This window comes from Rousettus aegyptiacus, unplaced genomic scaffold (genome assembly GCF_014176215.1).
Source record: "Rousettus aegyptiacus isolate mRouAeg1 unplaced genomic scaffold, mRouAeg1.p scaffold_m13_p_10, whole genome shotgun sequence".
NCBI lineage: Eukaryota > Metazoa > Chordata > Mammalia > Chiroptera > Pteropodidae > Rousettus > Rousettus aegyptiacus.
Genome location: NW_023416285.1, coordinates 29,551,263 through 29,839,620, shown reverse-complemented (window position 1 = coordinate 29,839,620; position 288,358 = coordinate 29,551,263). Strand labels below are relative to the sequence as shown.

The 288,358-nt window shown below is 36.7% G+C and overlaps 3 protein-coding genes across 10 annotated transcripts in view; 1 reads left to right on the top strand and 2 right to left on the bottom strand.

Annotated features, from left to right (window-relative positions):
• The first annotated feature begins 47,239 nt into the window (after positions 1-47,239).
• Positions 47,240-156,405, top strand: NFKB1 (nuclear factor kappa B subunit 1). 3 transcript variants are annotated; one of them, XM_016159063.2, is made up of 24 exons: positions 47,240-47,362; positions 67,976-68,021; positions 71,980-72,055; positions 75,649-75,686; positions 79,827-79,925; positions 109,840-109,988; positions 119,754-119,917; positions 121,704-121,862; positions 123,197-123,301; positions 125,513-125,604; positions 127,399-127,537; positions 133,532-133,678; positions 134,828-134,917; positions 136,225-136,410; positions 137,589-137,730; positions 141,181-141,295; positions 145,805-146,006; positions 146,511-146,680; positions 147,034-147,136; positions 149,633-149,757; positions 151,101-151,167; positions 151,749-151,921; positions 152,768-152,945; positions 155,573-156,405. In XM_016159063.2, exons 2-24 carry the CDS (start codon positions 67,983-67,985, stop codon positions 155,728-155,730), a joined length of 2,916 nt encoding a protein of 971 aa, XP_016014549.2. In that variant the 5' UTR covers positions 47,240-47,362; positions 67,976-67,982; the 3' UTR covers positions 155,731-156,405. The 3 variants fall into 3 exon arrangements, with proteins under 3 accessions (XP_016014549.2, XP_016014547.2, XP_016014548.2); XM_016159061.2 differs by having other exon boundaries at positions 75,646-75,686; XM_016159062.2 differs by lacking the exon at positions 47,240-47,362 and adding an exon at positions 47,481-47,714 and having other exon boundaries at positions 75,646-75,686.
• An 11,249-nt stretch (positions 156,406-167,654) lies between these two features.
• MANBA (mannosidase beta) lies at positions 167,655-249,916 on the bottom strand. Of its 2 annotated transcripts, XM_016159082.2 has the most exons (18): positions 249,663-249,786; positions 244,976-245,038; positions 242,013-242,107; positions 238,924-239,029; positions 237,915-238,085; positions 232,457-232,580; positions 221,693-221,868; positions 220,715-220,825; positions 208,452-208,603; positions 206,817-206,934; positions 205,438-205,524; positions 202,363-202,530; positions 192,918-193,136; positions 187,258-187,422; positions 175,543-175,687; positions 172,701-172,843; positions 171,570-171,824; positions 167,655-169,221 (listed from the first exon to the last, which is right to left on the bottom strand). In XM_016159082.2, exons 4-18 carry the CDS (start codon positions 238,936-238,938, stop codon positions 168,997-168,999), a joined length of 2,274 nt encoding a protein of 757 aa, XP_016014568.1. In that variant the 5' UTR covers positions 238,939-239,029; positions 242,013-242,107; positions 244,976-245,038; positions 249,663-249,786; the 3' UTR covers positions 167,655-168,996. The 2 variants fall into 2 exon arrangements, with proteins under 2 accessions (XP_016014568.1, XP_016014567.1); XM_016159081.2 differs by lacking the exon at positions 244,976-245,038 and having other exon boundaries at positions 249,663-249,916.
• Positions 249,917-275,877: 25,961 nt separating this feature from the next.
• UBE2D3 (ubiquitin conjugating enzyme E2 D3) overlaps positions 275,878-288,358 on the bottom strand; it is a 28,845-nt gene continuing 16,364 nt past the window's right edge. For 4 of the 5 annotated variants that reach the window (XM_036227658.1, XM_036227655.1, XM_036227659.1 and 1 more), the window contains exons 5-8: positions 282,876-282,953; positions 281,725-281,830; positions 279,369-279,462; positions 275,893-277,374 (exon numbers count right to left, since the gene is read on the bottom strand). In XM_036227658.1, the coding sequence (XP_036083551.1) occupies positions 277,329-277,374; positions 279,369-279,462; positions 281,725-281,830; positions 282,876-282,953 (324 nt within the window). In that variant the 3' untranslated portion in view covers positions 275,893-277,328. Of the gene's footprint in view, positions 277,375-279,368; positions 279,463-281,724; positions 281,831-282,875; positions 282,954-288,358 lie in introns of all 5 variants that reach the window. The other variant, XM_036227656.1, reaches the window with a different exon arrangement.

The following is a 288,358-nucleotide window of genomic DNA, read 5'->3' as shown; positions in this document are numbered from 1 at the left end:
GTAAGAACTGTGTATCTCTGAGGAAGTTGGAAACTTTCAATGCACCACAAAGCGCCTGCCACTAATTACTGACTTCCTCAAAACTGCCTGGAGCTGGACGCTCTGATCTGTAAACTCAGCAGTACCTCCTGTGTGTTCTCCAATCTCATGTTTACTGTCAGGAGAGGGGGATTGTATCTCACTTGAACTTGAATGAGATAAGAAATTTCCAGATTGGGTGTCTAAGCAGAAATAGATTCTCCATTAAAGAGAAACACAATACCACGATATTGCCTAAGCGACCTTTCCAAATGTTCTCCCTAGATCAGGAGTTTATTCTGTGACAGTTTCATATTCACTTTATGGGAGTTGCAATTATAATTTTAAATCTATGAAGTACATTAAAATAGATAATTTATGTGTATCATAATTAATTTGTAAAACTCCCTGACTAAACTAGGAGAAGCTAATAAGAAAAAATATATATCTGGATTTTCAAAATCAAAAAAAGTTTTCTCATAAAAAAAAAGTGAATTAGATTTCAAGAAATGAAAGTAAGGATCCAAAATATAGAAACAACTAAATTCATTATTCCTCAAAAAGACCCCCAACTCTCTTTAATTTGGGACATAAATTTAATTAATAAATAAAAGAATTGTCGTAATTTAATTATAATACAGAATATAACCTAACAATATTGAAGTAGGTGACTGAACCCAATAGTAATACATTCATTAATTAAAGAAGTATTTAATTTAGTATATTAAAGACCCTGTGCTATGTGGTAGGTGCTACGAAGAGCAAAGAAAACAAGTATATGACTGTTTTTATTCTTCTGTGTGCCAAGAAAATTCTGTTTTTTCTTTATTATAAAACTTAACATAATGTAGGCCTGTGTGCCTAGCTCAGTGGTTCTCAATTTGTTTGCGCTCTGGAATCTCCTTGAAAGCTCTAAAACTATATATACCCATACCCAAGTCACACTCTAGTACAATGAGAATAGACTTCCAGAAAGTGGAGCTAGTAACCCAAGTGATTCTCATATGCAGCCGTGGTTGGGAACCACTGCCCTAACTGCATCACCGTGCCTGACACATAGATACTCAAAAGTTCAATAAATGGGTAGATGGACAGACAGACAGATGGACAGAGGGATGAAAAGCTATTGTTTCCTGACCCTGAGTACTTATTACAAGGTTAGAAAAATACAGCGGAGTAGATATAAGCTGGTATAAGTTACATGATTGCCACTGTATTTCACAACAGAGATTCTAATCTGAAAGAAAGCCTCATTAAATGCATACGCTAGAGCACTTTCATTTATAAACCAAACAGGAAGACTTCAGTAACACTGCTGATTAACACCTAATTTTAAAAAGAAGGAGTTGTCACACAGATTGTATCACTTAAAAGAAATAAACATGAAAATACTATTAACAATGAGAGTGTGAAGACTAAATCTCAGAAGTGAATTTCAGGGCTTCCTTAAGCCCTGTCCGAATATCGCCTTTTCTAGGGCGGATTAAGTGTTTGGTTTAACTTGGTGTGGTTTGGTTTAATGGTGGCTTTCTTCCCTGTTACGATTAGTTCTAGGTCACCTGGCGACCATACTCTCTTCTATCCAACAAGCAGTGCTTTCATCCAGCTCGATAATCCAGTACTTGGATATTAAGCCAGGCCACTTGGCCAGTGTCATTCTGACCTAACTCTACCACACCCCAGTAAGTGTCACTTGGCATCTAAGCAGAGCTCACATCCTTTGATACCAAACACTACTCACAAGAGACTGTGCAAATTAAATGACTCATCTTAAACAATGGGAGCATTTATAATTAATATACTTCCCAATGTAAGTTAAATGAATAAATAAACAATGGAAATAAATGACATTTGGACAAAAGTCTTCTCTTCAGGTCAGCTCGTATATTTATGTTTCATGAGGAAAGGAAATTCTGATCATTTTGGGGAGAGGAAGTTATCAGAACAATTTAAAATATTTTCTACTATTAAATTGTAGAAAACACCCACTCAAAAACACCCTTAATACAATGGAAAACAAAAAATAATATTCAATCAAATGCGTCAGACAAATGAAATTCAGGCACAGTAATGGAAAAACCGGTTTAAAGTTAAAACAAAAGTGCTATTATCTCCCAAGATGCAAAGACAATGTCTGTTATGTTTTTCAACTCTAGGAAAGAGGTGTTTCAAGTTTCTAGGGTCCTCTCTTTCTTGGAAGTGAGACCAATCTGGGAAGTGTTTTAACTCCATTTTGACTCCTGTCTGGCAAGAACCAAGAGGGAGGGTCAGAAACCGCATGGACCTGGTACGTCACCTTGTTGCAACCATCAGTGGCAACAGGGCTGAAAACTGGCCTTCATTATATCTTTGTCATCATATGTGTTAACACTTGCCGCAGGCACTCACAGAACTTTGGTCAGAAACAAAGTAACACTCCTCATCTATTTGACCTTTCCTCCTTTCCAGGAGGCTGATCTTTGCTGGTCCTCCTCCTTGTTCACGAATTCCTTGTCTTTGTTGACGTTTTTCTCCTCATTTCTCAAATATTTGTTTAATTTTCTGTTCATTCACCTCTTTCGTGGCCTCCGAAAATAGATCTCCAGCCCATCTTTTCTTCCTTTTTAGATTCAGATCAAAGTCTCTAACTGTCTCCTATTCATCTTCACTTGAATATCCAAGTATCCAGAACAAAACGGTACCCTCTTACAAAATCTACTCATTTTCCCTCTTGTTCCATTTTGAATTCATGATTTGCCATTCATCCAGTGTTCCATACTAATGAGGTGCCAAGCAATCTTGATTCCACCTTAAATTCTACTGTAGAGCTGAACTCCCCTCTCTGCCCCTCTTTCCATCTCTTCACTCATTAGTTCTAATCCAGGCTAATGCAATAGTCTCCTACCTGATCTTCCTGCTATTTGTCTTTTCCCCACTCCTGTGACCATCCTCCTGGGTTTTTGTCTTAGAGAACAACAAATCTGATGTTGTCCCAATCATGCTTAATAATTTTTGATGACTTTCCCCTACGTACAGGATTGAGTTGAAACTTAATCAGAAGGGCCATACAAGGCCCTTGCCAATATGACTCCAACCTGCTTCTCTAGGTTCACTAGCTGGCATGCTCATTACACACTCAAATGAATTTCTCTTTATCTCTCAAACTGACCATGCCTTTCCTGATCTTTGCATGTGTTGTTCCCTCTGTATGAGATGTCTGATGTTCTCCACTCTAACTCCACTCCAACCTGGAAAACTTCTTCTTTTTTTTTTGATCTGGGTCAAGGACATAATTTCAAGAGCCTAGTAGGAGATACCCTACTAGAATAAGCTCCTTGCAACAGATCGAAAATGTACTTAACTGGCTCACCATTGTATACCCAATCATTAAAGCAAAAAGCGTAGGCAGAGGGGAAAACTGGATGGGAAGTCTATCAAAGAGACATCCTAGAAGGCCAAATAAGAGAGAATTTTTAAAAGCTCAGGTGCAGACAGAGAGTAGTTACAAGTGCTAATCAAGTGTAAGCACCCTGCACAGGTAGGTGTTTCCCCTCTGACATCACACGGTTCATTTACAAGTAGTACCTCGTGTTCCAGTTTACCTGTTCAGATGCTTGAAACACCCACCAGACTGTGTGTCCTTCAAAAGCAGACACTCTGCCTCATTCGTCTTTATATCTGAGCACCATGCTTACCACTTACCCATGGTTTTACTATAAACTTCTTGCTGGATCATAAAACCTTAGTATAATAAATAATTATGTTCAGGGCCTGAGTTTCACTCTTGGAACCATTAATGAAGGCAGACCTGGGGACAGAGTATCATTGTGATGGTGAGGTCATGGAAGTCCCAGTCATATGTGACATCTGAGAAACTTGCTTTTCTCAGCTTTATTTTTAGGGCAATCACCCTAAATTTTGTGACCAGATCTATTTCTACCTCAGTACCGGCAAGTTTTTTACCTTTAAAAGAGCTGATTAACAACTCAAGCTAAATAAGGTATACAATGAAGATTTCTTACCATGATTTAGTCAATGTTTTCTCTGACAGGCTGACTTTGACAGATATAGATCTCCAGCCCCAGTCACTGAAGTTATCCCCAGTCATTTTAGTCATTCTGAGATTCCAGAGCCATCTCCACTATACTCCTTCCAAATTTCTTACCACACCGCATTTCAGAGCCCAGAATATAACAACGACTGCCTGGGGTCCATGAGAAAAAAGCAAGTCTAAGTCCAGGTCCATTGAGAGAGCAGAGAAGTAGAATCCAAGACCCATGGAACTTTGTATGTCCGTGTAGGTTTGTGAATAAACAAGAATGTAGAAATGTGTGAAAGGGTGTGCATCAGGTTGTCAACATTTGTCACCCGTAAGGAAATAAGGAGTAAGAGGCGAGAGGTAGAGAAAATTATTAATTGCTCGCTTTTTTCTTTATACTACTTCATTCATTATTCTAAACTCACATGACCTTTGTAATTTTTGGAGAGAAATTAAAGGGGAAAAGTTGTTATTTGTTTAAGCCTCAGACCATACCAACTTTCTTTTTTCCTTTCTCCTTCCCCTGAGTCTCCCATTGCGATATCTACTGATCTACTCTTAGAATTCTGCATCCACAGCACATGAGTTAGAATTCAAAATGTTAAAAAATAAAAATAAAAAAAAAGAAGGTGTAAGGTCATTGGTAGAGGAGAAGAATCATTTTAACTGATTGAGGTATGATTCATTACACACAGGTTGAGTCATTGAGAGCTCCTCTAACACATAGAGTTTTGATCCATTGTTAGTAAGTAGAAATTTAGAAGGCTTCTGAGTACTTATTTTAATTATCCCCCTTTCTTGGACAATTGTTTATAAAATTCTAACATTTAACAGATTGTTAATAACTTGTAGATAGACAAATACCCAGTTAACAGTGATCTCATTAAGACTATCAGAAACTGAAAGAAACCACTTTATAACCCAAGTCTAATTCCCCTCACAGGAAAATAAAAAAGACAACTATTCTGCTGTAGTGCTGGGTTCAATATCATGTAACAGTCAGAAAGAGTTCATTTAAGGTCAATTATCTACAATGCCAAGTTCATATTTAGGGCAGATGTTTTCCAAGGTTTAATTGATTTATATCTAACAACTCTAAACAGCATGCCAATCATTTTTATCAATATGAAGTATATTTCACAAGTAATTTCCCCAGAAACTTCACTAGGAAGCTGTCAAAATCAGACAGTTCACAAATGGATTTCTAAAATTTTTTATGGGTAATTCTGCTTTGAAAATTCTCTAGCCTAAAATTACCAAAGCCATGGTCTGCAGTGTGGAACTTTGGAACCTTGTTTATTGATTTGCCCTATCCTGGAGCAGACTCAGAATTGTTTTCTGAGAAAAATCTTTATATCGTCTATGTCTATAGTGCTCCCCAGGCCTCCTCTGTACAAAAGTAGGCCAATGTCTACTCAAGACAAAGCCTAAGTTAGCCACCTTAATTTTCATAAAGGGACATTCACTATTTTTCTTTTTGCTCAGTGTATTTTTTAAATACATTCTTTTCTAAGCATTGAGTTCTAAAAATACATGCAACACCAATTACTCCAAGGCATTAGTCAGATAATAAAATACCTGTCACTGGCCAGTTTTTATCAAAAGGCAAAGTGCAAGAAACAATATTCTTGAAGGACTAATTAAAAGGTATAGAGTCCACTCAACCTAATAAATAGTTTAGATTTTTATCCCTAAATCAATGTCATTGTTTTTTTTTTTTTTTTTTTTTTTGTAGTACTTACAGAGAATTGTATTTATTACATTGTGGTTTAATCTTATGCCCTCAGCTTACACTGAAGGATATTGTAAGAAATAGCTACACAAGACTAGCTATTTTGATTTTTAAGATGTTGATAATATTGTCCATTTCATAAGTCTGTATCCTACTCTTAAGCATCCAAAATATTAAATTTGAGAAAAAATTTTCCTTAAATTTTATAAGCAGGAAAATATTAGCTCCCATAGTTTTATCTAAATTTATTATTTGTAATTATTTATTAAGAAATTATTATTTATTTATTTATTAGTTTTATCTGCATTACTGTTATTATATAGACAGCATCACTCTTTATTGATAATGTTATCCTTCGGCTTTGGCTAATCAGAAGTATGAAACTAAATATAAATATGTAGTTCTCTCTTAACAGTTGTGGGTACACCTGGTGGCATATATATCTGTGAATTATTAACTTTTACTTCAGTTATATGTCACCATCCTAAATTGTAAATAAATTTCTTTAATTTTCATGATATACTGTGCATGGTTTAATGAAATATCTCAAATATTTTTAAAGGAAACAGGTGATAATTTGATAAATGTTCATAATCCTGTGATAACAAAGCTTTTTAGGCATATGTACAATAGACAGAATTTGGTAAAAAGCAGAATAGAGAATGCTGGTAAAAACTACTGCTGGGTCAATCATAATAGAAATCTCTCAAGGTATCACGTATTTCTAAATAAATGGAAAAGTACTAAAAGTTATGATCTGATTTATATAAAAGTGATAATATATAATATCTTAATCTTAAAAGGGAGGCAAACTACAGTTTTAGAAAAATATGTCTACCGAAACCTTTCTTCTGGACAGTAATTGTTTAGAAAAAAAAACACCTGGGATTGTCTTCTCAGAATTGTTGAGTTTCATTAGCAAAACTGTGACAAAGAAACATGAATCCTAGATTAAGCTCTAGGCTGTAAAAAGTAGAAATGGAGATAGATGATTGAATTGCAAATTTTATTCATACTGAAATTCAGATATTCAGAGAAAATGTATTTCAATTATTTTGCGTCAGTTTAAAATGGTCTTTATGTCTAGTGCCAGCCCTTAATTAAGAGGGGGTGGGGGACAAACTGTTATCTTTATTCAGTTTCAAACGTAAGGTTTTAGTTATTGTCCAGTCAGAAAAACAAAAAAACCTCACCAGGTATTTCAAATATGGAGATTTAATATAAGGAATTGTTATACTGTTGTTGGAAAACTAAAAGTGTAAACAGGCAATGCTAACATGGTCAGGACATTAGAAATGGAAAATAATAGCTGTGGGTGGTTTCAGTCAATTAAGGATATATGTATGTCATTTTTGAGAGAAAAGCACACTAATATTTTCCAAGCTGTTAACACTGTTGCCCTAGATTTTTTAAAGTCTCTTTGTACAGTCTTCTTTTATCATTCTATCAACATCTCCTTGTTAGCAAATTAATTTGTTTAATTTAAAAAGGTAAAACTTTTACTGGTGTATATAAATTTATATCACAGGATACTAAAAATATTAAAAGAAGAATAAAGTTTGCTGACCTCTGATATTACTATAGAAGACAAAAAAACTCACTTTATTTATTCGTAAAGAGAATTGATGAACATTTGGTGGTTTATGTTTAAAAACCTGATATACTTTTCTGAATTGTGAAAAGAGAAAAAAAGGCCATTTCTCTAATTTTTGTTAAAATCTCACAAAATTTCCACATATACATTAAAAAGATTATTCTTCACGAGCATGTCAAAGTATTTCCTAGTTTGGGCTAAAAGTGAAAAAAAGTCCTAGTTCCCTATAAATACATACCTTCCATTTGAGCAAGGGGCAGAATCATCTCTTTGAGAGTAAGAAATGGGAGGACTCTTGAGTCATTGGGTCAGGATCATTGTGTACCCTTAAAATAGTCCCAACCCTGGGTAGAGTAAAGAGGTGCCACTTAAGATTTGTTCTGCCTTGGACCTTATTATAAAAATAAAACCTGCAAAAAAATCAAACCAAAAAGCCACCAAACTTTCCATATCTGTACATAATTTCGATTGTGTAAAACTGATACCTAAGCAATCTTTTCTGAAATTATAGAAGAAAACAATGGAAAGGAAAATGAGAGACAACAAGAAAAATACAAGAAAAATACAACACTATCAACTTTTAAGAATACTAAATAATACTGAGATAGAGAACGTTGTGGGTTTTATTTTTTCACTACATTGATTTTAAAAGCCATTTGACTTTTTTATTAATAGCAAAATGCCACATAATGATACACTGTATAAACTGGAACTTCAGAAAAACCTATGATCATGTAGGAGTGAAAATATTTTATTATACATATCAGGTTGCTGATATATAATTTTAAGGATGAAGTCAGCCTCAGATAATAAATAATGCTTAGAATAACTAGTAAAGATTTAAGGCATGCATTTTGTGTCACATCTCCTTAAACTAGACGTCATAAATTTTTAATGCTAAGAGCACCAATTGATTCCACCATTTTAATTACTTTATGAGTAATTACAATGGCCATTAGATCTATACATTCAAACCAAAAACCAATTTGTGATCGAGTGCTGATTAATTAAATGTGGTTCATTAGTCAAATCATTATAGAGATGTGCAGATTTTATTTGAGTATAAAACCTGTTTATCCTTGCTAATATTTTCCCACTATTACTTTCACAACATAAATTCATAACCAAGACAAAATAATTCTACTATTAGATGAAAAGATGATCAAAGAATCCATACCAAGTATTTTTCCACAAGGTTGAAGGTATGATGGGAAAATAAGAAGCCATTAAAATTATACTTTTGAAGGATATTTAATAACACAATACTTAAAAATAAGTACTTCTATTTTTTTATATATATGTACATGTATATTCATACATACACACATACACATGTGTGTGTATCTGGAATAAAACATACCCAAATATATATGGTGTATGGTGTATGTATTCCAGTAACATATCTGGTTACTGGAATTAATAGTAATTTTTATTTTCTTCTTTTTAGTTTCTGCATTTTTTGAATATTCTACGAGGAACATATAACACTTTTTAAATGTGGGGTAAGAATGTGTTTAAAAATAACTCAGCAAAACTACACAACAATATCAATAAATAATATAGAGCAGACTTCTTTACAGGGAGAAGCCACCTTAGACTCTAGCCAATGATTGTTTCTTAATGAGTTGCCAAAAAAAAAAAAAAAAACTATTGTAAAATTTCACTTTCATGCTGTGTACCTTAATAGCTTTTAGTTGAATTAATTCTCAAGCTGTATAGTACCCCTTATCTCAGTTTTTTCCTCTCAAATTAACACGGTTGTGTTGCATAATTTCTAAAGTACTTAAGTGATGTCATATCTTATGCACTGAAAGAAACATTTAATTTTTTTTCATTAAGAGGGTGCTCCATATTACAATATTCTGTATATTTCTTGATTCCAAAGTTTAGCAAGAATTTAAAATTGGAAGAAAAAACAATTAAGTATCTGGGAAAAGAGCCCATTATATGATATCGAACTGGCTAAGATCATTAATCTTAGCTAGCTGTTTATGCCTAATTCTGGATTAATCACTCTGGAGCGATGTGATAGCAAGACATCAAAGCTACATTCTATCTAAGCCTTTCAAGTCACTTAAACATAGGTTATTTCATTTGATTTTCATAATAACCCTTTTGGATAATTAAGGCAAAGACTATTATCACCATTTTTCAGATGAAAAAAACTGATAGATATAGTAATTAAATCTCTGGAATCCAAATTAAAGAAGTGACTTAAGTAATCAAGTTAAAGCAGAAGAATATATATAACACTATTTACTGAGCAGCTTTCATGGTTACAGTTCTCCTGCATTTCTGTTGAAGGTAAAACCCAGTCTAAATCATAGCCAAATGATTGCTGTCTGTAAAGATTAGCTTCCTATCTAATAATAGATTATAGAGAGGCTCACTTTTCTTCATCTATAGAATGATGTTGAACTACTTGATCAGAGGTCATGACCTAGCAGATAATAAACAGATTCGGGGCAAATTTCATTTGACCTATAGAATCTCTTCACAGAAAATTTTACATTAAAAATCAGCGATTTCTAATTTCTCTGAAAATCAGAAAAATTGGCTATCTTTGACCCACACATTGTACATGGTAGCAATCATATGGGATTAAGTAGCGGCTTCCCCTTTATACCAGGGAATGTACTTCTCAATTTCCCATGGTCATTAGTACCGCTTCCTAAACTGCTTCATCTACTGGCAGTGTTGCTTGAGTTCTGTAGATACTTCACTTGGTGAATTCGGTTTAGTACCACCCATTTCGGCTAATCCATCCATTCACTCATTCACTTTATTCAACATGCATTTATTAACCAAAGCATATGCATGCATTATATAAAGTACTTGAAAGAAAAGGGTGACTAAAACATAGCCAAAGAGCTCAACAACTTCATATTTAGGTAGGGACACAGATACATAAACAAATTATTACTATATAGGTGCCTCAAGACATAGTCTTTGGACATAATTCTCCTTTTTTTATCATTCATTTTGTTGGTACATTCACTCAGTCTCATGTCTTTAAATACTATGTATATTCTGATATGTATCTCTGGTCTGGGCCACTTCTGTGAACTCTGGCTTCACCTGGTCAATGCCTAAGTGATAATTTCACTTGAAAATCTAACAATCATTCGAACTCTTTATGTCCCAAACTAGATCATCATCTTAGCCCATGAAGCCTCAGTCTTTCTAATCTCAAAGAATAACAATCCCATTCTTCTAGTTGCTGAGGCCAAAACCTTGAACGTCATCTTTATTTCTCTTTCTTATCCATTCCATCAGCACATCATGCTAGCACAGGGAAGGAGGCCTACAAGTACTCATGAAGTGACAACTGAAAATAACAGGACATAGCTGGACAAAAAAAGGAAGTGAAGTGCATCCAGACAGGAGACCACAGGAGCTCAGGCATGAAACTGAGAAACAACAAAGTATCTAGGAGGAACACCAAGTAATTCAGTGAAATCCAAGGGTAACTTAATGGGAAGGCAGAGGCTGGAGATGATTGTAGAAAGGTAAGTAACATTTGGATCATGGAAAGCCTATCTCACCATACAGTGCTGGTGTCATCAAAGGATTTTAGGCAGATAGGACATTGTCGCATAAAGCCAAGTGACAGTTGATTAGGACCTACACTGAAGCAGCAATAATTAGCATTTAAATTCAATAGAATTGAAGATTGGTCACAAACAGGCGAGGAAAGGAACCAATAAAGATGAATCCTATGACATGGTTCCTGCGTGGAGAATACAGGAGAAACACTTTGGGGAAAGAAGATAATTAGTGTCCAAAATGTTGAGCTTGAGAGCCCATGGGACACCCATGGAGACAGCTTATGAGTTATCTATGAATTTGAAGCTTGAGAGATATAGGCTGAAGATGTGAGTTTGAGAATCATCAGTAAATAAATGGGAGCTAAAACTATGACAACTACCTACTCATTGTGACTCTTTAGCCAAGTCATTTCATCTCTCTATGCCTCAGTTCCCTAATTTATAAAGTGGGAATTATCATGTGTACTTCACCCAGTTGTTTTGAAGGTTAATTAATACAATAATTATACTTTCACTTAGCACATGATATGTGCGAGTTCTTTAAAAACTAATTTAACTAAGGTCACCTTGGAAGGCCATATAGAACAGTGATTATTAACTTTCTGAGAGACATGAATGCCTTTGAGAATCTGGTGTAAACTGTGGACTTTCTCACTAGAAAATTACACATAACTAAACACTCGAATTCTGCACACAATTTCAGGAGATCTATAGATCCCTAAAATACCTGTGTTTCAAAATTTCTGATGCAGAATAAGAAGGAATCTTAGAGAATCAAACAAGGAGGAGTCAACATTTAAGGAATGATCAGAGTAAGAGAAAACGAAGATGAGATTACCAGAAAACTATAAAGAAGGAGATTGTAATATGTTTCTCAATTTGGCAAACAGGTCCAATAAAATAGTTAAAGTGGCAATTGGCAACTTTTGCAAACTGCATCAGCCTAGAATTGGGAGAGGAAACTAGAGTTTAGTAAAATGAAGAATGAGGAGCAGGTGAAAAGGTGGAGACAACTCATGGACAAGAAAGGAAGGAAAAAGAAGGAATTAAAATCAATTGTGAATTCCAGGTTAAAAAAAAGCTATTTTTTTTTTAATTCGTTGTGTCTGTTTGGCTCTTTGGTCATGAGAATTGATTCTTTATCGTTTGGGGAGTATTTTGTTTGTCTTTTAAGGTGAGAAAAACTGTGGGTTTCTGGACTTAGGATCAGAGCCAATAAAAAGATTAAGGTGGAAAATCCAGAACAGAATGGGAATGATTAATAAAGCTACATTTCAGCAATGGAGATGGAGAGGGAGAAATGGAACCCTGAACTCCAGGAGAGGGTTTGGCTTTGAGCAGGAAGAGGAATCCATCATCCTCTGAGTATGAGAAATGGAGGTAGGGAAAAGCTAACATAAGTTTAAGTGTGGGGAAGGGCTGACAATTTGACAGATGACCACATTCTCAGTTAAGTACGAGACAAGTCTTTCTACTGAGAACACTGAGAGTTAAATACTAAGAAGAATGATAGCAATTTGGAACAGAAGCCAAAGGGAATGATAACAAAATCTAATCAAACAAATAAAATTCTATTGCTCAGTGATAGCTATGAAACTCACTCTCATAAGTCTTTAAGATCTCAATAATCATTACCAGAACATATCAAAGAAGTATTTTGGCAATTAGTCAATAGATAACAGATAGGTAGATAGATAAACAAATAAATAGATGATATGCGATACTAAGAACTAAAATTTTATTTGATGTTTTGATGTGCTTAGGCTACAATGTTTATTTTAACCAGTTGTTATACTTTTAAAAATTAATTTGTTTTATCCTTCTCTTGCATAATTGTAAAGAAAGTCAGCTTATTAGAGCAACTTCTTCAAGAAGCTGCCTATTAGAGGAAATGGCATGAATTTCATTTCCCATTGTTACTACTACCCAATTTAATGGTATCAGAAACTAAGTTAAACCTAAAATATGCTCACATAATAAATCACAAAAATTTCCGTAGTAGCATTCTTGATTTCTCTGGACCCAAGCTGTGAATCACTTTATAATGAATCATTATCTCAGACAGAGGTAAATTTTTCCCGCTAGATTTAATATGTAAAACAGAAATTACCCTTCCACTATCGTGCCTTCTAAATATAAGGAACACCTGTTATACTTTCATTTGAGTTTTTTTCTTTCATATTTTGAATTACGTGGGAAATGTGTTGCATATTTTCACTTAGTGATTACAGTTATATGTACACAGAGGGGGAAGGAATGAAAAGACAATCGAGTGTGAACTATTTAAAGCCTTAAAACTTCAAAAATCAGGAATTAAATCTGAAGGTGTTCAGGTTTCTCATGACTTATGATGGGTTAAACTGCAGTTTCAAAAATACCTCAGATTGTCTTAGAAAATATTACACTGAAAAGGAAAACAATGTATTTGTTACATTTAACAAAATCTTATGAACAGAGATAAAACAAATAGTACGGAAATTGGAAGTTGTGCCTTTAATGTACTTATTCATAGTGCCACCAAGCGGTACTACCGACAGGTTTTACAAATATTTCTGAACAGAGTAATTCAGCTATTCTAAGATTTTGACGCTAGGTGGCAGTAGATTTCCTTTTAAAGGGGCCGCGAGAACGCTGATGAAGAGTTGGAAACTACTCGCATTCAAAGGCAATTATTCATCTTTTTTAAAAAATTGGAATAGCTATAACCTAGTTCAAGAGTAAAGAAAATAAACTACAGGTTTTTTATTACACTATTCTTTGCAACGTAAGTTGGTCACTTTTTTATATGACCTATTTATCAAATTTTTAATTATCATTTAGTTCTCAAATAGAAGTAAAATATTAAAATAACTACTTTTTCCCTTTATGAGTATGCCCAGCGTAGGCAACAGAATCTCACCAACTTTCTCGCTGCTTTTCAGTACATGATTAGCGCGCGGGCGCACGCGCGCGCGCGCGCGCACACACACACACACACACACACACACACACACACACACACAACCATCTAGCTGTATTGACTCTTTATATAGTTACTAATTAACAGAATTTTGCTAAGAGGGAGGCAGAAAACCCAATTAAAAATTATACAACTAGTTAGCTTAGGTTAATTCATAAATTGTCTTGAAAAGAAAAAGAAATGTGGGGGAAGGAGGATCCTGTGACTATCATTCTATTTCCCTTTAATCCTGCTTATGAGACTAAGGATTCTTCATAATTTCTCCTGCCACATTGAAACACAAATCCAAGATGTATGGTTTAGGAGGTCTCCCTGGGTGCAAACAGGAAGTGCCACAGAATGCATAGGAATCCAACAGAGCTGTGGTTTTTCTGTAAAAATTTGTTACCTCCTTCATTTAATAAAACCCACACCTTCCCCAATTGTCAAAGAATTGCTCTGCAAAAGACGGTAGCAGGGTCATGAAGCCCTAGCCTTAGTTAATAGATTCCCCCTTGAGGGGGAGTGTCTCACTTCTGACACCTGCCACTACTAGGTTAGGTTAAGATGAGGAGAAAGGAAATGCCCTTTCACCTTTAACATCTTGGCCCATTTTTGGACACTTTCTTTGATGCCAACAAATAAAAATTTGAACAGAGCTAGCATGTTTAAGCAAGATTTGACTAAATAAACAGGAATAAACTATAGGAAGCTTGATGAAAACAGAGAATTATATTAGTTCCATCTGGGCGGATATGTAAAAAGGTCGAACAAATCCTTTGGTTTTTGAATAGTCACCAGGAGAGAATTAAACTGTGTCCCTTCTCCCCCCTTATTCTAACACTCTATTAGAAAAGATTAGATCTTGGTAATCTCAGGTCCTGATGGAGTCCTAATAGATTCTTCTGGAGATAGTATTGTGGAGTGGAGGATGGCAAGAAACTGACCTTTTTGTGTTTTGAAACTAAAAGATATAGACGTGATCTTCACTAATAACCCATCTCCCCCACCTTCCCCCCCCCTCAAATCAGGCCTTTTGGGGAAGGTGTATGAGATGATCAAATAGTTACCAATCCTATAATAAAAGTTTTCCCTAAAAGGGTGCTGCCACACTGGATGGGGAGGGGGTGGTAAATGGCTGAGCCCAGGTAAATGAGTCTGCCGAAAGTGAGAGGGAGGATCGGGCTGCATGTTCCCACAGGCCCTCACACAGATGGGGAGACCAAGACCCCACCCAAACCCCGTCTCCCAGATGTGGCAGAGCCTCGTATACAGAACATACCATGCGAGCCTGGGTCCTGCCCTAGGCCATAGAAGCCCTAAGCAGAGGTATCTGCCACTGAGTTTAGCACAAGAGAGTAAATCGCAGTCTCCCCACTTTGAATGCACAGCAGAGCCAACCTGGAAAATGAAAAAGGGTAGTAACATCACAGACCGAAACTGCGACCTTCCCCAGATTTCCTAGGCTGAAAAAGACACAGGTTTTTTACGCAATGCAGAGTACGTCCTGAGCACACTAGGGAATGGAGGGATGAACCAGATAGAAAGCAGTGAAAAACATTTTAAAATATGACGTGTAAGCAGAGCAAAGTCATTTTCCACATCGATGGTATGGCTCGCAAACTGTGGCATGCCCTCTCTGGAGCCCGGCTGGGTCAGGTTCCAGCATCCAAGTGATGGGCACCGTCTCAGAACCCACCACCTCTACACGTAGGCCAGTGTCTCCCGAAGTATTTAGACTAAAATCGTAGGAAGGGCATCCCTTCCTCCAACCAGTGTCAGTCAAGTTCCAGTCTGAAATCCTCTTCCCAGAGTGACTGGCATGGGGATTCCCACCATGTGACAGATCACCTCCACCCACTGGGGTATGGCCTTCCAGTCTCCACAAAGCCTCCAGTAGACTGACTAACCACCTTTATTCACACAGAAGACATAAGAAAACAGTGTATAAACGTGTGTTTTGTTATATTGCGAAATCACATTGCTACTGTGTGATACAGCATAATGACTATAAAATGTTTTCCTTTTCAGATGAATACTTCTTGTTCTAATCTTTAGTTCATCTGACGGTGATGTTGGGGAACAGCTGTGGAAGGAGGAAACAAAGCTTCCGTTCTCCATGCCAGCATTAGTAAAAAACACTTCATTTTCAGGTTTGTAAATTTCTGGATGTGTGTTCTCAATACGATTTCACAAAGTGGCTCTTTTTCAGATCTTGGTATCAGTACTTCTTAAATTTAACATACAGACATATGCAAGTATCCTGGAAATAAAACAGATGCCAGATGACTGACTAAACCTTGAAAGTTTTATGACAAAGGACTTTGAGCTCCTCAGACATGCCAGGGCCTTCCCAGAGAGTGGCCTACCCACACTCGTAGAGTTTGGTTAATGTTTTCTTGGGGTATTTTGAACACTGCGCTCTAATGATTGTCCTGCTCTCCTCGCCATGTACACTCAGGGAATGGTTTACTACTTCTGTGAATTCCAGTTTATTAATTAGAACATTTATTTTGCTCACCTATACAATATGCCAAATGTCATCTATCTGCTTAATCAGCATTTCAGGAAATAAAAAGTCATTGCCTGTGTATGAAAGACTGGCTTAATGAACTATCTTGTAGGCACTTCTCAGTACTAATTAAAATAATAGACACTGTCACATGGTGCAATTATTTTCCAGAAAACAGCTGACGTGTACACACTATGCTTGGCAAAAGTCCTGGCCAGTTTCGCAAGAATGTTTATTCCAGACTGAGATCATCTTTTAAAAAGAGAGTAAAAAAAAAAAGACAGAGAGATTGGGTAAGGAGAGGTAGAGGGGAGAGAGGGTAAGAAGGATGAAAAAGGAAGGGAGAGAGGAGGAAAGATTTCTTAATATGTCAAGAGAGCATTTTGGATTTTAAAATTGCCTTTCTGCATTATAATCAAATACCAATCCTATAATAGAATTTTGTTGATTATTAGAAAGGACATTCTACTACAAATAAATGTTTTTTATCAGTTTATAAAATATAGAAAGTAGTTCAAACAGTTATCAAAATATTACTTATTATAAATTCAAAATATAATGTTTTACTGTTTACATTTAAACAAAAAATTTTTAAAGCTTTAACAATTTCAAGAAAAATAATATGAAATCATAAAAATCATTACACATATAACAAATGGTCGGAGAGGTGAAATATTACATTTATCTGAAAGATTCATTAATTTTAAATGTTCCAACCTCAAATTCACATTGAAGAATCATAATATTAAATTTTCTTTCAGATTTTAATATTTCTCCACTTAACATAAATGACTTTCGGGAGTGTTAATTAAGATGAAACTATATTCAAAAGGATCGTGGAAGGGAAAATATAGAATGAACACGACAAGTAAAGACAAGCATTACAGAAATGCAGTCATGATCTGCTCATCTAATTTTGTAGATGTCTAGAAAACATCTGTGAATCATCTGCTCTACCTTCAGAATAGACCGTACACATACACGAACACGGCTGCTCACATACCCAGGGAGAGCTGGGCTTTGTCAAGCTTGAAGGAAGCCAGTGCTGACATGTCGGCCTCTTATCTGGGAAGAAAGAATTCTTAAGTGCTCTTTATATCAGATTTAATTTGCTCCTGATTTCTGAATCTTATTAAAAGGCAAAGAGGATGAATTTTTTTTCTTCTCTTTTGATTCAATCTGGAATTTTAACTAAAAAAATAAATAAAATAAAATAATTCTTGCCATTAGTCTAAAGGAGGAGATTCATTGAGGGATTGAAATTTATTAGCTGCTAATGTTTAATGAAAATATTGGGATTGGGGGTTCTGAGGGAAATAGAGTTTGTAGTTTGCTTCAAACTCATTGTGTTCCCTAAAACATTTAGATATATTCTCCTCTTTGTTTATTTGCATTCAGTTTTTCTAAATATTGAGTTCTAGAAAATATATTTGAATGGCACTTGCTACTTCCATGAGTTTTTTGCCAACAGTAAAATTATATGCTGAGCATACCAGATAATGGCTTCACAATTCAATTTGAAAGATCGTATATAGTTTTAAATTTTCATATAAAGATTGCTTTAAATGCTCTTTTAACAAGTCATGTGCAAGAAATGCAGAAAGAATAATAAAAAGTTGGATAAAAATTGTAAGCTTTCTAAATTTCCCACTTCATAAATTCTCTTTCAGAAAGCTTTTCAATTAACAAGGAAGAGGCAGCACAGTCTTAATATAAAGGGATGATGTAGATTATAGAATAAGTTTTTTCTATGTTTTTAAAGTGTAGTATAATTAATAGTCAACATTATATCAGTTTCAGGTGTAAAGCATAATTATTTGATATTTGTATATACTGTGAAATAATCACTTCAATAAGTCTAGTTAATGTCCATTGCCATACATAGTTAACAAATTTTTCTTGTGATAACTTTTGAAACTACTCTATTAGCAACTTTCAAATATACAATAAACTTTTCTTTTGTGAGTTTTTAATTAGCTGAATTATAATTGTTCATAGTAATGCTCTTTTAGGACTAAGCGAGATAAAAAATTATCAACATGATGGCATTTTCTCTTTGCCACATTTTCATTGCACATATTTTGCTCATACAAACATAGAAGGAGAAAATCTTTCCTTCACAGTACAGTTCTGAGTTACTTAACATTGGAGATACATTCTGAGAAATGTGTCATTAGGTGAACATCATAGAATGCACTTCTACATACCTACATGATATGGCCTACTACGCACCTAGGCTGTATGCTGTAGACTATTGCTCCCGGGTTACAAACCAGTACAGCATGTTACTGTGTTGAATACCATAAGCAGTTGTAATACAATGGTATTTGTATATCTAAATATATATACACATAGAAAAAGTACAATAAACATATGGTAGAAAAGATAAAGTGCGTGAGTGTATATACAGGGGGAGGGCTGTGGAGGGAGGCACTCTAGGAAGGAGAATGGGGTGGGGCATGAAGGGAGAGAGGGAAGGAAGAGAAGGGCAGGGAAAAGGAGAGTATATATTGGGTTTGGTACTATCTGTGCTTTCAGGCATCCACCGAGGGTCTTGGGCATCCACAGGGATAAGGAGAGACTACTGTATGTTAGTTCCAGTTTAAATCAGTCAATTTTAACTATACTTTTATAAGCTTTTTAGCTCAAAAAGAAAAAATAAATGATCTAAGGAGAAGTACTCTTGATGGGATAGCTTTAAATAGCAACTTTTATCTAACCATTTTTTTTCCTGAGTGAATGCATTTTATCAAAATTTCCTGTAAATTTTCATCTGTTTTTTTCCTCTGCACGAAAAAAAGGTTGACCCACTTATATTCTTTAAGAAAGCATTGATTAGACTAGAAAGGATTGATATTACAGATGCCAAATTAATATTACAGATGTATTCTTTCAACCTAATATGTACTAAACTTCTACTATATGTCAAGTGCTCTGTTAGGTGCTGGGGATATGAGTTGAATAAAATGCATAGGCCCTGACCTCAAGGAGATGACAGCTTACTGGAAGAGGCATTAACAAACAGCTAGAATACAATGTCATCTTTATTACTGCCAAAGAGAATAATAAGGCAAAGAATGCAAGATGGAGAGCACTTCTGCTCTAGGTTCTTGGTGACATGGGTTCCCTTCAGAGGCCCGGCAGATAAAGCACTTAGTACAAGGTCAATAATGGTGCTCTGTGAATGTTGGCCACTATTTATTTATTAATGCCAGTATGCTATTTCAAAAATTTCGTTTTTAATTTATTAAATATTTAATCTGTTTCTAGTTCTTTACGCTAGCAAAAATAGTGGTAGGTAGGTAAGTAGGTAGGTAGGTAGGTAGATGATGATAGATATAGATAGATGATAGATTAGATAGATAGATAGATAGATAGATAGATAGATAGATAGATAGACAGACAGATTCGCTAGAGTTAAAGAAAAATTATTCTGACACTTGTTAAAACAGTAAGGAATAATATATTCAAGACTATTACAATAGAAGTATTGCAAAAGGAGAGAGAGATCAATTTCAAATGCAACATAGACAACTGGGGATTTATAGCCAAAGAGGAGGGTGAGGAGGTCAACAGATAGAAAATTACTAAGAGGAGACATCAAGGGTAGGGGGATTCTTGCTAAACTGAACTAACAGGAATCTTGCTAAATGCAAGCCAAAGACTTAGACATCAAAAGCAGGAGATGAGAAACTTGATCAGATATCAAGGGTGAAAGGATTCTTGCTAAAGTACGTTATGAAGGTCCAGTGAGGACAGGACAGACATAAGGCCAAGGTCAAGACCTAGTGAAGAGGCTCAAAGGAGCCCAACAAAAGTTCGATCGAAAAGAGAGTCTTTGTCAAAAGAGAGAAAGAATTATTTCATTAAGACAAATTCCCAATAATAAACTTTAGTTAAAATGCATGAAATCTTTGATGGTTATACACAGTATCAATGACTCTTTGAGAGCTGAAACTACTTATGATACAAATGCATGAGTGTAGAAGTTTTTCTGATCCCTAAACAACATTTTCTTTTGACTAATTCATTACATGTGTAATATCTAGAATTCTTCAGTCATCCTGAAAAAGAAAAATATCTGAGCACAATCATCTAATTTTGTTTTATTAACAAAGTTAAATATTTTCCTCATTAAACTGGCAGTGCTTTTAAAGTTTTTTTTGGAGTTGTAACCAGCATTGGCATCTCAATAACAGAGGTTGGACATTCATGTTTTTAAAGTACACACTGGAATTTATTTCAAAGGCGATCATTTCTACTTTCTAACCACTTGTGCCATTAAAATCTAGACCAACGACGCAGAAGAATTAACTTCTTAGTATTAATATTTTGCATGACCTTTTTTCTGACTCAGTCAGAAACCAGGTAACTTCTCAGCCACATTGTTCCTGGGAATTTTCTGCCTAGTCACTGAACCATTCTCTAGGTATTGACCCAGTTATATTTTTTATTCAGCTCCCTTCCCATGTGCTTTGTTTATAATCAAGCCGAAACGGCACAGAGGATGCTGGTTTGATAAGAGAATTCTTAGTATCTTTGTCAGACACAATGTCTTCAAATCTTCTCTGTTAGAAAACGCAAACAGTTGGGAACAGTTACGACAATGCACTTTACCCTACAAATCTAGCTTATCACTGGAGGGTTCCACAGTGAAGTTCTGAGATATGGGGGAACAACGTACCCTGTTCTTTTACTGAAATACCTCTGCATTATCTTCCTAAAACCGAGAACTACCAATGAGACACAAGGCCATCCTGCGTATTCATACTAGCTAATGACATTAAGCTAACATTTATTGAGATCTGTCCATGTGCTTAAATTCGATTATTTTAATTCCATTCAAAATTAGTTCAGTATGTCTAAAGTTATGAAATGAAGATCATTAGCATCTCAATGTACAGATGATGAAACTGAGGAACCCAGAGGTCAAGAATTTTATCTAAGTCATATAACAAATAAGAGGCAAAACTGAGATTCAAACTCATACTTGTCCAATTCCAGACACTAGGCTGTTGAGTGTCTATCACAAGGATAAGAGAACAACAATAAAGCCAAATTTTCCTTTAGGATATGTGTTCATGACTTATTTAAACTTTCAAAAACACGTTTATATATTTATCACAATTAGTCTAGCTACTTCCATTACTTTAGAATACAGGGTCTAAAATGTTTTAGTCATACATTTTATAATTTTGAGACATCAGGCAAATTCACTGTCAATTTTGTCTTTCTAGATTGAAGTGCCTCATTTGCTATGTGTCTTTACACAACAGCTCCACCATTTCTTTTCCATGTAATTCTTGGACTTTCCCCAACATCTTTACATATTTTTCTTAAGACGTGTTGACTAAAACCATAAAAGATATTACAAGTTTACATCTTAAGGGGCTTTGTTGAAGTGCAGGGAGGGGAACTTTATGTATTTTGTTTTTACTCTGCCCCTGATTATAAATCTTCTTGACCTTTTTGGCAATGGAGACAAATATTGGCTCTTCTAGGAAATCTCTGTCTCCAGGGTCATAATAAAATGTCTAGAATTGTAATGGAAAGAACCTTAACCTATAGGTGGGCAACTCATGTCTAATTCTCTGCTTTGGCAATTTACAGAAGTTTGATTATGGGGAAACGAATTAAATCTCAACTTTCTTACTCACTAAATGGGAAAATTGATAAGCAACTTTATAACAGTGGTTAAGAGCACAAATAATGATTCAAAACCTAGCTTGATTCTCTGAGTGTTACTAGGGCAACTTAGTTCATCCTATTGTGTCTTAGTTTCCTCATGTGTAAATAAAAATTGTAACAGCAATACTGACATTCAAACACCAAGTGGTTGTTATAAGCATTAAATGAATTAGTAAAAATAAAGGACTTAGACTCAAGAATATTTTCAGAGACAATCTGTTAATTATTGCTATATCACAAGGGTACTGTGAAATTTAGTGAGAAAACATAAATTTGTAGTGCCCGAACTGTCAGCCAGCACCTGGACACTATAGCTTCATGCGCTCACCTACAGTGGGCACTTACTACAGGCACAGCAACATGCCAAGCCCGAGCATGCAGACCAGTGCAAAGAAAAGAAGTCGCCTGTCCTTACTAATCACATTCTCAAGATAAAACAAAATAAGAAACCGATAAATAAAAATACTACGATATAATAGCAAGATTTATTGGACACCTGCTGCATGCTGGTCATCTTCCAGGCTGGGGAAATGAAACCTTAAAGACAAGTCACTGCCCCCAAGGAGCTCTCAGTCTAGGAGAGCAAGGACCGGGCTCTTCTCCTTAAACTACATCTCAAACCTGTCACAGTTAATGTATAAAAAGCCCACTGGAGTTCTGAGGAGACCTATGACGTCCCAGGACTTGGGTCTGTCTGACCCCAAAGTCCAGGCTCTTTCCAGGACCCTTTACAACCTGCTAGCAAAAATAGACTATTTCTACAGAGTGCTAAGTACGAGGATGAGACCTGCATGCACACGGGCAGTTTACCTTTTCAGAATGCGTTTTACTTCTCTTGCCATGGGCCTCCAGGCTTGCACAGAGACCTCTCCTCAGGCCAGGGATGGCCTGGTCCCAGGCATGTCCACCACTGGTATTAGCACAAGCTGCTCTTCGTACTGAAGCTGACTTTACTATGATAATATATGCTTAAGATAAGTACCTCATTAAATTGAAAAGTAAAATAACTAACAACCATTGAAAGAGGTTGTCTATACCAAAACCTTTAATAACTTAGGCAAGTTAAAAACAACCAAAGTTGTCTTTCTAATAAAAGAAAAGAAAAAAAAGAAAAACTACCTGTTGAGTTAATTAAGTGAAAACATAAAAATTAATTCGACAAGTCTCTCATCCAACTCTCTTCGTAAGTTTACACATGGGCAATCTCAAGGGGAAAAGAAACCTGAAAAAAAAAGATTTAACTGACTTATGAGAATTAATTTCTCTTTCAAGAGGAATTACAAATATTGTAAATATTTTCTGGCAGGAAGTCTTCCTTTAAATACAGTACTACACCATGTCAAACATTCTTTTAAAGAAAAAAACTATAAAAAGCAATGTCTTAGCCAACTATTGGTTCTATCATTTAAAATTTTCAATCAGATGGCCCCAGAAGGGATTTTCCTTTATAGAAACCCCCCTGATTCATAGCTCAGGAGTAGAAATTCAGTTTCTAAGCTTGAACAACCCTTAGAAAAGAAAGAGGGAAACAAAAATGTGAAAACTTGTTTTGCATAGGCTGCTAGAAAGCCATGCCAAGTCTAGTCATAGAATCATTTTATTTAGGAAAAAGAAATCTATGAGAGAATGGATTCTATAGCTGGAAATAATAATGGCAGCTAAGGCTAAGATGCTTTAAAATAATGCTTCTCAGATGTTAATGTGTGTAGAAATCATCTGGGGATCTTGTTAAAATGCAGACTATGATGCCATAGGTCTGGGATGGAGTCGGAGACACAACATTTCTCTCAAGCTATTGCTTCCAGAAGCACACCACAACCAGGAACATGTAAAGAATATACAGCTGCTTATCGTAATGGCCATAATTTTGTGAATTAGTCTGAAGAATTCAGGCATTTTTACAAATAAAAGAGCTAGAAATTAATCTTTCATTTGATTAATATTATTGAACTTATCCTGTGCTAAACTTTATTGTAGGTACTAGGCTTTTATCCATTATTAAGTCTAAAAGGGTCTTTGATAAATTTACTTTTGACTGTTCTTCCCAGAGAGCAAAAGGCAAGACTTCTAATAAAAAAATAGCCTTTCGTAATTCACAAATTGAGATTAATCAATCAACTTCTTCATGTTAATTTTTTCTTGACACCCTATTTTTAGGAATCCCACCACTTGGATTGTTTACATATTGAAAATAATTGGCAGTTTAATCCAATGACCTAGCATTGCTCTATTTTGTATAAACTAAAAATAAAATTTTAAAGGTTTTTGTACATATCATATAGTTTACTAACAACTATATTACTACAGGTATTGGTGGAACATAATAATTAAAATTAAAGCAAATATGTATAGTAAGTGTAGTGTGGCAAGAAAATTTTTACTTACTTTTGGCCAAGTATAGCCAAGTGCTCTAGATTAAAGTCATGGCTTCTGCCTCAAGTTTCTACGTATAGTATAAACAGTAGGACAGAAACATCAACTACGGTTCCTGCTGCATATTAAATGGCAAAATAGAATCAGCAAGTAGGTTTTCAAATTCCATCAAGTTACACAAATTGGGAAACAGATGACCTGCCCAAGCTTTTCTTTTGTTTTCCCACAAGCCCATACTGGATAACGCTAAGCAAGAAAAGAAATACAGGAATGGTCATGTCTGAGGAGCGTGGTGGCGAAGAGCATGTGAACCAAGGGTGGACCTTACTACCAACCTTTATCTCTTCTAAGGACGCCAGCAGGTGGCAGCACTTACTACAGTCAAGGCAGCTTGTGCGACTGTAAGAATTGGCGCATGGGTTCTCAGAGGGAAGGAAGGGTCTGGATCCGCAGATTTGGAGCGGGGGAGTGGTGATAAGGATAAGGTGGTGGCAGTCCGTTTAGATTGAGAAGGCATAGGGAGAATATTATAACATCATTTTGTACTTGGAAGTAGACCAAACCTGCTGTCATGGGGTATCCTTTTAACAAAAATCTTGGCTAATGGTAAGAAAAAGAAGTTGCTGCAGTTTTCAAATGACAGGAAAAGGGACACAGGGAGTACAGATTTTCAAAGAGAGACATGTGACTAAAGTGTAGTTTTGGAACTGTCTACATGAACAATTTGTCTCATACATCATATTTATTTGTGGAGGATTGGCCAGGTGCCAAGCACAGTGTAAGAAAACTCAGTAAATATTCATTTCTTTTTCATGATCCATTCCCATTACTGTGGGAGTTACCCCAGGGCTACTGTTACTTCACCACTTCCTAGGAGTTCTATTTTTGCTCTTCATACTTTTCCCATAAGAAAATCATTAAAAATATAATAGCCATGAATGTCTGGTAAACAGAACACAAACGAGGCAGGCAGATAATCAGGAATAAAGTGTGGTTTTCTGAGCAAGGTTTCAGACTAACAAATCTACAGAATAATCACAATGAGTTTGATTTTTCTAGTTACCACAGCCCTAGATCAATGGTCAGTTTTAAAGCTTTCCCTTCTTATTATGCATTGGTTTTTATCCATGCTCTTATACAGAGAGACATTCACATGTGTTATTGTTTTAAACTATAAATAAACTTAGAAAAAAGGCATTTTCTTAACTTAAAAAAGAGTGACCTGTATTTATCCTGTTGAGATACTCTTAACACTTGAGAATGTATAGATTAAAAGCCCTACTGTTCTTTCCCTATACAATTCTACCTAATCATCATGTGTAATATTTTTATCATTAAAAACAGACATCAAAACTTTAAAAACTAAAATTTATTCTGGGGTAATGTCTTCCCCTTTTCGCACCTTCTGAATTCTCCATCTAGAGTGAACTAAAAATGAACAGTGAATCATGCGTGGTTTGAAATGACTCAAAATTCTAAAGAATAGAAGTGTTAATTGTTATATATTATTTCCCAGAAAAAAAAAGTGGCCCAAACTCCTTTTTAAAAATCTACCAAATTCTACTTATACTAAGGTTCAAAGGGGAAATTTAAAGCTAGAAAGGGTACAAAAGATATAATTCAACATTTTTATATGACAGATGAGAAAATTTAAAGAATTCAATCAATAATATTTCTATTTTAACATTTTAAGAGTATTATTTTGAAATATTCATGGCTATATTCACATATTTGAATATGTATACATATATATATACGAAATTTAAGGTATTTGATTTTAAAGTCTTCTTTCTGTTAAGGAAAAAACAGGGCCATATTGCTAATTATGTAAACTATGAATTGCATGCAGCAATATGTTTCATTCCTTAAAATGGCTGTTTCATGAGATTCTATCTGACTCAGCCTGTCATATGCTTCATTACATCAAGCTTAAAAAGAGACAATACCAACATCTACGTAACTGTGTAGTTTGAAAAGGAGAAAATACTTAGAGTGGCACAAGTATTTAGAAAAGCAAGAGGAAAAGAAATGAAAATAGAATATTATACTTTTGTGGCAACATGAAGTACAAGCAAAACCCTTCTATATCATTTACTAGAAATTAGAGGCAAAAAAATACTACATTTTGTGAGTAAACACAAGAAAATTAAAGAGAATTTTTCATGACTTAAGGAAGCAAGTTTGATTTTCCTGATATGCTTTTTCCCAACTTTCCATTAACATACTGATGAATATAGTTGGTTTTATTTTTAAACTTGAACTAGTTCTGTAAACTCAGAAGACCTTATGCCAAATTTGGGGTGGAATATTCACTAAAGATAGTGTCTAGGATGGTGAATGGATTATATAGCAGATTCTCCCATCCTCTGAATCCAAACCAGAAAAACTATCCCTAAGGAGGTGGGGACGTACTTGGACTCACCTTCTATTTCATGCTTTAACTAACTTCATTTACCTATCTACACAATGTAGGAGCCAGACACATGCACATTCCCCAAATCCATGGAAGCAATGTTGTCTAATGCCCTCCGCCACAGTTTAGAGCACAAGTGAGGGAGTGGATCCAAAAGCGGGATACGAAAAGATACACATTCAAGATAAAATATATTTGTACATTTCATTGTATAACATCCATAAGAGTGTAAATTAGCTTTTTAGATTATCAACGTACTTTTCTCTTTCTCTTGAGGTACATGACTTTCTCTTTAGTTTTCCCTAAGCAACTGTTTTCCTGGGCTACAAAAGAAATGAAAAAAAAAAAAAAATTAGAGTGCTATTAACAGTTTCATCTACAGAATTTTGAGGCAAGATATTAAACAGCCTTTAAGTCAGTTTAGATCATAAGGTTTTACATCAGAAAAAGGGAAGTCTTTCTGGGCTATGAGAAAAAGGAGAAAGGCAAGATTATATTATACATATTGCAGTATGGCTACTAAATTGAATGCAAATGCCAACAATATTGAAATTGGCATATTTCTAAAAGTAAAAATAAATATTAAACTAGCTTAATGAGGCCCGGTTACATGAACTAAGACTGCATTGGGACTGGGGGATCAGAATCGAAAAAGTGAAGTGCTGCTTTCCCAAGCTCCTTTGATCACATTCCACAAGTGTTCAGAGAAAATGTGGTGAGTTTAAATTTAGTCACACACTCAAATGCACCAGAAATACAGTCTAGTTTATTTTTCCAAAAGTGTATTAATATAATGTCTATTTCAAGTCCCCATTCCACCAGAAGACAGTCAATTTAGGGCTTTATGTAGCCCCAATGTGACAGGCAAGGCATTGCTTTCCGGTGTTCACCATCCACACATGCGCCAGCTAAGACATCCTTCATGCAGTTTGATCTTCAGGGCTCGAATGTCATCCACTCAAAAAACGTGATGTGGAGAGACCACACCATCACAAGGCGCTCTGCATACTTTCTGTCATCCACCCGGACTCACAATTTGGTCTTTCCCTTTCTGAACAGATGCCACTTCCCAGAGTTCTGTTTCTAAGGCAGGATCCATTGGCTCTATTCAGAACTCCAGTGATGATGCCCCGTCCGTTTGTCTGTATTCTTTCCAACTTGAGAAATATTTTTCTATTCTCTGAGTGGAGCAGGAGAAAATATCTTACCACCAATGCTGAAACATTTTCTCTATCCCTCAGTATTTTCCTAAAGACCCTAAGCCTTTCAAAGATAGATTCCATAACTTTAAAAAACTGTTATTTATTTCTACCCTGCTACATTCCTTTCCTGAGTCAATGAACACAGATTGGCTTAGATATTTGAATGATGAAATAGTTAAAGTGAATGAAAGGAAATATGAGTCAGATGGAAGAACAGCCTCTAAAATGATATCCCCCTACGACTAACATTTTTATTTTTGTTAACCATATATTCTATTTTTACCCTATAGTTATTGGGAAAAGATTTTTAATTTCCATATTGATCTTCTCTTTCTTTACCTTTTAAAATTAATTTATAAGATGGTTACATTTTAGAGAATGTGTTTTTTAAAAGTTATGTTTTGAGGAATAAAATTTGTTTTAGTAGCTAGTATACTATCTATTTTTAAAAGAACTACAGTCCATCTCATATCAAAAGATTATGCACTATTAATCTACTATTAATTATATTATTAAAAATCTCTGAAATCTTATTATTCTTTTTCTGCTTGAACTACTATTTTAGTAGGAATCTTTTTATTGCAAAAAATATAAACCCAATTCATTAAAAGAACTAGTAAGCTGACAGAACTAGGATTTCCAAAATATAAACTTCTTTAGCAGAGGTTGGATCTAGGGATTCAAATGATGGAATTGACGCTGTCCTCCATCATCTCTTAGCTTTGCTCGCTTGTCTGCATTTCTCAAGCAGGTTCTGTCTCTGTGCCAAAAAGGTAGCTTCTGAGAAATCCCGGCTAATTGTATAATATCTATAAAAATGTAATTAGCTTTTCAAATTATCTACGTGCTTGCACATTTAACCACTCTTTGACCCAGGAAAGGATGTGGGCAGAAAAACTAAGTGACCACTGTATCTTTGAGAGCCTGAGATAAGGATATTAAATTTGCTTGTAACTATAGTATTTCTATACATTTCTCCTAATAATTTTTTATTATATATGTTGATGCTACTTTAGTCAGTGCATAAAAGTTCATGGTTGTTATAACTTGATCATGCGATGTAGTGCGCATGATGAACATGACCTTTTTAACCTTTTAATATTTTGAAACTTGATATTCATGTTATCTGAAATCATTAATTCCATCTTTTTTCAGTTTGCTTTATAACTCTTTGTCCATCCTCTTATATTTAAAATTTGTGTTTTGTTTTAGAAGTGCCCCTTGAAAGCAGAATAGAGATAGGATTTTTAACCTTCTTATTGGACAAAAGCTGATTTTAATTGGAGACTACAACCAATATAAATTTATTATCAAACTGATATATTTCATCTTATTTTACTATCTCGGGTTATGCTTTTTAAAAAGCTTTTATGCCACTTCCTCTGTTTTCTGTCAATTGCTGTTTGGGTTGATTTTATCTTTTGTAGATTAGGAATATTTTTATCTTGTTATAAATTCTATTGATACTTTGATTAAAAAATCTTTTTCATTCTTTACTAAATTTCACATAAGATTTTTTAAATTAGCTAACTTTTTACATTTATATATTGCATCCCAGTTCATGTTCTTCTCCCTGATTTGTTGTCTTTATGCATATTACCTGGACATTTAAAACCACATTATTGTAATTTAGCTTTATATGTAATTTTTACATTATTCTCTTTTAAGATCAGTTTCTGAGATTTGCATTCATTTTATATGACCAAGCACATAATTATTTAAACTTAGTATAATGATTAACTTTATGTGTCAATTTCGCTAGATCATAGGGTGCCCTCGTATTAGGTTAAACATTATTTGGGGTGGGTCTGTGAGAGCGTTTCTGAATGAAATCAACATTTGACCAGATAAAGTGGATTGCCCTCGCCAATGTGAGTGAGCTTCATCCAATCTATTGAAGGCCTAAATAGAAGGAAAATATTGAGTAGGAAAGAATTTGGTCTCTTTGTCTGTCTTCAAGCTGGGACATCAATCTGCTGTCTCAGGACTCGAACTTGTACTGGAACTTATACAGAGCAGCTCTCCTGTTTCTCAGGTCTTCAGATTCAGACTGAAACTATGCCATTGGCAATCCTGGGTCTCCAGCTTGTGAACTGAAGATCATGGGACCTGTCAGCTTTTTTAATCGCATGAGCTAGTTATATGTGTGTGTGTGTGTGTATATATATATATATAGAAACAGATATATAAATTTGATATGTGTGTGTATGCGTGTGTGTGTGTGTGTATCTGTTTCTCTAGAGAACGCTAATATACCCTATTACCCTAGTTTGGTGTTTTAATCACTTTGATGCACGTTATAAGTCTTTTTATAGCATAACTTACACATTTAAAAATTTTAATTAACTTCACAGTCATCGGAATGTCTTTAAGTACTTTATTTTTAACAAAAAGCATTTGGATGGTTTGTTTTCTGAGCCATTATATATGTATTTTTAAAACCTTCATGTTGTCCTTACAGATAAACACAAACTTGAGTAGATATAGACTTCTCTGGGTACTGTTTTAGCCTTTTAAAATTCTATAGAAAACATTGCATCATGAACTGGTATTTATTACTGTGAAAGAAAATTCTCAAGTAAGTTGACTTGTTTTATAGGCAAGATGTTTTATTTCAAAACTATTATTTTAAATTTTTTAAATTTTTTTCTTTATCCTTAAAATGGCAATTTTTTACCAAAATATGCTTTGCTCTGTGTTAATTTTCTTTACAACATGATAAGTCTTTTAAACCACTAAATGTTTTAGGCTTCATTTTCCTAGTCAGAAAAGCATTTGTTGGTTATTTGGTTTTTTGTTCGTTTGTTTTTAATCATTAATTTTTACTCCTGATTTCTTATTCTAAAAACTTATAACTTTTAATACGGATCATTGTTCCTTATATATTTATCATCTTTCTCTTTCATATTTTTTATCCTGTCCTTATATTGTGGAAAAATGTTTTTAAGTAATTCTACACTGTTGATTAAATTTTCTGTTAAATCAAGTCTGCCTTTACTGACTGCAATGTTGATTTTAATTTTATTGGATTCTTCATTTTCCTGACAATTTCCTCATCTGGAACAACAGATTTTGCCTCAGGCACTTTTTTTCTAGCACATTTCACATTGCTATCTCTTTAGGCTAATTTGTAATCTCTTTTTTGGTTCTATGTTGCAGTTTCATAAAGACTACCTTTCTTGGCATTTTAATGACTATACCAAGAAATTTTCCAAATCATTCCTCTGGTTCTAGAAGTAAATTATTTTCAAAATATGCAATTTCTCTGAATCTTTGGAAAAAAAAATATATATATATTAGCTTCTCGTTTTCATTTTCTTTTTAAAAGCACATATTAGAATTTTTTTCCTTCTGTAATTCCATTGAATAGGAGGATTTTTTTTCAGTGCTTATAAATTCTAACAGTCATGATTCTACTTCAGTCTCTTTTGGGAGCGGGGGAGGGGGGTAATAAAATGTCCATCTGTGTTATTTCTGGGAGACAGATATGCAAACGTACTGGTTTATTCTTCTTATCTACTTGAGTTGGGGTCTTCTCAGACCCAGACTGCCAATTTCTTTCCCCCTCTTCTTCCACAGAGTATACAAAATTCACAGCCCAAATCTCTCTCAGTATCTACCCGAACTCATTTTCTTTCGGGACTATATTTCTCTGTATACAATGGGCCATATTGTTTTTACTCCCTCTTTGCCTAACACATCAACAAAATTCCATATATTTTGTATCATTGTTTCTAAGTGGTTTTTTAAAGGTTGTGGTTTCAAAAGGGATATACAAAGACTGAACGGAACAGGAAGGAGGCTGGAATCAGAATAAGAACAATCCTCTGAATGTCTAATTAATAGAAGGACTGTCCTCCCCACTTTTTATCCATTGGCACAGAACTTAAATTTTTTTGAGAGGAGAGCAAAGAGTAGATTTCTCAACCTACTTTCAAGGTAGTAAGTTCATTCCATTGCAAAAAGAAAAAGAATAAAAATCAAAACAAACCACCCACATTGACCATGAATTGTGATCATGGCTGTCAGTTGTGGTTATTCTTTGAATAACTTTAAAAAAAGTTGTCCGGCCTAGTTTTCATTGCTATTAGTTTTCGTCCTTTTCTGTGTTCTCATAAATATTTTTGTGAGGAATTCAGAGCATTACTGAAACAGTATCTGCTAGCCAGATGCTATTTAAATTTAAGACTCTAGTTCAATACTTAAAGTAATACTGTAACTGAAAAATTAATGTATTTTATTTCTTTTTTGCTCTTTTTATTCTTGCTATTGTTGTTGTTAAACAGTAATAATAACGGCCACTTGTTGAATGTTTATTATTCTTGCAGACACTGAGGTGGGCACTTTACATAAAATTTTTCTAATTCTCATGACAGTTACTACTAAAAGATAATTACTGCTAATCTCGCTTTTAATAATAAAATTTATGTTCAATGAGTTTAAGTAACTTGCCCAGATTGTACTGCTAATAAGTCGTAATGCAAAGGTTCATAATCAGGTGGCTTTGATTCCAAGCTCCACCTCTCCTACATGATTATACATCACCTAGCAGAGGATCCTGTGGTTATATAAACACAATCACCACACTACAACTGAACTTTTTCTTTCATATAAATTTTAGTACAACAGCATTTTTAAGGTAGGCTGGCACAAATTGCGAACAAATCTCACCAGTAATATATAGAAGGGAAAACAAGAAAGCAATTGACAGTAAAACTATTTCAGGTAAATCAACACAAAATTTTTGACCCAGCGTTGATGGCTGCATAAAGATATGTTTGATCTAAGTCTGTGATGTCGGTCCTGATGGAAGAGATAGTATTTTTTTTTGAGTGCATCACGTCATTAAATGAGTTATTTCCTGCATTCAACTTCCTTCCTTCAGCAGGATTTAAGCTTGTTGATAAAAAGATACTGTTTGAGGGAGTATGGTTTACTATTCACATTCTTTCAGTTACAGATCAGATTTAGAATTATTGAAATCGAATAATTGAGTCATCTTTATAAAATTATAAAAGAAATTATTTAGTAAATAATAGATTTTAAAAGAACAGTTCTTTAACTCTTTACTGTTTCATTGTTATTAGTTTTTAAAATATAAATTCTGAATAATCTCTACAATATTGTTGTAAGAACTCGAATTATAACCTCAAATATATCATTAGTGCTTTACAAGAGGGAGAATGGAAATAAATATTCCACTTAAAATGACTACAAGCATATGTTGTTTTGAATTAGAGTTGCTTGCAGTGTAGTAGGTATTTAGAAATAGAAGGGATCTTAATTGGTTAAAGCCTTGAATTTCATCCACGTCAAAACTATAATTCAAAGGAGTCAAATAGATATATCAGGAATAATATAGGGATATTACTACAGACCATGAAGACATCAAAAGGTAATAAGGGAACAACTCTATACACATAAATTTGAAAACTTGGGTGAACTAAATTAATTCCTTGAAAAACGCAAATTTCCACAACTCATTCAATACAAAATAGTTTAAATAGCCTTACAGCTATTAATGAAATTAAATTCATAATTTTAAAACTTTCAAAAAAGAAATTTCCAAGGTCAAAGTATTTTAGAGAATTTTACAAGAAATTGAAAAAATTAATACCAATTTCACACATTTTTTTTATAAAATAGAAGAGAAAGGAGTACTTACTCCTCAATCTATTTTATGAAGCTAGTAATTTCCTGATACCAAAACCAGGCAAATATCTTACAAAAAAAGAAACTATAGATGCATTCTTTAATGAATATAGACATGAAATTTTAGTAAATAGATTCAGTAGTATTTAAAAAGAGTTACACACCATCACCAAGCAGAATTTATTCCTGAGCATAACATACTGTATATAGTCAATATTATTGTAATGCTATGTGTAGTGCCAGATGGGTGCCAGACTAATTGGCGGAGGGGGGCGGGGAGAGGGAATCACTTCATTGATTGCATAAATGTCTAATTTTTTGAAATTTAATTAAATAAAAAAGTTCATATTTTCATATTATAGAAAAAAGAATTTATTCCTCAGTGCCAAGTCTGCTTCGATGTTTAAAAATCAATCAATGTAATACACCATATAAAAGACTAAAGAAAGATCACATGATCATATCAATTGATCCGCCAAAATCTATTTGAAAATATTCAATACTCATTTGTGAATAAAAAAAAAAACAATCAAACCTCTCAGTAACATAGGCATAGAGGAAAACTTCCTCAACTTGATAAAGAGTATCTATTAAAAACCTACAGCTACCATTACTCTTAGTGATGAAAGAGTAAATCCTTTCCTCCTAAAATCCCAGCAAGGCAAGGATCTCAAACTTTCACCACTTTTATTCAACATAGTGCTACAAATTCTAGCTGGCATAATGAAGCTAGAAAACAAATTAAAACATATAGGCCTAAAAGCAAGAACTAAAACTGTCCCTATTTGCAGATAACAAGATTGTTTACATAGCAAATCCTGAGAAATCTACAAAAAAACTTCTGCAACTAATAAATATCTCAGTTCATTAAGGTCACAGAATAAATGATATACTTTTAAAAAATCAATTGTAGTTCTGTATACTAGCAATGAATACGTGGACACTCAAATTAAAAATATAAAACCATTTATAATCATTTAAATTATAAAATGCATGTATGTGTTTTATTAGATTTACACGTATTTTATTTTTTGTGTATGCTTTTAAAAAAAATTTTGTGTAAATATGTGTATGCTTAAAACTACAAAATTCTGATGAAAGAAGTCAAAGAAGAGATTATAAATAGACATACAATGCTCATGATTTGAAGACTCAACATAGTTAATATGTCAGTTCTCTTCAAATTAATACACGTTTAGTGCAATTTCTATCAAAATCTCAAAAAAAAACTTTTAGTAAATATAGACAAAATTATCCTAAAATGGAATTGAAAAACAAAAGAACTCAAATAGCAAATGAAATGACAATTATTCCAAAAATATGTAGAGAAGGGTAAAGGAACTAGAATAGTTAAAACAATTTTGAAAAAGAATAAAGTGGAAGGAACTAGCCTACTCAATTTCAAGACACTTTATACCTATACTAATCAAGACTGTGAGTTATTGGCAGTGGGACAGACACATAGATCAATGGAACAAAATAGAGAATCCAGAAATAAACTAGCAGAAGTATCCCCAGCTGATTCTTGACAAAGATGAACAAGCAAACTCCATAGAAAAAAGATAGCTTTTCCAATAAATGGTGCTGGAACAATTAGACATCCATAGGCAGAAAAAAATGAACCCTTTCCTAAGGTAATAATTAATTCAAAATAGATCATGAACTTAAATGCAAAATGTAAATCGAACTTTTTTTAAAAACATAGGAGAAAACCTTTGGGATCTAAGACAAGGCAAAGAAGTCTTAGACTTGATCTTAAAGCGTGGTTTATGAAAAGACAAAATTGTTAAACTTTTGCTCTGCAAAAGACTTGATTAAGATGATAAAAAAAAATCAAGCCATTGCTTAGGAGAATATATTTGCAAAACTACAAAGGCAACAAAGGAGGAATATCTAGAATACATTAAGAATTCTCAAAACTAAACATAAACAAACAGTTCGATTAGAAAATGGACAAAACACATGAACAGAAACAACTGAAGAGGATAAACGGCAAGTAAGCTCATAAAAATATGTTGAACTTTACTTGAAAATGTATAAACTAAAACCACAATGAAATATTACAATATAGTTATGAGAATGGCTAAAATAAAAGAGAGTGACAACACCAAATGCTGGTGAAGGTGTGAAAAAGCTGGATCACTCAGATAACACTACTTGGAATGCAAAATGGTACGGTCACTCTGGAAAGCAGTTTGGCAACTTCTTAAAAAATTAAACATGCAACTGCCATATGACCTAGTAATTACACTTCTGGTCATTTATCTCAAAGAAATGAAAATTTATGTTCAACCAAACACCTATACAAGAATTTTTATAGAAGCTTTATTTGCAACAACCAAAAAGCAGGAAAAAAACCCAGATATCTTTTAATGGGTAAACAAACTGGAGCATCCATGCAATGGATGCAATGTAAAGGAATGAACTATTGATACACACGACTTCCTTTATGAATTCCCAAGAAACAAGTTCAATGCAAAAAAAAAAAAATACAAAAGGTTACATATTGTAGGTTTCTGTTTATGACACATTCTTAATGTGAGAAAATTATAGAAATGGAGAACAGATTAGTGGTTGCCAGGGGCTAAGAAGAGATAGAGGAAGGAGAAAAGTGTGTAGTTATTAAAGATCAATATGAAGGATCCTTTTGATGATAGAAATATTCTGCACCTTGACCATATTGATGTCAATGTGCTGGAAGTAATATTGTACAATAGTCTACAAAATTGGGTTAAATGTACACAGGATCTCTGCATGTTCTTTTTCACAGCTGCATATGAATCTATAATTATCTCAAAATAAAAATTATAATTATTAGGATTGAAATATGGAAATATTATGAACAACTTTATTATTACGAATTGAACAACTTAGATGAAACGATCATTTTTTTGCAAGGCACCAACTGCCAAAGAGAAATAGATAACCTGAAGAGTCCTATGTCTATTTAAAAAATTGAAGTGTAGTTCAAAACCTTCTTAGAAAAAAAACTCTAGGTCCAGAAGTCTTCACTGGTAAAGTTTATTCAGCATTTATAAAAATAATATCAATTCCACACAAACACACAAAAATAATCAAAGAGGAAGGAAAACTTTTCAACTCATTCTAAAATGTTAACATTACCCAGAAGCCAAAAGCGGAGATAGACATAACAAGAAAATAAAATTACAGAAAACTACTATTAATATCGCTCATGAACATAAATGCAAACATTCTATACAAAACATTCTTTACAAGTCAAATTCAACAATATATGAGAAGTGTGATATATAAAATCAAGTAGGACTTATCCCGAGAATGTGAGGTTCATTTAACAGTTAAAAATGTCAATTATTTCAATAAGTTAATAAACTAAAAAAGAAAAATCATATGACCATCTCAATCAATGTAGAGAAAGTATTTGATAAAATCCAACACCCAATTCGTAATATAAAAAAAAACAAAAACAAAAACACCCCAGCAAATTGGGAATAGAAGGGAACATCCTTAACCTGATGTAAGCAAACATCATACTTAATAGTGAAAGATTAAATGCTTTTTTCTTAAAATTGGGAAGAAGACAATGAATGATGTGTGCTCTCACTACTTCTATTCAACATTTTACTGGTAATTCTAGCCAATACAATCAGGTAAGAAAAGTAAATAAAGACACCCAGAATTTTAAAAAGAAGTAAAATTATCTTTATTCACAGAAGACACTGTCATCTATGTAGAAAATCCAAAGAAATCTTTCAGAATTAAAAAATGAGTTTATCGAAGTGGCAAATACAAGGTCAATAAACAAAAATCAATTGTAGTTCTATATACTAATAACCAAAAATTGAAATTAAACATTAAATATTATTGAATACCATTAAAATATCAGTAAAAATATAAATGGGATGAATCTAACCAAAACAATGTGAAAGTCCCAAACACTGACAACTATAAAACATTGCAGAAAGAAATTAAAAATTGTCTAAATAAATGAGACATATACTTTATTTATAGAACAGAAGACTCATTAAAATTAAGATGCCAATACTCCTCAAATTGACCTACAGCTTTAATGTAATTCAAAACCATAGTATACTAACTGCAAAAGACCTAGATTAGCCAAAACAACTTTGAAAAAGTAGAAGAAATTTAGAGAGTTAATGCTACCTGATTTCAAGATGTATCATAAAACTATAGTAACCTCAAAAAATGTAGCATATCATAGAGATAAAAAAAAAAAAGGATCAATGGAGCATAATAGAGTCCAGAAATAGACCCATACCCATACAGACAGCTGATTTTGACAAGTCGTAAAAGCAATTCAGTGGAGGGAGGAAAAAAAAAAGGTCTTTACAACAATTGATGCTGGAACAATTGGATATCCATGTTTTTTTTAAGAAAAGAACTTCAATCCATATCTTGCACTACTATATACAACACTTAATTCAAATGTATCTTAGATCAAAATTTAAGGCTTTAAACTACAAAAATTTTGGAAGGAATTATGGGAGAAAATCTTTGTGGATTTAAATTAGGCAACACTGAAAATACGATGCAGTAAAAAAAATTCATACAGTAGCCTTCATCAAAATTAGAACCTTCTGCTCTTCAAGAGATGATGAAAGACAAGCTTTACAAACTGGAAAATATTTGTGAATCATATATCTGACAAAATATTTTTATCCAGAATGTAAAAAAAAACTCCAAAAGAAATTTTAAAAAAATTATCCAGAATGGAATCTAAAGAGATAAAGAGATGTTGAGACATAAAAGTTACAGTAATAACTTTTAGAATAATAATTACAGTATTATTATTATTATTATTATTATTATTATTATTAACTAGTACATACCTAATTAAGATTTCAGAATTAAAGACTACAGAAAATGAAGGAGAAGCAATACTGGAAAAGACAATGAACTAGAATTTTTCTGGAACTGTTGAAAAATATTAAATCCTGAGATCCAAGAAGCCCTATTTAAAATAAATAAATAAATTCCAAGCAAGGTATAGAAAAATAGATCAAATCTACATTGATCACCAAAAAATATATAGAATAAAAAAAGAAATCAGAAAAGTAGCAATTAGACTGATCCAGGCTGACTTGTAAAAAGCAACAACGAAAATTAAAGAGAGTAGATGAAATCTTCAATGTGTAAAGAGAAACTCCTAACCTAGAATTACATAATCAATGAAACAATTTCTCAAGAACAGCAATAAAATGTGGATTCATATAACCAAACGACACTAAAAAAATTCTAAAGTGTAAGATTTGTTACTTGAATATATAACCAGAGTGCACTATGAAAAAAAAAAAAGTGACTCATATTGACCGTGTTACTAGCTTAGATATAACTGTACCCTTATTTTAAAAGTTGAAGGACTGGTGGTATTATTTTATAAAGTGACAGTAGAGCAGAGACTTGAAGGAAGTGAGGAAACCCACCATGTCAATATTCCCAGGGTGTTCCAAACATGGAAAACAGCATTACATAAGCTTCCAGGGGCAAGTGAGGCAGTGTGCTTGGTGTGTTCAAGGAGCAGCAAGGAGACCTTCCTTGAAACAAAGAGAAAAATCGGCAGAATGGGAGGAGACAAATCAGAGTCGACCGGAGAGCCAGAGTATGAGAGGACTTTTTAGATCATTTACTTGAGCTAAGTGATCAAGGAAGCCACTGGAAGAGTTTGAACTGAGAAGTGACTTGATTTGAACAGATGGATGAAATGCCTTAGAAATAATTTAGATTTAAATTGCCAAAAATTATTTTTCCATGAACTAATGTAATCTGGTACTTGGGAGGTTTTCTGCTTATCTTGTTTGATATAAGAAGAGAATTTAAGAGGGAATAGATATCACACATGTCCTTTGGGGTAGACTCTCTTTCCTGTTTGTAATTTCCATCTGACAACCTTTTAAAAGGAACTGGCTTGCTGAGTATTTAAAGTCACACTCTGGGATAAGGACTGCATGCATGTGTTCTCTGGAGCACTTCTGTCATTTAATGATGTGTCCAGGCATCATACCTTTCCATTCCCCACAGGCTCTCTTTGTCCCTGTGAGGACGAATTAGCTACAGTATGAGCCTACGTGTATTACATAACTGACCAGTTAAATTCTTTTTTAAAAAAATAATTGTTCTATTAGATTTGCCTTCTGTTCAGGCAACTCTGAGGAAAGACACCACTAAGAAGGTAAGTAGGCCATGGCCACCTACAGCCTAGGTCAGCTCCTTTCTACTCAAGAATTGTGAGTCTTGCTGCTCTACAGCCTCAGGACCACCAGAGTTAGCTAGTTGCTTACACGGACTTATTACAAACTCTCTTCAGGGCTCCCGCACTTCAGCAGATCTAATGACATCTGCCTGCAACTGTGCAGATTCACACACACACACACAGACACACACACACACACACACACTCAGAAAAGGTATTCTATTATTCTAGTAAGACAAACTATTTCTTTACATGAAATTAGTGTAATTTTAAAGCATATCGAATCTGAAGTTTTAAAAAATTATCGAAACGGTGAAATAGCCAACAAATAAGCAGCATTGTTTGTACTTCAACAAGTCCTGAAAATGTTTTTCTTAAGTCTTGCTGCCAATTTGATGAATGGAAATCTGTTTAATGGTTATTGTTATTACAATGAGTTCTTTCAGATATCTGTAAAAGCTTACCAGGATATATATATATATATATATATATATATATATATATATATATATATATACATACACAAAGACATATTTATCCTACTAATGAGATATGTATACACGTCAGATCATTACTTTTAAACAGCTTTGACAGCCAGATATAGAACTTTTCAGAGACAGAAGTCCCTTCCATAAAAATGAATAATTGGCAGCTGTTTAAATGGTATGCTCCTTAGCCAGTCCGATTTCACTTAAGCCAATTATGTTGGCTTCATCTAGTCCGACCAATCATCCCAGTTTATTGGGGACTGAGGGGTTTTTGGACAAAGTATTTCTGTGCTAAAATCGGGATAGCCCTGGGCTGGGAGGGTTGGTTCTCTAGTTTTGTGTCTTCATGCAAATCAGAAGAAACCTCTGTTATGGGCTGAATTATGTCCCCCAAAATTTTGTATGTTGAAGTCCTACCTTCAGCATCTCAGAATATGACTATATTTGGAGATAGGCTCTTTAAAGAGGTAATCAAATTAAAATAAGGTCATTAGAATGTGCTCTAAACCAATATGTCTGATGTCCTTACCAGAAAAGGAGATTAGAACAGACACACTGAGGGACCCATGTGAAGACGCACAGAGAAGACGGTTATCGACAAGCCAAGGAGAAAGGCCTTGGAAGGAATCAACCCTTCTGCTGACACTTCGTGCACAAATTTATAATCTCCAGAATCGTGAGAAAAATTATTTCTGATTATTTAAGCTACCCAGCCTGTGGAATGGCAGTCTCAACAAACTAAAACACTCTCTAGTAGTTATTCTTGGTTTTGGATTACTATATTTCAGCTGATGATTAGAACCTAACCTCCTCCTTCTCAGGGATTCACTTCTCTTCACTCTTCCTCCTCACTGCTCACACAGGAAGGCATGTCCCCACCCCCTTCATCTAGATTGTGACCTCCACATATCCCACTTTTCTTCTGGCACGTCACTTCTTTATTAATCCTCTTTCTCTTATTAACTCGATCAAATCGTTAAACCATCTCTCCACCCTTCGCAACTTCCTTCAAATCTGGTGCTCCATGAACGTTAGTCAAACAAATGAAGAATGACATCAACTTCTCTTTCCTTCCTTCTCACCCCAAACAATTCATAAGATTCTTTTGCATTTACTGCCTTCCTTTTTCCATTTCACATTCACTTGTCAGCTCCCTGTAATCTAGGTCTTGGCTTTCACCATTATATTGGAACTACCCCAAAAAGTAACCTAGGACCACAGTCACTGCTATTAGTGTCGTTTTGAGAATGAATACAGTTTCCTTTTCTTCCAAACAGAGTGAGCAGGGTAAGCAAAGTGCAGAGTAGCTTCTTCCCTTAGCTGCACAACTATTATCTGTGGCCATGCTTAGAATTTAATAATTCCCAAAGTCAACTGTCTTTTTTCATCTGCACCTTTAAGCAATTGCAATATTTGACACCGTTGAGCACTCTCTGACCCTTGAAACTCTCTCCTCTCTGACTTTCCAAGCCTTCCTCCTGCTTTTGATGGCACCTCAGGAGCATTTAAGTATCTCTTCCTGTAATCCTAACACACACACACACACACACACACACACACACACACACACACGCCAATCCCAGAAATAAAGTTATTAGTCAAATTTCTGTCCTTGGTCCTCTTCTCTTCCAACTCTCTTTGGTCACTAATGTTTTAGAAACCCCCTTAAGACAACTGTCACATCTTTGCAGTTATCTCTCAACTCAGACTTCCAACTTTATGTTTCTCTGAGCATCAGGCTGGAATTTCCAATTGAACATTAGTCATTTCACATAAATATCTCATTGAGCCTATCATACTTAACATGTCGAAAAATAAATGCATCATATTTCAACAGATTTTTTTAAACAGTTATGTTACCATTCTAAGCACCTAAACTAAAAAATTCAGAACTATCTCCTACTCTTCCTCTCACTCAAACTACATATATAAACTGTAAACATGTCCTATTGACTCTGTCTTTTTGCCTGAGCAGTTCATTTATTTAGGAGATATTTCACTATAAAAGCCTTGGTTTTGTCCAGCTATATTGTTGGTAAATTCCAGGATGATTATTGTCTAGAGACAGCAAAATAATATTATTTCGTGATTCTTATAAAGAAAATAATAGATATTCCATTCCTTCTTTACTGCTTCAAAGAAGAAGACAAATACCAGGACTTCTACACCTTCCACAAACAGCAACTTCTCTCCTACCATCTGCATCTTAGCCTCCTGAATGTGGATACCAAGTTGACTAAGGTTCAAATCCTGGCTTTCCCAAACCCCCTCCTTCCTGAGTCTCTCCATATACAGGATATACTTTTTTGGCCAATTCTTTGGTGAGAGGAGATGAGATTCTCCTATTTCTAGCAGGCCCTTAGTTTACATTTTTTTAAAAAAGAAGAATTAGTCTTTTTGAACATTTCTTTATTATTTATGGATCATATTTTAAGTATTATGCATTTGCTTTAGAGATATTAGACAAAATAATTTGACTGGTCGGGTATCTGGAAAAATATATATAGATTTTTTCACATTAACACAACACAATTCCACTTGTCGTTACAAAGTCTTTTTATTACAAAGTGTGTTTTAAACTCAGACCTCATGTCGTTAAGTCACACTCTACCTCATCTGTTTTCTATCTTCTGATCATTTTGTCATCATATCATATCCACCATTCCAACATCCACTCTGCACTATCCTCTTCATCAAGTTCTTCCTCAAAGAGACAATAGTATTATTAATAATAACCAACATAAATGATAGTTTCCTGAGTATCTGGCACCTTGGTCGGTCCTTGATGCACATGATCTCATTTGACCCTTAAAATACGAGTGGGCATAATTATCATCCTCTCACAGATGAGAAAAAGGAAGCTGAAACAGTTAGATATACACCTTGTCAAGGGTTACACAAGTACTCAGGGTAGAACAGGAGTGAATTATTTTCTGCGAAGGGCAGTCAGGCACTGGCTTCAAATCCGAAGGTAGCATCTGATTCCACAGTCCAAGAGCTTAACCACCAGGCAAAATACAAGCACTGTGGTCTCTCTCCCTACCTATACCCGAACATTTGATTAAACCTCCATGAAGGCATTTATTGAACTCTGCCTGCTTCTATAATTATACGTACTCCTTTGTGGTTTGTAAACTCTTTGAAGGTAGTGATAGTAGTGCATAAATACTCATTAGAACTGATAGAAAAGATGTTAGTATCTACAAGACCACTGACATTCTTCTTTTAAATGTATTGATGTCTTTTTGCAGTATGACTTCATTGCCAAAGGAATAAAATTCTGAATTCTCTATATAACCTTAAGAAAAAGATGATTTCTTTGCCCTCTCCTGTTGGTTTTACCCTTTGTGATATAATCCATTGTACAAATCACTATTGTCCTGGCTATTATATAAGAGGTCATTCTTCCTGGTTTTATCTTATGAGTAGAGTTCGCATTTTCTTTCTCTTTTGTAACTACTTATATAGGCCAACTGAGTGCTCACTCAGTAAACCTGTTAACTGCAAGCATGACGGAAAATGGCAAGTGTTTTAATGGAGGTGTAATGAACTACTCCACTATCATCAAGGAGAGATGCCACAAGGATGAGTGTGTGCCCCAGGGTCAACAGTGCAAACATTTATGTCCTTTAAGCCCATGAGGAAATTAATTTCAGATCTTTTTTCTTAGAGTAACTGTTATTTGTATAAACCTTCTACAATCTTTATCTCCCATTTGTCTCTAGACCTTTGTAAGGTAGCATTGTTATAATGTAACATATATACAATACATCATACATGCTGTTACATATGTATGTATATATACCAGTCTTAATCTGCTAATTTGGGCTGCTATGACAAAATAGCAGACCCAGTGGTTTATAAACAACATAAATTTGTTTCTAATAGTTCTGGAGTCTCAAAGTCTAAGATCAGGGTGCCATCATGGTCGGATGAGGGCCCTCTTCCAGGTCACGTTGTACTGTATCCTCATCTGGCTCGTTCGTGTCTCTTTTACAAAAGTACTAATTCAAATAATGAGGGCTCAGGCCTCATGAACTAATCACCTCCCAAATGCCCCATCTCTTAATACCATCATCTTAGAGGTTAGGAATTCAACATACGAATTTTGGGGGAGATGCAAGCATTCAGACCTTACCAATACAACATATATAATGTAAAACATTATATAAATCTATTATACAGCTTATAACATGGATTCTAGTGTTATGATTATTGTGCAGGCGAAGAAACTAAAACTCATACAAAGGATTACCTGGCAAAAGTTACACAGATAATTCAAGGCAAAGCCACCTTCTGACATCTTAGGGTGGATAAATTTTGAAGAAATGTTCCTGGAAGCAGGTGTAGAGCTAATATAGGGAAACAAAAAGAGAAGACTAGGGGCTTTTATAGTTTTGTCTGCTATAGCACATTGAATTGTGTTCCTGAGAAAGATATGTTCAAAGCCTTGCTCCAGGTAAATGTGAACATGAATTTATTTGGAAATAGGGTCTTTGCAGATATAATCAAATTAAGATGAGGGCATATAGGATTGGTGTGGACTCTAAGTCCAATGACTGATATCTTAATAAGAGAAAGGAGAGAGAGATTTGGATACAGAGATATAGAAAAGACTCAGGGAGGAAGGCCACGTGAAGACAGAGGCAGGAATTGGAGTTATACATCTAAAAGATAAGAAATATCAAGGATTGCTCGGAGCCACTGGAAACTAGGAAAAGTCAAGGAATGACTCTTCCCTAGAGCCTTCATGGATCTGCTGACACACTAATTTCCAATTTCTGGCCTCCAGAACCGTGAGAGAATAAGCATCTCAAGGAAACAAAATATACCTGCCTAACACCCAGTCCTCAATTTCAGTCTATTCTACAGAATAATTGTGAGTTTGAAATTTAATTTAATCCTTTTCACTAATATACATCGGTTCAACTCTTCCAATAATACAACCCTATCTATCCATTCTTTTGGCAATGGGCTACTCACCACCTCCCTCAAGTACCCAAATCCCACCTTCACCCCAAAATGAAGAGTGTGACTGCTCACACCTACTCCATAAAGAAAAAAATAACAATTAGCCTAATACTTTGTTGTTTCTGGGCGTTTGCACTGTTTATACTCGTGCCAGTGACATACACACACACAAAACATTTTATATATAAACTATATATTAATCTACTAAAATATAGTATTGGCACAATTTCTAATAATGTCCCATATACAATAACATAGGGTCCCTAAAAAATCATTGTCTTCATTCTTTATAAATCTCCTGAAACCCAGCTGTTCAAACGGCCTCTGGGAGCTAAATGAAATCCCTTGAAAGTAGATTGTTGGTTTGTCCCAAAGTCACTGCAAAGACTCACCACAGACTCAATCAAATAGATCTCTACTCCTCTGCCAAACACTCCACCAAGAACTTTCTTATAACCTTGGGGAGGGATAAGAGAGGAGACAGAGGGGGCATAAAGGCAGGATGGCGGATCTGCTAGGGCCAATCATATGCCATAGTAACACTGGTGATTGATTACTGATGTTTTAAAGTATGCAGTTGTCTTTGAACTTAAGCGTGAGATAATGAGCTCTAAAATATCCGCTTAAGGTTTCTCTTTTGGGGAGCTAATCTACCCCCAAGGTATCTCCGGCCTGTGCCTAGCACAATGCCTGGCACGCAAAGAAGCTCAAAGCTAGTGAATGGTGGTCGTCGGGAGGCCTGTCCGCTGGTTCTAATAGCGGTCTCTCTGGGGGCGGGGGGAGAGGGGGAAGGAGAAAAAACTCCTTCTGCTGAATCGATGTTTCTTTATGAGCTGTGGACCAAAGCCATCGCTACCACCATCACTATAACTCTAGCCACAGTAATTATAAAGACCTGACAATGCCCTGTAGATAAGAGTTCAGAATAAGTCATGACCAGGAGATTTAAGACCTCACCCAAACCCAGCAGACCTCGCTGGACATAAATCAATTATGATACAGAAATTTCAGTTTAATCTGTAAAGAGATCTGGGTGTAAGTGAGACAATTTAGAAGGGACATACAGATGAGATTTATTTTTACACAAGGCATGTTGGGTCCACGCCGACCCATCATCCCCTCCGGATGCCTGGGCCTGTCCTCCGGGGCTCCAGACCGCCGATTCCCACCGCCACCGCCGCCGCCGCCACCGCCACCGCCGCCACCGCCACCGCCACCGCGCCGCCTGCTCCCCGGGACGATCCGGCCCGCAGGCGCCTCGGGGGCCGCCCCCGTCCGCCGCGGCCCCGGGACTGCGGGCGCTGCGCGGGGGGACCTGGCGTCGCGGCCGCCGGCCGCGCGCTCCGCATCCTCCGCCCCGAGGCGGCCCCGAGGGGCCGGAGCAGAGCGGGGCGGCGGGGCCCGACGCGGGGCGCAGTGCGCCCCCAGAAGCACGGGCTTCCCCCACCCCCGGCGGCGACCCCACCTCCCGCCCCCGCGGTGTGAGCGCGTGTGTCCGTCTGTCTGTCTTCTCTCTCGACGTCAGTGGGAATTTCCAGCCAGGAAGTGAGAGAGTGAGCAAGAGAGAAAGAGAGAGAAGTGCACCAGCAGCCGGAGCAGGAAGAGGAGGTTTCGCCACCGGAGCGGCCCGGCGACGCGCTGACAGCTTCCCCTGCGCTTCCCGTGCCCGGGCCTCGCGCCGCCGCCGCCGCCCTCGGACTGCGTCCCCCGCGGCCCGGCTCCGAGGGCCCCGCTCCGAGGGCCCCGCGCAGCCCAGGCCAGCGCCGCCGCGGCCGGGAAGGCGGCGCCGCCGCGGCCCGGCCCTCGCGCGCCCCGCGCTTCGCCCCGCCGGCCCTGCGACATGGCGCGGCGCTGACTGGCCCGGCCCGCCGAGACCGCGCGCCCGCTCGCCCGGCCCCGACCCGCCCCGCGCCCGGACCTGCCCCGACCGCGCCAGCCGCCGCCGCCTGCTTCCCCGGCCCCAGGCCCGCGCCGCCCCGCAGAGGGAGCCGCGGCGCTCGGACACCGAACGCGCTCGCCGCCAGGGTAAGCCAGGCTCGGGCGAGCGGGCGCCGCGCCGGGGACGCGCGGCCGGACTCCCGCCGCCCCCCGCCCCGCACCCCTCCGGCCCCGCTCGCACTTCCTCGTTCCTGCGCTGACCGCTGGGCCAGACCCTAGCAGGAGGTTGACAGGCATGGACAGCCTCTTGGGATTGGCGAGAGGGGTAGAGGCACATCCGGACCCGGAGGGGTCCGGTCGGCCCGAGGGCCGCGGCTGCCCGGGCTGTCCTTTCTCTTCGTGCCCCCTCGCCAGGCGGGAACGGAACCAGAGAACAACTCTAGCGAACTTCTTAAAATCCCACCACCATCCCCTGCTGTGGGGTGGCTTGAGGGTTGAGGTGAGCTGGGGCGCGGAGGAGAGAGGGAAAGGTGGTTGGTGCAGTGCTGAACCAGATTTCACCTAAAGGCGTTCCACGAAATGAAAGCAGAAGTGCATGGCAGTCCTCTCGGCTGGGAAAGCCTTCCCCAGCTCCCGCAAGCTGAATAGCACAGCCTCATTCCTTGTCTCCTACTTCACAAGGTAGTCCCCACTCGCCACCCCCCCCCCCCCGCCCTACACACACACCGGGACATATTATATTCACCTACTGTAGGATCTGTACATTAGTTTTCAAAAAAAAAATAAGAAGGGACTGATACTTGACCCCACAGGGCCTGGCATTTGAGTGGGAAAAGAAATTACCTATTTAGAGCAGTTTTTAGGCACTGAGTATGTAAAACACCTGGACAGTGGTATCGTATATTGCGCATGACCTCTAAAACAAAATTGTGATACAAACAAAGTCTAGCCTAAGTACATGTTTTCTTATGGTCTTCAAAAATAAATACCGATGGAGATGTTTGCCCTGATTTATTGGTCCATCCTGAAACTTAAATGGGACTTAATGATACAGTATCTGGTTATCCAGATTTAAGACGTTTCCATGGACTTGTTAAGTAGGGTTTTTCAGAATTACAACTTATTAAATAACTATATTTATCTCAAAGATTTTTGTCTTAAAGCCCATAATCTGAGAAAATGACTATGGTATTAAAATACTTAATAGCTCTGGCATACAAATGTTCTACAAACTGGTGATCTTTGGTAAACACTAAAGCTTGGGATCAAGACGTTCAGTGCTTATTTTTCTAGCAAAACCTCAATTGAATATTCTTGAGTAGTTTAAATTACATTAATGTTTGTTAAAACTTTAAAAGGGAATCTTGATTAAAATAAAGCCCTTGGTTGACATATGTTGTTTTCCTAATTTTAATATTGTGCTTTCTAGAGATGAATTCTTTTAGTGTTTGATGCACTAAAAAAATTATGTAAATGATTTAAAGCAAAGTATTTTTTTTTTGAGCTTATGAACTTCGGAAGTCAGGAAATAAAAAAAGATTTGTTTCTGTAGCCTTTTACATTGATCATGTAATTAAATTGCTAAGGTGAGAAGAACATATGTGTTAAATGCAAACATGAAATCTGAAATTATTCATCCATACTGATAGCCCTGCGTCTCCTCAATGCTCTCTAGAGCTTGTTTAGATAAAATGTCTTCCTGAGCCACAGCCTGCTGGACAAACATGAATACAGAGGAAGACTCATTATATGTAGATGTAATGCTGGCACTGAAATACTTTCGATGTGAGGAGTAAATCACTTCTAACCTGTTTGAAAGACACTTTAAAGGAAATACTATAATTCAACTGGGGTTGGTGGTGAAAAGCTATTATTTTTGTTTTGAAATTTCAATTTCACCTTACATTCTGCAGTTGACATTCACATGGGCTGAACAAATGCCCTTATTTTTCAAACCCAGTTAGTAAATACTGGAGTACACATACAAAAATAGTCGTTCCCCTTCATAAGCTCTGCTTTGATCTTTGCACTTCCTTCTTCTGCCTCTTAAGATCATCTGAGTTGCAGTTGTTAAAAGTTCAATTAGTCTGAAATAGGCAGATTTTTAGATTTAGAGATCATATTCCTCATAATTCTCTTGTCATATTCCTTAGAATAAATTGAAGCTAGTTTGAGAAACATATATATATATATATATATATGCAGGCTGTTTTTACTACTGCTTTCATACTTCCAGATAACTGATGAAGTAAGAGTACTACCTTGACTTTCAGGTACTGCTCATTGTGGTAGATAGAAGGTCTAGATAAGGAATCGGAGGCTACAGGAATCTGGAATTCTCATTCAATCAGCAAGACCTTATTATTTATTATTATTGTTATTATTATTTTTTACCTAATTCAGGAGAGGTATTCCCCTATTCAGAAGAGGTGAAAGTTCTGGCTTCTGGGGGGAAGTGGTTACTTCGTAACCTTCAATTAGTTTGAACTTTGGAGAAGAAAGAACAGTTGGTGACATTTTAAAACAATAAATTTTTAAAAATGATATCTGAACTTCTATATGAATTTTTGATAGTCAAAATATCGTCTTTTTCTTCTTCAGAACTTGTTAGATGTTCTGTTCTGAGCATAGAGATGACTGCAATAGAATGTCTGCAAATGCAGAGTTGCAGAGTAGTTTAACCAATAGAGTAAATATTCAGGGTTATGCTCTTGTAGTCTACAGATTGAACATGAATCACATTAGCAGGAATGGATATATAAGAATCAATGACTATGCAAAATTTCTCATTAATTTACATTAGTAGGAAATTGTTTTGTTTGCTCGGTGGGTTTTCTGGCATGATAGCTATATGTTAGAAGAAGAGCAGAAGGAAGGATAGAATTTTAGTGCTGGAGGACATTTTTAAATGTTTTGTTTCTACATCATGAGTTCATTGACAGCTGCTTTCTTGGTGACCAGTAAACCACACTGAAGCAGTTTATACTGCTTTCTGGGAATTAATTCTCAATTGCACACTTGCACCTCCTGTAAATATTGAACTCACTATATTGTTCTTAGAGCCAAACAGATAAATCATCAGAAACATATATACCCCTTCGAGTTGACCTTGTCACTCCTTAAGAGTCCTTGAGAGTGTGAAGAACGAGAGTCATCCAGCCTCAGAAAGGAATGTTTTGGCTTGTGATATAGTCCTGCATGTTAGTTTGGCTCCTTAACTGTGTGTGTGTGTCAGTGTGTTTTTTTAATCAAAAGATTAATAATTGAAACCAGGTACTTTGGTAGAGTTAATAGTTAGGGTAGCATAACCAAGACATTTATATTTGTGATAGTTCATTAATGAGTATCCAGTACCTCACTATTAGATTAAAAAAAAAAAGTGTCATTCTTTTTGTGATGATGAAATTGTTCTATACTCTTGATCTCTGCTGGATTCGAGAAGATGTTCCTAAGTAATAAATTACTAAGCTATCTTTTATATTTTCAGATGAGGTTGTTAGACCTACCCTTGAAGATCAGCTAATAGTTTAGAAAATAAAGTGTGAAATAAAATCTTATTGCTTTACTACAAATAATTTAATGCTAACATTTTTACACAAAGTATGTAATATAAGTTTTGCCTTGTTAAAGATTATAGAATCCTCAAGAGTATAGATTATGGATGGCAATACTTGTTTAACTTAGAGTATTAATTATAAAAATATCATTTTTAAAAAATTTTAAAAGAAATCAATTATTACCCTTATATTTTCCATAGTAACTAATAGATTTCATTATCAGTAATAGAAGTTTTATCTGCTTTAATTAGTTGCCTGTTTTTGAAATTAGAATAATGAAATAGGTGGTTTAATTCTCATTACAAATTGGTTTATTACTTTTTATTTACGTTTCATCGTGAAGCCAAAAATCTTATAACCAGCTTTTATTATGATCTGTATTTTCAACAGATATTAATAAATTTAAACTACCTATAGACTCCACTTCTGTGAAAAAACTCTGATGGAGCTTTAGAGAAGAATGTAAAGATTCTATATGACTTATTCTTTAAGAGCCTAAGCATAAAAGAAGTAATGAAAAGGGGAGGAAAAGCACTATCTGAGAGAATCAAAATTATGTAGTTCTAATTTAAAAGAAATAGTATCTAATCTGTATTGACAGACATGTGACACTTAACGTTGTGCTTGTTGGTACATACTGAGCAATCAGTAACAGTAATTTGTTGAGTGAAGAAATGACATAACTTTTGTTTTGTTTTGTTTTTAAAAAAGCAGCTGTTTGCTGCAAGGAACAAAAATTACACTATTTTGCCTTGCCTTTTGGGAAAAAAAGAAGCCTAAACTAGTTCTTACTTCTTAGATATTATGTTTTAATCTAGAGAGTACGTGAGGTTTACTAGAACAAGTAATTTATTAAAAACTACCCAGTGTCTTCCAAAAGGGAAGCATTTCATTTTGAAAGTAGAATTTATTAACTGGAAAAAAAGGCTTTTAGTTTCAAAGTTTTAAAGGCATTCTCAAACAAGGTAATAAACTAATTGAAATGATAAAAGGTGCTCGTACAAATAAAAATGAACTTTTTGGCTATGCTAGAATTTCTCTGAGCTCCATTGAAACTGTAATTGCAATGCTAGTATCTTTGAAAATGGAAACAATGCTATACACACTGTTTTGTAATCCACAAATTGTTAAAGCATCTAAATTTATCAAAAAGTCAAAACAAATATGTTATGACATCCAGAATTAAATACTTATCACCTATTAAAAAATGGGAGCGGGGAATTACTAGCTGGAAAACCTCAGGAACAAGCAGGCAATTAGCAAGGTTTACTGTACTTTCCACTTTCACGCTTTAATGATTTTGCAGCACTATAAAACCTAGGCCTCATCATGGCAGGGTTTTATTGATAATTTCTCAGTTGTTGCATTTTTCAGAAAATTTTCCTTGAACCTCTGACTCTAATCACTCATTTTGTGTAGACACAGTATATGACATGAAATATACCATCCAAATTAGGAAAGAGCACAGTACCAACACTCTGGGTCCTGGTGTCATTGGGCTCCCAGGGAGAATCAGAACCACTTTATTGAAAACTGCCGACTTCAGTCCACTCCGCTTTGCTGCCCACCTAATTTTGGTTCTGATTCTGACCTCTCTTCAAACCCCTTACAAAGATAACATTCACGTTTAAAAGGTTAATTTTAAAAATTGTTTACAAATACATAGATGTGGAATCATTTGTGTTTTTGCCAACAAACCGGAGAAGAAACTAAATGTTTACTTACATAACAACTACATTGTAAAGATGTCATTGTTGGAAAGTACTCTGAAAGTAGATGGCAGCAGTGCTTGTTAGTTAAAAGAATAAAATAGTCCATACTCTCTGCCTATAGCTTCCCTATGAGAAGACACCCAGGGAACAACAGATTTCGCTGTTCCATTACATAGTCAGCTCAGTCTTCAGCTTCGGGGCATGGAGAGACGCATAAACAAAATCGCAAAGTTTTAACATCCTTTCAATCTTTACCATACTAGTCAAAAATATTTGGACAAGTTATATATTTAGTCACGGAAAATAAAACAGTTGGATTTTTCTTAGATTTTAGCCTTTTGATTTATGTGGCTCACTAGCATTTATTGGCTAGATTTACATTTTGTTAAACTAAAAATAATACAAAACCTACATAAAGTTAAGTACACCCCTGTAGAAAGATTTTATTTAACATTTTAAAAATAATTTGATTGCTATAATGAACTCTATTTGTCAAAGTAGCAGTTATTTTTAAAAAATTTTTTTATTATTATGTCATTTGGACTAGGCATATACTGTGTTTCAGTGTCAGGGCATATCTATCCCTCATCTCTAAAAATGAATTCTAATATATATCAAGCATGAATGTAGAAAAATTAAAGCGGTGGTAGACTCCGTAACCAACCTATCTATTGGTTCTGTACCCAAGCCTGCAATTTGTTTAAATAGTGAAAATAAATTACTTAATTGTCTTAGAAAATTTGGCTTCCAAGATAAGAATTTTTGGAATGGAGAGAATGACTATTTTTTGAATGTCCTAACATGAAATCCTGACTCATGTTTTATTCATATTTGAGGAACTTCTTTGTCTGCCAGTTCTTAGGTATATAGGTTTATTCTCTAGGATTTAACTATTTATTGGTGTTTGATCATTAAGTTTGATTTATAGACTTTAGTGTCTTCTTTTAAATGGGGGCTAGGTGTGGATTATCCTATTCTTCATAAACTGAAAACAATAGTCATTTCCCCCACATTCTGAAAACACTTCAGAAGTCAGTTGTGATTAAGCAAATCTCAGTATACCTGTGAAATTAAAACAAAACCATGGTTTGTGACAATTAAGTGTACTTCTTTGCTCTTGTGCCATATCATAGCATTCATTTGTTACAATGTCTTTATAGTTTCTCTCCATGTGTTTACCCAATTTCCTACTTTGTACATTTAACTGAATTTAACAAGCACACCTTAGAACATTTTAATATTTCCTATCTTAAAACATTTCATTATCAGTCATTTACTCTGAATTTTTTTTTTTTTTTATGACGGACAGGGAAAGTATCCTAGTTCTCTTAGAAAGTCTACCACAATTGCCAAATAGGTATTATCCAAGTTGCTTAAAGAGGTAGTTCAATCCTGTGTTGAAATAGATGCATGATTTTGAGGGCAGTTGTGCTATATTCACTATCTGTTAAACTGAAGGAGTCCAGTCATTCAAGGCAAGCCACAGAAAACAATAGTTTTATTGCTGAGGCACTTAAGTATCTTCATATGGATGTCCCCATCAGTATGCCAATATCAAATTTGTTATCATTCCCACCCATCACATTGCTACCCAGCACACTAGGAAATGCGATTGGTAGCCCACTGTGGTACATTTGGTAGGTTTCCCGTGCTAGAAATCGAGAAACCCATTCTTCATGCATACTCACTTATCTCCTCCTGTCAGTCACCACGTTCTATTAGCTCAGCTGCCTCCTCACCTCCAGAATCCGTTCCTTCCTCACTGAATGTCTAGTTTCATTTTTGCATTGTCTCCTAATACATTATCTCCTGCTTCTATTCCATCCTTCTTTCCAGCACAAAGTGCGAGTCTGATCATGTCACAATCTTTATATTTCTGAAATGAATCTCCATTGTCTTCACAGACTGATTCACGCACACCTCACCTCCACCCTCGCTCCTGGCCCATCCCCTATTTCTCATGTCATCCGCATCAATGTCCAGTTTCTTATCCATGTTTTCTCACTTTGAATGCCTCTGTATGTGTGTGCCTTGCATCAGGAGGAGTGCCCTTTCCTTCCTAGCCATTGAGCTCCCTAGTCAACCTTCAGGCATGGTTCAGACACCATTTCTCTCTCCCTCTTCTATCCATTCTCCCTGACCTACCTGTAAAGAGTTATGTGCCCCCAAGCCATGTTCTCTTGACCTCTTATGCTTTCTAGACAGAAAATATCTTTGGGAGTGGGGGAGATTTTATCTTACTTTTTTATTTGCACAGCGCCTGGTAAGTTTGCTGAATGAATAAGTAAATGTCTGGATAGAATATTAGGCTCCTGTGCTATTGATTAAGCTGTATGGCTCTGGGAAAAATAATTAACTTCTCTGGGTCTCATTTCCTCTCTGTAAAATGAGCATCTACCTCTAAAATTATTTGTTTTTTTTTTTTTTTGATATAGTAGTAGTATTTAGAAGACTTCAGATTTTTGCCATATTGAGATGTGTCAATTTAAGGAAAATACATGTGAGAAGGTACAAAAACAGTTCATAATTATCAATGTGATAAATATAAGCAACTATCCATTTTTGGATTGAGTTATCATTTCGGTCTCAGTCTAGCTTCTTCCTGACATCTAAGTGTTTCTGGAGTTGCATCTTTTCATTATTAATTAGTCACTACTGCGAACTCTCATTATTTCTCCAAAGGAATTAAAGGCAAACTTAATACAGAAATTGAATATAAAACTCAATATTTTAATTCTAATTGGTTCGGAGTATCACTCTAACTATATTTGAAAGAAGAAGAAAGCAAAGTGGTAGTAGTTTGAGATGAATCCTCGTCTGTCATAGCAAGAACAGTTTCTAAAACTGATAAGTCAAGGAAACAGGTATAAATATAGTATTTGGAGATATGAAAAGAATTCCCAGGAAAACCAAAAAGAGAAAGTTATGAATGTTAAAAAGTCAGTCGCTCTGAAAAGCAAGATTGGAGGTGAAGAGGTGAAGTAGGGGACCTTTATTTTTTCATATAAGCTCTCTGCTTTTACATAGTAGGAATTCTTTTTTAACCATTAACTTACCTGAAAATATATCGAGTCCTTTCTATGTGCCAGGTTTTAGGTACTGGAAATACAGTCCTGAACACGATAGAAATCCATAATTTCATGGAGTTTATGTCATGTAATGATTTCAGTTTACATTTTTTCTTTTTTACATTAGCCTTTTTAAAATTGAAGAATCACCCCCAAAAAGTGCACAAATCATGAGTACCACTTTAATGATTTATCTCAAAGTGAATACATTTAACCTAGGTGGTGTTCTAGAAGCAGAATACCCCAAAACACTCTTTCTCCCCTTCTCAGTCAGGACTCCTACCCTTCACTCCCCTTTAAAAGATTTCACTAATGACTTTTGGATTATATGCATGTTGTTTCCATGACTCATATTCATCCACATACAATCGAAAGTTGACTGAGTGAGTTTGTTACTTCAAGGCGCTCATAATGAGCTTCATCTCAGTAAGAATTCTGCTGTAGTTAAAAGCCCTAAGGTGAATTCACTTCACATTTTCCTCAGTAAACAAGATATGTTAATAAAAATATCAAACAAATCACATTTTCACATTAATTTGTCATTTATGAGTACTTTGTTTTTGTTCATTGCCAAGCATTCAAGGTCACCAACATAGAATCATAGGACAAAGAAGAGTTTGCATCAGACCTTATCAGACATAGAAGAGAATGTAGTTCACCTCTTTCTTTCCTGCTTACTTTATAACTTGATATCTGCATATATTGAAGGGTTTTTCTATATGAGTGGTCAGTGTGGAAAGGCCTCAATAACTAGATTGAGGGACTGAAAGATCCCTGTATACGGCCTGATTTTGATTTTGATGCTTGCAAATTATTATTTTTGTGTGTGTGATTGGAAAGTCATCTTTGTGATTATTTCTTCTTCCAGAACAATTGTCACCATATCATAGAACCAAGTATTGCTGCTTCATGTGATGAATCTTTTCTTTTAAAACATGAAGGACATATTTTTATTGATCTTTGAGGATTAATAAAAATGAAAATCCAAATTAAAGTCATATTCAGATTTAAGAAAACTTGATTAGTTTCACTATATTTGATCAAAAGAACATTAATTTCTAAATCATAATCCTCAAGGTTTACTTCCTCTTCAATCTGAAAATACAAATACTCCAAAATGGTACTCGAGACAAAGGCCAGACATGAAATTAAAATTTGGTTATAGTTTGCTTTTTTAAAAGATTTTATTTTTTTAGAGCAGTTTAAAGTTTACAGAAAAAGCGAAGGGAAGGCACAGAGACTCCCCATGTATCTCTTGCCCCCACACGTACATAGCCTCCACCAATATTAACACCCCAATCATACTGGTACATTTATTATAACTGATGAACCTACTTTTACAAATAGAACTGACCCAAAGTCCATAGTTTACATTATTGTTCATTCTTGTTGTGTATTCTATAGGGTTGGACAAGTGTTTAATGACATGTATCGTCATTATGATTTTATACAAGAGCATTTTCACTGCCGTAAAAATCCTCCATGCTCCGGGTATTCATCCACCCCTGCCCACCCTCATCATACTTTATTTTTAGGGAAGAAGAAATCTGTAGAATTGGAAATGTGGAAGCAAAATGTTCAGAACAAGGGTCAGTAAATCAAACCCCTTTCTATGCCACCTGAATGAAAGACCTCACACTTTGAGTAGATGTTTTTAATTGGGTTTTATGTGGAAATGGAAGGCAATACCCATGAGTGACTTCAGTTTAACATGTAAAGTTTTATCTAATTTACCACAGTATTTAGAGAATTTCCCTAGCTCTACAAAATTTTACTCACTACATTTTATTCTACTATGATGTTGACAAAAAAAAAAAATTACTTAGGAAGGAATATTTCATTTGATATACATGACAATTATGATTAGAAAATGTCCAAAAATGTCCAAAAATATTTGATCCTAAAAATTTCAGTCATCTATGATAAAGAAAAGAACCATAGGCAAATATTTATTCCTATGGAACGTGTTGGAATTCATTCTGATCACTTCTCTAGGAAAATCCCTTTCCCCAATGGTTACAGTAGACGTGATACGGCAAGAATTGAGATGCTTTCATACTGGAGAATGAGGTTATGTTTACTATGTATTTTTGATTCAAAGAGGCACTTTTTCCCTTCTCCCACTCCCACAATTTTACATTTGGCTTAGTTACATATGAGGAATTATAGATAGCTTTCCGTTATTGGTTTTTAATTTAATTCCATTGTGTTTATATAACATATCTATATGCTTTCACTTCTTTCGAGTTTACTGAAACTCTTGGAGAATGTTCCATGTGCATTTGAGAAGAATGTATATTCTCCAATTATTGGTGGAGTGCTGTATACATACACTTAGGTTATTTTGATTGATAGTGTTGTTCTTATATTTTCTATATTCTTCCTGATGTTCTGTTGATTTATTTTTAACAATTACTGAAAGTGTTAAAAATCTTAACTATAATTGTGGATATTTCTGCTTCTTCCTTTAGTTCTGCTACTTTTTGCTTCATGTACTTTGAAGCTCTTACATTCACATTTAGATTATTATTTCTCCCTGATGAACTGACCCTTTCATTCTAATGAAATGTTCCCCTTTGTCTCAGGAGATATTTTTTCTCTTGAAGTCTACTTTATGTTGTATATTAATATAAGCCTATTTTTAATATTTAGTATTTCCATAGTATGAGTGGCATACCTTTCCATCCTTATAGTTTTAAACTTTCTGAATCTTTAATATTACAGTATAAATCTTATGAAAAGCACAACTTGAGCCTTGCTTTTTTTGTCCAGCATAACCATCTCTATTTTTCAATAGGTGAGTTTAGTCCGTTTTCATTTAATGTAATTATTGATATGGTTGGGTTGAAGCCTACTATCTTGGTCATTGTTATCTATTTGTACCATGTGTTTTTTATCCATTTTTTCTTTCTTTCCTGCCATCTTTTGAACAAATTAAGTTTATTTTTTAATTCCATTGGATCTCCTTCATTTGGCTATTTTTTGAAGTGGTTACTTTAGGAGTTACAATATGCATCCTTGAGTCTACCATGAATTAATAGTATAATATTTTATATATAATGTAAGAATTTGATTGACAGTACTATACTTTCATTTGTCCTTTTCCTATGTGCTGTTTATATTATACATTTTACTTATGCATATGTTATATATCCCCAAATATGTTGTACTTTTTGAACAGCAAATGAAGAATATTTATATACACCTACATGTTTATCATCTTTGGCATTTTCATTCTTTCATGCAGGTCCAAGTTTCTATCTGGTGTATTTCCCTTCAGCATGAAGAGCTTTCTTTAACATGTGTTTTAGCTCTTGTTTATTTGAAATGTCAATTTCACCCTTATTTTTAAAGGATTGTTTTGATGAATATAGACTTATACACCGATTTTTTTTTTTCTCTCAGCACTTCTATTACTTCCTCTGATGAGAAATGAGCCATTATACTTATCTTTGTTCCCCCTTGTCCCTGGATGCTTTTAGGACTTTTTTCTTTAGCATTAGTATTTAATTATTTGGCTGTAATATAACTAAGCATCATTTTATATGTCTTTATCAAAACATGGAGATCTTTGAGATTCTTGGGTGTATGGGTTGATCTTTTTTTTTTAATCAAATTTGGAAAATTCTTGATTATTTCTTCAAATATATTTTCTCTTGCTCCTTTCTCTTTCTAGGACTCTAAATTACACATATGTGAGATTACTTGATATTGTCTCATAGGGCCCTTAATTCTTTCTGCCTCTTTTCTCTGCATGTCAGTTTGGATAGTTCTTATTTACCATTCTTCAAATTTATTGGTCCTTTTCTCTATGTTGTTTAGTATGCTAGTAAGTCTACCTAGGGAAATGGATTTAGAGTAGCCTTAATTGTAGGGTATGTCCATTTATTCCTATTGCATGGTCCTTCTGGAGTCACAGCTAAATGCTCAGATTGTTCAGTGAAGTCTCTTCACTCTGCATGATTGAGACTTCAGTGTCTCTCAGCAGTTTTAGGAACTTCTAGAATCTTTATTCAGCTCTTAGATCCTGCACTAATACAGCTTAATATTTGGCCAATGACCAGAAGTGAATTTTATACAGATTTATGAGCCTCCTTTCCTGTGTAAATCCCTCCTTTCTGATACCCTGCAGTGTGGTTGCTGCTCTCTTGTGTCATGGTTCCACTTCCTTGTGTCATGGCTTGGAGCATGTCGTCAGTCAGAAAGTGAATTTGGCACTCACTTCAAGTGTTTCCATTCTTCTATGGTATACAGCCTTATGCTATCTCTTGTCCAGTGTCTTAAATTATTGTTTCAATTATTTTGCATAGTTTTACAGTTAACTATGGCAAGGAGCAAGTTCAAGATTTGTTACTCCGTCATGACCAAAACCAGAAGTCCACATTTTGGCAAATCTGCAGTTGCAGCGTTTCCTGCCATTAATGCAATATTAATGAAAATGTACTTAGTGTTTACTGGAAGTATAGAAAAGCAAAACACATGTCTACTTCTTAGGCATTTATATCCACTTATGAAGATGGTAAATATATAGAGAGGTAAAATTAAATTTCAGTGAACCAGTATATGTCAAGTGTAAAGTCATCATTTCACATAAGTGTTAGAGCCCTTACATGGACTACAGAGCTATAGGTTACAGGGGAATTGCAGATTTCTTGGCAGAGGTTGTATTTGAGTAGAGACTTGAGGAGCGGGTAGTATTTAAGTAGGATAGATGACATTTCAGAGGGCAGGGCATACTGTGAACAAATATATAAGACAGAAATGAGCAAGGCATTTTTAAATAATTGGTCTGCCTATAATAGAGGGTTTTAGTTAGGATTTAATATTAGGTGATAGTTATAATTTAGAGGGACAATATACTGTGCTTAGTGGTTGAGGGCTTTTGACTTTATCTTGTAAGTTGTATGGCAATAATGTGAAAGATGCTTAAGGAAGAAGAAACGTCACACTAAGGGAAAAGAGTAGGGAGATTATTACTGTCGTTAAGAGCTGAGGCAATGAAGGGCTAACTAGGGCGAAACGGTGGAGATGGAACAGAGGGGCAGATATAAGAAATAATACACCACCGCCACTCAAATCAGCAGAAATTGGTAACTGACTGGATATGTGTGAGATAAAGAGAGAGGAAAAGTGAAAAAGGTAATTGAACTTTTGACTCTGAATACCTGACAATGATATATTAGCAGAAATTGGGAAGTCAAGAACGGGGCCCCTTGCTGCAGGGAGTGATGAATTTGGTTTTAGGTACTGGAGAATTGGAGGGCTTGAAAACATTACTGACTTGTTTTATAATGGTATCACTGCTTAAAGCTAGCAGCAATTTATTGCTATTTATGTTTCGAAGGTTTTAACAGTACTAATTTTATTTCTGTTTATAACACAATGTGTTGGCTAGTGTACTTGTTTCTTTTGTTCTTTTGGGAATTAGCCAACAGAGTAAAAATAACAGTAAAACTTTTACTGTCTCAATTTCTCTTCCCACATTATCATGAATATATTGTTTATTATGCCATCCAAATAGGACCCTAACAAAGAACGTGTAATTATTAAATTACCAAAATAACTAACCCACACCCCACATACCCTCCAATTCCCATGACACTTATGTTGCATTGTTTTTGTCTATTTGTCTTCCTGCTTACTAAACTGTTGCATTAGTCAGTTTCTGCTGCGTGTAAAAATTACCGTAAAGCTAATGAAAAATGCAAACAGTTGTTATTTTTCTCCATTTGGTGGGCCATCTAGGTCATCTGGTCTCGGCTGGCTCTCCTAATGTCTAAATGTTTTGGCTGCCCAGCTGGTGCTGTTCGGTCTAAGGAAGCCACAGCTAGGGTTTTCCCTCTCCGCTCATCCTCCAGTGGGCTAGCCCAGGCTTGGTTCCATGGCAGCAGTGTTCCAAGAGAGCAAGAATATTGTTGCAAGTCCTCCTGAAACGTGCATTTAAAACTCACACTTCTATCTCATTCTTTTGGTCAGAGAAAGTTGCAGGCCTACCAAGAGTCAAGGGTTGTAGAAATAAATTTTTCTTTCTGTTGGGTGGAGTTGCAAAGAATTTCGGTCACTGCTCTCAATCTACCACAGCTGTAAGCTCTGTGCATACAGGGACTGCATCAGTCTGTGTACTTCAGTGTCTTTACTATACGTACTCGGCCTAAGTATTTTTTAATGAATGATTAAGTTAATGAAGGGCGAGAGGTATTCAAAGAGTGTTTCAGTATACTTTAGTTTTAAATATGTACATACTTTTATTATACCATTAGCGAATATGGTGTTTTCTGTGGGCACGCTTCAGAGAGAATTCCCTTTTTCTTCTTCTATTCTTTAAAACAAAACAAAATGGAAAGCAGCTACCACTGAGTTATCATTGTTTGGTATTTTTATCTTCACATTTGATTGTCTCAAGAAGAACTCAGTTCAGTTCCGTGCATTGTTACCATGCTGTTCTGCTTTTTAGGCTATGGGATGGGTAGACTAGCTCCAACAAGAACATTCAGGAGATCTAGAGCAAAGATGCTGTATTATAATAAATAAATTTAAAAGCCAAAGAGGAAAATCATGTCTGCCTCTTAGACAAGTGAACAAAACCATAGTCTGTGGAATCAGGTTAGCCAGGATCACTCTATCAACCCAAGCAAATGACTTATTTTAAACCTTGGTTTTCTCATCTGGGACATTTCTGAGGATTATTGTAAGAATTAAGTGACATATGTGAAGCACTTGCTATAAGTCCTGATTCATGGGAAGTGGTCAATCAAGTTTAGTTCTTTCTCTATATAAACCTAAGGACTGACGTGAAGCTATGGCATTCATCAGGGTTTCTCATCCTCTGGCATTTGGGTCAGATATTTCTTAATTGTGAGGGACTGGTCTGTGCATTATAGAATGTTTAGCAGTATTTCTAACCTCTACACACTAGGTGTCAGTGGGACCACCCACCCAGTTTTAATAGTTAAAAATGTCTCTGGACATTGCCAAATGTCCCTGGAGGCAAAATGCAAACATTTTATTCATCAGTGATATGGATAAGGATAGGAGAGAATGAGACAGCGTACCTATAAATGTAAGATGGAAAAGAAATAAAAATATCGATTCTTCTCAGAATGTCTAAAACTTTTACTGTCTCAATTGTTCTTCCCAATCTATCATAAACATATTATTTATTATGCTATCTAATAAAATGACTAATATTTGCTATGTATCATTAACTGTGCTAATAAGCTTTGCATAAATAGTTGAATGTTTTATATGTCTCTGCCATCCTTATCAGATTGACATTCCATTGTGAGCAAGAGAACTTACCTTATACCAGCTCTAAGTACAATGTATTTGTACTTATTAGGAAGCTATTCTACAAGTTAGTTGGTCATATTGCACCCAGCTAAAACAATTAGGAGGTGAAAATGGACTGGAGAGTGGAAAAAAACATAGAAAATGAGTTTATACAAATGTAAATGTTTTGTGATACAAATATTGATTCTTTTTTCAAAAACTTTCAAAAATCAGCTATTCTGAGAAAAGTAACTAAATCCACAATAATTTTTCTTTCATCACTAAGCCAATATATCATCAGAAAGATGTAAATAAACAGTTCCTTTAAAGTTAAATTTTTCTATATGTATTATGAAGAGGATTTCAGTAGTGCTTAGAAATGTTTGGCTTATTCCATACTTCATGTTTTATTCATGACGCTTCATGTGTCATTAATTGTTAAAGATGTCAAAGTTAAACTTTAAATTCAGGATAGGGTTTGATTTTCTTTTTTTTCCTATTAAGATGTATATTTCCAATTACATATTGAGTTAGAAAATTAAAACATAAGTGTATAACTTATGGAGTAAGTCATATTACTGTATTTTTATTTTTTAATAGTTGCATAATACAAAACTGTATTATTGCAGTATAATTAGAAACAATCTATCAAAAGACATATTGTTACCTGTTGTTGCTGCAGTGAATATCCTTGTACTTTTTTTTGTACACTTGGGCATATAATTTAGTACAAATTCTTAGAAGTGGAATTAGTCAAAAGATACTCTCATTTGAGTATTTCACATTATACATGGTATATAAGTCATATACCTTAGAATAGGTTTCCTCAAATAAAATTCCTCTATGGAAAGAGAATCCCACAAAACTTTTCTCTTTTATCAATTTATTACCCAACAGAGAAATGATGAAAAGTCATTCTTTTTCTTGTAATGTCATCCTCCTTGCCATCAGAGATGAGATATTAAAATGACACCTAAGTGGTATCCGTTGTGGCTGAATATAATCTTGAAAATAGAGACACTTTATCTCTCTGGATAGCATCTAAAATTCTGTTTTCAAACTGTAGATTGTGACCTATTAGTAAGCCATGAAATCATTTTAATGGGTTTAAAAAGTTATATATATGTAAGTGTGTGTGTATATATATGTATGTATGCGTATGTGTGTATATATATATATCTTGGTAGAATAAAAATAATTTTTTTTCTCCTTAATGGTTCAACCCTGTGGCCTTGGTTCTGTTGCTTTCACTAAGAACACCTTTTTCTGGTCTTTGATGTCAGATTGCCACATATATCCAGAAAATAATCCATTAGGCATTTCACATAGAACTCATCACATATTCAGAACTTAGCCAGTTACAACATTACGCCTCTCATGTGAGAAATACAAACAATTCACTGGAGAAGATATTTTATTTATTGCTAGCTAGCTACATTTTCTATTTTTCTTTCCATAGCATGAAAAATTTTCTGAAAACCTCAACATTGGGGGAGAGAGATGCAGAGTTTAGACACATCTTCTCACCAGTCAACCCAAGATCTTTTCTGTTTCAAAGCCCTCCCTCAACGGCACAGAATAGTGCAAAGAGAAAGTGAGAGGGAGGGCTGCTGGGGGAGGGGGAGGGAAAGGGGCTTTCCCTGGTCTTTCCTAATCTTTCAGTTCCAAAGCCTTAGTTGGTATTTCAAAATTTTGAAATAAAACCTGATTTTACAATTAATGCAAATATTACTCAGTGATTCATCCTTTCCAAATAATTCTTGGTTTCTTTTGACATTTTATCTTTAAAGTATGAATTAACATTGACATCACTCCAAGGTTTTTGTTACCTCAGCTCTTCACAGTGAACTTAAACTGTCTTACAACAGGTAAAAAAAAGTTTAGATTTAACCATCACTCAAGTATCTTTTGGGCTTCTCTTAGGTTTTTAAAACTATGACCTTTGGGCACACATTTCTGCATGGGGAGCTTATTGGAGAGAGGATTGTGTTTAATTGGATAGTTTGTTCATTACCAGCCATTAGGTTCATTAAGGTTTTAACTTCAATGGTGATTGTGACAGTAAGCCTGCATCCATTATAATAAAGTAGATTTAGCTGAGTTTTTAAATTAGGGTGATGAGGGCTGCTTCATAGTATATCCATGAACTCAAAGGTCAGAAAACCATCCTGACCCTTTATATATAGTGTATGTATGTGTGTGTGTGTGTGTGTGTGTGTGTGTGTGTGTGTGTATAAACTATATGTAATGTGTGTATATATGTATAGTTTTATATATCTATAGTGTGTGTATTCTGTCAGTTTAAGAGACTAACTTCTACTTTTGAAGACTGGGCTAAGATTGAGAGGAATCTAGAGATCAGCTCAGATTAATAAAAAGCCTAAAGTCAAAAAAAAAAAAGAAAAAAACAATGGTTTTAATATTTTTCTTGGAAGCTGGACTTCTGTGGTGTTTTAAGAATAAGGATTTTTCACATGGTCTGTTATAACAGCTGTTAGTACTGTATTTCAGTGTAACATTATTTTACTAGTATTCTTCATGTAACTGCAAATTATGCTAATGATTCTTCAATGGAAATATTTACCTGAGTACATATAAAAATCCCAGTTTACAAAGAGTCATGATTAAGGTGATTTATTTTTTGAATAAGCGTTTATTTATTAGCTAACATTCTGAGCTCAACAAAATTCTACTCTTCAAAGGCCTATCCCATCAAAATCTCTCATTTTGCAGTTGAAGGACCAGACCACAGTGAATTTAGTTGTATATCCAAAGTCACACACTCAGCAGTGGCCAAGCACTTGAATTTCAAATAACATAATTCCTCTTTATTGTACCAGGTCAATTTTCCCTTTTATAACTGCTCATCTTAATTGATTACAGCTGTTTGTAAACCTGCAATTAATAATTCCTTGTTTTAGACAAATATCTCCTTACAAATCTGCATAGACTTTTTGTTCTATAAGGACTCAGAGCTGCCCTTGTCCCTTGCGTTGAAGTTGTTCACCACCTTGTATCCATCTCACTAGGAATCCTCACTCCTCAACATTCACACAGAGCTGTAGCAGGAGAGCATTTAATTGGAATCAGGTCCTCTGCACAATTTTGTCCTATTGAAGTGTTAGGTGAAGTATTCGTTGGGATGAGGGCTAAACTGTTTTAACAGAGGTCCAACAACACACTGGGTTGAAGAAGACGAAGTTTCTCTCTCACATCGCCACCAGTATTAGCTGCCTGTCATTTAGCATCATCCGTATGGTAGAAGTTTTGTCTTCTCCATGTCTAGGTTTTATCCAGTGGGAAAGAGAAAAAACAAAAACACAGAAGAAAAATGTCAAGGTCTTAAGCTCAGACCTGGAGGTGGCACACAGTAGTTCGGACTTTCCACCGATGAGTATTTCAGCCTATGGCCGTCCCTAACTCCAAGGAAGTGTGGGATATACTTCACTGAGCAAGTCAGCCATGTCTCCAGCTATAACTCCATGACCGTGGGAAAGGAAAGAACAGATTTTGATGGACAGCTAACATTTCAGCCCCAGTCCCAAGTAACTTGGAGAGCTTTATAGACTTCATGAAAATAAAAAAAAAGGAAAACTTTGTCTCAGGAATTTATATTTGTTTTCAGTCTTGTTTTTTTTTTTAATCTTCTAATTTTCATATAATGTATCTAAAATTTGATCTAAGTAAATTTAAATAAAATTGACACATTTAAAATGATGACAAGGATATTTCTTAAGTAAATAAATCCACAATGATATGTGATTTTAGATACTATTTTTATCTGACGATGTGGTTCTTCACTTTTTTCAGGCCTGTCGATAATAGATTACTAGGGCAGGCAATATGGTAATGGCTGGCCGGGGTTGATTAAATCTGAGGCTGTAGCCCTGGTAATAGGGCTCTTATTTTGGTGTCTGTTGATTGCACTTTCAATATTACAGTGTTTCTATACAGTAGTCACCCCTCATCCATGGGAGATACATTCCAAGTCCCCTGAAACCAAGGACAGTACCAAACCCTATGTATATTATGTTTTTTTCCTGTACATACATATCTGTGATGAAGTTTAGTTTATAAATTAGGCACAGTAAGAGATTAACAACAGTAACTAATAATATAATAAGACAATTATAACAATATACTGTACTAAAATTATGTGATGGTGCATATCTTATTGTACTGTACTCACCTTTTCACTTAAAGAGAGCGCTTATGGCTTCTCTTTGGCGCATCCAAATTGACAGCATCACTGCTCTTTCACTTTGGACCATTATTAAGTACAATAAGACTTACTTGAATATAAGCACTATGATACTGTGACAGTCAATCTGATAACCAAAATGTCTACTAAGTGACTAATAAGTTGGTGTGGAATGCAGCGTTAGGACACTGGACAAAGAGAAGATTCGCATCCCCGGTGGGATGGAGTAGGATGGCAGGAGATTTCATCATGCTACTCGGAAAGGCACACAATTTAAAATTTATAAATCGCTTCTGGAATTTTCCATTTAATAATTTCTGACTGTGGGTAACTGAAACCATGGAAAGTGAAACTACGGATAAGGGGGAACTACTGTACCATTTTGACAATGCGTCGCTGCAGTGGAACATACCGGAGGCCAGAGCACGGCGTCCTGTAGCCATCGTCCCCCCTCGAGCCCTGACGCACTGACCAGGCCCGTCTGACCGCAGAACGCCCTCCCCTTAGCTTCTCAACTCGAGCAGCATATAGAAAGCTTGGAGACCATTTTAGAACCATCGCAGAATTCATGAAGGGTTAGAAAATCTACACGAAGAGCTAAGACTGTACATTCTTGAAGGCCACGTCATGGCAAAAAGAAATGACCTCTTGGAATCCAAATATGCATGAATTTTATATAGAAGATGAAGACTAGTTATACCAAACTCCAGAACACTGTTGTGAGCTTGACATAAGGGTTTTGGATTACATGTAAATGGTAATTCCTTGATTATGCAACCTTTCTGCTGTTAGATTTAGATTGCAAAGAAGAACTAGACCATGTCCTCCTCATAAGGTCTTTAAAAAAGAGTTATATTTGGTCTTACTGGAATAATGCGGTTTACTCATGCATGAGTGCATTTTTAAGGTTTATTTCAGTCTTACAGTTTGCTTTTGTTTTGTTTCATATACAGCTCCAGAATGGCAGAAGACGATCCATATTTGGGAGGACATGAACAAGTGAGTATTATAATCATCTCACTGATAATGTTTTTGTAAATGTATTTATGTTTTTAAATAACAAAGGTAACAATAGTAGTAAGTATTAGGTAAACTCTAAAATTGGTTAAAAAATTTTTTAATTGTTTATGCAGTTTCCCCATTTCTCCATGTAAGGTCAGAGAGAAGATGTCTTATAAAATGAGTACCTTAAACCCTGCTATAACACATTGTCACATAAAAGTTATATATGCTACAGGTTAAATGATTATTACTGTATTAGTGTCCTAGGGCTACTGTAACAAATCACCACAAACCGGAAGGCTTACAACAACAAAAATATATTCTCTCACAGCTCTGGAGGCTAGAAGTTCAAAGTAAAGATGATGACAGGGTTGAAGTAACCAGAAATTCTGAGGAAGAACCAGTTCTGTGCCTCTCCCCTAGCTTCTGGTGGTTGCTGGCAATCCTTGGAATTCCTGGACTTATAGTTGCATCACTCCAATACAAGGCCTTCCTCCCTGTGTATCTCTCCTGTTTCTCTATATCCAAATTTCCCTCTCTTTTTTATTATAAAGGTACCAGTCATTAGATTTAGGGCCTTTGCTATGACTTCATCTTAACTTGGTCACATCTGCAAGACCCTTTTTCTAAGTAAAGCCACATTCACAGGTACTGCGGGTTAGGACTTGAACGTATCTTTAAAACTCATCTAATGAGGAGCCAGATTGGTGTAGTTAAAAGACCTTTTGGACTTAGAATTTGAAGTTTTTTTGTAAGTGCTGACTGCTATTGATAAGCTCTTAAAACTTGAGGAATCACTTAGCCCACCCTGGTCCTCCCTTTTCTTCTTTATAAAATAGGAATGCTAACCCCACACTAACAGGGCTATTGAAAAGACTTAATGGGCAACAAATGTGCTTTGGGAGTATAAAACTGTTCATTATAATTTTATTAGCAGTTGTGAAGAGATACTAGTGTCCTTTTTTTCTTTTTCACCTAGTATTTTAGTTGGAAAATTTTCAAGCTTATGGAAATGTTGACTAGTCCAACAAATCTTTGTTGATGATTAATATTTTTCTTTTCTTTATATGTGTTTTTATATTTATATATATTATGTATGTTAAAGGAACCATTTGAAAGCAATTTTCAGACTCTAGGGTAACTACAATGGCAATATTAAAATTTTAATATAATGACTTTTAAGAAGTATCTAAACTGAGGTTTATTCATTCACCAGCTATTTATTGAGGCATTACTATATAGCAGAATATTGACTAAGGAGGGGTACGAAAATAAGTGATACATAGACCTTAATTTCAGAAGCTCCCATTCTAATATGGGGGATAGCAACATAAATAGTTTCATACGGTGATAAATATTGTAGTCGTAGTCTGCACAGAATGGGACAGAAATGCTGACAGGGTCACTCTGCGATGCCCTATGGGGAGAACAGGGTAAGGGAGGACTTTCCAAAGGAAGTCTGTGTAAGCTGAGATTTGGAACAGTAGCTTGCTAGGCTGGACAAGAGAGGGAACATGAGGTACCAGGACACCCTGGGCCAAGATTTGCAGTCGTTTCACACTTAATCTTTAGTGGCAGCCACCTCAAAAAATGAATTTCCCAAATTTACACATGCAAAGAATCAGTCAGAAAAAATAAAACCAAAAGTGAAATACTTGTTAAGGGGTCTATTATTGCTTCTTTAAATAAAAAAGACTTACCTAGCATTAATTACTCTTGATAATGTTCTGACCGATTTAGAGTTGAGTGTGCATAACTTTTTACATTCAGATGCTCCTTTTGAACTTTATTTTTTAAATGGCGACATAGGATAAGTCCAGGAACATCTTCTTTGGTTATAGCACGAAAGACATTTGGCTACTCATATTATCAAAAACCCATATCTTACCTTTCGCTTTTAATGTGCTGTCTCTAACAATTAAAGGCAAAATTTAACCGGCATTTGAGTTGTTTCTTCTTAGTTTCAGACCATGCTTTCCTGTTTATATGCAGGAAATCTTATCGACAAGAGATAGTCCTTTATGCCACACAAGAGAAAAATCTACTAAAAACATTCATTTCGAAAGTTTTTCTCATGTGGGCATTTTTTTGATCATCAGCAACAGATGGGGCATGTTCTGATATTTCCATTTTTGAGAGGAAAGGTCATTGAACTTTTTTTTTTCCCTTTTCTAAAGCTGAGTGGTATGCATTTTCTGAAGTTTACATGTCCTCGGTGAGATAGCTTCAGCGTGTAGCATACTCTGGAATTTGCTCTCCACCCTTGACCTTATTATATACGATGCAAGCACAACTCAGCTCCTCCCTTCTTTGTCTGAAGTGAGGTGTCCCTTTCCTAAGATCAGTGCTTTTGCCCTCTAACCAGTCGTTGAGGCCACTTACGGAAATTAGGAAAGATTTTTTTTTCCTACTAGGTCATCTTTTCTTCTCTGAGACTCTCGGCTCTGTGAATATGCTGTAAGGTGGGGCCTGTTTTTACAATAACATGTCTTTTCATTGCTATATTTCCTTTTCAGCAAGCAATGAAAAGCGTAGTTGAGCTTTAAGCAGTGGAGTGAAGCACATTTACTATTCCTCAATTGAAAATTTGCATATCTCACAACCGAATGCGAAAGGTTCTTTATTTAAACAATGTGTTTCTTACTCTTGATGTAACGAAGCAATAGGTACCCAAGAACTTCCAATAATATACTAATAAAGAAAAGGAGTAAATCGTAGTACTGGTGTTTTTTTTTTACAAATACCAGGGGCAGCACACTTAACAACTAGCAAATCATAAAAAGCAAAAAATGCGGTCCACAGACGTTTAAAATTGGTGACCGACTAGGTTGAAACGATTACCCAGCTCAGAAATATGAATTTAAAATCACGAATGAAACTAAATGGAAAGAAATTTTTTTTCTTGGAATAAGCAATTATTAGTAACTTATCAAGATAGAATAACTTATCAAAATATATTGCATGTCTGTTGGTGCCAAAACAAATTACCTCGATTTAGTGGCTTAAAGCAGCACAAATTTCTTTTCTTATAATCTGGAGATGAGAAGTCTAAAATCCAGGTGTTGGCAGGGCCGCTTTCCTTCAGGAAGCTTTCATTGTCTTGCCTTCCGGGGCTCCTACAGGCTGCCTGTGTTTCTTGCCTTATGGTCTCCTCAGTTGCTCCAGCCTCTCACTTCCATTGTCACATCTCCCATTATTCACATTGATATCCCGCATCCTTCTTATTGGGCCTATCTGGATAATCCAGAATTACCTCCCCATCTCTGTATTCTTACTTTAATAATGTCTGCAAAGTCCCTTCTGCTATATGAGACAGTGTTCACAGGTTCTGGGGATTAGGATATGGATGCCTTTTCTGGAACTGTTATTCAACCCACCACACCCACTGAATTCCAGGCATTTTTTGCATTGTGCTAAGTAAATAAAGGTAAAAAGAAAAAAAAAATGTGAGGGAGTTCTATGTTCACGTCTCTGCAACATGGACTGTAAGTCATGTTTTCAGTTTTTCTGTGAATTTTTCCAGGGCTGCTGGCTAATTCAGGCCTTAAAATTGGGGTTTATTTACCATCATAAAAAAAAAAAATACAGATTTCTAGGATTATTTTCTTGTGCTTATATTTCTAAGAGAGTACAACCTTCAAATCATTCATTCAACAAATATTTAAGTGTCCACTGTGTGATAAAAATATACTGGTCCCTGAAAATATACTGGTTAAGTAAGCTACCTTTGTAGCTAGGTCATTCTTCTCAAATCTACTTGTCACTTAAACACAACTCAACCCTATGTAAAGTTCCATACACATGAAGGTATTTTTAAAATCCTGATTTGAAATATTTTCAAATTTTTGTTTTTAGTTTAGTTTTCTTGCAATTAAGTTTCAGGTATAGCAACTTTACATATTTAATACAATATTGGAAAAACAGTGATTGAAAATTTAAATTTTCTTTGTTACAGATGTTTCATTTGGATCCTTTGAATCATACAATATTTAATCCAGAATTATTTCAACCACAGATGCCACTGCAGACAGGTAAGAAAAATCCAAACTCCTGTTGCCTATTGTTTTGCTTTCATTTTTTTAAATTCAAGATTTGCTAATAGTCTCTTTTAGAAAGTCAGTGATACACCTAGGAAGGAAATGGCAATTTATGTTCTAAAACCAATTTTTTAATGTACTCTCTTGAAAGATATTTGCACAAAAATGTTTTACCCCAATTACTTATTATATGATTTGCAGTCGTTGCTGATATCTGCTGAGACAGCTCAGAAGGAATTTCTTCACTCAATATGAGGATTTTCCTTGTCACCCAATCTCATCATCTCTGGGTTCTTTTTACCTTCTCTTTGCTTTGCCTCAGATGCAGGCATCTCTACTACCTCTCAGATCTATTCCAAAAACACTTGAGTGCCTATTGTGTATGCTAGGCACTGGGGAGACAAAGTGTACAAAAATCATAAAAATCATCCCAGTAAAAAAATCCTCTTTTAAAAAAAACTCTTAGTGTTACATTCTGACCAGTTGGCTAAAACTCATGATAGTCATCCTTCCTTCCAATATGACTATATTGTCCCCACCCACAGATTGTTTAATCTCAAATGAGTGATGTAAAAAATCAACACATTTAGTCTCTTCTTTTATTTTTTGATTTCTGTATAAGATCAATGTGATGGTTCTTTTATGTGCTCCTCACATCACCAGTGAGACTTGAGATGTTCAAAAGCAGTGTGAGTAAATGATGGAAGTTGTATATAAAATGAGAGTTTTGTAATCACTGAAGTGGGCATCAGCTCTTCAATTTACCATGGACTTGCTTATCCTCATTGGGAGACTTTATCCAATTTGTATCAGTCTCATTTAAAACTATTATTGTTATTCTGTCACTTTTCATTTTTTAGATCAGAATGCTTTTCTGCATTTTTATCTCTATTATTTCTAGGAGTTCAGGGGAGGGGAAAAATAAACCTCCCATGCCTTCACCTTCACTAGCAAAAGTTGTGTTTCTGAGGCCTTTTTCTCTACACCACAAAACATATTTTGTAGACTCCCGTATCTGAGATCTCATGAACTGCTGTCCAATTTGAGCTTTAGGTCAGCTTCCTGTGAAGAACAAGTAAATATCTTAGTAGCTTCTGTGTTTCCTGTGAACTTTTAATTCTGAGGATCAAAGTATTTTTCTTAGTATTAATGCTTTATTGAAAATAGAACTTGGTTCTGCCCTCAGGAAACAAATACTTTTTCATTTAATGCCTTGTAGATGCCAAACGCTATCCTGAGGCAGACACTTTTATAATGTATTTATTTCATCAAGTTTATGAAGCTAGAAATAAGATTATCAAAAGAACCATCTCAGTAAACATTCTGTGGTCAGAGCTTCACATTTTAGAAATCATTTTTGCCGTAATATTAGAAAAACTTCTAAAATTATACCTTAAAATTTTATTTTCCAGTTATTACCTAATCATTCCTATTGTTACATTCCTCCCCCCCCTTACAGTGGCATAGTTGCAGTTTTTATAATCCAAGATGTATACTTTTTTATTCACATTTTAAAGGGAAAGGAAGAGTATGTAAACCAATATTACCTTGTAATTTTGACATGAAACATTTTATCTTCTATATTTCTTAAAATCTAAAACCATAAGTAGTTTCACTACTTATTGAAAATTCTATGGGATATAGTACAACTGTTAAGTCTATAACATTATGCCATAATTTTTAAATTTCTCTATATGATGGAATGTCACTTCATGGAATAGAAATGTGACCAAAAGAAAATTGGCACTGAAGCAATTATATGCATATCAAATCTAGTTTTCTAGTTGATTTAACTTTTGAGTATGTTCCCCAAAAGAGAAAAATGGCCCCATCTCACTAATAAAATTTCCAAACCTTGGAATTTCACATATTTAAAGGAAATTTAATCATATAGCAAAAATAATAGCAAGATTTCAAGTACTTTTAGAAGAGTCAGTAATAAGTGAGAGACTTGAAGTTTAATGTCAATGTGTTCCAGCTCCCCTGTATTTTCCACGACATTCAAATGCTGCTTTCCTAAATCCCTCTCTTCTCAATATGGTCAATTGAGAATTCTAGAGGGAATGTTTGTACAACTATATTTGTTACATTGTCCTACAGGCTATATGTTAGTAGTAGGAAAATACTTCTATTTCTAATTGGTTTTATTTCCTTATCAAAAATTAAATTCTAGCCATGTTTTAGAATTTTCAAATTGTAATTTATTTTCTGAAACTAACCAAAAATGTCCAGGGATGAATTTCATACAGACAAGAGAAATAATTTACCTAAATTCTACTATATTGGCCATTCACTCCCCATATTTCCTTTCGTGTGTATGTTTCACTACAAATTCAGTCATTTTTCAACTGACTTTCTTATAAATTTCTTCAATAATAACAGGAAATAATTATACTTTTGTTTCCTGCTGTTCTCTAGCTTTATCCTGATTCATCATAATACTGAGAAGATAAAAATAATTCCTCTCTTAAGTTAGTAGCTTATTTTTAATTTCAATCTGAAGGTGTTTAGTTCTTCCTTTTAAATATATTTATCTAAGATAATAGGTCCTAAACTTCAGGCTAAGAGACAGTAAAGATTGAAATGGACACAGAAGCATTCTCCCAGAATTTTTCTGGTACCAAACTTTTACATTTACATTCACACCAGTAAGAAACACCATATGCCTTTATTTATTGCTATGGGTTATTATGCTATTGACATAAAACCAGCTGGGGAGCTTAGGGACTTTCTCATCTTGAACAAATTTGTATTTATACTGTCAGAAGATCTAATTTTCCTTTGAATTTCCAAAGTCAGATATAATCAAGGTATGGATTAAGTTTCTAGTTTCCTTATGCTTTTATAATAATTAATTGGTGTGTACCTATCTTCAATTAAATTATTTTCAGGATTTTATAAAATGCTTGTGCTTTTTTAGAATAGAGTTTACATGAGAGCATAGTATTCAAAAACTGTATACAAACATCAAAAGCTTCGTATTAATAAGAAAAGTCCATCATGTCAGATAGACCAAATTAAATTTAGAAGGAAGGGGGAACAAGCTAGCCAATTAAGGAATGAAGGCAGTACTTACAGATTCAAGTAAGAGAAAGTAACCAAAAATTAGTGTAAGAAAAAACAGACTCTTCTCTGTGTATTTCACCCATGTAGGTGCCAGCTCAGTCTCTTGTAATTTCACATTAAGCACATTCTCTCTGAGGAATAGAAGTCAGTATGTAAAGGCAAAAGAAAATGCTTTGTTGGTACACAAGATTGTGAAGATTATTAATATCTTAATCTTTACCAAATATCAGGACTTTTATTGAGTTGTACAATGTACCATCACCATTCAAGAATGTTTACTTATTGTGGTTCCTAAAGGGGTAAGATTGTTAAAAAAAAAAAAAAAAAAAAAAAAAAAAGGATAAATTCAATATTCAAATGAAGAAAATAAATTATATACTTGTGGGATTTTAGCTAAAGATTTCATTGAAACCTCTACTTAAAAAACATAATTTCAGTATTTTACTTGCTTTATATTTTATACCAAATTTGAGAAGCCTCACATTCTTTTGGTTTCTGTTTGTTGTTTTTGTTTTTAGCAGATGGCCCATACCTTCAAATATTAGAGCAACCTAAACAGGTAAGAAGATTATAAAGGGGTGGAATTTTAAATGTTAGATCCATAAGTCTCATATTAATATTGCAAGCACCGAATAATAATACATAAGTTTTATGAAGGAAGTATCTTATCTAGAAGATCAACAACCTGCCAAATTATGTAACAACTTCATTTATCCATTTTACCTTTCTCTTAGTCATTCTTCAAACTGTCTTGAACCTCAGTATGTAGTTCTGTAAAACTTCCATTAATTATGAATCCTTGGTATCTTACTATCTCAACCAACTTTATTTACCACCTTCTCCTAGAAAAGGCACAGGTTGTCTCCACTCATCGTCATTCATATGGAAATGCGCATACATAAGCTCACATACTCGGAGTTACATCCATCAATTGTGTCATGCACGTGCAGTACTTCTTAGCCTTCCTCCTTCCTTTAGTAGCTCTAGCCTTTTCTGTTCTGTCTTTGGAACATGTACCCAAAGATACTAAAAGTACCAGTGGGAGGTAGATAATATTAGAATGAACAGTTGAGTTCTCTTCCTTCTGGTGTTAGTTTTATTGTTTTTATTTTTATTTATTTATTTATTTATTTTTCAATTAGAATTGACATTATGGTGTGTTACCTTTAGACTTAGCCTCTTTGGAGTCAGGGGAAGAGCATTTTATTTTCTCAGGCTCTTTCTTGTACTACTGGGTCCCATAGAGGATCCCATGGAATTGAAGTGGCCTCCTCATCATGCCTTAACTCTGGATAATATTTATTGCAAGTTGATTGGGACCAGTGCTATGAAAGAGAAGGAAAGAGAATCTTTAGTATTTGCCTATAGATTTCAATTATTCGAGGGTAGAGGTAATGACATAGTCCTCTCTACAGAATTAGGACAAAGTCAGTAAATCTCTAAATGAATGTGCTTGTCAAATTTGTGTGAGACCAATGGTGTGTATACCTGCTCTCTTGGAGTTATATTACCCAGTACCTTTCCTAAGTGTTTTAGTAGCTCAGGCTTGTGAGTGTAGCACTTTCACATTGTGTAACATTTAACAAATGCTAACTGAGAACTTAAATATAACATTTATTGTGCTTACTATAATCATGGCATTATATATGTATTTGGATTTGGTCAGCATTTAAAGGATACAAACATCTTGTCTATGACCAAATAGACTATTCTTATAGGATTGAACTTAGATAAAAGTTTTTGATGTAGGGACGTGAGACTTCGGGGTATTGTTCTAGTTCCTCGTAGGTTGCAGAACCTGGCTTCACAGGCTGCCAACATGTTTTCCTTGGCTTATGTCCAATTCCACAGTAGTGACTTCTCACAGGTGGTCATCAATTCCCTCAAAGAAACTCCCACTGGAACTTTATCCCTGAAATCTATGCAGTGGTCTGGCCTGCTGGAAATTTTTCTAGCTTGTAAGATCTGGGTAATCCATAAAACTAAAAAGTCAACTAACAATTATTTTTCTGCATACCAGACAGTACGTTTTTCAAATATCCATTTTCATAAGCATAGCACTACAATGACAAGTTTAAATGCAATTTCTTATTATGGATCAAACAATTACAAGAAAATTGACATTTATAATTTACCTGAAGGGTTACACAGTTCCACAATTCAAAATTTAATTTCCTTTATGTGGAGGTATAAAAGCTCATCTTAGTAAAATAATGTGTCCATTTACCAAACTGATGTTATTTTGATGTCTGACTCCAGTGAAAGTAAGAAAGTTGTATTTAAGTAAGACTTTCTGACCAGGTGGATGTAGCCTTGCCTTTGAGGTTGATGACTCATTTTAAGCAAATGGAGTTACTGAGATGAATGGCTGTGGATTGGCAAACCTTTACTCTCAAAAATTTATTATCAGAAATGCATCCCAACAACATGTTTGAAGACATCCTATCTTCCTAAAAATAAAGAGTAATACATTTCAATCCTCAGCTTAAAATTCCTTTAGAACTTTAGATACTCTTATGAAACCATGAAAAATATTGTTTTTCAAACTTAAGCAAGCTATTAAGACTTGTCTCTTTTCTCATATTTTATTTGATGCTACTCCCAGTAATATATAAAAGTATACATGTACATATTTTTCCAACTTTGCTAAAGGAATTTTGTGATTAAAGATAATGAATTGCTTTATTACATTTTAACAAATAAGTTAGAAAAATGTTTTTTTTTTCAGTGGGGGGAGGGTGTTTCTCTGCCACAGTTCTCCCCAGCTCTGACAGAGATGAGTCATAGCACAGACTACTAAACTCTAAAATAGCCAGTTCTGTTGCATATTATTCAGTACTAATTATCTAATACCGTTTAAAAACTGAAATTGTTTTTACATTGAACAGCAGTCAAGTAAATTTCTACCTTTTTTGTTAGCCATTTTTGGAGGCTAACTGTTGCACATGCTGATGCTTTTTCATGCTTTTGGAAATTGCATTTAATTATTAAAAATAAGCCAACAGTCTTTATCTACAAAAGGTATAGTGCTAAATTTGTAACTTATTTTTTTGGTTGAATTTTGTTGAGAGACGAAACAAAAGAATTGCCTCTAAATGGCTAACCTCACCTCAAAAGACTTCCTCAGGATTTAGGTTTGAATCCCCTGAGGAACTGTATGCAAGAGTTGTTCTAGGTCCTACTTTAACAAGTTGATCATGTACACTAGAGCTGTGTGTAACTTGAGGAACTTTCCTATGCTAGGGACTTTACTTCAGGCCTTACTCATTCCTATGAATCATGCTTTAGTACCAATGCTCTTTGCAAATCAGAAAGATCACAGAGGGTGTATAGGGACAGTTCCAGATGCCAGACATATGAATTCATTCAGGGCTCCTGGACCATTCAGAGACTGTTTCCCAAGACTGTACATGAGGAATAATGAAATAGAATACAGTCTAAGGAGGAAAAAATTTTACATTCGTTGATGAGCTCAGAGCTGTTAAAACCTTTGTGTTTGCCAGGTTCACAGTTGCTATGAGTGTGCAGGGCAGAAACCCCACCAGCAATTAGTGGGTGTGTAGAGCTCCTGGTGGCTTAGTAACCTAGCACTGTTTATATGAAGTCAGTCTCACAGTAAAAATAAGTGAAAGGTCAGGATGCTACCTAAAGCATATTAGTATATTCTTTTCACCGAGAGGTGAATTTGAAAAAAGAAAAACCATCTTGTTTGTGACTGTATAATTATAAACCACTAACACTGCCACAAATTGACTGACATCATTATGAAGTCGAGTCCTTTAGGAAAAACACTGAAAGTTCACTTAGTATAATGATGAAATCCATTCTCATTTTATTCTTTGTATACAAATATGTATACAAGTTATAGTTGTTAGCTTTGTAAATCTTAAAATGTTAAAACTGGGATAGACCTTAAAGATAGTCTAGTCTACTCTCATTTATATAGATAAAAAACATGTGTTCATCAGCCCACAGTAGTTCTCATAGTAAAAACTTTAACTATTCATTGATTGACTACATCTGTAAAACTCTTGAATTAATAATATTTAAAGGGACTGTCTGGTTTGGGATTCATTCAAGTCAGTTAATACAGAGAGCTTGAGCTTGATAATATCAATAATCATAAAATCGAGGATCCCTTATCTTTTGGACCTATTGAGAGATGCTGGCCAAATGCAGAGTCTAGCTTAGGATGTGTTCTGCAAACACGGATATGCTATATTTAACAAGACATTGCTGTATTACCTTCTGAACCAGCTGTAATCAGAGTAGATAAAGGAATTCTTTTAAGTAAGAGTCAAAGAAGCATAACTTTAAGGAATATGGCCAGGTTCAGAGCTTGGCAGCAGCAATTCGAGATGAGGAAGCTCTGATTCCAACAAGCTGTAGCATGTCAAGTCCAAGACTTAAACCAACTCTTCAGCAATTCATTCCCTATGTAGGCACAACTGGAGAGTTTCTGCAGGATTAGCAACCTGGCTTTTAAGCCACAGCTTGGTGCACAAGTATCAGTTAAGCTCAATGCTCGTAGTAAGATTATGGGGAAAGTGGTTCTCATTTACAAAGTCCTCTTTCACATATTTCTTGTTTTTCCTCTCTCATCTCATACACACAAGAATTAAAAATTTGTGTATAACTTTGTCCCACTACTTTTTAATAAGTTTTCTCAAACTTGTTGGCTCTATGTTCATCTTCACAGAGAGGATTTCGTTTCCGCTACGTCTGTGAAGGCCCATCCCATGGTGGACTCCCTGGTGCATCTAGTGAGAAGAACAAGAAGTCCTACCCTCAAGTCAAAGTAAGTTAGTGACATCTTTCTCTGTGAATTTTGGAAGATTTGATTTCCTAGGCATGAAGGCGAGAAACTGCTTTAAATGAATACCATCTGCCTTTCCCCCTAAGCTGAAATATTCACAAGATTACTATAATTCTTAAATCGAACATTGTCTCAGCAATAGAAGTGACACATTTTAAAACTCTTTTAGTATTTTCACTTATTAGAAATTACTTCAACATTAGCTGACAAACTTTTACAATTTCTTGAACACCTTCCAGGGTTTTTTAATTATATACTTCTTCAAACTTTTATGTCTTGGAAAGACGTGCCTAATTTCAACTCTTTAGAGATTTAGTGAAAATGAAACACACGACTGAGTGTATAGGTTAAACAGCATAGAATTTAAGATCATGAATTCAGACCCAGACTATCTGTGTGGCTTTGACTAGGTTATCCAACACTTGTAAACTTGTACCCTAATGCATAAAATGCAGAAACTTTGATGGTATGTACTTCATAGGGTCTCTTAGAGATTAAATGAGCACAAGTTCCACAGAGAACCTGGAAGTACCACGGGGCTTCTGCCTGAGCATATGTCATCTGCATGTGGTGGTCTTTAGAAATTGCTGCATGGCAACAGGCCTGTGATGAGCTTGGTTGAATGGTCACGCATCTTCAGGTTGTTTTACTGTTTCTTAATTTGGGGAGAATATCTTTCTCTAAGTTAATTTCAGTTAATTTTTGTGAATGGTGTCATGTTTCACTGAATGATTTGATAATAGTTTTGTAGATAAGCCAGTCCGTAAATGCAGTTTTGTCACGTATTAAAATTTGTATTTGTTCAGTAATTCAAGGCTTCGACAAAACGTTATCAACTTAGTTTCCACTAAGGTGTAGTATGCCCCTTAGGATATGACATATATTTGGTCTCAGTCATTTGTGTGTGTGTATGTGACTAGGTGAAGGACAACAGAAAAGGCCTTTAATAGAACTATGACGTCAAAGAAACCTATGTTTTTGCCAGGCTTGCATTTCATTTCCTCCCTCTCGTCATTCCCCACTCATGGCCCAGGCCTTTCTAATTTCTTACACCTGTTCCAAAACAAAAGACAAAGTATCATGATGATATTTCTTACCTTTTGAATGAAACCCACCCATATTATATAGTATTGGTCCTACCAACCATATTTGCATTTTAAGTCTCCTCGCTCTCATATGGAATGAAAGATGTTTTTCTTATTCAGGGTCATTAGGTGAGGTATATATGATGTGTTTAGCCCACAGAAGGAGTTGACAGATGGTCTTATGGTCTCAGTCCCTCAGAATCTGCGTGAGGAAAGGGGAGCAGCAATTAAACAAGGGAATTAGCATTTATTAAGCACCAGAGATTTGCCAAGCACTTTATGTACATTACCTCTTCTAATCCTCATAACGACCTTGGTACCAGGTAAAAAGTGTGCTACCTGTGAGGAAACTGAGGCTCAGAGGAAAGAACTTGCCTTTCTCACCCGACTGGTGGCTCTTTATGCTACAGCAGACTATTGCTCATTGAACTCTCACATGGAATGCATACATTTGGGATGCTGAGGGCAAAGGACCTAGGGAACAGGACATGGGAGGACAATGATGAAATAAAGGACAGAGAATTATGACTGGAAACAGGGAGAGAAAGGCTCGAGGGGCGAAAGACTCAGATGTTAGGAAGTCAGATCCAGCACGTACCTTTCTAACACATGTGTCTGTGTGTCAATAGATAAATATTGTATGTGTTCATGTGTGTGGACTTGTGATAAGGATAACTGAAAGAGACATGTTATCAGTATTGATACTAATTATACTCACTGAAGAATTAACATTAAGAGAAAAATTAGGAGTTTTTTCGGGATTGGTTCTACACAAAAAAATATAAATTATGGTATTTTCCTGAACTGTTTACTTGTATTGCTCCAATCTGTTGTGGCTAAATAACAATTATCGATACTAGCAAATACGTGGCATAACTTCATTATAGATTTATTACCTAATAAAAAACTTTATATATCCAATTATGCTCAGTCTTCATACATCCTTCTCATGTAGTAGTTGCTGCCTCACATTTATAAAATACTTGAAAAATGGAACGACCTAATGGACATGAGACGTTCTTATCAAACGATAGCTTCTTTATCGAGGAGTTTAATACTTAGTGGGAAATACAGATATATAAACAAATAATAGTAAAGGAAGTAAAAATATAAATGTATAAATTGATCATTATTAAACTTAGCTAAGCTTCATTATTGCACCCAATCATTATTTTTATTCACTAATTCAACATATATTTATTAGGCATTAATCGTGTGGTAAGGAAAGGAAGAACAGTTCAGAGAATTTAATACAAACTGTCATTGTTCTTCTAGCCTATCAACATTCACTGAGAGTTTAAATGGCTCTGCTGCTTACAACACTTAACGGAAGTAAGATTATTTATCTTAGAAGCTCTTAATCAGAGGGATGAGCACAGGAGGAAGAGAAAGAGACAACCATGAGATATTTTTTTCAGAGCTCTTCTCCCAATATCACTGTTAATAGTCTTTTCATAATGAATAGCTGAAGGTGACCTTTCAGTTTACAGTGGGTTTTTAAATCCCCTTTTCCTGTAAATTTTTGCTCTTAGTGTATATCTTTTATCAGGAGGATCTTTACAATTGTACACATGTTCTGCAGTAGTTAACTAAACACCAGTTCTTTGTGAGGCCGAAAGAGAAGCAGTGGAACAGATACAACCAGATCATGGTTCCTCAAACAGCACTGGTGATATTTTCAACCAGAAAACTCTTTGTTGTGGGAGACATTCCAGTGGGTTGTAGTATATTCGGCAGCATCCCTGGCTTCTACTCACCACATGCCGATAACATTCCAACAGTTATGACAACTAAAAATGTCTGCAGACATTGTCACATGTTCCCTGGTTGGGGGGGGGGGAATCACCCTGCTTAAGAACCACTGATCTAGAGGCAGTGTCAAATCAACTTTAACCTTTCTCCTTTGCATACTTTTCTAGTATAAAGCTGTAGCACATAGGTTGTGTGAAATTGCCTAAGTATATTATTTTGCAAACGTGTACTGTTCTTGATTATTAGTAGATACTTATTTTCAAGATGATGATCATGATGACTGTTGAATTTCTTCTAGAATCTCTGAGCTAATATAGTTGGAGAAAGAAAAGAGAAGGGAAAAAATAGATCTTAAATGTTCCATATTCTATGATAACTGCATACCTAAAAGTTAACGTAGGCTTTCTGTTGGCCCTCGGCATAAACTGTTATAGAAGAGAAAGTGAAAGTTGAGACACGTTCAGTCAGGCTGTGAACCTGCAGAGCAGCTGTGTGAGCAGTGGGAGCACCAGCGGAATGGTCCTCACCCTTCCTCCCTTGGGGGGAGGTGCAATGGAGAATGCCTTCCACTTACCCCAGAGTCTGCTCCGCAGGGACTTCAGATGAAGGGCATTTACATTTATGGAGAAAAAAAATATTTCTGACATTTACATATGCTACGTATTTAATGAAGTACATGTACTCAGGCTTAACAGTAAAATGTTATGAGTTCTGCCTTTTCCTCACCTACAGCCTCTTACTTTTCTCTCTCCCACCCCCAACCTCCCTCCCTCTTTTCCCATCATGCCTCTGTGAGAGTACACCACTCCCTTGAGAGGCTCTGAGGGGCTGGTGGTTCAGCATGCACTCACTCAGTCACTGTATGCAGGCAGGAGCAAAAGGTTGGGGCCAACCTGAAAACTGTTGAGGCTCGCTGTGGTTTGGAGGTACAGACACCTAACTTTCTTTGCAGACCATGTAAACATATAACCTACTTGGGTTACTCTCTTATCGATCCTCCAAATATGATACCTCAAGTTAAATCATTTTAAAACCAACTCTAGGAGGCAATCCCAATCTTCTTTTCTCTACTGAAATTTTGTCCCATGTTTAAAACCCAATTTCAGATAGGTTGGGTGTAGACCAGGCTTGGACACTCTCTTACCATGTCGAAATTATTTCTAGAATTCAGGTTACTGGACCATATGGTGCTCTGCATGTTTCTTACATGTCAGAGACCCGCCCCCGCTCTCCCCCCCCACCCCCACCCCAGTTAGCTTTCTGGAATCTTGCTGTGTAAGTCTTCACATTCTTTTTAAAAAAAAATATTTTGATTGTAAAATACTTCAAGCATACCGATCATTTAAAAACTGATATAACAGATACCATATACGACTATCTCAATTTAATACATATTACCATTTTACCATATTCATTCTGATTTCTTTCTTTTTCTAAAATAAAATGTAGTTACAGCTAAAGCCCTACCCAGCCATCATTTTTTCCTTCATAATAGGTAAAACCACTATTTGGAGCTGTCATTCTCTGATATGTTTTCACTGGCTTCAACCCAAATTTTCTGTTACACATGATGGCTCCTTTTCAGGCCAAATAGGAGTTAAAACTGGGTTCCATTGAAGATTAGTATTCACTTTGATCCTGTTGATTCCTATTTATCATCTAGATAAAATTTATTCATTCACAATGTGGAGTTTATTCTGACTCTTACAGCAAATAATAATAACAACAACAACCAGAGAAAAATCTGAGGAAAGTAAATATGCAGTCTAATGTCTTGCTTTTTTAAAACAAAAGCTTTCTTGTTGTTAAACATTTTATAATCTATCATACTGTCCCTCAGAGTTTCCCTGTAAAGTTTCCTCAGTTCTAATTCCATCATGGAGCTCCTCATGGCAGAGGCTGGCAGAAAAGCACCAGTACCTTCCTCGAGGCCAAACTTGTCCCTGCCTGTTTTTGACTTAGCAAGGAGTGCCAGGGAAGGCTCATTTCCCCCTTTTTCCCGAAAGTTATGCGTGAGATTTTTTATTAATCAAACTGCCTTCCTTCTCACCGAGGTGGAAAGGTGCCAAAAGGAGCAGCCCCATGGGGCTGCAGAAAGCCTGCCTGATTCTCTCCCAGTCCACAACACACCTATTCCTCAGCTGATGTGACATCCTGCAGTGTGGCCCGCCCCATGCCAAACAGAAATCAGCATCAGTGACCCTGATCTTGAAGTACAGATCAAGATCAGTGGTATTATTTTTTCTCTTTAGTTATAAACATCAAATGCAGTGGACTACAACTTGAAATATAGTTGATGTAAGTGTAACTATTTTTCATCGAATGTTTCCTGAAAGCTAGTTCTCACATATATTTTCTTTTCTGAGTGTTTTATGTTGAACAGAAGGCGTGTGGTGAAATGTTTAGTAGCTCAACAGTAGTTTTTTGTTTGCCTCTCTCCTTCCCCCCACCCCATTTGATTTTTTCTTTTTTTTAAATTCTCCATTCTTGGTGCCTCTCACTTAAAAATATTAAATGTTACATTTCTGTCAAGATCGAATAAAGACTGGCTTGTCTGCTGTGATATTTAAGGATATCACATACCCTTGTATAACTTCCCTTTTCCTTTGTGTAGACTTGTCTGATTTGGAAGGTTTGCCATTTTAAGGATCTAATTATAATACCAATTTTGAATAATTTAATCTGATTCAATTACTAAAAACAACAGGGAAGATCACCGATAATTAGTGAAGCATGCGTATAGAACCCCATTCACAGCATTTATTAAAATTTCCATGAACACTCTTGAGCTGCTCATTATTTGCATGTGTCAATAAGGGAGAATAACCCTCTCCTCTATATCCAGAGACTTGTGCTATATAATTGAAGAGAAGGCCTTCGTAACCCTTTTGGTAGTTTCGGAGAGATTTTGGACTTCTGAATTCATATGCAGATTTTTATGTAATGTATATACATTTTTCTGGGGAAATTAATATAACTTTTTATCAGATTTTCAAAGGGAAGGATTCAAACACGGTTAAGAAACAGAGCTGTAGAGTACACATCTACACTTTTTGACAGCTTTTTGACAGCAGCCAATTAAAAAATGTGTGTGTGTGTTTTAATTTTTTTATTTTTAATTTTATATATTTATATTTTTACATTTTTTATTCATTTTAAGTAAATTGAAGTAGACTGCTCAACACAAAGCCCAGGAAAGACTCCTCTCACTTTGGGTATAGGCTGAAAAAGAGGAGAAACTTGATATCAACATCCAAAAAAGGTGAATAGGTTTCACTGCTTTTTCAGTGAAGTTAACCAATAATGGTTGAAGCCAAAAGACAAAAATTTAACAAATATTCACTGAGCACTATGTGTCAGGTCTACTCTAGGCAAGCAAACAAAACTCTAGGGTGTAAATATACCCTAGACTTCTAGATAATTTTTCTTTCAAGTAGTTCAAAAGTTTTGCGTTTGGCCCCTAGAACAAAATATTACCTTGTATAATGTTTTTTAAAATAGTCCTCTAAATTCACTGTATATATTCATAGACTCCATTATAAATTAAAGGAGACCTCTAGCATAGATCGTAGCTGTGAAAACTCAACTCTTAGAAATTATTAGGAGAACCATAGGCTTCTTGAATTTACAAATTGTCTGAATTTTAGTTTTGCTTTTGTTGGAAGGCTTGGTGACCTTCCTCTATTGGCCATCCCCATTTTTCTCTCCTCCCTTCTTCCTTAAATGCATGATTGTTCCTGGGACCATGGTTCATTCGGAAGCAAATCTTTGATGGCTTCTTCTAATCCCAGTGGTCTCAGCCTGAAGATGATATAGCATCTCCCTGTTCCATTCAGGAATTCAGTTCTCATTAAGTCACATACTGATTATTCTTTTTGATAAGGTAAGAATATACCAATATACTACGGCCCCAAATGTCTAACACCTCCCTTCCACAAACAAACTTTTTCATCCTGTCGGCAGGTCTATAGATGAGGCTATAAACTGTCCTGCATTCTCAATCTCCTCTCCCTACACTCCAGGTAGATTACAGATCAGAATCCTCTAATCTACATTTACTTCTCTGAGATATCATGAAGGTGGACTGGAAGGTACATGCAGACTTTCACAGATAGTGCCTCTCACCTTTAGATCCCCATCTGCCCAACAGAATAATTACAAGAATGATTTGCTGTGTGTGCTCACATCCTCTCATTTCATCATAACAACAATCCAGAGCTAGGTTCTATGATCTTCATTTGTTAAATGAGGAAATTGAAGCCTAGAGAAGTTAAGACACTTACCCTCGGTCCTACAGCTTTTCGGGGGTGAAGCCCAGGATTTCAGTTCAGACAATATGATATAAGAATCTATACTCTAAACTGGTATGTGACATACTGTTAATTATAATATTAGGGATCTATCTCTACTCATGGGAGTCCTTTAAATCTGTGTTTCTTGATCATGGATGTGTATCAGAATCACCAAGAACACTCTAACCACGGAGACACCTGGGACCTACTTCAGACATGCTAAGTCTTAGTGGGTCATTTAGCCTATCTGGGGTTTTATGATAATTCTACGATAATTTCTAAGGACTTATGTCATATAATGACAAACTATAACAACGGATGAATGACTAGGTAAATAGTGGTGTAACCGTGGAATAGAATATTATGCCACTGTTTTAAAAATAATATGAAGACTCTATAACATGGAAAATTTCTTATGACCAAATGTTAAGAAAAAGCAAGATTCCAAATAAAAATCATAATCACTGAAATGATTTAACTCAGTGAGCGAGTTAAAATCAAGATTAGAGACAGTAGAAGAAAGAATTATCAAAATGAAAAACAGATCTGAAGTAATTGCCTGGAATGTAGGAGAGGGAGATGGAAAACTTGAAAGAAAGGGCGAGATAGAGGCACAGGAGAAAGAGAAGCGTGGGTAATTGAAGTCCTGGAAGGAGGCAATAAAGCTGCACATTTCTGGTTCTACACTCAGAAGTTCTAGGTCTAGGGTGAGGTTCAGGTGGCTTGTGAACCATAATTGTAGGTATTAAAGCATTAGCTCTGAAATCAGTTAGTTCAGGGCTGGGCATGATGTTGATTCTTAGTTTTGCCACTTACTAGCAGTGTTACTTAACCTGGCCAGGCCTCAGTTTCTGCATGTGTAAAGTTGAAATAAATACTACCTGCTTTGTAGGACACATGAATAAATTGAGTTGTTCAATGCATGGCACATAATAAGCACTTATGAACGATAGTGGCTTCTAGTTTTATATATCGACATACACTAATTTGAATATCGAGTAGCAACTTTGTTGATTGGTTTACAGAATCATGGAGCTACACAAAAGCTTCATCAGTCCATGCATTTATTTTCAGTACAACCTCACTAATTAGTATTGCTTCCACTCTATTTACATGATGTCCTTCCTTCTGTCTGGGGTTATTTAGGTAGAAGATTGAATACAGATGCTACACCAAAAGCCTACGTTTTAGATAATTTCTTACAAAAATCTTTTAGGTAGCAGAAGACCAGAAAGGAATTTATTAAATTATTGTTTGGCTCCTTAACCATGTTCTCTTAGACACTATGCATATGCAAATTCGCATCAGTATTAGTTTCCTAGGGCTGTCATAGCCGATTACCACAAACTTGAGTAGTTTAAAGCAACAGAAATTTACTCTCTCACAGTCGTGGAAGCTAGAAGTCTAAAATCAAGTTGTCAGCAGGGCCATACTCCCTCTGAAGTCTCTCAAGAAGAATCCTTCCTAATTCTCTCTAGCCTCTCATGGTTGCTGGCAATCCCTTGACAGTGCCGGGCTTATAGCTATATCAATCCTGTTTCTACCTGTCTTCCCATGGCTGTCTTCCGTCTCTTTCTCTGTGTCTGAATCTCTCTAACCTTTATTTTATAAAGACCCCAGTTCTTGTGTTTATATCCCACCATAATCCAGTTGACCTCATTTTAATTATATCTGCAAAGACCCCATTTCCAAATAAGATCATATTCTGAGGTGCACATGAATTTTAGGAGGATACTACTCCATGCATTACAAGTATATTATGGCATTACATTTACAAGCCAGTGGTCCTGAAAGTATGAAATAATGACCATTTTAGCCCCATGAAGCACTAAGAAATTCACATGTATCCATGGTGCTCTCTTATATGTCATTATTATATATTTAAGGGGCAGTAGAAAATCTTTCAAGTTGGATAAGTTTGCCAGTATTTTGAATAATTTAAGAAAATAATTCCTATGAGAGTTCTTCATGAGTATATGATGGGCCTTAAATCCAGTGGTGTGCTAGTAAATGTTTAATAACCGGCTCTCTAGGAAAGCAACAACAACAAAAAAGCCCTGATTTATAGTATTTGTCAATCTCCTCAATGTAAATACTCCCACTATGGTCAATTTCAAGCCATCAGCAAGAAGTCAACTGACTTGCAAAATTTCCGAAAATTGGAATCAACTCTTGTGAGCAGGCCAAGCCAACTCGAACATGCCACTACAAAACTTCATAAAGAAAACAGATATGAGATCACATCCTAGATATTAACCCAGTGAGCAATAATAGATCATAAATTGCTTCATATAAGCAATTTATTCATGTGTTACATAATTCGAGGGACTTTGTAGGATCTGACTAAACCCATTAAGTTGCTAAAGTGGAGATATGTGTCATATAGTACTTAAAGAGAGCTGTGGTTTAGTGAGCAAAATACCATACTTGAAAGCAAAAGCTAGATCTTACTCGTGATTGTGCCACTTACAGATGGTATAATCTTTGACAAGTTGCTTAATCTCTTCCAACTTTATTTTACTCATTTATAAGATGAAACTAAAAATACCTGCCACACAGAAATAATGTTAGGATTATGTGAAGTAATTGATATAAAAGCACCTAGAACAATCCTTGGCACGTCTATAATAGGAATTGTTCGTTCTGGACATGTTTACTGCTGTATCTCTAGTACCTGGAACAATATCTAGATAATGTATATATAATAATGTCTATAGTAGATGGTCAATAACTATTTGTAAAATTGAATGAATGGTCAACATGCAGAAAATGCTAGAATCATCTTCCCAAAAGAAGCACTAGTACTATCGTGATGTAGCTGAAGAAGAGACAGATAATATGACACAATAATGATAGTTGTTATTGGAAATAGCAAGTCTTCAACCAGCCTTTGAGGCTCCCCTCCAACTCCTGTTCCCTCTTGTTCTTCCCATCTCATCAGCTTTCCTTCCTCCTCCTCCCTTACCTCCCCTGACTAGGAATCAGGTGACCCGTGTCCCAGTCTCAGTGAGCTGGAATACTATAACTTAAACCTTAGAAATATTACAGAACTTTCCCACATTGAAATGGGCTTTTTCTGCCTCAGTTTTTTTATCCATTGGAATCTTGCCATGGCAAATAAGAGAAAATCAACTAAAACTAAGCAAACATGGAAGTTTGTTCTAAAAGCTGAAAAGTCTGAAAGCTAGTCAGCTTCAAACTCCACTGGATTCAGGGCTGACACTGTACCTTTTGGCTTCTGTCTCTCAGCTCTGACTTCTCTTGTGTAGGCTTCTGTCTTCCACTCTAGAAGGTGACCCCAGCAGTTCCAGACTCTCTGCCCTGCTGCAGAGTCAGCTTTCCTAAAAGCTGAAACAGGTTTGAGAGATCCCAGACTGGAGGATCTAGGCCCTCATTGGTCTGCGTTGTTCCGTGGCCAACCCCTGGAGGTAACGCTGAGGACAGGGAGTGTGGGAGAGAGTGCTTGTGCTAGCAGCCATCCCTTGCCTCCGCCCTGGGCTCCGGCAGTGGGACCAGCTGTACCACCAAGATGTGTACTGAATGGGGGTGGATGTATCCCCAACCAAAAAAATATGAGTCCTGGCAAATTCAAGAATTTAAAATAATGAAATTATGTGACCCTGTATACTCCCTCTTTAGACCAAACTGAAGCATGTCTAGTCTGTGTGACATTCTCATTGTCTTATTTCTTTTTAAAGTAAACTATTTTTTTTAATTTAAAGTATCATAAACATTTTATGAACATTCATGTAATACAAAGACATATGTAGTGTAAAGTAAGCTTCCCTTCTATTCAAGATTCCTGTCCTCTCCAGAGAAGCACTGCTATGAATTTCTTGTGTAGCCATCCAAAAAATTTCATGCACAGACAAGCTTATGTGTGTATGTTTATTTGGATAAGCATATGTATATTTATACACCTAAATATATATAAAACATAAACCATAAAGCATATATATTTATATACACACATATTCTGTTAATCTATAAAATACTTTCCCTTGCTTTTTTCACTTAATGAATTTTGTAGGACATTCCTCAGCAGCTTGTAGACCTCTAGATTAAGTAATACAGCAAAATGAATAATTGCAAACTCGAGGGTACACTACCCTGGGTTCAAATCCATTTCTTCCTTATTAGCTGTGTAACCTTGGACAAGTTGGTTAACCTCTCTTTGTGTCTTTTAAAGGGAAATGAAAACAGTACCTACATTATTGAGATTTGGGAAGATTAAAATGAATTAGTATTTGCAAAGAGTAGTGGCTGGTACATGCTAAGTGCTCTGTGAGTGTCCAGGTTGGGTGTCCACCTTATTCTTTGTAAGGAGTGCATGGCATTTTATTGCTCGTCTGCAGCCTCTCATTGCTTCTTTTGAATATACCACCTTTTGTAGGCTCAGAATCTCTCTCTATTCCTTTCTTCTGTCAAAGACAAGCTCCAAATGTCTACGTGATTTCTGAGGTCTTACACTGAGGTCTTTGTATTTTTAAAATTTATTTTGTCAAGTCGCCATTTAATAGCCATGAGGTTTTCCTCTTATAAATGTCTTTCATTCCTTATGAATTATGGGAAGTTTTTATCATGACTTTATTTTCAGCTCTTTGGAATATCGTTTTAGCTCCTTGTCATATAATTTATTTCCCATGTAGTTTTCTACCATATTTTTCAGTATAAGGACTTCTTCAGAAAGTCTGCCCTGATTCACCCTCATTTCCCCAACTTAAGTTAGGTGGCCTCTTATTGTTCTTCCCTGCTAGGTCCATGACACCCTTGTACATCTCTATTAGTATTTCTCATATTGTTTCATAGTTACTTATATGACCTGTAACTTTTTTTAACTAGTTAAAAAGTGTTTAACTAGCTAAAACTTGACCAAGAACAGTTTCTCTCCCCCCATTTCCTCCTCCTTACAGCTTTAAGCAGCATATTTGTGCCAATGACTCCAAATTCTTTTCTCCAGCCTAGACTTTTACTCTGGAATCTAAGCTTCAGCCTTAGCTGCTTGACTGAGATTATCATTTGGATGTCTGGTACAGTTAGTATGGCCAAAACTAAATTCCAAATCTGCCCCACTGATCCGCTCCTCCTAATATCTTTCCTTCTCAGAAAACGGCAGCTCCGTGCTTCCAATTAGTTGCTCAGGCCAGAACTCTTGGAGTTAACCTGAACTCCTCTTTCTTCTCGCTCCCCACATCTAGTCTATCAGCTGATCCTCTGGGGGTGACTTCGAAACTTATCCAGAACCTAATCACTCGTCGCCACCTTCACTGCTGCCACCTGGTACAAGCCACCATCCTCAGCATCTTTCGCACAATGGTTTTAGCATACGTGGATGATTCTTTCCTGAATCGATTATTGTTAGTAATTGATGATTATAAATGTGTAATTTTCTATTTATATCATTCCTATTACTTTTTGTTAGTTGGATTTCTTACTTTCAAAAGGAACTTTCTCATCTTCACATTCCTTTCAAAACTTTTTCTAGTAACAGTATGTACTCATGGATTATTTTATTATTCAGTGTATTATAAGCCATTCCTGTCATTATTTATTTTGATGTTTAAGGTGTCCCAGTCTGTCGTGCTAGCTCCAGTTTCTTTTGAACATGTCACCATTTGATTTCAAACACTTCCTTGTTTCTGAAATAATACTCTAGGCTCACCCCATACTTTCCCCGCCTCAATCTTGAATCATCCATTTCTCCAAGAAGCTCTGCTTTTTTTCTTTTTTAATTAATTAACTTATTTATTTATGAAGAAATGATTTAAATTTTTTTCCCCCTGTCTACCTCCCGCTTCCCCCGTATCCTCTGGTAACCACTAGTCCATTGTCCACGTCCATGAGTCTCTGTTTGTTTGTCCTGTTCATTTGTTGCTTTCAGGTTTATATTCTACATATAAGTGATATCACGTGATTTTCTACTTTTTCCATCTGGCTTATTTCATTTCGTATGATTATTTCAAGATCTATCCATGTTGTTGTCAATGGCAGTATTTCACCTCTAGCCCTACTTTTTTTTCTCAGAAAAGAATTTCTTCTTGAATTCATACTAGAACCTCTAACTCCAGGCCAACACTACAGGCTTTTTCCTTTGCTTACCCCATTCCATATTTGTATCACCTTTCCCCCATAATGAAAACTCTAGTTGCCAATGATGTCGGTATACTTATTCATTTTGCTCAGTCCTATGGTACATAAGAATAGTTTCAGAATTACTATATCAATATCAGTAATAGCTACGAACTTACTAAATACAGTTCAAAATTTCTTTGCAGTTCTTTTGATCTTCAAATATAGTCGAGAGAGGATATTCAGAGTAATGTGTTCAAAATTTCTTAGATTAAATATTTTTCCTTCTTTGTCACTACGGTACCATTGGGATATATAATCAGTTATTTCATTTCCATTCAGCTTTAAGGATTTCCCATTCTTATAAATTTTATTTTATTTTTTGAATATCAATATTTGTCAATCTCATAATCTTTCATTTAAATGAAATTAACTAGGCCCTTTAGAAGTCATTATAAAGTCGAGTTGATCTATTACTTTTTAAAATAGAAATATAGACACAAAAGGGATAAGTCAGAGCCTTAATTTAAATTGTGTTCTAGAGTGTTAGTTTAGAAACCTGAATCCATCTAAACCTAGAACCTCCACATGTACGTTTCAGAGCCTTCTTGGCTTTTCTTCCTTCCTCACATTCACACCACATGCCAGGCACAATGCTGAGTTCTGTGGTGATACACCTGAATGTTATCAACTCTGCCCCCAGGGTCACATGGAACTGCCAGGAAACAGAGACATATGGATGATATATGGGTGTTACCCCAAGATTTGCTAGAGAATGTCAAAAGATGCTCTGCCATGTGTTGATGGTGGGGGGAAGGGAAGGCTGGGGAAAATACCCCCTTACTTGAGATCACCTCCTGGCTAGATAGCCCCAACCTCCTCTATTTGTGGCAAAATGTTCATGGCATTTGATAAGTGTCTTTCCAAACAAAGACAGCAGAGCTGGGTGTCCATCTCAGGCACCTTACGTAGTAAGAACAAATCACACCAAACATACCCATCTACTTTGACAGGATTACGAGAATGGTGAAATTGAGCGGTGTTGGAGACCTCTGGTTTGGCACTTCAGGAGTTAACAATATTCCTCAGCTGGCCATGTCAGCCTGGACTGTTTCCAGCCCCAGGGAGCTTTCCCCTGCACTTCCGTTTATTGTATCAGTGCTTTCAGTGGGGGCCTTATCAAATTTGCAATGATATGAAGTGATAGATAACAAATAATTTGAGTTCAAATTAATTTTGAAAAGCTGGGGCAAAGGGCTTAATTCTTAAGCAGTTATATTTAAAAGAGATAAATGCATCTGGAAAACAAATTACCTCAAGTACCCGGTGGGAGAGAGATGCGTGCCAACGTTTTCGTTAATAATAAACTTAACATGAGTCAGCACTGTGATGTGACTGCCAAATAGGTAATTCGACATTAGGCTGCATTAATAAAAGTATGGTGTATAAGACTAAGGAGGCAGTGGTCTCACTCCTGCAGTCAAAGGTCACACCAACATACACTGCTGGGCACCACATTTGTAAAGAAATAGAAGCCAACATGAGTGCGTTCAGAGCAGAATGGTGACAGAAAGTAAACCTTCCTCAAAAGAGAAGTAGTCATTGACCCTGAGAATATTTATAGCCTAGAGAATTTGATTGTCTTCAAATATTTGAATGGCTATCATGGGAAAGAAGGATGAGATGTGTCCGGTCTGTCACAAAAGGCTGAGCTGAAATAAGAGCATTGAGTGGAAGCCCCAGGAGAGAGAGGTGTCAGTAATCACCAAAAGTTACAGCTGCCCAAGGGTGGACTGTATAGTCTCAAGATGAAGTTCATTGATTGGACTAGTTCAGAAATAAACTGGAAGTCGACAGGGTGGGGAAGCTAACTTGTGTTAAGATCCTTTACAATCTGTAAATTCCTTTTGTCGACATCTTTCGAAGGATTTTCTACTTAATAAATTATAACTTTATAATAAGGGAAAATCAAGATTTGGGTATAGGGCAATTGTAATTTTCTGATAAGTCTCTAAAAATAATAGAAATGAATAGCTTGTGGAACATTTCATCCAAACATCAAAGTGTATGATTTATTTTCTATACTTTGTGTTTTATGCTACTTACGCAGGCCAAACAATGTGACGTTATCACACTGAAGGTTTTTCTGACAGGTTTAAAGCGCTGTCATTTTTCCAAATTACTGGCTGATGTTATCCCAGACCTTATTAGAAGTTTTGGTGCTTCCCCCTTCCTCCTTTTGCGTGCATCATAGTGTACAGATGGCACAATGTGCTGGTTAACCTCAGTCTGACACTTAGATTGCATTTTTTCTTTTGTCCTATCAGTGTCTGGGATGTAAATTAACCAGCAAATGGCAACAAGAAATCAGACAAAGAAAATTTCCCAGTTCTACTCACTTGTAATTCTCCTAATTTAGTAGGGGTTTTCCACAGGAAATCACAGAATAGTTGAAATGCTTTATCTTATGTACTTTTCTTCTGAAGAAAGGAATAGTTAATTGTCTTCTTCCCAAAATGGTCCCAATTCTTGTACAGGCAGCTGTATTTACTATAGTACAAATTAAATTCTACATAAAATGATGTCTCTAAATACTTTCAGTCATTAAGAGACAAATTAATTATGTCTCCAACCAGTGGATTTTAATGCAGGGATAGAATAGGTTTTCTAAGAGAGAGAAAAATATATCATGAGGACGATTGTATGACTTTAAGAAGAAAGAAATTCAGCTATTTTTTTTAATTTTTAAAATTTTTTATTGAATTTATTGAGGTAATTTTGATTAATAACATTATGTAGAGGTATACAGCTCCGTAACACAACCAGAGTCTGGCCTCCTCCCACCACCACATCTGTGACCCCATTTACCTTCTGTGTCCTCCCCTCCCCCCTCTGGTAACCACCATTCTGTTTTCTGTATCTATAAGTTTGTGTTAATGCTTGTCTGTATGCTTGTTTTGTTTGTTCATTTGTTGCTTTTTGCTTTATATTTCACATATGAGTGAAATGATACGGTTCTTACCCTTTTCCATCTGACTTATTTTACTTAATGTAATACTCTCGAGATCCATCATGTTTTTGCAGATGGAAATATTTCAATTTTTTGCAGATGTCTCAGTAGTATTCCATTATATATGTACCTCCTCTTATTTATCCAATCATCTGTTGAAGGATACTTAGGTTGTTTCCACATCTTGGCTATTGTGAATTATGCTGTAATGAACATAGGGGTATATATATCTTTATGAATAAGTGTGTTCAAATTTTTTAGGTAGATACCCAAAAGAGGGTGATATGGTAGCTCTGTTCTTAATTTTTTAGGAAGAGCCATACAATTTTCCATAGTGACTGTACCTAACTACACTCCCACCAGCAGCGTTCCCTTTCCTCCACATCCTCTCCGACATTTGTTATTTCTTTTCTAATTGATAATAGCCATTCCAACAGGTGTGAGGTGGTATTCGCTGTGGTTTTTGTTTTGCATTTCCCTTATAACTAGTGATATTGAACATCTTTTCATATATCTGTTGGCCATCTCTGTGTCTTCCTTTGAAAGGTATCTATTCATATCTTCTGACCATTTTTTTAAATCAGGTTGGGTTTTGTTGTTGTTGTTGTTGTTGTTGTTGTTGTTGTTGTTGTTGTTGAGTCGTATGAGTTCTTTATATATTTTGGACATTAGCCCCTGATCAGAGGAATCATTTGCAAATATCTTCTACCATTTGGGTGTTTACCCTTTTGTTCTGTTGATGGTTTCTTTTGCTGTGCAGAAGCTTTTTAGTTTGATGTAATCCCATTTATTTATTTTTGCTTTTACTTTCCTCACCTTTGAGGTCAAGTTCACAAAAATCCCTCTGAGACCAAGATCAATAAGTTTAGTGCCTATGCTTTCTTCTATGTATTTTATTGTTTCCGATCTTCCATTCAGGTCTTTATTCCATTTTGAGTTAATTTTTTGTGTATGATGTTCAATAGCAGTCCAGTTTCATTCTTTCATCTGTTGAATGGCTTCCCAGTTTTCCCAATACCACTAAGGAAAAGGCTTTCCTTTCTCTTTTGTATGTTTTTGGCTCGTTTGTCGAAAATTAGTTGTCCATATACGTGTGGGTTTGTTTCTGGGCTCTCAGTTCTGTTCCATTGGTCTGTGTGTCTGATTTTCTGCCAAAACCATACTGTTTTGATTATTATAGCTTTATAGTTTATAGTGTATTGCTACTGTATCATAGCAATATAGTTTGAAATCAGGGAGTGTGCTACTTCTGGCTTTGTTCTTTTTTCTCAGGACTGCTTTGGCTATTCAGGGTCTTTTGTGGTTCCATACAGATTTGAGAATTTTTTTTGTTCTATTTCTGTGAAAAATGCCATTGACATTTTGATAGGCATTGCATTGAATTTGTGGATATCATTAGGTAATATGGCCATTTGAACGGTGTTCATCTCCCAACCCATAAACATGGAATATCTCTTCAAGAAATTAGTATATGTAATACCAAGTAAATTTGAGTATCAGAGAGGCAGAAGATATCCTTAATTATCTCGAATTGTTTCCGCCAAAAACAATGTGTTGATAGATTTTTAAAATATTTTGAAAGAATGTTAAAAACTTACATTAATAATTTCTATTTTCAAAGAATAAATAGATCAGAAACCCATCCTTTTTATTTTGGATATACTTCAATCATACCTTACGTGTGGTCGGATCCTTCTGATTATTTTTATGTAGTTTGTAGGGATTTAAAAAAAAAAAGAAAACTTTATAAATTAAATTTTCTCATTCTGTCTTTGCTTTACTTGTGTGTTTTTCCCCCCACACTTATGTAATGAAAGGATTTCTGACATATCCTCAGAAAGGACAATTCTTTGTTATCAGGACTTAACTACCTAGGGCAGGGCCCGCCTTGAATTTACTGAAAATAAACACTTTGGGTACTCAATATCAGTTTTAATGACAAAAATTGAAATCTTTGCCTAACATAAAGGTTTTTCTTTGTCTCTAAATTTTGATTTTCCATGCTATCAGAGGCCTCATTGCAACAGGTAATTTGAGTGTTGATTGTATGTTTTCTCAGTTTGTAATTGTGGTGAAATGTAAAATGTTCACAATTTAAAAATTACCTATTAGGTTTCTTCCAACTCAGAAATTCTTTGATTTTAAATTTTTTTATTTTTACTTTGCAAATGTGATCTTTAGGTGTTGTCCTGTGTGTCTTATACTTATGACTAGGAATCATAGAATTTTAGAGCTGGAAGACACATTAGATGCTATCTAGTGATTCTGCAAATGAAGGATTGAGAGGCCCGAAGAGATTAGATGACTAATGCAAGATCATGGCAGTAACTGGTGACTAGAACTCTGGGTGCTTACTGGAGCACCAAAAATCAGCACTAAAAATTAACCCAATTGTTCGCATATGAAAATTTGCAGATTTCAAAAGAACATCCTTTCACAAACTTAAGAATTTTGAGGCGTTTATATGAAACACAACTTATTCAAACTCTATAAACTGTGCTGTCATCCCTTGTTATTTCCTCCAAACCTGGAATAATTCCACGAAAGTAAATTACAGCTTTGGATAGGTTGAAGCTTCCTGATGATTTCCCACTCCTGGGGTATTTTTCAGTGAGTTGGATTTATAAACTGACACTGTGAAGTTAGGACTGTTTACCAGTGAGAGGGTGAGGTATGTCTCTGGGGTGCTGCTGAGGAAGGCCTACCTTTGCAGCTGCCCTGGCAGAGTCTGACTGGGATGGTGAATGTTAGATCGACCGCCCAGATTACACAGCGCCTGAGGCCAAGGCAGTGTGTCGCTTCCTCCCAGTCTCGCTGCTGTTTTACTTGGAATCGACCCTTCATAGTCCTTTTCCACTCACCCCACCACCTTGGCCAAGCCCTAGGACAATGGAAAATGGTATGTCGGGGTTAAATTCTCTGAGAATTGAATTTATAAAAATTAAAGATGTTTTTGCATTTCTACAGCCACTTTGTCTATAAATGAAAGCTATTTTTTCTCATTGGAAAAGCCTAAGGGAATAAAAGTGCTTCAAAAAATAATCCTTTTATAAATAAACATAGTGCCAGGGTTAAGTGTTCCCAACTGTGATTTCAAGCCAAGGAGTTAGTAGAATTCTCAAATTAGTTGCCTTCACATCCTCACCTTTTGCTAAGACTTTTCAGAAACTCCTCAAGTAATCCCTTACAGTTATATTAATGAGGCAAACTCTGTCACATGACAGTAAGTCCTTGACAGACGTTAAGGCAAGGCAGCCTGGTGGGCCCTGCTGTCAGCGTCCTTTCTGAATGCTACCTGGGAGCTTTTCACCACTCTGCGGCTCTCTCCTTCCTCCGTGTGCTACAGAGCCAATGGTTTACTCAGTCTCCAGTTCTTTTAATAAATATTGTTTAAATAGGTGCCGGTTCTGTGCTGGGTGTTGCAGAAATGGAAAGAAGAATTAGATAGTGCCTTTGTCCACCAGGATCAATGAGTTTAATAGAGAAACTAAGATATGTCCTTAAATATCTGGAATATGATAATATTGTTTTTTGTTGTTGTTGTTTTTTTGCACCACTGTATAACCAGCACCTGTAGCTGCCATGTAGGAATTGCTGAATACAGTATTTTTTGGAATGAAAGAATGAGTGGCCTGATGGCTTTAAGGTAAAGATAAATTTATATGAGCCAGATAGTTGGGGTGCTCATAACAGACTCCGAGGCAGAAATTGCATTTTGGGATGAATCTTGAGAGAAACGTAGAAATTTGAAAGCATAAATCTAACTAAAGAAAACAGCACGAGCAGAAAAATCAGCAAAGGCACAATAGAAATGCCTGAGGTTAATGGGCATAATGAATAATTCTGCTGGAATGAAGAGTATGAGAAAGGGAAAGGTGGAAATAAGGTTAGACAGGTGCAATGGGGCCAAATCATATAAGGCTCAAGAATGTAGATGGGATTTTATAGAAAAGGGCTCTATAATCAAAGTTTTAATGTAGAAACGATATGCTGTAATCAGTATTGTGCTTTAGGGCTATAAATCTGGTAGTAATCTGCTAGGAGATATTGGAAGGGAAAAGCTCAGTCAGGGACACCAGTTTAAAGACTTATGGTGATTCTTCATGAGTTAAACTCAGAGTTTGGGCTGAGACAAATAAACTAAGGCAATGAAAATAGAGGAAAGGAACAAATGGCAGAGATTTGGGGGACGCCACCTATATGAAATTTGGCAACCGATTTAATGTAGAAGACAACTGAGGAATCCAAGATGATAGGAAGATTTTGGTGCAATTGTTTAGAAGGTGATGCTCTATTTAACCGGGTAGAACAGGTTTCAGAAGGAAGGCGTTTAGTTCGGTCATGGGCAACCTGAATTGTAAAGATGTTGTTATGGACAGCAAGATGTCCCGCAAGTAGCAAGATATGTTGCAGATGCTTAAAAGAAAGGTAAGCACATGAGATTTCAACTGAGTCATCTGAATAGAATAGATAATTAAATCTGAGAAACTAGATAAGAGTGATGAGGGTAAAGATTAGAAATGAATCAAGGACGTGATATTTTCTTTGGGGGGAAGAAAAGTGCCTTCACAGAAGTGTCCAGTGAAGTGGGAGGGGAGAGAATTGAGGAGGGAATGATAGCACAGCCCAGGCTTCAGAGAAGTTAAGTGTGATGAAGAGTAAGAAATGGCTAGTGGGTTTGGAAACATGGAGTCAGTCATGACCTTTAAGCACTTTTTCATTTGAGGGACAGAGGAATTAGTTAACTTGCAAAGGACTACAGATTTAATAGGAGTTTCTGCATTGGTGGTTTCTTGCATACTTGGTAAGGAAAAAAAGAATGACACTCAAGCAAGCATAAGGACTTTTAAGAACCTATCTCATTGGATTTCAGAGAAAACTGAATTAAATAATGGTTCTGTTTTCTTTATTTCTTGGTATAGTGCATGGCCACTGGTTTCAATAAATGGTAATCATTACAGATGTCATCATTATTATCAGGAAAGGGATTTTTTTAGACTGAGGGAGAAGACTGTATGTGTTTTGTGGACTAAGGGGAAGGTCCTTTGGAGAAGAGAGAGGAAGGTAACTCAAGGAGGTCAGGAATAAGTACGGCATTAAAGACAAAACCAGAATGGTTAGCCCTGGAAAAGGGAACAAATCTACATTTCTCTGAACTAGGAGAGGATATGCGAAGTAATAGTATGACGTTTTGAGCTTGGTAACAGTAAGGAGAAGAGAGGTTGAAGAGACTCACATGCAATGGTTTCCACCTTCTCTAAAGTCGAGGGGAACCTCAACTGCAGATGTCTGCTTAAGGCATGAAGAAACAAACATCACAGTTATTTATTTTGTGGCCACTATGTATCAAGAACTGTACTAGACTCTTTAAATGATCTCCTTTAATCCTTGTGGAAAATTTAGAGCTTATGTATTTGTATTTATTTCTTATAGATGGGAGAACCTGTGGAACTGGGTGGTGCAGAAATGTGAATTCTTAGACTCTGAGGGTGATAATAAGGCAAGGAATAGAGAAAGTATTTGAGTCAGGTACTGAGACTTCTGTACAGCAGTTAGGGTGGGAACAGGAAAGGACAAGGGCAGGTGTCTTGGACTTTAAGAGGAGAGCCGCTTCCTTGGTTTTCCAAGGGAGATAATTCCAGAGTCATTTTCCCTTCACTTACCCACAGCCTCCAGAATTCCTACCCCTCAGCAGTTAGATTCCGCTCACCACAATGCAGATCCAGAGCCCGCATCCAGACACTCTCTGCCAACTTACGCTACGTCTGCTCTGGAGTATAAAAAGCACATCCTAGTTTAAATAGCCTGTTGAAAGGGTACACCAGGTTCTAGCCATGTTTTTTTTTAAAAAAGACAAAATAACAAAAAAGAACATAGTTTCTTTATTTCTACCTCCAACCTACCACAACTCTTTATATATTGATAAATGGCCTTCCATGGATAACATTTTAATCATGTCTTAATTATTTAATCGTGCATTCACTAAAGAATTGATTATGGAATGTCCATAATATGACAAACATGATTGTGAGCAGGGAAGAAATCAGTGTCCCACTCTTACATCTCATGGTGAAGATAAGAAACAATCAAATAAGTAAAATGTGTAGCATATTAAATAGTAATTGATACAAGAGAAAAAAAATAAAGCGGGGGAAAGGAGCAAGGAATGCAGGGAAAGGAGTGTGGAAGTGGTAAAAGTTTAGATAGGCATTGAGTAATCAGAGAAAGCCTCCCTGCCAAGCCAGAAGGAAGGTAAGAGAACAAGCAGATACCAAGGGCAAGGAAATTCAGAGCAGAGAACATAGCAAATACAGAAACTCTCAGGTGGGCACGGAACTGGCAAAGCCAAGAACAGCAAGGAGACTGATGTGGGTGCGTGGGATGAGCAAGAAACAAAATCGAAGAGCAAACAGATGATCAGATGGCCCAGCCGCTGTAAAGACTTCGGCTTTTAAGATGGAAAGGCATTGCAGGGTTTGGGGTTGTTTTGTTTTGTTTTGTTTTGTTAACTTATCATGGAAAATGTTAATCATGTATACACAGGAGAATGTAATGAGTCCCCTTGTGGCATTAGTCATTCAGCTTCAACAGCTTTTGCTTTTGGAGGACTTTGAACAGAGGAGTAGGAAGACTGGCGGTGACCTGCCTTGGACAGGATCACTGAGGCCCTGGGGAAGCGGGGCAGGCACAAGAAATGTTAGGAGCAAAAACTCAGCAGACAGGTCGTAGGGGCTTGAAACCAGTGAGAAGTGGTCAGATTTGGGATATCTTTTGAAGGTCTGACTAGCTAGGTATTAAACATTTTACTCTTTGTTTAGAAAAAGAACTTGAGAATGCACATAGTGTAGTAAGGAGAGGAAAAGAACTAAAAAAGAAATGATACCAGAATATCACTATACTAAACTTTATTTTCTGTTATGAATAAACCCTATTTCCAGAAAAAAAAAATGGCTTATGAATGAACATTCGTAGCACAAGTCATCCGTAAATTACAGATTGTCTACTCCTCCCATTTTCTTTTGCAACCACAGGTCACTGAGCTATGCAAAGTGTAAGTTTATTTGTAATTTACTAATGAGGTAATGACACCTGTTGAGGTATAAGTCTCCAATAATTCTTGGAGTTATCAACAGTGTGTAACTTGATTTTCTGAAAGAAGCACAATTTACAAGAACCAATATTTGATGTAATGAACCTGAAAATTAAGATAGAACAATAATAACAACAAAAAGATTAAAATATGACAGAAAACTCAGACTTTCAAAGCAGAGTTACATGTAGACAGAAATTTCGTCTTCTCTGCATAGTGGCTGCTACCCTTGGAGCCTGTTTTGTTGTATGTAATGGCACAGTTTGCCCTTCTATTCTCAGTCTAATGTCTGTGCCGTACATGCTGTTGGTCAAACAAGCAGGACATTAAACCAGGTGAAAGAATGTGTATGAATCGGTGTAGATCCAGGAGCACTACTGGAAAAACAACCGTGTTCTCAGCAGCGAGTGGTCACAGAGGATATCTTCATGTCATTTCACCTTACTAAGAGCACCACACTTAAATTCAGAAGACTCAGGATGAATTCCAAGGTCCTTTTGTCTTGGCCGCCTGGCCTTGTGTTACGTCACTTGTTAATGTCTCCGCTTCTGTTGTCTTATCTGAAAAATGGAGATGTTAGTGCCAATTCTGTCCACCTCACAAGGCCATTGACAGGCCCGGGGGTGATACAAGCTCTTTATAAATAAAAGAGAAGTAAAGAAACTTGTGCTTCCATAGTACCTGTCATGTGCCAGGCACTGTGTAGTCCTCACAGTTGCCCTCTGAGGTCATATTTTTGGCCCATGTCGTGGATGTGGGACATGAGGCTCAAAAAGGCTTTCTAACTTGTGTAAGGCTACTGAGCTGGAAGAAAAAAGAGCTAGGATTTGATCTCAGATTGGGTCAACCTGAAATCCCCTGCCTTAAAAAGAAAGAACTTTACCAAGCATCGTTCTGCTCTTTGCCAGAAACTATGTAGTATCTTGCTTAATAAAAATTATTTTGTACTTACTAGGTGCTCAATAAATAATAAAGAACAATAAAATCTGTTTTCCATCAGTGAGAGAAGATATATTATGAAAACAATGTTCTTTTCTTCTAACTGAAGAAATGATTTAAATTTTTTCCTCCTGCCTACCTCCCTCCTCCCCCCTGTACTCTGGTAACCACTAGTCCATGGTCTTTTTTCCTTTTCCTTTCTTCTGCCTCCTTCTCCTCCTCACTCTTTCTTCCCCCCGCCCCTCTTTCCCCCTCTTTATTCATTTTATAATCTGACCTCCAGCCTAACAGAAGAATCAGTGCATGGTTTATATCTGTGGCATGATGTTTAAGAAGGAGCCTTGCAAGAGTGTACTTCTGCCACCAACACACACCAACAAAACCAAGCAAACTGGTTTTTCAGGAATAACTGTCACGCACTAACACTGTGCTAGACAAAGGAGAGCTACGAAATGCTGGGCAGACTGGATATATACAAAAAAAGAAAGATGATTGAGCCAAGGCAGTAGCTAGTGTAATGGAAAATGTGAACAGGCTTTGGAGGTCGACAGACCCAAGTTCAAAGGGCTGCCCACTGGTTTTAGCAGTTTGCTTCATCTTCATGCATCCTCAGCCGTAGAATGGGGCGCCACAGCTGACCCCACAGGGGCAATGTGGAGATTGGCCAAGTTAATGTATTCCCTTCCCTTCCATAATAACAATAAGTTAGGATGTGTAGATGTATGTGCTCTGGGAATTTAACAAGCAGGAGAGGTAAGGCAATAACCCTATAGTTGCCAATTGATTTTACCATCTTCTCGTTGCAGTAAATTGCATGGAGTTTTCCTGCACACTCCAATCATATTTCCAAAAAAACGGAGCAGCAGGAGTTTTACGGGCTAAAGAGGTGAATAGTGTCATGAAAAATTCAAAATTAGTTGTCACCCTTAAAGAAGGGTGGTTCCAAGTAGAGAAGAGAAGAAAAGAACCTCCTACCCACCCCTCCTCTCCCCCACCCCCAGTGGTAGGAACCACTTAAAGGAAACCCTGAGACGTGGTCACGAGTATGACTGGGGAGATAATAAGCAGGACTCTCACTGCAGAGCCTTTGCAGAGCCTTTTCCTTGCCAGGAATATTCTTCTCAACCTCCTCATCTCCTACCCACCCCTTCTCTTGTCACACACCTATTCTCTTCTCAGAGCTCAGGCTCTTCACTCCCTCAGGAACCTTTCTCCGACTTCCTGACCAGTTCAGATCCCTGCTATGTATGTCCTTTGTAAATGCTTCACAGTAATGCATTTACACTTATTCGTGAATGCTTTGATTAGTATTGGTGCCATTCTTTAATTCCAGTAAGAACAGGTGTTGTTGTGTCTGGTTTGCACTCACTGTGGACTCCTTCACTCCCTGACGTAGCGCAGGGCGTGGAGCATAGAAGGGGCTTAATAAATACTCACTGGTTAGCAGTGAGGTAATAGCCTCGATAGGAAAGAGGGTTGATATTTGATATTGTTAATCCAATTAGATGCCAAGCACTGTATCAACTCCTTTAATCCTGAAAAACAATCCTGTGGAGAAACTGATATCCAGAGATGTTAACCATCTTTCCTTGTTGACCCAGCTAATCAGTGGCAACAGAGGGATTTAAGCCTAGCAGCCTGGCTTCAGAGCGCCCGGATCTAACCATATTGCTCTGCTTGGTAGAGGACCAAGTCAGGATAGATTTCTGTCTGAAAATTATGGATGTTTTCCTCCTCCTCCTCCTCCTCCTCTTCTTCAGTTATCATAATCATTATCATCATTTTATGGGAATAACTAAGCAAATAAGAACTATGTCGCATGTCACATCTTACATTCATGTTGACTCTACCTTCTGCCAAAGTGACTTGGCCACATTTACTCAGCACGTAAACTGGATGTTTCAAATTCTGATTCCCAGAAAATTCTAGACTACTTCTCTTACTCACCTTTGAGGAAGCAGTATGTGCTTTACCAGAGCATGACAGAATCATTTTCAATAGAAGGAGATGATTTGACTAAGTTTGGTATTATCTGAGACCTTGGTTTCTATTTCTTACTCAAAAAGGAGATCTAGCCTGAGGTCATCAATAGGTATTGAGTCATAAAGCTCCCGGAAAAAAAAGATTGAATTTCATCAAGGAAGCCACAAAATCCTCAGCACCCCTAAGAATGATAATTGTTACTATAATAACATAATTATTAGAAAATTAACAAATCCTCTTAAAATGTGGCACTCTGGGAAAAAGAGACTTACCGTAGGAATAAAAGTTGCCTTAATTAGTCATTCATTCTAACCACCTGACTTTAGACAAGATTTTTAAAAAATCATCCCAGACCAGTTGTATTATTTGAAGATCTCTAAGTAGAGGAGTACCTTATAGTAATAAATAAGGTAACAGTTAACAGTTGTGTACTACTGTTACTTACTGGACAGTGTTTAACTATGTGCTTTAACATACTTAATCTTCATAACAAACCTGTGAGATCCTGTTATTCTTCCCATTTTACAAATGATGAACTGAACACCACCCAAGGACACACACCTAGTAAATGATGGAACTGTCTTCAGACATAGCTAGTCTGCCCCTCAAGTACATGCTCCTACACCATCTGTTGGTAGTTGATTACTCAGGTTGTCACCTTTGCCTCCTTTGCTCTAACCGAAAGCTTAAGTTGTGTTTAAGCCATTAGTATTTAATTAAGAGTCTACTTTGTTCATACTCTTTCAAAAATAACCCAACCTTTCTGGCAGATACAGCTGGTTTGTATAAACTTAATTTTCAAGGCAACCACTATTCAAAGAAGTAAAAGGGAAACTGAATAAAAATCATCAAATTCTCCATAGAACAAATGAACTTCTAAATCATCTGTAAATAGCATTCAGTCATTGTGACATTTTATGAAGTATGTCCTTCACTAAGTTAGAATTTCATTGTCCTCACTTGTCATATAACCTGAAAATAGTACCATTTTTTTTCTGTCCCCACACTTCAGCTCTCTTCTTTCAGTCCATATTTTGGAAAGTCCACAAAACCCAGGGGCCTCCCTGTCCTTGCCCTGTGGTCTGTGTAAAAACCAGATGATGGCATGCTGACTTGAGCTCTTTCAGATGGCTCAAGCAGTACATTAGTCATTGGCAAATTTTTCAGGTCTTTTACCTCAGAGACTACTCAGTTCCTCATTCGTGCCACCCTTCAATCATGAAGTAATAGCAAGAAAAAGATGTGAGTACTTTTTGGGAACACCTCCCACCTTTTTTCTTCAGTGCCAGTGACTGATTCCTTCATAGTGGTGACATTAAAGGGCCAAAGTGATTGGGCTTTAATCACTGGCTTAATCACTGGTGTCCTGCTTAAGTGGAAAGCATCTCACCCAAGTGAAGCAATTCGTCATGCCTTACACTGGTGCATTTCTGTGCTTAGTGCACTTAAAGGTGAAATTCATGATCTATTTAGTTCTTTTTCACTGTTCATTTACTGCTGAAGAAGTCCCTGTGGAGTATGTCATGATAACAGAGACTGATTTCAGACGTCAACTCCAAAGGCACAAAACTGGCATCAGCAATCCAGGGAGTATATAGACAACAGCAAGTTAGAAGCAAACCCAGAACTTTTCATTCCCTGCCCTGCCCTGAAGGGCAAAAGCTATCTGCCTATTATAAAAGGGAAAGCAGTAACATCATAATTAGTTTTATGCCCACAGGGTTTTTTTTTTTTTTTTTTTTTTTTAGTGCTCTACCTATTTAAGGAATTATTTACTTGTGCTTTGAGGTGGTCAAAACCTAATTTAATCCTAACCTTCTTCATGATTAGCTTGTTCTGCAAGGACTGGAGGCCACTCCTACAGGTGGCCCTGCTCCTTGGGAAGGGCCGTTAGAGCATTCAGAAGCTTTGTGGCAGCTCTGAGCCAAGGTTCAGACAGGGAAGACCTAACATTTCCAGCAGAGCCATCTCATTGATTATAGAGAGAAATCTGTCCTTTGCTCAGGGTGGGAACTTCTCTCTCTCAAAACTCTCTGCTGAATAACCCCAACTCTCATTAACTGCTCAACTCTTGCAATGGGAGATTGGATTAGGAAAAGATCCATGCTGAAAAAATCCTAACAAAACCCCACGTCAATGGAATATGAATCCACTTAATAAAATTTATGGTAGAAGAAGATTGGTTGAAAGGGATTCTGTCTGTTTCCAAGAAATTTTATTGACAAGTAGATTCTTCTTCAAGTTTAGATCAAAAAGGCTTCCATTATCTAGCAAATCCATTGCTAGATAGGATTCCTATATACTTTCTTTCCCTTCTGAGCTAAGTGCTGCTTATGTAGATCAAAGTATTTCTAATCTGGGAGATTCTGGATTTAGGCAAAGAAAGAAAGAAAGAAAGAAAGAGAGAGAGAGAGAGAGAGAGAGAGAAGGGAGGGAGGAAGGAAGGAAGGAAGGAAGGAAGGAAGGAAGGAAGGAAGGAAGGAAGGAAGGAAGGAAGGGAAACAAACAAAGAAACAAACAAAGAAACAAACAAAGAAAGAGAAAACGCAATATGAGCTTAAGAGATAGCATAACCAACTCTTAGCCCTAAAAGTCCTATGAACCAGGAAATTTTCCCAGTTCTGGGCAAACTAGGATGGCTTGTCACTCTTTGAGGAGATATAGTGTTTTTCCAATAGTTTAGCTGAATTTGCAACAGGATTCCAACTTATAGGATTCAAAGACAAAAATAAAGGCATTAGTCTTTTCTGTTAATCGAATTTTAGTGTTGGGGCTTCCTGAAAGAAGGAATCTATGGCCTACTATAGGGGTCCGAGGACCAACTAGAGGAGAAAGTGTATTCAACCTCTTTTTGCTTAAAAGGTCATTATCCCCATGCTATTTCCTTTTAATTGCTTTTGTTATCATTTTAAAGGTATAAGAATAAAAAAGGTAAATTGCCTTAAATGGAAAAAAAATCTGATTTTATAAAAGAAAAGCTAAACAGGTGTCAAATCTAAGGATTTACACTTAGGAAGTACACTTATTTTAATTGAAGAAACTTACTATGTCCTGGGCCTATGCAACTGAATTATCAGAGCTCTTAGCAGAGAGTGGTGCCAAAGGCCGAAGTATTTTACCAGATCTCTTCAGGCCCATTCTGTGGGCTTGGGTGTCTGTTGCCAACTTTGAGAGCCAAGTCTCTGGCAAGACTCTCTCCTGCCTGATCTCATGGCCAAGATGTAAGATGCACTGTTTCTGCTCACCTCTCTCCTTCCCTTGATTTTCATCATCCATTAATCCCATTTCTCTTCTGAAAGATCTTCTGTCCAATTTCTTGACCAAAATTGTGATGAGGGTGCAGATGAAAATGTGTCCTTGGTTAGTAGGGAGGGGAAGCTTCATCATAACATCCTCTAAATTGAGCTGTTTCAGCTTTAACAATACAGACTGTTATAAATGATCTGCTTCCTGGAATAGATCCCCCACACACAAAACAACCACCATTAGCATTTTAATTTATTTCTATCCCATTATTTGTTCATCACATATTTTTAAGAACAGAGCTATGGTCACATATGTACAGGTCTGCCTAATTTTGTGTCATACTTTTTATACTTACTTTCTTGTCCTAAACATTTCTCCATATTGCAATATAGTCGGATGTACTAACTTTTAAAATGTGCTTCTTACATAGATCTGCAACTATGTGGGACCTGCAAAGGTTATTGTTCAGTTGGTCACAAATGGAAAAAACATCCACCTGCATGCACACAGCCTGGTGGGGAAACATTGTGAGGATGGGATCTGCGCTGTGAACGCTGGACCCAAGGACATGGTGGTCGGGTAAGTGAGGGTATATGATGCTGTGGAAGGTAGGAGCAGGTAGAACATGGCACCCAAGGACTTTGACTGAAAAGGCCCTGTTCATTAGGGGCCTTTCCAAGACCCTCAGAGGGGACCTAAAAATGAAATGTGCACCCTCACGTAGACTCTGAGGAGTAAGGTACCCACATGTCCGGGATTCCCTGAGACAGCCCAGTTTGCACCTATGGTCCTGACCTAATTACTTATAGCACCCCCTTTTACTGTCAAAAGTGGCCCAGTTTGGATGATAAATTATATGGTCATTTGACCAATGATGCATTTGTGCCATTTTTAGCAATATTTTTCTTCTGGAAATAAAGACAAGGACAAATTAGAAGAAACCTAACTATAGCAAAAAATCAACACTTTATGAATGGTTTTATATTCTTGAGGATTCTTTCAATGAAGTGTTAACTCTGGATTTATAGTTTGAATTATTTGAACATGAAGTGGATAAATATTGTTTCAGTTCTGAGCTGCTTAGAAAGTGTTCACAAATAAAAAGCCAAGAAATGCAAATTTGTTTTGGCATTCATTAGACTTGAAATGTAACATATTTATTTAAGTGTTGTTCAGACAGATCAAAAATTAATTTTAAATGAATGAAGTATTATAAAAATAAATTCAGTCCAAAAGAAGTAAGAAATTTTTAATTAATTTTGTTTAATTTTTAAGAATATCTTTCAGGGTTTCCTAATACTGGTTTAGATGGTTTCTGATAAAATCCCAGTTAATCTGGACTATTCACAGAAATGAAAGGAATTTTTCGAATCAACTGTAATTAAGCTGATGGCAGCATCTCAGACTTTGAATTCCGACCAAGTTTCAAGTTGGTTGTTATTGGAGAGGTTGAGCTTTCATGTTCCTAGGCATTTCTTTGTTTGACTGTGAAAATATTCAAGTGTGAAAAACCTAGAGAGAGAGAGCTTTCTTTTAAGTCACAAAAACCTGATTCTTTTGATGTTAGAAAAAAAAATCTAGATTGGAGGAAGAAGCTTAAATTGATTTGAAATTTTCAACTGTGCTTTATATGAACTTGTTTCAACATCCTCTTGAAAGACTGATCTGTTTCCTGTTGTATGACACAGTTGGTTCATCGTCTGTTTTGGAATACCCTTACGGTTTCTGCAGACCTATGAGAGCTTTGAAATGCAGGGTAATTGTCAGAGTTTCAGACTAATCGATCACTTAGTTTTTCTGCAAATTTTCTCCAGTGCTGTCAGTTTGAAGTGTTTATTCTGCTAGGTGGTGCTTAATCTGTGTGATAATCATATCCTTTAGAGGAAATTATAGATCAAGTTTCCTGCTAATAATATTTGTTATTATAAAACTTCAAAAAAGAAAAAAACCTTCCAGTATGTTGTCTGTAATTTGATGTTTCTGTGGTTTGGCTTGGTGATCTTTCAGAATTTGAGAAGGAACTAATGGTAATTTAATTTGGGACCTACAGCAGGAGTCGAAGTAAATTCCCTGTTTCCAAGGAAAAGGAGGAAATCCTTTACTCCCTTTGAATGCTGGGATGTAGGGTTCAGTAGTTGAGAGAACTCATTCATTCATTTATTCAACAAACATTTTGAGCATCTAAACTAAATTTAAATATCAAGATGTCTGGTCATGGTGCTGTGGGATTTCCTAACCATATACAATTTCACTCAGAAATTTAATAAAGAGGGTTACAATAGACTTGAGTGTCACAATAGACTCAGTAGACTTTCTTGTTCAGAACGTTCTATGAAACAGTGGTATTCCCTCTATAATTTGATTTTTAACTGAGAAACTTTTGCTTACAGTGTTTTCTAAAATGCAGTATATCATTTATGATTCATTTGTCCCTTTCGCACAAATGCTCTCTCTCTTTCTCTCTCTCTCAAGTTTCCAATGTCAGACAGTAGAAAAATATCACACTAGTAGTCTGGAAACCAGAATGCTATTTCCAGTTCTGTTACTTTCAACAGTGGTACTGGGGACAATTTGCATGACATCTTGGGGGCTTTAATTTCTTCCCTTATAAAATGTGTTGAACTACAAAATTTATCTCCAGGCTCTTTACATCTCCATAATTCTAGACTGAACTAACATTAGCTACTATTATGACATAACATGAACAGACTTGCTACATATGTATTTATGGTATGCCATCGATTATTATTACTTAGTTCTAACTTGTAGGTAAGAATAGCACGTAAAGAAATTTAGAAAGATAGTCAGCATTATTCCTTAGACTTGTCAATACTAGAAATGGAACCAAGATAACCTGTTTTCAATACTACAGCTTAAGCTAAGAGTATAGTGTAGATTTACAAGCAGAGCACCAATCCAACACATCAAAAAAGTTACATTAAAAAAAAATGACACTAAGAAGATAAATAACTGTTAAATTATTAAAACTAAAAGGATTACTTTTCTTTGGGGGTTCTCAATAAAATTTAGTTTCTATTTTCAAAGATGTTTTGTTATCTATATTAAAATATTCATGTTTTAGATAACTAAGTCATGATTGTAGGTCTGATTGCTTTAACTTGGAGAATTTGCCTTTTTAATTATTTTTTGGTTAGCTTTAATTTTGTCTTTTTATTTCTTATTCATTTATTTGGTTAGCCTTTAGTGCTAGTCCTCATAAAAATAATCTTAGTTTGGTATTGTATCATTGACCCTGAATATCAGCAATTTGTTTCAACAACATTTTAGTTCTCTGAAATTGTCATGCAATGGAAACTGTTACTTGACTTTGTTTAAGCCACCTTCCTCACCAATAATCACCACACCCTCTGTTTGCTTCCTGACAACCCTGATTTAGAGAGATGTGAAGTCTTTTTTCTTTTTTTTTTTTAACTAAAATTTACAGCATATACCAATTGGTAAGCACTGGAAGTAGATGTTTAATTACAAAAATACAAAAGAAAAACATGGCCTCCTTCAAAGAACTAGTGCAGACCATATTAAATTGCTGTTTTGAGGGTCCAAAAACAATTAATTATTGGCAATTTCACATGATTCAACCTTAATACACACAAAAGGAGCTATTTGGAGAAAACAGATAAAGTATGCCCTGAAAATGGAAGTATCCAACTTCCAAATAAGGGTGTGAGTCACGGGCTCCCTTTAAATTTCGGGCTGGCTGTGAAGTCGCGGTGTTTGAGTCCTGAGAAGAAAGGCCTGAGGGAGGGGCCACTTTAGAATCTCAACGCAGTGACACGGATATTCCAACCTACATAGAGGGCAGCTGCAGTTCCCAGATGGTGATGATGACGGTGATGGAAACATCTGGCCCAGTGCAGAGGATTTCAAACCTGGTTACTAATTAAAGTCACATTTGGTCAACTAATAAAAATACTGATGCCAGACCCCACTCCCAGAGATGCTGACCTCATCGGTCTCACATAGTGTAGAGCAGTGGTTCTCCACCTTTAGGGTGCATGGGGGTCCCTAGGGGAGTCGTTAAAATACAGATTGCTGAGCCCCACCCTCAGAGTTTCTGATTTAGTAGGTTTGGGACAGAGCCCAAGAATTTACATTTTAGTAAGTTCCGAGGTACTACTGATGCTGTTGATCTAGACACTACACTTTGACAACCACCAGTGTGGAAGACTGTGACATTTTGAATAAGAAACAGGATTGTAGTCCCAGTCCGATCATTAGATGTTATAACCTTTCTTATTTTATTTTTTTACCAGGTTTTATTGAAGTACAATTTAAATATTATATATTCATCCTATAAAGTGTAGTTTTCCAGACAGAAAAAGTTAAAAATCACATGATATCACCTATATGTGGGATATAAACTTAAAAGCAACAAAGGAACAGGACAAACAGAGACTCATGGACGTGGACTATAGACTAGTGGTTACCAGAGGGTAAGGGATGGGGGGATGGGGGAGGTAGACAGGGTAAAATGGGTCAAATATGTGGTTACACAGTGTAAATATATATATATATATATGCCTTACCATTACAGTATACAGATGAAACTTACTGGATTTTTTAAACTAATGTCACCATTAAAAATAAAATTAATTAATTAATTAATTTGAAAAATAATAAAATAAAGTGTATAGTTCTATGAATTTTGACAAACACTCATATGAGCACCATGAATCAAGGCATAGAATAGTTCTGTCACCACCACTCCCAAAGCCCGTGTGCCTCGTTGGAGTCAATCTTCTTCCCAGCCCAGGCCCTGGCGACTCCTGATCTAATTTCTATCCCTATAGTTTTGCTTTTTCCAGAATGACGTACAAAAGGAATCATACAATATGTAGCCTTGTTGACTCTGGTTTCTTTCACTTAGCATAATGCGTTTGAGATTCCTCCATGTTGTTGTGCGTATCAGTAGTTTATTCCTACTAATTACTAAGTAGTATTGCATTGTATCAATGTATCATAGCTTGTTTATCCATCCACCTGTTGAAGAACATTTGGTTTGTTTCCAGTTTTTGATGACAAAACCACTTTTTATGAGAATATACGTTTTCATTTCTCTTGTGCTTGGGTAAATATTAAGGAGTGGATTTGTAGGGATGCATGCTGAGTTTAATGTTTATCTTGGAAGAAACTGCCAAATTGTTTTCCAACAAAGTGGCTATACCATTTTGCATTCCCGTGTGTTAACATTTATAATCCTCATTTTTTTCTGTGGCATGTACTAATAATAATGTCTGCTTTACTTTTCTTACATTTTCTTTTAGAAATTTCAAACATATTCAGAAGTAGAAAGAATACCACCAAACTGTTCTTTGTATCCCAGGCTACCCATCACTCAGCTTCAACAATTATTACATGGCCAATCTTGATTTAAATACAATCCTATGTAGAGATCTTTCACTTACTGATATCTGATTTAGTGCCCTTGTGGTAAGAGAATATTTGGTATGATATGAATCCTTTTAAATTTATTGAGACTGGTTTTATGGATCAGAATATGATCTGACTCGGAAAATGTTCTATAAATGTCAGTTGAGCTGTTTTGATAGTGTTGTTCAAGTCTTCTGTATCCTTACTAATTTTCTCTCTACTTGTTCTATCAATTATTGAGAGAGAGGTGTTGAAATCTCTGACTATATTTATAGATATACCTAGTTCTCCTTTTGGTTCTGTATGAATTTACTGCTTATATTGTGAAGCTCTTTTATTAGATACATAAACATTTAGGATTCGTATGTCCTCTTAATGAATTAATCCTGTTTTCATTATGCAACGACTCTCTTTTATCCCTGGTAATATTCTTTGCTCTAAAATATTCCTTGACTGATACTAATATAGCTACTTCAGCTTTCTTTTGATTAATGTTAACTTGGAACAGTTTTTCCATCATCTTAGTTTTAACCTATTTGTGTCCTTATGTTCAAAGCAAATATGCACTACATAGTTAGGTCTTACTTTTTTATTTCATCTGACACTGTATGCCTTTTAATTGGCATGTTTAAATAATATATATTTAATCTGATTACTGATATGGCTATGTTTAAATCTACCATCATGCTCTTAATTTTCTACTAGCCACATCTGTTCTTTGTTCCCCTTTTTCTCTTTTTTTGCTTTCTTTTAGATTGATTATTTGTTATAACTTCATTTTATCTCTTTTTTGGTTTATACCTCTTTGTATTTTTTAGCACTTGTTTTACAGTTTTTACTACACATCTTAAACTTATCATAGTCTACCTTTAAATAACATTATGCCTCTTCGTGTATAGTAATGAACAGTATACTTTCTTTTTTTTATCAAAATCAATTTTCATCCTTCTTTAAATTTATTTTTTATTAATAGTATTTTTATATTTTTTATTTTTCTATTACAGTTGATATATATCATATTAATTTCAGCTGTACAACATAGTTATTAGACATTAATATAACTTACAAAGTGATCATCCCAATAAGTTTAGTACCCATCTTACACTATACATAGTTATTAAAATATTATTGACTATATTCCCTAGGCTGTACTTTTGAACAGTATAGTTTTATTTCTTCTGTCAACCTTTGTGCTATTGTGTGATAGCTATTGTGTAAAATATATGTATTTTACATTGACATGGAAATATACATTTAAATAAATATATGTATGAATATATATGAAGATATATATTTTAATACATGTCAATGTAAAATATGACACAATATTGTTTTTTATTTTTCATTTAACAATTATATTTTGAGGAAATTTTAAATTAAAAAATGTATTTATGTTTACCCACATATTTACTTTATTCTGTTTCATAGTCAAGATAATTTTGTCTGCTTTCATTTTCTTTGCCTGAAGCCCTTCCTTTAATTTTTCTTGTACTACTGATCTGCTGCTGATAAATTCTTTCAGTTGTTTGTACTATTTAAACTTTATTTGGTCTTTGTTTTTCAAAGATATTTTTGAAGAGTTAGAATTTTAGGTTGACATTGTTTTTCTTTCACATCCTTAAAATATGCTGCTCTAGGGTCTTCTGGGTTGCCTTGTTTTCGTCAAGAAATCTCTCGTCATTCTTACATTTGTTCTTCTTCACATAGTGTGTCTTTTTTCCTCCATCATATTTTCAGATTTCCTCTTCCCTATTTTAAAGAAATTTGATTATAATGGACTTTAGTGTAGTTTTCTTCATGTTTCTTGTGCTTTGGGGTTTATAAAATTCTTGCATCTCTGATTAAATTTTTAAACTTTTCAACCATTATTTTTTTAAATATTTTTTCCATCCATTTCTCTTTTTCTTCTTTTCTGGAACACCAATCACATGCATATTTGGCCTTTGAAATTGTCCCATAGCTCATTGGTGATCTGTTCTTTTTAAATTTTTTTTTCAAATTTTTTTCTGTTTCATTTTGGATAGTTATATTACTTTGTCCTCAGGTTCACTAATCTTTTGTCTGTGATGTCTAATATGTTCTTAATCCTACTTGTCTTCTCTGACACTGTAGCTTTCATCTCCACAGGGTTGTTTGGAGTCTTTTTTATATCTTCCACATCTATCCTTAACATACTAATGCCTTCTACCTTCTTGACTATATGGACCATCTATATAATAGCTGTTTCAATGTACTTGCCTATAAATTGTGTTCCGTCTTATTTCTGTGTTTTTTTCAATTAACTGATTTTTATCCTCATTATGAGTTGGATTTTTCTATGTCTTTGAATGCCTGGTAATTTTTTATTGGATGGCAGACATTTTGGATTTTGCTCATGCTAAGTTTTTTGTTTGTTTGTTTTTGTATGCCTTTAAATGTTTTTGAGCATTGGGATAAATTTAAATTTGGGAACAGTTTGATCCTTTCTAGATTTACTTTTTAGGTTTTGCTAAAGAGACCAAAGCAGCCTTAATATAGGGTTAATTTGATACCATTAGTAAGGCATTTCTGAATATTCACCCTGATGATCCATGTATTACAAAATTTCCTGAACTATTCCACCCTGTGTGTCCTCCAAGAATTGTTTTGCTTGCTCCTTTATGGAGGTTCTTTTCCCACCTTGGGTCATTTCTTCATACGTATGCTCTTATGGCACTCAGCTGAAGACCCTGTACATCTCTGAGTGTCTCTCTGTACGTAGTTCTTTCCTCTCTGGTACTCTGCCTGTGAATTCTAGCCTCCTCAGCCCCCTCAAATTTTTAGCTCTATCTCCTCAACTTAGGAAGATCTCCAGGTCCTGTTTGGGGTCCCCCTTCCTGTGCTGCAACCTGGAAACTCTAGGTATTAAGCCAGCCTAATTGTCGGATTCGCCTTATTTGTTTCCTTTTCTTAAGGATCACTGTCCTGTGCTGTCTGTTGTCCAGTGTCTGAAAAGAATTTTTTTCATGTGTTTTTTTGCTGTTTAAGGTGAGGAGATGTTCAATCGGTCTCTGTTACTCCATCATTACCTGAAGCAGAATGTTAACTTCTATATTTATTACCAGAGTAACAAATTTTTGTGGTAACATTATTTCATTTATTACCAGAGTAGATTCACAATTCACATAATGAATAATAAAAATATGCAGTATATCATTGCATAGTTTTCTGCGCTGTATTAATTCATGCATTCATCGATTCAACAGACATCATTAGACACCTGTGTGTAAAGCACTGTCCTAGGCAATAGAGATCGCTGCCCTCAGAGAGCTTAAATTCCCTTAGTGTGTTTTCTTCTGTGTGTTTGTCTCAGCTGTCCCACTTTTTCAGTCATTGTCTGGACACATGTCTGTCCTATCTGTGGGCCTCTCTATGAGGGCTCATCACATTCTCCCTTCAGCTCGTGTTTCCTTTCCCTAGTTGATATGGTCTTCCCACATTATCGTATTCTTTGTTTCATTTAATCCAGTTGTCATAATATTTTTACATTTTCTCTACTAATCTTTTTTTTTTTCTTTCTGGGTAAAAGCCAGAAAAAAGGAAAAGTACATACAAAAGCTTACAAAGCTTTAAAGATCTATGCCCCCCACTTACCTCTTTGAATTCCTCACTTTCTACTGATCTCTTTTTCGTTTTCCTCCAGCCACCTTGGCCTTCTTGCCATTGTTGTCTTTAGAAAACACTAGGCGTGACCCTACCTCAGAGTCTTTCCACTTGCTATTCCTTTTGCTTTGAATGTTTTTCTTCCACATGTCCATGTCTTTCCCCTCATTTTCATCAAGATTTTGCTCAACTGTCATCTTTTCAGTGATGTCGTTTCTGGCCTCTACCTATTTTAAAATGCCGTGCCCTCTACTACCTCTCTTATTACCCATTCCTACCTTATTTCTGTGGTAACATTATTATCTTCTAAATTATAATGCAAAATTTGGTTCTTTGTCTTTTCTCTGTTGTTCACTAGAATATAAATTCTACAAAACTAGGGATTCCTTTACTGCTGACAGGAACACCAGGACATTGCCGGACATTAAACAGGAGTTAAATAAATATTGGTAGAATGAATGAGTCTTCTTGGTAGAGTACTTTTTTGTTTGTTAAGTTACGTTTATTGACCATATTTCTTTGTTTTGTGTACTTTATTTTAAAAAGTAAATACCTGGAGTATTTTATATGTATATTTTTAAATCCTTTAAATTGCTTTATTTAGCTTATTAACGTGTTTTATTCTATAGGTATGTAGCCTTCACGAGATAAAAGATTCTCCATTCCTAATTACAGGTGTACTTTCAGGCCTGAGTCCACATAGAAGTAGATGACGTTCTCTTAGTACTAAATCTTTCTAACCTTCTAGATAACACAAGAGGAGATAGAATTCCAGGAAAGGGACTTCGAACAGGACCTAGACTTTAAATCCTATCCAGAAACCTAAGGATGATCCAAAAGAAAAATAATAATAAAAAAAATTAAAAATCTCCAAAATATAATATTCCTCTCATTCTGAAAACAAAACAAAAAAAAAAGAATTAGAAAAGTTAGTACTATATTTGGGATTTAAAAAATTGTATACGACTCTCCTAGAAAACACTTTAAAATTAGTCCAGGTAAAATTGACTGTTAAGTTATATATACATATCAACTCCACTCCCTTAATTATAATTTGAATGTGAAAACCAAAAGATTTTGCTAAGTTTACCACAGACTCATTTGGTGGCAAAACCCAATCTGCCCTGATGTGCAGCTGGTTATAGTCTTTATTTTCCCATTTGGTGAGTCTACTTTATGTTTCACTGCAGAAATAGTAATACATGTGATTATAGTGTGGGCCCCAGCAATTGAGGGTTTTTTTAAAATCCACTTTACTCAAGTGAAACCATACTCTCTAGTCATTGACTGCCTAACTTATGGTGGTGATTGTTGCTGTTATTTTTTCTCCAGCTTTGCAAACCTGGGTATACTTCATGTGACAAAGAAAAAAGTATTTGAAACACTGGAAGCACGAATGACAGAGGCATGTATAAGGGGCTACAATCCTGGACTTCTGGTACATCCTGATCTTGCCTACTTGCAAGCAGAAGGTGGAGGAGACCGGCAGCTCACTGGTGAGTGTCACTTGCTCCTTTGAGACGTCAGGCCCTCATTTTCTCTTGTGGAGACTATGTGCTCGTCTACCTGTCTGAGGTTTCTCTTTCTCACACTCTATACCCCAAGCTGCTCCCTCTCTTTTCTTACTCAGAAACCTTTGTTGATATCCTGCTACCTCTAGAATAAAATGTCTACCTCTGCACCTGGCACACAAAGCCCTCAAAGTCTGTCCCCTGACACTTTTCTAGCATCATCTCCAATCCCACCCTGTACCCACTTCTCCCTGTCACTGTCTCCTGAACACCCGATGCATCTTTTATACCTTCGTATGTGTATTTCTCTACCTGAAACAGCCTACGCTTCTCTTTTTAACCTGTCAAAAACAATTCGTATTCAAGACTTAGTTCAAAAACACCCCCTCTGTTATACCTCCCCAGCTTGCCTTCTTATAAGGAATTTTTCCTTAGGCTTTTCAGACACATTATAAACTATTCGTTTTATCATAAAAATGATTTTATAATTTCCTGCTTTTACTCATGTTTTTTTTCTTTCAACCCCAATTCTTGTCTTACCACATACACCATTTCTGCTTTTGTATGTCGTCCTGTAGTATGGCCACCCTGTCATCAGCTCATATTCAGATGATCCTAAACCTGTCATCATTTTTCCATTAAACATGTTTAATCTTCTGACACCCAGACGCTAAACCGTCTCATCATCGTTGCCTCCTCCTCCCTAGGCTGCATCTCCAGTTAGTGGTCCAGCTATGCTGCACTCTCTCTGGTACTCTACACCTTACTCCATTTTCATTGCTCTGTCTCTGTCCCTCCCGACTTCTAATGCAGTTTTCACCCTATGGCCAGATCAATCTTACTAAGGACTACATGTCACCCTTTTACCTATAAAATCCAGATTCTGGAAGCTGGCCCTTTAGAGCTCCCAGGAGTTGACCCTATTCTGCATTTCCAACTCTGTTTCCCACTGTACCCTTCATGCCAAACCAAACTACTCCATAGAAGCACCGTGATTTCTCACCTCCTTGCATTGGCACATTCTTTCTATTCTTGCTGTTCCCTGTTCCTGAAATGTTCTTATTCACCTGCTCCATAAGTTCAAGTTCTTCCATCTTTTCAACTGTTAGAGCAAATGTCTACAAAGCCTACAGATTCTCCCTTCCTTTAAAATTTCATATCATTTCATCTGTAGCTCTTTTATAGTACTTATCACTCGAATGACCACTTTTTATGTTATAAGGTAATTAATTACAAGTATATTCATCGGTATAAAAGCTCCTTTGGGAGGGAAGGAAGGAGACAAATGCAATTGAGTCATTCGATTCCTTCGGAAGTACTTCTTGAGTATGCTCTGTGTGCCAGGTCTGGTGCTAGGCATTGTGGAAAGAACATAGTCTCTGTGCTCGAAGGGGTCTTTGAATACTTAATTTTCACATTTCTCAATACCAGTGATGCATAGTTGGCTTATTGCATTCCATCGGATCACATCCTTTGTGCCTTCTTCTCGTATTGTAGGGAGGAAAGGGAGAGTTCAGGGGACAGTAGGAAAGAGTGGACAATTGGAGAACAAGTTTTACTGTAATCCAAAGGAAATGCAGATCTTCTTTTGAAGCCTTTAATTTTGGGACAAACTTTAAAATTTTATTAGCAACATGAAGAATTTCAAAGGAAAAAAAAAAAGATTTTTATTTTAAGTTTATGTTATTTGGGCTTTATCAAAGCATCAGATCTAAAAGGTTCATGCTTTCCTCTTTCCTGGGCATGCATGCCCTGTGCTGTATGGTCCTAGATCGGGAAAAGGAGATTATCCGCCAGGCAGCTCTTCAGCAGACAAAGGAGATGGACCTCAGCGTGGTGCGGCTCATGTTTACAGCTTTTCTTCCAGACAGCACCGGCAGCTTCACAAGGCGCCTGGAACCCGTAGTGTCAGATGCCATCTACGACAGCAGTGAGTACTCGTCTTCCAGTGGGAGAGGCAGCTCCGTATACTGTCAAGAACAGACTTGCAACCTGCCCCGGCAGTTTACTTACTAGCTCTGATTCCCGGAGAAAGTAACTTTATCACCTGAAACTTCATGTTTATCATTTACGAAATGGGGAGTACTAAAATCTAATATAAAAAGTTGTTGCCTAGATTAAAAGTGAAATGTTATGAGGTGCTGCATAAATGTAGTTCTCCTTCCTCTGATGTGCATTTTAGTCTTTTGCGTCTCTTATTGCTATGAGGACATATTGATGGTGCTCTTAGACAGAAAAAGTATCTCTTTTTTTCTGTTGGGACTCTGAAGAGAAGTTAATAATAAAAGACAACTATTATTTTTATCTAACTTCATTCTCACATGTCATAACTTTATCAAGGAACTTCAAGTTAACTGAATGAGCACTACATATAATATATGGCTTCAAAATTCTATTTCAGTCTATAGTTCCTAGAATTTTTTAAGAGTTTTACAGTGATCTTCAGCATTATGCAAATTTCTTGTTTGGTGTATATCAGATTTATTCAATGGATATTTCCAAAAAGCCTGCAAGTACAAGACTTAGGCTTATTAAAAGAAGAGGTTTGTCTAAATAGAAAACACTATGCTCCAAATACAACAACTAACTGATTTCTCTAATTTAAACAAGTTTGAAAGGAAGTGAAAGAGTTATAAAATGATGAAAACTCCCATACTAAAGATCACCATAAAATGCAGCTGTTGGGGGGAAAAAAAGGAAGCTTTCTACTATTACCACACAAAACTTTTGCCCCCTAACCACACAGAATTCTAATTTAGTTTGGGGAAAAGAAATATAACATCGCCATTTCTCTCTTCTGTAGAATAAAAATTTTTAAAAAGTTTAAGAAAATTGTGCTTCTCCTAAATTTCTAGGATTCTTGTAATGGTATCTCAGTATTATGGAAATGAGTTTGGAATGACAGTCTTGACCTAATTGAAATTCCACAAATCCACTGGCTTTATGCTTCCTGGAACATCAGAAGAGATCTTTCTCTTTCTATATTAATCTCTCTGTCTGTGTTAGTGGAAGATAAAGATTGCTCCTTTCTGCCTCATCTGTTTTGGTCGTAATGAATGACCCATGCCCAAAATGTGCTTCGAGGACTTCAGGAAGCATTTCGGTCTTATTTGTGACCTTTTTAAAACAATATGAGTGAAGGTATCTATTTAAACTTTCTTTGGTTAGTGTGTGCTAAGGGCAGGGTCCCTCATAAGACATTGACTTGTGAAGCTCAGGGTAAACCATGACGTCTGTTTTTTTTTTTTTTTCTTCTATGGACAGAAGCCCCCAATGCGTCCAACTTGAAAATTGTAAGAATGGACAGGACAGCTGGATGTGTAACTGGAGGGGAAGAGATTTATCTTCTCTGTGACAAGGTTCAGAAAGGTAAATATATATGATCTGATTTCAAGATGTGAAATGTTCTGAGTATATCTATGAGTCACTTCTTGGCAATGGACCTAGTAATATCTCTTGTGCCAAAGAACTTGTAAAATTTATACATCTCACCTCTTCCAAATTTAAGTCATCTGTATTATTTTTTTTAAACCCAATTAATTCATTTAAAATTTTTCAACAGAATGAAAGAGAATTTTTAAATGGTGGTAATCAGTGATATTTCAGTGTTTTTATACTTCAAGCTTTGGTATCTATACTTAAATTAAAATGAATGAGTAATAGCCCCTGCTTCATACACACACACACTCACGCTAAATGATGTTTTGTTTGTACTATGTGCCATTGAGTCAGCTCGGACTCCTGGGGATCCTATGAATGAGCAAGATACACAATGTCCTGTCCTCAACAGCACTACTCAGCTTCTGTAGACTTACTCCTATGGCTTCTTTTATGGAGTCAGTCCATCTCATATTTGGTGTTCCCCTTTTCCCACTGCCTTCCATTTTTCCCAGAATTATTGTCTTTTCCAAAGAATCCTGCCTTCTCATGATGCGCTCAAAGTAGGACAGCTTCAGTTGTGTCATTTTTGCCTCCAGCGACGTTTCAGGCTTAATTGGCTCTATGACCCACTTGTTCCAGAATCCAATGTTTTACATAGTATAAAATTGTTTATTTTGTTTATCTTACAATGCTTTGTCGCAATGCTGAGAGAGCATCTCCGAATACTTTCATGTGATGAGAGCTAAGATTATAAGGAAATTCTCAGAGCATATCTCTCTCATAATTTTCACTTTCAGAAAATGTTCTTGGCATTTATCGCTCATTAGATATAGTAAAAGATTGGTCAATTAGCAAAAGCCAAAGGAGATTGTGTTATTTTTTCAAACTTCACTCATTTTTAAAATAAAATGATCGGAAGTACAGTATAATAAAGATCTACTCAATATAAAACAATGAGCATTTTCAAAGTAAGTGGATACATCACTGGAAATATAGTCCCTAAAAAAATAATTATGGCTTTAAAAAAAGAGAAAATTCTCATCTGAGGCTAAATGCTCTGAGGTAAAAAGTCAGAAAAAATGAGATCATATATCAGATTTTAAGGTAAAGGTATATATCTTTATCCAAAAAAAAAGTTTACATTTTTTTTTCTGCTTATCCCGGTATCAACCTTCCTTTAACCCATTCTGTCCAAGTAATATACAATTCCAGATTCCTTGTATGCATACTATGAGTAAGCACAATCTGATTAACTTCAGTTGCAAATGTGATTCTTAATCATTGTCATTACATTGGAATGGCTTATTAAGAGAAGTCTCTATCTAGTTTAAAGAATCTAAATAACCAAGTTCATGGTAGTACACCTAAAGGCAAAGAAATAGTGCATTTTTCCTTCGAAATGGGAATTGAAGCCAAAAAGATACCAACCTGATTTACATCATCATATTTCTGCACAAGTAGAATCCACAATAGAAGTGTGAAATTTAGGCATCCTACATTAATTCGAAGGGACTTGACCAACATATTTTTAACAGTTTCTCAATAAAGATAAATAAAGTACTAGAGGTAGGCAGCATAGTAGAATATTTAAGTCAGAAACTATATTGTCTATGTTCAAATCCTGGCTTCTCCATTTACTACTGTTCAACCTTGGATAAGTTACTTAACCTCTCTGAACTCCCGTTTCTCTTCTGCAAAATGAGGATATTACTATTACACCTGCATCACAAAGTTATTGCGAGGATTTAATCATTTAATATATACATATAAAGCACATAAAACTCTCTGCCATATAGTAAACTCTATGTAAGTTAAATATTATATAAATCCAGATCGAGTTGAACCACCTTTTGGAATTCTGATATTTCTCCTTACCCTTCATATTTCTCAGGAGTGAATTGGTTTAAGGATGGAGAAGTGGGGACAGTCAAAGGTGGATTAAGAGAAAACTGTGATTGAATAGGTAAATCTAGTATTCTGTCACTGTAGATGAAACTTGGACCCTATTACTGCCGTAACTAATAAAATTTAGTGATTTGCAAAAATTTTAAATTATTCAAAAGTTTATTTCAGATTAATTACCATCGAAAGAATTTAAGTATATAGTAGGTAGAATCTAGAACAGACTTTATTTTTCAGCACGTTTATAAATATTATTACACTGTGTGAAATTACATGCCTGAATGTGACTCTTTGCAGATGACATCCAGATTCGATTTTATGAAGAGGAGGAAAATGGTGGAATCTGGGAAGGATTTGGAGATTTTTCCCCCACAGACGTTCATAGACAGGTAAGTGGATGATGATTTTATGTTTTCTGCCTTGTTGAAATTCAGTACTTAGCTTCCATATATGAAAACAGAAAAATCATAAATGTTTATTTAACTTTCATAAAAGAATATTATTTTAAAAACTCTCCAAGATCTTTACATACCATAGAATTATGGGCAAGCTTCTATAAAAACCATTGGCTCTGAGACCTTGGCAAGACTTTTCATTGAGGTATCTGATTGCCTTAGCCAAAAGGCAGAGAGTGGCCCTCAGGTCCCTTAATGGAAATGTTTAAGTGTTTGTATTTAGTATGTTCAGGCTGCCGTAACAAAACACCACACACCGAGTGGATTAAACAATAGAAATTTATTTTCTCACAGTTCCAGAAACTAGGCATCCCAGATCAGGCAGAGTGTTTCAGGGTAGATTTCTAGTGGGAGCTCTCTTCCTGGCTTCCAGAGGACTGCCTTCTCACTGTGTCCTCTCGCGGTAGAGACAGAATAGGCTCTCTGGAGTCTCTTCTTATAAAAACACTAATCTCATCTAATCAGGGGCCTATCCTATGACCTTCTTTAACCTTAATTATATATATGTAAAGGCCTTATCTCCAGATACAGCTACACCTGGAGTTAAGGCTTCAACATACAAATTTTGAAGAGATACCATCAGTCCATAGCAGTGTCCACGGGGTAATTGTGGTGAAACCTGTTACAACGGCATTCTAATGAAAAGTGTTGAAAGGAGGAATTTTCTAGTTGAGGCTGATGTTATCATGATAAATCAAGATTTCCCAGTGACAATTGAGTAAATGACTAAGAGATGAAAATACTAAATCCTCATCTTAATGATTACTCTAAGTGACTGAGGAATACTATTTTCATAGAAAATTGGAAACAATCCAAATATCCATCAATAAGTAGCCAATTAAATAATGTTGTGTCTATGTGATGGAATATTATATAGTTATTAAAAAGAATGAGTGCTCTATGAACCAATAGGGAAAGATCTCAAAGATTTAACATTAAAATAAGTATAAAACAAAGTGTATAGTTAAAAGATTCTGTGTTCATGTTTGCCTAAGCATAAAGAAATTCTGAAAGAATGGGAAAGAAATTAATAACTTCTCTGTGTTTACCTCTGAGGGAGGGTCAGGCACACAGTAAGAATTGCTTGGTGGGAGACATGCATGGCAAGAAATTTCAACGTATGCCATTATATGCCTTTTTATATATTACAAATTCTTGATCATTCTGAATATATCACATCATCAAAAAATCAAACTGGAAAATGTAAAAGTGCCTAACTATTCTAGTACTACCAGATATTAATGAGGAGGCTGTCTTACAGAATGCTATGTAATATGCCTTGAGCCCTGGTCATTCTCACCTCAAAATACACTGACCCTGTGATGATGTCATCTTTGCAGGATTTAGTTTCCTCTCCTCATTGGCTGGCCTACAGGCTAATAGTAATATCACCTTCCTCATCTTTTTCTTCCTAATTTGAAAGAGGAAAAGGTGTATGCAATATATTTTAGTCACTTTATTATTTACAACTGGAAGACATTTTAAATATTAGACAAATGAAATAATAAATATTTGTGATATATTGACATAGTCTTGCTTCATTTTCACAGTGGCAATTTAATAAAAATGTATGGGTATAGAATTCTGAGTTTGTAACTTTCTCTAGGGTGCTGTACTTTTTGTACACTGTGTCTAAACATTGGGCATAAAGATTATGTTTAATGAGTAACATTGTTGGGGAAAAAAAATGTAGTCCTGCCCCAACATTTGGATCTTTTTATCCTGCAGTTTGCTATCGTCTTCAAAACTCCAAAGTATAAAGATATCAACATTACAAAACCAGCCTCTGTGTTTGTCCAACTTCGGAGGAAATCTGATTTGGAAACCAGTGAACCAAAACCTTTTCTCTACTACCCTGAAATCAAAGGTAACTCAGTTGTTTATACTCTTGCTTATTTCAATAATTGGACAAGCCGATTGTAAAGATCAGTTAGTCACCTCCTCTGAACAACTTTCTAGTAACTGGCCTCTGGGTCCCACGAACTTATTTTTAGGCAAGAGAGAAGTAATACACTACTTGGGGGTCATGGAATTAAGCCCAGCCTTTTAAAATAATGTTATTTCCACCAAGCATATATGAAATCTAGACATTTGAGAATTTGTCTTTAAATTTGAAATACTATTATTTATGGAGTAAATAAAAAGACAAATCTCACTGTGTAGGAGAGTCAGCCACTTCATTAACGGGCCTCAGGCAGGTGAACAGGAGACCAGGTAGTGCAAAATTATAAAAACGAATAAAGCACCATCCGGTAGCGCAAAACTATAAAGACGAATAAAGTACCATTCTTGTTCTCACAAAAGACACACCAAGAAATGGAGATAATCATCTCCTTAAACAGTCGTAATGTTAGTTAATGATTCTGGTACGTTGCAAAAGTGAAGTGTCCACAAATACATATAGGAATGCTGAGGAGAGAGCCCTTGCTTCTAACGCCTCTGAGAAGAAGGCGTCTTTGAGGTCTTTAAAATTGGGGAATATATTTCAGTAGTTGGGTGCAAAAGGAAAAAGGACAGGGTTACCTAGCCCTCAAGAGACTTGAGCTAACCCAATTTGTGTTTGTTCAGAAAAGTGAGCATTATGAGCTGTGAGATGGACTACTGAGGCCAAGGCAGGAAAGGAAATCCAGCACTAGTCTCTGAAGTGCCATGATTGGCAGCTAAAGATTTTTTCATTGATTCCGGAGAGAGGAATGACCAGGCCTGTTTAAATTTGGGATGATGGCCCCGAGACACTGAAGAGACTGGGCAGCAGATAGTGTGTCAGAAGTGTAATGCAAAAGTCCAACTGAGAAACAATGAGGTTATTAAAGGTATCAGTGTAAGGAATGAAAGGAGAAGGTGGATTCAAAAGGTGATTCAGTGATGGTATCAAGAGGACCCAGATGCTGGTAAAGGAGAAATTTCGGTGTCATAGATGGTTCTAGGAATCTCAGCCAAGGAAGGTTGTGATTGGTTGAGCTGATGAAAGAATCAGGGGAACAAAATAAGTCTGGGTGAGCAAAGAAGGAGCTCAGTTTAAAACATGTTACGCTTTAGGTTCCTGTGGCAAGTTCCTGATAGGCCAATCAAAAGGCAAAAGTAGACCTCAAGAGAGGACAGGGTGGGAAATTCAGCATCGAGAATCTTCTCAGAATGGTTGTAACAGGCCCTCAAACTGGATAATTTTTCAAAAGTATTTTTTTAACCTAGTGTCCACTGACCCCCCCCAAGGGGTCCATGGACAAGAATGTACTTTAATATAATTAGCTTTTCTGTAATCTTATTTCGTATTTTACGTACTGAAAACTATGATTCCAAGAAGTGATCCAAAGACTTCACCAGACTGCAAAATGGACCATGGCACAAACAAAATTAGAAACCCTTGGACTGACTAGAAGGAAGTGAGACTTGGAAAAGGAGGTCAGGAAATGATCGTCACAGGCACCCAGGTCCTGGCTGAGGTTGAAAACCACTAAGGTGCCACAGCAACGACCCACACATGTGTTGGATCCTGTGATAGCAACATGTGATGGGTGATTTTGAAGAGGACTTTCTTTTCCTAGAATTCATGTTGTAGCAGGAGCATTTAGAAGATGCTTCTGTGGGGACTTGTTTCTTTCCTGAAGTTGTGACCTCTCTACTAATGAGTCAGATTTATAGTGCATTCCCTGACTGGTGGTTTGAAAACATTGTCAGGACAGGAGCCTGTCTTTTCCCTCCACGTGAAATTTCATGCAAAATCTCAGTATAAAAACATGATAGGCTCTGGCTAAAATAGAGGTGGAGCGCGCTGCCCACTTAGCCTTCCCCAGAAGCTCTCTCACCTCTCTTCATTTTCCCACCGAGGAGCTGCCTGAGGTCTTCTGAATGCTTCGGTCTGCATAAAATTTGAAAATTTGAAAATCGCTGCTTTAGATTAAATATACTTCTGCAAAAGTCGACACAGAAGGGAAACGTGGCACATTTTTTTTAACTCTATGAAGAAAAAAAGATTTTTTTAATGACCTGTTTTTTGAAAAAAGATTTTAAAAGATTTCCTGTCCTAAAATATGTTTTCAAAATAATGTTGATTTTTCCGACAGAGAATTGTGTTTTTTAAAAAAAAAAACCCAGATCTGTATGAGCTGAGAAACTGAGCTCGGTTTCTAGGCTGCATGCCTGCCTTTGCCAGTGGTGTTTGTGTTTTAAGAGAGTATGATAAGGAGGGGCATGTTCAGACTATTACTTTCATTGCTACCCTATCACAGTAGGAGTTGTCTCATGCTAGAATTAGAGAATAGGGTCTCCTGAAAGTTCAAAATCCCACCTCAATGCTTCAAGCACTTACCTTCCAGGCTATCATTGATTAAAAGCTTGATGCAATACAAACAATAAAAGAAGAACCCTCTGGAAAAATAAGGATTAGCTGTTGAGCTCCACAGAAACAGTAGCCAACATGTATTGTGACTGAGTCATTGTGAGATTAGAACTGTTTTATTGAAAGTAACAAATTACCTTCATCTATAAAACCTTCTGGATTATAAAATCCAAAACTGAAATAATCACAAGGAGAAACAATTACACCAGGCATGTGACTAGTCAAAAAGTAGCAGTCCATTTAACATAAGAGTAAGTAAAGGAAAATGATTCAAACTAGACAACCCAAATGAATCATTATATATATTTCTCAGAAGTCATTGAACACATCCTTCACTGCCCCAAGCCCTGCAGTCATTCCCTATCTTATTGCCTAATTTTATATTCTTCGTTATTTTTATCAGTATGTAAAATTATCTTATCTACTAATTTATATGTCTGTTGTCGTCTTCCTACCTCCAGTAGGAATATTCTTTAGGTGGAAAGTTTGGTCTTTTATGTTCATTGCTACATCTTCAGCATTTAGAACAGTATATGTCACATAGCAAATGCTCCTTAAATATCTGAGAACTGACTCATTGATTGTCCAGCCAGGTCACCATCCTCATCCAAAGGGCTAGGAATTTGTTAAGTGCCATCACATAGGTCATTAGATAAAGAAATATAACATATTATTCTTGTATAGAATTATCCTGCCCTGAACTTGCATCCTTCGTGATCATTGGCATCGAACCTCATAAAAACTTCATGGAGATGGTTGGGTCCAGGGCAGACAGTTAAAATAACCAACAGAGAGATGATTGCCAAGAGAAGAAGGTAGTTGAGGAACGGCTTAAGCAATGAAAGACCATATGACTTTGCAGTCTGAAAAGATGGAGATTAGGAAGGAACAACCATAACCTGTAAATTATGAAAAAAAAAAAAAAACGGTCAGGATAAATGTAGACATCTTTGCTGGCAAACTAGAACCTGAAAAGTGAGAATGCGGTACTTTTAAAGCACAAGCACAGCAAAAGGTGGTAGAGACTAAAAGTTTGTGAACTAACCTATTATTTTTAAATCATTGGTTATTAAAGGAAGCACAGATATTTTGGAGGGTTTCCCAAAGAATGGTGGCCTAGTATAATGGAAAGCTCACTAGAATTTGGATCTGATCTTCACTCTACCTTGACCTCACACAAGTCCCTTAATCATCATAACTTTGGTTCCTCCTCTATAAAAAGAAAGCTTATAGTGAGCGACCACTTAGCTCCCTTCTAGAATAGGTGGTTGTTGTATAGTACGTCTCATGGGGCTGCTATCAAAAGCAGACCACAAGGATAAATGAACCCAGTATGAAAATCTCTACATAATCTTCAATTTTATGGAAATGTAGACTGCTGGAGTCTTTGTTAAAAAGCTTCTCGTGTGGAATTTTTTATATCAGTTTATTGTCATTGATATTTTAATGGCTGTAGGATATTTAATATTTTTTAATTGACTGTTAAAAATTCCAATTTTTCAGTGAAACGACCAGTGATTGTCTCTGTTTTGTAAGTCGAAAGAAGTACATAGCAAACATGAAATGATCTCTTTGCTAGAAAGCATGTCAATAGATAACATTTCTTTCTGAAGATAAATAAGTTGTCTACTTCCCTCTTGTGTTTCATATTCCTAATGAACTAATATTCTATGTGAGATCAACAGTTTATAGGGTGAGTAATAAATATGACTATTAGTTATCATATGACTGATGGAAAAATTGTATAAATCTGTCCAAAACCTTTAATAAGGAAATCGTTTAAGTTTCTACACTTTGAGATCATCTCTTTCTAATAGAAGCACAATTTCTTCAGAGGTGACCCATGCTGACTTTTTTCTTCCTAAGAAGTCTCAACATGATCAGTTTTTAAAATATTGTTTTCTAAGTGCACTTTGCTACCCTACTTTCCCCTACTTCATCTTTCAACTGCACTCAGATGATCGCAAGATAATCAGTAAACAATAGCATTCTCTCTAGCCCTGAGATGATAGAAACAACCACAGAATTAGAAATAAGGAAAGATATTTCTGAACACAGGCAGCAGCCAAAACTGACATTGAAGAATCAGAAATAGGAGAGTCATTCAATATTAGGCTGCTGATTGAAAAAAAGGATACCACATTGACTGTTTATTCAATTTAAACAAAAAAAAAAGAAAAAAAAAAAACTTTTCTCACTGCTTTAGCCCAAAAGGGAGAAAGGAGAAAAAATATATAGTAGGAAAATCAGAGAAAAGAAAGGGCCACAGAAAGAAGAAACAAGAATGCAGCGATAGACCACAAAGGCAGTGCCAGAACTCAGAAAGGCAACGGAGCTAGTAAGAGGCATGAATAGTGAGAAGCTAAAGAAAAACAGAGCAACCACATGAGGAATGAGAGAGGAAAGTCTAAAGAGCATCTTGACCTAGACAATCAAATCTGTCAGCACCACTGAGAGTAGTGGTCTTAGACCTTTAGCTTTCCACATCCCATCAGTCACCCCAACAGATACAGATCCCTCTTTTTATGTATTTCTGGGGTCCACACATTTCCATTATCATGGAACCACGAAGGAACAACCTCTCTACCTCTTGCTTTGACTCTATTTTGTCCTATGTACCAGTGACAGAGGAATCTTCCTAAAATGTCACCACCACACATCATTCTCCAGTTCAAAAATATTCATTGGCTTTCCTGCCTCTAAGTTAAATTCCTTCAGTTTATAATTCAGGTGCTCTGCAGTGTGGTCCCAGTCAGCTCTGTTTCTTAAGAATTCCTCATACTAAACTGTCACTTCAGCTAAACTGTTCTACTGTTGTTCTCATAAGCACACAGTGCACACTCTTTCCTTCATTACTTTTCCTATATAGCCCCTTCCCAGAACATCCTTCATTTGCCCTCTCCTGATAATGAAGATGATTTGGGGAAGCTTTCCCTGAATTTTCCAGCCCACAGGGACTTCCTAGAAGTCCTTCCGTGAACTCCTGGAACACTGGTTTGCATCATGCACTTAACATATACAGTGTTATAGTGCTATCTCTCTAATTAAGTGTTTCCCCAAAATCCTTAAAATAGGGTTCTTAAGAGCAAAACGTTATGTCATACTTCTCTATTCCCCAGCATTTAGTTCATGGGACATATATAATAAATGTTAGCTGGTTAGCAATAGCTGTTTTGTACGGCCAAGTGAAAATGCTCAGTAATGTTTTAATTATTCAGTATTTTAATTTTAATGGGACATCTAATCTCTCCCTAATTTGACTAGCATTGGGGACTTAAGAAACTATTGCAGAGAAGATTTGGGCGTGCACTGTTCTGTGGTCTCTCTGAGGCTGGTTCTCAGTCTTCATATCACTGGAATAAATATAATGCTTCTCTTCCTCCTAGGGTGCTCTTCCTCCTTGGGTGCTTTCTGTTTCCCTTTAAGATGTTAAAAAATACCATTAGAATCAATATTCTTTCTGCGGCTAGTAGTGGAACTGAATCAATCTTTCTCCCCTGGTTTCTCTTCCTTTAACGACAGATAAAGAGGAAGTGCAGAGGAAGCGGCAGAAGCTCATGCCCAATTTCTCAGATAGTTTTGGCGGCGGCGGCGGTGGTGCTGGGGCTGGAGGCGGAGGCATGTATGGCAGTGGAGGTGGAGGAGGGGGTGCTGGAAGCACGGGTCCAGGTATGAAACCGGTCTATTCTTTCAAAAGCCTTCTCGCGTAGGGGAGTGGTGAATTTTCTTTTCCTGGCTTTTCCAGCTTGTCTGTGGATAGAGTTAACATTTTGATATATTCCCTCTTTTTTTCTTTTCTTTTTCTTTCTTTTTCTTTTTTTTTTTTTTTTGCCATACTTATGTTGGTATTCTTTAGAAATATTGAAAATTACAGAAAATTTGAAAAGACATAAAATCCTGCCATAGAAGGTTAACTACTTCAATTTTTTTTCTGTGCATGCATTGTAGTATATATTTATGCATTTTTCCCAAGTACAGTTGTTCATATCCTCATCATGTGCAGTATTTTAATCCATTTACTTGTATTAGCTATTTATTATCATCACATTATGATTGTGTATAGAGAGGTTTTATGCTGCGTTTCCCTAACGGGTTACCATAAGCATTTCCCCATGGTAATTTAAGCTTTACATAAGCTTAATTTTTAAGCATCATTTTAATGACTCATAATATTTCAAGTGAACAAACCATAATATAACTTATTCAATTTTTTCTGTTGTTTTTTTTTAAATATAAAATACTATATGAACTCTTCTAGCCACATGGCTTTTCTTTTTCTCCAGATTGTTTTTTAATTAGATGATTTGAAGTAAAATTACTAGGCTAGTATAACATCTGATACAAGCTGCTTTCCTGAAGAGTTTTACCAGTTGATGCTTCTACCAAAAATATGTGAGAAAGAATGAAGGTAGCCATGTTTCCTTTGAGGAGTCAGTATATTTTTCTGTATTTCATTTGGTTCAGTTTTTTCCTCCAGAGATTGTTTTCCTGTCTTCTGTGTAGGCAAGTCTGAGTTTGAGTGGTGACCGCTCACCATTAACCCCTCCCCACTACGGATGTGGGAGATTTATTTTCTCCAGAATGGTCTCCCTTGGGCTCCCTTAGGCTGCCCCAAGCCTGGGAGCTGTCTGAGATGCCCAGGTGTAAACTTTGCCTGAGTGGAGTTCTGATCATCCATGACGCATCTTCCTAACTGTTAACAGAAGCACCACATTGGGCACACTGCCCTCCACACCACAGCCTGTGCTCACCTAAGATTGCCAAGCCTTTGTAAAAGACACTGTAGTGAGGGCTCCTTTGTTTTACTTGCCGTTTCAGGATATGGCTTCCCTCACTATGGCTTTCCTCCATATGGAGGAATTACCTTCCATCCTGGAACCACTAAATCTAATGCTGGAATGAAGCATGGTAAGTAATAATTTTTTGTTTTAATACTGAGGAACAAAAAGTTTTTCATTCATTATCACAACAACATTATCATCTTGAAAAAAAATTGACAAGTGCAAATAAACTAAGATAATTTTTGAAAAAATTATTATTTCCTGGGGAAAGTATAAATTCTACTCTTAATGCTACCTTTATGCTTATATATTTACTTCGTAAATGGCATGAACAGGAAAAAGAAAAGAACATTAAAAAGGGACTTACAGAGACTTGACTATTCAAACAAACAAAAAAAGTCACCAAATTTACCTATTCTCTTTCTTATTTTCTCAAATATTATACTTTTGAAGACATTTTGAATTTTATAGGAATGGCCTTTTCCCATCAAATATGTCCCCTAATTAGCAGTTGTCACACCAGGTGTTCTTAGTTTATATTACATGTCCATTCTAGTGTACCAATTGAAGAAATAATACAATGAAATCTTCCCTTGTATTGAATGCTTGTTTTCGCGTCAGCTGCTTTAACATATTTTAACTGTAATCTTCATGATGCTCTGTAAGGAAAATACTCGTATCTCCATTTGACAGTTAGAGAACGCCGAGGTTCAGAAATGCTCATTCACTTGCTGAAGGTACATATCTATTAATGGCAGGACCAGGATTAGAACCAGGCCCGGCCATGAAATCTAAGTGTTCTCATTGTACCTGTCAGAAAACAGTCACACCTGAAAGAGAATGATCAAAAATGGTATACTGGATCGCTCCCACACTAAAAAATATGAATCGAAATCATGTCTAACTTGATTAATTAGCATTAGATGAAAAAAATAACTGCTCTGCTTTCAAGCACTTTAAAAATACTACCTCCCTGTAATTTACAGAAGAGCTTTATTTCATTTTGTCCTTTACAAATAAACGGAATGAGATGTAAGTTTTTTAAAGTGTAAAAAAAGTAACATCTTAAAAGTTCTCATTACAAGAAAAAATGTTTTGTAACTGTGTATGCTAGATGTTAACTAGACTTACTATAGTGATCATTTCACAATACAAACAAATATTGAATCATTATATTGTACATTTGAAATTAATGTCATATGTCAGTTATACCTCAATTTAAAAAAAAATGTTTTTTAGAAGTGACCATTTAAAATCACTGTAAAACATATTACTTATGACCATTTTAAAAGCAATTTTAAATTATCGTTTTCTTTTCCCTTTGTGGTAAATTTGCCTCCTACCTTTATTTGGCCTACACTGAAACAGTAAATTATGACTTAATTAATAGATTTTACTGAAAAAAAAAAGCTGATGTTTTTGCTTTTCTCTTAGGAACCATAGACGCCTCATCTAAAAATGACCCTGTATACTGTGACAAGAGTGATGACAGAGAGGCTGTAAATCTCTCTGGGAAAGTAACCGAAACCACAGAGCAAGATAAGGAGTCCGGCAATGGGGGCGATGAGGCTGCTCTGACGTATACAGTGGGAGTGAAGGAAGAGAACGCTAGGTTTCAGGGTAAGTGAGCACACGGATGATCGCGTTGTATCTGTTGGTGATCTGAGGGGATGGATTGGCTCTAGGTATACAAGTTATTTCTAGAAGACTGGTTTATTTTTTGTTAAACTAAAGACAATATATCAATATCTGTTTGGTGTGCTCTTCAGACTCCTGTATGCCCTGAAAAGCAGGCGTCAGGTCACTTTATTCACACTGGGATTTCCAGCTTCCTAGCGTCATCTTTTAATGTAAAGTACAGAAATTTACATATGCGTTCTCCAAATGTAATAGTGCAGGATATTGTGAAAGATAACCTAATTCATTTCTACCACAGATAATAGAAAATAATTTCTATAACTTTAATAGTCTTCCTTTTCTAGACTTTAGCTTGACTGTCATACTAAAGTGGAACTTGGCCTCAAAATAAAAACCTTTCCTTTTATCTCAATGCCTTTTTAAAGGATTAGGATCAGGATTAGGAAGGACAGTGTGCCTTTTTGGGTATTTTGAACCAGTACCCATTAGAGTGTATGGCAGGAGCCTAGGTCATCCTAGATTGTACTCAAAAGACTTTCTGTAAAGGGAAATATAGTAAATATTTAGACTTGGCGGCCACATATGGTCTCTATCACATATATTTTATACCCCTTAAAAAATGTACAAACCATGCTTAGCTACAGGGCCATGTAAAAACAGGCCATGCACAGGAGCCCAAAGGCTCCAATTTGCCTTCCCCTGACCTTCGGGAAGCAAACTTTACAAACACACCAATGGTTCATGGAAAGTCTGCCTGTCTATGGCAGAAACTGATTTTTGACACTTGGCCTAACAAGAGAGTTGTTCAAGACACCAATGAAGGATTATTTTACCAAGAGATTGATGATTTATAATTATGGCAAAATCCAATCACCATTATTTGGAGATTGATTGTTCCCCTTAAATTAAAATAACAGACATTCCTGATTTTATTTTCCCCTAACAAACCTTAGACAGATTTTTCAGATCAGCCTCTATACTTGTCAGTGAGCTAGTGTCCAATTGTACTTTTTCCAGAAGCATTGAAAGGAGCATTTTCAACTAAAACGATGTGCATCAAGTTATGCGAATACCGATGCCGATGGTTGTGGCCTCAAGTATGCCATACCTGTAGAGCAAATATAGGAAACTCAACTGTGATTATGGTCATTGCCTTGCAGATAACCTCTTTCTAGAGAAGGCTATGCAGCTTGCCAAGCGGCATGCCAATGCCCTATTTGACTACGCAGTGACAGGAGATGTGAAGATGCTGCTGGCTGTCCAGCGCCATCTCACTACAGTGCAGGATGAGAATGGAGACAGGTAAGTCAGGGCTCCTGCAAACAAGGGTTGTTTTAGGGTAAGGAAGAGAGATAATCATTGTATGCATACTGGCTAGAGGAAAGAAGAATTGATTAAATTATTGGGTCCTGTAACTGGAACACTCTCTCAAAGAAAATAAAGTATCGGTAAGGTTGAGTAGCGTAATTTTCTCCTCCTGTCCTGTGGCTCTTACCTGTTGGGCTCTACAAAAGTTGAAATACTCATCTAAGAGTACATTTTGGGCAAGAAAACTGAGATATGTGTGGGAAATCATATTTTTTGAAAAGCCTTGCTTTATTTATGGGAATAAAATTTGGAATAATATTTAATAAACAAGTATTTATTTGAATAATAATATTTGCTTTATTTACTGGAATAATATAATAATAAAGTTTGGTCCTACCAAATCTTGAAAACAGTTGTTATCCCAACTGTACATTTGTAACAATATTGTACTCAAGAAAAAGCCCACTAAAGACAACAGAGTCTATGGCCAAACCACCCTGAACTTGTCTGTAGACTTAAAAAAAAGAAATACACAACAACAAAATGATTAAATGGCAGTCGTCATTCTTTCCCAGTTACTGGTTTCTTCTCTCCTGCCTCTGTGAATGGTCACTAGTCTGTGAGAGGATCAGACTCATGACCACCCGAACCCACATTGTGTGAGAGTCTAACATTCCCGACACCATGCCTCCCATTCCTGCTGGGGCTGAGCTTATATTTGCAAAGCCACCTGACTTCTTTCTATAACAGTTATCTTAGTCCTTTCATTGAGCCCTCTAAAATGATCTCAAAAGCCTATAAAAATAAGAAACAGAAATCCTCAAATTCAAGTAAAGTGTCTCATCTAAAACCTTCCTAAAATAGTATTGACAATGAGAAATCTTTTTCGTGAAAGAGCTTGAGCACTATGCTTTAAACCGCAGTTTAAAAACTGAACCAAATGCTTTAGGAAAGTGCCAACCTCAGAGTTTCAAACAGAGACCTTTGTTCTCATTCCTTGCACCGTAACCAAGGATGTGGTATAACCACTGGCCTTGTTATACAGTATGAGAGGAACCGGTACAGCCGGCTTTGTCTAATGTCATGAACAGCAGAATGTTTTTTAACAGGGTTAAATTATCCAATTAGTGTTCAATAGCCTATAACCACAAGAGAAAACAGTGAACCAAGACGGGACAGGAGCATTTCAAGTGACATTTGTAGGGACCTGCTGAATTGACAAGTCTAAGAAAGAGGAGGGCATACAAGTTAGCAAAGGACCGCTGGTGTTTGAAGGGAGGATTGTGGAAAGGGACACAAGGTGCGTGCATTCAAGTGGATGCATTGAGGAGGAGGCATGAACATGTGTAAGGACCCTGGGCATACCTGGAGGGCCCGAGGAGGTGGCCTTCCCTGCTAGAGCAGGATGTCAAATACTTAGAGTTCCCTCCTGGCCCCCAGGCGTGCTAATGCAAGCAGGCTCTGGGGGCTTGCCTCAGCTAGAGGCTGGGACACTGACCCCTGGGGAGACAAAGAGGGATCCTCGTAAGAATGTAAACAAGAGGTACTTTTGGTCTTCACAGCTCAGGCCTCTTGTTTTCATTGAGCTTGTCATATTTGGCTAATAATCTGAATCCTTTGGCTATTAGTCACCACAGAAAATACAATAAAGAAAAAAATAATAAAAACTTCTGGTATTGGGGAAATTCCCATGAAGGTGTGAAGGTTTATGGGGGAGGAGGGATGTACTTCTGCTGTGAAACGCTGAGCTGCACATGGAAATTTTTAGGCAGTGTTTACTGTGCAACCTTTTTCTTGGTATATGTGCCTCATGTCTGCGTCACATTTCAGGCCTTTTTCAGAAGCCTTCTTCCAGCCTCACATTTCAAGAGACGGTAGTGAAACTTTGAAATCATTCATTTAAAAAAATATCCCTTAAGTAATGGAGTCACGATTTAGTATGTTGGGCCCTCCTGTGCCAGTGTTGATCCCAAGGAAGATATACTTGCTATTTCTAAGAAAGAGGCCTGGATAAAATGATACCTAATATCTTTAAATTAGAGAAAATCGAGCCTATGCCTCAAATCCCAGATCTATTGCCGCCATGTGCTACTTCAAGTGTGCCCCGCATCACAGTCTGCCCATGCTTGAGGGTGCTTGTCCTCTTAGATGTTCATCTACAACTCCGCAGAACAGACCCCATGTACTTCTGAAGCAGTTCAGCCCCAGGGGTTAAGAAATGGCTTTGGCACAAGACAGAGCTGGGCTCAAATGCCAGCTTCACCACTCACTAGCTCTGTGACTTGTGCTTAGTTCTGTCATACCTATAAGTCTCAATTTCATCACCTGAAAAATGAAGAAATCATCATCTACCTCATAGGATTGGTGTTACGATAACTGAGATGATGCACATCAAGTGTTTAGCATCATCTGGTAAACAGAAGCTCTAAACAAATGGTAACCACTTTTATTGTTATTGTTCAGTCATTTCAAATTAATTTTAATAGTAATATTTTTCAACAGTTAAAAAATAATATGTTGCTCCTTGGAGTGATACTTGGCACTTGCCAATATTTTCAGCTTCATTAGTATAAGCCCTTAGTTTTTTCTGTCATCCTTATTTTAATGCCTAAACTGTGTGCCAGGGCTGTAAGGCTGATCCAGAGAGAACTAGCCTCCAAGTAGATCACAAGCCAGAGAGGGAGAAAGATGTTTAGAAAACTGCAGTTGCACAACCAGCACTAAACTTGAGGGGAGAGAACTTGCTATGCCTAGGAAGTTGGGCACGTCTTCTTCAAAGATATAAGGTTTGAACAGAAATATGAAGGCTGGAAAGGCACTGTCTAGGCAGAGGAAAGGAGCAAAACCATTCTAGTCAGAGGGAATATTTGCGGAAGAAAAACACAATCACATTGTTCTTTCGAAAGTTTGATTCAAGAATCTTCTCTCGATAGTTAAAAGCCTGATTCCATTCTCCCCTCTTGGGATCTCAGATCTTAAAAAGCTACCACACTGTATTTTGCTGGAGGATAGCAGGGCTAGGTGAGGTAACTACATTTTTCTGAAAAGGTTCTAGTTCAGGCATTTTACATATGTCAGCCACATGTCAGAGAAAGTCAGGGAAAAGTTAGAGGAGAAAATGCCCTGAAATCACAGCACAGAGGCAGAGTTGGGATTTAGACTCAGCTCTCTCTGCCTTGAAGCTCAGGTGCCTTTCTTTCTGCCTCAAAGTGTCAAACATGAATGCCCCCAGTGACTAGGCAGGTACCACAAATGCATGTAGCAGCCTTGGGTAGACATAGGAGCATCCCCACCTCAAACTCAGAGATTTTATAGATTCAAAACATTTGGGGACCAAAGGAAACTAAGTATGAGAGAATGCAGCCTACAAGTCTAATCATATCTTGGGAACTTTTTTTTTCATTATCACTTTAGCTGATTATTGCCATTATATTTTTGCTCCAGTGTCTTACACTTAGCAATCATCCACCTTCATGCTCAACTTGTGAGGGATCTGCTGGAAGTCACGTCTGGTTTGATTTCTGATGACATTATCAACATGAGAAATGATCTCTACCAGGTAAGCAGAAATATCAAGAAGACAACTCAAGAAAAATCTATCATTTGTACACGCATTTGTGTGTTTGTGTGTGTGTGTGTGTGTGTTACTTCTAATAATGTTAACGGTAGCAAAAAAAAAAAAATACAACAAAACATCTTTGCAGGTAATATCTTAAAAGCCCATTATTTGGGAATGTCCTTTTGTGAATTGGGATGCTTCGATCTGTAGGTATAATAGCAGTCACCCCACAGTGAAATTCATCATCCTGTTGGGGAAAGGTAAGCTTTAAATTTGAGAAATCCTCCAGAGAGTCCATCCATTTAGAGGGAGAACTGAGCATAAATGCATCACATCTGTGAAGAAAAATAAAATAGAAAAAGATTAGGTTTGAAAAGCCAGTAATTTATAAGGGTTTTGAAGTCTGCCAAAACACATGTTGACAGCACATAGATTAAATATATATCAAAAAAGGGAGTGCTGAAATCAGAATACAAAAAGAAATAAAGGCAGTTGAGGAAAAAGTACCCTTCGAAACAGAAAGACAGCTCAGAGTGAAGAAAACAGGAAACACCAAAGAGTTTTGCCCAGATCAGTTTTAAACAGAAATTAGATGAAATTAGATGAGCTCAGAAGCAACTTGAGGAACTCCATCACAGATACTTCAGATTTGCAGAGAGAAAAGTTAGATGGACATTCATGAAGCTGCTTGATGGGCACATGCAGATGGCAGGTGAAGAAAGGAGATTGAAACTGCTTGGGCAGAACCAAAGCCCAGATGCTGGGTTTGGGATGCTGGGTTTGGGATCCTGGGAGACCTGGGCCAGCGCCTCTGGCTGAGAGGCCGATGGGGCAGCACTAGCATCATGTAAGGAGGGTTCTCCTCGCCAGGGCTGCTCCTACCTCCCTCCCCTGGGCGTTATCCCCCTCCTGCTGCCTTTCCCGGCCCCACCCGTCTTCTGTAGCAGTCCCCTGGTCTTGCCCCCTTCTCAGCTTTCTCATTTTCTCCTTCCCTTCACTCAACCCAAAGTGGCTTCCCAGTCCTCCTTGGCCTAGATGGTATGCTTGGATGCCTGCTTAAAGCATCCATCTCTAAAAATATGGACAACAATCACGTACGATTATTTATTTACACAGTAGAGGTGCCTATTCCAGTTCTCAATATTTAAAGCAAGTGCTGTGAATCATTTTTATTTCTGCAAAGCAAAAGTACTAAATCTATTACATGTAGCTGTCAATAGGTTTTTATCCGTGAATAGATGTTCCCTGATAAGGGGAAGTAATTTCTCATTGGATGTAAGGTTTCTCTGGCTGTTGTGCTTAATATCAAAAGAAAAATGAAGGTAGGGATTCCTCATTGACTCATAGTATAAAACAAATAGGATGAGGTCTAATGTCGGTACCTGGAAAGTCATTTGGCCTATAAAGCTTGACACTCTCTGGTTTTGAACTGACCATTCCTTTTTCCCATCACAAGTGTACAAATCAGACTAGGAATGGAACGTTGTCACTTTTCTGTTCTCCTTTCAAAGACTGCTTAATTTCACGGCCTGTAGATCAGATTCAAGGAATTACTTGTATTTCTGTTTATAAATAGGACTTGCAAAGGACACAGCACAACAGGATCAGTAGTTGTGATTTATTATGTGCTCACCTCCTTACTGTATCATTTGGTTACATATATTGAAACTCTCTAGTTTGCTAAAGAGAAAAACCCAGAAACCACCACCTTTGACACTTCTGCATCTTCTGATTTGGGGAATGCAGCACTTTTTCCCTCCCTTACCACTATGCTCATTAGGGTGCAAGGATTCTACATCCTCTACTATGCTTTCTAGGTCTCAAACATACATCTAATGGCAGCTTTGATTTGAGAGCTAGAAGTTGCGAAGACTTGGACTCTTGTTTATCTGCAGTAAATATTCTCTGTTAACTATTCTTGATGGGAAATTATACAGTTCTCTAAGTAATTTGGACTATTTGGCAATTGTCTGAAATATTCTCCCCAAAATACCTTTCTCTAATCTTAGTACATTTTTATGACCATCTGTCGCAATCAGATCTCTCCCCACCCATCCTCTAGAGACACATTCAAAATAATTCAAGTCAATAGAGTTAGGATTTTTCTGAAAATATTTCTGAAATTTATTCCCTTTAAACCAAACCCCATTTTCCTCTCTCGTTTCTTTCCCCCCAAGGTAGACAACCACTCCAGTGTGTTTGATATGTTTTATTTGCATATGTTCCTATAAAACATTAGTGGGAGATTTTTGTGCATGCATTTGTATCATACTTTTAATTACTATAAATATATCTTCATAGTTTTAAAAATAGTACATAAGAATGTACATTCCTTGAAGAATCCAAGTTGCCACCCCAGCAGCATGCAAGTCTCCCAGCCCCATTCCCAAATATAACTATCGTATTCGAAAGTAATTTCCCATGTATTGGCTACAAAAACATAAAAACTTTAAATAAATAGGTATTTTATTATATCTTCACACAAAATCTAACTTGTATTATACATACTGGTTCTGCATTAACCTTTTTCTTTAATTTTTAATTTAATGTAATTATAGATTCATAAGTGGCTGCAAAAAATACACCGGGAGGCCCCAAGTACTCTTCACCCAATTTCTCCCAGTGGTAACATCTTTCATAACTATAATTCAGTATCAAAACCAGGAAATCGACAATGATACAATCCACAGATCTTGCTGGGGTTTCACCAGTTTTATATGCACTCGTCTGTGTGTGTCTGTATAGTTCTTCGTGCATGTACTTTTAAAATGCGTAAATGGCTTTGTGCTACATGTCACTATATATCTGCCCTCTTTATTTATGGGACTTACCTGTGTACCTGTGTGTACAGCTAGTTTGTTGTTTCTATTCATGAAGAGAATCCCTCACTGTACATCTTCCACCCGCAATGTACCTGTTTGCCAGCAATGGACACTTAGCTAGCTTCTTGCTTCCCATATTTGTAGACAATATTGGGATGAATATCCTCACCCACACCCCCTTATGGATTTGCGTCACTCCAACATATATGCAGGAGGCAGGCTGCTGGAACATTTGTCTACTTGGCTCTGCAGAATGTCTGCATACATCCACATCCCAACAGGCGTCACATCAGGGTCCCTGAATCTCCACATTGTATAACTATGTAAAATATAATCCTGAGGTTTAATATCTAAAGCCTAAAATATCATAGAAAACCTTGAATGGGAGAAACTTTAAAAAGGCAAAAACAAAACAAAAACACTCTATTACTCATGGTAGAGAATTTGTATGATATGAATGGTATAAGATCTTATAATTTCAGATCTTTTCTCATTCTCCTTTCCCATCTCCATGAGTAGCATTTCAGATTAATAAACACAACTTTTATTTACTTAATAGTTTATTTTTTCAAGAGGAAGTTTCTTGGCTACAATATCTAAAGTTCTGTGGACCATTCTATTTCAAACTGGGTTATAGTTCTAAAAGATAATAATAATAATACTATAAGGGGGAGAGTGGAAATTTGGCAAAAAAAAAAAAATCCTGTCTTGTTTCTGCTACATTCAATAATCTGTGTAATTGAGACTTAGATGACTGAACATCTTTCATCCAGTTCTCATGTGCTCCAATCGCCTTACACCAGCCAGGATGTTGAGGCTGTCGCTGCTGCAGTCACTGCTTACCAAAAGGGAAAGTTTAGGTGAATTGTCACTAGACAGGCTAGATTTCACAGGCTTCTGTGAAATAGACTGATTTGTAAAATATATATATATATATATATCGCTATTCTGTCAGTGACCTCAATTCTTTGAAAGATATTTTCATGTTTGTGTTTGTCTTACTCATTTTGAAAACACGCAGTTTTCAAAACATCTCGCTTTCATTCACCGAGGTGCTACTTCATGGGCAGGGGAATCAAATGGACTGTTTACTTACCTGTTAGGTGTCAGCAAGTCAGTTTGTTTGTTCATCTGGACTCTCTTAGTGAAACGGTTCTGTTGTCCTAGTTGTAACATTTAGAAACCTTTGACAGCTTTTGTAAAATGGGCGAGAGAAAGTTCTGTTGATCGGTCCCATGGAGTCAGTCCATGGAACAATATTTTTTAAGTTAACAAATTTATTTCCCCTGCCAAAATAGAATTACAGCACCTTTGCTAATTAATTGATTTCTGTTGAGTGGTTCATTTAAAACTTCTCCAGTGAAACCATAGCCTTGATTTGATTTAACATCAGGAATTATCAGCTGAAGATAGAGTCCTACTAGAATGTTGAGAAAGAAGAAAGTTATAAAGAATATAGAAAAATCTTAATAATCGAATGGTTAAAATGTTAGTCTAGTATATATACTTCATTAGCATATGATATGGAACAATGAATAATTCATTTGCAAAGGTGAGACGTTAACCCAGGAAGGGAAAATGGCCCACAGTACTACTCTACCTACCATAGTGGCAGCTGCCACACCCCCGTGGGTTACAAGTGTTTGCCACTGACCAGTGTATCTCCTGACCCTTTTCCACTTCCCAGACGCCCTTGCACTTAGCAGTGATCACCAAACAGGAAGCTGTGGTGGAAGACTTACTGAGGGCCGGGGCTGACCTGAGCCTTCTGGACCGCTTGGGTAACTCTGTTTTGCATCTAGCTGCCAAAGAAGGACATGATAAAATTCTCGGTATTTTACTCAAGCATAAAAGGACAGCACTACTTATTGACCATCCCAATGGGGAAGGTAAGCGACAGTCACACGTTGTGGTATAACCTTCTCTATCTGCTTTCTAACAATTAGTAGGTATTTGATAAATGTATGTTTTTTGATTTGCGCCCTAAGTGCTTTCATTAGTCACCTGGAGTTTATCACCTCTTGTGTGAATTTCTTTTGCTCACCATTGCTGATTCCTTTAAAGATGACTTGGAGTAGTTAATCAATAGGAAGAAAAAACAGGTCTGAGCAAACACTGGGCTTGAAAGTGTAGAAAGCATCATTTATTCAGAGGGTGTTTATTTGCTCTCATGTCTCCTGAGAACATAAAAGGAGACAGCGGTTTGACATGTAGAACAACTGACTTAAAGCACCTGCAAAGACTGGTGTAGAAACGCTGTCAGCACTAGACATACCCAAACCCGCTGGCGTTCCCTTTCTGCGGTCCAGATTTGTCGTCTCCTTCAGCTTCACCGAGGGCCATCTTGTGAGCAGCCCTCCCACACTGTGACTGTCCCTGTGCTTGGGCCGCAGGTCTGAACGCCATTCACATAGCCGTGATGAGCAACAGCATGCAGTGTCTGCTGCTGCTGGTGGCTGCAGGGGCAGACGTCAACGCCCAGGAGCGGAAGGCAGGGCGCACGGCGCTGCACCTGGCTGTGGAGCGCGACAACATCTCCTTGGCCGGCTGCCTGCTTCTGGAGGTGAAGGAAGCACTTGTCTACATTCGCATTGCATTCCAAGGGGAATTTAGGGAAATCTTTTCTAAGAACGGTGCTGGTAACAGCCTTTCTCCTTACATTCAGCTCTATTTATTTAATATCTGTACAAGGTTTCAGAGCAGCCGCTTCCGGCATTCCCATCACCCCTTGTCCGGCATCTCTTAACTAGGGATTGCTTCAATGGCAGAGCCTGCCTGAAATAGCAACTGGGTTAGTCACATGACCCATGGAGTCATGAAGACAGTCATGACCCATGGAGTCATGAAGACAGGGAGACGTGAGGACAAAAAGAGAGAACCTTCAACTAACTCTTTTCTGTGTGGGCCGGAGTGTAGGGTGATGCCCATGTAGACAGCACCACCTATGATGGAACTACACCCCTTCACGTAGCGGCCGGAAGAGGGTCCACCAGGCTGGCAGCTCTTCTCAAAGCAGCAGGTAAGGCAGCCAGGCGGTCAGCAGTGGAAAATGTTACCAGGTGTGCAAACCCAACTTCAGTAGAGCAACCTGTTGCCTCGTTTGAGCCACAGATCTGCTGCCGAAAGGCATGAGTAAATAAAAGTTCTATGGTAAGTCACACCTTCACTGCCATCAAGGCACTGTATGAACTAGTAATCCTGGGCTTCCTCCTGAGAGTCGTGTTAGTTTTTACTCTTTAATTCACCTGTGTGTTTTGGGTTTCGGTTGTGCAGGTTGACTCCCATGATAAGAGATCTTAAAGTTGAATTTAATTCCTTATAGAATTCTAAGCAGTACCTGTCTCATCATGTCAGAAGTCTACAGAAGGAAAATGTGTTGGTGTAAGAAGTCATGTAAAGACTTCTTTTGCATGAAAGATCTCTTAGAAATTGAATAGGGAAAAAACAAATGCGGAGTATATCGAGTACCGTCACTAAAATTGCTAGCATTTATTCTCTCTGTACCAGGCATTGTGCTAGGCACTTCACATGCACTGTCTCATTTAATCTAATTTAATCCACAATAACCCTTTGATATAAATACCATTATTATTATTCCCATCTTATAGCTGAGGAACAGACTAGAGAAACCTCTACACCCCAGTACCGGGGTCCCAATAAATGGCAGAGCTATGGATCACACCATGTCAGTCTGAACTTCCAGACTCTATTCTCTCTACTTCAGCAGTCCCCAAACTTTTTGGCACCAGGAACCAGTGCTCCTATGAGAATCTAATGCCTGATGATCTGAAGTGGAGCTGAGGCAGTGATGCTAGTGCTGGAGAGCGGCTGCCAATACAGATGAAGCTGCACTTGCTCACCTGCCACTCACCAACTGTTGTGTGGCCCGGTTCCTGACAGGCCCCATACTGATATTGGTCTGAGGCCCAGGAGTTGGGGACCCCTACTCTACTGTGTTTCTCTCCCTTACTTCATGCAAAGATTTGCAGGTGTTATTCCATTTAATCCTCTAGTCCTATGAAGTATAGAAAAATTACTCCTCATCCTTGAATCACTATTGCCTTGTATATTTAGAACCTCAGAAACTGACGAAATTGGTTTCTCAAACCTACCCTGACATATCTGATTTACTTTAGAGGTTATTAAACTTTTTTAGAAATTAAATGCTTCATAAATTCAAGAAAACAGAGCAAGTTAAATACTTTCTTAAAAATTTGAGTCCTGAAAGATGTAAGAATTTTTTCTTCAGGGCACCACATTTTTCTGACAAGTAAAATCACATCTCAAATAAATGGCAGCCTTTTCTTTTCTCCTTTGTCAAGCTGAATATTTTCTTGAATAAGAGACTCTGATTGTATTGTGTATGAATAGTTTTGGAAGTCAGTGGTTATAATTAAGGTACGCCTTGAGACAAGAAGCTATAACACTTTCAAAAATGCTTTCTCTTGAATACTTGGCATTCCATGAAAAGAGTAGCAAGTAGCAGTTTCTTCAGTAGATAAATGAAGAATTCAGGTGAAAAACCTAGTCCTGGGCTCGAAGTCATGAAGAAGGTCACTTAAGGAACAGACAGCTCAGTTCCTCCAGTCTTTGGTCCTATAAATTGTTCATCTAAGTTTCTCCACTGTTTCCATGGTCAGATGACACTATTGACTCATAGATCAGGCTAGCCTGGGAGAATGAAATAAGAAATAGCATGAAGGTCCCTCTTTGACTCTCATCAGGCACTCCCTATTATAGAAGTTGGCGCAAGCCAGATGTTCTCCCAGCAAGATAAAAACAAGTCCCTCTTCCCAAAAGAGTGTGCTGTACTTACTGCTGTTCACTAGGCATCAAATTAAACATTCTCTCATAAAAATAGTGTCCAAGTCTCTAAGAAGCTCTGATCTTTAATCCTTGAGTTACTTTTGGTGTTTCTTGCTGCAGGCTAAGAAACAGACTAGATTTTCCAAGATCAATCCTAAATTCTTCAGTAACCACATGTCCTAACAAAGGTGGTTTTTGTTGGCTTGTTTGTTTGTTTGTTTGTTTCGGTGTTTTTTGTTTAAGGATCAGGACCTTGGCAGTGCTGTCCTCAGGAATAAAATTGAACATGTTGTCACTAAGTAGCAAGCACCTTTGCTCTTTTGAGCAAACAGGAGAAAAAAATGAGAAATGCGGATGAATTTGAACATTTAAGACCTTCATCTTGAGCGTGCACTCCAGCATCTGTAAACTGCTGTCATTAGTCTTCAGATTGAAGATGCATTGTTCAGTTTAAAACTATCCTATATAGTTAAATGTGAGAGAGTATTCCAAGGCTTTTATTTTGAAAATGTCCTAGGCCGAATAGGGTATCCTCAAATACAGTCAAAATAAATTGTAATTTAAAAGGTCTCTGGATACTTCAGTAGGAATATGTTTTATATATTTATAAGTAAATGTGTTTTATATATTTATATGATCTGACCCCTGAAGACAGCTGGACGTTGAGAAAATCTGGGTGTACCTAATGCTTTGTGACTTGACTTTGCAGGAGCAGATCCCCTGGCAGAGAACTTCGAGCCTCTCTATGACCTGGATGACTCTTGGGAAAAAGATGGAGAGGATGAAGGAGTCATACCTGGAACCACACCTCTAGATATGGCCACCAACTGGCAGGTGGGTGTGGCTCCAGGGTGTTTGATAGCTGCTCCTGGGGGAGCTAGAGGTTCAAGGACGTAAGAACAGATGGCTTTCCTGGGTCTTTATTCCCCAAAGCACATGCCTTTTATCTTTTAAGAAAGTCTGTTTGTCAAGAGCTGTATTTATCTCGAAAAGCCTATCCTTGAAAGATCTAGGTCAGCAGAGTTCTGAGTGTAAAAGTGTATACCTAATCAGATCAGAGTTTAGTTGTGAGAGAGGGGTAGACCAGAGAGAACACGAAATGTCAAGAGTTATTCATTCTGAACTCACACCAGAATTGTCCCCATCTCAGTTTTTGAAATGAAGACGAATGTCACGTTTGCTTGAACTTTTGCTAAGTGGTTTCTGAATAGAAAAAGAAACAAGATTATTCTGAGGATTTCAATAATATAAACAGAGTAAACAGACTTAAAGCTTTCCTCAAAACTCCACTGACCTGAGATCTTAAAGTAAAAGGCAGTTACTGAGTCTTTTTAGCCCAGAATGGAGAGCCAGAGGGAGGTGGGCAGCACACAGATCTCCAACAAAGCAAAATCAGCTTTCTTGGGGCAAGCACTGCTCCACGTCCAAACACGGCTTGTTGCTCCTGGCAGCCTGTGTGGGTTGAGCTGAGTGACCCTGGCAAAGAGACCACATGGTTCTCTTTTCATACTGAGCGCCTGGCTTTCCCAGAAGCCTCGCCACAGAACCCAGAAAGATAACCCACTTCGGTGACCCATGTCATCCTTACCCGGGTCAGCCGGCAGCAAAGTGGCTGCAGAGAAAACAGAATTTAAAACTTTGCTTTGTTTTGTTTTAACTTAAGGTTTTTTGGCCCCTCCGTTAGAATGTAGATGGTGCTAGAAGGCAAACACCAAGCCCCGCGAGCATTTCTAACCCTCAGTTTGAACGAGTTTATAAAACTCATTCTCGAAAGCCTTTTACTAGGGAGGAGGAGCCACGAGGGGCACAGCTTCACAGCTCTGAGGAGGGTCAGCCCTCTCCCAGCTCCCAGGGAGACATCACTGACCAACGACTCTGGCCAAGTCATGGCCGACCTCACAGCCTTTGCTCCTCAGAAGGGCCCTGGCCCTGGCGCTCTGTGAGGCTGCGTTGGGTCCTCCAGCCCACCTCACACGGCTCCTGTGGAGCACAACCTCCCGGCCTCAAAGCCCTGGAGGGCCCACTCCCCTGGGCAATGGCACTGACTCCTCTCTCCACTGCTTTGTCTTTGGGGTACTAGAACCTTTTAAGGACACACTGAGTTCCTTATTCTAAAGAAACATTTCCCTCGTGGTCCCTTTAATGTACAGTTCTTCTCCATGTGTTTCTCTCAACAGGTATTCGACATATTAAATGGGAAACCATATGAGCCAGAGTTTACATCTGATGATTTACTGGCACAAGGTGAGTTGTGGTGGAACCACGTCCTCTTAACCAGTGTTATCTCCACACCATCATTGAAAGGGGTAGGGGGAGGGGGTGGCTCCATAGTGTAGTGGTTAGCACATCTGCTTTACATGCAGAAGGTCCTGGGTTCGCACCCTGGGTGGAGCCATGGACCATACTCAGGGCGTGCCAGGCCCCACACCGCGAGCGCATGGAAGGAGACGCCCCGCCTTCAGAGATCCAGTTCTTAAGGGGAAATGGACCCATCCACAGGTTCAGGGGTGCAAGTGGGCAGGGGAATTGAAGAGGGGAAAAAAAAGAAAGGGGTTGGGGGAGAACCAGCATTACCCAGGGTGTTCTGTGAATGGCACAGTGGTTATTTCAGAATCAGAAGATTCTAGGGTTATGAAAGGGGATGTCTAGTTGTGATCTATGCCAGTGCAGACTGGTACTCAGCCGGGCTTCTGCTGACTCTCAGCTAAAGGAGTTTGATTGCCTCCCGGGAGCATTGGAGGCTGCACGGCACAGCAGCAACTGGCCCCTCCACAGACGGCCTCCTCTCAGCTCGGGGAGTTATGTTCCTTCTTCATTTCCTTCAGGAGACATGAAACAGCTGACCGAAGATGCCAAGTTGCAGCTCTACAAGTTGCTAGAATTTCCTGATCCGGACAAAAACTGGGCTACTCTCGCACAGAAATTAGGTCTGGGAATACTCAATAATGCCTTCCGGTTGAGTCCCGCTCCCTCTAAAACTCTCATGGACAACTACGAGGTAACACGTCACATGGCGTCGCTAACTGTGTTTATTTGACTTTGCTCTGTTAACATCACTGCTGGCTCTGTTAAGGTCACTGCTGGGCACAGCCTCCTTCCTTCTCCTTTAGCTCTGAGAGGGAAAATGAATCATTGCCTGTGTCCTGGGAGGGCAGCCCAGGCCAGGACGGAAACCCACCTTCCTCAGGAGGCTATTTCCGATACCTTGACATGTTCCCTATTTTCAACTACCTTGAGATTTTCTGGGGATCAAAAAAATACTATTTAGAGGATGGTAACAGAACTTCTGTCTTCCTGAATGAACAGAATAGATGATACTCAATGGTCATCTCTTCCTCTTTCCAAACACATGGCTTGATCACATGTTGGAACATGGAATCAACTTTCTGTGAGGTGACTCCTAGTGGAGCCATTGCCTAGCGATGCTTTAAGTTCTAAAACTAAAGAAAAACATGAGGTGAAATTATTTTCTTCCGGGTATTTTATTGATAGCTCATATTTTTCAATGGCTCTCACAGCTTCCACTTTTACAAGGGTACTGCATAAACTTCACTCTAGCTAGAGTTTCACTGCCTGGGCATATCTCTCCCTCTCATGCGCTCATTCTGTGCTTACTGTAAACTGCTCCTCTGTGATTTCATGAGCGAGTTTTCGAGGTGAAACACGAAACTTGACTCAAAGACATTGTATTTTCTTAAGACGCTCTTCGCTCTGACCTTTCCAGACCTGATTCTCACAATGCAGAAAGCACCTTCTGCGTGCGCTGGAGCATTTACAGCCTGCCTGGTTGTTCCTTGCACTAGTTTTCACCCAGGAACATACTTTCCTCATTTTTTCCTTGCAGGTCTCTGGGGGCACAATAAGAGAGCTGGTAGAGGCCCTCAGACAGATGGGCTACACTGAAGCCATTGACGTGATCCAGGCGGCCTTCGGCACCTCAGGAACTGCAGCCCCCAGCCCAGTGAAGACCTCGCAGGTCCACCTGCTGCCTCTCTCACCTGCCTCCACAAGACAGCAAATAGGTAAAGAAAAAAAGACAGAGACGTTGAGGTCTTTTCCTGCTCCCCAGGCCCGTGTGTTCAGTCTCAGGATATGCCATGGCCTCCCCACCATTATCTTCTGACCATACTGTCCTGTGTGTCTGTCTCCTCCCCACCGGGGATTCACAAATTCTACCTTCTGCCCCTCCTGACACCTCCATTCAGGTAAGGGGCTGTCCCCAGGAACAATCACAATGACACATGAGTTACTTAGATTTACAATAAATACTAAAGAACAACACGATGTGGGTGGTTAAGGTAAATTTTATTTCTCTCATCTTTTAAATTTGAGAGAGAGAGAGAGAGAGAGAGAGAGAGAGAGAGAGAGAGGAAGAGAGAGAGAGTACACCGGAACCGGCGCTGGCACCCAGACTGTAGACAGACGCAGTGGGTTTCCCATCACACCCCCCAGGCCCTCGGCCTCCTCCCCATGTTCGTAGCACTGACCGTGTCTCCCACCGTTATTGGTTCCATCTGTCATCCACCTAAAACATGGAACATGCTGGACCCCGCACAGCCCGACAACCCCGTACTTCCCTTTAAATTATTCTCCCACCCTCTAAACAACCATTTCACGCTTTCTCTTGCCAACCCCCAACATCCCTTCCCCTGCACTAGTGGTTTCTCCCTTCTACTGGATCGCCTAGCAAGCATGCTGTGGTTTCCCTCATCTTTTCAAAGTAAAAAACAAAACAAAACGAAAAAAGCACTCCCTTTATCCCACTTCCCCTTTACCTACAGCCCAATTCCTCTGTTCCTCACACAGCGAAGCTGCTCAGGAGGATACTTTACAGTTGCTCTTCACCCTCTCCCTGCTGCCGGACCCCTGCAGCCGAGGCCCATCCCCGCCACTCTACCAGCCCTGCGCTTGTCTTGATGCCCAGTATCTGGCAAGATCTGCTCACCCTCCTTTTGTCTTCTCCACCACTGCCAACATGTACCCCAGCTGAGCAGTCGCTCCTGCTTCAGACATTCTCCCCTCTTGGCTTTTCCACAGCACACTCACCTCGCTGCCTCCTTCACACTCCTCCTTTGAAGTCACAGCCCTCCAGAGCCCAGTCCTAGGCCCTTCTTGCTTGTCCTTATTACATGGGACTATCAGGACCCCACCTGGACTGAGTGTTGGCCACATCGGTCAGAAGTCCCGCCATCCTCCGGGAAATTAAGACAAAAACTTAAGACTGTCCCACGAGTTCTTCCTAGTCCTAACCACCAGCCATCAGCTTTCTTCCTCTCCACGACCACCACCCTCGTCCAGTCCACCCTCACTGCCTCCGTTCCTGCAGCAGCCCCTGATCAGTCTCCCTGTTCCCTTCAGTCTATTCTCCACACAGCAGGCATTGTGATTCTTTTTAAAAACTAGTGAGATTATGGTACTCCTGCTGTATACCCTCCAGGCCCCTCGTCCATTCAGCAAATCTTTACTGGCTGTGTCCTGTACGTTGACTGCTGTGTGAGGCTTTGAAGGTTGGACAGTGAGCAACAAAGGAAATGTCCCTTCTTTACCTGTTGTCACTGTTAAAAATGGCTTTTTTCCGCCCCACTGATCCAATCCAGTCTTGGGGCCTTGGAACCTTCTCTTTCTCTTCCCTGAAATATCCTCACCTGGCTGGCTCCTTCTTGCCATTCAGTTTTGGCACCAGTGTCATCTTGTTGGGGGTACCCTTCCTAGGGCAGTCAGGACCAGTGTCATATCCACTTAAGAAAGGAATACTGCATCCACCAGGAAAACAAGCCACATTTCCTGTCTCATAACCTAATGATCCTTCCACACGAATGAGTACTCATACCTTAAAAAGCATTAAGCTCTTGATTTATAGTTGTTTTTAAAATACCTCACAGCCCCTAGCACATAATAGGAACCCAATAAAGATTGGTCAATTGAATAAATCAGTCAATAACAAGACAATAGCCACGTCACTGCCATTAAAGTCTTAATTGTTTATGGTAATTTAATATATATGAAGATAGCATTTTGATTTGGGTATATTAGACTTCTCTTCCCTTGGTAATTCTCCATCTCTCTCAGAAATAATTCATTGTTCAGATCCCTGAAGACACTCTCAACAAGCTTTTGACCTAATTGTCCAGTATAGCCTCATTTTCATCCAAATCACCTGATTTTTTGCTACCAAAATGTTTTTGAGGCAAGTATAGTAAGTACTTAATAGCATATAAGGCCCAGAAGGGCACCTTATTTTTAGTTCCTAATTCTGTCACCAGTTTATTTTACATAAGGTTCAGTGATGTCCCCAGCTATAAAATAGGTGATATGATAGTCAGAAAAATACACCAGATTTCTAAGAAAGAAAGGTGCACTTCAGGCCAAGAGAATTCAGGAAGAATTCTGATAAACATGAGGCTAGGTTTTGGTGTCTTCACAGTTTTTTATAGAACTGGGTGCTTTCTGCCCTCACTCCACTGTGAACAGCACTGAAAAGTGACGGGGTAGGTGGGGTGTGGTGAGTTTTAAAAGTTATTGCACAAAAGTAGCTCATGTGCATTTTAGATCCAAACTCTGAGCCTGGCTAAAATGAAAGGTATACGAGAGCACAGGCGTCGCCTCGTTCCCAACTGCGCCCCCAGTGAATTGTGTTTTCTCCCCTCAGATGAGCTCCAGGACGACAGCATCTGTGACAGCGGCGTGGAGACATCCTTCCGCAAGCTCAGCTTTACAGAGTCTCTGACCAGCGGCAGCTCATTGCTAACTCTTAACAAAATGCCCCACGATTATGGGCAGGATGGACCTATAGAAGGCAAAATCTAGCCTTCTGGCAATTCCCAACCTGTAAACCAAAGTTCTGAAATTCTGTGGTATTGTCCCTAAGAAGGTAACGTGCATCCATCCAGCGGTGCTTGGAGGAAAACCTGCCGTCCTGAATCGCTCTTGATTTAACTCAAAGCCTTTGAAACGTGGCTTCCTTTCTTGGTTCTTAAGTGAATTTCAGTTCGGCTCACTTGCAGATAGTATCTAGCCGCCCCAGCCTTCAGCGAGGCTGGTGCTTCATTGGGGGTGAGGTAACTTGTGGAGCTTTACTAGCTGCTTTCTGTCGTCACTGCTGCCATCCCTCTGCTGCTGTCATTAAAAGGTCTCACGGTCCCCGCCTGGCATTGTCTCTGGCCGTCCACAGCACAGTCATTCATTCAGAGTAAGAATTAAGAAAATTCTTAATATTTTATTAAGAATATTTTAGATGAGATATTTTGAAATGGAAGTGAGTTGGTGTATGATAAAAAAAAAAAGAAGGCTTACTACTTTTTCTAATGTGCTTACCTCTGTGATTTGAAAAAAGGAACATGTATGTGTTAATATTTAAACATGGTTACAATCAGTGCTGAAAATGGTATTTTCCCCTTTTTCTGCATTTCGCTATTGTAAATATGTTTTTTAGATCAAATACTTTAAAGGAAAAAATGGATTTATAAATGCTATTTTTTATTTTACTTTTATAATAAAAGGAAAAGCAAAGCGATGACCTTGTCTTGTTTGATTTCCACAAACACTTTCCTAAGATGGGACCCTATCATCATGGGGTTATTCCACAGTCACATTCTCCTTTAGAATCAATTTTTTGATCCAGAAATGAATAAAAATTACCAAAAGAAAATTGTTTTAATCTGGGATGAAACTTCGGGTTTGTCGAATGCTTGCTTGGCTCATTCCGTTTAGGCCGTATCACCTCACCTTCCTCCATCTCATGCAAAACTCTCCCTCTACAGCCCTCAGTGTGGTGTCAGAGCCTCTGTTGATGCATTAAGTGTTGAAATTTCAGCAAACCAGAGGGTCTCGTACAAAAAGCCTTCCAGCATGAAGCTCTGCTGAACTGCTCTTCACTCGGAGTTGGAATAAGGGAGCAGAGAAATGAAATGCTTGAACGAGGTGCCGTGCTGAACACCGTGATATCAGCCAAGATCCATCCCTCTTTCACAAAGGACTTGTCAGCCCCGCTGCTGGGAGCACACTCGGAAAAAGGCCTCCGAGAGAGCCGCCTCGCCTGGCTCACACCCATTTCCATGATGGCCGCATCCAACACTGATTGACAGACGTGGTGTGTAAAAGTCTCCCAACTCAGAGCAACATGGAAGGGCCCTTTGACCTCCAGAGCTCCCTCCAGCTTGCCTGAGGTGTGGTTTAGTCTGCATCACAGCTTAAGTCTTCCTTCCATCTGCCCAGCGCTCTTTTTTGCCCCCTCCCTTTCACAGGTGTGGATCCCAGGGCACTCCCAATTAACATCCTGCACAGGAGTCCCCATCTCAGAGCCGGCTTCCCAGAGAACCCAACCTGCACAGCTGCTAGGAACTAATGCTAACCAATTGTGCACAGCACATGAAGTCATTTAATCTTGAAAATAACCCAGTGAGGTTTGTGGACTTATCCCCAACTGACAGAGAAATTGAGGCTTCAAGAGTTCAAGTAGTCAATGGCTCAGCTGCTTCTGAGTTTACGCCCAGGTGTGTCTACCTCCAGAACTCATGGGTTGGAGAATTATCTTCATAGGATAAGAAGATAGATTTTAAAACTTGAGCCTAAATGTAGGCTCCTAAATACATAGGAATTTAGTGTAAGATAAAGTAAATTTTAAAATCAAGGAGGAAAAGATGATTAATCAGTAGATGTTTCAACTCGTTTATCACTTGGGAAAAAAATCAATTTGAACTCCTACAGCCCTTCTCTCATCAAAATTTCCAAATGTATCAAAAGTTAAGCCATAAAAATGCTAGAAATACTAGAAATTATGGATAAGTAAACAAAATACAGAAGGCCTTTCTAAGCAAGACTTTATTATATGGTGAAAATATTTTGGATTCTTCATTTTACAGTGTGTCTCAAATTTTTTTAAAATTCTACTTTTGTTTTCTATCACACTGCCTTTTCTTCACACATCTAGTTTTTGAAAGTTGTATCTTTAAAGTATAACAAATAGCTCTGACTTTCCTTAATTCCCCACGAGTACATGCCCCCATTTCTCCTCCAGTTTCTCTCTGTAGCAGATAGTTATTTTCCATCTGGCCATGATAAAGCCTTCCATCGTGCAGTGCACTGCTGGCCTCCCTCCAACTGGGGGGATGGGCATACCTTTCTTCCCTGTGAATCTAGGCAGACCTGTGACAAGAAGAGAAGAGCTGCTGAGTAGCCCCCAAGGTCAGAGAATGCAATACAACCTCTGCCCAGTCCCTCTGGGTCGCTCTCTCTTGGAACCAAGTTACCTGAGGGAGCCAGGTGGCCACATGGAGAAGCCACATGTAGGTGTTCAGTCAACAGCCTTCACTGGTCACCACATCCAGTACCAGCAGATGTGTGAGTGAGATGATTCCAGCTACCAGCCATTGAGTCACATTCAGTTATCCTTCAGACTAACCCAGCTGACACTGCCCAGGCCGCTCTGTTGAGCCAATTTGGATTAAATGGCAGATTAGGGGTCAATTAAGTAATGGTTGATGTTTTAAGCCCTAGGTGTGGAGTGGGTTGTTAACCATTCTCCCAGTCTCTAACCTGACTGTTCCCATAGCAGAAGGTCACTGTAAAGAGAAGCCGACTGCAGAAGGAACAACCAAGCAACTCATACTGAGACTAAAAATAACATTCCTCTTCTTTAATAAGAAGCCTCATTTCTCCTCCATTCCAGAAACTACCTTCCTCCCCCCAGATCTCAGTGCTGGCCTGAGCCTCTGCGTGATGCTTTAACGAAAAGGCTACCAAAGCCAGCTGTGCCTCTGAGGAAGGGAAGGAATGTCTTTCATACTATACCAGCAGATGGGGATAAATACCAGGAGGAATGCAGAAGTTCAGGTGGAAAGCTACAAGGGGCCTGAAGTAAACCTGCCCAGAAAGCTTGTCTCACAGCAGGAAGCCATTTAAAAATAGCTACTTCAGAACCTTTGTGTCCTTTTGATGTTTCTCTACTCTGCAGGCATTACCTAGACTTTTTTGGGATTAGCGGTCTTTCTTTTTTGGCAGAAGGAAGCTCTGCTGCTGCTCATTTACCCACCTGAGCTTCCCCGCAGTCCTGTGGCATGGATGGTCCCGGCCACCCCGCGGAATGGGGCCCCACCAACCAGACCTTCTGTATCTTAGCAGGAAAAAGGGAGGGAAGGAGCCGGGCAGATCTGAGCATTTATCACATGCCAGCCCTTTTGCATTCATGATTCCTAATAATATTCTCAAGACATCCCTTATCAGATACACGTTTCACCCCAATTTTACAATGAGGAAACATAATCTGAATACCAACTAACCCCGCCCCCAAGATTCAAATCCAGATTTGTCTGATCCCACAGCTTATTCTTTAATGCTATCCAAAATCCTTTGAAGGAAAGATGCAATATTTAAAAGAGAAAAGAATGCATAGAAATCCGTATGAAGATGAGTCATAATATACCCCAACCAAAATACAAAATGAACCCACAGTATCACTAAAAGAACATGTTGCTAAAATATTAACATGACTTGATTTTTTTTTTTTCCACTAATAACAGGCTGAGATGCTTAAATACGAATTTTTCATGGGCCGGAGGTCTCTGATCTGTGCTTCTTATTTTATGCTTTCGGGGGGAATTTTCTCTCTGATCTGTGCTTCCTTCCCCAGGTAATGGGCTTGGGGAAGCACAGAAGTCAAGAGAAGATGAAACTAAAATTCTGTTTATTTTTTAAGGGTCACAGAACTTGGAGCTGAACAAAATCTTATCACCTAAGTAAATCGTCTAGGTGCCATCTTTTTTTAAATTCCCACGATGTAGGAAGCATAGTCTCCTTTACTCCTCCCTCTAGTCCTGCTGCTTTCTTGTCCACTGGTTTTCCAGATTCATTGGTTGGCTTTGGGGTCGGGTGAGATACTGAGGAGGGGCTTAAAATTAAATGGATGTCATTCTTCATTATTATGCCTTTCATTACATCTGCAACAGCCTGCTTCCATTACTCTGGACAAGTGACTAGTTCCACAAATTGTTCAAGCTTCTTAGAATGAGAGGGAGAAAGGGGCTGAGATAGCATCTTCTCACTTCCATCAACTAGATTTTCCATGTTGATATCTCTTTCCAAAATGATTATTTCAGTGAAATATCACAGCAACCCTCGACGAACAAAGATATGTATTCAATCAAGATTTCTTGAGTGTCTGTCACATGCCAGGCACTATAATGAACAGTCATCATTCATTATTTTATTTTACTTGTTCAAAAACCCTGTGAAGTGAGAATTTTATCCCTATTTTACAGATGAGGAAACTGAGGCACACATAAAACATTTACCTACAGGATCTCCTGACTCCAGTAACATGTTTCAATAAACCACACTTGCAGCAGGGGACAGGGTGGACAGGGTGTCTCTCTTCCACTTTGTCAGGAAGGGATCCACGCTGACAAGCACTCTTCCTCCAACCTTGGCTCCCGAGGTCTTGTTGGGGTGCTGGTCCCAGCCAGCTGACAGAAGAGCATAGAGGAGAGTACACATATGAGTTGTGAATGGGTCACTTCCTCTCACATTGCACTGGAGAAAAACTTTAGTCCCACGGCCACACAAAGATCAGGGAGGCTATAGGGGTGGTCCACTTTTGTTCTCAATATTAGGAAGTGGGTTAATTTTGGTGGACAGGTTTCAACTCTGGCACCAATCAAAATGTCTTACCTGGCTGTTGGAGGCTGAACCTGAAGATTCTTTCTAGCTCCAACTTGTACACAAACACTCACTAACTCTGAAAGTCACCTAAAATTGTGGAAATGGTCATTGCCCAAAGCAAAATTATTTCCCAGGATTAAGAATGAAAGGTGCATTGTAAGGATAAAGTCACACCTTCTCTTAAGGAAATCCTCAGAGCAGAGATGTCAGGTGAGATGCAGGAGACTTAGAGTAGCAAAGCCTTGTTGCCCTTGCGCTAACTCAAGGAGAACTCTGGCTCTCTAGCCTCCAGGAGACCTCGAGTTTGTCAGTGCCAAGGTTAAGGTCTGCAAAGAAGGGCTTTGGCCCTTGGGATCTCGCCCAAAGACAAGGGCAAGCAAGTTCATCTTTCTGGTGAGCTGCAGAGAACTCATAGGACCATGAGTCTCAATTCTCAGGTGAATGGGAAAGTGGAAGAAGTTGGTTCTGGGAGAAATAATATTCTTTCCAGATCAGAAGAATAGCAGATGAAACAGAATTCTAGAAACCCTTTCTCCCAGAATTCCTTCCTGAAACCCGGAGTCGGTGCTGAAGATGATGAGATGAAACCTGGAGGTAAACAATGGATAGGAGTGTTATGAGTTGGTGCAAGATACAGACGACCAGGTTGCTAAGTCTATTCTCTGGCAAAAAGAGGTTTTTTGTTTTGTTTTGTTTTGTTTTTCATTTTAAAACTATTTTGTGGTTCTCCCTCCCTTGAAATTTTTAAATAAGAAACTTCAAGCCATGATTTTTCTTTTGCAGAACACCTATTTATCACTTTGTTCAAATGCAAAGGTTTCTTTTTGCTTTTGAAATAAATTTCCTTTTGTAATTTTGAAAACAAAAACTATTTTGGAAAAGCAAAAGCAAAACAAAACTTTTAAACATGAACACTTCCATTTACAAAATTTTTTTCAAATCTATTCTCATAACAATCTGAGAAGCAAACAGGGAGGAGAGTTAACTGCTGCCATTTTCCACAGAATAACAATGATGCTGAATCCCTGAGGTCCCTGGTCTAGTGTAAAGTGTGAGGTCGGGACTCAGCCTTCAGTGCTCATCCTGCACCCCTGGGCTTTGTCCTGTAGCGGTCACAGAGTGCATCGCTGTTCAGGAGGGGACAGTCGCACAGGACAGGGACAGACCCGTGCGGGCCCTGAAGGCTGGCGTGGCAGCGGGAAGCCGGCACCTGTCAACAAATGGACTCAGCGGCTGCGGCACAGCGGCCCAGGGCACCCGCCCGAACGCCCTGCGTGTTGCTTTTCCTCTTCCCGCCCTTCTCCTTCCAACCCCACTGTCCTCCTTTTGCTCTGGGACCCTCGGCAGCTTTTTCTCCACACTCGGCCCAGTTCTGCCATTTCCTCCCGTCCTCCCAGCAATTCGAACCAGGGCCTCTCACTTCCTCCCCCAGTGTCAGTGCAGAGTCCTGCTCCCAGCGGAAGCGGGACCAGAAATCGCCACCCTGGGAGGAGCCCCGCAGCTCCAGGGCCAGGTCCCAGCACAGTAGCCGGCCAACCCAGAGAACTGTTCCTGTCTCGTTCCTCATGTCCCACCCCTGCCCGCTCCCATCAGTGCTCAAGACCATAGCACTGGGATAACTTGACCTCCCCCATGTGGGGACAGACAGAAGTACTCGTGTGCTTGGGGAGGAGTGGACACTTCAGCCTGATGCCAAAGCAGTCCTTGCCAGCTTCTCCTTCCCAGGGCTGATCCGGGAAGGTCACAGCCATCATTTGGCCCTGACTGCCTTTCTGCCTTGCCAAAATCACATCTTGAATGATGATCAACATATGCACACAGCGTATGGGCCAGGGACCACTTTGGTTCTGAAAGGCAGAGTCTCCAAGTTTAAAGTTTCAAGAAAAAATGTGTGGGCAGCAAGTCATCCACGTGTCCCCACTGGTATTAGAGAGAAAAGGCCCTGCTGGGCCAAGGAAGACGCCTCCATTACTCCCTCTTCATCACCAGAATGGCGGGCCTTTCTTCAAATTACACCTTGACTGTCTCAGCCCGTTTTTTTATTGTTCTCTGTTAAGCGTGCCTCAGGAGAGCTCATCTGACTTCTCCTCCATCAATCATCTATTCTGGAGGCTTTGAGCCAAGTTTTCACAGATGCATACTAATTAAATTAGGATTGAAAATCATTCAGTTGCCACCCTTTTGCCAAGGTAGCAACAGTGGAAGGAAATTAAATAAACAAAAGGCAGAGAACAAAAACTGTTGCCGTGCGGATCTGACAACGGCGAGCAGGGACGCTGCTGCCTCTGTGAGCCCTGCAGCCTGAGGGAAGCCCGCGCTCCGCCACCAGACCCTCTGCCCCTTCCTTCCTTCCTGCTCGCTCTCTCTCTCTCTCTCTCTCTCTCTCTCTCTCTCTCTCTCTCTCCCCTCCTCCCCTGTTTTTCCTCTCTCCCTTTCTCTTTCCCTTTCTCTCTTCCTTTCTCTTCCTTCCTTTCTCTTTCTCTCTTACTCTGTCTTCCTTTCTCTTTCTTTTCTCTTTCTCTCATCCTTTCTCTTTCTCTGTCTTCCTTTCACTTTCTCTTCCTTTCTCTTTCTCTCTCTCCCCATTTCTCCCTCCACCTTTCTCTTTCTCTATCTTTCAAGAGAGACTCCTGCATTCCAGGGCACTGGCACCCAGCTCTCTGAAACCCAGAGAGCGAGCGGAGGCCCCGCGAGCTCTTCCTTAGACCGCCCTTCCCGCATTATTCTGGGGAAGTAACTGGAACCAGAGTCCTGTCACAGCATAGTCACTTCCTCCCACCACCGGTCTCATTTCTTGTGCACAAGAGGCCTCTGCTGGAAGAAGCAGAACTTTGCACAATCACCCAACAGTTGGCATGCCTCTTGCTACTCAACTTTTTTGCTTCAATAAAATTTGAAAGATGCTTACCAAAAAAAAAAAAAAAAAGTGGGGGGCGGGGGAGAAACTTCAGCTGTCAGCCTGAATTTTTCTCCTTCACCTCAAGTTGCAAGGAAAACATAAGACTCTTAGGCCTGATCATTCCAGCCATAGCCAACTTTATCCTTTGAGAAATAATCATAAGCTGGCATTTATTACTCATTTACCCATCCTTTATCTTATTTAATCCGCACAATCCTAAGAGATAGTAATTACTATTAATCCCATCTTAAAGATAAGGAAACTGAGGCCTAGAAGTTAAGTGATCTGTCCAATTTCAATATATGTTGGAGCCAAACTTGCATGTTGGAGGTTCAATATCAGAGCATGACCCTGTGGCCACTGCACCACACATGGCTTTCATGTGTGTGTGTGTGCGTGCATGCGTGCACACACACGCATACATGCGTTTTAGATTTTTGACAAAATCCAGTTCATTGTATTTGCAAGGCTAACTAGTTAATCTTTTAGTTCAAGCACCAAAAATGTGGGTAGGGAAGCATGCCAATCACCCAACGTTAGCTGGGTTCCGATGACAAATGAACAGCATCCTTCCTTCACCCACCTGGGCAAACACGGGGAAGTAGATTGGATGAGCAGGCACCACACTGCCCTCTCCAAGGCCCAGTCATGTCTGACCTCTATGCCCATGTCTTTATCCACTCAAACCTTTCCAATAATAAAATTAGAATACCCGACCATGAGTAGATTAAGGAAATAGGGGGTTTTTTTCCCCTTTAATATCATTACAAGAAGACCAGAGATAGACAGATCTAGGTTTTACATGGATTCCTTCCTTTTCTAAAGGTAAGCACATAATTCAACTTCTTAAAACACTGCTTGGGCCATCAGGCCATCTACTGGCCAAATATGACCTGTGTATGACTTGATTCACCTTTTCTATAATTGTACCTTCAGGATGCCCACGCAGGCTGATGAGCTTACAGTTCTGGGAAGGAATCAAGTTCCTCACCTCACCCCTTCCAGGTGCTGCTGCTGCTCCTTCATTCCTACCAGCTCCCCTAGCTGTTACTGTTTCCAACTATCACTCGATGCCTCAGCAGGTTCCAGTTCTGCCCACCTCCCTAGGCTTTCTTTGATGACTTAACGAAGAGGCAGTGATAATTAGAACAGGTAACACTTGTTGAATAATTATGTGCTATCAGTATCTATGCATCATCTCATTTGGTCCTCATATTTAACCTATGAAGTATTATTTTTTAGTTATTATTACCACCAGGTTTAAAGATAAAGAAACTAAGGCACAGGAAGACTCAATAACTTGTATACAAACAGCCTGCTAGTGGTAGATCTGGAACTCCATCATAAGAATGTCTGTTTTGAAGCCGTCCCTATACCTTTAACTGCTGTATCAATTAAGATGCTTTGGGTTGTAAAATTAGAATACCTGACTACAACTGCATTAAACAAAAGGGGCCTCATTTTTTATAAGAAGACCAAAGTTAGATGATTACAGAGTTAGTTCAGCAATTCAACATCTCTGACATCCTGTGCCAAGTGTTTCCTTAAGGTTACAGAAAGGCTGCAGCATCTCCAAGCATCAGGTCCTCACACAGCAGCTTCTCAACTTCACCCAACAGCAGAGCGTTCCTCCTTAGGTCTCTTTCTTACCAAGCAGAAAAACCTGCCTCCAAAACCCCAGGTTTTGCCAGAATTGGGTCATATGCTAACCCTAAACCAATCACTGGCAACAGAGAAGAGAATTAGTATAACCAATCATGATTCGGTCCCTGGGGCGGGACGCATAGCCACATAGTTGTTAACACATAGTTAACAGAGAAGGGGGCAGGGGGCGTTGCTGTAGAGCAGCCAGGCAAAAATGTCCGCTCCAACTACTGGGGATATGTGAATTGTCTCCCACAATCCAGCAAATTATCCAAAAGCCATAACAAGTAACAATAACAGAACAAGACATCCCATTTCCTAGGAATTCTAGGTCACTCATTGTAACTATCATCCTTTGTACTTGCATACTGCAGAGTACAATATGGCAGAAGTTGGTGCTCAACAAATCTTGGTAAAGGCTGAGAACTGACCTAAGGGGTTAAGCTGCGTTATGGTTCCTTTCATGGCAGGATTCAGTAACCCGTATCTACAGGGATAATGAGAGGTAGTTATAAAACATGACCTAGTGATGCAAGGCCCTTACTTCTAATAAGTCCCTTCACTATCTGGCCCCTATTCAAGGGCTGCAAAATGCCTTGGCAGCTTAGCCCACCTTCAGCTTACCAGTTAGAAGGTCTTTCACGACTCCTTTCTCAACTGAAAAACTTTTTTTCATTTATTTTTTTATCATAAACTTCAAAAATAACTTTCCAAAATGTTGAACAAGATGGCCTTATCTAACATTGCTCCATCAGTCACACTAACCTTACAGGACTTGTCATCAGCTGAAATGGCCTTGGTTACCTGCTTATGGTCCATCTGCCCCTACAATGGACAGTCCCTGAGAGCAGAGATTTATCCGCCTATTTTTTCATTGCAATATCCCCAGTGACAAGGACAGAGCCTGCTCAGAGTGGCCCTCAATAACTACATGGAAAATGAATGAATAAATTCTTAAACAGTTGTTAGAGTCAAAATATAAGTGTCTGGACACCAGTTTTGTCTGGGATTTTTAGGGTTTTGAACGGCATCACTCTGGTTCACACCTCTGATAAGTCGATTAGAAAAAAAAATTAACCTACTGACTTGGAAATACTACTAAATACTTTTTCTGTATAACTCTTCTCAGTTTATGTGCTTATAGAATTGATAAGATTGCATCTACGGTCAAGGGAGACTCTGGAAATATTTTTAAATGCTTTGAACTTCCTGCACAAACTATGCCCATTTGTTTTCCTCCCTAAATCTTATCAAGCTGGGGAATAAGTTCCACATCTGAGAATATTCTTTCTGTCACTTTCGAACACTTTATTTCTCTCGCAGTCTAGTTCATTTTCATTCCAACAGAAGACAAAACCTTCTAATTTATTTTCCAAGATACTTCCCATGGCTTGAAAACCTCTCACAATAAAAAGTCAAGTAAGAGAAAAAAATAAGAAGAGTTAATAGAGACTGTGAATGAGAAAATTACCATTTTACTGCTCTCTGTGTTCTAACATGGGAAAATGTAATCCTGTGGACTGAACTCTCCAACTCACTCACTCTGGAATGTGCTTTGCAACCACCACAGCAGAGGGATCTGATCCTGGTCTTTCCATTCTATTCACAGTTTGCACAACTACTAACAGAAAAGCCTCAGAAATCCAAAGCCGCAAGTCAGTACATCGGACTCTATTCCAGTAAATGCAGCAAAAAAAAGTTTATTAAAATAGTACAAATGACTAACTGCAGTGCTACACATGAACTGTGGGAGAACGTTCTGGATGTTCCTATTCTCTTACAGAAATAACGTGCATGTAGCACATCTCTCTCCTTTTATGAGTTGTCAGCATATATTTATGTCCATTAATTTCTCCTTTAACAAATCCACTAGTCTCTGATATCTTTTTCCCTTCTTAAAAAAATGTTCAAAAGACCTTTATTCACCTCTCTTTTACTATTACTTCATGCACTAATTGGGTGATAATGCTTATGATGTTAAAAAAGTAAAACCACCATGTACTTAGCATTTATTTTGTTTCAAACCCTATTTGTTTAGTCCTCACAACAACTTTGAAGGCTAGAGATTATTATCTTCATTTTACAGATAAGAAAACTAAAGTTCAGAAGGGAAAGTGACTGCCAAAGGCCACACAGCCAATAAGTCTCAGAACCTGGATTCCGATCCAAGTTAAGTGTGGCTAGAAGCCCTGCCGTCCCTAGGACAAAATCACACCCCAGGGTGGTGCGTCCACTTACATAGCCCTCACTGCCAGCACTGGGCTGAGCCCTTCGGCAACATTTTTTATTTATTCTTCAAAGTAAACTTAGAAGGTCCATAAAATTATTCCTGTTTTACCACAAGAAAACAGAACATAGAAGTTAAATAACTTGATCGAGATTAGAGCTCCTATGGGCAGAATTGTGATGTAAATTCTGTCCCAACAACCTCAAAGCCTACCCCACAGGGCACCTGGGATAGAATTTTCTCCAGTTTTATGAAGAATGTCCTCCTATCCCCCAGCAACAATTTGATAAAACAGGATTTTCAACATGACAAGAAAATGATATAATATTTATCAAGTAAGAATGTTCTGAGTTACACCAAGTTACAGACCCTCATAAGCCTATTATATAGATATTGAAATACATAAAATGAGGAAACTCTTAGATACTGAAGAAGAGATCTGGATTGTCTACATTTAGTTTCTTTTTAGTCATTGAACCATGCCTAAAACTTCTGTTTTAAAACCAAGACTGCTACCTAATTAGTTTTGATTTTAAAGCCAAACTCTCATCACTGGCCCATTCTATAATTAAATGCGTGATTCTTCTCAGAGAAAACCCCTCAAATACCTTAGGCTAGATTCTTCAAACTCTCCCAAATTATCAAGCAGAGTAAAAACTTGGCTGGAACTAAATGGGAATTAATTCCCAGCACAGTATTGGACATAATTGAATGTTTATGGAATGATTAAACATGCCACAGATGAAATATCAAGTTGTCGATGCAATTTGTATAAATTTTTATTTCAAACTTATAAAAAGTTGCAAAGCAGTCCAAAAAAGTTCCTACACATTTCTACACAAATTGGTACTAAACATTTTGCCCTATTCACTTTATCATCAATGTAATTTTATAAACATGATAATGCATAATAAAATAATTTTGTAGCTTCTTATAATTAATCAATATAAATTTAAAATGATTTAAACCCAAGCTAAAGTGAATACCACTTTGCTGCCAGGGTCAAGAAGTCTAAACCTTCCTCCTTTACACTGGAAAGCTTATTTGAGCCAAATCTGAAGCCCCATGGTCATGTTCCTATGGTTCCCCGAGAGGGATACCTGCGTGGACTTTTTTTGGGTCGGGAGAGGCAGTTGGTGATGACTGGTGCATGTGGTGCCAAACCCGTGAAGGGAAAGGCTAAAACACAGTCCTGGCACAGAGCGCAGCATACCTAGGCCCAGCCTCGTTGGAAGAGACCCGAGAAAACGCCCTTCCCTGAAAGAATGCTGCACACGCTCTTCACGCTGGTGAATCGGCGGCATGGCAGCAAGCAGTCGCGTTTCCAGCTCCTTCAGCTTGTCTCTGGTTGCCTTCAGCTCCAGCCGGTGCCTTAGAAATGCTTTATCCAAAACAGTCACAGGGAGTACAGCACAGGGAATATAGGCAACAATATTGTAATGGCTATGTATGGAGTAACCAGGGGATCGCTTCATCAATTATATAAATGTGTAACCATTGTGCTATATACTTGAAACTAATCTTTTAAAAAATAAATATATTGTCAATGCTTTTGTTTTCTGTCAATGCAAATATCTGATGGAATGTGAACTAAATTTTACACATGTGAGAAACGTTCACATTAACATTCTCCATTTACTGGATTCCCTCAGTAAATATCAGTCAGGGAAGTCACATGAAGAGATTGTTCCAATTCACTCTTGCTAGTGAGCTTCCAAGGGTAAAATAATATAGTCCGCTTCTTCTCAGTCATGAGGAAACCATTGTCACTGAACCTCCCCGGGATGCTCCCTACATCCAACCAAACAAAGGGAGCGACCGCTGAGGTTTCCAGATCAAACACAAATGCATCCTCTTGCTGAGAGATGATGGCCTGAAAGAAAAAGAGAAATGAAGTGAAAGATAAGGGAAGAGCTTTCTGTTTTATATACAATGCCCCTCAGAACGTTCACGTGGGCCTAACAAGGAGTGAGCGCATTTCCTACAACTATGGTTCTGCAACTGCTGACGTCATATATTCCCCGCACTGTGTCAAATACTAAAAAATATATGGTAAGTTTTTTAAGGCTGTGGGAAATTATGAAACTGTAATCTAAAACCAAGTGTAGAAATACAGAGTCTCCTATTATTACAGAGACTATTTCACAAGAAGCTCAAAGCTCGGTATCTTTTATAGTTTTTCTCAGGCTATCAAAAGACAACCATTTTTGTATAACTGCTGGGCCATTTAATGCCTTTCTCAGGATCCATCTGGAACCAGCCGCAGAGCACAACCATGGTGCCCACCTCTGAAACGATCCTGCAATCTAGGCAGTAGCCTCCCAAGCATTTGCAAAAGCTCTAGCATTAGAGTTTTCTCTCTTTTATTGCATAGTACTGTAGTCACATTACAAGCACTTTTAACATGTGTGAACCCCACACGATATCAGCAAAGGACAGAGTAGTTTAAATCTTGTCATTAATTAGCCGATCAGCACACGTCCTGAGTGAGGCTGAGCTGCGCCTTAGAGGGGGTTTGCGAGCCTCTCTTAGTGTCAGTATGGACTGAGCATGATCTGGTCATTAAAGCTTTGTGTTTCCCATGAAACATGACTCCTCAATATGCCACACTGTAGTTCTAACATTATATGATATATGTAACATAAAGAGTTTCAGACGGAAATTTTCACTACATATAATTTTAGCCTTACACACTTGTATGATCACCATTCCAAGTGCTGAGTTACAAACAAGAAGAACTTTTTTGGTAGAAGCAAAAAAGAATATTATGTGTATTAGGTAGCTCTCAGAGGGTCAGAGGGTCAGACTTGAAGCTAAATGTCAACTTCCCAAATCGGCCACCCAGCTGGAGACCCTAAAGCAGTTGCAGGCATGCACTGCACACAGCTGGCCCCAGTCTACCCACAAGGCTGCCAGGGAGGCCTCAGCTACTGTCACGCCAAGGCAAAGGCCGGAAGAGACTCTGGCTCCTGCTCATTCTTGTTGACTTCTGATTGGAACTCTCATCTCCGTAAATCTGACTGCAGAGCCCAGGACTCATGCCTGAACCCTGGCTTCCGGGAGGCAGGGAAAGCAAGTTTCCAGCCTAGTCTGGTAAGCTTGTGGTAAAGTTAACTATTATTATTATTATTATTACTATTATTTTCCTCTAAAAGGGTAAGCCTCATTGAAATTCAAATGAGGTAAGACAAAAAAGGAGTCCAATTCTCTCCCACTCCCAATTACTCCAAGGTAATAAAGACCTAGTTAAGGAAAGAAAAAAATTGTTTTCCAAATCCTAAGTCTAGAGACCACAAATTTGCCTACTATTTTTTTTTTCTCTTTTCTGGAAAGAAGCTATGTAAATGTATGTTATACCCTTCGTATTTGTTTTGTATCAGTTATTATAGACACCTTAGATTTCATTAAGTGAATATTTCATTATTATTTGGAAAAGAAGATATGTTTTCAATTCAAGAATTAAGAATTTTTATAAAGTAAATGTGAGAAAATCCTCCAACTTAAACCTTCTCAATGAAGTAAAGTGTAAAACAAATTTAAAATTCACTAAAAATAGAGACTGAAACTTCCTAGAAAAATATTTTCAATCATAATGTGTAGGAGGAAAAAGAAAAGATTTTCAATTGACTATCAATTCCAAATTCTCCAGCTGCACAATTTTTATAACGCATCCTGATCACGTCATTTTTTCCTGGCAATTATAAAGAGATCTGTTGATTAAGCTACTTTGAAGCAATAAATCAGAGTATAGGCTAAATTTTAAAAATTAATAAGCTCTACTTAAAATCTCAAAATTGGAATGCTTCTCCTGAGCTCTGGCACTTCCCAGCTACAGGACCTTGAGCCTGTTAGCCTCTCCAGACTCATTTTCTCGCTTGTAAATGATGATGTTGCATCAGGGTTGGTACACTAAAAGCACCCAGGACAGAGCCCGGAACTGAGCTGCTGATGACCCTGCTGCCTCTCCCTGCATTGCACCAGCCCTGCTCGGGTGAAGTAATGGGACAGCAGGAAGGGCACAAACCAAACACTTTGACAAGTAATGAATTAGAAATAAAAACTATTTGGTCTTAGCTTCCGGTGGCAAGGGGACAAAATTCCCTAGGCCTTGGGTAAACTCAATTCCAAGGAGAAATTCCTCAAAAAGCAAGATGCAATGTGCCTTCCTAAATGCATAACAGCTTCACAACACCACAGTGACCCCAGCTGACTGGTACCTACAGTGATATGTGCCTTGTGAAGCCCAACGGCCTCCTTCAGTGAGGACAGGAAATGATAGTTGGTTGAGCTCAAAAGTTTGCTGTCAGTTGACAGGTAAAAGGAAACCACACAGCTTTGCCGAGTACAATTCCCACATCTCAGCAGTTGAGACACTGGCTCCTGATAGAGGCGAACAGCCTCCCCTGCTTTTATCACAAAATGTTCGGTCACAAGAGAACACAAAGGCTTTAGGGAACTCCACGAGTGGATTCTCACCTACAGAGAAACAAGATAGAACAACAACAACAATAAATTCTTGGTTACTATTTTTTTTTTAGACAATAATAGTAATACTAATCGATGAAAGTCACAATAGCAGGAGTGGCTAAGAGACTATAAAACCTGAGTTTAACCTCAACCCCACCAAGTACTAGTTATGTAATTAAGCAAGTTACTCAACTTCTCAAAGTCGCCGTTTCTTCATATGTAACATGACAATAATAAAAGTACTAACTTCACAAGCTGTTGTGAGAACTACATAAAATAATCTATGGGAGGCACAGTTCCCAGGGCATTGTAATTTTTCCATAAACATGACTGATTTTCAACATCTTTCAAATTGTAGCTAACCAAGACTACTTGAGTTTTTACCCTCTCTTTTTACCTAGCATTGTTTTAAATACAAGCTTATTTTTCTACATATACATTCTAAATAATTTTACTGATTTACACTTTAACATGCCATTTTTAAAAATTTCATTTTATAAATTTTAGGCTGTTTCCAGCTTTTTATGATTATAAATCAACTTTCATTTAAGTGGCACTTTATGGTATATAATTCACTTCCATCTAATTCTTATATTCACTACCCACAGAAATCCTTTAAGAAGATTGGCTGGTATCATTTTACAGATGAGGAAGCTGAATCACCAAGATATCAGGTTTAAGATTACAGACTAAACAGCAAAGTTTTACCCTGAATACAGGTATTCTGACTTCAAGGACAGCCCATTTTCTGCTATAGGCACTAAAAATATTTTGATACAAATTAATTTCTCTTTTCTTTTTCTCAAAAGAAACAGAAGCAAATAACTAATAATCTAAAATTATCTCTATCATAAAAGAGAAAAAAAAAAAATCCAAGCGACTTACAGTGAGTGTCACGTTACAATCCAAGTGAAAGTCCGATACCCCATAGACGAAAAACACACCTTGATTCTCAAAACCCACGGGCAACAGCGGAGCAAAGAAATGCTGAGCAAAGTAATGCAGCATTTTCCACTTTCCTCCATACTCTAAAAATAGTCAAGAAAGTTAGGAGATGGGCAGGGTTGACAGCCAGTCATCATCCATATGGCCCCTGTGTATGACTTTTGTGATTCTAGGAGCTGAGTTTGGGGGGTGGGGGCGGGTGGAGACAAAACATGGATGGGAACCCACGTTCGTTGAGGGCTCTGAACATTTTGGACATTACCTCATGTCATCCTCACATCTGATGGAGACAGGCATTAACATCCTGCTTTTCAAGTGAGGAAGCAGAGGCTCAAGCAGTTAAGTCATTCATGCCACAGGTGGTATTTTGAACCCAGACCTGACTCCCAGCTAGCACTTTCTCACATGCCATTCTGCTTCCATAAGCTCAATGCACCAACACTCCTTTTTGCTGTGTATACATGAAGAAGGAAATCAGTAGCACTGGCAGTGAATGCCTGTTACAAATATTCGTTTGTAAGAGTGATTTAGAGCTCAAAGTCTCCTTTTCCCCTAGGCACAAATCCTCTGAGCGGAACAAAATGACCACTATCACTATCACTAATACGGCTGGCAAGTTCAGACTGGAGGAGAACATCCACACTGATGGCAATTAATGACAGTTCCTCAAATACAACTAGAAGCTGTAGAAAACCTGTCGAATTCTGTGCCATGTTGCATTGGCATTGTCTAGTATGTTAAACCCATAAACTAAAAATATTTCCACATGCCTCTAATTCAAACAGAAGATCCTACCCCACAAAGCGCTGTATCACCAAACAACTTCTGAGAGAGAATGAATACAGAATTTGCAGTGTAAAGTTGAGATAGAACTAATTTCTTAAGGTTTTGCAAAATTTCAACTTTCAGCATTTCAATCTCAACTCTTAGTATTTCCCCTTAAAAACAACAACAATGGGGGAGGGGTAGAGAGGCCTTTCCTATTAAATCTATAAAATGAACTAGAACTTATATTTGGAAAGTTTTCTCATAAATAGAAGGTGGCTCATAACTGAAGTAACTTATGTACTCTCATGTGTGATATCCATTACAGGAAAAAGATTTCAAATGTGTGGTTCCAGTGAATAAGGCTACACATAGACTACACTCAAGACAACAGTCATGAAGCAGAATATCTCACTGGTAAACACCCTAGTTACTAATCAGTGACAAAGCATGGATACCAGCATGATACTCTGCATAACCAACTAAAATATTATGTGATGTCTGGCTTTGTCATTAGCTCTGTAACTGTTTAAGTTTATGAGCTAAGTAAACTGCCCAGTGGATTTTTGTATTTGCAAAATTATAACTCCAAACGAGACTAGTTTTTTTTTTTTTAAGAAATATATAAGAACTTATAGAGTCCAAGTAGCTACCGATCCCTTTCAAGAATTACCATTTCAGATGGTAAGAGGTGACATATACCTCCCCTACCTGCACATACTATAAGCACTAGATTTATTGAGCCAATTAAGAGAATTAAACAGAGGTTAAGAGGCTGTCCAAAGCAGGAGAAGACATAGCGTAACTTGTCGCAGCTTCCCCCTGGGACCTAATTTGCCTAACAGGTATAAGGAGATGGTGACCCTGTCCACAGAGGCCCCACAAGAGTTTAGAAGACAGACCAAGTTTTGCTCTGCCATCAGACTCCTATACTTGGATTTACCCAACCTCTCTGAAGAAGTCATTCAAATAATCTGCATGCAGTCATTTAAGGGAAGTTTTAAAATTTGGGCTCTCCCATTTCTTGAACCAAAGTCAGCCTCAGAAGTCCACGATCTCATCCACAGGCAGAGACCAGGGTCAGCATCCAAGTGTCTTTGAACAGTATCTCTTTGTCGGGCGTTTAGTGTTCCAGAAGGCTACTTCCCCACAGCCCACCCCTGATTCTCATCTAATACCCTTCTATCTCGTTACTGTTGATAAAGAGTTTGGCCAGGGAAACTTGATCAAACACCCAGCTCCCTTCAAGAGGGGGCCTGACACTAGTCAAAGGCTGCGGTGAACGGCCTTTGGATTTGCATCCAGTGTAAGAGCCTCGCCCAGAAACACGACCTTTTTACTTTTACAAGCTTGCCTCATTTTTGACCCAAAATTTTTCTGTATATTATTAACTGACCTTTGTTTCAAACCACCTCTGGTAAAGGTCAAAGATTTATTATTGCTCCTAATGTTTTAAATGTACCAAAATAGAATAATTAAACTGTAAGTGCCAGGCCAGTCACCTCGCCTGTTGCTAGTTGAACTGGTTCAATTTAGAATCTTCCTACTTGGATTTCTGACTCTATTACCTTTCTCCCAAGAGATAATAGAGCAAAATAAAGATGACTTTATGGACGTAAAGGGGAGTCAGGGAAAGTGACATTTTAACACTTAGAAGGGCCAACCTTCCATGTGGCTGAATTCTCCTCAACAGAAAGGAATCTTAATGCTCCTTTCACCCTGGAAATTCCTCTTAAATAAATTGAAATCAAAGCAATAATCATAAGACACGTGGCTGAGGTCCCTGTGCATAAATCTGTCCCCTTCCTTGGCCTGCTCTGTGACTCTGTGCAGCACAGAACTCACAACGAGGCTGCCTCGAAGGCCCCTGGAAGGGCTCATGGCGGGTTGCGGGAGCGGAGGCGGTTCCTAGACCAGCTACTGGCGAACCTCCTCTCCTCTGCCTCTGTTCTTTCTCAGTGCCTCTCCCCACAGTATTGCTTTCTCTCTAACACACAAAGAACGCTGAAACACTTACCTAGAGAGGCCCAGGAAGGAGCCTGCCAGATGTCATTCAACTGCCAGTACAGTGCCCCCATGGTGTGCCCTTGTCTGTTCACTATCTCGCTGCGACTGCGGCGGTAGAATTCAGTTTCTGTTTTGACACACTGGGCCTGCATCACCTGATTCGTGGGGAAACATTAAAACACAGGTGTTATTGTTTGATGTAGGCTGTCCAGATCTGAGAAAATGACAGGGCTTGAGGGGTATTTTTTTCAAGCAAGTTGGACAAATTTGGGAATTTGATTAGCATTATATAAACCATTATTATACTAGATCTGGAACTAGCCCCTTAGCTTGAGAGTAGCTGTTGTCTATAAGAGCTGGTTTGCTTTGGAGGCTTGCTGTTTGATTTATTATAACACTGGATGATCAAGAAAACAGAACGATGTAAAAGGTTCTTTGTTGATGACAGTGTAGGCAATGACAGGAAATGACTATTGTTCTGGAGTAAATACTATATGTAGTCAAACACTAAGTTTTTTGCAGTGATGAACCTTTTTATTAAGTTTTATTAGAAAAAAATTCTATGGGAAAAATAACTTTATTATGAGTCTGATATTATCTAATCCCTAACTCCTTTTTTCTAGTCAAGCAATTGTTTTCATATCATAATTGGTGACAATGTAAAATTTCTTATGACTGCAATTTCTTCATTATAGCAGAATAGATAGCAAATTGCAGCAATGAGACAAGTGAATTTAGTTCTTGTTTAAGAGGCACTAAAGAACATCATACAAGGCCCTTAATTATCATGATCATCACTGAAAAATCAGCCTCTTTTATTGCTGTTGTTACTGAAGCTGCACGTCACATGTCCTTAGCTTGGAGTTGTAGTTAGGAGAGGCTCATGGATGAGAGATCATTAGGAGAAATCAGCAAGCAGAACCTGGAGAAATGGTCAGAGCTGCAAGGATTCCTCAGAGAAAAAGACAGCTTTGGAGCAGGGCCTGGATTTTCCCAGAAAAAGAAAAAAAAAAAAATGCGCGTAAGGCCACTAGAAGACTAAGCCCAGATGCTTACCTATAAAGCTGGAAAAGTTCTGATAAAGGTAGAATCTTCAGATAGAGGTAGGCTGGCTAGTGAAGAAGTCATAGATGAAATTATGACTTACATGAGGCAGAGCCATAAAATTCCAGAAGGGTAATACAAGGAGAAATCATGGTCAATCAATAAATGTAAATAAGCACCTATAGTCTGTGTTACATGCTGGCGATGGTAAGCTCTTCTCCCAGCAAAGGAAGATACAGCCCACCCTCTTGGAACTTATTGGCTTGTGTAGAAGATAGGCCTAATCAAAGATCCACACAAATAAATGTTAACTTTAAACAGGAAAAGTGCTAAGAAGGAGAGGTGTGCAATGTTAGGAGCTTGGACAGTAGAGACAATGGGCTTAGCTGAGGGGTTAGGACTGTCCTCAAAGAAGAAGAGAGAGAGCAGGACCTTGCAGCCAGAGAGGGCAATGTGTAGAGAGAGGTGAATGCACAGGTGAAGAACTACAAGGCTAAGGTGGTGGAGCGCAGAGAGCTGGGAGTGATGGGGGAGAGGCTGGCAAGATGGAAGGGGCAGACCTGGGAAGGTTTTGGGGCAAAGCCTAAAGGCAACTGGAATCACAGAAAGCTTTCATGCTGAAGGATGAAGTGACCAGATTTGTATTTCCATAAGACAAGTCTGACTACTAAAGGCAGAATGGCCAGAGTGGATATAAGGAGACCATTTAGACAACTATTACAATCTTCCAAGCAAGGGATAATGTTAGCTCTGAGCAGATAAAGAAATTCCCTTCTCATTCAGGAACCGAACCACTGGGACTACAGCAACAACCGCAGGCAAGTACGCTCTAAAGAAAGTAAGAATCTCACCTACAGAACAGCACTGGTGTCAACTCGAAATGACCACAGGATGTAGTCTGAATATTTTCATCTAACGCTGAGTCAGAGGGAATGAAATAGAAAAAAAGACCTAAGAATTTTGATTGTCAGTCAGGCTAATCTGTAATTAGACTTGGCATCTGTGGCCAAATTCCTTATAAAAATACCAGTCCTGCCTGAACTAAAACTGAAGAAGAAAGATATTTATCTACTTCTAGGCCTCGATTGCTAGGCACAGAGAAATTAAGTCCTTTGAGTAAGCATTCACAGGCTTGTTGAGTTATTGTGCAAAATCAGTGTTGTAAAGAAACTTCTAGAAAGTTCAGTGAAGATGAAGCAGTCAAGAAATAAAATTTCAGTAGAAAAGGATCCAAGGGAAGCACTGATTATCAATATATGCCCACTAGAGAATCTTCGCTTACATCAACACACAGAGTAATTTTTATGTTTGTTTAAAAGAGTTGATAATCTGAACTCATTTAAATCACCCTGAGCTTCCAAATAAATACCCCCACTAACGAAGTTAAATTGGCCTTTGGACACAAAACTCAAGCCAGCCACAGTCTTTGCCCCTGCAGCACACATACCTGAGGCCAGAACAACCAGAAATCTCTGTTCTTGTCCTGAGATTCCTGAAAAATCAACCATTGCTTTCTAGGCTGTGTGAAAAGGGATCACAAGAGGAGGTCTGAGGAGGTCCTCGTCACGCCAATGCTTAACAACAGGGGAAGAGGGATTCCAGTCACCCCAGACAGCCCAGGAGCTGCTGCTGGCCCAGCACAGGCCGAGCTCAGGCACCGAATGGCAACCACCACAGACGCCCCACTCTGGGTGCCGGCCCACATTCTGGAACTCCCAGGACTTGAAGTATTCTCAAAATCTGCCCTCTCCTCATATACCCAAGAAGCCAAAGAACTCACAACACTTCGACATCACCCCCAGAAACTTGGCTCAGCATCCACTCACGGGTGTACGGGAGGAGGGGTATCCCAAACTCAAAAAGTTTGGAACTGGAAATGCTCTCCTTGGATCCAGATTTATAAAGTAGGGTGAACAGGGAAAAAGTAAAAATAAGAATTCTGAGGTAAGGCCAAAATACTAACACATAACAGAGTAGGAAATAGTCACACATGCTTCTTTAGATCCAGTCCAGAGGACAACTCGATACATTACTGGTGCATTTTCTTTTTCTTCATGGTGAATTTAAGCTTTTTTTCAGGAAAAAAAAAAAAATCTGATGAACGTCTATTTACATCACCTTAAATTCTTTTCCAGTCTTTGTTAACATACATTACAACATATGTATTTATAATTTTGTGTTCTACTCTCACTTTATTTTCACATATGTATATTTCCATGAACTGGCACTTTCTATATCTCTCTGTGCTTTGAGTGGTTACATAGTTATATCATATTTGATTAATCATTCTTCAATTATTAGGCATTTCAATGGTTTTGGGGGTTTTTTTTAATACAAGAGTTAAGAACAGTTTGCTCCATTAATTTCTTCGCTTCTTGTATTGCTTCTTTTGGTGATAATATATCATAAGTTTCAAAGTTTTGATCGCATATGACTATACTATAAACCAGTCAAGAGTTTGCCATAAACTGGTGGCCTTCATGCTGAACTCAGCCCCACGCAGGTTTCAACTGGGCCACATAGCGGGCGTTCTTTGTTTTTTGTTTATGTTGTCATTGTTTAACATCTTAAGTCAGGGCCTCCACATTCCATTTTGCCACGACTACCAATAATCATACTCTCATCTATTTAAATCACCTGCCTGTTCCCTATAAACATTTGAGTTTTTAATCCCCAAACTATTCCAACTTTCAGAACTACCTGCAAGATATATTTATTTCAGTATATCTATTCCAACAAGTTCCTCACTGTAATTTATCTTTTCTGGCTTAAGAGGTAAATATGAATAATCCTGTAAATTTTTTAATCTTAAAATTTTTAAAATGCAAGCAGAACTCCTAACCCTTGCCAGCAATGAAAGGAAAAGAGCACAAGGCAAGCTCTAACTAGCAGCCTATCACACTGAACTTAGTGTGACGGCGGGTAACTGAGACTCCTGAGTGCTCCTGGCTCTGCATGGTGCAGGCCATGCCATAGACAGATGGCACCAAGCCAACGACATGGATCTGCGTTTACCCAAACCAGTGGGTGCCCGTCAGGACTCATGAATGACACATTTGTTCATAAAAATACAGAAAGCCATTGCCCGCTATCCTTCTCAAAAAAAAAATGTTGTACAATCTTAGTCCTCTGGAATATCTCTAGAATCACCTCTTTCAACCTTTAAAAATTGTACCTATATTTATACACTCATGCCCACTTTCCTAAAGAGGGCAATCTTTACATATTAGAAGGATAAATGCTTAGTCATTTCCAAGGTTACTCAGTCCATTGTTAGCAGACAAATCTTATTTTAGTTTCAAAAATATGCCTATTTTCAGCAGCTTGCCTGATTACACTTATGAAATCAGTCTCCTTAGAGAAACAGATGGTATGGTAAAAAGAAATTGGACCAGAACGCCAAGACCTAAGGTTCTAATTCCAGCTTTGCCTCTGTGATGGAGGTTGCTAGCTGTCTACAAAAACCTATCACCCCCTTCCTCCACAGTGACAGAGTCGTAGCTGGGTTCTATTCTTGGAACTAGGAGTAGCCATGTGGCTAAGTTCTCCTGAAAGATGTGATTTATATTCTTTATTTACTTAAAGTTATCCTGACAATAAGAATCTTCTAATAAAGCCATTTTTTCAAACTAAGATATAATTCACACCATATAAATTCACCCTTTTAGAGTTTACAATTCATTGGTTTTTAGTATAGATATAGGTTGTGTACTACCTAATTTCAGAATATTTTCATCACCCCCCAAAAAACACTGCACTGGTTAACAGTTACTCCTCATTCTTCCCTTTCCTCTGCTCCTGACAACAACTAATCTGCTTTCCGTCTCTATGGATTTGCCTATTCTGAATATTTCATAAAAGCAGAATATGTAATATGTGGCCTTTTGTGACTGGCTTTCTTCACTTATCATATTTTCAAGATTCATGCATGCTGCAGCATGTATCAGTAATTCATTCCTTTTTATTGCTGGATAATATTTCATTGTATGGATATACCATATTTTGTTTATCCATTCATTAGGTGATAAACGTTTGGACTATTTTAACATTTTGGCTATTATGAAAAATGCGGCTATGAACCTTTGTGCACAAATTTTCATGTCAACATATGTTTTCTATCTTATTGAATATATACCTAAGAGTAGAATTTCTGGGTCCTCTGGTGACTCTGTTTAACTCCGAAAACTAAAAACTTTTCCATAGCAGTTGTACAATTTTACATTCCCACTGGCAACATATGAGGGTTCCAATTTCTCCACATCCTTGCTGTGATAGTTTACTTCATGTGTGAACTTGACTGGGTTGAGGGATGCCTGAATAGCTGGTAAAACGTTATCTTTGGGTATGTCTATGAGGATGCTTCTGATGATTTGGTGGACTGAGTAAAGATCCGTCCTCACCGATATGGGTGGGTATCATCCAAATGGCTGAGGATCTAAATAGAAAAGGCAGAAGGAGGGTGAATTCTTTCTCTCTCTTTGAACTGGGACATCCATCTTCTCCTGCCCTGGGACATTGGAACTCCTGGTTCTCAAACCTTCAGTATTTAAAACCAGCGGACCCCTCAGTTCTCAGGCCTTTAGACTCAAACTGAATTACACATCCAGCTTTCTTTGTTTTCTGTCTTGCAAATGGAAGGAAGACTGTAGAATTTCCTGGCCTCCACAATTATGTGAGCCAATCCCTATACTTAGTGTCTGTCGGTCTATCTGTCTGTCTGTCTGTCTCTCTCTCTCTCTCTAATTTCCTTCAACGATGGTTTGTAGTTGAAGGAAATTAGGTCGCTCATCTCTTTGGTTAAATAATTTTCAAAGTATTTTACTCTTTTTGTTACTATTGTAAATTGTATTGTTCAATTTCATTTTCAAGTTGCAATTGCTTAAAATCCAATTGATATCTGTATATTGATACTATATCTTGCAAAGTTGCTGAATTAACTTATTAGCTATAACAGATTTTTGGGTGGATTTTTTTATGGTTTTCTATATAAAAGATCATGTCATCTGTACACAGAGAGTTTTCCTTCTTTATTTCCAATTAGGATGCCTTTTATTTCATTTTCTTGTCTAATTGTCCTGGCTAGAATTTCCAGTACAATGTTGAATAGAATTGGCAAGAGCATGCATCCTTGTCTTGTTCCCAATCTTAGAGAAAAAATTTTCTGTCAATCACTATTAAATAGGATATTAGCTATGTGTTCTTCAAAGATGCTCTCTAACAGAAGAATCTCCCTTCTACATTTAGGTTGTTGAAATTTTTTTATAATGAAAGGGTGTTGGATTTTGTCTAGTGCTTTTTCTTCATCTATTGAGATGATTATATAGCTATTTTTCCTTTATTCTGTTTAATATGGTGTATTATATTGCTGGAGTTTTATATGATGAACCAACGTTGCATTTCTGGGATAAATGCCAGTTGATTATAGTGAATAACATTTTTTACCTGCTATTGGATTTGGATTGCTACTATTTTGTTGAAGATTTTTTTTTTTCTATTTATAGTCATAAGGAATATTGATCTAGTTTGCTTTTCTTGATATGTCTTTAATTTTGGTATCAGGTAATAATGGCTCAAAAAAAGAGTTAGGAACTGGTTTCCCCTCTTCTATCTTTTGGAAGAGTTTGTGAAAGATTGGTGTTTATTCTTCTTCAAATTTTTTTTAGATTTCACTAGTGAAGCCATGTTTATAGAGGGAAGTTTTTTGATTATTAACTCAATCTCTTTAGTTGTAATAGGTTTACTCAGATCTTCTATTTCTTCTTGTGCTTTCCTAGGAATGTATGCATTTCACCTAGGTTATATGACTTATTGTCATACAATGGTTTGTAGTATTCCCTTATCACCTTGTTTATTTCTACAAGGTCAATAGTAACATTCCCTTTTTCAGTACTGATTTAGTAATTTGTGTCTTTTCTCTGTTTTCTTGGCCAGGCTAGCTACAGGTTTTTCAATTTCGCTGATCTTTTCAGGGAACTAACTTTCGATTTTGCTCATTTTCTCTATTGTTCCAATAAAGCCTTTTTTAATATGCCAAATTTCTGACGTCTGCTTTACTTAACTGCTGAAAATTTATGTTATAATTTACCAAACACTTCAGTAGCCACAGAATTCCCCTTACCGAAATCGTGAATGAAAAAGAAACTGTAAAGGGACATAATATTATAGTTCAAAAAGCAGAAGCCTGCTCCCTGGCAACTTGGGCGAAATTATTAGCTTTTCTGAGACTCTGTTTCTTCACATATAAAATGGAAATAATAACACAGATGTCTGCAGATGTTGTTAGAATTATATGAGAAGGTACAGAAAGCATCTCATGGTCCTGGGCCAGGCATTTAGTAGACAACCAAAGAATGCTGACTGTCTGCTTGACTGTTAAATTACATAATACACATAAATACTCCCCTCCTTCATCCACCTTACCTCCACCTTAACAGCTCAGCATGGCCGGGATCGTCTATCACATCTCAGTGCTTGCTGCCTACCAAACGAATGATGTTCCAGGGTAGCAGTTGTCATCAAACACTCAGAGAGATTTCCACTCATGTTTTCTCCTAAGGGTTTTACACTTCTAACTTTTACTTGTGCCTGAGGTACAGCCTTGCCTTTTTTTCTCAATTCTTGTGATCAAGTTACTTTCAATACAGGAAAATAAAATGAACCCCTAAAAAATATGAATTTCTCAAAGATATCCCTAAGCATCTAGCCCTCACTACATGCTCAATCAGTATGTGAAGAATAAATGATAGCACTAGAAGGGGTTATAAGCTAGGAGGTTAGTAAAGATTGTCACTAGCCCAGTTTCCCCTCTAAGTGACTAGTAAGAGGCCATGCTGTCAGAGTAAGTCACTTAACAGTTAGTTTATATATTTCAGTGTAGACAGTCCCCAACTAAGCAGTGAGATATGTGTGACATGGCTTAAGAGGGTGTGCCTGGAAATGGAGGCTATGGAGAGGGTGTGCCTGGGAATATAGGCTATGTGGAATATAATACAACAGGATAAAGTAAGAGAATAAAAGGCAAGGCAAGATTATTTTGGAATATTAGAAGAATTAAAGGGTAAGAGCCTTCAGGGATACCTTTGCAGTTATAAGATAAAGAGAAGGTAGGAAGGATCTAAATGTGAAGAAATTTAATGTACAGCTTTCTTAGCCAAGATTTTTCTGAAGGCTGGAAAAAAAAAAAAAAAAAACGCTTAATAGGATGTCCTGAAAAGTGACACACAGGCAAGTACCCTGTTCTTCAGAATAGTTTGACAGACTATGAGAAAAAGAACAGTGGGTGGGAACGAGAACAGAGAAAATGGACCAAAGAAAGGTTTTATACAGATTAAAGATGACTGTTCTATAATCAAAGTGGCACGGGAGGAAAAAAAACTTTTTACCCTAACATTTCCTATTTGTAATTCAGTCAAGAAAAGCCAACCCTTAAACCAAAAAAAAAAAAATCCTAATTCTGATTTCCTTCATGTCAGATCCCTTCTAGTATATCAAAAAATCCCCAGGTAGAACCAACAAGGACAAGTCCAATTGTGAGCCAACACCTGATAGGACACTAGCACTAAATTATCAGACAAAAAACGTCACCAACAAAAAAACAGAAACAAATAATTCTACTTGTCCACCTACACTTCTTCACTATGTACCTCTAATGCTAATGAGTTCAGAAAGAACAGTTATATCTGTCAGTTCTCTGAATGTGGTTTTGAGGAAATAGAATAAAGTAACAGTCATAAAATGAACAGCTGGGAGGAGGAAAGCCAGCCTGAAAAACAACAGCTGAAAAGTTTCACACAAATGCACACACACACCACATACGAATAAGGATCATCCAGTTTCACAAACCGAATGGAGACAGTTTTATATATTATTGGTTATGAAAAGCTAATAAGGATGAACTGCAACACTTTAAAAGGGAGCGATATCAACATTATCTTTAAACTTGGGTTCTATGAGGTAAGTTCATAAATTACATATTATGCTGACAAAACTTCCCTAACTGATAAGATTATGGTTAAAACACTGAAATTCTCTTAACTAGTTTAGCACCTTCTAAAAAATAGTATTCTTTGGCTTACAATTTTGTGTTTCAGCTTCCATCTGGGTTTTGTGTTTTATATAGGAGAAAACTGATGAGAGTGAGCAGGAGTTTGGATAGAAATTCATACATTTGTAGGTGTTAAGATGCAAAAATTTAAATGTGATCATGTTTAACAAAAACTTGTAATCTACCTCAGATCAGCTCCGTGATTAGGCTCTTACTGTCTCTCTCAGAACTTGAAATAAGTATGGCAAAAACATCGAACAATTTTGCAGTGGCTTTAATATAGTTTTACATAGTTCACAGGTTCGTGAAATAAAATAGGCAAATAAAAAAAGTAAAATGGAAAATTAAGATGAAGATATTACCTAAAATTTAGTTCCCTAGTTTCTTAAAAAGTTAAACATAAAGTTCTCACATAACTATCAGTAATTTTACTCATATATTTCTACCTAAGAGAAATGAAAAAACATGCACAAAGCTTTGGATGCAAGTATTCAAAGCAGTATTATTCATAAGTCAAAAATTAGTAATAATCTAAATGTCCATCAACTGATGAATAGATAAATAAAAAATGATATAATCATATAAAGAATAGTATTTAGTAAGAGGAATAAGATATAGATATATGCTATAACATGGAAGAACTTCAAAAACGTTATGCTCAGTGAAAGAAACTAAATGCAAAAGATCACATATTATATGATTACTATATGAAATATTGAGAGAAGTAAAATCTACAGAGCTAGAAAGCAGATTAATATTTGCCCGGGGCCAACGGTGAGAAAGGAGAGTAAGTGCAAATGGGCACAAGGAATCTTTCTGGGGTTTCGAAAATGTCCTAAAATTGGATAATGGTGATAGTTCCAAGACTTGATAAATATAGTAAAAATCACTTAACTGTACACTTAAAATGAGTGAATTGTATGGTATGTAAATTATATCTCAATAGAGATGTTTTCAAAATAGTCTGGGAAGGTGATCATGTAACATTCACAGATCTTAAGTGTACAACTCAGTGACTTTGAACATATTTATATACCCATGTAACGAGCACCCACATCAAGGTATAAAAACTTTTTTAGTACTCCAAAAAAGTGTCTTTGTACCCTTTCCTAATCATAATTCACTATCCCCCTCCACATGAGTGATTACCACTAAGTTGCTATCATCTTGATTGATTTTGTCTATATTGGAATTTCAGTGTTTCATTTGCTCAACATATCTGTGAGTTCCATCCAAGTTAATGCTGATATCAGTAGTTCATTTTTTTATTGCTGTGAAGTATTCACTGTATAAATATACCACAATTTGTTTATAAAGTTTTCTATTAAAGAACATTTAGGTTGTTTCCAACTGGGGGCTATTATTACACTTGATCTTAGCCAAAAGGTCAAGAAGCAATGGGGGCTATTAATAATAAAGCTGCTATGAACATTATTTTTGATGTCTGTTGACAGATATATGCGCTCATTTTTCTTGGGTACATAGCTAGGAGTAGAAATGCTGATTCGAAGAGTAAGCAAATGTTTTACTTTGGTAGAAATGGCTGTAAAAATTTCCAAAGTGGTTAAACACTTTGGAAGTTTCCACTCCTACTAACAATGTCTAAAAGATTGACATTATCTCTTCACCAACAGTTGGTAATGTCAATCTTTTTAATTTTAGCCATTGTGCTAAAATTACATTGTGTGCAGAAGTATCCAGGCGTGACTTTAAGTGGCATTTTCTTGATTAAGAATGAAATTGAGCTTACTTTCATATACTTAACTGGCCACTTGGACATCTTCTTTGGTGAAGTGGCTATTCAAGGTTTTTATCCATTTTTAATAGGTTATCTCTGCCTTTTTCTTATTGCTTTATAGAAATTTTTATTTTGTATAAATCTTTTTTCAGATAAATGTACTACAAATATTATTCCCCAATCTGTGGCTTGCCTTTTCTCTGTCTAAATGGTTCCATTGATATACAAAAGTCTTTGATGCTAATGAAGTCCAATTTATCATTATTTTCTTTCATAGAGATTTTTTATGTCCTGTTTAAGAAATGTTTGCCTATGCCAAGGTAATGAAAAAATTCTCCTATAAGTCTTCTCCTAGAAGATTTATAGCACTACCTTTCATGACTGAATCTTTAGTTACTAATAAAGTTAATTTCTGTATCTGGAGTTAGAGTCATAGTTCATTTATTATCCCATAAAGATACCCTCTTGATACAGCACTGCTCAGTGATAAGGCTATCCCTTCCCACAGGATTACAGTGGCATCATGGCCATAAGTCAGGTGACTATATTAGATATATATGAATCAGTTTCTGGACTCTATTATGTTCCATTGTTCCATTTTATCCTTAGGAAATGTTATTGTTTTAATTACTGGACCATTGTAATAATCTTGAGCGAGGGAATATTTTAATGAACAATTTGTTGTAGAACTTTATGAGCTGTTCTTGTAAAAGAGACAAACACCAAAAATTAACTGTTTCAAGTCTTATATGTTATCATACATCTATTTTGAAGAAAATAAATTCCTTAATCAGTAAAATGAAAACCAAATTGTTTTCACCACATAAAGTTTACAAAACCTACGTGATCTTTTTTGTTAACTGCACAAGACTGTTAACTCCAGAATGAAAATGTCTTACCTGAGTAAGGTAAATGGTATCTTTGAATGCGCGTAATGGATCTGTGCTTTGCGGCAGTTTGAAATGAAGTTCAGCCTGAAGAAGCATTTCGTTGTTACCATTTTCATGATGTTGTCGATGAAGTGAAAACCTGCTTTTGTAAGACCAGTCCTCCTCAGTTGAAACCTTTTGAGTAAAGAATAAGAAGTACAAATTGGAAAGTTAAGAGTAAAGCTACTTTTCTACACATTTCTGACAAACTTGAAAAGTATTCTACCCACTGGGAAAAAAGCTCGGGGTTTGCTCGGCAACTCCAGTTTCACCAATGTTTGTGCCATTACATTTGTTACTGGTGAAAGACCAGCCTCGTGCCGAGTTGAATCACAAAACCAGGATTCAACACCTATACCTTCCCTTATTCAAACCTAGAAAGTTACAATTTGATAATTCCATGAAAAGTCTTATCTTACCAAAATATTATTCCTTTTTAAAAAAAACATGTTATATATTTTTTTAATGTCATTTTATCTACTTAAGTAGATAAATGGCCAAAACTGAATAATGGACTGAAATCAACATTGTTAAAACTGTCAATTCTTTAACAGGAACAAAATATCACTATTAAGATAGTAAATGCTTTAGCATTTGCTCATTTGTTTCTCAGTGATTACTAAATATATTTGATATATACATTTTTAATTTTGATTTTGTTGAAGACATAAACCAAACAATGATACTCCTTTCCCCTAATAATAAATCTTTCTTTTTTAAGCTAGGCGCAACTTACAGGAGCTTTCTTTTATCCTTTGACAAGCTATCATCAAGTAAAAAAAAAATACCACATACATGTTAGCAGTATACCTTTTACAGGGAAAAAAAAAAGCAATAATTCTGGTTTCTAGAACTATGATTTAACGTAGTGTTAACATTTGAGAAAGATATAAAACAACCGCTAGCTACATCTGAAAACATCAGAGTTTTAATCCAAGTTATACATATTCTACCCACCCTCAAAAAAACCTGAAAATTCAAAAGTTTAATCCCTGTTCATAAAATATGACATAACTCCCAGTAATCAATAAATGCTCAGACAAATCATCTTAAAAAGAAAAGTTATTCTTTAGGAATTTATTTATACCAAATATAGGTAATATATATTAGCCATATCTAACATGAAAGTTTTTCAAAATTATATCTATTTTTTAAACTGCTACCACCTGACAATTTAGAGAACACTAATTACTCCTATTATTTATTTAAAAGAGGTATTAGTATTTCCAGTCATCTTTACAGATGTGAGATGCACATAGCTTTACCAACAGTCTTCCTTTCTTTTCTATACACCTTCCTTTTTAAAGTCTGAGATACACCTGTGAGACTCTCAGCCCTCTCTCTGATCAATAATGATTTGAATGTATCCCATAATCAGTGAACCCTATCTTCTGTTATGTGGGAAGCTTTCTACCTTCTGATAGCTACCATTTGGAAGTCGTAAATTTCAACTGTAAGGATGTTACCAGAAGGAATTAGAAAGGATCAGGTAAGATTCTAATTGCTTTAAAAATATTAACTCATTAAATTCTCAGAACCATATGAATAGGCACTATGATCACCCCATACTACAGATGAAAAAGCCAGGCACAGAGAAGTTAAGTAACTTGCCCAAGATCCAAAACTAATTGGTGCAATCTAGCTCCAGCCTCTAGTTCTTTAAATCTAGATGCAGCTGCATAAAACAAAACAATCATACAAATCATATTACAAGAATGGCCCTTATGAATAGCAACAATAGCTTACATTTTATGGGCTCTCAATATGTGTCAAGAACTGTGCTAAGTGCTACAATGTATTAATTAACTTAATCTTTACACACAATCACATTTGCACATGCATACCTACATGTGTGCGTACGTACACACACACACACACACACACACACACTCACACACACTCCTAAAAGGTATTTACCTCTATTTGCCCCAATTTACAGATAAGGACACTGAAATTTTAAAAGATTAATTTGTACAAGGCTATACAGCTATATAGCTATATAGCTACCGTGGAGCAGTTCTAAGATTCAAATCCAGATGTTTTATTCCAAAGCCCAAGCTTTTAATCACTGCGCAGTACTGATAACTGCCTGTTGAAAATATGATTAGTTTACAAAGAAGTAATGTATCCCAAACTAGAAAGAAACATTTTAGTGTTTTTGTTGAATATAAGAGAAAAGCCAAATTTTTATGTAAAGTTACTCTTTTGGTTCCCAATTACCTATTCAAATCCTCAACTAAGCAATGTAACTTGAAAAGAGGCAATTACTAAATAAAGGGTTCATAATGAAAATAACTTCTCTTCATCTTTCCCTATTCTAAAATCTGGTGTTTAGTTTCTTTGAACATCATCAGGCGTTTCACGAAAACATGGCAATTCCATTATTTTCAGGAGGTGAACAGAAATGCTTATAGATTTTTATAAATCATTTAGCAATTTCTAAAACTCACCTTTCTAAAATGTAGTGAAAAGAAAATGCTCTGGAGTCTGATAAGTTTGAATCCAGATACGTTACTTACTACCTAGAGACATAAACAGAACTCTCACTCTCCAGTGCCTTGATTTCCTTGGTTTCCCACAATATGGGAATAATAATTTTAAAAAAGGAGTAAAACTAAGTTTATGGCATTACTTATTAAAATTAAAAATACAATAGAACTTCGATGTGTAGAAGTAAACATCCTTGTGTTTAGATGGTGAAACTGAGGAAGATTTTGAAACTGTCTTAAAACTTTTTTTGTGGTTATTTTGCACAAGTGGTGGGGGAGGGGACAAGAACTATGCGATCATTTCAATAGATGAAGAAACATTTTGACAAAATCCAACACCCTTTCATGATACAAGCACTGAGCAAACCAGGAATAAAGGGAACTCCCTCAACCTGATAAGGGGCATCTATGAAAAACCTACAGTAAACATCATACAAAACAGTAAGACTGAAAGCTTACTCCCTAAGAAAACGAATGGGACAAGGATGTCTGTTCTCACCACTTCATTCTACATTGTAGTGGAGGCCCTAGCCAGAGCAGTTAGAGAAGAAGAGAAAATAAAAGGCATCCAGATTGGAAAGAAAGAAATACAGCTACCTCTATCTGCAAATTATATGCTCTCATGTATAGAAAACCCTTTTAAAAAATCACAAAAAACTATTAGAGCTAATAAGTGAGTTCTGCAAGGTTGCAGAACATAAGGTCAATATACAAAAATCAATTGTATCTTTATACATTAGTAATTAACAATCTGAAAATAAAATTAAGAAAACAATTTTATTTATGATAGCAAATGAATAAAATATTTAGGAATAAACAATCAAAGAAATACAAGACTTGTACACTAAAAACTACAAAATGGTGTTGAAAAAATTAAAGAAGACATTACATGTTCATGGATCAGAATACTCAATACTGTTAAGATGGCAATACTTTGCAAACTGATGCTTTTTTGAGGAAATTAGCATGGTGATTCTAAATTCATATGGAAATGCTAAGTACTCAGAACAGTCAAAAGAATCTTAAAAAGAAGAACAAAGTTGGTGGACTCACACTTCCTGCTTTCAAAACTTACACAAAGCTACAGTAATCATGACAGTGCATTCTGGCATAAAATAGACATGACATACAGACCAATTAAATAGAACTAAGAATCCCAAAATAAATCTTAACATTTATAGTCAATTGATTTTTGACAATGCGGAAAGAATAATACTTTCATTAAATGGTGTTAGGACATCCACCGGAAAAGAATGAACCTGGATACTCACCTCACGCCATATAGAATAACTAATTCAAAATAGATCATAGATCTAAATTTAAGAGCTAGAACTAGAAGACAAAACTGTTGTAAACCTTTGTGACTAGGTTAGGTAATGCTATCTTAGATACAACGCCAAAAGCACAGATAAAAAAGAAGATTGATAAGCGAGACTTATCAAAATTAAAAATATTTGTGTTTTCAATGATATCATAAAGTAAGAAAAAGACAACCCAAAAATTGGGAGAAAACATTTGCAAATTACATAACTGATAAACAACATATCCAGAATATATATAGATATACCTGGATATGTTCTTTATCAGATATATGATACATATATTATATATTACATATTATATATTATATATAGTATATTGTATATTATATATGTAATAATATCTATCATATATATATAAACTTACAACTTAATAATAAAAAGACAAATAACTCAATTAAAAAGGGGCAAAATGTTTGAACAGACATTTCTCCAAGGATGATATACAAATTGCCACCACATAAAAACACACTCAACATGATCAGCCATCAATGGAATGCAAATTTCCTATAAATGTAAATTTCCAGGGAAATGTTAAAAAAAAACAGACAATAATAAGTATTGGCAAAAATATAGAGAAATTGAAACCCTCATACAGTGTTGGTGGAAATGTAAAATGGTGCAGCCACGATGGAAAACAGTTTGGTAGTTCCTTGAAATGTGAAACAAGTTAACGTATGACTCAGAAATTCTACTCCTAAGTATAAACTTAATAGAATTGAAAATATATGTTCACACAAAAACAGGTACACAAATGTTTACAGCAGCATTTTTCCGCAATAGCCTAAAAGTCAGAATAACACATAAAATGTACATAGAATGACGAACAAACAAAATGTGGTATATGCACACAATGGAATGTTATTCATCAGTAAAAAAGAGTGACATACTAATAGATGATACAACATGGACGAACCTTGAAAATTGTATGCTGTGTAAAAGAAGCCAGTCTCCAACATTCACATATTTTATGATTCCAATTATATGAAATATGAAGAATAGGCAAATATATAGACATGCAAAGCAAATTGGTAGTATCTAGAGCTGGTGTAAGAGAGACAGAGAGAGTGAGGAGTGACTAGTAATGCATATAGAGTTTCTTTGGGGTGATGAAATGCTCTATAATTATAACTCATTGATGGCTCAAAATTCTGGGAATATACTGAAAACTATTAAACTGTACACATTAAGTGGGTATGTTGGATGGTCAATGAATTATGTCTCACTAAAGTTGTTTTAAAAAAAACAGAAACTCCGAAACTGAATCCATCTATGAAACTGAATCTTCGGGAACAGAGAGAGTGAAATGCCATACTGAAAATCAAATACACCAAAATAAAGAAAAAGGAGTTAGAAGAGGAAGAGGAAATGGAAGAGGAGAGAAATAAATGATATGATGTGATAACATTAGACAAAGATTTATTTTCACATTCATTTCTCTCACTGTAGCAAACTATGCAGTTCTGAATATCTGTAAATGATTTAAAAAAAAAAAAAGTTGTAGGCTGTACAGAAAATAGCCAGTAAGAGTTACTTTCACATGTGATAACAAGTCAGGATTAAGCAACCATTGGTTCCCATTTAATTTTTAAATGCTCCTGCAGGAACATAATTAAAAGCAATATAAAAAAGTTATAATCTCCAAAATGATGACCGTGAAAGTTTAACTCCACAAAGGTTAAAGAAAATAAAGTTATATTCTATCATCGTCTTCCTAAACTTGCATTTAAATGAGAAGCAGACTTTCTGAACCATGGCTGAGGAGGTAACATATGCCCATAGTCCACCACTCCACATCACTGGGAAATCCAAGATGGCTTACCTTTTCTAAAGTACTGAAGGAAGGCCAGGACTGATATCCATATTCAGAAACGAATCGAGCTTTTGGGAAAGTCTTCCAATCCCAACAATCACTGACATAGTCATAAAAATGTACATCACCAAAATTCGTGTCATATGGGTTGGGAGAGAGCCAGCCTTCTCTAATGGATTTGACCCCATTTGTAGGACTGGATGTAATAAAAGGACGAGTCTTGTCCTCCTGAGTTCAGAAATAAAATGATTTAAAGGTTAATATTTTCACCCAGTAAAGTACAGATCACTTATTTTTTCAAAAATCCTATCAAGTCCCAGAAACACCAAGTAGCTGACAGAAAAATAATAGAACCATTTACCTTCTTCCACATTCAGCAACCAACAGCGCCTTTCTGCTCTTCAACAGTCCTTTACATAATTAACATTCAGCTTACTCCTCCCAGCCGCTGTTCCTAATCTTTGTCAATTATATCTTGCCTCAACCTTACCTTCTACCATCATGGCACTACTGACAATTTGGACCTGATAACTTTTTGTTGTGGGTGTGTATACTGGGGATTGGGGTGTCCTATGCATTCTAGGACAGTTAGCATCGTTCCTAGCTTCTACCCACTATATACAGATAGTGCTTCCAAAAAATAAAGTATATCAGCAGACATTGCCAAATGTCCCCTTGTCCCTTGGGGATAAAATTGTCTCCACTTGAGAAACACTGGTCTAGCGATGAGCAATAGAGGCTACTGAGTCAGATGGTCCTAAGTTTAAATCCCAAATCAGAACCTTATTGTTTTTAGACAGGTCTGAACCTCAGTGACCTTATCTGTAAAATGGAGATAAAAGTACCTCTTTCACAGGGTTATTGTAAATGGTAAGGAACTCATGTGTAGAAGAGGTGGATAAGCGTCCACCAAAAAATTCATGTCTTCATTTCTATAAGACAGAGCTCTCCCTAGGAGGTGGCTTCCTAGCCTCTTAGCATCTCTGTGGGACTCGGTGCCTCATTCTCAACCTTTTCTCCCATTTGAAGGTAAGGGCCTAAGAGATGATGAAACTGGGAGATGAAAGGGACTTAGGTCTCTGAAAGGAGGAGAGCTGCCCATCCATCGGGAACAGCCATTTTGTAGTGTTAACAAGAAAGAAACTTTTATTAGGGAAACCACTGCAACACCGTGGTTTATTTGTTATAGCAGCTAGCATATAAGTGCTTATTATAGTGCCTCGCACATGGGTAGAACTTAAAATGTTTTAGTTATCGTCTTAATAAATGAACTCACTTCCTATTTCACTGAGAAGAATCATTCATTTAGAAAATATTTGTCAAGTGTTTATTTTGTCAGGCATTTGGCAGCACTGCAAAAATACATAAAGAGAAAACTGATGATGTTGTCAACTACTGACATATCAAATCTCTTTGGAGCACTATGTGCCAGGCACACAGCAACTCCTACGTACTGGAGGTTCAGCAGGGCACAGACATCCTGACTGACCTCTTAAAAGAGTAGATCAAAATCTACTGATGAAACCAGATGCTGAACAAGTGTGACAAGTATGATGAATGTTTTAAAGGAAAAATACAGGACTCTTTGGAAATATAAAACATATTATAGAAGGCCAGTAAGGAAGGCATCCCTCAGAAATAAGTTATCAGAAAATACTTTTCACAACTTTTCTCCATTAGGTCTCACTTTTTTTGGTATATCCAACCATTTTTTCTTGTTTCTCTTCTGTCAAAAGAAAAAAAATCCTTTGCCAGCCTCTCTGTCTGTCTTCTGGTCATTGTTTTATTTTACTTTGGAACTATAACCAATAATTTGTCTTCCACTCTTTAAAAAACAATAATCTCTCTCTACTGCCCTATTTCCTCAGCCTAAGAACTCCCCTCATCCTAATGAAAAACTCCCTTGGTCCCTTGTAGTCCACCAGATTTCTTTACCACCCACTCACTCCTCAGCCCCTGACATTCAGTTCCTGATCATCCCACTCAGCTGAAATTGTTTTTGCTGCTTTTCAAAAACTACCCACAGAGTCAACTTACCAAATAAACAAAAGTTTCCACACTTCCCTCTCTGGTGTTCAGTAAGTGACCTATTTACCATCCACTATTTCTGATGTTCTCTCCACTCCTGGGGGCTGGTCCACTACTCTTTCATATTCTGGTTTCCCCAGACCTTTCTGATTCTTCCTTCTCCAGCTCCCCTCTCCTTCTCAGATGGATACTGCTCTCTCCTCAGCTTCTCCTTAATGCTACCCCCTCCCAAGGCTTCCACTTTCACTGGTGTTTGGGTTACTACCAGACTACTTCACCTCCACATTTCTATTCTCAGTAACCAGCTCTGCATTTCCACCTGGCTTGTCCTGTCAACATCTCAAATCCAACTCTTCGAAGCAGAATTCTTTATTTATTAACCCCAAACTTATGTGTGCTTCCTACCTTCATTAAGGGTATCCAAGTAAGAGTCATCTTCAATTTCTCCTTCTCTCTCTTTCACCGCCCACATTCAGTCACTCTAAATTCAAATATTTTTTTCCACCTCACATTCAGCCTCACTACATTGGACTCCACAACCCATGATCAATTTATTGAGCAATTTATCATTCTAGCCCTTCAAAGTCTTCATCTCTAAAATAAGGTTATATTATTACATGCCTGAGTAGTTGGAAAAATTAAATTCTACAAAGCACTTATATCATTAATAGATTATAATATTAATTAATAACAATCATAATTAATATATCAATGCTTGGCATCTAATATTCTCAATAACTTGGAATTCCAAGTTTTCATAACTGGTTTCCTTGCCTAAACTCTGTCATCTCCCTCCTTCTTTGCTAGCAAAGGTACCTTCCAGAACATGGGTCAGATAAAGTTCTTCCTTTCACTCAAAATATTCACCATTTCCCACTGTTTCTGAATGAAGCCAACTCTATAACAGGATTCGAAATTCTTTTAAGATTTGTTTTTAAACAACCTTTTCTATATTTGACTTTCCAATACCAATCCAGGAGTCCTTTGCTTCAAGCAATAGGCCATGCTTGCTACTTCCTATACATGCACGTACTTCCACATCTTTTTATCTTTATTTACATTGTTTTCATGGCCTAAAATACCTACTGAACAATCCTTTGCCTCAAATTCTACTACACCTTTAAGGCTTGGTTTGAATGTCACCTTTTACATGAAAGCTTTCTCAGATCTTTCTTTGTAAAAGTAATGGCTCTTCCACACAGTTCCCACCATTTGAGAATTATATTTTTCATAGCACCTCTTTCACTCTGCCCAGTAGAACTAGTAACTCTTTCCACGCTTTTCCCTGAGAGCAGACTATATGCCCCATGAGAACAACAATTTCCCCACAGCATTGGGAATGAAGCTTTGCTCCTGGTAATAGGTACTCTGCAGATGTTGGTTGGATTTTAAAACACTAAAAAGTATGGTAAGATTGTGAGTACTCTTAAATTTTAAACAATATTCTCTTATAATGGCTTTGAAGTAAAATTGGAGAAGGCCAGTCAATTGGTTTTAATCAAACATGCTTGATTGATTTCCTTCCTTTCCTCTAGATTCCTGAACAATTTGATAAGCTGAGCCAGTGAGTAAAATTACTAATGAGTCTCTGCCTAAAAATATCCACCCCCTGATGAGACACTATGATTTTTCTCCATTTCTATATCATTTCTTCTTGAGGCTTAATTTTTTGTCTCAAATGAAAAGATGATCTCCTTCTAGGTCAAAACCTTAAATGCTTATTCGGACCAAGAGATGCCACAAGATAGACCAAGAGAATGACTGCTTTTTAAAAGCAAGGTGTCACACTTGAAACTAATAATATTAAATGTTAACTATAATTGAAAATTTAAAAAAATATTTTTTAAAACATGATGTGCAATAGAAAACTAATTATTACAATTAGTATATGGATAGATTCATTTATAGTCCTTTTCCTTAAATACTTTATGCTTTTATACAAATAACAATGGTATGATTATATAGTACTTAATCCTGTCCATCTTTAAAGAAATTGGCAAACATCAATTATTGCTGACAAAATTATTTTAAAATACATAGATCCCTTACGAGAAAGGCATCATATTTCCATTTAAAGGTGGAGAAGAAGTGGCACACAGAACGTATTTTTTTTAAGTTCAACGATGTAGTGTTTTAATCAGAGATTAAACTTTGTGAGATTCTAAAGACCTATCTTGTTGAGTGAAACCAATAAATGATGATAATGATGATAAGCATTAATTAAAAGTCTACTATATGCCAAAGTCTATGTAATACACCTTGCATCTATTATCTCCCTTGATCCACATAACAACTCTTAAGAGTCAGTCGCTGTCATTAACCCAATTTTATAAATGGTAAAACAGTGATTAAGTAACCTACCTAAGATTACATAGACATGTAGTGGACTTGGAGTCATGAGCTCCTAATAACTAAGCTATGAAATGACAATCCTCAGATATTAAGATCCATTTCTTAAACCACCAAATATGAAAAATATAATACTAATACCATGAGTAAAAAGATTATAAAAGAAACGTTCTATAAATTAAAGCTTAAATTATTGCATTTTGTGAACAGAAAAATTATTCATTCATGACACATGACAGCATATCAGATAAGCTAAAAATTTAAACCTGTGTTCGTCCTGAATTCTCACTAAAGTTTCTTCACATAAATAAAATAATGCCATCAACTTGGCATATTTGGGTACCAAAATTACATGCTGTTCCTTTAAATATATCTTGTTTCAAACTGTTTCAAGATATAGCCAAATATTTAAAACATCTAATATGGACAAAAACTGTAAATACAATCAGATTATTATATCACATGTTAAACATAAGTTTTTAAAATGGCAAAATTTTGAAGGCAATACTTTAAAAACAAACAAAAAAATGCTGCCTTCTTTCTCTACCAAAAAGGCCAATTTGTGTTAAGACATATTATGTATGCACGTAGGAAATACAAGTATAATATGCCGCCTATTAAACAAGGAGTAGTGCAAGAGAACCATCTAAAATGGAGAGGAACCAGCTTTTTCCTCTCCATTTCCCCTAATATCACATACCAACGTATTCACATGTGATACATATCAAATTCTACTTTAGTATTTACTTACAAAATTTTAGAAGTGGCACACCACACAAAATGAAAATGAAGGAATAGAAAAAGATATTCCATGCAAATGGAATCCAAAATAAAGCAGGTATATTTATATTTACAGCAGACAAAACAGACTTTAAAACCAAGACTATAATAAGAGATAACAGGGGCATTACCTAATGACAAAGGGGTCAATCCAACAAAAGAATGTGACATTTATAAATATTTATGCATCTAAAATAGAAGCAACTAAAAATACAAAGCAAATATCAACAGACCTAACGGAAGTATAGGAAGCAATACAATAATAGTAGGGGATTTTAACACCCATTTACATCAATAGACAGATGATCCAGATAGAAAACCAAGAAGGAAACATTGGTCTTAAACAACATATTAAAGAAGATGGACTTAACAAATATATATAGAACATTCCATCCAAAAGCAACAGAATGCACATTATTCTTAACTGCACATGAAACATTCTCCAGGACAGATGATACGCTAAGACAAGTCTTAACAAATTTAAGAAGATTTAAATCATATCAAGCATCTTTTCTGACCTCAGTGGTATGAAATTAGAAATTAATTACAAGAAAAAAAACCTGGAGAAATATGTAGAAATTAAACAATAGTCTACTGAATAGCCAGTGAGTCAAAAGAGAGAGAGAGAGAGAGAGAGATCAAAAAATAGCTTGAGATAAATGAAAATGGAAATACAACATACCAAAACTTATGGAATACAGCAGAACAGTTCTGAGAAGGCATATCATAGTGATAAATGCTTACCTCAAGAAACAAGAAAAATCTCAAATAAAATCATCACTAAAATGTTAGCAAACCAAATCAACAATATACATTAAAAGGATCATACACCATGATCAGGGATGCAAGGGTGTTTCAATATCCACAAATCAATTAATATGATACATCACGTTAACAAAATGAAGAATTAAAATCATGTGATCATCTCAAAAGATGATCAAAAATTCAACATCCGTTTATGATAAAAACTCAACAAAGTAGATGTAGAAGGAATGTACGCCAACATAATAAAGGCCACGTATGACAACCACATAGCTAACATCATACTCGACAGTGCACAACTCAAACCTTTTCCTTTGAGATCAGAAACAAGACAAGGATGCCAACTCTCACCTCTTTATTCAACATAGTATTGGAAGTTCTAGCCAGAGCAAATAGGCAAGAAAAAGAAATAAAAGACATCCACATTGGAAAAGAAGAAGTAAATAACATTGAATAGAGAAAATCCTAAAGACTTTACGAAAAACTTATAACTAATAACCAAATTCAGTAAAGCTGCAGGATACAAAATCAATATACACTAATAATGAACTATTAGAAGAGAAATTAAGAAAACAATTCCATTTACACTTGCATTAAAAAGAATAAAATATCTAGGAATGAATTTAACCAAGGAGGTGAAAGCCTGTATACTAAAAACTATAAGACATTGATACATACATTAAAGAAGACATGAATAAGTGAAAAGATATTCTGTACTCATGAACTGGAAGAATTAATATTGTTAACAACATCATACTACCCAAAGCAATCTACTGATTCACTTCAATCCCTCTCAAAATTCCAATAATATTTTTCAGGGAGATAGAATGAACAATCCAAAAATTTGTATGGAACCACAAAAGACCCTGAATAACCAAAGAAATTTTGAGAAAGAATAAAACTGAAGGCATCACACTTCCTGACTTTAAACTATATTACAAAGCTATAAAAATTAACGCAGTATGGTATTGACATAAAAATAGAAAGATAGATTAATGAAATAGAATAGAGAACCCAGGAATAAACCCACATATATATGGTCAATTATTTTACAACAAAGAAGCCATGAATATACAATGGGGAAAGGACGGTCCCTTCAATAAATGGTGTTGGAAAACCTGGACGGCCACACACAAATTTGAAACTGGACTTATGCCTTAGACCATACACAAAAAATTAACTCAAAATGGATTTATGGCTTGTAAGATCTGAAATCATAACACTGCTAGAAGAAAACACAGGTGGTAAGTTTCTTGACATCACTATTGGTGATGATTTTTTAGATTTGACACCGAAAACAAAAATAAGTGAGAGTACATCAAACTAAAAACCTTCTGCACAGCAGAGGAAACCATCAACAAAATGAAAAGGCAACCTACCAAATGGGAAAAAATGTTTAGAAATCAAGTATCTGATAAGAGGTTAATATCCAAAGTATATAAAGAAATCACACAACTCAATAGCAAAATAAACAATCTGATTACACACTGGGCAGAGGATTTGAATAGACATTTTTCAAAAGACATACAGATGGCCAACAGTTAGATGAAAAGGTGCTCAACATGAGTAATCATCAGAGAAATGCAAATCAAAAGCACAATGAGATTTCCCCTCGCACCTGTTAGAATGGCTATTTTCAAAAAGACAAGAGATAAGGAATGCTAGCAAGGAAGCAGAGAAAAGGCAACCCTTGTACACTGTTGGTAGGAATGTAAATTGGTGTAGCCACTATGGAAAACAGTACGCGTGGCTTCAAAAAATTAAAAATAAAACTATCATATGATCCAGCAATCCCACTTTTAGATATTTATCTGAAAAAATAAAACACTAATGAAAAAATATATGCACCTCTATGTTCATTACAATTTTATTTACAATAGCCAAAATATGGAAACAACCTAAATGTCCATCAAAGGATGAACTGATAAAGACAATGTGATATATATGTAGATATATATATATATATGATGAAATATTATTCAGCCATAAAAAGGAATAAAATCTTGCCATTTGTAACATGGATAGACCTTGTGGGCATTACATTAAGGGAAATAAGTCAGGCAGAAAAAGACAAATGCCATACGATTTCCACTTATATATGGAATCTAAAAAAAAAAAAAATACAGAGAACAGATTGATACTCACCAGAGGTGAGGGGTGGGGGGATGGGGGTGGATGGAATGAATAAAGGGAGTAAAAGAAAAAAAAAGTCTTTAATGTGCTCTTATGAAAAAAAAAAGAAGAAGAAAATAAATGCCTATAGCACAGCTGAGTCAGCTGTGTCCCTTCTTCTCTCTGTCTATGGAAACCCTCTGGCTAGGGTATTTGCTTCCAGGAGTAACTGCAGACATTTACAATAGACACACGCACAAACAAAAATTCACATACACACATGCACAGGAAAGGAAGTGACTTCCACACCCAAACATTCCTTGCACTGACAATCCTGGCATCTTTCAAGCTGCATAGCTGCTCCCAGCTAACATAATCTAGTCTAAATAAAAACATCTACCTACACTGAAACGTAAAATCGAAATGAAATACATGTTCCTAGAAAATATAAATACCCATAGTTCCAAAGAAAGTGTAAACCCAAACTGGATAATAACTATAGGAGAAATTAAATATGGGTGGGGGGTGGGAATGTATGCCCCTCCTAACACGGCACTGGACCCAGATTGTTTCATGAGTGAATTTGTCTCAATAAATAGATAGTATCTATTTTATTTAAAGTATTCCTACACATTTTTTAAAGGCTTCTTAATTCATTCTGTGAGGTGAGCACAAACACATACACACCTGCCAAATGCTGCAAGCTGGGTTCTATAGGCCAATCTGTCTTGCCAGTAATTATGTTCAGATAGTATTTTCACATGTTTAATATAAGTGTTATGAGACCTAATATCCATTTTCCTATTACCGTAGTCCCTTCTTCTCTCTTTGTCAGCTTCATCTACTCTACCCATTTTTTTTTAAAACAAATTTGGTGTTCTTGCCCCAGACCAATTTCACTTGTGAATATGAATTTTTAATTCTAACTAAAATATTAGCAAATCAAATCTAGCATAGAGTAAAAAAAAGAAAGCATTCTTAACTATGTAGAGCTTATACTAGGACCAGGTTGTCATTAGCAAATTATTTCACAGAATTCACTATGTCGATATATTTTTTTTTAAAGAAGAAAAAAGGAAAAGAAGTGGTATATCAATAAATCATCTAATGTAAAAATTCTCAGCCTTTCGGGCTCCATGGATGGGCTCCAAAGAACTTGTGACAACCTGCAATTGTAAGCACAATATTGATGTATGTGTGGTGAGTTCCACAGATATGTTAATTCTTAAAGAAATCCACAAAAAAATAAGACACATGAAAAGTTTCACCTGCTGCAGTTTTACAATGGACTACTCTGCATGAAAATGATCTTGTTGAAGGTCACCCTAAAAAAAGGGCATAAAAATATACGATACTAACATTCAAACTGACCCATTTTTAAAACAGATTCTTAAATTCGACTGCATTCAAAACCATTACTTACTCCCAGAACGATCTTTCGGATGTTTTCCACATACAGCCTCACGTAATCTCTGATGTAGGTATCCAGGTGTCTGACGTCTATGTTATACCAATTCAGCATCAGCGCTGCTTCGTTTTCATTATTTCCACTCCACGTGATGATGGAGGGATGAGATTTCAGTCTCCTGACCTAAAATTTAAGAAAACATAAAATAATTTTCAAATGCTCAATATAAAAAAAACTCAGAGCTATAATTATTTTTATAAAATTATAGCCACTGTATTTCTGCACATAAATTCTTATTTGCTAGAAAGCCCATTAGAAAATGGCTAGTAACTTTACCTGTGAGAATACATTTTAAGAAATCTCTGAGATTCTCTTTACCTAGATTGTATAAACACCAATATGATGGGGTTCTTCTACTCTGCTGTATAAAAATTGAAGAAAATATAATCCCTCTTAATAAACAAGAAAAATAAACCTCATCATGATCTGACTTGCCACAATAAGGTTCTGAGAAATACAGAAAGCAGGGGGCATTACATTATATCATAGGGTTTAGTTTCAAAGAGCAAGTTGAAGCTTTGTGTGAGGAAACAAATGAGGCAGAACAAACACTGCGGCTGAAAGAGGCGTCAAGGTTCCCACGCAGTCCCCACCAAGGTCAAAAACCATACGCACAGCTGCACAGGGTTTTACAAAGCAAGTGAGTACCAGGGATACCCTGAAAGTTAAAGACAAATGTAGGGAATATTCTACAGGACAAAAGATGGGCATCAAGATGATGTCTCCTGAAAAAACTATCAGTGTCACGTCCTGAGAAATCAACTAAGGCTAAGTTACTGAATACATCTCTAAACACAGAATAAGAAATTAGAGAATCTATTGAAAACCCTGCCAGCCTTAAGAACTGAGATCTGCATGAATCGGTGTCACTGCAGGCCAGCCCTACATAAAGGTGAAAGGATCCAGTTCTTCCCACACACTGAGAGATGTACCTAGTAGATGGGGGAGTTAAATATTTTTTGTGCACAACAGAATGAATCAATGGTCAAGAGAAACTCTTTCAGAACTTATTTTAGCAATATAACCTCATTGGTATTTACAGCTTCTCTTTCACTGTAATGGATGATTATAGTGATGGATCCCAGCTGATGTTCTCACTTTGGTCTCCCTTCCAGATGGTAAATAAGTCATACATGATATCGAGATGCATTACGGATATATTAAAGAGATATATATCATTTTTTTAAAATTAACATCTTATGTTTTTCTAAACCAGAGCTTATAAACAGTATTTCCTTTATTTGCCTCTCCATGTGCCCAAATTAGTAAGGGTTGTTACCAAGGGTGACTGGCATGTTTATGGTACTGATGAAAACACAAGTACAAATACTGAAAGATCAAAAAGCTTTGATGACTCTGTGACACCCCTCAAACTGACCTAGAACTTTATGATAAGCTTTACTTTAAAATGTTAACAAATTCCACATAAAAAGTTCTCCTGTTTAATAACACATAAAAGAATTAAAGGTATCATATTTTAATTATTTGTATGAAAGAAAATTTTAAAACTGAAATGTTTGCAACTTACAGAACTAAAATTAATACTTTAAAAGTTATTCATTCATCTGACCATCTATCTACCTGATGAATAATCCAGCCAGAGAATGGAAATGCAAGGGAAACAAGGCCTGGCCTCAGGGAGATTACAATCTTGCATGAGTGACAAAACCTAAATGAGGATTTGAAAGTGCGATATGTGTCACAAAGAGCGAATGACCTCATCTAGAGGTACAGATTTACAAAGGTTTTTTCCAGAGAAAGTCATGTTCAAGGTAAGAGAGGTCAGAAGAAAATGAGTGAGGCGGCCCAAGAGGAAGGGTCATAGGGATGGAGTTCCAGGGCATACAGCCCAGGGGAGATCACCATCTCCCCTGGTGGAGAGGTGGGCAGAGACATGTGAGTGCAGGGTGAAGATCTTTATCTGTAGAGCTTTGAGCAAAAAATCAATTCAATTTGTACCCTCTGAGTTTTAAAAAAAATAAAAAATAAAAAAAAAAAACAAAAAAAAACAGATAAGGAAAACAAATAATAGCATAGTAAACTATTATAAGGCAATAATCACCCTGTAATCAAAAAAGAAAACTTTATCAACTATCCTAGAAGCTCTTATGTTTCCCTTTCCAAAAGAAATCCCTTCCACCTTCCAAAATAACCACTCTTTTGAGTTTTATATGTAATCACTTCCTTGCATTTCTTGTAGTTTTTCATGCAAATATGCATCCACAAACACTATAATTATGAACTCATGTACTTTAACACACTTAATGGATTTCAATCCACTGACATTCTTATCCTTATTGAACCTCAAACTGTCCCTCTTTTGATTGGTCAGAGCCTCATCAAAGTTCTTTTGACATATCTTTGATAGCTTTTCTTGTTATCTGTGTTTCAAAATACTCCAGGATCATGTAGGATATTTCCTGTCCCAGACCCAGAAACAACCATTTATCTAAGAAGCCTTTTCTTAATGGGAAAGATTATTTCAATGTAAGGATGCTCAATATTACTAGGTTGTTCATTTTTTTCTGGCCCTTTTCAGTGGACAGAGCTAGGATATAATAGCTTTCTTACATTTATATATTTATATATATAAACATAAGTATGTATATGTGGAATGCAAAAGAAATCAATGAGTCAAGAATCACTTTAAATTTTTGACCTGAGAAATTCCAAGACTGGCATTGCCATTTGTTGAAAACGAGAGGAAAAGCAAGTTTGGAGAAGGTCATATAAGTTTGATTTAACCATGTTACATTTGGGAGTAGTATTAAGCTTCTGAGCAGAGGCACCAAGTTGGCAACAAGATGTAAGAACCGGGAATTCAGCAGAGAAGTCAAGCCTGGAATTAAATCTGAGAGTTGACAGTGGTGTTAAAAGCCGTGAGACTGGGTGGAATCACCTAGGAAGTCAATTACCTGACTATGATTTTTCATGGGACTTAGTAAAGAGAACAAAAAGAAACGGGAGTAATTTAACAAAAGGCAAAACTAAAATCTATGCGTTTTCCTTCTTGAAATGATAATAATGTACCTGGTTAGCAACTTCTGCACTCACTGAATCCATGAAGCTCTCATCAGTTGGATAAAGGGCACAGGCAAACATAAAATCCTGCCATACCTGGCAAATCAAATAAAAGACAATAAAGTACTTTTGTAGATTCTATTACACAGGAAGAAAAGCTTCATTCTGAACTGTGGGGATTATCTTTCACACAAATGAAAAATAAGTTTGCCTGATGAGTATGATCATTTGAGCATTACTATGCACAAAGCACTGGGAAAGGCACTCATGGACTCCATAACTTACCAGAACTGCACAAAACTGTAGGGAAACCTGAGAAGAGAAATGTTAGGTAGGCAGAAAAGAAAGAGAAGAAAGGAGAATTCAAGTACGGAAATAGGGAGTGTGTTGAGTGGAATATGGAATTCAAAAAAAAGCTTTCCCCAGCCCCTCCTCACTTCTAATTCACTCTAATTTTCACCGAGAATTTAGTATTGAGAGATGGACCAGACTCTTAAGAAACATATGTTGTTTATAAAGAAATTAACTTTTCATAGCCAAAAAAAATTGCTACATGGACATTTTAGTACTGAAACCACACAAGCTCATTCCTAGGAAGGCCGTCAGGTTAAGAGCCCAGACCCCGACTCAGCCTGAGTCAGAACCTTGATTCCACCACAGCCCCAATGTGGGGGTGTGGGCGAGTTATTTAATCTCTGCATGTGTCAGTTTCCTTACCCATTAAATGGGGATATAGAACAACAGTAACCACCTCACAGAATGGTGGTGAAGATGAAATAAAATAACAGATGCAGAGCACTGAGAACAATGTCTGGCACTCAATGAATATTGTAGACTATTGTCACATCACCATGATCATCAGCATTATCAATATTATTATAATCACTACTTTCCTATGGAACACTTTATAGTTTAGAACTGTAATACTAGAACCAAAAGAATGTATTTCCTTTGCTTAACCCTCACCAACACAAAACATGTTGGGAGTATTGGGAGTACTTAATAATATTAAGCATACTTTTTCTTTATTTAATTTTATTATTTTTCTTCTCTCTAGGTCTTGTTACCTCCCCTAAAGTTAAAAAATTTAAATATTTTATTTTCTTTTTTATGTATACTCTCATATCACAAAGAAAATTACAAAGAAAATGTAGATATATACTTAAATATAACTAATTTAGAGAATGTCTATCACTTAAAAATAATTGTTATGATATGTGCTATAAACTATAGCTCTGGGTTTGCAAGAGGTCATTTATTTCTTTGCAAGAAAAATAAAGCATCATTACTGGCTCTGAGAAAAGAAGAAATGAGCAATATCACCCAATCAGAACATTGGAGGTCGAAATATAGTAACATCAAGAAATAAAATGCTGTCAACTACTCACCATTATTCCTAGCTTATCACAGAGTTCGTAGAATTCATCCTGCTCATAAATTCCTCCTCCCCACACTCGGAGAGTATTCATGTTAGCATCCACAACAGACTGCAAAAGGAGCAATAACCTATAGAGAAGTTTTTAAAACAAATGCTAATTTGAAAATTTGAGGATGTTAAAAAAAAAAAAAGGTTTAAAAAGCACACTGATAAACACATGTGAAATCTCTGTTAGAAAAAGATATTTTAAAATTATTTGATTTGGCTACAATGTTAAGTGAAGAAAGTGAGACAAAATTATATACACATTAACTGTAACCACATAAAATAAACAAACCTGAAAAAATTATGGGAGATATATTTTTCTCTGCTTTCTGAATTTTCAGCAATGTTATTATACTGTTTTTAAAACTAAACTTTTGTCTTAAAGTTATTCCTATAGAAAAATACTTATAAATCTTGAAAAGTATGCACTGTTATATAACCATTTTGAGCTCTAAGACAAAAATCAAAGTTTGAATATTAATATCTAGCTTATTCTTATTTCCTGTTTTACAATTACTCCAGCCTGGTACTTCTTTCTCTGGGAAATTTCCTTCTTGTTTTTCTAATTCCTATTCACATTACCCTCAAGAAAGTCTAAAAATTTACAGCCATCTCTAGAGCAGTGCGCACAAAGGAACAGAAAAGACCAGGAACAGGCTGGCCGAGGACCCAGAGCATCGTGCTCTCAGCAAAGGCACCCACAGGCGGGTTCACTAATTGGCCCAGCTGTATTAAACAGCCACCACCAAAACCAGCCTGGAGAGGAGACCAGCATTTAAAAGGAAGAGAGACAACAAATTATCCGTGTCTATGTCTGGAGAATAATTTCACTTTCATAAGAAATTCAAAACAATATATACATTTTGAATCAAAAGGAAATTACTACTACAAGTTTTGGCAAAATTAGAGTTTAGTTATCAACCACAGCTACATTTTAAACATCAAATAATATATACAATGCATATTTATACTTTTAAAAATAAGTTAGATGTGTCTATACTTCACAAAGTTTATCTTCACTATCACCAAGGTAGTAATTTACAAGCACGATCAGAAATACCACCTTCTTTTACAGTGTTATTCTCAAATCTTCAGAAAAACATTTGAAATTTTTTTCTAGATCTAGAGTTTTAAAGTTTTTAGTTCTTTTTATTAAGGTAAAAGTAAAGGACTATGCAAATATCTTAGCATAAAGAGGTAAATAGTGGTTTCCTTTTTTTAAAAAGCATGCACAAAAATATCTAAGGTATACTTAGAAAAAGTAAGGGGAAAAAAACAACTTTAGTCATCTTTTATTCTTCAGAGACTAACTATCCAAAATGTGCATTAGTCATTTTCTTGTTCCTCCAGAGAAAATATATAATCATCTTCTAAAATTTGGATAGTTTCAGCAGTCTCAAATAGTTAAGCTGTAAGACTATCTATAGCTTATGAGAATGGAATATATGATTTAAAAATCCTTTCCATTCTAAAATTTCCATCATCCTAGAATTCCATATTACACCTTGGTTCCTTCCACTGGAACTAAAGAAAGTAAAAATGAGTAACTCTTAAGCTTTGTGGGACTGTTAATAAAGGAAGAAGAAAGATGATAACTTACACATCAGAGGTTACTCGATCCTGGAATGAATCTGCTGGGATCCAGTTTGATCCTTTCAGAAATATGGGAAATCCATTAATTTTGAAGTAGAAACTCAGACCAGGAGACCCTAGTATCGGCTCTTCTATCAGTTCCACTGTCCTAAAATAAACCTATTAGGAACAGAATTAAATACTGGAAATCAAATTGAAAACATAAGCAAGAGATTTAAAAAAAAAAAAAAGGAAAGAAAAGAAAATTGAACAATTTACAATTTAATGTTAATTTCCTATTGCTATGAAGCAATGAGAATGAAAGTGCACATTTCAGAAAAAAAACATACAATTTTTGCCAGATATTTTCATTCTTTTTAAAAAATATAGAAGCCATTAAAGATTAAAATATATTGTAGTCTTACTCATGAAACAAGCATTTGTAATTATGACCAAAAGAAAAATATTTGAAGATAACATTTCAAAATTAAAACTGATACTATTTCACAAAAATGGCCGTGGTGAGGGGGATTGCCGCCAGTTAAACTGATGTATCTTTGATTGAAAAACACATTCTCCTATCGGTATTGGTAACTATACTAAAATGTGCACCTTAGAATCAAAGAAATATAGCACAAGGTATTTCATAATTTAACAACCTTCCAATCTTATTAGCACATTACTGCAAAATCACTTCGTTTAATAGGCAATTTAATCCTAATTATCGCACACATAAAACTCAGTGTTTGAGAGAGCCCTGGTATGCAACTAGGGAGGTAAACTGGGGACATAGGACATGAGATGGGACAGGAGACACACTGCGATGTCATCACTGCTACACAAGAGGAAACTCACATTTAACCCACAGTTAAGTATGAACAGCGAGACCCTAGATAGAGCAGATTGATGTTTTTATCCCAATCTTCATTCTTTCCAGCCACAAACTGGACCAAGGAATGAGGAACATGGTTTCACACTGAAAAAGCCTAGCCTTGAACTAAGATTATGTATTTCTTCTCTAATTAAAATAATTAATCAACTTATATATAATATAAAGTACCCGCCATTCTTCCACTTTCTTCCCCTTGCCTTCTTTATGACCTATCAAAACATATCAGAATTCACTTTATGAGAAGACACAGTAAGACCTGGATGAGGAGGGTCTTATCAATTACCACAATTGCTTTAGGGTAGTAATATGTAAAAAAAGCACAGTGGTTTTCAGAGGTAACTTTTAAAATATTTTGATGGTAGATTCAAACATCTAGAACAGCAATTCTTTAGGTGTGGCCAGAGGACCAAAGGGGATCCCTGGGAACCTTTCTAGGGTCCTTGAGTTCAAAACTATTTTCATAGGAAAGCTGAAACATCTGCCTTCTCTACCCTCACTCTCTTTTGAGTGTACAGTGGAATTCTGCAGAAGCTACGTGATGCATGATGACATCAGTGTTTTGACAGCTAACAGAAAGTATGCTTGTGTATTCTGGGTTGTTCTAGTTTCACCAGTAGAGATTTAGGGTGTGAAGAGGTCTATTTTCAGATATTAACTCAGTTTGTTCTCAATACTTCTACTGGGCTCTTAAGAGCTCTCTCTAGTTGTTCCTGCTATAATCTCTGTAACTTTGTTATTGTTCAATAAATTCTTATTTTAAATCCCAAAGTTTCCCTTGCAACCTACATAGAAACACAAAAAGACTTGGTCCTTTTTGTTAACTTGTCTCACAATAATATTTTTAAGTTTCCAAATAGAAACAAATTTTAATATTAATTGAAACTCATTTTAGAGTTTAATAATATTTTCTCTCATTCTAAAAGAAAATTTATTAAATACTTTTTCCTAATTTAAGAATGAATTGTTGTCTTAAAATGGAGTTAGGAGACTTAACATTCTCAACCTATAGCCACAGCGTCTACACCTAAAAATGCTGAAAAAAATGAACTGACATGTCAAAGTCTTCTGAATGTGGTATTATACAATGAAATGTTTCAACATTTGGAACTCTCAGGACACCAACATTTTTTAAATAACCAACACATTATATGACAATATCACACATGGAATCTCGATTTAGGGTGTAAGATATACCAATAAATTTTAATGTAACAGAGTTCACTGAAATGGCTTCAGATTCTACATTGCAGCTAACCTTTAAAGAAACTACCAGTTGTTAAGTACTAGAAAAGAATATCCACAATTATCTGAAAAGGCTATCAAAGAACTCTTTTCCTTTCCAACTACTTATCTGTATGAGGTCAGGTTTTCCTCATATGTTTCAACGAAAACAATACATTTCAAATTGAATGCAGAAGCTGATGGGAATCCAGCTGTCTTCTATGAAGCAAGACATTAGCAAGATTTGCAAATGTAAAATAATGTCATTATTCTCACTAAATGTCTTTGTAAATATATTTACTTTTTAAATAAAACATATAGTAACGTGTTGTGGGTTTATTATTATGATTTGAAATATTTAATTTTCAGTTTTAAAATTTACCCACATAAATAAAATCACTTTGGGGTTCTCAATTTTTACAAATATAAAACAGTTCTGATTCCAAAAGTTTAGAGAACTACTAATTTCTTTATCTATTAATACTACAAACAGTATTAATGATAAAACACATCTTCCAAAATGTTTTTTCTTTTCTGTGCAAATTTTCCCTATCTCCCAACTCCTGCAGTAACAATTTTATGACCCAGGTCAAAGTAAACCCTAAACCACCTGAGAGTGCCTCAAAAGAGTATCAGTAATTACCAGCCACCTTTCCCTCTGGGCATTCTTTGACAGGTTAAAGGCAGATGGGCCTGTGATTAGTGTCAGTAATTCTCCATGTCCTCTGGCAGTCTTGGTAGACAACATAGAAGCCTTCTTCTATAACAGGTATTTTACTTCACAGAAAATAATGGGCTCTGAAAGAGGTTTTTGAAAAGACCCTTGAGTAACACATATTTATATCCAGAGTGAATATATTGTGTTTTTACAAGACAAAAACCATTTGAAACAGTCCAATAAAGTAAATTACTGTCTAAAAGTGAAATAAAGGTGTAAATATAGAAGAACCTACATGTGTAAGTCGAGAAGCTTGAATTTTAACTTTTTTAATTTCCAAACTTTTTTAGAGTTGAAGGTTTTATTAGCAATCGATTCATCAGTTGAGTTTTTTAGCTTCGTGATTTCATTTCTAAAATAGCAAGATTAACTTAAAAAGTAAAGGATAGCTGGATGAATTTTTTAGACAAGAGTTAGAAATATCTTAACTAAAGGGCTTAAGAGGTGTGTGACTGGTAAGTAAATAGTGTACTTCTCAAATTTTTTTCTCTGAGCAAACCAAACAGATGATAATGTAATCAATCATTGGTTCATAAACTGAGTATTATTACTTCTCAACTTTCTGTAATCAAATACTCAAAAAGCTGTCATAAAATCACTAGATTTTCAAAAGAATAATTTTCTTAAAAACACACACACACTTATTTCTAAATACTGGCAAATATTACCTGAAATATTTTTCAAAACACAACCTGCTAAAACCATTTCACATCTACTATCATGCATTTTTAGGAACAAAGACATTTCTGTGTGCTCTGAAAGTGCTCTAATAGGCAGAAGTATTGAGAAAACAAATGTTGGAAACCCCACAAAGAGCTCTCTTCAAACAGGCCTTTGCAAGATGATCGATACAAGAAAGGCCAGCTCTCTGTTGTGCCCTAAAAGTCTGCAGATAACACAACCAGAGTTGACAGGTTAGAGTTTACATCAGCATCGTTACCTGATATCTTTGTAGCCAAATGTATGTTTAGCGTATGGACACTAGATAGGACCACTTTTTAACATTTCTTCTTCTATATGACAAAATTAATATCAGTATTAATAGTGAAATTAAACGAATAATGATTACGGTTAGAAAAAGATGCAGACACTATAAGTTTTCTTTTGTTTAACTTTGAATAATCATGCCATTTTAGTAGAATAATATAAAAAAGAAAAAAGTAATGGATTCATATATTTCATTACATTAATGTGTTTTTGAAAAAAGGAAATAACATCTACATATTGATGTTATAGTAATGAAAAATAATATTTGCTATTTTTAACCTTAACTTCTAAAAATGTCAAGTACTTTGTCAAAATTGATCTGCTCTGCTTATCTATGTTCTATAAATATAGCCAGATTTGTCAATCCTTGCATCGTCAATGAAAAATATCTTTAATTAATTTTAATTTAGGAATATTTTTTAAAATATAGCCAAAGATATACAAATATTTTGTTAAAGTATTAGAAGGAAAGATAAGTTTGGCAGAGATTCATAAAAATTCCACTTCGCATTAAATTCAAAAAAAAAAAGCAGTACTATCCATGCCTTTGTTTCTCCGGGATCCATTCAAACTGCTTACACATGCCTCTGGGGTCGAAAAATTTCCACTTCTCAAGTACTTTTCCTGAAATATCAGGGGAAAAAATGGCTGAATGATAGTGAACAGGACATCATTTGATCCATTGCTTGAGAACAAGTGACCAGTTCTTGGCAAAGATGATTGGAGTATTGAACATTGCTATTTTGATTTCTGGCAATGTGAGATCATCTTTCATCATTTTTCCTGGCACTCTTCTTCAAAATTTGATTCTTTTTTTGTTTGTGTAAATGTCTCTTTCCTAACATTTTGTTATTGCACAGTAAATAGCCTACACCAAAATTTCTGCACTTATCTTCAAAGAGTTTTAAAGCTTGGTATTTCACTGTACATTGTTCAAGGCAGACTCCAGCAATTTGCAAATATGTTTGTATCTGATTAACATCATCTAAAATTCAACATCAGGAAAAAAAATGTAATTCAGAAGGAAAAAATTGCACTAGCAGAGGACAAAATCTGGGCTGATTCACATGTCCACATTTTCTTTGGATCATGTAGTACTGCAGAGTTGAGGTTCACTTTTCAAAATTTAGCTTTACTGTGCCCAAGCTTCATAATGAGCATTCCATCTTCTCTAGGAAAGACTTTCTGTGCTTTTTCCAATGATGAGGTGAGATTTAAAAGAATGAATAAAATTTTTCCAAAGGGCCTGAAAACATCGCACATCAAGAACTGTTTCCAAAAGAGCAAATTCCGCAAGGTTCAAAGAATGATTTCCAGGAGGCAGAAATAAAATCTGGGATCGATCTCTTGGATTTTTGTATGGACTCCACTGTTAATTGGCCTCGTAGGCAGCACTGATACTGCCAACCCCAACAGAGGTTGAGGAAACAACAATCCAGCTGTTTCAAGATATCTTCTTTACGTTCAGCAGCAGTCCTTCCAGGAATATAAGAACATTTTCTTTACTTCAACTTTACCACCTTCGATATGAACATATCGGATTAACTCACACACTTGCTCTGTGTAGGAAGCATCTGGAAAGCTAGTAAAAAGAATCCTAAGGTATTTTGGTTTTTTTTATCTGCCACTACTAAAACGTAACACTAATGTCATTTTTTACTTTGATTCCTTCTTCGGTTTAAAACAATTAACAAATTTTAAAAGAATAAATGTCAATTATAAAGATATTAAAATTAGTAATATATTTCACATATGAACTCAAATATGCATGAACCAAGCAAAATATTACATATTACACATCCCAGTTCACACACTTTTCTTTATTTTAAATATTTTTTAAACACAGACTTTATCTTTTTTTAGAGCAGTATGAGGTTCACAGCAAAATTGAGGGGAGGGTACAGAAATGTCTCATATATGTCTTGCCCCCAAAATGCATAGCTTCCCCCATTATCAGCATTACCAACTACAGTGGGACTCAGGTTACAACTGATGAACCTATATTGGCAAATCATAATCACCCATAGTTCGCATTATGGTTCACTCATGGTGTTGTACATTCGATAGGTTTAGACAAATGTATCCATCATTATGATATTATAAAGAGTAGTTTCATTGCCCTAGAAATCCTTTGTGTACCACCTATTCATCCCTTCCTCTTCCTCTGGCAACCACTGATTTTTATTGCTTTGTCTTTCCTAGAATGTCTTATACTTGGAATTACACCATATGCAGCCTTTTCAGATTGGCTTCTTTCACTTAGTAATATGCCTTTAAGATTCCTCCATCTCTTTCCATGGCTTGATACTTCATGTCTTTTTAGCACTGAATAGTATTCCACTGACTGAATGGACTGCAGTTTATCAGTTCGCCTGGATGGCCTCCAAGGTTTGGCAATTAGGAATAAAGTTGCTATAAACATCTATGTGCAGTTTCTTGTGCAGACATAAGTTTACAACTCTTCTGGGTAAATGACAAACAATGGGACTCCTGAATCCTATGATTAGTGTATGTTTAATTTTTTAAGAAGCTGTCAAACTGTCTTTGAAAGTGGCTGTGCCATTTTGCATTCCCGCCAGCAATGGATGAGAGTTCCTATTGCTCAACATCCACACCAGTATTTGATACTGTCAGTGCTGAGTGCCATTCTAAAGGAATAAAGTGCTATCTTATTGTTGTTTTTAATATGCATTTCCCTGATGGCACATGATATGGAGCATCTCTTCTCATGCTTATTTGACATCTGAATGTCTTCTTTGGCGAGGTTTCTGCTAAGGTCTTTGGCCCATTTTTTTAACTGGGTTGCTTGTTTTCTGACTGTTGATTCTTAAGAGTCCTTTGTGTATTTTGTTTAACAGACATGTCCTTTGCAAACATTTTCTCCCATCTGTGACTTTTCTTCTCATTCTCTTGACATTGTCTTTGGCAGAGCAGAAGTTTTTAATTTTAATGAAGTACAGTTTATCAATTATTTCTTTCTATTTTAAATATAAAAATAAAAACTCCAAGAGGTCACACTGAAGTAACTCATGTTGAATTTCTTCTTTTTTATAATCACTGTGCTATCATTATTTCTAATCTACTTTTAAATGTAAAAATATGTAATAAGACAGGGACTGGGGACATAAACTATAGCCAAAATAAGTTTAAATGACTTCATACTGTTATGAACTTACTTTCAAAATGACTGTAGGAAGCTGATTATCCCTGAGCCTGGGGACAACTATATAACTAAGAGTTCTCCAAGTTTACTTCTATGTAGAATATAATATTTATTAAAAAATTGATAATAAAAATGTGCTAAATTAAAGCCTACATATGTCATTAAAATTCAAGAATAATTGCAGACATGGGTAAAACTTAGACAAACAAAAGATTTGAGGAGGGGGGAGTATTTTATCACCAATATTATAGAGAATTACCAGATCATACTAATAATAAAAAATAGGCCGGCCTGTAGATACTACAAAGATGAAATTGAGAACTCAAGAAACGAAGAAAAAGTAAAATTTTAAAAAAAGAAGAAAATAAGGAAATCTCCCACTATTTTTCTAATTGTAATAGCTAGGGGCAATCTTTTACCTCTTTCAGCTTGGGAACTGTGTGATACCACTTCTAATTGCGGAATACATATTATTACATTATTTTTCTATTTCCCTGCAATAATTTAATTAGAGGATCTCGATGCCAAATCAAATATAAACAGCAAATACCTTGTTTTACTTTTAGCAAAAATATTGACATAATATAGGGAATACTTGGGAGAATCTTACAAAATAAGTTATGCAAAGAGAATATCTATTCAAATATTTATTATGCCTTTAATATATATTACCTAGAAAATTCAATATAACCAATTAGTAGGATAAAAATATTCAATTAACCTGGGCAGAAAATGGCAAAAACAGTGATTGAGAAGTTGGTTGTTGTTCTCCGCCCCCCCCCCCCATTTACCCAGAACGGCCTTTCCCATTACCATTTATACACAAACTTTCTCTTTTGTTATAAAAAAAAAAGAAAATCAAGTTGGTTTCCCAAACTGATAAAGTTGTATCCCAAACTGGGCAGGAGCTAGTAATTTCTTTAGACTGAAGTCAAATTTTTCCTTTCACTATCCTCCAGCTAAGGTTACCATAAGGCTTATTCATCAATACAGAGGCAAAACAGATGGTTATGTTTTCAGGAGGACCCATTTTTACTGTATTTTTTTTAAATATCAGTTGCTGAGAGATGAGGAGGGGAGGGAAGACAAGTCCTTCTCTAAGGTTCTTTGAGAGCATTACTTTAGAAGACAGGGGCTATTTTCCTCTACTGTCCCCTATAGATGGCTTCAGTTCCGATCATGGCTCAATTTTACATTTTTTAAAGTGACATGGAGAGGCAGTTTTATGTATAACGATCTATAAGATGTTTTAATTCTAAAAGCAGAACTCAAGTACATTGTTGTAGAGAAGGGATTCTGAAGCTCACCTATCATTTTGCCTTTCACAATCAGAGAGGCTTAAGGTTACAAAGCCCACTGCAAGAGGGAATAAATGAAACTCTAGGCTCAGCTGTCAGAAGTTCAATCTCCTGCTGCCGCTAGATTCCCTAAATGGTAACAACCAGTCTTATATTTCCCAGGCAAGAGACTGGAGAATGTCCTCACTGGCAAAACTAAACACAAACACACACACACACACACACAATCTACAGCTACTGACATCTGGGCATCACCACATGATAAAGCTGGGTTCGAACCTAAATACTGAACATTGAAGCATATATAGGGCTTCTCATCTGCATTTTTGTGCCTTAATTTTCAGAATGAATAGATACCAAGGACAATCGGATATTCAAGGAAAGTCTCTAATGGAAAAAAAAAAAAACAGAAAACAAAACAAATAGAAGAAATAAAGGAATGTGGAAAACAAAAACAATGCAGAGAAAAATTCCAAAAAATACTTATGATAATAATTAACATTCTAAGATATGAGACTATATTATAAACATGAAATACAAATAGAATAGAATTTTAAAAAAAAATAACAGAAAACTCTTAAGAAAAAATTTTAAGTGATAAAAATAAAATAGCTAATTTTAAAAACTGAATATAAAATCAAGTAAATATCCCAGAGGATAGAATTTTAAAAATAAGATGGAATATATAAGAGAAAGTCTAAGAATATTGCTCAGTCCAAGAGGTCCAACATCTGATTAATAGCTGTATCAGAAAAATAAAACAAAATAATGAATGTAAAATTATAAAAGATACAACAAAATTTTCAGATTGAGTTTCTACATCATAAGAGCTCACAAGATAAGTAGTACAACAAAAATCTACTCATTTCAAAGTTTCAAATTTTAAATTATCAGAGATTAAGAAATTCTAAAAGCTTCTTGAAACAAACAAAAACAGTTCTATACAAAAAAGTAGAAATTAGAATGCAAGTACATTTTGAAACAAAAACACTAAAAGCTAAAATATAATGAAGGGATAGCTTCAAATTTTTGAAGAAAAATGATTTCTAATCTAGACTTCTAAATACAGCCAACTATCAAGTAACTGTGAGGATAGACAATATGTATTCATCTTTACAAGTTCTGCAAATGTTATCTCCCACATATCTAAGTTGAGGAATCTATTGGAAAAAGCGGTTCAGGGACTAATATTCAAAATATATAAAGAACTCATAAACCTCGACAAGAAAAGAACAATACAATTAAAAAACAGGCAGAGGACCTGAACAGACACTTCTCCCAAGGAGACCTACAAATGGCCAACAGACATATGAAAAGATGTTAACTTCGCTAGCTATTAGGGAAATGCAAATCAAAACCACAATGAGATACCCCCTTACACATTTTAGAAAGGCTATTATCAACAGGACAAGTAATAACAAGTATTGGAGACGTTGTGGGAAAAAAAGGAACCCTATACACTGCTGGTGGAAATGTATATTGGTAAGTCCACTATGGAAAGCAGTATGGAGGTTTCTCAAACAATTAAGAATAGAATTACCATACAGTCCATCAATCCCTCTTCTGGGGATCAACCCAAAATATTTTGAAAATATTTATCCATAAATATATATGTACCTCTATGTTCACTGAAGCATTATTCATGGTGGCCAAGACATGGAAACAACCAAAAGGTCCTTCAATAGATGACTGGATAAAGAAGATGCTGTACATATCTACAATGGAATATTACTCAGCCATAAAAAAAATGAAATACTGCTAATTGCAACAACATGGATGGATCCTGATAATATCATGCTAAGTAAAATAAAGAGAAAGTTGAGAACCTTATAATTTCACCCATATGTAGAATATAAAACTGAAAGCAACAAACTAACAAGACTAAAAAAACTCATAGACGCAGATAAAAGTATGGTGGTTACCAGAGAGGAAGGAAGGAGGGGGCAGGTAGAAAGTGGTAAAGGGGGTCAAATGTATGGTTACAGAATGAGATTTGACTTTGAATGGTAAACACACAATGCATGTATTATAGAATTGTACACTTGAAACTCACATAATTTTATTAACCAATGTCACCCCAATAAAGTTAATATTTTTAAAAAGTGTTTCACCAAAAATGGAAAGTCAAAAAAGAATAAAGAAGCATAGATCTAAAGAAACAGGGTTCCGTGTTCCATCCAGAGAAAGATGAAGGAAATAACTAAAATTCCTAGAAGATAGCTGAAGGTAAGTCCTATAATAATAATAAAAGGAAGTTCCAGAACAACAGTTAAGTGGAAGGTCCAAGGAGTAATCAAGCAAAATCAGGGAGATGAGAAAATGGCTCAAGGAGAAAGTTTAACGAAGTAAAAATTAAAAGAGTAAAAGTAGTAATAATAAACAATGGATAGATTACCTAGTGAGTGTGGTATTTCAAGTATGTCATAGAGTTTGTATATGATTTAGAGGAAAGTAAAAAGAAAACGGCAACCAGAAACATGAGGCAATTACTAACTCTAAGGAAAACAGAAAACTGCACAAGAAAGGAATTATAATTTTAGTACACTATGTGGTTCAGCTTTGAATAGTATTTTCATAATGTAATAATGGAAACACTGAATATTGAGTTAACAAAAATGGCCTTCGAGTATGTCGGGAGGGCAGAGGAAGGCAAAATGGGTACATTGGGGCCAAGAAGGGATCATCAGAGAATCACGTAAGAGAGCTATGTCATCCTCTAGGTCAGAAATCAATAGATAATGATAATATACAAAACTGAAAAATTATAAAACACCAGTAGAAGTACGTTATTTGGGGAAAATGAAGATAAACAAAAGAAATAAGTAACAATTAAAAAAATATTGATTCTAAGGAGTAGAAAATAGAAACAGAAAAGGTCGGGCACGGGATCCTCCTTTTCATATAAACCTTCTGGTAATACTTGAGCTTTGAAATTATATAAATATGGATTACTCCGATATAAGGTGCAATTTAAAAACAGTAGAAAAATATAAATAAAATAACAATATTATACTTATTGGGGTAATTACTTCATAAGTTATATAAATGTCCAATCACTATGTTGCATACCTGAATCTAACAATATTATATGTCAGCCATAATTTTTAAAAATATTTAATTAAATTACATAAACTTACAATTAAATTATATTTAAAAACAAAAAATAAATTATATAAACTTACAATTAGGAATATTTGTTTCATCTCTCAGCCTTGGCCAGGTGGCATAATGTGGAAGGTGTCCTGTGTGGCCCAGTGGCACACTCTCCCTGATCACCCGTGTCAGGGGCTCTGGACATGATCTTTGCGTGGGTTGTGTCTGATCTTCTGTTGTAGCTAAGCCTTCATTGGTGTTAGTACATCAATGGATAGGTTTAACGCTCAGGCTGACAAACTATGGGAACTGGCTGCAGCCACAGGGTAAAAGTTGCTGTGTTGGGGCTGACCCCACTGAGTGGGATTCTCCCCAGCAGGCTTGTGTACTTGTTGTGACCACCCTTTGTGTGTACCACCTGTGGGACTAGTAAGGAGTTGCTCTGTTGTATGCTGGTTTTGTGGTCCCTTGGGAGCCACAATAAACTTACAATTAAATAAATTATACTAAAAACTAAAACCAAAGAAAGATATGTAAAGTCTAATCTATTTTAAAATATAAATACAGCAAGTCCTCAAATAATGACATTTTGTTTTATGTTGTTTCATTATAACATTGACGAGATGCCACAGGACCTTAACTCTTATTCATATCAATTGGCCTATGTTAAAACTGAGTCAAAGTCATTATACATCACTTTGCTTAGGTTGCATAACTTATCATTAAGTGAGGACTTACTGTATACAAATACAGACACACAGACACACACACATACACAAGCTTTTGAATGCCTATAACTGTTACTAGTGATTATCTCTAAGTGGTGGGGTTACAGTTTTGTTGGTTTCTTCTTTTCTTACAAAAATCTTTTAATAAGAAATACATTTCTTTCACAAAATATTTTAAAGTATTTGCTTACCTTAGCTGATTTTTTAAACTTTAAGCCTTCATCCAGGTTAAAATGAATTGTCATGTTGTACCCAGTCTGGTTGCCATGTCCATGAGGCCACCAAGTTTCTACAGTAATATTCTTTTAAGAAATAACATAAGTCATTCCAAGTAATTACGGCATATTTTCAGCAAAATAATATACTGATTCAGAGCATTATATCAATTTCTCATAGAAATTTTAGGTTCTAAAAAATATAAATCTCCCTCCCTATTTTAATACCAAATTATACCACCCATAGATAATATTTAAAAATCAAATGCTAGGAGTTTAGCACAGATTGATACACCAAAAAGAAAGAAAAGAAAAACACACGGGTGTTCAAAAAACCACTCTTCCCATTTCTATAGCTCAAGTTTACATTTACTCCACATTCTTAACATTTAAAATTGAACTTTGAGGTTGACTCTTCTTTTAAGCTCAGAATTAGAAACTGCATTGAGTTCTTTCTTTATCTGAACAGTTATGGAGTGTTGATTGCTCCATCCTTTTCCATTCAAAATTGTGAATTTGAAAAGGTGAAATCTAGCCCACTTCTACCCATGAAAGATCATGAGTTTAGAATTAGAATTCTGCATGTAGAATAGGCACCAATATTCATAATAATTTACAAGTGCCAAAAATAATCACTGTGTTTAAATATGATGCCTAGAATGTATTTTGGATTAGAACACTGCAAATACTGCAAACAAATTAATATATAACATGCCTGGGTTCCTGAGAGGAAAAGATGGCAAATTTAACACATATTCTCCATTTTCTATCTTAAAATCTTGAAAAATCATTCCTTTGCTCCCACACACAATATATATATATACATGAGAGGTTAAAAGTGAAGGAGAAAATGGAAAACGTACATTTTTTTATACTCAGACCCTTTTTTCTAACCATTTCTTTTGAACAGTATTGCTTTTCATCTAATGCTTCTCATGAAGTACCATCATTCACCTTGTTAATTTTCACAAACAGCTCGACAATCCTTTCCCCAGGCTGAAGTTCAATGCTGTATGTCTGCTGTGTTTGCAATTTAGGGATTTCTATAATCACTTGACCTGAGACTGGCTTTGAGCTGACAACATCAAAAAAAGACTCTATTTCAAGATTCCACTCCTGGGCATGGTTATCTAAAACATAAAGAGAAGAAGAAAAGAAAAGAAAAAAATTAAATATATATATATATAATGCTAAGCATTATCGCTTACTTCTTAGGATTCATTGAAGAAAAGACCAAAGCAGCTTTTAAAGTAGTAAGTGCATTATAAATGCTGTCATGATAAAAAGTTCGGTGGAAATTCTCTTTTAACCTTTAGAGTTTAATCCTTCATCCTGAAGAACAACTAGAATTATATATTTTACATATACTTCTACTCTAAAAATATAATTATAAATCACAGAAACTTTATAAATGGAGTATAAATAGAAAATTATAAATGAAAAGATAACATACATTTTCCAAGATTGATACATATTTGTTCCTTTTTATAAAGGAAAAATACTAAAGATATTTAAGCCGTACAATAAGGTATAAACTCAGATGTGAAAAAATAAAGATATATTTTAAATGTCGATTATCTATCTAAGAAATATTTAATGAGAACCTTCTATGTGCCATGTACTTAGCTAAGTGATGGGAATGAAATGGTGACCATGATAAACTTGGCCCTGACTTCATGAGTTAGGTCTAATGGGATATAGACAGGTACAAAAGCGTGATAATACTAGGATAGGAGAAGTAAAAGGTTATTCGGAGAAAATATTCACAGGAAAGAACAACACCTAACTCACAGAGGGTGAAGGAAGGTCTCCATGTAAAAGCAGTATCTAACTGAGCCCAGAAGGATGCCTTAACTAAGTTTGGAGGAAAACAACTATTCTGAGCACAGCCAAAGTGAAGGGCCACAAGCAAGAATAAATAATACCATAACAAGGACTTGACCAATGACGAAACTGGTGAGGGAGACCAGCATGGCTGAGGAAAGCAGGGTCCAGCGCATGCTGGATCTTCTGAGGAGTCCGGCAACTTCACACTAGATCAGTGGGAAACCACTGAAGATGTTGCAGTAAAAAGGATCACATGATCAGAGCTGCATTTTTAAAAAAGAAAAATCACTAAGGGTCCCAGCACAATGATATCCAGGACGCAAATGGAAGAAGCAGAGACACGAAATTTCTATCTGTACAAAAGGACATGGGAAGTGCACAGACAGAAATTCTAGGAATGGAGAGGAGGAAAAGAAAAGGAAGAGGGAGCAAGACTGAGAAGGTTATGGGGCGAAAAGGGAAATGAGACAGCTGCCTAAGGAATGGGACTTCGGAAGTGGAATTTGCGGATGGGGCAGAATGTTTCAATAGGGTTTTGCATTAGCATTTTAAATTATGCATATGCAATATAACCCTTTCTTCCACTATCCATTTAATTTACACTGTTTAATATCTCCAGAATTGGATTTGTGATTTGGTTTGGGTTTTTAAGTAATACAGTATGCCAAAGCAGGCTTTGGGCAAGAGCAGAGTGGAAAAGTAGACCCATAATTTTTAAGTTACACAGGAAAAACCAGTGACAAAGTACCCAAAAAGGCTGAATGGGAAAGGTGTCAGAGACGCCAATGAAAGTTCTCATTCTTTACTGCCACTGAAAGGAAGTGCTGAGGTGCTTAAGTTTATGGCAAGATTCATGATAAGAAATTGGGGGAGCATCCATTAGTGGCTTCTGTTTTTCTCTGTGAAGAAATGGTAAGTTATCAGCTGAGAAATATCTTAGGGACCCTTCTCCTACAAATAAGGAGGGACTTGATAACTTTCCAGTTTCATCATCACAAAAGTTGGTGTGCTGATCAACGACCAAAACCTTTATAACTGACATTCCTTATAAATGTAGAACTACACCAGACCTGTTCTAAGGATGACAATACCACATCTCATCATTTGCATCTCACATCATCCAAAAGTATAGATGGATTTGATGCACACTGCAGCAAACCTAATCCCAGACTTAAAACCTACTTTATTTATTAAATGATTCATTTTTAGGAACACTAGTCAATGATCCCTTAATTAGGTTTGTTCTGATCCAGCCAATTTTGCAGTTTGCCCAACTATAGCCTCCTCCAAGTTTTTCTAAGATACAGCAAAATATATCAAGACAACCATACTTTTTCTTTGTTAAAGATGCTTTTCTATTACCAAGTATATACTAAGACTCTCAGTTTTTCTTCTGTGGCATTTTTATTGTTTTTAAACAGAAACACACACTCCAATTTGATCCAACACTGTTTATTTTCTAAAATATCCCTAAATCTTTGAAAGCTATATGACCTTCAGCTCCCTATCGTATTCCCTCTGGCTTCTTATTTCAAGAAATAATAATACATTTACCAACTTACTATGAGCTAGGCATTGTTTTATGCTCTCAACATGTACTACCTTATTTAAGCATCACAACATTGCTATAAGGTAAATTCTATTATCATCATCATTTTATAGATGAGAAAACTGAGACACAGAAAGTTATTTTCCTAAGGTCACACAGCTAGTAAGTGGCTGAACTTGGATATGAACCACAACAGTCTGAAACTAGAGACTGTACACTTAGTCTCTAAATTATGCCAATCTCACTCAAATAATTTTCCCAAAACCATGTCTCAGTGGTGCTCGGGATTTTTACAGGGAGGGACTTGTGGGGAGGCGGGGGGCATTTGTTAATGATATCAAGCTAGGCTAGGCATCAAATATATCTTTTGCCCGAGTCTAAATCACAACAGCAGAGATTCATAAAACTTTTGGACTAGACATATGCTGATAGATCACATACTCTGCTTTCTGATGAGTATTTGGTTCTCTTTAGACCACAGGCTGGTTCTTGGGCCAAATCTGATCCACCTCCTGTTTTTATAAGTAAAATTTTATTGGAACACCATTGATATCAACTGAATTGACTCCCTCCTCCCCCCCCAAAAAAAATCATATGTTGAAGCTCTAACCCCCAATATGATTATGCGATTGTATCTGAAAATGGGGTCTTTAGGAGGTAATTAAGTTTAATAAGGTTTTAAGGGTGGAGCCCTAACGAGATAGGACTATGGGCTTATAAAGAAGAGATCTAGCTTTCTTTCCCCTCCCATCCCCGACCCCCACCCACCGTGAGGACACAGATAGAACAGTGGTCATCTGCAAACCAGGAAGACAACCCTCCCCACAAACTGAATCAGCCAACATCTTAACCTCAAACTTCTCAGCTTCTAGAACTGTGAGAAATCAATTTCTGTTGTTGAAGCCCCTAGGTCCATGGTATTTTGTATGGCCACCCAAGCTAAGACAACACCTTGCTCATTGTTTACATGTTATCTTTGACGGCCTTTGCACTCCAACGCAGAGTTGAGTAGCTGAAACAAAGGCCATGTGTCCCAAAAAGCCTAAAATGTTCACTATCTGACCCTTTACAGAACGAGTTTGCTGATCCCTAACCTAGAATATTTCCCCAAAAGATCATTCTAATCTTTAGTATCTATAATGACAAAAACCTCTGTATCACCAAACGGCCTTCTCTTTTTGCTAGCCTTGACTATTGTCAAGTCATTCTTTACACTGTTTTCAAATCCACTTTTCTTTTATTTCCACCTAAAGATTTTTGTTCTGCCCTCTAGGTACCTCCTACCAATGAATAACCACCAAGTTCAAGCAGGCTCCTTTGCTGCTTTCTATCACTTCCTTTGCACTGGGGAATTAGCTGCTTGCAAGGCCCTCTGGCAGAAAGACAAATCATGCAATTCCCAAAGGTTACTGGCAAAATTCCCCAGTTTTCATTACTTCTACCATAAAAAGTTCTAAAGTAAATTGGAACTCCTCTAGAGCTCATTCTTTTAATGCCCTTGGGTGACACTAAATGAAAAAATTAAGGCTATGGAATTAAAAACTCACTATGAAGATTCACAAGCCTATCATGTCATCACCAGATATACTACACCAACATATTTGCCCTCTCCTCTTCTTCCTAATGGAGTTCAACCCTTCCCTCTGGAAATCATGGAGAATTTAAGTGGTTTAGGTTCACAATGCACATTAGTCAATAATTTTCCTGGTATTGACTAGTCACATCTTTTCACTGGGTAATTTTTAAATATAGAAACCTATTTTTAATTAAGGAAAGCTCTGTCTTATAAATTCTGTTTCTAGAATACAGCTTCATATCCTGTTTCTCCTACCATTAACAAGTTACCCTTTACTGAAAAATAACTATCGCTGCCAGGTCTCGGGAAATGAGTGAGTCTGTGCACTGGCCCTTTATGAGGATGTGTGGGTCTCCAGCAGCCGTATGTCTCACTCAGACACAATCCCCACTGACTTTCAGAGAGATATTGTGGGGACTCCTCTTCCCAGCACTGGCGCTCTGGGCTGGGGAGCCTGGTGTGGGGCTAGGACCTCTCCCTCCTCAGGGAAGGACCTCTGCAGCCCAGATAGCCCTTCTGATTCTTAACTGCCACATGTGGATGTGGGACCATCCATTTTGCGTCTCGGCCCCTCCTATCGGGCTTCACGTGGCTTCTTTTTTATATCCTTAGATATAGCAATTCTGTTCAGCTAGTCTTCAGGTGGTTCTCAAGTGTAGTTGTTCTATAATTTAGTTGTAATTTTGATGTAGTCCTCGGAGGAAGCGAGCATAAGGTCACCTACTCTGCCACCTTGCCCAGAAGTCTCAAAGTTTCTTAAATGATTCAAAATCCCTTCCCAGATCTCCCTCTCAATTATACCCAGTTTTGCATCCTCTCCTCTCCCTGACTGAATTAACTCTGGGCTCGAACAAAACAGAAACATTTTATCCAAACAGGGTAGACATGCAAGACCAGCCAGCTCTCTACATAGACCTTGGGGCCTTCCCTGGCCTGAGGACTCGTGATGTCCTAGCTGATGTCTTGCTCCCTGCAGAAGAGACTCCTGTCTCTAGTTTTTTCCATATAACCTCAACGAGGAAACTAGATGATGGAAGACAATGTGGCTCTGGCCACTGACTCATTTTTAGGTTTGTCCAAAGCCGATTCAGTGAGGTGTCTTTAAAAATAAAAACAAACCAACCAAACCACCATGAGTCTGACTTAAATGGAAATCTGTAGAAAGGATAAGCAACTACACAGTCTGCATTAATGTATGCTGCTTCTTCATGAAAACAATTTTCAAGACAACTCCAATTTGTGTAGATATGACCAATACATTAACCTTAAAATCCTCTAAAATATACTGCTTTTATATTTCTATACAGTCTACTTATTTATTAAGATGTGGTCAAGAAAAACAAAAAAGAAAACAGTTTTATTCGGTTGTCTAAGAGAAAAAAAAAATGCAAGACATGAAAGTAGAAAAAATAAGAAGATGGCTGAGTTACATTAATTCAGGTGTGTCTGTAAGTACCAGCAACTGCAGAACTGAATGCAATTAAGCCTCAAGTACCAATACCGTCATTTAGTCATATGTCTAGCTTCAAGAAAAAGTGGGTTCTCCCACACTTATACCCTCACTAGGTTGTAATGACCTATAATTTACAAACACAGAGAAAGACCCATGGAATATTAGGCAATATTAGAGGGAGAAGAAACTCGGCAATCTCCTAGTTTCTTTGTAGATGAGGTTTCTGAGGCTGGATCACAGAATCTAGCTCAAAAGCTCCCAAACAGAGGATAAGAAAAGGGCCCAGGTTTCCTGCCTTCTGTGCCCTCTGTCTTCCACACACCTTTCTCAGAGGTGCCTACCAAAAATAAAGACACTAGCAGGCACACATTGATTGAAATTTGTATATGAACAATAAGGAAAACCCAAGGCGATGGTACTTTTTCCCTTTCAGAGTAGGAAGTCCAAATATGTTCCATGTGAAACAAAGCATTTGAGGGGACTGTAACAGTAAAATGTTATCCTCTTAATAAGAAGTTCTTTGTAAAAAAGAACATGGACATCTACAAAGAGAGAATGTGCCTGACCCTCCACTAAATGCATAATTACATGGTGCCACCGTTTCCCCGTTTGCCAAAATGCCATCTTTGTAACCGAAGCTACCTGATGAGAGCATGACAACAGTTATGTGAGCATTTCTGTCTAACAGTGGAAATATACTTCTTGAAAATTACCATCTGTAAACCTTGACAAGTCCTATAAATTGCACCCCAACCCAACAAAGCAAAGATGTTGAATCTACTTAAAGAAACAAAATATATCCAAAGGTCACAGATAAGAATCCAAGATGGTATCTGAGGGATTAAGGACTAGCAAGGAAATAGAAAAGCATTCAGGTCAGCCAAGGATGGCTCTGCAAATGTTGGTAGATTGCTTATGTAAGATAAAAAAGATGCTTCATCTCATTGGGGGTAAAAGCTATTCAGAGACAGCTGCCTTGATTAGCTTCGCCCTGCTGAGCTGTTCACAGCTCCTCCTCTTGCCTGCTTGCTTCTTCTTGCATCTTTAATAGACGATGAAAAGCTGCAGTGAAAAGGTAGTCCTGCTTATTTGAAATAACAGCGACAACAAGCTGAAATGACCAAGCCACAGATAATTTAAATTCAAACGTAGGACATTTTCCTGTGCTCCTGCTAGAATTATAAGACAGACTTCAGCAGCGGCCTTTCAAAGAGCTAACAGCTTGCATTAGCTGAAAAAGCAGGCTCACAGTTAGTTACAACAGCTGTTTCCCCCCTTCTTTATCAAGCAGCAAGATCTCCTTGCCTACTCAGCAGGACAAAATCCTCAAAGACGAAATCCAGGCAAAACAGAGGCAAAGCAAAATCTCCCCACAAAAACAAAGATAAATCGGTAAATTCCAGAGGGAAAAAATATCTCTTTATGCAAAGATGCAGCTAATCAGTGGAGAAATTATTCAAGCAAACTACCTACCCATAAAGTTATTTTCAGGGGTAAACACTGTCATTTTATGGGGAAAGTAATTCAATGATGAATGAAAAAGTGATTCAAAATGAATGCAAAGAAAAAAATACACACGTGCTCGCATGCAAAAATAAATGCATCAAAGAAGGTACTAAGCAAGACTGACAGAGCTGTGCTCTATTATAATACTATGTTCTCTGTAGTAAGCTGTAAGCAAAGGGAAGCACTGACCTTCAACACAAGCCTCTGTTGGGCAGGCCACGGTTGAGATGAGAGCTAGACTCACTCTCCAACTCAAGATTAGGTCTTCAAGAATGGAGGAGGGGATGCTTTAGGTTGAGGCAGCAAGCCAGTGTGAAGAGGCTGGGGGAAGGCAGCATCTCTGAGGTTCTAGAAGTGCACAACTCGAAGATCCATAGCTCACATATTAAAAAACATCTTTATAACTAATTTTTTCTAACTGTAGTGACAAAAAATTAAACAATGTAGCATTTCATCAAAAATACTTATTATATATTTGGACTTAATATGTTTATGTAACCATATGAAAAGTTCATAAAACTAGACAATCATCCCTCCCTAATAAATTGTACAGCTTAATGTGAACAATTCACATCAGATTGCAAATATCAAAGACCTACCATAGAAAGCATGATCAGTAAATGAATCTCTCTCTCTCTCTCTCTCTCTCTCTCTCTCTCACACACACACACACACCACCACCACCACCACCACCACCCAGTGCCTACATTTTTGGCCAGATTATTTGCTTCTAACGTCCTAATCTCTGCAACTGGGGCATCTACCCCTACCAGTTGTCTTCTTTCCACCACACCTTGGAAGAAAACCAAGTCCAGTCCAGACTTTCCCCTTCCCTCCCCCAGCAGATGGGGTCAGTCTCCCACCCTCTCCCCACTGGAAAAGAACAGTAGAATCTTGCTGAGTTTCCACACCCCATAAAAAGCATCTGAGCTTCTCTTTTCAATAGCAGGGTCAGTCTTTCACTGTTTAAAATACGGAAAATATGGGTGCTCTAAAACAGCTACTGTTACTTAAAACCCGATTAGCATATTTCAGGGCTAAGGATAAATCATTCAAATAAATATGTTCTAATGAGCTTTTATAGAAAGTCATATCAATGAATCTCTTACGATCTAGATAAACGATAAGAGCCTAAGAGATAATAGAAGTGATTCTTGTTTTCCTTTGACCTCAGTATTTTTTTCAAATATAAATATGTGTTTTTATTATCTTAAACATTAAGAATATGTGAAAAATCGTGTAGGAAGCTGAGGTTAAGGCAAAATCAAACAAATGACCACAGGATGATGAAAAATGCAAAAGTTTAACAACCACTATTATAAGGACTGAGAATGCAGAAAACACACACACACACACACACACACACACACACACACACACAGAGTAAATTAATTCATAGGAATTTCAAGTTAATTTTTAAAACTCTAACAGCCTTTTTCTGTCATACTATACATAAGTAAATTGCAGAATTATGGTCAGTCATTTGATCTTCAGGGATAAACTTACTAATTTTAAATTGAGAAATAAATTGAACATTTGGAAAAGCAAAAATGTTATCTCTTTCTAGCTTCAATAGGAGGAAAGCAGAAAGTGTCACAGTCAAATTAGTTTAGCCCTTCATAATGAGTTGGCTGAAATTACTAGGTAGATTAGTTCGCTTTAGTCACTTTTTCCCCTTACTTTGGAAACAATATAAGCTCAATATTGAAATTCAAAAAAGACAATTGAGCGGAAGAATAAAATTCAAACTATCTATAGTATTAATACACAGAGATAGCCACCATTTGCATTAGTTTTTACCAACCTCATTTTGCACTTAAATTTTAAAAATTAATATATTTTATTTTAAATTTAAAAATATATTTTTTTTTTACTATGAACTAATTTTTTTAGTAACTCTCATAATGGCTGCCTCATAGTATGTACAAAATAAATGCATAAAGTATCCAGAATATATTAGCTTATTCTCTTTATTATTTTTCAACTTAAAAATTTCCATTGATATCAGTGATGAAAAAAAATTCTGAAAAAAACTAAGAAAGTTCATCTCCAAATGCTCTCATAAGTTTATGCTTCAATTTTCTTTATTATGTCAAATAACCAAATTCAAATCTACAAAATTAATCAGAAATATAAGAATTACTGCTTAATATGCACAGGGCACATCTTCTGAAGAGGTAACATTTTTGTCTGTGTTTAGTATAAAATATACTGCAGTCCTAAAACATTAAAAATGTAGTTGATATGGGGAACTGATTACACAGATTTTAATTAAATTTTAAACATCACTTAAATTAATTTAATTCAAATAAAATTTACCCAGTCACTAGTGACTAATTAACTGAACTCTAATGATTCATATTCAGGAAGAAATGTTTAGCTTCATGTTAAAAAATTTTAGTGAAAATAGATTAGTGTTATTCAACTTTTTTCAGGTAGCAGGGTCTCTGGAACTCAGTATTTTCTGCTAACCACCTAAAACACTTACTAAACTTCAAAACTATTCAATAAATCATATTCTGAAAAATCAGATCCCTTCTTAAATGAGACTTTATTATATATACTTGAAAAAAATTATGGGTTAGGGATTAGGAACAATGAACCATTATTAGATTTTAGGAGCATAACTCAGTTCAGGTTATACCTCTGAAGAATAGTGTGAAAAGCACTAAACTAAAGAGCTAAAACATCCACATTTACAGGCACAAGTGAAATTAGATTTTTGAATGCCTTTTTAACATCTAAAAATTCCACCATGACCTCCTCAATTATCAACCATCTCTGGTTTGCTTTTGTCTTCTGCCTTTAGAAAACACAGATTTGGTTCCACTGAATAGTAATCTAGGGTCACTAGGCTGCTAAAGAAAAGAGAAATCATACTGACACCACATTCTGGATTACCGATTTCATCAAGTTAGGCCTGCACGTAATGGGACTGAGCATCTATCTTTTGAAGATCCACCTTCACTTGTGATTTCTTTATCTTTTCTAATTCTCACTGTACTTTGATTTTCTGAACTACTGGGGCTCCCATCCCAGAAGACCACTACACAATCTGTTTGGGTTGGTAAACACTTATATCTCCCTTCCCCACCCAATCAACATACAGGAATGAGAATGCATACTGTATTTATTTCCTATGCCAAAGAAACACAGTGGTTGGGCAAAGAATTCAACAAATATTTGACCAGCTTTTAACTGAGCCATTGACATCTGTGAGATTTCTGAGCTTTCATTCAATGCTCCTTTCTTGTGAATAATTCCTTCAACTGAAAAAGTAGTATTCTTTATGCCTTGTTTGCCTTCCAGTTTATTTTTAACTCTTAAAAAGGCTGGTATATCATGGCCTTCAGAGGCAACAATGTACAGTGATAGAAAGTAAGCCCGATAATTTGAGCAAATCAAGAACTCAGCACAGTGGAGTAAAGCAGTACAAACCAGTGGACCCAGTTCTCTAGGAAAGAATACTTAGCTTACGAAACTTAGAGCTTCTTTTTTTCTTTCTTTCTTTCCTCCTTTCTTTTCTTTCTTTCTTCTTTCCTCTCTTTCTTTCTTCCTCCCTTTCTTTCTTTCTTTTTCAAAATATGTTATAAGTTATCTATCCACCTACTTACCTGCTTTATATTGTAAACTTTCATGACAAATCACAATTTGTACATACTTTTTTACTTTTTTAAATTTAATGTGCCACAAATTTTTAAATAAGTCTCTGAAAAGCAAATCTACATATTAAAATAATAAACTCAATTTTTATGACACAGAAGAGACTTAAAACAGTAAAATAAGTAGTCGCATCTCTGAGCTTACCATATATAGGGGAAAACGTGAAGAAATTCAGATGGCAAATATTATAGGCTTCAATTCTAACATCTTTCCAGATGCCCTGGGTAGGAAAGGAAGGCCCCCAGTCCCAACTAAAGGAACACTGCTCCTGTAATTTCAAGGGGGGAAAAAGTAGATTCTGATTACCATGAAACTTAAACATTAAAAAAAAACCTTTTATTTTAAAAATATTATAAAAGTGAATATTACTTTGCTAGGACTGCCATAACAAAATACCACTAATTTGGTAGCTTAAATAACAGACATTTATTTTCCCACAGGTCTGGAGGCTGAGAAGTCCAAGATCATAGTGTTGTCAGGGATGGTTTCCTCAGAAGCCTCTTTCCTGGGCTTGTAGTTGGTGCCTTCTCACTGTGCCCTCACAGTCTTTTTTCTGTGCACACACACACATCCCTAGTGTCTCTCTCTGCTGTCCAAATTTCCTCTTCTTCTGAGGTCATCATTAGTAACCTCTTTACAGACCTTAGCTCCATATAGAGTTGTATTTTGAGCCATGATAATTAGGACTCTAACATACAAATTGGAGAGGATGAGGAAGGACACCACCATAATCCTATGTGTGTGTGTGTGTGTCCCATATACAGCATCTAAAATGACCCACAGTGACCCACTCCCGGTATTCATGGCCTTGTGGAATCTCCTCCCCTTGAGTATGGATTAGACCTAGCGAACCGCTGCTAACCAGCAGAATGCAACAGAGGTCATAACTTCCAAAATTGTTATAAAAGACTGCACCTTCTGTTTTGCATGCTCTTTCCCGCTCTCTCTTGGCCGAGGGGGAAAACAGCTCCATATTGTGAGGCAGCTTTGTAGAGAGGCTCATAGGAGCGAGCTTGGAAGCCAATCTGAAGCCTGCCGACAGCCACATGAGGGAGCGTAAGCAGAAACACTTCAAGCCTGGTCGGCCTTGAGATGCCTGCAGCCTTGGTCCACAGCTCAGCTGTAACCTCATGAGTGACCTTGAGCCAGGGGTACCCAGCTAAGCCACACATTCCTGATTGACAGAAACCGTGACGATAAATGTTGTTTTAAGCTGATAATTGACATAATTTGTTGCATAGCAATCGATAACTAATATATCAATCTATGCAACATAAACTTGGCAGAAATGTTCTAAGGACACAAAATTTAATGATGTGCATTGATTCTTCAAAAACATATTACAGTGAAGCAACACAGTAGTTACTTTTTAGACTTCTCCAAAATAGCCCTTAACCTACCATTGTATTTAAATGTAATAACTATAAAAAATGGAGAAATACCTTGGAAGATAAAGACATTTATAAATAGGTTTAAGAAACCCTAGCTATACTTACCAAGCCTATTTCCTTCATTATGAATTCAGAGTCCTTGTTTCTGAACTTACTGCCCAAGAACAATCAGTTCAGGTGGCCAGGGCAGATATCTTATCTAGTCTTATTCAGTCTGGCTACCTGTTTCCCCCTTCAGACACATTTCAATTTCCATATTAATTTACAATGGTTCAAATTCAAAAGCAGGAGATGGTTCCCTTCAAATAAATCCCTTTCAAGTAGAATTTTTCTAATTTCTACTTCTTAAAAGAAAAAACTACTTTCAAAACACTATGAGACTATGAATTCAGCTTTTACTAAGGAATAAGCACCAGAGGAAATATTAAAATCTTTCTGAATGAAGCATTTGTAGAATAGAGCCTGAGGATTTGGCCAAATTGCTCTCATTTAAGTATTATTTATATAACACAGGGATAAATTCATTTCCATTACAGAGAAAAACAAAGAATTAAAACCAATTCATCATGTATCAGATTCTAATGTTTGGAATGAAGACCATCTTGGGATGTTTATTGGAGAGTTTGTAAATCCTGATATGTAATTCTTTTATTAGGGATAGGGAGAAGAAAGCGGGCAAAAATATTCAACATCTTCTAAGGCAGATTATTTTCCCCACTGAGGCTTCAAATCACTTTTCTTCACACAACCTCGCCAAATAAAAGTTTTCACTTATTCGAAAAATATTTGTGAAGTGATTTCTATGTATCAGGCTGGGAGTACATCAACGTACAAAACAGACACAGTTCCTCTTCTTAGAGTGTTTACAGTGTACAGCAAGAAATTCAGGCACTGAATAAATAATCACAAACACAAAGGAAAAGGGGAACAAATGCGGGAGGGAGAAGGTGTCAAGACAAGTTTCCCTGAATAACAGTGACATGTATATGGGAACTAGAAGGGTGAGTCCCACTCGTCCAGTGTGTTTAGAGGAGAGAGAAGTGAAGCATCCCTTTCAGAAGGAACAGCATGTACTATGGCCTCAAAGTGCAAGGGTGTGATACATTCCAGAAAATGAAGAGAGAACAATTGATGAGGTAGGAGAGGACTGGAGAAGTGGTCATGGGCAGACGGAGCTTAGAATTCTGTCCTTTAACCTGCAGCCTAAACTGTTGAAGAGTTTTTAAAAAGACAGTGCTGTGATGAATAGTCTGAAAAGAACATTCTGGCTGCTCTGTGGAAGATTAACTGGAGGAAGGCGAATGAGAAACACCAGGTGGGCAACAAGAGCAATATTTCCTGCAAGAAACGATGACAGACTGAATTCAAGCATGGTAGTAGAGATGGTAGAGCACTACCAAACAGGTAATATCCACATCTTCAAAAGGACTTAGTAATGGATTAGAGAAGAGAAAATGAGGGAGGCATCAAAAATCACTCTTAGGTTTCTGGCTTGGGCAACCGTCGTGGATGGTACTCCATCCAGCAAGGCAGGGCACCTTGGGAGAAGGGTTGGACCCCAAGTGCATTGTTGAACATACCGAGCTTTAGGTACACGTGAATTGGCCAAGTGAAGCTGCCAAACAGGCAATTGAGTAGGAGATCTGGGGTTGAAGAGAGGTCTGGACCAACAAAACAATATTAGGAGTCGCTGGAAATTCAACTGGTTATTGAAGATATAAAGATGAATGATATAGAATAGAAAGAAGATAAAAATGAAAGGAGAAAAGGTATCTAGAACAAAGAGAGGCATGAATAATAAGACTTTTAACAGGAGGAGGTTAATTTGGATAAAGATACTCAGAAAACAAGGCAGAGATATCATTGAAAAGCAAGAAGGATGGTATGGAATATCACAAAAAGGGCAGCTGAGGTGTTGGGTCCCACACTGGACAGACAGGGAAGCAGAGACAAGGTGAGACTTGTGCTAACATGGAGAAAGCAGAGGAGTCAAAGAATAGATGGAGAGTCACCCTTCCTCGTTACACCCACTCCCCATCTCTAGCCCACTAACTCGCACGAGCGAGGCTGAGGCTTTGTCAGTTACACAGAGGTCTGTAATTACAGAAATAAGTCTCCAAAATAAATAATATCGCCTCCCTACATTTTGAATAGCTATATAGCACTTTATGGTATAGAAAGTGCATTTACACTGATATTTCACTGTATCCCCATATCAAAATCAGAAAGAAAAGGAAGGGATTATTGGCTCCATACGCAAATGATGAACTTGCCTAAGATTCCTCTGGGTTTGTAAAACCAGAATTCAGATCCAAGATTTCTGACTTGATCTCCGATTCAGGCCTCTTCTCGCTGGATCAGGTCAATCGAGCCAGAAACCAAAACACAGCTCATTTGCTGGCAAGTTTGCCCCACAGTTAAGTGTTCTACACAGTGTGAGAACAGAAACTTGAGCCTGATTCCTGATTTGAGTGATAAAAGACTTTACTCTATCTAGATAACCTGAAAGTATGTTTTAAATGCCACATACTGACTAGGGGGTAGAGGGAAAATATTACATGGGTATTTGTGTAACATATCTACACATTTACTGATGACTTGAAAAGTATACTTTCGGATTAGGACCAGAAAGTCCTCGTTTTGATAGAAAGTTAAAGATGGAAGAGGAGAGGGGAAAAGTGCAACCTCTAGTATTAAAACCACTGTGCCATTTGAAGCTGAAGTCAAAAACAAAAGCAGAAGTTTAAAAGAGCTATAAGTACACCAGCGTTCCGTGGAATGTCTGATTGCTCTGTTATACACTGTTCACTTACAGCCACATGAACACATGGTTATTCATGGTTGTTCAGACACTGACTTAATCTGGGTATGTCATGTCAAACAAGTGGAGGTATATATATCTTAAGGAAACATAATTTAATGGTAAATCCATCGAACCTAAAGAGAGTTGCTTAATTTAAATAATCAAAATTTTTAACTGAGGCTGTAGCTAACAAGTGTTGAAAAAATAGACTTAGTATCTTCACAATGAAACCACTGATTATATTTATTGTTAAAGTTAAATGCTAATCCCTCAAAAATTTTGGAATAGAATTATCATGTAATCCAGCAATCCCACTTCTAGGTATATATCCAAAAAAAAAAATTGAAAGCAGGGTCTCAAAGGATATTTGTACATCCATACATAGCAACATTATTCAAAATCACCAAAAGATAGAAGCAACCCAAATGTCCATTGACAGTTGAGTTCATAAACAAAATGTGGTATCTGCATACAAGGGAATATTATTCAGCCTTAAAAAGGAAAGAAATTCTGACATATGCTACAGCATGGATGAACCTTGGGAACATTATGCCATTCGAAAAAAGCCAGTCACAGTAATATAATACTGTACGCTTCCAATTATATGAAGAGTCAAACTCATAGAAACCGAAAAAAATGGTGGTTGTCAGCAGTTGAGAGAAAGGGGAAACAGGAAGTTATTTTTTGATGGGTACAGAGTTTCAATTTTGCAAGATGAAAAGTTCTGGAGATTGGTTTCACAATAGTGTGAATATACTTAATACTACTGAACTGTACACTTAAAATGGTGAAGATGGAAACTTTTGTGTTATGTGTATTTTAACACACTTTATTTTTAAATAAAAAATAAAATTAAACTAAATATCACATAGAATACTAATTCAATCTTGAATTAAAATAAATCCAAGTCCTCTAGACTGAGATCAGACTCAAAAAAAAAAAATACCATCTTGTGGATTTTATTATCCTTTTTTAGATTTTATTAGAACCAGCCAGTAAAATATAAGAACGTGTCAGCAAATACATTAATATTTGAAGAAGGCTTTCTAGTAACAAGAATCACTAATAAATATGAACCTTACTGTCTAGTGAAAAGTTTGATAAACTTAAATGTTAAAAAATAATTTTCAAAATTGCATTAGTCACCTATTTGTCTTCTTTATCTGATATTACCTAAGTTCTGAAGCATGCTTCGGGAAGGAAAAAAAAACCGAGAAAGACGAAAATTTTCCACCAAAATTCATATAATCTTTTGGTTCTTATTTTTAAAATTTTTCAAATCCCAATAAGGGGACCAGAAAGAGATGCCCAACTTCTGAAATACTATTGGAGTCTTCAAACAAGTACAGCATATATCGGCACATCCCACCTTCATGGTTAAAGCCCCGACCATTTGTGAAACCATTACCTTTCGAATAAAATTGACATGGCATTCTCCCTTCTGTACACTTGGAGGGCAGTTTGGGGGCACCTGGTAGCTACTGTGGGCTCTGCTCTGCTGGGCCGCATACAACACTGGCGACTGGAAACGCACCTCGATGACGTTTACAGCTTGGACCACACTGGTGATATCGAAGCTCTGAATTAAAGGGGAAGAATAGATGTGAAAGCAGCCTTGTGCGTAAAATTTTAGATGTAGGCAGGTATAAGATGGAAGAGGAGATGCATAAAATAATTGAAATCTTTAGATTTAGCCTTTTTTTGCAGAAAGCACTTTTCTAAAATGTATAACTAAATTGCCAACTTTTAGTTATAACTGAGTATATCCTCCTACCCAAAGATAAATTTCTGGATTTCTCCTTCTGTTTTTACTGACAGATAAATGATGGTCCTAGGTAGAGTGAGCAGAAAATATACTTAGCCCTGGAATGTCTGCTCTGGCTGTTTATAAACACAGCTCCTTGAACACTGCCAAGGATTTCCTCGACACTTCATGACAACCTGACTCTTTGGTATGAATAGCATGTCTTTCTAAGTCATAAGTTATTTTTGTTTTGAAAAGTCTACCCTTGAAAGAGAAGGTAGATCAGGATGTGATCTCTTAACGTAATTATTCCAGAAAGAAAGGAACATTTTCTTTTTAAATGGTGTGTCAATTGTCATTTCTCATGAAACTCTGGATCGCCAAATAACAGAGAAGGGAACAGCATTTGTCGAATACTCCCCACCTGTCAATAACTGTGCCAATCATCTTATACAATTAGCTCGTTAAATCCTCCCAATAACTTTATAGGGTTTGTAATAGTTTGATCATTCTATAAATGTAGCAACTGAGAAATAAAGTAACTTAGCCAATGCTTCAAAGAGCATGTGCCTGCCTGCATGAACAAATATAGACTTACCTTTCTCTACTCACAATAATAATTAACAAACAAATATAATGGGTTTTTTTTAACTTGATATCATTATGTACTTACATATCTTTTGAACATGTTGTTTGTATTCCCAATGGAAACATTATTGAGCAGGACTTCTGTCACTGTATCGACACCCTCAAAAATCAAATTTACTTTTTGCCATTTGCTAAAAAAGGAAAAGATTTTTAAAACAAAATGTATAAACATTAACTTAGCTAAGTCTTTTTTTATTAGTTAAGGACTAAAGGAGTAAATATTTCACAGAAAATATATATCCTTAAAGAGTAGTTTCCAATTAAATTTTCAGAAGCATTAGTTTAATACATTTTTATATCGAGTGATCTGGCTTATCTTTTCTTTCTTCATAATATTTCATCACCATAAAATCATGAGCACAACTTATAATTTCCACATTCACTGACTTTTTCTCTAAAACTTCACAAAGTTCTCATGAGAACCAAGTTAAATAATAGGCACAAAATGTTTCACACACTATTAAATGTACTGACAATATGTAAGAGAACACATTAACCAGCTAATAAGTATCTATCGGTAAATATTATGTGCCCAGCACTCTGCTAAGCCTCACAGGAAACTTAAACAGTTTCTACATTGAAGGAGTCTGCCACCTGATAGGCATTCAAGCCTAAAACACAGGAAACAAAGAAAAAACTCTCAATCTCTTTACATTGTAGTACAGTCTTGTTGGTCACACTAAAAGTGCCATCAGAGTGTATGTCATAGGAAAGACTTCAAGAAGGAAACAAGAACTTAAAGAAGAACAGAATAAATAAAATGTGATATATCCACATGATAAAATATTATTTGGCAATTAAAAGAAATGAAGTATAGCAGGTCCTCAAATAACATTTCGGTCAATGTCATTTCATTATAACACTGAGGCAAAAAAAAAAAAAAAAAAAGAATTGATCCCCAGTGGAGGCCACTCTCTGTGTGGAGTTCGCATGTCCTCCCCATGTCCACGTGGGGTTTCTTCCGGGATTCATTTTCTCCCACATTCCAAAGGTGTGTACATGCGGAGAACTGCTGTGTCTACGTTGTCTCAGTCTGAGTGAGTATGAGTGTGGTTGCAATGGAAGGGTATCGCATCCAGGGCAGGTCCTGCCTTGTGCCCTGCACTGTCTGGAGAGGCTCCAGCCATCCATGACCCTGAATGAGGATATCGGGTTGGAAAATAATTATCTTACTTATTTTTATTCATTTTTCTTAAGTGTATGTCTAGCTTACATTTATTCCAATGTTTAATATTAGAAGTGTTTGAGTGTTTATATAGAAGTTTAGTGATGTATTTGTGACCAGAAATATGCCTTAGGAACTTAACTCTTGTTTATATCAATTTGCCTATGGCAAAATTGGTTTCCTTACACTTTGTTTCACTTCCAAGAACCTATCGACAATGCTAAGTGAAGACTTACTGTACTTGTACTTGTAAGTAAATATATTACAACATGTATGAATCTGAAAGCATTCTTATGCTAAATGAAAGAAGCCAGTCATGAAGAACTGCATATTGTATGATTCCATTTATAAAAGACTTCCAGAAGAGACAAATCTATAGAGAGAATAAAATATCAGTGGTTGACTAGGGATGGGGGAAGGGAGATGTGGAGATTGGGGAATGGCTACTAATAGATATGACTTTCTTTTTGGTGGGGTGGGGGATGAGGAAAATATTCTAAAATTGATTATAGTGATGGTTTCTGGAATATACTAGAAACCACAGAATTGTACACTTTAAATGAGTGAGTTATATAGTATGTGGATCATATCTCAATAAAGTTGTTATTTTCTTTTAAATGAGTAGAAATGCTTAAGTAAAGGGTAGACCCTAAGAGGAAGAGCAAAACCAAAACGTGGAAGTGCTAACAGCATCAATAACATTAAGGGAGCAGGCTTGATGAAGATGCAGGGAGCTAAGGGGAGAAAGCTTGACAAGTCGGGAGGGCAGGAGGGGATCAGTATTAAAGCAACATTAAAGCAGTATTTTCACAGACAAGAAGAGAAGATTAAACTTGATTTGCCAATCAAAAGGAAGACACTGTTGTTACTGGGCAGGAACATCATGGTGAAATCAATATTTGGGGAAGACGAGTCTAATATTTCTACATATAAAACACTGGAGAATAAAAAGACAAAGCAAAAAATTTAGTTAGGCAGCTCTGGCCTAATCCTAGGCACTCACTAATAAGCCGTAGGCAATGGTGGAAACTTGGGAATGAAGAAAAAAAGGTGCTGGATCAAGAGAAATGATAGACGAGAATTAACAAGACTCAGAAACAGACTGAGTACAGGGAGATGAAGAAAAGATATGATGAGCCAAAAATATGTTAGGCACAGAAGATTGAAAAAAAATGGTGTTAAATTAAGAGAAACAATGAGGCAGTTAGAATGTAAAGTAAGCTTTAAGTTGGAAAGTCAATTGGTTAAATTTTTGGATATGTTGAGTTCAAGGTGAAAGGGGATCCCTAATAGAGGTATGTTAAGAAGAACATGGAAATAAGAGCGTGTAACTCTGACATTGAGCACCAGATTCTGGCTCTATTTCTCTTTTAAGAGGCTAGTAAATAATTGGCCAAAAAAAAAGTCCTATAAAAAGAACAGAAGGAGTTATTATTTTTATTTAGCAATAATGGTGGTAGATATAATTAGGTTACATTCTGCTACATAGAACATTACTGAAAACTATACCATGTTTTCCTCATGGCCTCACAGATTACATTAAGGCCAATGCCATAGTCTCAAGGGCTGATTAACACCACACTGAACAAACAATGTATCTCTGATCCTACTTGGCACCATTATAAATATATATTCTCTATTGATTACTGGGAACAGGGAGATGGAAATGCAGATGAGAGAACTGACTAGGTCTAGAGGACTCCATTATCGCCACTGGAAAAATGACTAGGACATAATTTCATGACTGATGAGCAGTGGCACCATCCTCATAATACAAATCAAAACGTGAATCATATATTCACTTTTATAGTACAAGGCTTAAATCAGACAATTCTCTGATATGCAATTAAAAAAAAAAGAGACGATGGTAGAGATAGAAAAGGAAGAGAAGTTTAAATGACAATAACAAATAGATAGATAGATAGATACATATACGTACACATACATACCTAACATCAAAGGGGACTTTAAATTCCTTGCTATATGTCCAATTATCCAAGGAGATCCATCTGTAGTTAAGATCATTAAATCTGTAGTAAGGATCCTGTTGATAAAAATTATAATAGATGCTTAAATATGCAAAAGTAAATGAATTGACTAAACATGAAATAAATTATTAACAATAGCTATTTATCATGTAAAAATGAATGAATTCTTGGCCTAGGAGAACAAGCATTTCATATGCCAGCACATCCCATCCTCAAGGCTAAAGCTCCAACAATTTAAGAGACCATTATCTTTCAGAGAAAGTTGACATGACATTTACATACTAAAAATAATAAAATAGGTTTTTAAAAATTCCAACAAAATACCTGAAATGGAAGAGCTCTGAGATAAATAAGATAGTTTCATTATCAAAGAACATGTGCATAAATTAAGATTGGCTTCCCTTATTAAAATCGAACTCAGAACCTCCAAGGTATTGGCAGAGGATGAAAGACAGAAATAGGGTGTAGCCATCACCCCGGTTCTCATTGCCCTCCCATTCTCACTTTGCTTATTGCTGCTACTATCTCATCGAAACGCCAGGGAAAATGCTTCTTCTTTACTGCCCAAAGGTCAGCAAAACTTCCATTCTTTGGATTCACTTAGCATTTCCGAAGTTATTTTTCACTCAGCTTTACTAAGTGAGCACAAAAAGGATGTCTGCAGAGAATACACAGGCAGTATACATACCATCAAACTTAAAAACTTCAGGTTTCCTGTATTATCCTAGACCAGATCAACAAACTGCAACCCACAAGCCAAATGCAGCTCACTGCCTGTTTTGTGTGGCCAGCAAGCTAAGAGTGGACATGTGTCAATAAATAAAGTTTTACTGTAGCACAGCCATGCTCACTCCTTTACAAACATATGGCAGCTTTCATGCCGCAAGAGCAGAGTTGAGCAGACACAACAGAGACCACATGACTTATTAAGCCTAAAATAGTCTCTAGTCCTTTACTGAAAATGGTCGCCAGCCTCTGCCCCAAATGACCAGCCTGCTGGGTGTTCACAGATGTTGGTCCATCTGAGCATTCAGCCCCAAGTTCTCCTTTGCATTATCCTTAGGTCTTTCTTCTCCTACCCATTTCCACCCTTTACCTTCCAGATAAGAGCTCCCAGACAGGAAGCAGAACAGAAAGTGGTAAACAGAGCTTTTCAGTTCATCTTCTGTGAACATCATCACAGCTATACAAATAGTGCAGATAGAGAGCTTCTCCTCACGACTGGGACAGGGCCAAGAGAGATTTCTCCAGGGACTACAACTCCAAATGGAGAAGGAAAAGCCAACTTTGTCTAAATTCCACAACCAAGTTAGGTTGGCACTTGCCCAGAGCACAAATCTGTAAGAGACACTACATCACTGTGTGTGTATGGAGATGGGAAGAAAGGTATCTGCCAGAAACTGCTTCTGACTGGAAGATATATTTTGATAAGCTACTAGGAGAGGGACTGGTTTGTGGGATTTAATAAAAACTGATAATTACCAAACTGACTTTTAGGATCTGGTTAACTGTGAGGTTTTGTTCTGCTAAACAGGGGTGTGCAAGTCCCAAACAACCTGCTTTCTTTTCTGTTCTTCCCCCACCCTCGTGCCAAGCAGGATTCAGCCTCTCCAATGAATAAACATGGAATAAATATTTAATGACACAAGTTTGAAGAGGCACCTAATTATTAGCCTACCCACGTGTCTCCACCCAGCCCTATTTATAACTCTACACTGTGGACTCTGTCCAGTAAAGATAAAAATATAATGAGAAGGAGGGCGCGAAGGGTAATGCAGTTGCAACATGTCCACTTGCTAAGCCTTGGGGCTGCTGATGATCTAGCTTGTGGGGCATAAATCCCCTACTTGTCTCCTAGATCCTTGAAGGAAGCTACATGTTGAATTCAAGAGGGCAAACTTCTCAGATATATTTTTTCTACACAAACAGAATTTAGAGGTTAAATTTCTTTTCTTATTTTAAAGAACCAACCTGAAAAGACTATGTACTGTTTGATTGCAACTACACGATGTTCTGGAAAAGGCAAAACTATGTAGACAGTAAAAGGATCAGTGGTTGCCAGGGATTAAGGGGGAGAGAGGGATGAATAGGCAGAAAACAGAGGATTTTTAGGGCAGTGAAACTACTCTGAATAATACTATAAAGGTGGACACATATTATACATTTGTCAAAACCCACAGAATGTACACCAAGACACAAAGAGTGAATGCTAATGTAAACTATGGACTTTGGATGATAATATGTCAGTGTAAATTCATCAATGGTAACAAATGTACCTCTGGCGGGGGGTGTTGATAATGGGGAGGCTGTGCATGTGTGGGCGTACATGGGAACTGTCTGTATTTTCCATTCGATTTTGCTGTGAACTTAAAATTGCTCCAAAAACCAAAGCCTTTAAAAAAATTCTCTTACTAAGGAAAAATACCTTACTCTGTCTAAAATAATAGTTGCAAAGGCTTAGATTACATTTAAAATAACTATTCCGAATACCGAACCACCAACTTAATTTGGTTCCAAATTGGTCTGCCCCCACCCCTTTGCTCATATTAAAATTCTGAGTCCTATTTAAAGCAAACAGCAGTTCAGCATTACATCTGATGACTAAGGACCATGCTAAGTTACTGAGTTGTTAAGCAAACCCATGAATCCTAAAAACAAAAACAGTATCGCCTGTTGATCATTTACTATATATCAGCTTCCGAAATAGGCTTTCACACACTAATAACAAACATATGTAGTAAATTCCATTTTACAGAGAAAGAAACTAAAACTCCAAAAGGTGGAATGACTTTCCTGAGGTCCCACGACTAAGCAGAAGTACATCAAGGAACAAAACCAACTCAGTCTAATACCAAGGTCTGCATTCTTTCACCTATACTCTAGTATGGATGAAAGAATGTGTACCTCACACCAAGTATACTTACATTTTTACACCGGATGATCACTGCAACAGTAACAACAGCTGAGACTTACCACCGACTGGGACCCTATGGGACAGATATTATCATCATTCCTTTTATTCACAAGGAGTCCAATGGCTATTAAGTGGTGGAGCGCTGATTCAGACCCAGAAAATTTGGCTCCAAAATCCATATGTTTCATGATTACCTAACATTGCCATCGACATCACAAATGCTGTCAATAATTACATCAGTGCTACCTACCAAATGGGAACCAGGAGATAAACATGCTATATGGGGCCTGGGCTAGTTATTTATAATTGGTATTTATCTTACTTACTGTGTACATCAACAAACTGTGTGTCATTAGACTGTGTAAATGACAGTAATAGTCTCATTTTCTCTGGAAGCTTCTCAACTTCCTCTATTATATCTGTTTATAGATTATAGACACATAGGCCCCTCGTTTGTATATACTTAGAAATTTCTGGGAAAATATACATGAAAAATTTACAGTGATTACTTCTGCTTAATAGTATGCTTTTTATGGGTTTTTTCTCTTCTTTTTATTTTATATTTTTCTGCATTAATTTTTGTACAATAAACATTAAACATTTATAATTATTTTAAAGAATTTAAAAAGAGGGAATAACAAAATTATATTATTATATGTGAATATTGTGCATGATAAAAGTAATGTTTTATATTAGTGGACAAAACTGAAATTGTTAAAATCATGGGATATAAAAGACTGACTAGTCATTTGAAAAAAATCTAATGAATCAAAATTTTAAACATAAAAAAAGAACTATAAAGAAATTAAAGGGAAGAAACATATGTAAATATTTATTTAATTGGTAGAGATGGAATTACTTTCAAATCACAATATCAAAACAGAAATAATCATAAAAGAAAAAACAAGATTTCTAAATATATAAAACTTTAAAACATCAATATGACAATATAATTATTAAAAAATGGGAAATTTTTGAAAATATGTAACAATCTACATTTTTAAAGACGAATAACCAATAGAAAAACAAATGAAACATGAAACAGTAACCCCAAATCGCCAATAAGCATATAAAAATCATATAAAAAGTGTTTAACCTCACTAGAAAGTAAATTATTTTTGTTTTAAAATAATACTCAAATCTGCACCTAAAATAAGCACTCTTAAAATGATTATAGGAGTGTAAAACTGGTACAACTTTTATGGAGAACTACGTAGAAATACATATTAAAAGACTAAAAAGTGCACACCCTTCCACTTCTAAAAATTTGTCTAAGAAAATAATGATGTACACTAACTAAAATTTAGCTCAAAATACCTTCATCAAAGAATAGAAAAAAAGATGGAGTCAGATAACTATAAACAATAAGTGATTGATTATAAATGATGACAAATGTACACAATGGAATAAGACCCATTAAACATGGCTTGTAGAAATAAGTTTATTGTACTTCACAAAATATTTAGTAATAAAAGTTTGTCAAACTGTATATTTAAATACTTATCATAAATGTGTGTACCTAGAAGAATGTCAAATGGATATACATATTTTTAAATTTTAATAGTTGTAGTTATCTCTGAAGCCAGGTTTCCAAGTTTTCTTCTTACTTATCTATATTTTCTAATTTTGGCATAATGAGCATATCTTTTATTTAAGAAAGCTTTCAAACTTAAACCACACTAAGCACAAAAAAGGTGAGGACATTTCTAACAAGAGTTCCCTTATCTAAGTGTCCATCATATTACAAGGTTATTAAAATTAGGTTTTCTGTCTCACTAGAAAATAGGGACTGGGTCTTATTCATATTTCTTTTTTATTTCCAATGCTTGTTTTAGTGTATGGCATAATAGTAGGCTGATCGAATGAATGATAACCTTTAGGAGAGAGCCCAAAGGCTCTCCAAGACACCTAAGGTTTAGATTGTGTAATAGGAAACACAGTCACCTATAAAACACCAAAGGCTGACCACAGATCCTCTCATTTAATATAAATTCCACTTAACCAACTGCTGAAACCAAAAAGTCCTTGTTTTCCTTTACTCCTCTTTCACACCTCATATCCAAACCATCCAATCCGTCAACCAATCTAAATGGGGGGAAAAAAACAAACAAAAAATCTGTTGGTTTTACATTTAAAATATGTCCTCACAAACACTCCCACCATTTTTCACTGCTACCACCTTGGTCCAAGCCACAAATCATCTTTTGCCCCTACAACTGTAATAGTCCCCTACCTGGTCTCCATGTTTCCATTCTGATGCATTATAGTCTTAACACAACACCCAGAGTGACTGACCTTCTAAAAAGCAAATCTAATCATGCAACTCCAAGTTCAAAGTCCCCAGTAGCTTCCCATCACCTGTAGAATAAAATCCAAAGTGTTTCCCACTGCTTACAAACCCTGCATGACCTGCCCTCCATGTCTCCTTTGAACTCATCACCCTCCCCACTGGGATCCGGTCACACTAGTCTGCTTACTATTCCCAGAACTTGTCAAATATGTCCCCACCATAAGGCTTCTCCCATCTTTTTTTTTCCTTTTTGCTGGGAATGCACTTCTCCTTAAAACACATCAAAAAGATCTCTGCTTAAAAGTCACTTTTTCAAAATGGCTATCTGTAACCACTTTTTTGTAAATAGCAATTCTTCCCAACCAGTCTTAATTCTTTTCTTTTAACCTCTTTTATTTTTCTTCGGCGCACCACCTGTCACTATATTATCTACTAATTTGTTTATGGTCTGTCTTTTCCAGTAAAGTGTCTACTGGGCAAAGACTTTGTTTTCTTCACCACTAGATTTCAAGCACTTAAAACAGAGCCTGCCACATGAGAGGCACTGAATAAATACTTATGAGATAATTAGGTGAATGAATAAATAAATAAATGACTTTAGCTGCATATACTTCAAGCTCTCACGTAAATACAGTATTTAGGCCAGTGTCTGCTCTAAACTATAGAATATTTCCCGAGGTCAACACCAAAAGGAATGCTGTAACAAAGCAGGTGTTATAATATCACATTATTCAATAACGATACTGATATAGACAATTATTTTCAATAGGACTGGAGTACTCCAAACCCCAAAAAGCCTCTCCCATCTCTCATCCCACTACCATTTAAGACCCACATCCACCTTAAACTTAGTTTTTCTAAGAATTATTAACAGATTTAACAGATAACCATAAATTATTCCCATGAGGAAAAGTCAGTTATTTCATATTATGAACGACCTCATTCTCATTAACTAGTAACCAAACACTGATTCCTGATACGTGGCCCTGTAACACAGAACAATCTGATTTGCTAATGATTTCCCAGTTGCTTAATTCTATCAGTGGAATGAGGCAAGGAGAGCCCCTGCAAAATGAATACAGGCATTCTCAAGGCACATGTAAGTGAAGCCTCAGAGCATCAAGGTCTATACGGTATGTAGTCTGTTAACTAAAAATAATTAAAGTACTTAAGTTTGAGAACAATTTAAAAAATAAACTGGACTGTAGTCAATGTCAATTCTACTCCCTTCCGGACATACGTTCTTGAAAAAAAGGTAATGCCTACCAGACCAAGATTTTGCATAACCCTAGTCGATCATTCTGTGATTTAAGTAAACTTGGAATGATGCTCTCGACAGTCAACCACAGTGATTCAAAAACACATGGTTTTTCAAAATACCAGGGCAAGTGTAGCATAGTACAGAACCCAGGCTATGGAGTCAAGCCAGCATGGGTTAGAATTCGATTTCTGCCACTTAGTTGCTGTGTGATCTTGGGTAAGTTCTCTAACTTCTCTGGGCTCCATTACTCCATGTCATCCGTAAAATGCAGATAAGAAGATGCACTCTGTAAATTTCTTATGAGGATTAGGATAATGCATGCAAATCACTCATCGAGTGCATCCGGTCCCAGTCAAAGAAGACCCAAAGAACGGGGAAATGCAGCAGGTCGAACTACAAAAACAGTGGAGGAAATTGTAAGTCAGTTTGCAAAAGTCTGCAATAGACAGTCAAACAGGAAAACGTCCTCCACAAAGAGTTTAAACATTGGAGCATTTACTGGGAGACAAACGCGCACGCACGCGCGCACACACACCCGCACACACCCCACATGCCTTGAGAAGAGCTCCTTTTTTCACCTTCCAATTAGCCTTGAAAGTTATTTAGCCTTTACAACTGCATTGACAAACCTAACCTTACACTGTCTCCCCAACCTACATGCTGCAAAATCCCAAATCGGACTCCCCGAGGCCTAACGACGAAAATGAAAACCTGAGACATTACTGAATATAGTTAACGTTTACTTAGCAAACGACTATTGTTCCTTGCAGTCTCCAGGTAGTTGAAAACAGCAATCTCCTTCCTTAGGCTCTGTCAGTGACACAATGTCCTTTCTACCCACACGTAAATGAACTAGGGCAATAAGTGAACCGCCAATCGCAAGACAGTTTGCCCCATCTAAACTTCCGCCTTCCAGTTCCCGAGGTCCCAGCAGCGCGGGTCGGTGCGTCTCCTTCCAGCCCGGACCCCAGCCGGTGCTCTCCGCCAACAGTACATAAACTGCTTCGGCGGTTTCTCCCCGAGACCACAGACTGCACTGGCGGAGTCAGTGCCAAACCCAGGACTGGGGGACCGCCAGGCCGTTCCCGGGCCCCTCACCACGAGAGCACGCGGGTGCAGGCTCCCGGGGGCTGTCGCACACGGTACCTGGATGAGGTTCCGCTGGAACAAGGCCATGTGCACGCAGCCGGGGACCTCCCCAGGTAGCTCCAGCGAGCCGTTCCCGCTGCGGATCCTCCAGGTTCCCTGCAGGCTGAGGCTGCGCGCCGCGGCCGTGGGGCCAGCCCCGCACAGCGCAAGCAGCAGAAGCAGGCGCAGGCACATGCCGGGACGCAGGGGGCTGGGCGGCGCGGGCTGCAGGATGCCGCGGAGGCCACGGTCTACTGAGAAAAACAGCCGGACCCCGCTCTCCCCGCCCCGGCCCGGCCCGGCCCGGCCCCCGCGCTGCCAGTCCCGCCCCCGGGTCAACTGAGCTGCGAGGACACTAGGCGCAGGGCGGGAGCGTCCGCCGCCTGCTCGGCTCCGAGTTCGCGTCCCTAAGCTCTGCGCCCCGCTTAGCGCCACTTCCCTCTGCTCTGGTGTCTGAACCCGGGACGGAGCTGTGGACAAAGATCCCTGGGAGCAAAGTGGCACAAAGCCCGAGGGAGCTCGCGGACAAACAGTAATACACCGAGACCACAGCTAGAGTGGCTCCTCGCTGCTTCAGAGAAGCGACACTCCGAGGCACTCGCCACTTCCGTTCCCGTCAAATTTACCCCGGCTCCGTCCACGCAGCAGGATCTGCCTATCGGGGGTGACTCCCTCCTCCTGCATCTGCAAAGTGGTCTCAGAGCATGCCCCGCCCTTAAAGAGTAAACAATTTACTAAAGGTACCTAATTCGTAGGGTCGTTTCGAGGGCTGAGAAAACCCGTGTGCGCTTGCAGCAACAGACCTGGCCGAGAGATATCCCAGTAAGTTAGCTAATCGTGTTAGTGGACTATGACTTTCTGTTGTATAAAGCCCCGCAGAGGAGACATTCACTTTCTAATTGTCAAGGCTGGTCTGCATAATTTAGTTATGATTATTTCGCACATTCCGTAAGACACTAATGTTAACACTAATACGGTTAAGCCTAACTTTACAATTCCTCTTAGGACAGATTTTATTCCCAATAGTAAACAAGAAATAAAAACAAATCTCACATGCCTTGAAACAAGAGAGTAGGCATACAAGGGTGGAAGGGTAACGGAAGAAAAGGCAAGCGAGTCAAAATGTTATTATATCAGGCGAAGCCTGCTTGAATTAAAGAAAGAAGCTACATCGAAGTGGAGCCCGTGTGTAGTTAGTATGGGTTACAATTCCTCCCCCTCTCTGGTTCATTCCTCCATCTTGAGGGAACAGGGGCGAAGACCACTCTGGCTGCTTCCTGCTGAAAAGGGGTGGAGTTCAAGAACTAGAGAAATGAAAGTATCCTACATTCAGTTGAAAATATTCTTTAGTTTCCACTTTACCAAGAATACTCTGTATTCCCATAATGTTCGCTTTTTTCCTGGGAGCTCTGCCTTCAGTTCTGAAGATGAGATATTTAATCAAAAACATACAGCCTCGAGCAGAAAACGTAATTTGATAAGGATTATCAGTATACTGCATCCCTGTAATAACCCACGAAGGAGACCTCCCACTTCAGAGGAAAAGATTGTCTAGTGAGTCTTTCTCACAGCTTGTAGCTAAGTAGCCTTCTGCACGATTCTACTTATTCTAGCCTCCACGTCTCCCGAGGTGTTAATGTAGATTTAGCATGTTGCATAGACTCCTTGTTCTGCCAGCAAGTAACTTAAGGCAGTCCTGTTGTCTAGGACCTGAGCTGAGGACTCTATCTAAGGTGGTCTGTTGGAGTCTTGGAGCTTGAGCAGTAGAACAAACCAAATGTCTGACTATATAGGTTAAATTCCATAACATCAGGTATTTAATAAAGAGATATGTCTATGAAAATGAAAGAAAAACAAAGGTTAACAATCAGAGCAAATTATAAACCAGCTTCTGAGACTGTAAGGCTGTCATAAAGATTCCTAGATACAAGGCTGGAAGCATCTTCTGAGGTTTGAAGTGTGCCTGATGATGTCATCAGGTGCTAAGGCAAACTCTCCTCTGGTGTGGCTTATGCAGCATTGGTCACTGAGACTGTTTAAACATGAGCTGTTGTGGCAGGTTTTTGAACTTTACATCAAGCCGACAAAGCCATTGTTAGCCCGCATGGCTTTGGGGGGTGAGGATGGGGCGGAAGGCAGTTTTAGCTCTCAGTGATTTCTAGCCAAAGGATGGGAAAAAAATAAAAAATTGGAAACATGCTTGGAGAGTCCCAGACAGGTACTAGCGGAAACTAGAAGTTGGGATCTAGTTCAATTTACAAGTAGAAAACAACATAAAACTCAAAAAAAGAATAAACAGTAAGACTCATACCTACAAAGGTATAATTTCTATTGAAACATTTATTTTCTTTCTCGAATTTTTATTTTTTATTTTTGCCAAAGATAGCCATATTAAGACTAACTTATTTGTAAATAAGTTGTTTCAATAAATTTAGCCTGATCATTTAAGTTTGGCAAGAATATCTGTTAACCAAATGGGCATTAAAAAAATAAATAAATAAAGCCTACAGCATCTGGTGTTCGTGGATGGGAGACCATCCAAGTACTAACCAGGTTCGACCCTGCTTAGCTTCCAAGATCAGATGAGATCCACAGTTTAGGGCAGCATGGCAGTAGACTATATAGGTGCTTTTAATTCTGCTTGGCTGGAATCTTTTACAAGGAATCTTCAGAATGAATTTAAAAGGCCTCACGAAGCCAGAAAAGTCAAGGCCAGGACTTGCTGTCAGAGGATGCCTGCAATACCTTGTGGAGGATTTGATTTGATATTTGAGTATTCATTTGTTTGGATTTTGTCTTTGTTCTGAACTTTGATTTTAGTTTCAAGATGGGCGGCTTCATTTCAATGTCACCAGAGAGTTCGCTGGGTCGCCGTTTTGGTGATTGGTCAACTTATAAGCCAATAACTACACAAAAGTGATTTTCTATTGTAATACTACGTGGCCTATGTATATGTGATAAATCCTGAAGAGAGGTAGCCCCTAAATTGATTCTTAAATTATTATACTACCTTGCAGTCAGAATTATTCTGTTTAAGGTCTGGTAAATGGGATGAGATCTACTACATCAGGGTGTTCATGTTACATATCAGAATAGACCTCTTCAGAGAAAATGTATGAATGTGAGTAAATGAGATATATTAATGTTAATTACATACTTTTAATTGTCGCTAGAAGTCGAGGTTCTAAGGGTCGTGAACTATAATTACTATGGCTTCCATAAGTAGATCTTAATTCCTTAATGCTGCCTGGTCATATCCAAGTCTATGCATTTATTTCTCTCTCAAGATGACATTCCAGTCAAAGTCTTGGTAATAAAAACCATGTTTCCAATCTGTCCTGTTATAAAGAGAATGGATTCTTATTGAACTTATGCAAATAATTACATTGCCATGAAAACAAAAATACTCATTTAGAGTTTCTAGATTCCAGAGGGGTCAACAGGGAGAAAAAGGAAAGGTTCCAATTCTGTTTATAATTTATCTAATTGTTAAGTCATAGGTAGTTTCAAAAAACAACTTTCTTTTTATTTGAACAATAAAAGATTTTAAAAATTAGCAATATTTTTAATAAAAATTTATAAATATATAATCATCCATAGTTCACTCAGTGCCATATAGTTAATCTTATTTATCTTGATCACTTGCCAGCATTTCATGAATACAGTTATTCCTTAGAGTTCTATAAATCTGTTCGTTCTAAGGTATAATCTAAAAATTTACTCTCAGAGGCTTGTATTTGGGATAGGTTAGAGTCCTCTCTGTCTTTCTAATGATGAAACCTATTTCTTAAAGTATCAGTAAAATGATGACTGTCTGTAAATGACAAACTTAAAATGACATGGTAATAGGTCTGATTATAATGTAATTGACAAAGAAATGTTTCTCCCTAAAATGTACATTTTAAGAAACAGGCCAGAATTACAAATAGAAACTATATCAGGATGTTGCAGATTACTAGAGATCATAATCTGAAAATTCACTTTAATAATAAGAATGATACATGCAAATACAATATAATTGTTATTTCTTCAATTAAAAAAGCTTCTCAGGTAACTTTAGTATATCAAACAGGCCAAATTACTTTAATTTTCTCTTTCATAAAGAAAGAGAACAAGTCTTTGAGGCATTGCGGGGGTCCGCTGGTCTAACCCAAGCCATTTCCAGGTTAAGAAAAGTCTTGGTTTACATTTTGTACCCTGGGAAATTTGTCAAACATGCTAGACCAGAAGATCATATTATTTTGAAACAATATTAAATTACTCATTTACTCAAAACGACAATAGAAAACTTTAAATATAAATACAGAACTTTACAAAATATTAGCAAAACTTAGTTCTTACTATTGTAGAGATTCAATTTCCTTAAGTAGCCAAGGACCTGATTAAGATAACATAAAACACAGAAAAATATTTTGATGAAACACAGAATCATAGTGTCCTAGGCAGAAAATTTTTTTCATAATGTCAGTAGCAGACCAATAATCCTAGAAACTCGGTTCTATTTAGCAGAGGGAGAAAATTCAACTCTAATTTTTCATCAACTTACTTTTGATATTTAATTGACTTACTCTATTGAATTTATTTTAATATTATTTACCTTAACCATGTAAAAATTCCTTTCTCAGAATTCTTTTTCCAAAAGTCTTCTACAGCTTTCCTAGTCCTTCTTAGTTTGTTTCCTCTTGCTCATTTAAAAATAACCAAGTTTATTTTAGGACAAAACACTTTTTTTTCCCCAACTCCTTCAAAAACATATTTCCATACTTTGTACCTTCCTTCACTGAAAATACATTTCCTTCCATAGTAATTATAGTTCACGACCCTTAGAACCTCGACTTCTAGCGACAATTAAAAGTATGTAATTAACATTAATATATCTCATTTACTCACATTCATACATTTTCTCTGAAGAGGTCTATTCTGATATGTAACATGAACACCCTGATGTAGTAGATCTCATCCCATTTACCAGACCTTAAACAGAATAATTCTGACTGCAAGGTAGTATAATAATTTAAGAATCAATTTAGGGGCTACCTCTCTTCAGGATTTATCACATATACATAGGCCACGTAGTATTACAATAGAAAATCACTTTTGTGTAGTTATTGGCTTATAAGTTGACCAATCACCAAAACGGCGACCCAGCGAACTCTCTGGTTTGACATTGAAATGAAGCCGCCCATCTTGAAACTAAAATCAAAGTTCAGAACAAAGACAAAATCCAAACAAATGAATACTCAAATATCAAATCAAATCCTCCACAAGGTATTGCAGGCATCCTCTGACAGCAAGTCCTGGCCTTGACTTTTCTGGCTTCGTGAGGCCTTTTAAATTCATTCTGAAGATTCCTTGTAAAAGATTCCAGCCAAGCAGAATTAAAAGCACCTATATAGTCTACTGCCATGCTGCCCTAAACTGTGGATCTCATCTGATCTTGGAAGCTAAGCAGGGTTGAACCTGGTTAGTACTTGGATGGTCTCCCATCCACGAACACCAGATGCTGTAGGCTTTATTTATTTATTTTTTTAATGCCCATTTGGTTAACAGATATTCTTGCCAAACTTAAATGATCAGGCTAAATTTATTGAAACAACTTATTTACAAATAAGTTAGTCTTAATATGGCTATCTTTGGCAAAAATAAAAAATAAAAATTCGAGAAAGAAAATAAATGTTTCAATAGAAATTATACCTTTGTAGGTATGAGTCTTACTGTTTATTCTTTTTTTGAGTTTTATGTTGTTTTCTACTTGTAAATTGAACTAGATCCCAACTTCTAGTTTCCGCTAGTACCTGTCTGGGACTCTCCAAGCATGTTTCCAATTTTTTATTTTTTTCCCATCCTTTGGCTAGAAATCACTGAGAGCTAAAACTGCCTTCCGCCCCATCCTCACCCCCCAAAGCCATGCGGGCTAACAATGGCTTTGTCGGCTTGATGTAAAGTTCAAAAACCTGCCACAACAGCTCATGTTTAAACAGTCTCAGTGACCAATGCTGCATAAGCCACACCAGAGGAGAGTTTGCCTTAGCACCTGATGACATCATCAGGCACACTTCAAACCTCAGAAGATGCTTCCAGCCTTGTATCTAGGAATCTTTATGACAGCCTTACAGTCTCAGAAGCTGGTTTATAATTTGCTCTGATTGTTAACCTTTGTTTTTCTTTCATTTTCATAGACATATCTCTTTATTAAATACCTGATGTTATGGAATTTAACCTATATAGTCAGACATTTGGTTTGTTCTACTGCTCAAGCTCCAAGACTCCAACAGACCACCTTAGATAGAGTCCTCAGCTCAGGTCCTAGACAACAGGACTGCCTTAAGTTACTTGCTGGCAGAACAAGGAGTCTATGCAACATGCTAAATCTACATTAACACCTCGGGAGACGTGGAGGCTAGAATAAGTAGAATCGTGCAGAAGGCTACTTAGCTACAAGCTGTGAGAAAGACTCACTAGACAATCTTTTCCTCTGAAGTGGGAGGTCTCCTTCGTGGGTTATTACAGGGATGCAGTATACTGATAATCCTTATCAAATTACGTTTTCTGCTCGAGGCTGTATGTTTTTGATTAAATATCTCATCTTCAGAACTGAAGGCAGAGCTCCCAGGAAAAAAGCGAACATTATGGGAATACAGAGTATTCATGGTAAACACAATACGATATATATATATGCCTTACTGTTAAATTGTACACTTGAAACTTACTAGTTTTTGTTAATCAATAGCACCAAAATATAAAAATATATATGATTAAATCTTTAAAAGAAATTTAAACTGGAAACTAAAGAATATTTTCAACAGTTTCATTCCTCTAAACCTCCAACTCTGCCCCTTTTCAGCAGGAAGCAGCCAGAGTGGTGTTCGCCCCTGTTCCCTCAAGATGGAAGAATAAGCCAGAGACGGGGAGGAATTGTAACCCACACTGACCACACACAGGCTCTGCTTCTTCGATATAGCTTCTTTCTCTGATTCGAGCAGACTTCGCCTGATATAATAGCTTGTCTTTTCTGTCTTTACCCTTCTACTTTTATATGCCCACTCTCTTGTTCCAAGGCATGTGAGATTGGTTTTCCAATTTATATTCTTTTTAACCACTGGGAATAAAATCTATTCTAAGAGGAATTGTAAAGTTATGCTCAACTGTACTAATGTCTTACAGAATGTGTGAAATAATCATAAGTATAACTAAATTATGCAGACTAGCCTTGAAAATTAGAAAGGGAATGCACCTCGGGACTCTTCCTCTCACTAGAGGAACTGAACACCATGTCTAATTGCAAGTTTGAGCATCTCATGATAAATTATTGCCCAACCAGTCCATTGCAGGTAGATCAACAAAACTTCCATAGAAATTGAAATAAGGAAATGACAGTGGGGAGTGTAACTGGGATTACTGTAGCTTTATGACTGTAACCTCATAATGTAACTCTGTAACCCTGTTTTTGTCCTTACAATCTCATTCTCATTTTCATGCACCTAGAAGTGCCATGTTGACTAATGCTCAACTTGTAGATAAACAGTTTGCTTGCTTGACGACCCTAGGAACAGACTTTGAAAGAATCTGGCTTGATTTCAGTGCTATAATTCGGAACACAAAATCCTCCCCAGACCTTCACTTGACCAGCTTCACGATGTTTATCAGAGCATACAGGGAGGGACAGATAGTTTGCGGAGTTGGCTCGCACCCCTCCAGAAGGGAGCAGCTCCTCATCCCCTTCTTGTTAATTCCATTGTTCCACTTACTTTCCCTCCAGGTAGCCTGAGAAACAAACCAAGGCTGAGAAACAGAATAGATGGCCTTGGGCCACTCCAGGTAGCATGAGAAACAGAGCCAAGGCTGGGAGACAAGATAGTTGGCCTAGAAACATTCTCCCTCCCATCCAGGATGATGCTCTAGAATCTCTCTCTTGTCCTTTACTCAGCCATCTCCCTATAATAACCCCTGCCAGCACCAAAGTGTCGAGATGGTCTTTGTGGCAGCAGTCTCCCATGGTCTCAGGGTGACAACTCTTAAATAAACCTGCTTTCCTCCCAGCAAGTCTTGTCTCTGGATTATTGGATCCCGAGCAGCAAGCTGCTGAAACTGAGTTCAGCAACGTGATGAAATTTTCATTTTATTATAGAACTATTTTTTGTCCACTATTTCCAGGAAGAATAAATCTTATTTTGAAACGGTCATAAAACTTCTCAGCTTACATAATTTAAAGGCACAGAATCAAATACAATTTTAAAAATAGTCACCCATTTTTGTAACCTTACACTGTTTAAACGGATTTCATTTTGATCATCTCTTTTGATACTTCCCAGAATTCAGATTATTTAGGTCAAGTGATAGTTTCCTGGTTTAAAAAGGTAACTAAAGCCTACAGAGTTTAAATGTCATGCAGAGTCAATATTCTGCTCCAGGTGGCCAATTAGGGCTTTTGGCTCATGTGACCAGGCTTCCTTCATCTCTAAATATGTGAAGTTGGGAAACTCACTAAAATGTTGTGGTATATACCAAAGCCATAGATGTTTCAATTCTATGAGATAATTTCATAAATTATAATAAGGGGAAGAAAAATGACTCAGAGTGTCTGCTTAATCCCCTATACTTATGACTATAGGCTGTAAGTATCCCCCATTAAGCTGATATAAACAATTCTTAGATTCAAAAATAAAAACACAAAGAATTCAACTAAAAAATGAGCTAAAGAAGATATACAGATGGCAAATAAGTATATGAAAAGATGCTCCACATCAAAAATCATCAAGGAAATATACAAATTATGAGAACACTGAGGTACACACCTATTAGAATAGTCAAAATTTAAAACACCGACAACACCAAATGCTGGCAAAGATGTGGAACAACAGGAACTCTCATTCATTGCTCATGGGAATGCAAAAAGGTACAGCCACATAGGAAAATACTTTGGTAGTTTCTTAGAAAAATTAAACGTACACTTACCGTATAATCCAACTATCACACTACTTGGTATTTAACCAAAGAAGTTGAAAGCTTATGTCTACACAAAAATATATGCATGGATGTTTATAGAAATTTTATTCATAATTATAAAAAACTTGGAAGAAACCGACATGTCCTTCTATAGTAAATGGGTAAAAATACTGTGGTCCATCCAGACAATGGGCTGTTATTCAGTGCTGAAAAGAAATGAGCTATTAAGCCATGAAAAGACAGAAAGAAAACTTAAACCCATATTACAAAGTGAAAGAAGTTTATCTGAAAAGGATACATACAGTATAGTTCCAGCTATACAAAATTCTGGAAAAGATAAAATTATAGAGATGGTAGAAAGTTCAGTAGCTGCCAGTGGTTAGGGAGGGATGAATGGGCAGAGAACAGAGAATTTTTAGGGTGGTGAAATTACTCCGTATGATACCGTAAAGGGGGATACATATTATACATTTGTCAAAACCCATAGAATGTACCACAGTGAGTGAACTATAATGTGAACTATAGACTTTGAGTGATAATGATGTGTTTATTGATAGTAACAAAGGTATCACTCTAGTGGAGGATGTTAATAATAGGTGAGGCTGTGCAGTGTTTGGGAGCTGGAGGTATATGGGAACACTATGTATTTTCCATCTAATTTTGCTGTTAACCTAAATTTACTCTAGAATTTACTCTAAAATTACTCTAAAAAATTACATGGGTCAAGGAAATAAAAGACTTCAGTTAATGTCTTGTCACATTAGGGGATTGGAAGTTGTCACTCCATCCTAAAAGCAAGTAAAAAATTGAACAAACAATATCAACAGCTCTTCTTAGGTTCATCAGAGAATTGGCATGACGGGAAAAACTGCTACCCCCAGAATTAGAAAGATAGACAAGTGGATACAGAGAATCACCACTTACCAATCAAAAACCCATGAGCAGAAAGCTCCACGGGAACCAGTACTATGGTAGGAAAGCAAAAAACTATAATTAACAAATTGCTGGAGGCTCTGCGTGAACTAGTTTGTCAGGTAAAACCATCACGGGAGTCCAGTCTCAAGGGGTCACCCACACTTTGTGAGTTTTACCTCCGGGAGCTCTACCAAGCTCTCACATTAAAGACTGGAGAACAGTTCTCTCATAGTGTCAGCAGGGGTAGGGAGAAAGGAACCTTTTTGAAATATATCAGAGCATTCTATCCTTCTTAACAAGGCCTACCCTCAAGAGAAAGTATTTTATCAGAGCCTTAGCTGCTGGAGTTTTATGAGAGGCTAAAGAACCTAGGAGAAGAAAAATACTGAACTCCAGACCCCTCTAGCCATCCTGCCCCACCTAAGAGAGTGAAAAAAATGAGAAGCACTTGTGAAGTTCACAGTCCAGGGCACAAGCTCACTAGAAGACTGAGACCTAATCATAGGACCATAGAAAGCTTCCTCTCTCTCCAAACCTTTCCATCACATCACTAAAAGCCTATTTGCCATGGTTCCTTTTTGCACATCATATATGGCTTTCAATAAAATTTACAAAAAATAATAAAGACAATAAATAAGAAACAAAAAACAAAAACATCTAAAGGGAAAGGGCAAGAACCAGACTCAAACATGGCAGGGATGTTGGATTATCACGTCAGGAATTTAAAATAACTATAATTACGTTAAGGACTTTAATGAATAAAGCAGACAGCATGCTAGAATAAATAGGCAATGTAAGCACACAGATGGAAATTCTAAGAAAAAAATCAAAAGAAATATCGGACCTCAAAAACACTAATGGAACTAAAGAATGCCTTTGAAGGGCTTACTAATAGACTTGATGCAGCAGAAGAGAAAATCTCTGAGCTTGAGGATATGCCAACAGAAACTTCCAAAATTGAAAAGCTAAGAAAAAGACTGGGGATCAGAATATCAGAATATCCGAGGACTGTGGAACAACTAAAAAGGTGTAATAAATGCTTAATGGGAGTACCAGAAGGAGAAGAAAAAGAGAAAGAAAACCAATATTTGAAACGATGACAAGGAATTCATCCCAAATTAATGTCAAAGCACAAACCACACATCTAAGAAGCTGAGAGAACACCAAGCAGAATAAATGTCAAAAACAAAACAAAATACAACTACATCTAGGAAGGTTACAAACTTTAGAAAACCAAGGTAAAGAAAATATCTTGAAAAAAGGAGCAAGAAGAAAAAAATGCTTGCTCACGGGAATAAAAATAAGAATTACATCCAATTTCTCCTCAGAAATCATGCAAGCAAAAGGACAGCAGAGTGAAATATTTGAGGTGCTGAGGGGAAAAAAAAATCACCAAACTAGAATTCCATATGCTATGAAATTATCCTTCAAAGGTAAAGGAAAAATAAAGACATTCTCAGACAAAGTGAGGGAATATGTCGCCAATACATCTGTCTCTTAGGAATGTTAAAAGAAGTTCATCAGAGAGAAAGAAAATGATACAGATCAAAAACTGGGATCTATCTAAAAAAAAAGGAAGAACATGATTTTTCTTATTCTTAATTGCTTTAACAGTAGTTTGTTCAAAATAATAACAGCAACAATGTTTTAATGATTATAGTTTACATATAAGTAAATAATAGAGTAATAACACAAGAGATTGTAAGTGAGGAATTAGGAATACTTTGTTATTATAAGGTATTACGCTGTCCATAAAATAGTACAATATTATTTGAAAGGTGACCTTGACAGTGAAGTTGTAAAAGTTTATTACAAACTCTAGGGCAACCATTAAAGAAGCTTAAAAATAATAATTGATATTTATTAATTTGTCCTGAAGACAAATACAGGAACAAAGAATATGGCAATGAGTAGAAAACAGGAATAGAAAACAGGAAATATAGTAGATATTAAACCAGCTATATTAATAATCGGTTTAAATGCCAATCATCTACATACACCAGTTAAAAAACAGGGATTTTCATAGTACGTTGAAAAACAAAACCAAGTACATGCTGTCTACAAAAAATCTATTTTAAATATAAAGACAGATATGGATTAAAAGCACAGAAATAGAGAAAGATCTATCCTACTAATACTAATCAAAAATAAAATGCTGGGCTAACTACATTAATTTCAGAACAAGTAGATTTCAGAGCAAAGAAAATTATCAGGATAAACAGGAGCATTAAATAGCATAAAAGGGGTCAGTTCTCCAAGAAGCCATAACAATCCTCAATGTGTATGTGCCTAACAACAGAGCATCACAATATGAATCAGAAACTAACAGAACTGTAGGAGAAAAAGGTGAATCCCCTGATACAGTTGGAGACTTCAACACCCATCTATCAGTAATGGACAGATCTAGCAAGCAGAAAACCAGTTCAGACATAGTCGAACTAACTCAACAGCACCGTCATTCAAATGGATAGAACTGACATGTATAGACCACTTCCTGCAATAGTAGCAGATACACATTCTGCTCAAATTCATTTTGAGTTAGACAACACACCTTAACATATTTAAAATAATAAAAATCATACAACGTATACTCTCAGACCACACGGAATTAATCTAGAAATCTATAATGGAAAGATAGCTGAAAAAACTCAAAATAGTGGAAAATTAAATAACACATTTCTAAATAACATATAGCTCAAAGATGAATACTCAAGCAAAAGTTTAAAATATTTTTGACTGAATAAAAATGAAAATACAACTAATCAAAATTTGTGAGATGTAGTGAAAGCAGTGCTTAGAGGGAAAATTATATTATTAAATGCATATATTAGAAAAGAAGAAAGATCTAAATTGAATTATCTAAACTTTCACCTTAGAAAACTAGAAAAAAGAAAAGAGCAAAGTAAGCCCAAAGTAAGCTGAAGAAAAGGAATAATAAAAATTAGAAAAGAAACTGGTAAAGTTGAAAATAGCAAATCAATAGAGAAAATCAACAAAACCAAAATCCAGTTCTTTGAAAAAATCAATAAATCAATAAGCATCTAACCAAGCTAAAATAAGGAGAGAAAAAGAGAAAAGACAGGAATAACTAATATCAGAAATGAAAAAAAATGGCATCTCTACAGATCTCATGGACATTAAGAGGATAATAAAGGAATAAATACTATGAAGAATAAATACTATGAACAACTCTATGCCCACAAGTCTGATAGCCTAGATGAATTGGATAAATTCCTTGAAAAACACAATCTGACAAAACTCACACAAGGAGAAAGGGTCAATCTGAATAGGCCATTATCTATTTAAGAAATTAAAACATAATTAATAACCTTCAATAACACAAAGCATCAGCCCCAGCCTTCTGGTGAATTATACCAAACATGTAAGGAAAAATTATACCGTTATTATCTACAGTCTCTTCTAGAAGATAAAAACAGAGGGAATATTCCCTAACTCATTCTCTGGGGCCAGCATTGCCCTAAATTGACAAAGACATTACAAGAAAAGAGAACCACAGACCAATATGCCTCATGAACATAAATGGGAAAATCCCTAAAAAAATACAAGCAAATCAAATCCAATAATGTATAAAAAGAATTATACACCATGACCAAGTAGAATTTATTCTGGATATTCAAGACTGGTTCAATGTTCAAAACTAATTTAATTTATGTAATTCATCACATCAATAGGCTAAAAACTGAAAATTATGTCATCATAACATTAGATACAGGAAAAAAAGCATTTCATAAAATTCAACGCTCGTTTATGAATTTAAAAAAAAAACTTTGTAAACTAGAAATAAAAAGAAATATCCTCAATTTTATAAAATACATCAACAAAAACAACACCAAACATTATACTTAATGGTGAGAAACTAGAAGTTTTTCTGCGACTATTAGGTATACAGCAAGAATATCCCCTCTCAAAACTCCATTTCAACATCATACTGAAAGTTCTAGCTTATACAATAAGGCAAGAAAAGAAAAAAATAGTATGCAGATTGGTAAAGAAGATATAAAACTATCTTCGTTTGCAGATACCATGATTGTATATGTAGAAAATCTAAAAGAATCAACAACAACAATAACAACAACAAAAACAAAAACAAACCTCCTGGAACTAAGTAATTTATAACAAGGCTGTGGTATACAAGATTAATAGACAAAAGTCTATTGTTTTCCTACATACCAGTAATGAACAATTTGAATCTGAAATTAAAAACACAACATTATTTACTTTAGCACTCCCCAAAATGAAGCACTTAAGTATAAATATAACAAAAATGTATAAGATCTACATGAGGAAAACTACAGAACTGTGATGAAAGTAATCAAAGAACTAAATGGAGTGATATTCCATGTTCACAGATGAGAATACTCAATATTGTCAAGATGTCAGTTGTTCCCAACTTGATCTATAGATTCAATGCATTCCCAATCAAAACTCCACCCAGTTTTTTTGTGGACTTCGACGGACCGATTCTAGTGATCTAAAGATCCAGAATAACAAACACAATACTGAAGAGGAAGGACGAAGTTGGAGAATCAATACTACCCTGGGCTAGTGTAGCTGGGAGAGAGAACTGAGCTATCAGGTGTTGGAGCAACCAGTTAAAGCAACAAGGAGTCAAAGTGAAAATAACAGTGAAGCCTTTAATCGCCTACTGCGATAGTATAAGCAAGAAGCTAAAAACTGGAGAAGATGCCAACTCTGCTCTGTTTAGTTTGCCCCATCAAATTTCCTACTCCAGTTGAGGGTAAGTGGATCCGCACAGAGGGGAGGTTTGTTTCACTGTTGAGGAAGCCCGGAACAAAAGGCTCTGGTTATTTTATAGCCCCTGGGGGCGGCAGGGGCGAGTTTGGAGAATGAGGAGGAAGGGCCAGAAATGGAAAATTACTGGGTACTGAATAGGGGTAAATGTATTCAAGTTTTTCCACTTCTCATCCCCAATACAAAATATCTCAGCAGAGTCACCTGAAAAAGATCACTGCTGAAGGCCTCAGATAGATACCTAGTAATGAAGGCACTGGGGCTAAGCATGTAAATGTGTGAAGAGCATGGACAGCCAGAGGGGCACTAGTCCCTCACTGCAGCTCCCTTGTAATACTTCAGCTGTGTACCAAGGATTGTGTGGGGTGAACAGTTTTACCCCATGAGGTCTGTCAGGTAAAGCTTTTGTAGTTGTCTATGATCAGGCCTGAAAAATCACACGTGTGTCAGAAGTTTTGCGAGTGCTGGAAATATCCATGAGGATAGATGGAATTGGTGCAAGCTCCAAAGGGTCACAATGTAGACCCTTATATTCTAGAACAAGGCTATCCGCCTCACTATAGAGAATTATTGTTTGAAAAAATAGGTCCTAGTGTGATATTGGGTCTTAGTAGAGACCAAACATCCAACCACAGTACTCTAAGTGACTATGCAGCCTGAACTGAGGATTATCAAGTCAAGCAAGTACTAAAGCTGGACATGAGCAACAATGTTCTACTGTATGTAGAAAGTGATACATTCAGACTCAAGCAAATTTCAGAACACCCTTGTAAATTACATGGATAGGTGGTCTAGCATTCTGTGTTACTAATCTCTGCTGCACTGATCATCACACTGATGTCCTCATAGGGAGTTCCTTATGACCGACTGACAGAGGTCTGGTTCACACATGGGCCTGTGCAATATATCCTGGAACCAGCCATAAGTGGACTGCTGCCACGTGGGATTGGCCCTGAATGACACTGGTGAAGGGAAATCTTCCCAGTGCACAGTCATGAGACATATATTTAATTTTTCAATTCATTCGAAAGGAGAAGTAGCCTGAGGTACGGTTATATATTGACACCTTGGCAGAGCCAAAAGTCTTTGGTTGATCAGGGCCTTAAAAAAAATAACACTGGAAGACAAATGACATGGGCAGGTATTATGTGAATGGGCACCGTAGGAGTGGGTACAACACATGCAATTTCTTTGTATCTCACATTAATGCTCACTAGCGAATATGTGCCACAGAGGAAGAAGCTCTTGACCTCTTGGCAATCAAGTACACAGAAAGATGGCCCTGTGGGTTTTAGTCAGTCTCTCTATGCACCATTCCAGCACTTGACACTGAGCACGTGAAGAAGGTGGCCATGATAGCAGGGATGAAGGCTATACATGGACCCAACAACATGGCCTTTCTCTCACCAACGGCAATCTTATTGACTGCTGATTGCCCAAATAGCCTGCAGCAGAGACTGATACTAAGCCCTAGGTAATGGCACCTTTCCTCAGGAGGACCAGCAAGCCACCTGTTGGCAGAGACTGATTACATTGGACCCCTTACTCCTTGGTAGGGGCATCACATTGATTTACTGGAATTAATACATACTCTGAATATGTTCTGCCTTCCCTGACGGCAGCATCTTCACTAGCACAATCTGAGAGTTTATAGAATTATCTCTTGAAATGATATCCCTACAACATTGCCTTAGAAAACAGACACAGACAAAGTTGCTGTGAAGGTTGGCTCATAACCTTGAGACTAATTTTTTTTTATTAGTTTCAACTATACAGTACATTGGTTAAGCATTTATATAGTTTATGAAACGATCCCCCTGATTACTCTATTTTCCCTTTGGCTCTACACCTAGCCATTACTTACTGCTGTCTGCATTCCCTATGCTGTGCTCTCCATTCCCATGACACTCTATCATCTACTAATTTGTACTTCTTTAACCTTTTCCCGCTTTCTCCCAGCCCCCCACGTCCCTCCCCTCTGGCCATCACCCGACTGTCTTCTATACGAGTGCATCTGTTTTCAATTTGTTTGTTCTTTTTGTTCATTAGATTTCACATATAAATGAAATCATATGGTGTTTATCTTTCTCTGACTTATTTCACTCAGCATAATCACCTCTAGATCCATCCATGTTGTCACAAATTATAGACTTTCATTTTTCACGGCTGAGTAATATTCCATTGTAGATACAAACCATAACTTCCTTATCCAATCATCTACTGATGAGCATTTAGGTTGCTTCCATATCTTGGCTATTATAAATAGTACTGCCATGAACATAGAGGTGCATAGATCTTTATGAATTACTGTTTTGGTTTTATTTAGGTCAAAAGGTAGTTTCTTCAGATAAATACCCAGAAGTGAGATTGCTGGGTTATATGGTAGTTTAGTTTTTAATTTTTTGAAGAAAGTCTATACTGTTTTCTATAGAAGCTGCAGCAATTTGTAATCCCACCAACAGTCCAAAAGAGTTCCCTTTTCTCCACATCCTTGCTAACATTTGTTTGTTCATTTATTGATGAAAGTCATTCTGACAGGTGTAAGGTGATATCTCACTGTGTTTTAATTTGCATTTCTCTGATGATTAGTTATGTTGAACATCACTAATGTCTTTTGACCATTAGCATGTCCTCTGGGGAGAAATGTCTGTTCAGGTCCTCTGCCCATTTTCTAATCAGATTGTTAGTCTTTTGGTTATTAATTTGTATCAATTCCTTATATATTTTGGATATTAACTCCTTATCAGATATATAACTGGCAAATACCTTCTGCCATTCAGTAGGTTGTCTTGTTTTATTGTTGGTTTCTTCTGATGTGCAAAAAATTTTAGTTTGATATAGTACCATTTGTTTATATAATTTTTGTTTCCCTGGCCCGAAGAGACATGTCCAAAAAATATTACTAAGAGCAATGTCAAAGAATTTACTGCTTATGTTTTCTTCTAGGAATTTTATGGGTTTGGGTCTTACATTTAAGTCTTTAATCCATTCTGAGCTTATTCTTGTAGATGGTATAAAAATGTGATCTAGTTTTACTTTTTTGCATGTTTCTGTCTGGTTTTCACAGCACTATTAATTGAAGAGACTGTCTTTACCCCATTGTATATTCTTTGTGATAAATTAACTGACCATATATAGGTGTGAGTTTATTTCTGGGCTCTCTATTCCATTCCATTTATTTATGTGTCTGTTTTTATGCCAGTACTATGTTGTTTTGATTACTATTGTCTTGTAATGTAGTTTGGTATCATGATCTTTTTAATATATTGCTGAATTTGGTTGGCTAATATTTGTTGAAGATTTTTGAATCTATGTTCATCAGGAATATTGGTCAACAGCTGTTTTCTTTTGTAATGTCTTTTTCTAGTTTTGAAATCAAGAAAAGCTGGCCTCATAAAACGAGGTTGGAAGCCTTTCTTCTTCAACTTTTTGGAATAGTTTGAGAAGGGTAGGTGTTAATTCTTCTTTGAATGGTTGGTAAAATTCACCTGTGATGCCATCTGGTCCAAGACTTTTGTTTGTTGCAAGTTTTTTTTTTTATTACTATTTTGATTTTGTTAGTAGTTATCAGTCTATTCAGGTTTTCTATTTCTTCTTGACTCAATCTTGAAAGATTGTATGTTGCTAGGAATTCATTAATTTCTTCCAGGTTTTCCAATTTTTTGACATATTGTTCATAGTATTTTCTTATAATCCTTCTGTGGTGTTAGTCATCACTTTTCCTCTTTTATTTCTGATTTTATTTATTCTGGTCATCTGTTTTTTTCTTGATGAGTTTGGGTAAAAGTTTATCTATTTTGTTTATCTTTTCAAAAAAGTGACTCTTGGTTTTGCTGATCTTTTACATTTTTTTTTTGTACTCTAGTTCATTTATTTTTACTCTGATTTTTTCTATTTCCTTCTTTCCACTTACCCTGGGCTTTGATTGTTCTTTTTCTAGTTCTTTTAAGAGGTGTAAGGTTAGATTGTTTATTGAGATTTTTCTTGTTTCTTGAGATAGGCCTGTATTGTTAAGAATTTCCCCTTTAGATTGGTTTGGCCATTTCCCATTGATTTTTTAGGTTGTATTTTCACTATCATTTGCCCCAGTGCATGTTTTGATTTCTTCCTTTACCTCACTGTTAACCCATTTATTGTTTAGTAGCATGTTATTTAGCCTCTGTGTGTTTGTGTGTGTTTTTCAGTTTTCTTCTTGTAATTGACTTCTAGTTTCACGCCACTGTGATTGAAGAAGAGGCTTGGTATGATTTCTCAAATTTCTCAAATCTTCTCAAATTTTTTAACACTTATTTTGTGCTTTAGCATGTAGTTTATTCTGGAAAATGTTCCACATGCACTTGAAAAGAACATGTATTCTGCTGCTTTGGGGTAAAATGTTCTAAAATATCGATTAAATCCATCTGGTCCAATGCGCCATTTCAGGCCACTGTTTCCTTGTTGATTTTCTGTCTGGATGATTTATTCATTGATGTCAACTGGGTGTTAAAGTCTTCTGCTTTATTACTGTCAAGCAGTGTTCTGAACTCTGTACCTGGTAGATTGCTTGCATCCATTTTATTTAGTTCTTTTTCTGTAGTTTTGTCCTTTTCTTTCATTTGGAACATGTTTTCTTTCCTCATTTTTGCTGCCTCCCTGTGTTTGCTTCTATGTATTAGGTAGATCTGCTATATCTCCCAGTCCTTATGTAGTAGGTGTCCCATGGGGCCCAGTGATGCATTCTTTCTGGTTACATGAGCCAGGTGCTCCAAGGGTATCTTTTGTGTGGGTAGTGTGTTCCCTCCTGTTGTAGCTGAGCCTGGATTACCATAAGTGGGTGATATAGACTCTTAAACTGATTGGGCATGAGGACTAGCTGTGAATACCACAGATAAGCTGTTGTGCAGAGGCTTACATTATGGAGTGGGATTCACTTTAACTGGGCTCTGGTGCCTGCTGAGTCCACCCTTTGGGTGTGTCATTTGTAGGCTAACTGGGTGGTGCTCTGTGCGGTCTGAAGCAGGCCACTGGTTGTGATAGTTCTGGGGCCTCTTGGAAGAGTCTCTAGTGCACGCCCAGGTCAGCTGCTGATTATGCCCAGGGTGCCACCTGGAAGAAGCTACGAAATGATTTGCAGTTGTTAGCTGCCTGTGCTGGGCTTGGGGAAACTTGGAAGAAGCTATGCTGGGAACTGAAACTGGCTGTCACTAGTGCTGAGCTGGAGGATGCTTAACGAGAGATACAGGCCATTTTGAGGTCAGATGTTGCTTGTTAGGAGTTTGTGCACCTTTCAGAAATTTCAGGGAATCCACAGATCTGGCCAAGGGCAGCAACTTGTGAGTAACAATTGTTGAAAGTGGTTCCAGCCTGTGGGCGAGAAGAGTGGGGCAAGTTCTCGAGGAATCACCAAGGTGGGACTGATTTGATGGAGACTCAGATTTGGCACCCACCTGCGCCTGCAGGTTCTATGGGGGAGGGTCAGCAGAAGGGAATGGTGCCTGCTAGCACTTTATTTCTGAAAGAGCTGCCCTTCTGGGCCTTGTCCTGAGACCAGACAATTTAGTTCCTCCTCCTATGTCCCTGGAGCTTTTAGAACTACTTCCCTAGCATTGGAGATCAGAGTGAGTGAGTTTAAGTGAATCTGTCAGTGAGTGAGTCTGTGTGTGAGCACTTTAGGAGGAATGTCTGGGATTCCAACAGCCCTCCATCTGATTGGAATCTCTACTGATTTTCACAGCAGATGTTATAGGACTCCTCGTCTCAGCACTGGTGGTCCAGGCTGGCAGGCTGATGTGGAACTGAAACCCCTGACTCCTCAGGGAGGATCTCTGCAGGCAAGATGGCCTTTCAGATTTTTAACCACCACACCTGAGTGTGGGATTAGCCTGTTTTGAGTCTCCACTCCTCCTACTGGTCTCCATATGGCTTCTTCTTAATGTCCTTAGTTATAGGAGTTCTGTTCAGCTAGTCTTCAGGTGGTTCTCAAGGGTGGTGGTTATAGAATTTAGTTGTACTTTTGATGTGATCAGAGGAGGAGAGGAGCACAGAATTTACCTACTCCAGGTAAATATATATATATATATATATATATATATATATATATATGCATACACATATATATGTATATATTACAGAATATATATTCTGTATCAGATATGTGATTTGCGCATATCTCCTACCATTACTGTTGGTTGTTTTTTCACTTTGATAGTGTCTTTTGACACACATAAGTTTATAATTTTGATGAAGTCCAATTTATCTATTTTTTTTCTTTTATTGCTTGTGCTTTTGGTATCAGACCTATGAATTTATTGCCAAATCCAAAGTCATGAAAATTTATTCTTGTTTTCTTCTACGAATTTCATGGTTTTAGATCTTAGATTTAGGATTTGATCCATTTTGAGTTAATTTTTGAATATTATATAAAGTAGGGCTCCAAATTCAATCTTTTGCATGTGAATATTCAATTGTCTCAGCACCATTTGTCGAGACTATTCTTTCCCCATTGAGAGGTCTTGATAGCCTTGTTGAAAATCAACTGGCCACAGATGTATATGGGTTTATTTCTGTAATCTCAATTCTAATATACACATATTGTCTATATGTTTATCTTTATGCTAGTACGGTACTATTTGATAACTGTAGCTTTGTAGTAAATTTTGAAATTAGAAAGTATGAGTCCACAAACATTTTTTTCCCATGATTGCCTCTTTGCCATGCCAATTCCATATGAATTTTTAAACCTTCTATTTTTGCAAAAACAATTATTAATATTTTTGACAGAGATCATGCTAAATCTGTAGATTGTTTTGAGAATCATTGACATCTTAGCACTAATAAATCTATCCATGAACACAGGATGTCTTTCCACTTATTTACAACTACTTTCTTTCAGAAATGTTTTGTAGTTTTCAGTGTACAAGTTTTGCACTTCCTTGGTTAAATTTATTCCTAAATATTTTATTCTTTTTGATGATATTGTAAATGGCATTTTTAATTTCATTTTCAGATTGTTCATTGCTAGTTATAGAAATACAACTGATTTTTTTTGTGTGTTGATTTTTGTGTCCTGCAACTTTGCTGAATTCAATTAGCCCTAAAAATTGTATTATTATTATGAGTTTTCTGCATCATGTCATCTGTGAATATAGTTTTACTTCTTCCTTTCCAATTTGAATGACCTGGTATTTTTAAAATCCAAAACATTTGCAAGTTGGATGGCTTCCACTCATGGTATTATGGGCCCTTTTGCTGTTTTTGTTTTTGTTTTTTTGTTTTTTAATTATTATTTACCCCAGTTTTTAACCATTAGGTATTAGAATTCCTGCAGAGTATTTGTTTGCTCCTGCCAGCACCTGGTTGCTAGCTTGGAACTACTTTAAAAATTAAATATTCTGCTTGAGTTTTCTGGGACCACCTGTGTAGTAAGATTCAGGGCTACAAATTTCCACAAAGGACTAAACTGTAATTACAAACTCTGAGGTGAATATTCTGCTACAGAGCACCAAAATTCAAGGCATGCAGACTCCTCATTGTATTAGAGATGAGTTTTTCCTATTTGACACCACTTTTTGGATGCATTCTGGGCTTTGTCAGGGTCACAAAAATTAAAGTACAGTTCACTTGGGTTTTTTTTTTTTTTTCAAGCATTTTCAAGATGAAACCTGGTTTTTAGTTATATTCTGCTTCCTCTTCGAGTTCCTGGTTTCAATTTGTTTTTGGCTTGAAACTACTACTTTCTGTCTTGACAGATTCTTGACAATTTTTTTTTTTTTAAGTTTTTCCCAGGATACTTAGTTGCTTTTTCACAGGAGAGTTGGTCAGGGTGATCATCCATGATAGAAATGGAAATGTCCATCTACCTGCCGTGGTGGTATTTTACTTGTAATAGAGTAAAGAATTTTCCCTTTATTATTTTTCTATAGTATATTGCAGTTCTTGTTTTTTTGTATTTTTGGAGTCAAAAATCAAGCAAAGAATACCTTTGGCAAAGTCTACCATTTAGCTCATAGTCATTATTAAACATTTGACCACTTAACAGTGTGCCAGGCAGTTGTCTAGTCATTGAGAAATATAGCAGAGCACAGAAAAAAAAAAAAAAACTTCTGTTCTTATAGAGTTTACATTCTGGCATGGGGTTGAGGAGGAAACAAATATTACATGTCAGGTGGCTAACACTAAATATGCCATGGTACATGCTATAATGGTGATGCTATTGGTATTTTATATAGAATAGTTGAGAAGAAGTACCTGATAAGTTGACATTTGATCAGAGATCTAACAATTAGGCAAGAGGGAGCCATATGATATCTGAGTTAAGGTAATTCTAAGCAAAGGAAGAACAAGGGCAAATGTCTTAAGGTGGTAGAAAGCCTGCTATGTTCATCTCTACAGGAACTGTGTGACTGAGCTGAGGAAGTTGGGGAGACAGTGGAGGCAAATAAGAGTAATTAGAGATGAAGTGGTGGTAGGAAGTCAATACAGCCTGTAAACTGCTTTTAGTATTTTGGCTTTTACTCTGAATGAGATGGGAAACCATGAGGTTTGGAGAAAAGTGATGACATGATCTGATATGGTTTAAAAAGACTGTGCTGGGTGTTGTGTGTGGGATAGTGCTGCAAAGTAAAAAATAGGGAGATCACTCAGTAGGCTATTGCCATAATCCATGTGATAATAGAGCTTTAGACGATTGTGGCAGCAGTATGTATGCAGATTTCGAGTAAAATTTTAAGGTAGAACAAGACTGCTGTTTAATTTGAAAGTGGATTGAGAAACCAAGGTTGATGCGTAGGTTTTGGGTCAGTGCAACTGGATGTTTACATTCACTGAGGCCAGGAACAGGAAGGGTGTGCGTATGACTGTGTGCAGAAATCAAGTCAGTTTTAGATACCTTAAAATTACCTTTTAGGCAGATAATAAGAAGCTACATAGTTCAGGAGACAGCTGGGAAGTCAGCAAACGACAGTGGTTAACTGTTCTTAAGCAACTAGCGCATGAAAGCACTCCCATTGTTTGGCCTTGACACTATTCAAATTAATTTGATATGGTAAACAAGAAATCAAGGTTATATAGAGGCTGACAATAGGATATAAAAATGAAAATTAGTTATTTTATGTTTTATACAATACAGAAAATTAAGAGGGCTCTTAAATTAAAACTCTTCTAGAAAGTGTACGACTGGGAGATAATTACCAGAAACACTGTGTACCAGTTAATTATAAAAATTTCTAGAAAAATGAGGCAAGAAAGGTACAAGTAGTTATAGGGCAGCAGGAAAGAATGCGTAACAGTGGTAGTTTACTGGGGACCTAAAGAAAACAAATGTTTCACTAATTTCAAACTTCCTAGCCTCTTTAGAAAACTTTAGTTTTGATCTTTAACATAGTTCCTCCTTTTTGGGGGAAGGGGAATGCAGTGGCAGGAGGCTACCATGTTTTTAAATCCCATTTCTAAATACCCACTTTTCTTATTACACTGGTAAAAAGTGCTTAATGTAACGTCACAGCATGGGACCAGGGTTCAAATTCTTGTTCAGCTATCAACATTTATCAGACTTTTGTATCTGGTTACTTTTTAAATATAGCCCCGTCATTGGTTGAATGATGTAATGCCTCCCCTACTCCCCCAAAAGCTAAATATTATTTGAATATCAGTGTTAAGACTGCTACTAAAATTAGTTACTTGTAGGATGTTAATGTGTAAATAAACCTACAGTATAATTTTAAGTACTATGAATTTGTCAGATTAGAAAGGTAGTACTTGGTCAGAGTGTTAACTCACTGCCATGGAACACTAAGCCTTGTAAAATCATACGGTCCAAGGATTACTGCAATTGTCTGCTAAAGGATGAGCCAGAAACAGATTTGAGAATTACGTAGATGGCTTTTAACAGGCTACTCCATAGTTTTTGGTATCAGTAGGCCTGGAAAGGGGTCTGTTAATTTCCCTCATAATTTCTCAAATGATACGGATATTGGTCTCGAGACCACACTTTGAGAACCACTGTCCTAAGTTCTTGAAAGATTCAGTTTTAACAAGTTCAAAATAGAACTTACCCACAGTATTAGGTTAAAGTGTGGATTTCACATTAACTGGAATTACTGAGTAAGACCAAAGTGTCTTTAAACACAGACTTTAATGGTAACAATTCCTTTAAGCTCAGTTAACCTTAGCTATTACAAGTGTTATGCAGATAGACAATATTTAGTGACTTGCACTGGGTTGGTTCCTCATAAAAGACAAATTCACTTAAAAAGTGTAATCAACAATCATTTAACAGTTTTGTTATGCCAACACAAAACATGGCTATTTCGAGTCACCCCCAAAATCACTAACACAGCATCATCAGTATCTGAAGCATATTTCAACTAAGCCTTTAAAAAAAAGAGTGAGTGTTCACTACCCCTGAGACCACTAGTTAACCGTGGTTCATACTTTAAAAAATTGTGAGTACACCCACACAAGAAAGCAATTTTTAAAAAAATGATTATCACATTGCAAACTTGCCCAGAGTCACTTAAAATGTAATTTACCATTAACAAGTCAACTGGACTGTAATTCTCATGAGAAACTTTAAAATGTGTTTATGCATTAAGATATAAGAAATATGTAGAACCAAAATCAAATTTTAATGTAATATTTACTAGCATCCTATACATGGCACTAGTAATGCATATGGGGGAAATAGGGCAAATTCTTGGATTCTTTTGAAGGTTTCATTGGATATGATCTCAAGTTGTGTCCATACATTCATATATATTGGTTTTCCAGGTACTTTTACTGTTCTCTTAAACCTGGAGAAGCCTTTATGGCTTATTCCCTTAGAAGTGACATCAGAAATGTTGTAGAAAGCATTAAGTCAAAGATATAGAGAACTGGACACATGCACTAATCATTTAATCAGTGGTTTAAGGAAGTCATCTCTATAAACACTTAAGGGAGGTCTATGGCTAAAAGGTCAATCTGAAAGCCTATTAGGGATCCAGAAGCTCTAACAAGTTTTATTTATGGTTGGCTTTCAAGAAATGTCTACTAAAGCCGTTATTTTGTGTAAAATTCTCAGAATCATTTTGAAAACAGCCAAAGAACAGATTTTCTTACCTTGTAGAGTGGTATGTTACTACCAAAATAGTTTTAACAGTATGACATCTATCCTTGAGTCATTTTTAAAGCAAAAAATGAAAAAAAGTTCACTCTGGAAAATTGTATAGCTTGGATTGATATTTCTCAATAAAATGCTTATTACAGAATTAACAAAGCCAGAACATCTTTGGAAGGCATGCATTTCACTTCCAGTTTAGAGAAGAACCTTAAGTCAATAAATCATGTCCAAACTACATATTAAAATGTTTATAAAAATCAAGCTTTAACATTTATTTTATATCTAGCTTTCCACATCTGTGTGCAGACAAGGATTAAGATTGCACATAAGTGTAAGCAGTGCAAAATGTGGAAGTGGAGAAAAGTCACAGATGTGCTAGAAATCGAATACAGGATTGTAAGAAAGCAATGGACAAATCAAAGTAACTAGGGAAAAAAAGTGAAACTATACAGTCAGAATTAGGAAGGGTGAATGATAATGCCCTTGTTACTACAGAAGTTAAATTAGTGGCACACATAGCACTTTTCAAACAAAAAATAATCCAATAGCATTGACTTTTATTCATTCATGTTAAGTCACCTGAAATGATATTTGTTGCATTTATATGCTCATTAATGTAAATGGCTAAACAAATCCATTTCAATGGATACTCAAAATCCCACCATATTAAGTCACTTCAACACAGCCTCATGACAACTCCCACACCAAAACAGTACTTTATTTTGTAAATTTTAACCCATCATTACTCCCGTGTTATGGTTTTTTCATCTGTCAAGTGTACAAGGTGAAGAAAAAATTTAGTTAGATGGGGGTTGCACCTGGAAAATAAATTTCTTAAACTTCATATACATGTTCAAAACTGCTGGGTCCCAAGTCCATCTATGAACTCCAGGGCTGCCAGTATCAGGTGCAGCAGACTAAAGCTACACTATCCGAATAGCTTATTAATTCTGCATAAATCAGGTCAATCAATGTGTCAACCTGTAACAGACTGTGCACTTTTAACTGAACATGGCAAAATATTCACTCTTTAACTTTACATCATCATTTGATGTCAAACAATGAAGCAAATCCCAACAGTATTTACAAAAACAGCTTTGCATTTACAAAAGATTGTTTCCCATACTGATTAATCCAGGCAGCTAACTCATTGGTTTATGCAACTTTATTGAAGAAAAATAAATCAATTACTAGCAGAGCTATTAGTTGATCACTCATCCATTGACAACTTGCATCATTTATTCAGTGCTATATTAAACAGTGTATTGGAAGATAGATTAACTAATAGCTCCAAGCCTCCTAACAATTTAAATGAAAATTACAAAATGTTTGAGACCCTATTTTGGAATACAAAGGGTGTTTCACTTCCAATTTCCATTCTCTGTAGAACAAGAACAGGTCATTCCTTTATTGACATGCATAAAATACATCACATTTTCTGTTCTGCTGATGCTATTAATTCAATACCAATTCTCCAGCCATATCAGTTATGAGCATAAAGTATATCATGTAACCTCAAATCTCTAACAGTGGAAAGCTTAAACAAGAATGGATGCAATTAGAATAATGCTGCTTCCTTTGATGTGACAACTGAGCATCCATCTCCCTCCCCCTCAGATGACTTCTTCAGCATGTTAGAGCAGTGAGGAATGGTTTTAGTCTCATAACCAAGTTAGAGTGAAGACATTGGCCACATAATACACATGCTCCATTTTTAAAAAAATTCTGAATCTTGGGCAACTGTTCTCTTGTAACTACTTTACAGTTTCTAAAAGCAGTTATTGTCCAAAGCTGGAAGAACTTAAGTCTTCTCAGATGAGCATGTGAATGAATGGAGGGAGGTAAACAAAAAAAATAAAATTAAAAAAGATGAGGTCTGATAGGGGAGCAGCCGGATAAGAAAATCAAAAAAGGAACAGTAATTTAAAGTTTATTCCAGCTATAATGCAGGTTATTCTGACTTTAAGGTAGCATCACATGGCATACTTCTGAGTCCATTCCCGAGATATTCTGTTGTACCTGTAAATAAAGAATATGTTATTCAAAAGGTTAAAATGAAGAATTCTTACTACTTAAAAGGGAATGAAAGACTCCTATTTTACCCTGACTCATCAGCCATTTAATAGCTCTAGTTAGAATAAAGCTGAGAGGAAGAAACAGCATTGGTACTCAAGCAATGTGGGAAATGAAAACCTTATGCTTCCAAAACACTGAAAGTATTTTAATAAACAATAAAGTGACACTGAGATTGGGGAGGCTAGCAAAAATTAAAGACCTTTTCTCTCCCCTACCACTGAGCTAATGTTCTATTACAAATCTATAATTAGTATCCATTCGAACAAATTTTAACATTTAAAAAATTTTATAGTTCACCATGGACTTATGTCAGAACAGTATACACTCTTATGTCAGAACAGTATACACATTCTGTACACCTACAGCCATAACACCAGTTAACTAACAATTTTATCTAACTCCTAGACTTTGAGAAGTTACTTGACCTCAGGTAATACCAGAAGAGAAAATGTCTTTGAAACTTAGGCACAGGCAGAAGATTAAGACATTAAAGCTACTGATAAAAGAGCAGTAGTTTTCAAGAGGAGGTGAGTGTCAATGGACTGTGTTAATTAGAACCACATGTGTTATTTTTAAATCGTATGGTAATTGGAGCTTGTAACAAACCCCATTTGAGGCCAATGAATAGGAATCTCTAAGAATACAACCGTGGGCAACAGACACACAAGCAAGGTTATTCACCATTGGGGAATATCACTAATATTGATAAATGATATCAATTTTTCCATTACACCCATGCCTTGGTCTACTTACCAACAAAAAATATAGTATTAACCTTAAGAAGTGAATATACATCAAAGGGCACAGAAGTTTTAGATATTTATTTACAGTTTGAACTTGCTAAGATTTTAAACTAGCTTCATTTCAAACCAAGGACTAAACATGATTCAAGCACTTTTCTAAACTTTAACAGAGAAGTTCTTTCTACCAATTCATGGTTACCTCATTCAAGGACACCTTCTCAAAAAGCCAGCGCTTTAAAACAAAGGTTTTGTTTAGCATACAAGGAGCCACAAAATAGAGCTAACACTAATGCATGCATGTCAGTAATAAACATTTAGTTTAGATGCTTAGGCTTAATTGAAAGTTTTCCCTTTATACATTATCCCTTGGCAAAATTTAAACTAAACCACCACATTCCATATAGCATTGGTAAAAAGCTTAAAATAAACAAATTTTAACATTAAAATTAAACACCATGGTGGTTTTAAAGATACTACTTAAATTTCCATTTCTTACTAATGCTCTATAACTGCTTTATCATGCAAAAATACTCTCAAGCAATAATTACTGGGTATACTTTCAGGCTAAACAGAGATCAAGCAGTTAAATAGTTTTCAGAAAACTGCCGACATCAGTTACCTTTTGTTAGTCAATACAGTGCCTTAAAGCATGCAGCACTCAAGTGCTGGCAGTACCATGAATAAGCGCACCATAGAGTGCAGATCCTCTTACCCTACAACATAGCGTATTTCTCTGTCCACTCTCTTGCTAACCTATTGTACCTAATTGAACAAGTATACTTAGCATTAATTATAACAATGTGAAAGTTATAATGATGACGTTGTATATAAAGACAATTCAAATATTTGGGAAATTTAGACCAAATTTTTACAATAGCACCAATATTTTTTTCAAAAACTTAACTGGGATGAATAATTTGCTTTCTTCCCCAAAACTTAATAATAAAGTGACAAAATGTTGGACATGTTAGAAACATTTTAGAGGGGCTATTCATTGTCACAAAACTAAAATCTAGTAATTTTAAAAAATAGTCCCATTTCAGTAACTAGCTTCTGCATTACTTAAACTATTATCTTACCAAAAGTAAGCATCAAGTCTTCTTGGCATTGCCATAACTTACAGCAAAGTATAAGTCTAACTCATTAGGAAAAACAACTTTTTGTATTATTTCCTTAAAACTACTACATACTTACTTATCTCTGTCTGTTTTATAGATCCGTGCAATCTCTGGCACTAGGGGGTCATCTGGGTTTGGATCACATAGCAGTGAACAAATGGATAAAAGAACTGCAAGAAAACAAATGTCTGTTACCCAGCATCGGGAATTTGGATAAAGAAAAGTGTACTTAAAAACACAAATTATGCCCACTTATATCAACAGATAGATCATACACATAGAAAAATCAATAAGGAAACAATGGACTGAAATGTCATATTAGTCAGATGAACTTAATGGATATTTATAGAAAGTTTAATCCAAAAACTGCAGAATACATTCTTTTTAAATGCACATGGCCCATTCTTTAGGACAGATAACATGTCAGGCCACAAGACCAGTCTCAAATTCAAGAATGAAATTTTATCAAGCATCTTTTCCAAACACGACGGTATGAAACTAGAAAGCAATTAAAACTGCATATTATAACCTCAATCTTCAAAAGTTTTTTTATTAGTTTCTATCTTAATTTCAACAAGACAAAGCTTTACAGAGATTTTGCTTCACAGGAGACAAGCTCCCGGTAAAGAAGAAATGCTACAAACTGAGCTTTGTTTGGGTCTAGTACTGACTAGTTATAAAAATACTGCCAAACAAGAGTTCCGAGATCACCAAAATAATGTCATAGTAGTTTATTGTTATTTTTAAATACAAATGACATTAGAATTTAATCGGTTAAGTTTCTTGGTACTGTGAGGAGAAAAAAAAACTTTAATTAAAAGAACATTTGGGGAATATCTATACTATAATATTCTTAGCTGGGAGATAATCCTGCCCTCGATTTTTACAAAAACTCCCAACTGTTCCATTGCCTGTGTTGTTTCCTTGAATTGATAAGATAGAGGCAACATCTCCAAGAGTATTGACAAAATGAAAAAATGCCAACATCTATTATCAAATGAGCCTTCAACTCTAGCTCTTAACCTAACCTATGCAACAAAGGTGCCAAGCTTCATGGAACACGTATCTAATTCATTTTGAGTGCCTTTTATGTGCCAGACATTATGCAAGGTGTTATAGTATAGTATTTTAAGATATAAAAGTCTCAAGTGGGTATGACAATTTTCAGCTGAAGACAAAACATGCCATAAAATAAGACAACATTAACGTAACATATTATTACAGCAAATATAATTTAAACCCAAGTATGTGTGTGTTGTGTGTGTGGGGGATATATAAAACTCAACCTGCACTTACAGAAAGTGTTTAGTATTAAAGTGCATTCCCAGCAGCAAAACAAAACAAAATAACAAAAAACAAACAACCCCCGCCCTAGAGTCTAGTATTAAGATATTCTTAATACTAGATATGTGGCATTAAGTGTCTTATTTGAAAGGAAACTAAAATGTATCCAAGAGAGTGAAAAACAGGTCTAAAATTATGTCACACTTAGAACAATTATGGAAGTATTACTCAAACTGTTTCTCTTTCTCTTCCCCAAAAGTGGTTCTAGTTAAGTAAAAGTTTGGAAAATGCTGCACTGCCCCTTAAGGAGATTCAACGGTACTGTACAAGCTTATGAAGAATTTATGATGTCCTGGCCTTAGAAACCCTATTTCACTTAGAATTTACCACACTCATAGAAGTCATAAAAGTTTTTTTTTGTAAAATACCATGAACTATTCCAAGAAACAATGTGAAGATGCTAGAGTTAGCTGCTATCCTCAAGTGTCTGAAACTGTCATAATTAATAACGTTAAAAGCCTAATTTTGTATCTAAGGAATGCTAGGCCAATACCAAGAAATACTTGAAGGCAGACTTCTTTTCCATTAAGTAGTTCTGTGGTGGTAATTTTAAATGGATCCCTATTAAAAGTAGAAGAGCTGTATTGCTCTAAGGATATTTCCAAGACTAATTTTAGACTGTTATTAAGTAAGAACAACATACCATGTTCACACAACACTTAACTAAAGGTTTTTTAAAAATGGAATTTTATCTAAAAAACAAACACAGAAAAGCAAAACCAAAATTTCATGTAATGGAAATCTTAAGATTTAAAATTTAACTTTAGGCATATCATTTTAGTTAAAAGACAAAAAGCAAGCGAGATGTGCAGGTGGTTTGGGATTAAAAACTACTACAGAAACCAATTAAAATAAACTTTGCTTTTATTATTTGATGTTATTTGCAAATAATACCCCCAATACCCTAATTTTAACTGCTGCCCACAAAATCTCTCTAATCAATACTGCTAAAATAGCAAAAATGGTGTAACTTCTTATTCCTTCCCCAAAAAGTTGGCATAATACTCAAAATAGGCACCTCCCCAAATGAAAGTCCTTTAACTATTAGAAAATCAGAGCAGGTCAAGACTTTTTAAAAAGCATTTTACCTTTAGAAATAGTTAAAGCAGGAGACCACTGTGATCTTAGAATATCGAGACAAATGCTGCCATTACTGTTAATATTTGGATGATAAATTCTTGTTGTAAATGCAACCTAAAATAAATTTTAAAAAATGTTTAGGTATTTTTCCCAAATGAAAACAAGCATTCTAAACTTAAAGTAGAAGACTTCTAGCAAGGTTTAATAATTGCCACAATTAAAAAGTCAAATAGCTAAAACCTAATTCATATATATAAAAGAACCAAAAATTACAGAAACTGGCTTTTATATTCTGACCAAGATCCCCCAAGGGCCCCCTCTTTTTAACTAAAATAGAAAATATAACTTTAGGGTAAAAATGTTCTAAATGATATGGTGGGATATTCTGAAGGTTAACTTTGGCCCTACCACATTATAATTATCACAGGGTATTTTGATTGTAACATTCATTTAAAAAACCATTAAAAAAGAAAGTGCTGAATGTAAACCAAAATTTATAGACCAGTTCATTTAAGGTTATCAAGTTACAAAGGTATGTATATGTATATGAGTCTACATTTCCACTCTACATGGTGAAGATGGTTATAGTGAAGTGCCAATATTCTATGTATATACTACCCTTCTAGTTATTCACATAGGTTGAATTTGTGTAAATTGCTCTGAAAAGTCAAGGACCATATACATGGTTTTAATACTTACAAACCAGTCCACCTCAGTGCATTAGGCGACTCTTAAGTTTTGACCCTCAAAATTTAAGTTGCAGTAATATGTGCAAATGCATACTGAAGTCAAATATTTGAAGCCTACTATTACAAGACACTACAGTTAATAATCCGAATCCGTATAAACACAGTAATAAAGTGGGGGAGAGAATCCAGAGTACATTTGAGCCTTGCAACATTAAGGATAAGGCAATTCTTATCTCGATTTACAAAGGCCAAATCCAGGTCTAGTTGCTCTTTTAACTAAAGGTTGAGTCAGCATTCCGTATCAGTGACTCAATTCAATATATGTAACCAGCTTCAATTCTTCTTATTCATTTATATACATACATACCAACTTAATCTTAACTATGCAGAAGCCTAATTTCTAAGAATGCTTTATTCCTCTGAAATAAAGAACAAATCTATAGTAACAGATTTTGCAAGAAAATACTTACCTTAGGTGGTTTGAAGGGGTAGTCTGTAGGAAAATGAATTGTCAAAAAGAATACACCGCCTTGATATGGGCTGTCATTCTGTGAAAAGAAAAATATGCTTAACTGTACTTATTATTGCTAAATAATCCATTACATTTCTATTTTCCAAGTATTTCCCTGGTATGAACCAAAATTACCTACTATTTACACTGTAATAAGTCTTACTCCAAAATTCAGTTTATATTAGTGGAAAAAAACAATCAAAATTTACTGTAGAACACAAAGTCTAATTTACTTAGATCCCATTTTACATTAAGTCACTGAAAAATTTTAAAAATTATCTTGAAACACAGTGTTCTAAGCTTCTCATTCTCACAAAGGAAAAGTATAATAAGCAATAAAATCTACAGAGTATTGTGTATCGAACTATAACTTGAAAATAAGTTTACATTTGTAGAATGATTGCCATATAATATATACAACTGGTGCTGTACCTCTCAATAGGCCATTCTGGCCACTTAGCAAACCAACAGGAGAAAGAACAAAAACCAAATAGGTTTTTAAAGACAGTTTAATCCCCAAATTGGCTCCTCAAAATTCTCATTCAAAACCATAGAAGTTTTTTCTCCAAAAGCATACTGAATTCGGATTACTAGATATGGAAAGCAATGTGGAATGTTTTTCCATTTCAATAGAAAACTAGCAATAATACTCTTTCTCTTTTGCCATTTTGCTCATTATAATTTGAGTACAAAGAACTCCCTTAGCAAATAAATATTATATAATTTAGCATGAAGCAACATTTGGGACTTAAAAGAAGTCACTCAGGTGTACAAATGACATATGACAGAACCAGGATTCAAACCTAGATTTTATGAAAACCACTGATCAACACCAAAGAGTGATGACAGAACGTAGTGACCTAGTCATGAAAATATGAAATCACTTAATTGCCTATCCACCCCACTCCATTACAGAACATGTATATAGTGCTAAAAAATAACCTTTCAATATGCCCATTCTGGATCTTAGGCAAACAAAAACTTTTACAGGCCTGACACTTTAATATAGCTCATTTAATCCCCAGCCCTCTATAAAATTAAACACTAGTAATTAAATCAATCTAACTCCCTTTTATATGCTAGGTACATATATAAGGGACATATGGAACAATTTATCTTGATGGGCTTACAGTCTGTTAGAAATACACAATGAAATGTTACAGATATAAAAAACAGGGCGTACCTGTGTTTAAAAGAGAAAGGTCAATTTACGGATGAATCAAACTCAAAGAAATATATGACTAGAAAATGGAAGAGCTAGAATTTAAATTGAGTCCCTTCTACTCAAAATTCCCTTTCACTTGTCTATAGAATTTTAATTTAAAAAACTACGACTGGAAAGCAGTATCTGAGAAGTACAGAAAAAATAAAGCAAAGCACCAGAATGTGAAATAGATTTATCAGATTAACATATCTTTGTTAATACAGCTACATTAACTAGGAATAGATGCTTCGAACAGCATAGTTTTATAAAATAAGCTAATACTGAAGATCAATATTTGTACTGCGTAAAATAACAATTTAAAAGTAATCCTAAAAACTTTTTTATAACTCAATTCCAAAAGTTCTGTTTAAGCTTTCATTCAATGTTACCTCTAGTCAAGTGTTATATGTGACTGCTTCTGAATAAAGGCAATCTAATGAGATTTTAAGCAAAGTCAAATTTCACTTCATTTCACTTGTTCAAAAAAAGAACTGATAAAATAAAAATATTTCAAATGTTACAATTTAACATTAAAACTCCAAAGAGGAAAAACTGGTAAAACTACTAGATCCAGAAGTAACCAAACTACACCATCTAGAAAATTGATGTTCTATCAAATTTACCATAAATTGACAGTAAAGGGAAAATACAACAAAGAAAAATAAAAAAGAACATTTTGATCATTAAATTGACCCAAATTTTAGAGTCTCTTGAACTAGCCTCCTCTCTTTTATGCCTGCCACTACCACCTTAGCTCAAAGATCCTACAGTAGTCCCTTCTTATCTGTGGTTTCACTTTCCAAAATTTTAGTTACCTGTTGTGAGAAAATATTAAATGAACAACCAATTCATAAAGTTTAGACACGCATGCCATTCTGAGTAGCATGCTGTCCCACTTGGGATGTGAAATATCCCTTTGTACAGCATACACTGGCTGTGTATGCTCTCTGCCTGTTAGTCACTTAGCAGCCATTCTGGTTATTAGATATTGTCACAGTATCTCAGTGCTTGTGTTCAAGTAACCCTTACTAAATAATGACCCTAAAGGGCAAAAGTAGTGATGCTGGCAATTCGGATGTGCCAAAGAAAAGCCATTAAGCCCTTCCTTTTAAGCAAAAAGATATGTATAGTATGATATTTTGAGAAAGCCACATTCACATAACTTTTATTACAGTATACTGTTATAACTGTTCTATTTTATTATTACTAATCTCTTACTGTGCCTAATCTATAAATCAAACTTTATCATAGATATGTATGTAAAGGAAAAAACAGTATGTATAGGGTTCGGTACTATCCATGGCTTCAGCCATCTACTGGGGGTCTTGGAATGTATCCCACTCCCATGAATAAGACGTGAGACACCTCTGTATTTTTTGCCTACATTTATGGCAATGGTTTACTACTAGTATCCCTGTCTACCCCTCTGACTTCTCCAATTTATTCCTCACCCTATTGTTAGAGTGGTCTTTTAAAGATACAAATTACTCCCCTGCTTGAAATCTAGCACAGCATTCAAGAGAAAAGGGCAAATTCCTAAGCACGCACGATGCTTTATGATCTGGTTCCCACCAATCTAGTTTTATCTTCCACTAGAATATGCTCTCTTCACTGCAAATAAAGGAAGTATGTTTCATGTTTCTTTTTCTCTACAATATTTTTTCCCCTACTCGAAACACTCTTTCTTATCTGTGTCCTCATCTTACCTTTAGGATGGTACCTAAACACAGCCTTCCCTTTAGTCTAATCTGCTGGCTGTCCTTTTATACCTCCCCTCTGTACAGTTACTATTACCTACCATACTTATTATTTATATCTCATTCTTCTACTAGACCACAATGCTTCTTAAAGCGTGCGTATGGTACAGAAGGTATGAGTTTTTTCTATCATTAGACTTTGCAGGAAATGACAACACACTTAACATAAACTGGAAACTATAACACTTAAGGGACCAATAAAACAATACCAATGAACCAATTATTTCATTTCAGATGGTTTTGGTATCTGATTTGCCTAGGCTGCTAAAGGTTACATTATTCACAGTTATGGTACAGGCATATACCTCCTTTCACAGTACTTCACGATGGTGCCTTTTTTTTAAGCAAATCAAAGCTAAGACCTTTCACCAGCAAAAAGATTACAACTCACTTTATTGCTATGGTCTGGAACTGAACTTGCAATACCTCCAAGCTATGCTTGTACTTTCTTCTATGGCTATATCATAGATTAGGTGTAATCTATGTCAACGTGGTTCTCCGAATAATTTCAAAATATCTTTCTAATCTAAGTTAACGTGTTCTCCAAATAATTTCAAAATATCTTTCTACCAGCTCCCATTTCCAATTACAGAAGAATCAAGCAGGTAAATACCAGAAACAATAGGTAAGGAATTTCTCCTCAATGCCTCAATTCACAATGGGAATTGCCCTTAACATAGTAAAGGAAATCAAATAAAGTTTAAAAACAACATAACTAGCAATGCTGTCAATTCTTTCAAAGGTTTAGTTTTTATGAGTATCTGTGCTTCCGAAGCATCTTAAATTAAAAAATGCCAGCATATACGATTATTAGAACCAAGAATTTCTGCCTAACTTTAATGATCAAGAGCCATTTCTTGACTACAATCCACTAAAATTTAAGTTACTCTGAACTAAAACTTAAATTAGATGCTCCATTCCTTAGAGTCAGTAATCTTTAGTTCTGTGGCACTGCCATCACTTTGACCTAAGAAATACTCCAAAGCAAAAGTTATTTTGTTACCACTTTTCTTTCAGCAAATTTGCAATTTTGGGTTGTTATGTCACCAGTGGCCCTGTTTTGGGTCACACATGCATTCCACACAGGATAAGCACACTACCAAAATGAAGTAGTATTTTATCTAATCAAACAGTGCTGTTTTGACACAAAGATGCAATCAAAAGCCCAAAACATGTTATTTCATGAATAATTCCATAGTAAAAAAAGATATTAGCTATTTACAAGCTGGCATCTAAATTTAAGTGCTTACTTATAAAGAGCACTATAAAATCTATATTTGGGGTAAATTTTTACAACCTTTTGACTCCTTCCTGAAATTATCCAAACAATGAGAATTAACTTTCCTAGAAAACAAATACATTTCAGGGAATAATGCTAACCAAAGCAAAACTCTGCAGTTGTGGTATAAATGTATTTTTTCCATTCGTTAATCAGAGAATATTTAAATAGCTCTGAAATCAAATACTTTTTAAGAGAGGAAAACTGCTAGTCATTAATGTCCATTAAAAGGTTGCTGGAAAAAACCTAGCAAGGAATAGCCATAATCTGAACTATATATAAAACAAACAAAAAGTATTTTCTTAAAATAAAAACAAATTAAGTAAACAGCAAAAAAAAATTTGTTGGGTATAAGAAATCTTCTATTGTCTAAAAAATTATTAGTATAAACTAATCACTTTGAATTTTGCTATAGGCATTTATTTCCTTACCTTTTGGAAAGGAACAGTTCAATTAAAGTCTCGAAAGTCAAGCATGAATTTAAGAGCTGGTTTTATTATGTACATCATCCAATTAGAAGTCTTGATTACCGGCTCTTTCATATCCTATTAGTACTGATAACTAATTTTTTATGAGACTATATCTTAAAAAGCACTCTCTGAATCAAAAATGAACTTTTATTTGGTACAGACACTGTAAAGCATTTTATTGAATTCTTTGCTTTGAAAGTTCGCGATCTATATAATCAGAAAAGTTTAAAAGTTCCAAGCAATTTCAAGTGCCTACAAATCTAGGTAGGCAAAATGAAGTGTACCTGGTAGGAATTGTGGCAGATAACAAACTCCACCTCAAAAAAGGGAATCAGCTGCTACTCCATCCCAAGCCATTAAGGCTTATGAGAATGAGGGCCTACTCAGAGGGTTTTTATGCAAAGATTGTCAACTGTGAAAATACCTCATGGACCAAACTGGGTAAGCCACTAGTTAACTACTAAAAATCACAATTTTGTTAGCAAAATAAAATTTAAAACAGTAAAAATAGTTCTTGAGATAAATGGAAACAAATAATCATGATTTTGTTTTTATTCGGAATGATCCAGACATAAATTATTAAACTATATATATCACATTTCCCCGCCCTCCCCTGTCAACGTGATTCACAACCTTCCTACCTCTAGGTCATTTACTCTAACTCAATCATCCCTACTATAATTTCCCTATCACTTATTGCCCATCTTATCACACTTGCTTTAATTTCCTGTG

Excerpts from the sequence above, each read along its gene's own strand:
- NFKB1 (XM_016159061.2), top strand. The coding sequence starts at position 67,983 with ATGGCAGAAGACGATCCATATTTGGGAGGACATGAACAA. Across the intron at positions 68,022-71,979 it reads ATTTGGGAGGACATGAACAA|ATGTTTCATTTGGATCCTTT; the intron begins GTGAGTATTATA and ends TCTTTGTTACAG. Across the intron at positions 137,731-141,180 it reads CAGGATGAGAATGGAGACAG|TGTCTTACACTTAGCAATCA; the intron begins GTAAGTCAGGGC and ends TTTTTGCTCCAG.
- MANBA (XM_016159081.2), bottom strand. The coding sequence starts at position 249,839 with ATGTGCCTGCGCCTGCTTCTGCTGCTTGCGCTGTGCGGGGCTGGCCCC. Across the intron at positions 242,108-249,662 it reads TCCAGCGGAACCTCATCCAG|GATCCTTACTACAGATTTAA; the intron begins GTACCGTGTGCG and ends TTTTATCAACAG. Across the intron at positions 205,525-206,816 it reads GTGATAAGCTAGGAATAATG|GTATGGCAGGATTTTATGTT; the intron begins GTGAGTAGTTGA and ends TTGATTTGCCAG.